The sequence below is a fragment of the Toxoplasma gondii genome, chromosome VIIb (assembly GCF_000006565.2).
Source record: "Toxoplasma gondii ME49 chromosome VIIb, whole genome shotgun sequence".
Taxonomy (NCBI): domain Eukaryota; phylum Apicomplexa; class Conoidasida; order Eucoccidiorida; family Sarcocystidae; genus Toxoplasma; species Toxoplasma gondii.
In genome coordinates this window covers 4008874-4229352 of record NC_031475.1, presented here as the reverse complement: position 1 = coordinate 4229352, position 220479 = coordinate 4008874, and the positions used below count along the sequence as shown (strand labels likewise).

Genomic DNA, 220479 nt, shown 5'->3' with positions numbered 1-220479 from the left:
ACCGTCGAGGCTTTCGCCTTATCTAAAATAACTCTACTAAAAGCGCCAAGAAAGGTTCAAGCAACTCCACACGACGTGGAACTTCCATTGAAAATAGACGCCGGTCAACGGACCTAGTCAGTGTGTACTATCTAAGGTAAACCGGGGAGTGCAGGGGATTGTGGACAGCGAGGAAAAGCAGACGGAGGTCAGGAAGGGTTTGCACCGATCTCTGACCGAAAAGACAAGCAATTTAGACGAAAGGGACAAGAGCGAGAAAAAACCTATCGACAATGCACGGCTTCAAGCTTCAGAAATTCCTAGACAGTGTGTAACTCCCCCACCTCCGCGGCGGGCACACCTTCGAGGGGGTAGACAGTAGGGATCTTGCTTCACGAGACGAGAGTCGAAAGCCACGAGGCCACGTTGGACATCAGCACAACGAAGGACGCAAAATGGAGATGAATAATTCTGGGGAAAACAAAAACTTCGGAACTGAGACCGATGGATCGTTCGCGGCCTTTCGACTGGCTCAACTCCCGGGGCGCCCAAGAAGTACCCGTCTCAGCCGACAGGGCTTGGACGCCAACAAAAAAAACGAAGAAGACACACAAAAATGACAAGCGTATGGGGACGTTCGCGATGCAGGATAGGGCAACAAAGCCGGGAAAAGCAAAGAGCGGAGTGAAGTACGGTCTTCGAGAACAGTCTATCGCGAGCGGCAATCCCCCCGTTGCTACAAAATTCACCGGTTGGCAGGGCCCCTCAATATACACTTCAAACAGATGGGAATATGCTCGACGCGACAATGGGTCTGAATAACGGGGGGAAACTGCCTAGAAGATCGTACGTTTTCGCATCCACATGGATCGCGGAGGTATGGAGGAAAGGCACTTTCGAGACTCGCAGGGCCCAAACGCGTTCTGCCGTCCTGCAGGGCTTGCATCCGGTCAAGGCGGCTGACAAATTACGGCCAAGCGCGTTACAAAAAAGAACAAACCGGAAAGGAGACTCCACCTCTATGAAAAACTCTCGGTGATGCCTGAGGCCACGAGCGGGCGTTAACACGGAATCTTGCCACGCTGTCGGAGTTGCAAAGGTCAGCCCCCTCTCTGGCTAGAAAAGATTCTACCCCCGTCGCGGTGTTGCATCGACTCTACGTCAACGGTCTCCGAATTTTACACGGTTGCGTGTTTTCTCACCAACGGACGAACGCGCATCAGCTGTTCAGCGTGTTCTTTCGCAGCCACGCCGCATTGTCACTCCTCTGCGTTCGCTGCAAATTATCTCCTACTCAGAAAAGAAAAAGCCAGACAAAAGAAAAGGAGAGAGGTATTGGCCGGGTAAGTAGCATCGAATCGAGGATAACGGTGTCCGGGCGCGCGAGAGAAAAGTCGAACGCAGGTCCCCTTTCGGGACCTGGCGGCCAACGGCAACTAAAATGCCACTCCGGGAAAGTGGCCCCTGCCTGACACTGGTAGCAGTCCTCGTGGAATTCACACTGAGTCAGAAAAGATGGTGATAGGGAGACGCATGCAAGAGTTTCTAACGGATCTCGGTTGCCTCCAAAGGAACTTACGGCTTCTCAGAAAAATGGGTTTTTGGCCGACTGCGCACCGGACCCTGCTGGGTAAATGTGGGGGGGGGGGGCAGAAATGATAGGCTAACCGTTGAGCCCCAGCCTAGAAGCCTCGCAAGCTTTTGAAGTGAAGCCGTCTAGTAAATTGTCTCATCTTCGTTTCAACATGTGTCTGCAAGCGTTGGGAAACGCAGAGCTGCTCAGAAAGCGCTGTACAGGTGCGAGGTTGTGACTTCTCGGAACCTGGGCGCGGCCAGTAAGCGAGCTGGAGACCATGGTTCCATCGGAGTTTGCCCGCTTTCCGTGAGGCTGTTACACTCATAGGCAGACTAAAAAGACTACTTTATCAAGCTTTTTCCACTGTGTGTGACAGATTCTTTATTCGCAAGGGGAAAATGAAGCAGTCAGTACAGCACCAGTGCAACGAGACCCCAGATTCTGGGCAAAGGAAGGGCGAGATTGGCAGTCACCTAGTGTCGCAACTGGCTGATGGTGGTGTAATGGTAATTAAAATTGTATGAGTCCAGCCCGTTTCCCAGCTTTAAAAAATACTATTGGCTGTTATCGCTCTCGTGACACCCGAGAAGTCGTGCTTGTCTCCGCGATAAGTTATTTTAGCGAGGGACGAATCTAAAAGCCTAGCCAAACACAGAGAACCGTCGCTTCCTGTGCAGGTCGCTTTAGGATATAGGGTTAATGAATTTTTTCCATCCACACTATAGATGTTTCGGACGTATATGAGTACGGGGCGCCTGGGTCGCTTAGGTCATGAATCACCAGGCGATGTTTGGCTCATTGATAGGGATGGCAAATTTGTCAGCAGAACACTGGATTTCCTGGCAAGGCATTTCAGCGACCTAAATTCCCATGTGATGTGTGGCCGCAGCAGGCGCAGACTTCTGCGGTGCCGACAACATCGAACGCTGGAGCCAGCTTTGGATTCAGAACAGAGTGATTGTACAGCGTGCCCGAAAATTCACTCGAAGAGATCTGAGTACTCAAAAAGAGGTGAATACACTGAAGTCTGTTCCGATTACGACTAATGTCGACAAGCGGACAGGGAGGATGTTGGCATGAGGCTCGGCAAAAGAACACTACGTCTAAATGAACGATATAACGTTGTTGCAGGCACTTGCAAGCTGTATCCATCGTTTCACGGAAAGTAATTCCTCGGTGATGACGATATGCCTCCCTCTACCATTCGCCATTCGAAAGGAACGAAGGGTGATAACCAAAATCAGAATTTGGGGGTGAGCAGCCTATGCACAGCGGGTCTTCGCTCTCGAAATGATCCTGTGCACGCGAAGGAACGCCTCTGCGAGACAGATGGAGCTACAAGAAAGCGGCCAAGAGATTGAACGCGTTGCTTTCGTTCACAGAAAGCTTCTGCGCAGACTTTCTCAGACCTGTACCTAACTTCTGTTTCACTGGACACCGCCGCGCCCTACAAAGATCATTAGCGGTGCTTTGTTACACTGCCTCATTTGATACATCGCAACCGGCCATCGTATACCAACTGGCAGGTGAAGTTTCTCGGTAAATGCTGAGATTCAGTGTTTTGCTACGATGCAGTAGCATAGCATAGAAATGGCCAAATCCACCAGCTTTCTGTGTTCACTAACGCACTCTGTATCACCCGGTCACCAACTCGACCTCGATACAGCACTTCTACGAGCTGACCTTCAGAACGTCACGTGCTGACAGCAATTGTGTTGTTTGTGGGCCTCTCCATCAATCTCAGCTGTCAGCGAAAGTTTACACGCCCTCTGCTAGATAGGACATTCTATCGCTACGTATCAGTGCCCATGACTAATGGCGCATCTAAATGTTAACATTTTGGCTCTTCATTTCACCGCAGGTCACTGTCGTACAATTAGTGATTCTTCGAAACTGATTCAGTCTAAGTGTTCAGCGGTGCTCAGACACCACCTAGCTACGTACAGCGGGTTCCCCGGTCTGACGCTGCCCCATCACTGTCAGTGTCGCTAACACCTGCTTTTTACTGCCCCGACTCTTACTAATCGTCTCCACAAAAGTTGTCATAACGGCGTTACTAAGCAACCTGCCTAATAGCATCCTACTCTCCCTGACGAAGTGTTGACCCAGTAGTGACTCGCTGTCTTTCCTATATCTTCCGCTTGGGCGTCAGCTCCCCAGTAACCAGGGAGGTAAGTGGAACACGAAGGTTGCATCTCTGGAAAATGTAGACCGCAGGCACCGTGTCGCTTTTGCTGCATGGCAAACAAGAAATTAGAGTCGCAGCAAGAGTTTTTTGACGAGCATCTCAATCCTCGACATCGTCGAAACTGTTCGTGTACATTCTTGTGTTGAGCAACATGTCATAAACTTGGGCAACTGGATCCGCGAGCCTTCATTGCTCTGAAACATCCTCGAAGTTCTGCACAAGCTCGGGGACGTCATCATCTCCCTTCTTGCTGGCGTCGCCAGTCTCGGCGCCTTCGCCTGCGGCCGCTCCTTCAGCACCGCCCGCACCCGTCTTCAAGGCAGACATGTGCTGCTGCAGCTGGCGGAGCATCTCCGGAGTGATCAGGGAAGTGTCAAAGTTCATTCCCCCCGCTCCGGCGCCTCGCTGGGAGAACATGCCCGGAAGTCCGCCGGGAAACATATTCGGCCTCTCCTCGTAGTGGCCCGAAACGACGTAAGTGTTGGCCGCAGGGGCGGCTTGCACCTTGGGGGTAAGGAATTGAAGAGCCTTGCCGTTGTCCTGAATCATGAGAACCTCCTCGATGCCATAGATGGTCGAGACTCCCAGCCGTTTCAGTGTGAGCTGGAGCTTTTTGTCGTCAACGACGACCGACTTGTGGGCCTTCTTGGTCTTTCTGCGAGCAGTCCCCTTGCCGCCGAGCTGCTGGGAAGCCTGTCCAAACCGCTCCCGCAGCTTCGCGCGGGCGGCGAGTATTTCTGGGGTCAATTCCTCTTCCATTTTCTGTGAACCGTTCTCACAAGGCGCACGCGCGCGAGAGCCGCCAGCGCCCCACCACAAAAACTCGAGAACGAGGAAAACACGAAATGTCTGCGGGGCAAAACGAGCAACAGCAGACCCTGCTGTGTGTCGCGTGCCCTTAAAAAGAGCGGTGGTGATACGCGACAAAACTGGTTGAAGAAACCGCAGACTGGCACTTTGCACAACGGGTCTACGCTGTACCGATGCAACCGCTTTCACCCCCAAGCAAACCGCCGCAACCCTTGGAGAGAACGAAGAGAAACTTCCCTCTTCAAAAACTTCCCGAAAAGAGTGCGTGGTGAACAAAGTGGAGAGCACGGGAGAAAAAATCCGCCGCCGCGCGTTCGAAAGCGTCCGCCAGTTGCTCACTCCGGTCAATGTACGCAGAAGATCCGTAAACGCGCAGAACCCTGGCCGCCGCCCAATTTCGGGGGAAACGAAGTGGGGAGAAACGGTGGGGGGAGAGAGGGGGGAAGGAGACCCCATGTGCCTTTGCACTGCGCAAAAGGCGAAGAAGTCGTTGGCTTTTTCACAGTTTCAGCACAGCGCGCGGATGGCGCGTATCACCCCTCGCACAGCGCGCGCGACTCAGACACCCCACGCCGGCCGCAAACTGTGGTGTTCGAAGAGACGGGAAAAGATGTGGATCAGGCTTAACGATTCACTGGGGCGCTCCGACAGGTCTCCCTATTCTCCCTTTGTGGGGCGCCGTCGAGTGACGTCTCTTCGCAGCTGATCCTGCCGCCTTCCGCTCGAACAACACCGTCCAACTGGGTGGGGGGAGGGCGCAGGATATGTGTTTTACCGTGAATTTCAAGGTCATCGTGTTTCCAGGAGGCAAAATAGCATCCAAGGCTGTCAGATGCTTCTTTATGGGCTCCTCTGGCCAGCACACACACAAGGTGCCACTTTCTGGGGAGGTCCCCGAGGCTAGCTCGTACCACGAAAGAGCGAACCACCTGACATGGTTTCGCGAGAGATGGCACGTACGTGCGACGACCACTTTCATGTCACAGAACTGCCTGCCAAAAGAGACTAGGCGAATGGAATGGACACCATAAAAGTTCTTGTGTGGCCATATCAACTGAGACTTCTGGAGAAGGCTCCAAAGCTTGATGACCGGAGAACTACACACCGTAGTGGCGAAACATGGTCCCCGTGTGTTTCATACGAACGGCTGCTGCAGCCAGCCGTCGCGTTCTCACAAATCCCGGTGTTTATTCCTCCTTCAGATAAAATTCGAAGTTCATGAGATCCGAGTGTTCCTGCGTGACGCGTGTATGATGGCACAAGGCCTACCAGAATCTGGCTGTGGAGAACGCAACTCTCATGAAGCAGCCCACCGCAGTGTGCCATTGAAACATCGCGATAGGGAGATAATACGCTGTATTGCTGTTTCGACGTCTCTCCCCTATGATTTTTACAACCATCCACTAGTCGATGCAAACCGTTACTGAATACTGTTGTTTGTGTAACGGCAGGCATACAAGGGAGGGAATTAGGAGTGGGCACCCCCATGCGGCGTCCATGATCTCATCTGTATTCCCCGCGTTTTCCTTTGTCATTTTGAGAAGACACAGCAACACTCACAAGTGCCTTCCTCACGCACCTTGATATTCTAGTCTTGTGGCGGGAGTTCTGACTGTGACATACCAATACGAGGCTCGACGGAATGTGTCTCGCTCCAGGAATGACCCGTAGCAACGCTCATTTTAGGACGTCGCCTACACTGAAGTTGAGTAAAAACCGTTTTATCGCTGTCTCTAGAGGAAAACAGCTTTTGGGCTAAGCAAGAACAACGATATTTACGAAACGTTCCAGGAAGTATGGGCTGCTTCCGGGAGGGCAACGACTGCTTCACAGAACCTCCAGCAGGATTCAGATAAGTAGTGGCACCTCCCTCCTCCGGGTTCAGCAAGCCTGATGATATAATACTTTCATTGGCAAAGATTCGTGGAGCAGCTCTAGGGCGTAAAAAGCGGCGCATGGGGATGTCGCCCGGTCACATGCGGACCGGATCCGAATCCAAGACGCAGGGGAGCTTCTTCGAGACAGCGTTAAGAGCCTTCTCGAACTCAAGGCAGGATTGATACGGGAGAATGCCACAGGAGCACAGGTCGTAGCACACAGTGAACAATGGGACAGATCTGCAATCCCGTTTTTGCGCAGTGGTGTCAACGAAATAGCACACCCCTCAAATGGTACCTGCAACAGAGGAAACTGACCACAAAAACTTCGGCTTGCGCTGTTTGGTGTGCAAACAAATATTCCCAGAAGCCACCTTTATTGACGTTTGCATGACGCGGAGATGTTCTGCGTTTGTTTCACCACAAAATTGCAGAGGAAATCTGGTCACTGCAAAGAGGGGCAACCAATGGACTGGCTACCGTACCTCGTCGGTGATAACGAGCACTTCAATATGGCCGAGCCAATCTCAACGGATACGCGAGGTTGGGAATGTGCTCGGCGGTAGACGCGAAACGTAGTCTCGTCAGTCAGTTCAATTCTAAGAAATGCCTTTCCGTCGTCGTCCCTGTGCTGGAGGGCGAACTCTTTCAATTGCAACAACAGCGACGTCAGCCTCGACCAGTAGACAACCTCAGCAGCGCACTCCGGTTCTGCACGTGAACTGTTAGTATTTCTCGACTCATGGCTTGTCCATGGAGACCGGCGGTTGTCATTCACGGGATCAGGTCTTGCCACGGTCGGTGTGTGCAGCTGCTGCCGGAAAACCCTTTCCGCTACAGAGGAGAGTGTTAGAAGCTCCATTCTCCCAATTTTTCCCTGCGTGTGACACCCCACAAGAAGCCTGTGGACATCCCCGAGCCGCATCTGGATATAAATGTCTAGCCACGGTATAGCGCTTACGTATCGCTCAGACACACTCTTCAGTTCCATGAGCAGCCTTTCGTCCCGAGCAAGTAGCGCCCTTTCAAACGGCGTGAGGTTCGCCGGTTCTTGCCGAGACAAATACAGAGTGGGCCCTTGCTGAGCCAGTGGAATGTACTCGGGATTGGGAACGCCCGCACCGCACCGTCCGAAAAACCGATTTTCTTGAAACGTTTCTGCACATTCAGGCACGCTCAGAGCCACAGGGTGGCTGCAGGCGTCAACTTCGCTGCGAACAAGGACACGAACCGCGTCACACAGTGTGAAGGCCTGGATCAAGTGGAAAGACGAAAGGTCCACGAACTCGTACGTGTCGTCTTTAACAGCGTCCTTCTCACCCAGTGAAATCGTCTGGGTCTCGCAGCAGCAGTGTTCAAAACTGTGCCCGTAGCCGACATCCGGAGCACGGGTTTCGGCAGAAATCCGCGTCATCACACATACGTTCCCATACACATCGAGATCGATGGAAGCCTGTCGAGAGTAGCGCGTGAGGCCTGGATACAGGAAACGCAGCATTGCCCGTAAATTCGTCCTGTCAGTGATAAAATCAAACTGACCCAAGCACAAACCACCTCCCTTCACACCCGTTTCCTCGTGGGTTATTGCACAAGCTGTCGCCTGCGTCTGTCCTTCTCCAGAAAACGCCTCGTCGCGCTTCCACTCTTGATGCAGGGAAAGCCTTGGCCTATTTGCCTTCTCTCGCAGGACATGGACGCACGGGCATGGCGGCTCCAAAGCTTCCGCTTTCGATACCCACCGTCTCTGACACGAATCGACAGAGCACATGAGCTGCTCGACAGGATGGTCGGGATCGTGGTACGCGTTCTCGTCACAGAACTCCAGTCTGCTGCTCTTTTTAATCACCCGGCCCCTCAACGACTGGCCACGTGACACGCTTATTGCCCTAGACACAACAGGCGGGAGGCCCGGCGCCGCAAGCGTGTGTTCATCGTCGCGAGCAATCCATGAGTAACAGCCCACCGTCTGTCTGTCGCTAAAGCATGCCGAAAAACCCCTTTCACAGTATCCAGATCCAGACGACTTTCGTGAAGACAGTGCTCCTGGCGTACGCAGAGAATCCTCTATGCGTCCAATGCTATCGGCAGATATCGCGAATAAACAGTCGCCTATCTCGGCCGGCGCGGAAGACCCCTGCATGATGGAGAGAACCTGCAGTGACTAGTTCCCCGGGCCATACACCGGGGGCACTCAGACACGTCACAAGAGACCACCTAGAGAAACAATGAGGCAAAAAAGCAAGCCGCCTAAAAATCGCATGCAAAATATTTGTAACCGTACGCATGCCTCGAAGTGTTTACACGCGCAGATATGTGCGCGCCCTTCGTGTACATGCAACTACTCCCTCGGATGTAAAGGAAGCTTAAGTACCTGATCATCCCGACCGGCTCGCTGACGCAAATGGTTACGCGTCGGAACGTGTACACACACACTCTCCTGTCTGACAATTGGGGATTTTGTGAAACACGGAGGTCTTCTGGAGCGTTTCAGTCTCTCAGCGTTGCCATGTTGCGGTCGCGCGTTTACACAGCTGAACTAGAAGCGCCGACAGAGGCTGGATCGGGTAAAAAGCGTCAGCGTTGCAACGTGGTAAAACAGATCCGCGACTACAGGGTTCAATGCCACATACAGCAGCTGCTTGTGACTGTAAAAGGAGAAATACGAAAAAACAACGAAGCGCGCTCTCCCAGGCACGGAGTTGTTTACCTGTCCAGCACGCGCAACAGGATGAGAATCCACGCCTGTTTGCAACTTTTAACACGGAACACGGCCTTAAACACAAAAGGAAACAAGGTTAGATGCTGCGGTGAATCAAACGGCGACAATCGGTGACACGAGTCTAAGTCTCTAACACACCCTTCACCTACGACTGTCCGAACTATCCAGGGTCTCACCGGAGCATGCATGCAACCTGGGTCGATAAATGCCATCCTGAGGACCAATGTTCTGTCTCTGGTTAGAAAGCGAACCTCTTCATTCTGCGTGAGAAGTATCTTCACTTTAGTGAGGAGGCCTGTATTTCACGCATCCACTGAGGGCTCTTTTTTTGTGTGGTGTTTCCCGAACTTCGCAACCGGGAGAGCGCAACATCCGTGGACACCTGCCGCGTGTCTCTGTCTCCGCAGCCTCTGCGGACGCCCTTTCCGGGAAGCGGCTCATTTAATACTTCCCATCCTTTGCCGTACAGTGACCTGTATGTCTCTTATGTGGCGAGCCTTTCACATAACGATAATATCTAGGTGATATATGTGCCACTCAGACCCCCCGCGTTTCTCGTTTCTCGAGCCACTCGCGGCCAGACGCTGAATGGGCGCGAATATCTGGCCGCGGTCAAGCGTGTCGAGACCACCTGGCGGCGACTCTCTGTTTGTTCTCGACGTACAACTTGTGTTGCTCCCCTCGTAACTCTCTCTGTTTCACTGCGAAGGTGTGGTTCTGTCTACATGTCGTGCACGGTCGTACCTGCGTGGCGAGCGAATTCCCATGCCTGTGTAGTTCCTAAAGCAGAAAAAAAACAACCGAAGGCCTTTATCATGCCTGGGAAACCCGATACTCAGGGGCGGCTCACGCTCGCCCCTCGTCGCGCCTTTCTCTGTAGAAACCGGCTCCAGGTTTCCTGCGATGCCATTCGCTTCGCTGCTTCCTTTCGTCGGTGTTCGCAAAAGCTCTTGCCTCCGGCCTGTTGTGCGGAACCTCCCACAAAGTTGAGAAACTCTGAAATGACTCTTTCTGACGCTCCCACGGCCCCCGTGGCGCTCGACACCTCCTGGCACTCCGAGTGGAGGTGGCTTTCATGGCTTGTTAAATCGCGTCAGACTGAAGAGAGCTCCTTTCAACAGCCCGATCAATATGGAAATCGTGGTTCATCAAGCCGTGAGAATGTCTGCAGTGTCCCAGGAATCGCTGCCCCGCCGACGTCGTCTGCCTCTCCCTCTTCTCTGTCTACATCAACTTCTGCCTGCACCTCTCCTGCCTCCCCGCCTTCTTCACCAGACAGCCGTTCCGCTTTCCTCGCGAGCGCCTGCGCAGCTCAGGCACCACTTTCTCAGTCCTCTGTTGCATCCATGTCAAAACCTCTCTCGGCCGCGGAAACGCAAGACAAGCGAATCGGCGTCTCTGCGACGCAGAACGCAGCAGCAGAGGCGTCCTCCTGTGCCGCTCTCTTGCCTCCGTCTTTGTCGAGCTGCGAGGAGGATCGTACCCCCTCCGCAGGTGGCGCATCACCTCCTAGGAAGAAGGCAACACCGGTTTCGCATGTTTCACCTGCGCCTCGGGGCTCGGAGGTGGAGACCGTTTCCAAGTCCGCAGAAAGCGAGGAGTCGCAGCGGACAGCTTCGCCGACTTCCCCGCTTCTCCAGTTTGGCGACGAGACGCTGTCGTGGCTGCAGCGTCAACAAATGAAACTTTGGAGTTTCTTCGCGCTTCGCGACTGGCGAGTCAAGACGCTCGTCCACGCACTCTCCGCCATGGGAGCTCCCGTCGACCTCATCGTGGTGGACTGTGCCCAAACCTCAGGTCGCGGATCTGCTCCCCCTCCACACCGGGGAGGGTACTCGCCAGTCTACCACACAGTGTGGCTTTGCGGCAACTGCTTTTGGTCTCCCTTCGAGCTGCGGCGGGTCCTGCTTCACGAGCTCGTGCATGCATTTGACTTCGCACGGGCTGAACTGTCCCCAGAGAACTGCAGACACGTCGCATGTACGGAGATCCGCGCGTACAACCTCAGCGGCCAGTGCAGCTGGTGGGCTACGAAGCGGTGGGACGAAGACCAGTTTCAGCGCATCGATCCAGCGTTTCTTCGTCCGCGAAACCGGGGTCTCTCGACGCAAGGGGAAAAGGGCGACGCGTCTGTGCATGCAGAAACGCGTGAGGAGAGATGCCCACACCGCGACGCCGCGGGGAGCGAGCAGACGGCTGGAGAGCGACAGCTGCCGCTCTTTGGGGGGAGCGTGGCGCAGGTGACAAGAGACTGTAGGACCACCGCGGGAGAAGGCGAACAGCAGATGGGGGTTTCCGCTCAAAGCTTCAAACATGGGGGGGACCCGGTGTTCCTTTCGGGGAACGGGGCAATGCCCTGGCAAGACACGAAGCGAAATCGGTGTCTTGTTCACAACGCGCTGAACTCGCTGCGAGATCACCAACAATGCAAAGCCCCAGGGATCGCGGTAAGAGGGGTTCACTTTCTTCTTTTGAAAACACGTGCATGTGCGGCCACAACATCTGTTGGGGAACGGAAACTGTGTGGACTGCGAAACCGAAGAGAGTCGAAAGAATGCAGACATCGCTGTGTCCATGTGGAAGGCTTGCATTCTCCATTTGAAGGTCTCCGCACTATAGCATCCGCTTTTCTCATTCGTTCGATGCCTGGAGATATCAAAAACGTATTCAGCCGCCTGCTGTGAGAAAAACAGCGGCATAGGCACTCTGGACGGCTTATAGTACATCAAACAGCTTAGAAAACGCAGTCATCTTGAATCAAGAGATTTTCTTTAGAAGCCACTGTGTTGTGTCTCTCATCGCTCCTATTCGGTGTACTGGCGTGTTTTTCTTCCCCGTTTCGTCGCTGCTTCACCTGAGACTCTTGGCACCGGGTCAACGGTGGTAAAACGACCAAGAAGATGAATTTGTTTCTTCTGTTTCATTGTGAAGGGGTTTCATAACTCATAGGGACAGAGAAGGATTAGAGTTGGAATAGTGCGACAGACCCACGGAGAAGCTACTCGAGACGCACCCTTACAGTTCTGCGCGTCCAGTGTTGAAGGCGTTTCAAATATCACGACCCTTACGAACCTGCGAAATGCGTTTTCCTGCTTGATGTTTGTTCAGGAAATCGCGATCACAGACGTCTTCCAGCGGTGCTTGAGGGATACGTGGCCTTTCATGGTACCTCCCGAGCGCGACAGCAAGTGGCGACCATCTCGCATTTGGCGTGAGGGTTCGTCTGACTTTTTCAAGAAATGATTCGCTTTTGCCAACCCCAGGAGCCTGACAGGTGTTGGCCCTGGACACAGACCAAGGTGGCATGAACGCCTCAGATTCTGCATTTGGCTGAGAACTTAGTTTCAATTGACTATTTCTCCTCTCTGCCGACGATACCTCCTACTCGGTAAAGTGCACCTCCGTTCCGCCCTGGGGTATGGATCTGAAGAAAGAACAAGCATGCCCTTGTTCTTAGTTTAGTTCGAGTGCTCGTTCGTTTCGAGTTTTTCGATTTGTCGCAACTCCATTGTTCGATGAATAGCTCCGCTCAGCTTCGACTGCGCCGGGAAGAGTCAGGGCGCCGGCTCTCCAAAAACCCACAAATGTCGGCGGATTAAACACTTATAGCAGGCAGACCGGCAGTTGAAAACATTTTGGCGCCAAAGGGTTCTTCTCAGATGCCATAGCCACCTTCGCTTTCACGGCACCCTACACATAGACTTCTGTGTCGACGTGTCCAAGGGTGTTTCCACTTCCGAGCATTTACCTGAACATGTGCACAGTAATTAGGGACATGAACGAGTCCTAAGATATCTGCTCTTAGGCGCTGAAAGAATGGTTCTGTGTACAGTATATGTCTGTACATTTTATCCGTGTGGAAGCGACCCAAAGGGTCATTGCTTGCGCCTTCACAATGGTGCCGCAGACCGCGTCGATCAACAGGACTGTTCTGTGCTAGCTTGAGCACGCTTCCCATGGTGGCATTCTCAGTTGTCGCCATTCCCGGTCACAAAGGCCACGCTTCTTATCTTGTATGGCGCCTTTCTCTTTAGATGAAACAGTCAGCGCCAGCAGGGAAGGTGCGAGAGAGTAGAAATCTCAAGGCTGCCGAGCTCGTTTTGTAAATCCCGCAGTTACAGTTGCCAAAAGCAACTTGAGGCGACCACAAACATGAAGTCTTGAGCCCTCGTGCTCTCTGCTTTTAGACTGTGGACAACGCAGAGGTCCATCGTGTGTATTGAGACAACACGCATGGCTATGGCGGATAAGGAGGGAGACCCGTTTTCAACTGAAGTGTTAGAAGCAAGGCTATCAGGCAATGAAGTCTAGAAAGCAAAATACTTGCCTTGTATCGATAAAAAAGACAGTCCATCTCGGTGACAGGTGCAGGCCGAAGAACCAAAGGGAACTTCCGTGACCAAATAAGTTTACAATGTCGATCTCTTTTCTCCGTCAGGTGCGGACACGAGCTTGGCAGACAACTCATACAACAGAAGAAAGACTCGATGAACCAGTTGTTGATATTTTGAGTGTCTTTGTTGACTAGATGCAGGTTGTCTTGTGTACGCGTCTTATTGACCGAACTTCCGGCACTTTTGTTGTCGCCGTCCGGTGCCACCTGGGGCTTCGATTTTTTGTTAACTACTCTCTATGCATTAACATTTCTATAAGCTGAGTGTTGATGGCCAGAGCTGTGTACCTGCGCGGGTCGTTTTCTTGGATGCAGACCTACACAACTAAGTAAGCCTACAAGTAACTACGTGTCTCTCTGTAGGACAGACCGATCAATGCATCTGAGGATCAAAGCCTATTCATGTCAAAGTGCGGGTTTCCAACATGCGCCCTAAACAACGCTGTCTTACAGTTAACAGGAGAGCCACGAAAATGTGAACAGAATTTTGGCTATGGGGAAGTAGAGTTGAGCAGCCCACTCTCACCGTCATTTGAATTTTGAGTTCCTCTCAACTTCGCTCAACGGACGGATGTTGCATCACCTGCGTCGGACCCGCGCCAGCACCCTTGCCTCGTTTGTGCCTTCTTCGGTTGCTTCTCGTTTCCCTGGTGAGTGTAGCCTGCGTTTTTTGTTTCCAACGGAAGTCTTCGCATGCACATCGATATTTTCGGCTACAAAGCCCTAAAAACTGGGATATTTTACTGAAGAAACTTGTGGGAGACCGTCTGGGTTCTCTCTCTCCTTGTCCAGGCTCCATGTGGCTTCCTGGCCGGCTGGCTCTTCACGGCGGCGTCTCCTCGCGTCCCTATTCTTTTCTGGAAAAAACATCCTTCATTGTCATTTCATGCAATCAGTGACTTGTACGTCTCCCTTCCTTCCGGTCTCGGCGATGCTGTGGCTTTCAAGTACTCGTCTGCTTTTATTCGCCAACCCCGTGCCGCATGTGACAACTCTCCGGTGGGTCTGCGGTTACAGGGTCTGTGGAGAAAGCTTCTCTTTGTCGCGCCTTCGTTGAAAGTTCCAGACGCGTTTTCTAGCCTCCTCAAGTTGATTTTCGCAATTGTACCGGCGGCATTTGTCAAACGGGCTCGGAGGTCTCGAAACGTTCTTCTTTCTCTCATCTTCCCTGCTGGCGGCCGCCGATTTCTCCGTGACCAGTCACAAACATCTGTCCGTTGCAGCAGAGTGGATTGCTGCGAATGTACACATACACATGGCTGGAGCATGCAGACTCATCTGATCGGCTGTTTTTGCGTGGAATTGTGTACACGGTTGTCCATGGGTGTATGCCGAGGGCCCGATCGATACGCGGATATGGATCTAGGAATGTTAGTAAAAACGCTGTGATGCACGGAAGTGCACATGCAGCTGTATTTGTAGATAAATTCACGTTTGAGATCCTTCCTCTTCATGGAGACATCTCGAAGCGGAGTCCTTTCGGTCGCGTATAACGCCGCGCGCTTCTCGCACCGAAGCCGTCCATTCCAGTTTTCCAGCTCATGGCAAGTCAAACAAGGGAAACAAGGAAATTAGTTTTCCTCTGAAAGCTACAGTATCAAGCCTAAAAGTTTGAAATGACACTTTCTGTAACTGCCAGCGCTCGCAAAGCCCCACTTGTGATGGTGCGTATACCTTCGTACGCCGGACTTGACGCCAGCAGAAAACGGGGAAACCTGCAGACACAAGTAGAGAAGGCGCTGGGCCATTCATTTCGCTTCGGTGGTAAGAAAAACGTCAACTCATCTGCCGCACAAGGGGCCATCCGCTCACGGATGTAGACGCCAAAATATCCTTGTGCCTCGCTCAGCAAATTGATTATATCCCTTGTGTAGGGTGCCGGGCATTTGCTAAAATGCGAGTGCTCTCCTACACAAGCAACGCTGTACATTTTTCTCTGGTTCGCTTAACGACTCGGCAACGTATCAAGAACGACAGTTGTCTTCCGTTTCGATTATCACCACCCCAAATAGGACAGAAGGCGGTGTGTGGAAGGAACCCCGAAAGAAGAGGGAATGGGGATGCGTGGAACTGGAACGGCATCGCTTGGTGTCTTCTGGCATAACTGTTTTGCCCCGAATTCTTTTTGAGGGCGGCGACACAGGAGAGGTACATGTGGGCGTCTCCGTGGGCAACCGACACTCGGCAAAGGACGAGGAAACTGTCGGTGATGCTCCAGAGTCTATCGGTCGTTGAACGGCGGCACTTTGGAGTTTAGACAACTCCGTTTCGCGGGCACTCGTGGGCGTCTGTGTGCACCGGTTTCAGTGTGCCTTCCTGTCGGACTCTTCTTCTACCGTTTGTCGATGCACAAGGTGAAGGCTGAGGCCGTGCTGGAGTTCTTCGGATGGGTTGTCCGGCGATTTGGTGCCAGGAAATCCCCAACTGTGCTCTTCTTGTGCGTTGCCTCCGTGTCTGCACGACTTTTTTCGAGTTCGACTTTTTCAGGGTGTTGTCCAGACATCCCACCCGGTCAGGCACTACGGGAGTGTCTTTGACGCACTCAAGACGTGAATGTGCATGAACCGCGAGGAAAGCGGACTGGATCGCCCCGTTGTCTTCTTTCTCCAGATGCTACCCAGCTTCTAGACACTCCTCGAAATCGTGGGAACTGTCAAGTTTGTAGCCATTTGGCTCCTCTCTTTTGCGTAAAAACGGGTGCTTGCTCGAGTTTCGCCACTTTCTCTGCGACGATGACGCAGCCTGTCGCAGCTGGCGGGGAAGACGCGCGGCCTTCCGCTGCGTCTTCGCCGGGCTCCTCCATGAACGTTTCTGTTGTTGAGATGACTCCTGCTACCTCAGCTGTACCTGCAGCTGCCTTGAGTTCCTCCGAGTCACTGGCGTCAACACACATTGACTTGCCAACAGGCAAGGAGCAGGCAGCGGGGTCTCCTCAGCCTCCTAAAAAACCGCATCAGATGGGGCTTTCTGCGGATCCCGCTCAGCCGGGAAAGGGCAAAGAAGGGAGTCGGCATAAGGTTCCGGACGTACGGCAGCCTCTCGGAGTTCGCTTCTTCGTCGCGGTCTTCACTGCCTGCCTCACGGGCCTCATTGCTGGATACGACCTCTGCTGCGTCTCGGTCGTTCTCAACCCCGTCCAACAAGCGTTCAATCTCTGCGGAACTTCCTTCACATGCGCTGACAAAAGCATGTTTATCGCGCTCTTCGCACCTGGAGCCGCGGTAGGCACTCGTGCGACAGCCTTTCTGGACAGCCACGTTTTCTTCACTTTTTCGCGGATCTTGGAAGAACCCGTTTTTCCACCGCAGCGCTGGAAGACGACCGGCCGATGTTTAGACACACCTGGTTCCTCAGGGCGAAACTGCGTTTATGTGTGTGGGCATGTATAAACAACCGTAAACGCGCCTTTCCAGGCAAGGACATGTACGCCAGCTCGTGTTTCTCCCCACTTGGCATGCCTGTGTGCACTTCCGAAAGTGGTTAGAGAACCGCCTCGTTGAAAGCAAGTTTCGATTCTCACGGAGCAAGAACAGACTCATGTACACCAGCAAGGGGGAGGCGTCTTTCGCGATGGCAGGACATGTCGACCGTGGGTATCCGAGGAAACGATCGACAACTACTTTTCCATGTACTGCGCATATGGCTCGCAACACTGTGGGTATGTAGCCTCGTTTCAGAGTTTCTTTGTCACTCCCTCTTCTTCGCCGCTCTGTTCACCGTGACGCCCGGAACAGACGAGAGTTGCCCCTGAACAGAGGAAAATCTCCGGTCTGGTTTTGTACACGCTCTCTCTATCTTGCAGATTGGAGGCCTCTGTGGAGGGCTGCTGGCTGATGCGGTGGGCCGACGTGCATCCCTCGTCCTCAGCGATTTGCTCGTCGTCGTTGGAGGTTTCCTCATCTCCATGGGCGGCCTTTTTTCGGTGAGAAGCCTGTCGGAGTCAACGCTTGCCCAGCAAGAGGCTCTTGGACCGCCGATTCGTGCGTTTCAGTAGACGCATCCCTTCTGTCACTCACAGGCATGTCCACTGATGAGCGTTACAAAGATAGGAAAGGAGACTGCCTGCGTGACAAGACTTTGTAAGAGTTCTTTCAGTCTGCTTCCAGCGTGTCAACTACCTTCTGCTCGAATCCTTCTTCTCTATCGTACCGCACATGTGTGCAGATGCAACAGCGAGATGTATGCGTCTATGCAAGCGTACGCGGGTGTATCCTCTTGTATGAAATTCGTGGTTCCATTCCGATCCAATCTTGCTTATATGCGCACACGTGAAAAAGTGGCATTCTCAAGGTTTTCGAAACAGTCACGCCTTCCTGAAAATGGATGTTTGGTGCCTCGAGTACCTTCCACCTAACTCCATTTACACCTGTTTCGGATTTCCTTGTATCCAAACACTGCGCTAGCGTTCTCATCTTCCCACGTGTGTGCAGGACGCATGCAGATGGTCCGGTTGCTGAGGTGTTGCATTCCGTGCCTCCTGTTCAGCTGTTTGAGGACGCATGCTGTTCTTTGTTTGTCCTGTGTTTTGTTTCCAGCATCTCTTGCTGGGGCGTTTTTTTCTCGGCTTGGCAACTGGTATCGGTTTCGTCGTCATCGCCACGTACATCAGCGAAATCGCACCTGAATCGCTGCGGGGTGCGCTCGTTAGTTCGCAGGAAATGCTGCAAGTGTGCGGTGAGTTTCATGAAATCGTTGGTTTTTCTCTGAGACGAGGCGATCGTCCTCTTCAGCGGACTAACGAGAACATACGCCGACATACAGGCAGCCATCAACAGCGGCAGCATGACAAGGCGAAAGAGAAACGCGATTAGTCTCGTCAGTGCATTCCTGCGTCGATGGGGGTTTGCGCATGCGTCATTGATCTCTGTCTCTGCATGTATATTTGTATTTTCGGAGCCACATCCGTGTAGCCATGCTGCTTCCTGTCGTCCTCCGGGCTTGCCCTCGCTCCAAAACTCCATGAATGTGCGCATGTGCACAAAGGGACATGGATACTCGATGTCCAGACGAGTCCGTGAGTGCGCGCTACGAAGCCTGATCCACCGTTTTTCTTATGCTGACTTCAGTCTCGACAAACGACGATTGTGGTCAGAATGCGGAGTCACCTGAATAGACCGAACGAAAAAATCTGTCTTTATGCGTGCATACGCGTCGCTCTTTTTTATAAATTCCAGGTTGCCTCGGTGCGTATGGCGCGGCTTGGGTCTTCGGAGCTTGGACGTGGCGGCCTCTGCTTGAAGTCATTCCAATCCTGGGCCTCATGCAGGTGAAAAACACGCAAAGACTGGACTGAAAGAAAACAAAAGCTTTCATAAAGTGGATCCTTTCCGGCGCACGTATCCGTGGCGAGCTGTGGGTCTTTATGTCAAACGGGTGTCAAGCAGGAGTGGCAGTGTTCTCTACACGCATGCCTGCGTTGATACCTTTGAGCATATCTCTGTTCTTGCTCGATGCGTGCAGACAGGCGCAGATACAGATATATCGGACTGTCTTTATGTAGTTTTGAATCTGTCTGTGCACACACAACCTTCCGCCAAAATATGCAGTGTTAAAGGCAATGTATATACACCATCCCAAGCCTGTGGCCAGTTCGCCGTCATCCCTTTCGAATATAGGCTTCTCTGAGACTCGAATTCATCGTGGGGAGCACTCAGTCAAGAAAGGAAACCGTCAACATCTCACCAGTGTCGCATCGTGCTTGAAATGCTCCACACATTCACTGTTGATGCGCTGATACATTGTCGTACAAGCACCCAGCTTGTTATTGAGACACCCACGAGCTCAAAACCATTTCTCGTCTTTTCCTTGTGGTCCCCCCTTCCTCCAGGGATTTGTCATCTGTCCCGTGGGGTTTTCGCCTCCGTTCGTTTCCATGGCTCTTGTGTTGCTCTTCATGGTTTCTTTTTTCTCATCTCTTTTCGACTCGCTCTGAACGTTGAATCTTCTCTGGCTTCTGCAGGGGCTGTGTGTCGTCTTGTTTTTACCCGAAAGTCCGCGGTGGCTCGTCCAAAAAGGTTTGCTTTCTCAAGCTGAGAAGTCGCTTATCAGATTGGGCATGCGCCGAGAGAATGCAGCTCTTTCCGTGGTGAATTTAAGGCGTCAGGTTGGCGATCAGGCTCACCAGGGAGTTGGAGAATATCTACAGAATGTAAGGACTCGTGTCTTCTTTGTCACACCCAGAAGTTTACAAAGATCCACACTTGTCTGTACCTCTCCTCTCCGTACCTCTCGTCTCCGTGTTCGCCTGCAAACGCGTTCTTCGTTTCTCTTCTGGTCACCCTTCAGTCTCCCAGAGCCGTCTCGCTGCCTTCTCTCTGTCCGTCGCTGGTCCTTTTTCGGACTTCCTGTCACTTCGGTCTCTCACATTCTCTCGTCTTGTCTCTTTCTCCGAGAGTGCTCACCTTTCTCGCGTGGAGCACTTGTTTGTCTCTTTCTGTTCGCCTCTCCATTTCCCGCGACGCGGCGAACTCACATGCGTGCTCGTTCTCGCCCGTGGTCCCCATCTTTCTCGTTCTCTGACGGACTCTTGTTTTCCGACCTCTCACCGCGTATCTTTTCACGTTGTTTAGCGTTCAGGGTCTCTGCCTGAAGGTGGATGCTCTCTCCCGCTTTCGTTCTCGCGTCTGTGCCTCTCCACTCTCCTCCTTCAGGTCCGACGCGGCATGTCGACCCACAAACGCGCTCTGGGGATCGCCGTTGCATGCGCAGTTGCACACCTCGCCACCGGGGGAAGCACGATTCAGTATTTTGCCGTTGACATTTTCCAGTTCGCCGGCATCTGCGACACCAGCGCCGCAGGATTTCTTGTCGGCATAGCGAAGGTACGCTGGGAAACAAGAAATTCACGAAGCAACGATAAGGCGCAGAAGCACTCGAACCATCCGAGTGAATGTCTCCCAGGTATCAGCGTTCATGAGATTGTTTCTAGGACTCTTTAAAACTCTCAACGTAGCAGAATGAGACCAACGGCATTTATAGAGGGAACTCTGAAGAGTTAATCATATGCAAGCGATGCGTGCATGCAGCTTGTCCTGAAAGCTTGAAATAGTATGGGAGAACGCTCGAGAACGAGAGTAGGTAGAACGTGCAGCTCGAGACAAGAGAGACACGCTAGGAAGCTCACAGAAACACGGTGGAAGCGTTAGAATACAACTGGAGATTGGTGGCGGCATGTGTCTGTATTTGTGTCAAAGCACACAAAATCTGCATGTCTTGCACATAGAAAAAAGTACACTCTACACTGTGGTCTCCGCAGTTTTCTACTTCTTGTTCAATGTGTGTTTCATGCGTTTTAGATGGCAGGCGTAGTTACGTGCGTGGGTCTTGTGGACGTCTGGGGACGAAGGAAACTTCTGTTCCTGGGAGTTGGCGGCAGCTGCCTTTGCCACGTTTTGTTGACGGTAAGCAACTCGTTGCAGGGGCGAGTCAAGCGGTCAGAAATTACAAAGGAAGTATTTCTGAATGCCATGATCCTTGACGATACTGTGATAGAAACTCTCAGTAACCATATCGTCGTCATGTAGTTTAAAACTCTACGCATTCTCGAGTTATTACCACATATGCATATGTAAATGTGTGTGACGAAGTATACTTGTGAATAATCTTGCGTCTACATCTACGCAGACGTCAGATGTCTCGATGGTTTTGTTCATGGAGAGATGTACGCTCGCGCGCGTGTATCAATGCCCCGCAAAATACCACGGGCGGCAGGGCGAAGTCTTTATCTATTCAGATGAAACAGACCAGGTGAACAGTGGAGTTGTATGTACAGTAACACATTCCTTACGGGGATTCGTATGTGCATTTGTGCATATACGCGAGGATGTACATGTGTGGGTGTTACGTATATCTGCTACATACTCGTGGAAGTATCCACGTGTGGAAGAGCAGACGTTTTCTCTGAAGTCGGAACAACTCCAGAAAACGCTTGGATCCGTTCTTTCATACGCAAAAGTGTCAGGAGGAACTCTTCTTTCTGATATGCTGCGGTGGATTTCGTTCGTGCAGGTTGCCTTTGGCTTGCTCCAAGGCACACATGGTCACCTGAGCGGACACTGCACAACTGAGGCGCTCACTGCAGGATGGAAGCATCTAGAGTCAGCGTCCTACCTTGTTTTGTCAGCTGTCTTTAGCTACATCTTCTTCTGGAGCGCCGGATGGGCGAGCTTGATGCTCGTGCTGGCAAGTGAGGTGAGTATTCGTGGCGTTTCAACGAACAAAATCGGCAAGCGCGGTGCAGTGGTAGACACGCCCACCAAAGACCGGCTTCCCATAAGAAATAGAAATTGTAAGATGAATTCAAGTTGAGAGCACGGAGATAACGTACAGTGTGGGCTTGGAATATGCTCTCCGTGTTTTTAAAAATGGCGCTCTGAGAAAGCGTGTGACATTTGGAAGGCCGAACACGTTGAGGCACCCCACCCAATCCCCCAGTGAAAAAAGGCGCTAAACGTTTCCATTCAGTCAACGTTTTGTAGGGAAGGATTCGCCTTTCGTTTGGCAACTTGCCGTGTGTTGCAGTCTTTCAAACGAAACCGCGTTCGTTTCTCCTTTGTACAATCTTCATTCAACAACGCGCTACTCTCACTTCACAAGTTTCTCTGGTACCACCTGACCTCGGCTTACACCCAAGAAACCGTGACTCAAAGCAAGTCACTGCGGAAGGATTAGTCTGAAAAAGAGTTTTTGACTCTCGTCGATAGAGATTTGAGTGGTGGATTCGCATGGTCGAAGAGGGACTACCTTCTGGACGATATATAGTTTCTAAACACTAAAATAAACGGTGGCAATTTTTTAGCGAAAGATTTCCCTATTTTCAAAGTTTGTAAAAATTGTTTAAAATTAAATGCATGATTTAACATGTTCCTAAAAAGTGAGGAATCAGATAGATCAACAAGTATTATAAACAGAAGAGGGTGCGATCGTCTTCTTTGTTTTTAACTTAGGGACGGCTGATGGCTCTTTGTCGAACAGTATACCCCCACTATGGAAGCGGAATGGTGGCATGGTTGATTCTCAGGTGGTACCGACGTGTGTCCGCGGCGTTGGAGTTGGGCTGACGACCATGACAAGCCATTTGGGCGCATTTTGTCTCCAGATTGGTTTTGAGCCGCTGTTTGAATTAGTCACTCACGCCGGTACGTTGGGAGTGCAACAGGCGCGAGGTGCCGAAACAATCCAAAGGAAAGAGAGTGAAATGGAGCGATTATCTTTGCAGAACGGGATGCACTATGGCTTTTCTCAAAGGTGTTGTCTTGGGGAGGCGAAAACGGCATTCTTCCTGAGAGTAGACTTCGTCACCATACACGTTGTGTGAGCTTGTCCGTATCCCCCCTTGCATGTTGTGTCCCCAGGAACGTTCCTGATTTTCGTCGTGACGAGCCTGCTGTCGCTTCTGTTCACGGTTCTCACGGTCCCTGAGGCTAAAGGACGCTGTCTGGAGACACTGCACCGAGGAGAAGATCCGGAAGCAGGTCATGCCACTGGTGACACGAAGAAGAACGTACAACTGTCGAGTGGGGAGGGCGACAAGAATATGGCTATTGCTCAGTAGCCACGACTCCTGTGACGGATATAAGCAGATTCTGGCGCACAGAGTAGCGGTGTGTCTTCATTTTTCCTTCTTTCTTCTTTAAAGTATATGACCATTGTTTCCCGGACAGGGGGTCAGTTTTTTGTGTAGACACGCTACGCACATCTACTTGTCAACGCATTTGCAGGCACCGATTTGTATTTGTATTAGGAATGATATCTTTGAGTCTGTTTGAGGTGCAAGAGAACGATAGAGTGCTGTGTGGTAAACACTAATTTTGGAAAGGAAAGTGGGTTGATACTGCGCATTTTGTATACTTATACGTCTGTATGCGTTTTTTTAAGGTTCAGGACGTCGGTATGTCGGATCGAAATGGGGCAAGGAAGCCGACTCTTTGAAAGACTCTGCGTGTGAATGCCAGTCCGTCCGGATCAGGAAAACAGTAACCTGACTGTTGCTTCATTTGTTGACAAAGTTGTACTCTATATCTCTGTATGCATACGTTTGTCGGCGCAATCCAGCATTCCTACAGATACGCAGTCATGCCGTTGCATGGTGACTACAACATTCCCTGGTATGCGCATGTGTATAGCTTTGTCCACCAGTCTCTCCGAAAAATATTTAGCCCTATTTCTACTATTTGAGAGGTTCTTTAAAATCGCCTTTCTCAAAAACGGAACGCGTGTACCGCCGTGTTCAACCACATCGGCATTGCTGATGCGACCGCCGCATGCACAATGTGTTAATGTCTTTGGAAATCCGGGATTTTACAAACAAAAAAAGAATCCCTAGCTGCACTGAAAACATGAAAATATGAAAACAAGAAGCGTATCAGTTACCCTGCAATGCCATCCGTCGCAGGATACCCACTTGAGACCATTCTCAGTAAACACGCATCAGGGACAACAAATAAAAACACCCTCCTGTCTACAGTGGTTGTATTCACACGCTGCACATCCATATGTTCGTATTAAACATTTTGCGGAATTTATCCTTTGTCACATAAAGTTTGGGACTTGCATGGAAACGGCGAAAGACTTTTTCTTCCATTCGGCTAAGACGCACAATGATTAATATACAAACAAAGATTCACATATGTAAGCGTATATCTGTATACTGGTGAAATGAAAAGTACAGATCATATATATATATATATATACACGCAAGTAAATGTCATGTCCGGCTCGTCGCTTTTCGGGCACTAGGAACCATGGCGAGAGAGAATTTCGCTCGGATATGCATTTCTGTTTGGAATGGTCCTAATGGTGGAAATTGTTAAATAACTGACAAGAACTCCGCATTCAGGCGGCCGTTTCTTCTTTAATCAAAAGAACACACGTCTCAAAGCATACAGCCATATTTTGCGCTCAATAATTTTCTCCACCAGAAAGCCACGTCTGGAATGTTGAAGGAAGGTATGCACATATATGAATTCTTACGCAAATGCATGTACACAAATTTGTTATTCTCCATGAAGAACCTGCAGGTTTCACAACTTCCAAATTATCAGTAGACTTTTTACGTTTTCAAAGAACAGAAGCCGTAGCCGTAAACAAGACAGACATACACGGTCGAGAAAATGCACCTGCTGTGAAATGGACAAAGAGATACCTTGCCTTCCAGTTGCATGCGTTGATTTTGTCTATCTCCGAGGAAAAAAAGATGCATTTGATGAGCCCTCTCGAATCCCTGTCGCGTGAACGATTTTCTATCTAAAACACTGGGAAAATGTGGGGATGCCAGCTATGGAGACACAAAGCAGAGAACGAAAGGGAATAAGAGAGTTGGAGAAGCGAGAAGTTTGAAAGTCGCAGAAATAGAGGCAGACGGTGATAAGAAGACGCGGAAACGAACAGAACAACTGGAAGCAAAGAGACGCGAGGGCTTCTCTGTGCCCCACGTCAACAAAGTTTGCAAAATACCACGGGATCCGCACCGACACATTGGAGGCAGTTATGGATCACAAACGTAATACGTCTAAAGGATACACGAGGGCAAGTTTCTTCCTCTTCTCAGTCATCCTTTTCAAAGTTTCATGCTACGAAAAAAATTAATAAGGGAGCTGCACTTACGACCGTTTCGTCCGCGGCTTTGTCCCATTGGAACTAGTCAATTTCCAAAGCAATACAACACACACAAAGGGTGCGTGGAAATCAAAGCAGCGAGCACAAAGACTGGGACACAACTGCATCTCATCCACGAAGGAACTCGTCACGCCCACTCATACTCCTTTGCATTATTTATCAATAATAATATGGATTTCTACTTATCCACATGTTTATCCATCTACGAATCTTCTATAAAGAGCAAAATACATGCATTTTCAGAAGTTATGGACAGCAGTGTTTGAGGACTCGAGATACACGATCTGGAGTGAGGAGCGCGGAACTTGTTTGGTCGTGTTTCAGCGATCCACGCGACGGTAAAGACTGTCTCCGTGAACATTATGTGAGCGTAATTCCACTGTTTTCGATTGTCGCTTTTCACACTGTAGGGAGCGGCGCGTTCAACGGACACTTCATTGCTTTGTCTCACGGCGCCATGCCTGACTCCCAGGCCCCTGCTGCAACCATGAGTTCCCCAAGTTCTTCCTGAATTTCTTTCCGTTTTCTTCCCGTTCGCATATCAAGTCCCGTTTGACCGCCTTTTTCTCTCACAGACAGGGTCCCGAGGCCATTGTTGCGGCTCGATTTCTCCCCGGGTGTTGGCACCTTCCCGATGAAGAGGGCTTGTGGGATGTGGACGTCAAGAAACTGCGTGTTGTTAGTTGCCGATGAAGAGAGGAACCCTCTCTCATCTCCGAGAGAGGGTTGAGCGTCCTCTCCCTGCAGTTCACGTTCCCACATGTCCCAGTCAACGGGGAGGCGCGACGTGTGACTCTGTCGCGAGAAGATTTCATTAGAAAGGTCCGAGGGAACAGGCATGCGTGCCTTGTTTTCTGGCTTGGTTCGTCCTCCTGAGTTTCCGGTGGGAGCAATAGTCAGGTTTTTTGAGAGCAAAAGCGAGTCTTCATCCATCTTGCCCCAGCACTGTAGCAAGAGTTGTCTCTGGAGTTGCAAGAAGAGTTGCTCGTGCTGATCCACTTCGCTGTTTTCGGAGAACGAAGAAGCAAGTGGACCTTCCCTGAAGGTTTCCGACACGGAATCCGGCATATTCCTTCCGTACGGTACGCCTGTCTTCTCCGGACGGATATGCTCGAATCCAGGTGGAGGAGGAAGCGGATTTGTTTCCGACGACGGGAGAGTCGCGTTTCGCTTGTCTAGGAGCGACGAAGAGGGAACGTGTGGAAGGGATGTAGGTAACACAGAGTCAAACACATCTCCGTCCATTTTGTTCGAGCGAGGAGCCGCAGGGAAAAAAATCTCCTCGGTAGAAAAGCCAGTATTCAGAGAGGGCAGTTGTTGTGTCGGCGCCCAGTATGTAGATGTAGCAGGCACTGTATTCGGTGTTGCACCCAGTTGCTTGAAGATGCGACTTTTTTCAATTAGAGAGGTCTGGGCAGATGGAGTCCCGGATGTCCTTACTTCCATGCCTCGCAGGCCATCAACGGAAAGCACGCGAGCCATCCTGTGAGCATCTAGACCCGCATTCTCGATCAGCTTACACGGGGAGGAAACCTGTTCTCGCTCTTGGGTGGATGCTGGTGGAACACCAGAGTTTGCGGGGGAGACAAGAAAAGACGGAGGCTTGCGGGTTTGCAAAAGAGGCGACGTAGATTCCTTATTTGTGCCACCGGATACGGCCTCGCCTTCAGCCACCGGTTTATCACCGGAAACACGGTCTCTAATCAAAAAGGCCTGACCTTCCAAGTTATCATGCCTTGGTTCTGGCGAAACACACAGCAGACATCCCAAAACAGGAAAGCAAACACGCCGGCAAATGGGCAGAAAGCCGCATCTCACAGAGTACCTCCAGGGTACGAGCACGTCGTGGAAAATGAAAATGCATAAGTTTCGAAAGTTAGCTTATCAAGATCAGCATGCAACAACCACGCAGGTGGAGATACAAGTGGCTTTCTGGACCTCTGAATATTCGTACCCATCGCCGAATATATCGTGCTGTGCCTCCCTCGGCTACCCTCACTCGGTGTCATCTGATATGCTGTTTTTATCTTACGCTTATCATCGTTCCCTTTTTACTTCTCTTTTGCTTGCCTCTCCCTGTTGCACCTTTCGTCGGATTCAGGAACCAAGAGGCGACAACCAGTTTTATTCCGGTTGCATTTGCCCACCTATTGAGCCGATGGGTTTGCTGGCAGCTTTCCCAGCGTTCTCAGTCGCCGCTCGGCGTCGACCGGCAAGTGACCGTGGAATTGTGCTGTTCGCTTGGACACCGCGTGCCAAACAGGAAGCCTCTCGGTCTTTCTTCCCTTGAGAGGAGCTACCCTGTTCTCCGTCTGTTTCTGTGTGACTGTAGGAACCACTTTTACATTGTGAAGGGTGGTTTTCCGTCTGGTGAAGCTGCGCATTGGTGGACGCTTGGTTCGATTCACTGCCAGTTGCCGTCTCTGGCGGGGCATTCAGTTTCTTCACGACTGAGAAAGAGAAGGACTCTCCCAAAGTTTTCCTCGACGCACCACCTTTTTTCAGTTCCTCGTCGAGAAAAGAAGGTCTGCAACCGTGCCTTCCCTGTAGCTGATGCTCGAGAGAGTCCGGTGTCACCGTCTGGTTTTCTTTAGCCACTTCTGGTCGTGTCTTCAGTGCAGATGCAGGTCTGGAAGAAGAAACAACTCTAGTGTGAGGCGACTTGGCAACGAACGCCACACGATTTCTCCTATCTTGTACCAAAATCTCAGTCGGGGAAATTGTAGGGGACTCTAGATGACGAAGCTCAGATGGGGAATGTGCATACGGACACCTAACGCCGTAGAGACATCCACGGCCTCCTTGCTCTTGCGCAAAACGGCAAATACGAGTTTTGAATTCGGAAAAGTTGCAGGTGTATCGAAGCTCGCTCTCGGAATGTGCAAATCTACATGCTTTATTCTTGCTGCAAGCCAACACACCAAGCATGTCCACAACTCCTAGTGAGGCGGCGACGATCTGCAAAAAATCTGCTGGGCGGCACAGGGAAAGACGAAACCGTAATAGGATTTTTAGCCAAGAATGACGCTTTAGAAATACCTCAACCTATGCGACTCGTTTCTTTCTATAGGGCATCACAGAACAAGTTGCTGGCATGCTTCTAACTCATGGCTTTCAGTGATTACGTCTTCAGCAAGAGGCGAGGCAAGCGGGTAATACACGGGCACCGCACGACCTTGAATATCAAATTGCTTGCTATAACCGTAAAAATATTGACGACTTCGGGATGCCGTTGTGGAATCTTGCTTAGTGGCTAGAATTTGACCTGGTAGATCAACGACGTCATGCCCCATTAGCGGACCGTTGCATACTGTGGAGAACGAAAGTCTCTACCGTAGGCCACACACTTTAATGCTAGCATAATCGCACCGATCGCAACTCGTACATGGAATTTTGTCGTCCAGAGTGTATATATACACGTATGGCAATGGCCTGGAAACCTAGTGGTGATAGACGTCATGGTAACACAACCTGTGACACATTTTCTGGTAAATTGGGGTGGTTGTCCTTTATTGTGAATGTAGCGCATCACGAAACTTCTGTCTACGCTGGACAGCCTGAGAACAGCTTTCAGTTCGCTGACTGTGTATTCACAAAAATCGTTTCCTTAATGTTCCACGAGTCATTTGAAGAAACGGTCACGCTGACACCGTCGTGCTCGGGCCACGTCTCGGGCATCTTGACTTACCATCCTTTGCCTGAAAGAACAAGAGAGCACATTTTGGTTTTGCGCAAGTCAGGAAGACTTCTCATTTCATCGACGGAATGGGCATACGGACACTCGCTTCCTCTACTGCACCCTTTCGTCTGATTGTCAATACACAATTTTGTTTTGAACATTTGGCTCGCCACAATGGCAGATCCAGGCTGGTTTGCAACGCCTTGTTTTGCCGAGTTTCCGTAGTACCCAAGTCCTGGTGTAGACGCTGCGGAACTATGCAGCTTCCCAGACTTTCCTTTTTTGTCATCGTGAGTCATATGCTTGGTCCCGACTGCAGAAGAAAAGCGGAATCCTGACGGATATGTCCTCGGAGTTAGCTTTTCTGGTGTGCTGCTCACACTCTCTGGCGCGGTTGAAGCAGAAGCTGAGGAAGACGACGCCATGGTTCCACGAGGAGAAAAGGAAAGCAACGTCCACCGCTGAAACGACAGTCACCTGTGTGAACGCCAATTTCTGGGATCGCTACTGCCGCTAACGATCAGAACCATGCAACCAGACGAAAAAACTGTCGGACGAGTTATACGTGCGCCTCCACACCTTGTTAGCATGAGCGTACGTATTGACAGATATGTAAGGACGGTCGCATGTATCTATGTATTCGCACGCCGTCCTCTTGGCAACAAGGGGATACTGCTCACGTTCAGACGGAAAGTGAAATCGGCGGCAAGCTAGTCGATCGATTCAGTCTGTTTGTACTGGCAGTGAGCTTCGTAGACAGGAACACACCAACCTGTGCATTACTATTGAATCTGAATCAAGAACAACACCCCAGCAAAAAGAAGAAAACCACTCTCCAGTCGTATGCTCCCGTGAGTCGCCCGTGTGAAAACACACTCAACCATACGTGCTGAAACGGTAAAGTACTCGCGTGAGTCTCGTGAAGACACCCAGTCAAGGTTAAACCAGAAGAACAGCGCAAAACCGCGAACAAGGGGCTTTAGCTCTACGATGAGAGAAAAATTCGGCCAGGTAGGGAGTGGGTGACATGAGCTGCCCGCGGGATGTGAAAAAACCTGTCTGTGAGGCAGTGACAAAAACTTGAGTTCCTTTTCTATTTCTGTTCGAAGGGCAAGGCATTTCTGTAGTGGTCCAGAAAAATCTTGCAAAAAGCTAAAGAAAAAGAAAGGCGGATGTCGGTTGTCGCGGCGGAACACTCCGAGGCCGAACTTCACGTCGTTGTTCTTTTCCCTGTAGCATTCTGGGTAGTTTTTTTGCCAGACAACACACGAAAAAGGAGGCTGAGATTGGAAAAAACACCAGTTACGTGAGAGAGGAGAAAGAACCTGTTCAACAAAGTATTCTCAATAGAAGAGTGTCAAGAAAGCAAGACATGTACATACATATTTCTGTATAACTGTACGCACATAAGCACTTGTATTTTTGTGCATACATCTTGCACAAAACTCGGCCTGAAGTCACTAACTCTCTGTCAGCTGCGCTGTCACGAAAAAAGTCCGTAGTGGAAAACTGACAACCGACGTGTTTTTTTTGTCAAGGGTAGACTCTTTTCTCTCAACGCATCACGGACATGCTGAAAATTGTAACTTGACATATCAATAAAACCGAATGTTTACATTTGTATGGTATGGTGTACCGCCCGAACACAAATATCGTGTCCACGCTTTTCTTACATGTACTTGCTGCTTTCCTGGCAACTGCAGCGCAGGTTTTGATGGAGTCCGTCGCTATGTCGTAAAAGTGTCATCCTGGAGTGATATCTCGATGCTAGTAAGAGGACAACAGGATGTAAATGTAATGTAATTAAGGTCGACGGTGTTCATCTTCGGCTAGAAAGATGGGAAACAAACTAACAGAACTGCTGCGAAAACACCGGCGGGCCAAGGCACGTCATTGCCTACACTTTCGTTTGGCTGAACGGGCCCCATCTGGTCATATCTCGGGTATTTGAACACGTCATTCATGCACAAGATCGCTCCTGTTTATAACGGGAAGGTCATTTGGCTTTGCTTCTCAGTTTTTGACGTCGGAATTTACTCAAGAGTTGGAGTTCGCGGCCGTGTACGGACCATTGATGTGGAGACGCGACTGAAGTGGGCGAGAACTGAAAAGGCATTTTGACCTGGAACGCGCTACCGACTTACAGGGAAAAAACAGTGCGTTTTCTTCGGCAAACGCACACAAAGTTCCGTGGCTATGATCTACGGAAAAAGGGCGAACGATCGAACTCGGATCTGTTTCGCGAAACACAGCAGCAGTCCTGAATGTGACTGTACACGCTCTGGACGCACAGTTCTGGATTTTCGTACGTCTGAGCGTTGCTCATCATCTCCTCTGTCCGTTAAGAAACATGCAAATTTGAGGCCCTGACTCTCACCTCGTGCAACAGTTTGTAGTTGTGAGTATCGTAGTACATATCGTAGTACAATCAGTAAAAGACAAACTACAGTTTGCCATCTGCATGAACCTCTTCATATAAATCCATGCGCTTTAGAAACTTTAGTGAATTTCAGAAAGGCTTGGTGAGTCCGGCAGGTGAGGCGAAAAATTTTCTTTCAAATAAGGCCTCCAAACTGAAAACGTCCCCGATAAATGAAGTCTACAGCGTTTCCTGTGCATAGACGTCAACAGTACTCGAGTAGGGCAGGATGGTCAACCCCCGCGAGATCATCACTTTTCTATTTGTTGCCTGTGTTTGAATCTCTCGCTTAATTTCTGTGGTTATCAAGTACAGCATTCGTTGGTTAACAGCATGGTAACAGGTGAAATGACTGACAAATGCTTGAGCGAAAATCTCTGAGTAGAAATGCAATCTAGCATTTTCCGTCGAAAGTACTGGAAGTGGCATAAATGAGTTACCTGGAAAACGAGAGTTATTGGCCAATCACCATCAGCAGCGCCTTCTACGGAGCAATTACCCAAGCGCATATCAGAGAGTTTTATGATAGTTTATTCAGATCCAGCAGTCACAAGAGAACTGAAGACGAGGGGGAACACGGCGCCTCTACTGCAATTTCCTACTGTGCATAAGATGAGGAGAACCATCGGCGAAGATTGAACTGCTGTGCAGCACAAATTTCATTGCATTTTTTCCACATTTTCCCAAGAACGAGAAATGAAACTTGTTCATTTGGAGAAGCATACTAACGGCAGGAGCTCTAGAGGCACACGCAAGGGCGTTTGGCGCAGTCGGTAGCGCGTGGGTCTCATAATCCCAAGGTCGCGAGTTCGATCCTCGCAGTGCCCAGCCTTTTTCCTCCTCTGAAAAAGAGGCACCTTTCTTTTTCCCAGTGCCCCAGTTTGTCCCGTGGCATTTTCTGTCTTTTGGAAGTGCTTTCAGTCTTCAGCAAATGAAGTGCCAACCACCTGGTCACCTGCTTTAGAGCAGACACTCTCCGTTCTCCAAGTCTCACCTCAAGATTGCCAGCCCCGCGACTATGCGCGGTTTCAAAAAGTTCTAAATGTGTTTGTATTTTTGTGTGTGTTGTGTGACATACCCACCGCCAACAACCATTGCTTCTTCAATAACATCACAGACACGAACATTGACGTTTTTTTCTGCACGATTAATGCTGAAACTTTGTTGGTTCTTTCCTCTAGGCATCCGGGTCTCTAGTCAATTAGTGCGGTAGTGCCGTAGGACATCTGCCTCGTGAGCCAAACAAACGGACGACTTCCGAACCAATACATTACACTCTTTTATCTTTTTTCTCAGGGGAAGTCTCGGAACAAGTTTGAAAGGCCATCGTTCCCTGAGTGAGGGTATATATTTCCCAGGATATGCAGCCCACTCAAATGCTCAAGACGCGTTCCTGTAGCTGCCGCCCCTGGTATTGGCAAACAGCAGCAAGCTTATAGGCGTTTCTGAGGAACGTAATTGCGTAGTAGTCTCAGGACAAGGAAGGAGCGACAAGTTGTCCAGAGGAAGCAACTATTCAGGTGCTAGGATGATCAGTACCGCCGTCCTGTGAGCAATTATCTCAGACCAGCAGGCGGCCCCGTTTTTGCTGTTTGTATGAACCCAAAGTACCACACTTATAAGAAAAAGCAAGCTTCCTCTGTCCTTTCTGACATGGTACCATTAAAAACGCCACTGTAGAAAAACCTCCAGAAAAATAAATATCTTCTCTCAGTGGAGTTTCTCTCAGTTTGCTTGCAGTCGGGTCAAGACCTTCTATGTCGGCGCTGCATCCGCCTCATCAATCGACTTTCCCCCTGTGTGTTGCGCAGCAGGTCACCAGCAGTTACAAGTGCAACAGAGGCTAGTTCTTCCTAGAAGCATAAATATATAAACCCTTGAGATGAATACGTGTAGTGTACCGCTTTAAGTGAGGAAATGCGAAAAGGCTACGAGAATCATAGCTCGAGGACTGTACGAGAGCTCTTGGAGAGTACTTCTCGTCCAGGAAAAGAATAGTTTTACTCAATGAGCGTAACAAGTGTTGAATTTTCGCCGGAGAAAAGAGACTCGAAAAACCGATTTTCCGTGTCGAAACGATAGACGCGCCTTGAGCAAGGCGCTACAACCCGTCCCCCAGAGTGGTCTAAATTCAGTTAACGAACAGGGCTTTGCGTGCTGGGATGGAAAGCGAACAATTCACACCGAGTTCCGTTTTCTTCGACGCAGTTCTCACAGCAACAAAACGCCACCGGACTCCTCGGCATGCCGTGTTTTAAATGCGGAAAGTATGACTTGCAGACAAGAGGCGAAGGGACGCGGCAACCGGTCCTGAACACGGATAGTTTTTGAGAGGCGCCACTAACGGGACCCTGTTGGCGAAGAGGCGAAATCCACGTTGAGAAAAAGTGTTGCTTTGTGGTCACCAGACAGCACAGCAAGCTGTGTCTGGTCGGTGTGGCATTATTCCTGGACCTTTAGTGGACAACAAAGAGTCTCTCCTAAGGTTCGAGCGACTTCGCGAGAAGGAAAAAAGCAATGGTGTGAAGAGACAGTCTCACGACAACCTCAGCACACCCAAAACGTATAGTTGTTTTTCAATCTTCGCCCATACTCCTCACAAATATGTACACAACCTGTGTGACCCTGGCTTCTGTCCTGCGAGCGAGCACTGCGGTTCTTGAGACCTCCAGCGCTCCCCGTTCTTTTCCCAGCTCTTTCACCTTTCCTTCGATCGCGCCCTCACAGACTCAAACGCTGCCAACCCATTCTCGTCTGGCTCTGTGAGTCAGTAGTTTTTGTACGCGTCAGAGCAGCGGAGTCCAACACCTTCCGAACACAGTCAAAACCCCCGATCCCCGGATAGGAAAAACAGTCCAGTGAAAGAACAGTCTTCTAAATCAAAACCGTCTAGGTAACAGGAAACCTGCCTTCTGCATAGACACAGGAACGCTGCATATACAAACCCGCCCCATGGTTCAAAAGACCAGTCCAGATGTGCAGGTTTTCCCTTTTCCTGCTTCCCTCCCCGAGTCGCTCCTCGCTCTTTCTTCATCGAAACAAATTCTTCCCTTTCTTTCCTCGATCTTCCCGAACACCTCCCCTCCCTTGGCGAGCTGCAGTCTCTACAGCCCTGCCACTCGACACTTGCCACAGTTTCCACAATTTTAGACAGCGCCGTTGCATTTGTCCATCAGCTCAACAACCCGCAGCGGCACCTCCCCCCGCGCCACCTCCCACTGTGTTTGCGGAAGGTCCTGCCGTCCCTGACGAGACAGCAGACCAGGAAGGCACACCAGACTGCCCAGCTTGACTTGAGGAAATGCCGCCGCCTGTACCTTGGATTTGCCCCGGATTCGCGTGGTGCGCAGACACGCTGTTCTGAGAAGCCAACGACATGCCCGCTAGCTGGTTGATTTGAGGCTGCGACAACCCAGGCTTCTGGGAAAAGTGCTGGAGATGCTGAGCCGCAGACACTTGTTGCTGTACAGACACCTGGTGCTGATGCTGCTGCTGCAACTGCTGCAGTTGCTGGTGCTGCAGTTGCTGTTGTGCGCGCACTTGGCGGACGCCTTCTTCCACACTTTGCCGAACTTCCTCGGCTTTCAGGAAACACTGAGGGTCCAGAACCCCTCGAAACTCCCTAAAAGACACCGAACCGCACCGAAACACGCAAACTCGCGTCTCCCCGCGCGGAGCAAACCGTCAGTCCGTCGTCACTCGACTTGAGGCGACATGCAAAGGTATATATATATATATATGTTGACGCAAGAACGGATCACTGGTCTGAAGCTGTCATGTCAACGGCGCCTCTATAAACATCGAGTGGTGCTTGTTAAGATCCTTCTCCCACTTTGAGTCCGCATTTTGAGTCCGGAAGTACAGACAGCCAACCTGAACCATTGAGACGTAGATGAACTGTGTAAAGAAGATTCTTTGGCTCCCACCGCCAACCACTGAAACCCGTTTACGGCGCGAAACCGCACGGTGCGGAAATAATAGATGTAAACACGATGGAAGAGACAAAACAACAACGATTGTCCACACCGGGCACGAAAGAACAGGAAAAAGTCGATGACGGAACTGACACTCACTTGCGATTCCACGTCGCCGGTTCGAAGTAGATCCATCTCGGGAGGTCTGTTGAGTCTGCAGAATCAACAGTCACACCACGAACGCGCCGCAGACGAACTAATAAATCACACTCGAGGGTCAAACAAAGGAGACACGTAAACCGAGTCGACGCATGACACAGGAAGTCTCCTTTCTGGTCTCAATGAAAAAAGCAGAGTTCGACGCACACTTGAACTTCCTCGGAAGAACGCGCTGCCATGAAGAAACCAGCCAGGCATACTTGTCGCCTCCGCCCACGGCGTCTGTCCCTTCTGTCCTGTTCTGTGTCCTCGCCTCTCTTCCCAGTTTCTTTTCTTTTTTCTCCATGGGACCCTGCGATCTCACTGGCAAAGATTTCCACAGAACTTCACCCTTTTGCTCACAGTCCAAAACGCAGACTCACTTCCAGACGCAGCTTTGTTGCCCTTCGCGTCAACGCCGGTATCCTCTACGCGGTCCTTTTCGGCTGCCGCAGCCAGCTCGCCGTTCTCCTGCGTGTCTCCATCTTGCCGCTTTCCTGTCTCTTTCTCTGCGCCTTTCCCTGCACCTCCTCTGTTGCTCGCAGAGTCACTGTCTCTCCCCCAGGCTCTCTCCGAAGAAGGACTCCCTTCCTTGCCCTCTTCCGCGCCGGCTGAGCTGCGGCCGGTAGCCCTCGACGGGGCCTCTGCAAGAAACCACTTCTTCCACTCCTTGTGGTACTGCCAGCTCCGGTTGTACAATTCTGCTGCCGCGCACCCCTGAGCGACAGCGGGACAGGACGGGGAAAAAAGGAGATCCCATAAAAAGTCGAGACAAAGGCGTCAGAGAGATACGCACACACCTCGCAGCTCTGCCGGAGAAAGACCCTAACCCCCGTGGAGCGGAATTGCGCCTCGTGCATGCGGTGTATGTACACTGCACCGCGCAGTGTAGGGACCAAGAACGCACACGGGACGGTGCGCAGACCTGAGAACTTGCCCACGATGAGGCGGTCTTTGGAGTTATTCTCCGTACCTGAAGGAGGAGTCTTGGACAGCAGTAGAAAATGTAGAACAGCGTGTGCTCATTGAATTTCTCCAAGTGAGACAACTTGAAGGTGGGAGGAACAGGCGGCAGATAGCACGACGGAAGCAAGGACCTGGCAGAAGCACCCACAGGCAGCAGCAACCGAGTTGTGAGACACCACAGACGTCAAGTGTACGCACAGCTGCGCAGATGCCTCTGACGAAACCCACGGTCGGGTGGGACATACTCTTCAACTAGAGAATGGAGTAGACATGGATGAAGACCAGGCCAGAAACGTGGCAAGCGCTTGAAAACAAGACACACGCATCGGTCTTCGCTTCGACCGCGAGAAGCAAAGAGGTAGAGAAAAAGGGCACAGAGTCAAACGGGAAGCCGAGCGCCAACAAGACCGCCGACGAAAATCAGCGTGAAGCACACGTCAGCTTCAGGTGATATCTTCGAACTGCGGTACAGGACCTGGTAAAAAGCGCGTCCAATCCAGTGATATGCAGACGACGGAAAACCAGCAGACGAACAACATGAAATACACCACTGGAGGTGGGAAAAGGGGGAAAAGGCGTGAGGAAAGCAGCAAACAGAGCGAAGACACCTCATGACAAAGCGGCACAAAGGTGAGGTGACGCATACAGAGACAGGTGGCTTCCTTGACACGATGTTTCCCTTCTACATCAATCTACAGGAAGTGAGACGACCATGCCGCATGCAGTGGCAGAGAACGAGGAAGAACACACGAAACGCCTACACGTTCATCCACTTACTCCGCATCTCGAGCTGCGGGGGCGTCGGACCAGGGCGAGCCGAAAGAGGAGAACAAGCAGCTGCAGGGGTCGAAGGAGACAGCCGAAACACATCGTACATGAAGAACAAGGAGTATTCCGTTTGTCGAGTCCTTTCTCGAGATCGGAAATGGAGAGACGTCTGTCGTGCAAACGGGCAGAACAGTCCACGAAGTCCTCACAAAACAACACAAGATCTCACGGGCAGGAAAACGCCCAAACGATCGAGAGAAGCATTCCTCCCAAGACGGTGGTGCAGGTCAAAATACGAGCATCTGAGTAGCAGTTTTGTCTCGCCGTTAGTACGCGTGGTAAGAAAAAAACCACCAATCCAAAGTTCGCTGAAGATTCCCACGCGAAGCGCCTTGTGCGGCCGTTCCAGCAAATGATTGGCTCGAGTTTTTTCTCGAAGTTGCCGCACAGATGTGTAGGACCTTGAGTGTGTCCTGTTTGGCTAGCCACGAGTTTGGCGACTCTTTCGTTTAGTTGCCGAAGTTGCTCCACGAGAAATGCAGAAGGGAAATGCGCGACCGTTTCCGCGTTTTTTCACTGTACACGCAGTGCCAGTCGACTCTCAGAGGAAGGCCCCGGGCTCGGGCTGTCTAGACAGCCGCTGCGCCTTGGCGGGCGTCACGGAGTGTCCTCGAGTTGCCTTACTCGGGAGAGTTCAAGTTCAGACCAAGAGAAGTGAGATCTGTTCCTAGGGCCAAGACGTTCAGATCAGGATCTGTCATTCGAATGACCTTGAGAATGCCGAGCAGTCCGTAGTGGTTTCGATTGTACACTTTCGCCCTCTGCGACGTTTCATACAACATTTCTTCTAGGCACATCTTCCCACGCAGAGAAGACCAGGCGTCCTTCGACGCCGGCACCGCCGTTCGCTCTCCGCGCTCGCGGTCGACACCCGAGGTGGTGCCGGTTGAAGGCTCTGTCGCTTCGCCTCTCGACGAGGCGCCCCTGTGTCCTTGTCCCCCTTCCTCGCCATCGTGCGTCCCAGAAGGCGCCGCTCTTTGCGGAATTGCATGCGAAGAAGGGCCGCTTCCCTGGCTCGCTGAACTCCGAACGCCGGTCTCCTGACTCTCAGTGGACGCGGAAGTATGCTGGGGCCGGTCGCCTCCATTGGGCGTGTTGTTCTCCATAGTGGTGACCCAGTGAGAGGCGACTCGCAGCCGGAGACGAAGCGCAGAGAAACGTTCCCGCTATGTGCGAGAAAAGGAGGGAAACGACCTCCTCTTTTCACCGACACCAACTTGCAGATAGAGGGGAAAGTAATCCAGAGCAAATCGTCCTAAAAACGAACCAGCCGGGCTCCACGCAGACTGGCACGCAACACGTGTGAGGTGTACGTACACCCGCGAGCGCTCAGACCAGGAGTGCTCGACCTTCGAGAAACGTCTTTCTCTCGAGACTTGGGCACGGCGCTTTAACTCGTGCCCCGTTTTTTGCACCGCGACAGGGACTTTCCGCCGACGCTTCTTTAAAAACGAAAACTCCGCCGAAGAGCAGCTGTCGGTTGCTCTCGGGGGCGAGGCAGAGGCAGACGCGAAACGAAACAGTTCCGCTTCCGGAAGACCGGGAGAATGACTCAGCGGAACGGTATTGGCAGAAAGCTCAAGACAAGTAGGTCACCGTAGAGCCAACGAAAAGATGTGGAAGAAGCAAACAAACTCCAGGTGGAAAAAAGGCACATGATAAGTTGCACAAGGCCCAAGACTGTGTAAAAGCGACAGAGAGCACTCTCGGCTGTTGCCAGATACCTACAAAGTCGGGGAACCGAGTGTTCCTGCGAGAACACGACAGGCATACGCCATACAATAAGCGTTTTACACCTTTGATGTGTGCAAAGAGATCACAGTTGGTACATCGAAGAAAACACAGCAGAAAGCAAAGTCACGACACAGTTGTTTCTGGCCGTCGCAGAAGAAGCAGAACCGTCGTTCTCGAAGAAAGGGACACGGGCGGAGAAGCGGGACACAGAGAAAGAAGGGCAAAAAGTAACAAACGAATGCGAAGGCGCTTGCGTTTGTGCCGCTTCGGAAGGGGAACGCAAAAAAGCCGAGAAGCAGAAGAAAACGAGAGTCAGCCTCTTCACCCCACGGCAAACCAAAGGAACGGCGAAAATTGACAAGCGAAAGCACTTACCGCGAGTCTCGCCGCGTTTGAAAGCTGGAATGGGGACAATCAAAGCCTCTGTTCCTTCTCACCACGAAAACGCTTTTCTTTTCCCTTCGATAAACGACAACCTTCACGGGGGTGCCGGACAGCGGGCAGCCTGCAGAGACGGAGACGTTTCCGTATAAAACTGTCGTCGTAAACTTGCCAGCGGCCACAGAGTCAGAATTTCCGTATTGTCTGCCGGAAAAGACCGATTCTGGCGTCCTTGGGTGGGCGCGAAAGAAAGTACGGAATGCAGAATCTCCAGAAAAGAAAAGACTTTGGAGAAACCGCCTGGTTTAACGCACTCTTTCTGCATGCACGGTGGACGGGTCGCCCGCCACTTCAGCGTTTTACCCGCCGCGAACAGAACAGCATCTGCGATACGTACATCAGAACAGGATGAAGACACACGGTGGTCCTGTTGTAATTTGTGCAACACAGATGGAAAATTGTGCTTTTCATCGTGAATCCACGGTTCGTGTATGCCGCAAGTGTGTATAGAGAATATAAATGTTTGCAATGTGCAATTCGCAAATAGAAGATGCGGGTCACAGAAGGAAAGATTCCTACCCCTCCGAAGGCCACCTAACAGTTCGCTGTTCCCAAAGAGGCGTGAGCACATCGCAGTTCCTCTCTCTTTCCATGGTTGATTATCATAGTAACAACGGTGCCGTGAACTCAACAGCGGCTCTCGCTAAAATCACCCCAGAAGACAGCAGCAGCGCACGGGTTGGGAGTTGAACAACCAGTGGTATCGCTGTTTGTTGAGAATAAAGTTATGCACATTCATTCCAGCTGCGACAACGTAACACGGCTTTTGAGGAGGGTGAACGTCGCAGCTCAAGCAAAACGCTGCCCAACAAAGCCCAGGGAAATGAAACTTTTTTTCTATGTTTTGTCTTTCACATCGTTCTGATCTGCCATCTGAGTTTACTGGGAGTCGTGTTCAGCGCTCGTGCACCAGCTAACGCGACTCTCTTCCGTATCTCGAGACGCTTTCGCAATCCGAGCTCAGGAAACCAGTGTCCTCAAAGATCCACTCCCACATTATCCACTCGGGATGAATAGAACTTTCTTCACTGCTTTACGGTGTTTATCGTCTTGCTGTGGACATAGACTGGCTAATGCTTCTCAGACCTGTCGTATCCGGGTTTTCGTTTGTCAGAACGCTTCTGTAAATTGTGAGCAGAGTGTCAGCTTCTCAGAAGGTGGCAGTTCAGCTTCTTCGTAAACCACATATTCCTACGACGCCCGTCTTCTTTCCAGCACCCGAGAGAAAAAGATTCAGGTTCAGATCTCCTGCCGTAATACTCTTGAAAACAGAGAGGACTGCCCAGATTCTGCTATCGCCCCGCACTTGTACAGACGTAGGCCTCCACAACAGACCCAGAGGAACTTATCAAATGTGATTGGTACCAGAGAAACGTTCACGGTTATGGATGTGAATCCGCATGGGCAGGGAAGCATCACTGCAGGCACATGTCCTTTATTTTGCAAATGCTGGATTGCTTGCTCCGGTCGTTGCCTCCGAGGCTTATCTTATCGAGCGCACCAGGGCATTATCTTTCCATTTTCGTCGATGTATTCCTTCCACGAAGGTCCTAGGTCGACATGTTGTTCGCTCATCTTGCCACTTGCTGTATCAGTTCTATACCATTTGTCCAGTTGCTGCCTTGTTGCACGGAGGAGTTTAGATGCCGTGAATGGCATACCATTCCTTTAGGGTATCGACTGGCTTCCTAGATGGAGATGCGACTAGAGCACTAATGGATGACTGAACCAGACCCGCATACTTCTTGTCGCATGAAACTCCAGGACTGATATCCTGGGGAGAAAGAGAAAGAAATGAATGCGACGACAAGGAGGGGATTAATGCGGCATCGAGTGGGGGAGGCAGCGATTGAGTTGTGTCTGGATACTCCCCTGAATCACCAGCTCCGCTGTCCGATGTTGTACACGGGTCCAACACGGCAAGCATTCAACTGTAACATCGCGGGTGTGTACGTGCATAGATGAATATTTATATTCTAGTGTCTGGAGGAAAGTCGTTGTTTTTGAGATGCGACATGTCGCCTCACACACATTACTCCCTCGGTGTCAGTAATTCCTGTGGTCCTTCGAGCAATTTGAACGCTACATAAATGTGAGAAAAGCATACCAGTAACAAGTTGTTCATATCTTGTGGGGATACTCCTCCTTGGCCATCGTGTTCGTGCGGACCACAGCTGACAATCTTCTGCAGATCTGGCGACAAGCAAGATACGTCTACAACCGGCATGGGGAGGCCACGAGCCCGAGCGATTTCCGTCAGCTTTTTGACCTCTCTTGAAAGATTCTCCAGCAATGCTTTTCGCTGTTGACTCAAAGGAGGCTGCACGTAAAGCACAAACAACAACGGGGGGTGTTGAGTTGTGGGCACGGAATCGTTAAAAAGACTGGTGTGCCGAAAAATCCAGCGTCGTTTTTCGGCTCTGTAATGTACCTCATTTCCTCTTTTCACCAGGACAGAGGCAGCTGCGTGGAAATGTAAAAGAATCTCACGGGGAACACAAGAGAATAAGCAAAAGCCGCCCGTGTGTCTTCGTCTCCTGGGCCATCCTATCCGTTAGAAGTACATGCACTGCAGATTCCGCCTATACCCTATCATCTTCAGAAACAATCGAACGTGGAAACCCAAAGCCTAGTCCAAGTCATAGCACTTGGATGGCAAATTACAATGATTTTCATTAGAGGTACAGCTCCGGCTACCCTTTTGAAACAACTGTCCGGAAACAAACGACCCCGCAGCTCGCCGTGCCAACATCCAACTCGCCCCGCCAACGGTGAACACAGAGTCCTCCAGTCTCCTTGGTGCGACCGAAAGCTGCAGCATTCCCGAGAAATGTTTTACCCAGAAGAACTCAACAAGCTTAGCAGCTGGCACGGTGCCCTTGTCGGTTGTTGAGAGGACCTTGAGGGCGGCGTCGAGCACATTGGGAGCCTGTGATACACAAACACAGATCGCCGCATACTTTTGTGCAAGGATCGCTCTGCCCACGACTCAATGCCAACACTGTGTCCCAGCAGACTAAGTCAGGTGTCTACGCGTGCGGCACCGTGCACCGATACTGTTACGTATTTACATCTCTAATACAGCACGAAGATCCCCTTTCTGGAGATTTGACACCACATTCGTTTTCTTGTGGAACCTGTTTCAGGCTGTCTGACATCAGAGTGCACATCATTTCGTTTCAGTTAAGGAAAAAATGCAACCACCACTCACGATCCTAGCGCTGGTACCAGCTCTGTGATGCTTTGCACCCAAGCAGGGATGAAAGTCGGAAAAGATCTTACCACAATTTCATCCTTTACTCCGACAGGTTCCTTCAGAAATTGGCAAAGCGCACGCGTAGAGACGTTGCCCGCAGCATTCTGGTGTGCCCTGTGCTTACAAAGCCGAGACTAGTTCATGCCTGGATCATCGTTGCCCCAAAGAACGAGATCTAACAAAGCTGCAGTTCCGGAACCTATACTAGCGTGTCCCTGTCTCCAGCCATGTATGACCGTCGCGGTTGCTGGAAGTTTACGAGTCGGTAGAGCGTACATGTGCGTTCTTTCCAGCCAAGTGTCAGGCCTTTTGCATAATATCGTGTTGGTCTCTTGTCTGATATGGACTGCAAACAGTAGGGGAGGTGTGTTCACCTGGAGCAATACAGTCTTCTACCCGGTTCCGATCGTGCCGATGCGTAACAACAGCCTCCAGGAACAGAGATTTTTGTGGGATTTTCACTTACATGAGAAACTTGCGAAACAAGACGTATGAACACCCGCCAAGAGACTCCTGCAGGGCATCTTGGATTCGTTTCTGCACTTCCATCAGAGTCACTGGTCGGACCTGTGGCAAAGGGACTCACAGTGCTCTAAACGTGCTCGCGACTCGTAAGTTGGTTCAATCCTTCGCCAGCATGCTGGACTAGGTTGTTACACCACCCGAACTTTGTCAAAAGATCAGTACTAATTTCTTGCTGTCCCTGTAGCTGCCGACACTCACTGGTTGAAGGGAGGCAAACACCTCAACCTGTGGCTTTCAGCAGGAGACATATTGTCGCATGTATGTTTTCTACTGCATAATCATGCCGGACCATCTTCTGACACATAGTCAACCACAGGTGCTGCGAACTAACAGAAATTACTGGATCCCTTGCGTGCGCTGTTCACCGGGACACCCCAAACGGAACCAACCATAAGCGATTCCTGAGTACAGGGGAAGGCTACGCCACACTCGGTATTTTTCCTGGAGTTCCCTACTCCCTTGTTTGCCATATACATATAACGGTGAACGTAGTCACATAGTTTCTAATGTTTGTTTCCTTCAATTTTCCTGATTCTCGACTCACCGGGCACGCCTTCGGCACCGCGTCACTAGACGGCGCGCAGGGATTCTCAGCCCCGTGCATGATGGGACACCCAGTAGACGCTAAGTTCTCCCTTTGCCGTTGTGTCGGCAGGCTGTCCGACGCTAATTCTGTGACTGCCTGCATAGTAGGCATTGGGAAGAGATATAGTGCTCTCACCTTATGGCCTTACCAGACTGTACCTTTTGTGAATTGCTGAACTCATCAACAAACTAATGGATGTATGGATGACCGTAGAGAGCAGTAGTGCTAAGACTGAGAAAGATTGAGGGTTGACGGAGTTTGTGTCTATATGTGGCACCCAGTGTGGCTCTGCGGCCGACAGAGGACTGACACGACTGATTATTTTGAGAGTTCTTCCCTCCAGAGAAAATCAACGGCATCAGCGGGCAGCAGCTGCACTTTCATGTTTTCCTTACCGGTTGTCTGAAGGCGTCTCCCGCCTCCGTCATACCGGGGAAAGGTCCGAACTCGATTCTCTTTTCCATTCGGTCCTGGAATTTGTGACTCGCGTAACCAGCCAGCAAGCCATTGGACAAAAGTACGAAAAAACTTCACACCACCGTGACAACCACATATCAGCACCGCTGAGACAGATGAGGCACGGAAGTATGGATATATGCTTGCCAAGCTTTTTGATACAGAAATGCACTGCCATATCCATAAGGGTTCCTTTGAAAGTGCACACGCATTAATGATAAACGAAGACCTTCAGGAGAGTTCGCTTGTAAAAGAAATCCATCCAGACGAGGTATTTTGGATTCCCAATTCGTCTGGCCATTTCAATCTTTGTTCGGGGTGTTTCCGTGTATTCCGTTAAGTTTGTCTCTAGGTACAACCATTAATCGGCATATCATACAGCTTCTAGAAGACAGATACCTTGCAGGGTCACCGCTGGTGAAGAGGACTGTTTCATTCCGGAGTTCGTGGATCCAATTTTTTCCTCAGCATAAGTTTCCCATACGACTGCAAGCGACGCTTTTCCTATAAGATCGTGGTTTCGAGCAGGCCATACGATGCGCTGGGTGTTCGTCTTGACAACTTAGCAGGCGTGCAAGAAAAGGTACCAGTGCGCATCGTATCTGCACATATCTAGGTGAACTGTGCCAGTGACCCCGTCGTGAAATGGCAAGTGTCCCCAAAGTGGCGAGCAAACTGACGGGTGGTGGTATGTGGTTTGTGTTTGATTTACCAGCTGCTCCGCACGCTCTTTTAGCGCTTCAAAGTAGTTCTCCTTTTGCAAGGCTTCATATCTGGGTCTCAAGCTTGGATCCATCCTCGCCAAAGTATCGTTCACAACTGTGTCAATTCGGTCGCGCATAGTGTGTGGACAAGATGCCCGAGGACTACCACTCATTCCGGTCGCTGCGGTCACCTTCTTCGAAAACTCCATATTCGTTGTCGTAAACTGATCGAGTGGATCGTATCTCCTGCTGCCATGGATGCGACGGAAGGTGTCCGAACCATCTTGAAACGATCTGCTATAACAGCTACGAGCGAGGACGCACACCACGCAGACAAGCCGCTTATAATGATGTCTTATCGTTTGAGAGAGTCAAGCTAGAAAACAACTGCCATCATCCTGACGTAATACACACACTGCGGCCCGCTATTCGGAAGTAAGTCACCAAGAGGTGCAGTGCAACGCCTTTCAGTCTCGATTTGTCAGCGGTGTCAGCCCGTGTCAGCCCCATTTGTTCCACTCTGGCAAGTATCTTTGTGTTAATACGTGCGGAAATGAGGTCCGTCCTCACTTGGAATCCGAGGCGCCATCTGTTTCTCTCAGTGACATCTCTTCCTGCCAATTCCCAATCAGCGTGCCATGACCGCTTTTCAGCGTCTTGTTGTATATCTGGCTGGGCATCGTTTGGACTCTGGACACCAGAATTCACCTGAAGGCAGAAGCGAATCTCTAGCCTACTTTTCCTAGTGCGATCTACAACGTAAGCACTGTCGACAGAGCGAGGCCGATCGACGAGACCCGCAACCGATCTGGTAAGAATAGAGAACATATCGCTTTGCTTGTTAAAGCTTGTTCAAGCGACCAACTCGATAGCAGAATAGCAATTCGTCGCGCAACTACAGAAGTGGGGGCGCACAGAGTGGGGAGAAAGCCACTCCGCTTAGGGCTGCGTTTATTCGGCATTCATTGTTTGCATTGCTGGCGTATGACACAGCCCACCTTCCGTGGTCAGTCACAAGAAAACGCATGTTCTTGAACAATCTTAGATGCATGTGAAAGTATGGTCGCCGCATTCAGTCGGGAACCCTCCTTCGAAGAACGCTGCTTCCATGAGTCGGCTCCTCCCATCTTGTACGTGGAAAATCCATTCCTCTTGGTACTGTAAGTTAAACCTGTTTCGCAGAAGGTTTCATGACATGGACAACTATGAATATTAACGCGCAGACTAGAAGTGACTGTTTGCTCACACGCACAAGCACTCATGCTCAAAGGCCGACAAACACAGGAACCAGGAATTGGTTCTTTCGTCGTGCTCTGTAGTTTTCCATCAGAGCCGACTGGAGAAAGAGGTGCGTGACAAGATTAATAAACTTTCGGAGATTAGATGCCCCACATTTGCTTTAAAACCTTCATTACTCATTATTTGTGGGCCGACCCTGCTCGATGTATTAATCTTGCCTGTGTCAAATATGGGGATGTTCGATGTCCTTCGGATTGCCGTTGGTTTTCGATATAACCCACCTTGCAACCCGATGTTTACTACCTAGAATGTCAAGGTTCGACAACGAAAAATCTCGGCGCCGCTCCAGTACCACGGGACAGTGCCGCCATGTTACCTGCACAGCACCAAATCCTGATGTGAAGAGCCCTTCTATATGCACGCTGTCGAGGAACCGGATAGTTTGAGTAGCGTGTGAGATTGACATGGCCTCAAGTGCACTAGAAAAACCAAGGCACAGTAGTTGGTGCCATCGTGACTCGTCGCGAATCATCACCTTTACATACGTCGCGCGAGGGCAAGAAGGTCACATGACAACGTTAGATGCATATCTCTTGTTCAAAATGGCAAATTATGCGGTTGGAGCTCACGTCAGAGGAAATAAGACCGCAGCAGGCGTAGGGTATGCTCATAGAGCCCATTGATTCGATTCGAGTTGAAAATCGAGTGTAGCCAAGCACCGAGGTTTGGACTATGAGTGTATTCATCAAGAAACCACTGGGACATGATACCGGGAATACAACTTCGTGTAGAGGCGGCTTCGGGAAACTCCATGGGACCATGTCAAAGAATGCCTGCAAATATTACTTCAGTGACACTTTGACAGGTTAAATCAACCCATACACTTGAGCACTTGGAATTTGTGTGGAAAACTATCCGCCAATATGTTATGTTTTGCTCCGACCCGACACATGCAACATTGACGATTTCAAAATCGTTTGTCGTTTTCTGAGAGTGCACCCCTGCCTGAACTTTGACGCATCCAGGTCTGGTGAAACCACATCGAAATGCGCGAGAGGACCTGCTCTTTCTTTCGAGTCACCGCGACCCCACAAGGAATTGTGTTTTCCCGTGGCGTGATGTGAGTCTTCCCCTTGGCGCGGAGAGGAGCACCGTCCACTGCTCACAGACATGCACTGCGCGGATTGTTCCGTTGTCGGCAGGCCAGAATGCAGCCGACAAGGCATCTCCTGTGCCCTCAGACCACTGGTTTCGCCGCAATCCAGCGTACTAGTTTACAACTGTTCACAGGTTCTTTGTGTCAAGAGAATCATGGTCGATAAGCGGGGTATATTTGACTACGCATGCTGAACTAGGTGTTGTGCTTTGCAAGCAGAGAGACAAACTGAGTACGTGATTCCAAAAAAATCGAAAGCGACATTGCTTCCTTCCACCTGCTATGTGCACACACTCTACAGTTCTCTCTCAAATACCGCAGAAGTTCACTCTTCACCGTCGCTGAGGAAGCGCTGCCCCCCCCCCCTGATGCCCGGAGTGCTGTGGCGATGCCATAAAAAGGGCAAAGAACCCGTGTTCCTTTGCGGCGTTGCAGCGAAATTGCATTCCTAAAAGTTCAGCGTGAGTCACTAATTCGTTGTATCCAACTTCCCGATAGACTGACGGGAAACAACTACTCTGCCACTACGCAGTAGTTTTTATTGCACCCGGGCTTCTGAAAGGCCTCTGTAGGTTCGGCCTTGATTCTTGTCCACGACATTGCAGGGGTTCGAGAGAAGAGTTCGAATACGACTGTTTCGCAGCGCGAAAGACTATCTCAACTGAACTCCACTAAGCTGCCTTTTTGACAGGTCCTTTCGCAAGTTGTCTCGAGCGCATCTCACTTTTCTCTCTTGGACAAGCTGGGCCACCTTTTCTTCGGCGTCCACATGCGTAAAACGGAACACGACTGCATGTTTTCTCCACAGATAGGGAGTTGGTTCCTTCGGTTTCGCTTGGGTTCTCTCTGTCCCATTTTCTCGCACTCTGCATTTCCCTCTTACCTCTTTTTTCCAAAAATTCCAAACTGTCTTCGGATGCCCTCACGCTTCCCCTAAGGGAGACTTTTGTTTACGCATTTTCCCTCCTTGCGTCTTCTGCAAAACAACAATGGCTGGCAGTTACTTCGCCGTTCGGGCGGGTAGCGGCGCCTTGGCTGCGACGACAAACGCGTCGAGAGTTTCCTACCTTGCAAGACTGGGTCGCTGGCCGTCTTCCGCAGTAGTGTCTGGTCGTGTTTCGCCGCGTGTTTCTGCCACGAACAGCGCCTTTTTCTGCTCCCTCTCTCGAACGCGATTTGCCGCAAAAGCAGTCCAGGCGCACGGCGGCGCTCACGCACCCGCGGCGACAGTCACACCAAAGTACACAGACGATATCCCTGCTGAATATTACCAGAACGGCATCTTCAAGAACTACAAACGAGACGATTCTCCCCTCCGGAGTTTGATTCGCATGGGTCTCACCTTTGGGACCTGCTTTCTGATCATTTTCCTGAACCACCAAGCGTCTTGCAGCCACTGGCACTTCAAGCATCGCATTGCCGGCTCTTACCTCGACTCTGCCGAGTGAAGCTGCTGACTCTTCGAGGTGCATACGTCCGTGTGTGTGCGTAGACGGTAGAAACGACGTGTTGACATCAATGGTCTGTGCAACGAATTCCACTGTGCTCCTTTGACGAGTCTCTTGGTTGGAAGACGGCGGTGAATACGGACTTGTGTCATCCTGTTCTGCTGCTTTGGACACACAGATCCATTTTACTCCATTTCTACAGGAATGTTTCTGGTATTTGAGCACTTGGATAACTCGACGAATCTAATTTCGACGCACTCCCGGTTCCGTGGAAACGCGTGTCGGTCTGCGCTGTCGTCTGCCACTTACGAATCACTCCACCTCAATCGTGCCTCTCTTAATGCGGTACACCGTAGGAGTTCACTTTTCCTTACCTATCGCGGTAATGCTTGTGAAAGCACCACACACAATTCGGAGGTGACGTCGGTGAACTCACGAACCGCCTGCGAAACGTGAAGAAACAAGAGACTTAGAAGGTTATCGTCGCATTGACTCGAACTTACGCACGGCATAAAATGTCGTTGATGCTTTGCATCCCCTGGAGTGTAACTCAAATTACAGTTTACCAGGATGAGAGTGATGGTACTCAGTCAAGAATGCATTCTGCTGATAGCCGAGTCACAAAAGTAGCAGGGCTCTCATCACGAGTAACTACAACCACTGGAACCTACAAAGAGACAAGCCAGTTTCCATGAGCAACGATTTTACAGCTCAAAAGCAAGTCAGGACGGTCGAACAGTTGTCGTTCGTAGCTAGCACGGATTTCACTGCCACAAAATACCCCATCCGCTGATGTGTTACTGCCTACTCATTCCCAGATCCGGTGGTGGCATGACCCTCGGATTTCAGGTGAAATACAGAGATGCCCGCACATGTGTGCTGACATCTACGTCTTTATGTACACTTATGTATCTCTCCATCTGCATGTGTCTCGCTATCTGTATATTTGTCTACATACTCGACTGGATGCGATTCCGCTGCGTTTCGGCCGAAGTCACTCACGCGCGATTCCTGTCATGAGAGATGTAAGGGGGGTCTTGTCAAAAGCCCCCAGGTGTGCGTGCTACTTTTTGAGTTCCAGGATCTTTTGCGCCTTGATAAGAGGAACAGAAAATGCTTAACCTTCCATGTTGTAGTGTTAATCAAGTAAGTTTCCTCGTTATGGATATTTCAATGACATGTTGATAACATACGTTCGAAAAAAGTCGGTTTGGGATGGAACCACTTTTGACACCACATAATATGCTAGAAAATACCATTCAGGTGCTCATGACTGGGGCGGTTGTCGACCCAAGAATCAAAGATGAGGAACGAGTCTCTGAGCACTGCCGCAGCGCTTTCAGCTCACTGTGCGCTCCAAGCGTTCTGAGCCGAGTTCCTCAGTACGAACAGAAGGCTTTTCTCTAAGGAACATCGAGACTGAAAAAGCGCATCCGTAAGCGACACGCTTCGAGGACTCGCTCGATTTCGCCGACATGCGTTTCTGTTTCATCCTGTTTCCACAAACGAAGGCCGTCCGCATGCAAGTGACTTGTGCTCACCGTCGAGAACCCACCTGCGTCCCTTACAGCAGAATTCAAGTTTCAGTTACGCTTCTCTACAAGTTTTTCCTGCCTCACCGAGGCCTCACAACAGCTGTATGCGCTGCGTAAGGCAGTGGTGCTTTTCAACCGTGACCCTGGGCGCAAACTGCGTCGGCCATGGTTCGGTTGTTTTCGTATCGCGATATGTCCGCCTCAAAAAGTTAAAACCCTGCGGCAAGGACGCCCGACTGCATGACTGCTTTTGCGAAACGAAAGTGCAACACGGTTCGCTATTCTGAACAGTAGGGAAGACGCTCCCAAGAACTGTTTCGTCTCTGCGACGATTCCCTTCACAGGAAGTGACCGAAGTCTCCGTAAAGCGGTCTTCTCTCCGGTTCTTTCTGAATGGTGTGCACAGAGGTGTCAAAGACAGGAGGAACACACATCGAAATACAGCACTCGAAACCCCATCGTAGAGATCCCTACACACGGAAAGGCAGAACGTGGACGGTCTCCTTTCTTTCAAGTTTCACAGGGTTCGCTTTCATTTGGACGAAAAAAATCGTGTCACGCGACGAAGAACCGAATCCGCCTTCGGTCTTGGTGCAGAGTCGCGGCCGTTCTGTTTGAATTCACCAGACCGGAATCGGTGACGGTCTCTTTCCGCTGCCGGGTCCCGACATCTCCGTCACGATCCCGGCAGCCGCATCTGCAACTTCTCTAGTCAGGATGTGCTCGTTCGTCTGCCAGCACTTGAAGAACTGCTTCTTCGTTGATGGTCAGCGTCGCAGTCTGGGAGGATGTGAGGAGCGGACTGAGCGCTGCGGGAGAAGAAAAGACAAAGGAGCAAAACCACAGTCAACCGGCGATTTTTCCTTCTTCCAGATTGAGAATCCCCCCTTCTCTGTGGGGCCGCTTTCGTAGGCTCCGAAACGCTAAACCGTTTCCGTGGCTTCTTCTCCGCCTTCGCGGCTCGGCGGACAATGACAGCAGGTCCCCGCGAAGCGCGTCTTTTCAACCGAGATATCGTCTACTCTACTGCCTCCGGCTTCCCCGTCCTCCTTGTCTGTTGTCTCGCACCCTTTGGCATCATCGCTGTCGCCTGCTTCACGAACGTTCCACCCGACCCCACAAACCGCCGTACCTGTCCACCACTGGCCTCTGGGCAGCGAATGCGAGACGAGTTTCCGCAGAAAACGCACAGGCCGCCACCCAGAGAGGACGAGCGCAGGTGCTGCAGCAAGGAGCATGCGTCTGCGCCAGAACGTGGAATCTTTTTCTGAAACGTTTTCCTGCAGAGACCGCAGCCACACTGCAGCCCAGCCCCCCCGCCTGGCGCGCGACTCAGCCTCGCCATCGCCGGCCTCCGTCATCCCGCCGCTCTGCGCCGAAGCGGCCGAGCCTCTGCGACTGTCGCCGTCTCCGCCACCTGCCTCGCGGCCGCTCGCAGGCGTCACAGGGACCCGCGAAGAAGCGAAGCAGCCCAGCAGAGCCTGGAGGACGAAGGAGATACACCCGACGCGAGCGATCCACGGCCAGTCCACGTCGAAGGTGACCCGTGCGACTTGTCTCAGCCGGTCGCCGAGTGTCGGCGCCAAGCGAGGGAACTCCACCAAGTTCCCGGAAGAAGACCCAGAGGAAGAAGCAACGCACGGAGAAGGAGAAGACGAGAGAGACGCAGAAGACGCAGGAGGAGGAGAAGAAGAAGGGCAGGGCAGAGTGGAGAGAGGAGAAGTGGAAGGAACGCTGGGAGGCTCTAGCGAAGAGGAGTGAGAATGAGAAGACGGACACCGAGAGTCGCCGAGGGACGTCCGGCGGGAAGCCGCGGCGCGTTTAAGAGCCTCGACGCGCCTCAGGACATTCTCGCTGCTCTGCAGAGGAAGCCCGGTGTTTCCCCACACAGCGTCAAAGAGAGGAGAGTCAGGCGAGGAGCCTGGGGACCGACCACAAACCGATTCACGAGCCTTCTTCGTCAGAGAGAGACGCGCCTCCTGCAAGCGAAGAAGCACATCGATGATCTCTTGAAGCGCGCCCGTTTGGGCAGCAGCGATGTCGTCGACGCGCGTCGAGAGCGGGGCGCAGAAACGCGAGGCAGAGGACTCTTCAGAAGCGGCTTCAGAAGGTGATGCGTTCGCTGGTGACAAATTCGCGTCTCTGGACAGCACCAAGGGCGGGATTGGAAGATCGAGGAGAAAGACGAGTGGCTGCGGCGCTTCGAAAGCGTTCTCTTGCCCTTCTGGAAGCTTGCCAGCTTCGCCGCTCTTCGCTGGGAGCAAAGAGGAAAGGCGCCTGCTCGCGTCGTCCACGCTGGCGCCTCCGTGTAGCAGACGTAGCAGACTCAGAGGCGGCCCGGAAGAAGCTGAGGAATCACCTGGAAGGGGAAGAGAAGCCGAGGAAGAAGACACGCGTGAAGGCGAAGCATGGAGACAGTGGCTCGTCTCGTCCGGCTTCTGCTCACTGCCTGACAACTCGAGGTTTGCGCCGTTGCTCTCTGCAGAGCTCCTGGAACCGTGGACCTGTCCAGGGTCAGGAGTTAGAGCCGCGAGCAGGCGTTCCTCTTCTTGCTGCAAGCGGACCTGCAGAGCTCGACGGAGGTCGCTGACTGTCGCGTCGAAAGGGAGATCAAAGTGGAGAGAAAAATCCAGCTCTGGACACCCGGTGGCTGTCTTCAGAATGACTCGCAGCAGTGGCTGCTTCGCTGCTTCTGTGCGTGTACTTTGGGAGGAGACGGTTGAACGAAAGGAGGAATTCGGGAAGGAAGCAGAACAGTCTGGGAACTGGGAGGAAGGACGGCTTCGAGAAGCAGAGGAAGAGCAATCAGAGGACGCCGGCGAACACAGAAGGAACGAAGAAGAGAATGTGTGGGGTGGAAGGAGAGACCTGTCTCTAATTGGGCGTGAACCTTGGACGGCGGAGGTTGCACCTCGAGAGTGGAGAGTCGGGCATGCTGTGGTGTCTTGACACCGAGCTCCTCGACGCGGCGCTGGGGAAGAAATAGTGGGCGGAGCAGGAAGAAAAGGAGAAGATACCATGAGCGTCGCGAGGCGAGGACGCCTCGTCACCTGCCTGTCTCTCTTGTAGGCTTGCCACGACGACGGCATCACGGACATCTGCTTTGAGTTGGAGTAAGAGAAAGGAAAAAAACTTTCTTTGCCGACAAACGAACTGCGCGGACTGGCAGCTGCATGGAGGAAAGCCGGCAGGAGCAGCTCGGCACTGGCTGCGTCGGTCTGACGCCTCGTTCTCGGCGAAGTCAAATTCCTTACTCGACACTCGGCTGTTTTGCCAAAGGCATTCGACCTGCTGCCCCGACAGCCGCAGAAAACGGATGCGTCCTCTCCGATCCCTCCCCTGCCCCGGTGGTTGTTTGCGACAGGCTCATGACTGAGGTGTACGTACACCAGGAGGAACACAACCATGGTCGGGAGAAGAACGCGGCTTCGGCAGACTCTTTCGGCGGCGCCGTCGACAGCGGGAGAGAAGTGAAGGGGGGCGGACTGGTGAGGAGAGGGGTAAGGAGCAGAGGCGGAAGAAGCGGCGGAACGGGAAGCCTCGGAAAACGTCGCAGGCGACTCAGGAGGAGAGGAAGGCGACTGACAGGTGACCAGCCTCCGGTGGTCCTCTCTGCCCTGGCGCCTGGGTCTGTCGGCCGTCGTCGTGGTCGCCATCTCGAAGCAGACGCCAGGAGGCCGACGCCAAGAAGGAGAGGCAAGGAGCAGACACAGACACCAAAGCTGACCAGGGCAGACGCGAGGTAAGGCAGCAAGAAGCGGCGATGCGTCTAGAGGGGCCGAAGGCGAAGCAGCTCTTCGACAGAGAACGTCTTCCGGCATTGCCCCGGAAAATCCGCTCCAGAGAAGAGAGAAACAAGAGGAAGTTCGACTCACCGTCAGAGCAGCACTCGGGGAAAAGTTCAGCTGTCGAGACAGCGGTGCGCCTGCGTGTCTCCGTTCCTCAACTGAGGCCCGCGAAACGAGTCAAGTCGCGCGCGTGTGTGTGCATGCGCCTGCGTCTCTGCTGCATGCGCAAGATGGAATGAATTTCCACGAAAGGCTTTCGAGAAGAAGCTAGAAAAGCCAACGCGAACTCCTGCACAATGACCCGCAAACACCCATCGCGCTGCGTTGTATGGCCCCATTGCTCCGGCGCTGCGAGAGACCGACTCTCCGTGAGGTGTATGTACACCTGACTGGCGCCGACTCTCAAGGGCGAAGTCGGAGAGTGACGCCAAGCGCCTTCCTGCGTTTCTTTTCACGTTGCTCGGGCGCTTTCGACGCATTCACTTTTTGATTCTCCTCGAGTTCTCTGGGGAAGGGGGTCTCTTCTTTCGTCGACAAAGAGCTCGAGCGGCCAGCGTCGTTGTCGACTCGCCTCTGTCGCTCTTCCGCCACCACGCCAACATGCCCCCCTTTTTGGGTGTCTTGTCGGCGACGCCTGCCGACGGCGGAGAGACGTCTTACTTTCCATCAGAGACATGTCTTTTGACGCCTCTTCTTTTCTCTACAGAGATTTCTAGGCGTTCTGCGGGCCATCTCCCGTCTGTGCTTTCTTTGTAGAGGAGGAGTGACCAGAAGGGTGACACACCGCAGAGAGACGGAGCATAGACATCAATCAGTGGTCCTGGCTTTCTATTCATTTGATAGCATCCTCGTTTTTCTGGCGCATGCAGCTTCTTGCTTCCTCAAGAAATAACGCTCAGACCGACAACGCTCCTCACAGACTCTCTTCTATTCAGAGGAAGAGTCCGTCTCACAGCGTGACGCGAACTTCATCTCTCTTCCTCACCTTCTTCCTCTGCTTCTGACGCTTCTTCCAACTCTTCTTCTCCTTCTCTCTTTTTCCTCTGTGTCTTCTCTCTTCTGCTGTCTGTCCTGACTCTGGACGTTTTCTCCCGTTTCCAAGCCCCATCCAGAACTGGGTTCTCCTCTTTTGCTAAAAAAACATCTTTTCCAGAAGTCATGGCGACCCTCGAACGCCTTGGCGTTCAGGGCATTCGCTGCTTTGCGCCAGATCACTTGGAGGTGATTGCTTTTGAGAAGCCGCTCACCGTCATCGTCGGCCACAACGGAGCAGGCAAGACTGTACGTCGAACTCGGAAAAGAGAAATTCAAATACCCCCATCTTTCTCGCGCTCTTCTTCGACGTCTGCCTCGTCTCACCGTCTTCGCTCTGCCTCACCGACACTCCTTTTCTCTCCTTTTTTATGCTGCCGTTTGATCTCGAAAGGATTCCCTTCCTCTCCGCTTCTCCTCCTTCTCTTCCTCACCACTGCTTCTTCTCCTTTTCTTCCTCTCCATCTCTTCTTCTCTTTCTCTTCTTCTCCTTCTGTTGTACTCCTCGTTCTCACCCACCTGTCCACATATGGACTTACATTCTGACACAGATGCTGCAAAGTCGCAAACCCCCATCGCTCTCTCTCTCTATATATATATATGTATATAAATGTATTTATGTGTGTATGTTCAACAGTGCAGATAGATGGATGCACCCTGGTGTTTCTTCACGTTCTCTGCTCTTCCAGATTGCATTTTAAAAACGGTTTGTGCATGAATGTGTATGCACTTGGTGCATGTTTTGGAGAAGACTTGCGCGCGTGTGTTTGTGGTGTGGCTTAGACGGTTGTTGAGTGCCTGAAGTTCGCGACGACGGGGGAGTTGCCGCCTTGCGTGGATCGCGGCCGCGGCTGGGTCTTCGACCCTCGCCTGCTTGACGCTGCAGAAGTCAAGGCCCAAGTTCGTTTGAGAATTCACACGAAAGGGGGAAAAGAACTGACAGTCGTTCGATCCATGCAGCTCTCGCAGACCGTAGACCGCAAAGGAAAAACCAAAGCCACATTCAAAGTAAGCTCACAAAAAATTTTATATATATATATATATATATATATGCTTATGTATATATATATATATCTATATGTTATGTATACATATATACATATATGTATATATATATATATATGTACTGTATGGATACGTGTATATATGTACATCTTTTCTCCTTTGAATCTGCATGTATGCCAATGCAGTATTATGTCTCAAATGCCGGTGTACATGGGGGGGTTATGTACGGACTTCGATCTCTGTTTATACCGATATGTATCTCTACTTCTATGCATCTATTTTTATTGAAATACAGGTTCATATCTGCATATATATATATATATATATATATATATGTATATATATGTATATATATATACATATATATGCACGTATATACATATCCTGCGTTGAAGGTGCATATAGAATATGTATAGCAGAGTATATCAAGATACGGATCTAGTGTTGATGTAGCTACCTCGATCGCTGTCGGATGTGTATCGTTACATGTATGGATGTATCTCTCCGGAAACGCCACACGGTATCTTCATGTATACATCCATTTGTCTATCATGATGCATACGTGTGTGTGTATATATACATACAAATAAAAACATACAAATATAAACATACAAATATAAACATATATATATATATATATACATACGTCGTAGGAGTTTGTGTGAATGCGTCGCTGCGTAGACATGTGCACATACGCGCCTACGCCCGGCTTCAGAAATGTCGCGAGGAGCGCAGGACTGTGGAGTTGCGCAAGTTAAAAGTTTTAAAGAGATTTGCAGAGTCGCTCATGCCTCGCTTCTGTGATCCGAGAAGAAGAATCAATGAAGGCCAGGGACCTTATCAATTTCACGTCTCCTCAAACACGCAGAGCATACCCTCCGAAACTCAGCGTTTTTCCACCAGTACACATATTAATATATATATATATATTTATATATATATATACATTTCTATATATATATATGTATATACATGCATTTCAGTATGTATATCTACACACAGAGACGTGTAAATATATCACACATATGTGTATCTATAGGTCTCTCCTTTCATTCTTATATATATATATATATATACATATATATGTATATATATGCTTATTGTCTTGCCCATGCACACACGTAGGTCGATGTGAGTGCTCTCCCTTGTCCATACGGATATAAATAAATATATATATATATATATATATTTGTATGTATCTGTGTGGCTGTGTTGTCAGCAACTGGAGCCTTATCTCCAGCTGAAGGACTCGGCGACGGGACAGAAAGCTTCGATCGGCAACAAGTGCGCGGACATCGATTTGCAGTTGCCCGGACTTCTCGGCATCCACCGCGCGGTGTTGGAGCATGTGGTATTCTGCCACCAAGAAGAAAGTTGCTGGCCGTTGTCGGACATGCAAGTTCTGAAGAAGAAATTCGACCAACTCTTTGGAGCGACGCGCTACGTCAAGGCTCTCGAGAGCATTCGCGCCATCCGGTGGGTCCAGGAAAAAAGAGCAAATCGCTTCCCGTCAAATCGACAAAGACAGACGCATACATACATCAGGATATTTATATGCATTTATACATATACATATATACATATATATATGCTTATATTTATCTACATTTATATATACTTATGTATAAATATTGGTATGGGCAGGTAGATCTGGATGTAGATCGTTGTCAACAGATAGCTAGAGGTTGATAGAAACTGCGATTTTGAGGAGTCTCCGACGTGAAGAAGTGACGAGATCCTTCAGCGAGAGAGAAGGGAGGAGAACGAGCTGAGGCGAAGAAACGTTGACGTGGAGTTTATCTTGCGTGTTACAAACTCGCAAGACGTCGCATGCACTTGGGTCGTCTTCAGGTAGCATTTTGGGAGAATTGAAACTGTTTTTGTGCCGAGAAAATGAACAGAGGTTGATGACAGAGAGAAGACGCGTTGCCGAGTACGGCGTCTCTTTTTCGTCTCCAAGGCAGGACTAGTTGCCATCTCGAGAGGAGGCACCGTGGTGTCGGGAGGAAACGCAGTTTCATCTTTTTTGTTTCGATGCACGTTCGTTTGCTTTCCCTCCTCTTCCTTGGTCTTCTGTCTCTTTCTCACTCCTGTTTCCTCGCTTCCGCGCCTGATTTCTCTCTCCCTCGTTTTTCCCTCTCGTTTGTCGTTCATGTCCTTCGCTCTCTCGTTCGTCGTTCTTGTTTTCTCTGTGACCGCCTTTGTTTTCTGTTCTTCGTTCTCTCTCTCGTTTTCTCTCTCCTGCTTTCTCCCCCTCAGCATCTCTTGCCTGTTCGCTCGGGTGTCTGTCCAGTAGCGCCGTAGCTTGCGTCCATGCACATACGCCTCGCCTCCGATCTCGGTCCTCCTTGGTGCACTGCATGCGCGCGGAGGCGAGGGGGATCACCTCTCTCGGCTCTCGTGTCTTTCCTGAGGCAACTGCGTGAGTCTCGAAGACCTCTCTCCTCGGTCCTCACTTTCGTTCTTCCAGGTAGATCCGCGCGTCTCTGATCCACGAGCGTCTCCTCGCTGTGCCTGGTTTCCAAGAAGTGCAATGTTTGTACGTATGTTTGCGTCCGAGACTCGTTCTTCCTCATTCTCTCTCGAGATCGAAGCGAGCGCCTGTTTCTGTCTCCAGAAAACAACATGTCTCTGCGGCGAAAGATCGACAGCACGACTTGCAGTTGGTCGCGGCGCACCGACGACAGGCGCGGCTTCTGCTCCGTCAGCTGGAGGAGGCGCGGGCGCTGGAGACTGAGGAGGAAGAGCAACTGAGGTGAGGACCAGAGAAGAGAGAGATGAGGACCAGAGAAGAGAGAGATGAGGACCAGAGCCGAGAGAGAGCGAAGACCTGCTGGAGGGGGATCTGTGAACGGAGCAGAGGAAGAGAGAGAATACCCAGGACATGAGCGAGTCAAATGAGAAAGAAAAACACTATCATACGAACTCTGGAGAGAACAGAACAGTCTTCGACACCGCGAGGCGGGGAAACTACACTCAAACGCCTCTAAAACGAGTCGAGTTCCAACCAGGAGGCCGAGGCATCTTGTGTTGCCCCCACCTGCGTTCCACGCAAGCGACTGCCGCCTCCTGAGGGTGCATGCGCGTCATGTTTTCTCTCTCTCGGATCCGGACGCGCGCGCATGGACGGTGTCGCCCTTCTTCCCTTGCTTCGTCTTCACTTTCTCGCTTCTCAGAACAAGCATCTTGAATCACTGTGTCGAAGGCCCGGTATCCTCCGTACACAGCGCGCAGCACTGTCGTCCGGTCTGCCTTGAATCGAAGATGCTACACCTACACGGTGGCTCGAACCAGTTAGACACAGGGCAACCTTCTGTGAAACGATTCGACTTTTCTCCAGTTCTCTGGCTAGGCAGTCCGGCGCCGAAGACGAGACAAGAAGATACAGAGACTCGCCTTTCTTTCCTCTTTGCTCAGTTTTCCTTCCGCGAATCACCTGAATGGGGGGGCAGGCGAAATTCCAAACTCGCCCACTCTAACGCAAGTAGACGGCTGGACACAGGATGGACCTGGAATCCGTTTCGCGTCTTTTCTCCACCCTGAGTCCTGGCCTTTTCCGGCTTCCTGTCTGCAGGCTGACGAAGGCGGCTCTGGAGACGCATGCGTCGCTGCTTCGGTCAGGAGAAGAAGCGAAAGAGCAGGAAGACGAAATAAAAAGAAACTTGCAAGTAGCTTCGCAGCTGGTGCAGCGACTTGCAGCGGAACTTGCGGACCAGCAGGAGAGGCAGGAGCGAGAGAGGAGAGAAGAGAAGGAACGAGAGCGCCAGAGAAGACGAACTGCTCGCATTCGTTTAGCAGAGCGGAGAAGACAAGAAATCGAGAGAGTCGAGGACTCGATTTCGAGGCGAGAGCAAGAGCGAGACGAAGCAGAACGCGCGCGACAGGCTGAGGAAGATGAAGAGCGTGTGTGGCAGAAGGAAGAGGAGGAAGAAGAAAAATTCCGAGTCGCAGTGGAACAGGAAAGCTACAGGGAACTCGTCGAGTTAGCCAAGGATATCGAACAGCAATTCGCTGTAAGTCCAGGAACGGCAGAAAGTGAAATAAACCACGGAGGCTACGAAACATCAGAGAGACGAAGAAGACACGCAGGCAGGGAGAGACAAACACCGCGACATGCAGGACTGAACTTGCTCGCCTAAGCTCTTTCGTCTTCCTCTGCCTTCTCTTCCTCTGTTTTTTCTTCCTCTTCTTCCTCTTCTTCCGCTTCCTCGTGCTCCGCCTCCCCCTTTTCCCCTTCGTCTTCTCCTCCTCTTTTTTTCCTCTTTTTTTCTCGCTTCCTGCTCCTTGCGGTGTTCGCCGCGCATCCGCTGGTCGTCGTTCGTTGTTCTGCCTCTGTATTCGAGTTTTTTTTTCGCTTGTTCTCCGCTTCTCGTCCTTTCCTGTCAGGCGAAGAAAGACCGACTAGCGGCGTTGGAGGGAGAACTGCAGGCGAGAGAGAACGAGAGTTCTGCCCTAACGGAGCGTCTGCATGCAGAGCAGGACAGAACGGCCGAAGCCATTCGCGCAGAAGAGCGGCGAAACGGCGCTGCGAAAGAGCGAAGACGAATCCTGGAAAAACTGTTCAAAGTTTTGAGAGCCGACTGTCACCCTCAGGAACATGACGACGAAGAGGAGGAGGTAAGAACTGCATGCCGAAACGTTCTCGGGGTTCACAGAGAAGATTTTTTTTGTCAAAGCGCAAGCTCACACACGGCTGGAGGGCAGAGACGAAGAGAGTCACCGGTGTGAACTTCAGGCAGCGGAAACGTCTCTAGAGAGGGCGGAGCACTGACCGCATGCACGCGCCGCTCTGGAAATTGGAGAGTTCGATGAAGGACTGGAGTGCGTCTGTCTCGATATGCGTACCTGCCCTGTCTGCACAGACGTTTCAGCGTTTCGCTTCTCGGTCAGATCGAGAGATCTTGGAAGACGTCGAAACGCAAATGATGAAACTGCAGAACGAAAAGGAGGTGCAGGGGCGAGACGCGATGCGAGTCACTGAGGTCCTGAAACTGGAGGCTCGCCAGCTGCAGGTGAGGATCGCAGTTCCTTCAGTGGGTCCACTGGCTTGCATTCGTTTGATCTGCGGTGTAAAAATTGAAGGTATGAAACGTCGAGACGCAGTCTGTTCGGCCGTCTGCATTTTTAGGAAGAAATGAAGGTTCTTCGCTTCAGCTATGCTGCGCGAGTCTCGCATCCGTCAGTGCGGAGTCCTTCTCTAACTGGAGAGGGCACAGAGTCCGGAAAGGGAGAGAGACAGGAAACCGCAGAAGACGGGAGGAGACCAGAAGATGCCGAGGCATAGAAGGGGGAGGCGCGCGGCGTAGAAAGCCAAAGTGGAGGTCACGAGAGCGGCTTTTCTGTTCTTCGTAGATTTTTGTTTGTTATCGCTTACGAAAGCAGCTTCGTCTGTGATTGCTGCTTAGAGGGCTCCCGCATGTCTTCGCCTGTCTGCTGTTTGCTGGTGTTCTTCTTCGCATGTATACGTTATGCAGAGCCATAGGAGATAAACCGTATACTTCACATTCATCGACAGGCGCGTTTCGCTTCGCTTGAGTCGCATGTCGGTTTTGCTGGTGTCTACTCGAATTCTTCGTAGCCTTTGCCTTCTTCCCTCGTGTCTGCATCTTCGTTTTTTCAGTCGTCTTCTTCCCTCTCTCTTCTTCGCCTCTCTTCTTCCCTTCCTCTTGCATGCTCCCTTCGTTTGCTTCCTCCGCTCGCTCCTTCATCCTTTCTGCTTCTTCTCGTTCCACGCAGGAGGCCTGCTCTTCGCTGCATGCAGTCGTCGGTGCGGGCGACGACTGCATGCAGCGCTGGCGCGAGGAGCTCGCGAGTCTCCAAGATCGAAAGGCGCGGCGTCGAAAAAAGGAAGAACTGGAGAGAGACATCCGCGGTGTCGCGGAAGAAGAGGAACGTCAGCGCCGCGAGGAAGAGGCAGGCAGCCAGACTTGTGCAGCGAAGATCAGCGGTAAGACACGAGAGCTTTCCCCGACTCGTGCAGGTCAGATTAGACAGTTCTCGAAAGCAGCAGAGTCCATGCACTGTCCATTCACAATGGAGAATCGGGGAAAAAAACGATGGTTGTCCACGTTCTGAAGGAGTTGAGCCTTCACCGTGGATTTTAGAGACCTTCATTCTGAGAGCGTCGACGCTGTCTCAAACACACTCGCGAAAGAGGAAGGAACAGTGGCGAAAGAAAGCGTAGGTGCTTCAGATCTGTCGAGCGGTCTCAAAGAAGAAGGAGAAGAACCGGAAGTTTTTTTCCAGACCTCACGCAGTGAAGACACTGCATGCGGCATCAACGACTGCTCTGGGGTGTCTCTCGCGCAGCCAGCGTTGACAACTCCTCTTGGGCCTGTGTAGCGCCTGCATCGCCTCAGCTGTGCTTTCGTCACTTCAGGCAAGTCTCCAGCTCTCTTTGTTTCGTTCAGAGATGGAAGCGGCGCTAAAACGAGCTGACGAAGACCTGCAGAAGCTCCGCGGACGGCGCAGGCTGCTGGAGCGTCGGCGGCGCGTTGCCGAGGAGCAGAAAGAGCGACAGATGCAGTTGCAGCTGGCCAGGCAGCGCATACACGACTTGGAGAAGGAGATCACGGAGAAGGAAGCAAAGTTCCTTCAGGATTTTCAAGAGGTCAGAGACGACCTCGAGACAGAAGACAGTCCTTTGCTGCACTTCGGAGGCACCTTTGAGGAGGCAGGTGAGGCGCGAGAACGACAACCGGAGGGGGAGGCAGGCAATGCACAAGTTCTTCAACGCGGCGACGGTGATCCTGTACACGTTCAAGACCAAGAGAAGTCGTCGAATTCATGTTTCCGGCGGCGACGCGTTCAAGCAGATCTTGACGTCGCTGCTGGAGACAGAGGGACATCTCTGTGGAGAAGGTCTCCCTTATTTCGGAGATAGATGCCTCTGTTGCCTCGCGTTATTTCCAGACTGTCTCTTACCTGTGGCGAAGACGCACTCGTTGCTGTTTCTACTTGAGCTTCCCGTGTGTCGCGTCTCTGTCGAACTTCTGTCTCCTGTGTATCCTTCGCTCTTTCTCTTTTTCACCTGTCTTTCAACCTTTTCTCTTCCGCTTGTCGTCTGCATGCAGCGACTCTGGTGGCGTCTGCGGCATCTCGCAAGGAAGCGGAGAAGGCGCGCGAGCACCACCGGACTGTCTCCGCGTCGCTGAACAGCTGCAGAGGCCAAGCGGAACTCGGGGCTTCGTCTCTGCGTGCGTTGCTTCTCCCTTTTTGCCATAACCTCCTTCGCGCGGCGTCCTTCTCGTCACAGTCGTTCTCTGCTCAGTCTTCGTCTCCTGCCAGTTCCCCTCCAGATTCGTCTCCGTCGCCTGCGGCTCCTGTCGCTTCTGCCTCTGGTCGCCAAGGAGACGCGAGCGAGGAGCGCCCCGCGCGGAGCTCCGCTTGGCCACCCCACCTTGGTCTCCTTTTGAAGGAGACCGTTCGGAGGGAACGCGAGTGGGGACGCGATCCGTCGCGTCGCCTCGTTCCGTCGGCGTCCACGTCTTCTTCTCTCTCTCCTTCTTCTGCGTCTGCTGTCTCTTCGTCTGGATCGGGGGATGTGCGTCCGGAGGAAGACGCTCTCTGTGCAGACGCTCGCGCGCTTCTGGAGATCTACGAGGAAGGGAGGCGAAGCAGAGCCGAGGCCGACGTTGCGCGCGAAGATGACACGCTGAAGAGAGAGGCCGGGCACTGGGCGGCTCTCTACGCCATCTCGGAAGCTGGCGGCACCAACCGCCTGGACTGCTTAGTGCCTCACGGCTGGCTCCGCCAGCTCGCGAAGGAGAGCGAAGAAGCGTCTGCATGCGCTCTGTGCAGACGGGTGTTCCTCACGCGAGACGAGTTGGAGAAAACGATGAACGAAATCGAGCAACGCCTGCAGGTGAGACACAGAGACCCACCCGATCCTCCTCACTCTGTGCACCCAGCAGCCGCTCAAGAAGATCGAAACGCTGAGCTCCAGTCCTTCAAACTCAGCGAGTTCGGAAAACGGAGGTTCACCTCGACGCTCTCCAGTGTGCACAGACGCTTGGACATGCTTTCTCACGTTCAAACGCGTGGATCTGCTGGCTCCTGGAAAGAAACGTAGCCTCCCACAGACGCTCCCTGGCACCTCTGAAGCGAGGATTCCCCCACAGAAAAACGACCCAGTCGAGAAACACAGTCCGGACAGGATCTCCTTCACAACCTGTCTGAGGGAGCACTGACTGCGATGTGAGTTCAGCTCCTGGCGTCGATCGGGAGGGTCTCTGCTCACGGGATCCAAAAGATCTGTCGTGTCAACCGAGCGCAAAATGGCGGCTTTTGTAGAGAGAAACTCAACTCCAGTTGCGTTCACACAACGAAGGTCAACGAAGGTCACTAGGAAAAAACGATCTGAATCTCATGGAGAAACGCAAAACTCGCCTCGTGTATGGGTCGCCTCCGCTGCTGCCTGCCTCTTGGAAAAGAGACAAAGTGCACAGAGTTCTCTTCTTTTGCTGCACTTGGCGTCCGATTTGTGACGCGGAACAAGTGAATCCTAGGATGGACGAAGCGTCTTTCTACGCGCCGCATGTTGCGTAGCCGCTCCTCAGCTGAAGCCTTGGTTGCCTGAGTGAGACGCCTCAGCGACGCTTCGGTTCCCACCTGCACGCATGCGTAAATCATCTCATGGACGCATGCAGAAAAAAAAACTTGCGCAATCGAAACGCCCTCAGACTGTTCCGGGCATACCCACTTTCTCGGTGATCCTTCATTCCAAATTCCTGCAGGCGCATTCTTCCGTGTAGATACGCTTCAGAAACTTCTTGTACAGTTCCTGAAGCCTCTCCAACGTTGAGTTGACCTCCAACTTGGAACCGAAAACTCTTGCCCCTCCTCTCGGACGCCCCCATGCCGTTTATATATATATATATATTCATGCATGTATACAATATATAGAGTAACGTATTTATATATACTCATATATATATATATATATATATATGTATAAGTATATATATATATATATATGTATGTTTGTATGTTTGTAAATGTGTATGCGTTGGTGTGTACGTAGAAGTGAGGGCACCACGGAATAGCGAGAGGCACAGTGGTCTGTTTCGCTTCCGTAGCAAGAGAGCCTTGTGTGTATGTGTGACGGATCTGATATGAGGAGACTTCTATGTCCGCAGGTTCACACAGAGAGTTAAACGTTGTTTCTTAAGAGAGACCTGCCCAGGTTTTTCATTTTCTTCGCGCATCGTGTGACTCCCGCGCCTGCGTAAAACTGAAAAGGTTGAAGCCTCACCCTTTTAAACTCCTTTCGCCTTTCGTACGTCTCTCTAGGTGTCGTCCACGCGCGCTGGCTATCCGGACCTCTTTCCACCTCCGCGTCTCTGCACGGAGTGAGCGGTTTTCTTTCTTTCATCTCCCTTCGACGTTTCGTCTTCTCGTCCACATGAGTCACCTCTCTCGGTCTGTGCATGCACCCTCAGGCGCTGCCGCAACAAGTTCGCGACGCCGAGACGCGCCAAAGGGAAATCCAGAAACAGCTCGACGCCTTGCAAGAAGAGCGGCTTTTGATGGCGACGCTGGCGAAGCAGAAAGAGGAAATCGCTCAGAAAACGACTTTTCTTCAGACCCTGCGCCAGGTAACGATGCGAGGAAACCGAGGACGAAGAAGGACGCGAAATTCCCCGAGTCGCCTTCATCCGCGTTTTTCTGAGTTTCATGTTGTTCAAAGAACCGTCTGAAATGGTGCGACACAGGCAAGTCATGATTCCGCCTTGCTTGGAAATCCGCGCGCCATCTAGTCGACGAAACACTGTCTGCGTCCTCGATCTCTTCTTCATCCACAAAACAATGTGGTTTCTGTATACTTGTACGTATAACGGTGTATCTGTATTGCTATGTATGTGCATATGCGTATGCGTGTGTACACGCATATATCTGTAATTATATTCATGTATAATTGTGGGGGTATATCTAAATGTGGGCTGTATTTGTGGATGTTTTCCCTTTTAGAGACGCGCCCACTTGCGTTTGGTGGATGCGCCTTTCAAGAGAGCGGAAGCAAAATAAAAACGATGTTTTCGCAGATACAGGTTGCGCGTTTTCGCCTTCGATGCTGGCACAGCTGTAGAACAGTTGAAAAACCAATTTTGCATTGATCGGCTATCCGACACAGGCATGCATGCAAAATGATCCATTCATACCTAACATACATAATATACGTGTATTTTTATGTATATATATATATATATATATATATACATCGGTACACCTCTGTGCAACCATCCATATAAGTACGTATGCATGCGTATACGCGTAGAGAGCCCGACCGGTCCGTTTCACTGTTTCTCTCTGTTTCGAGTTCCTGTGAGGATTCTGCGGGGTTGTCTGTTCAGCGCCGCTTTGCCTCTCCTCTGTGGATTCGTTTTGCTCCTTTCTGCGTTCTGTAGAATCTACACCACCTGAAAGGCCAAGTTCAGGCCGCCGCGCGGCGCGCCGAAGAGGCCGAGCGCAGGGAGGAGAAGATCAAAAAGCTTGTTGATGCCTCAGAGAGCCTTCGCGAGGTGAAGACTGTCGGCAGACAGAAAGCAAGGTGAGAGGAAGAGGTTGAAAACAACAATACGCGCTTCGTCTTGTGTTTCTCGGTTTGCCTGTCTGTCGCAAAAGTGCATGCAACGCAAAGAGGTGCAGACGACGATCCAGTCCACGATCAACGCCCAGAAGGGAAGGGTGGAAGACGCAGAGAAAGGCGAGGCACACAACGACAGAACGTTTGTTCGATGCCGGCTCAACCGCTTCTTTGCGTTCTCGGCTCTGCCTGCCTTTACGTCGTACGCGCCGCTGTCCTTCCACTTTTTTTTCGTCAATCGTCTTTTGTCGAAGGTGCAAGAGAGATGACAACCGGACTCTCCCTTGCTCCTCATCTTCAGGACCTGCCAATTTCTCTGAACCGTCGCTGTTGATCTGTCTGCGAGTCCCTGCCCTCAACGGTCGTCTTTTGTCGTCAGTTGAAGTACGTCGGCGATCGATCGACGCGCCTCGCCTTCGTTTTCGGATTTCTCTATCGGGGCTTCCCCCTCGACTTCTCTCTCCTGTGTTCGCTTGCTTCCTCTCCGTCTTCTTCTCTTCCTTTCTCCTCGCTTTGTCGCCTACCTCCGTCCACCGACACAAAGCGCGCCTTTCTTGTTTTTTCAGAGGAGAGCTGGAGATGAAGGAGGCGCAGCTGCGTGCGGCGGTTGCCGCGGCCGCTGGCGACGCGGGTTTCGAGGCCATAGACGAGACAGGCAGTCCGTTGGATTTGCAGAGCATCACGAAGGAGTTTGAGGCATGCGATGAGGAACAGTCAAAGGTCAGCGAAGGCCTGGCACTATCAGTCGAATCTCGCGTCTTTCTGCACCATGCCGCATCTCAGCTTCCGCCCTGCCGTCGCTTTCACGAACCTCCTTCTCTCCCGATGAGTACCTTTCTCTCTGACATGGTTCGCGTCTTGTCTCCGGTAAAGCCTGTAGCTTCGGTGGCGTTCACTGTCTCTTGAAGCGACGCATCCAATTTGTTTCATGACCTGCCACCGCTTCTCCCTGAAACTCTGCGCGGAGTGCGTCCTTCCTCCTTTTGCTGCATCTGCAAGCTGCTGTGATCTTTCTGCCCTCTTCCCTGGCTCTCTGCAGCTCTACACCCTCCGCGACGCTACGCAGGCGCGTTTGAACGAGGCTGTTCGTCAGCGCTTCGTCCAGCAGCAGCGGAAAGAGGAGCTGAGGAGGCGACGGGAGGATCTGCGGCGCGAAGAAGAAGAACTGGAGAGTCTCGAGCATCAAATCTCCAAAACGGTCGACGCCATGCAGGCCAAGTGCGTTGCAAATGCCACCGCGGGTCTGACGCCTGCGTTTCCAAAGGTGTACTGGAACGATGAAGAAGAAACATGAAGGTGAAAGGTTTCGCCATCAGGGATGGATCTCCTAGGGGTGCGAGCGAACGCGGACCGGTAGACGTTTTGTGTCACCTTTGGACTGTTTTCGGTGGATCTGGAGACCGGTGATTGATCGTCTCTGCGAAGTTGTGGACGTCCACCAACTGCGAGTCGGTGTAGCTTCATTCGGGCAGTTGGATGACTTTCAACTGCGTTGAGGTGTACTCGAAGGCGCGGCTGCGTTCTTCCGAGGCGATCAGCAGTTCATGCAGTTCCCCTGGTGTTGACGGAGCAGTACGTTTCCTCTGCTGCTTGCCTCTGCGCCTTGTTTATAGAGAACGCGAGCTGCCGACGCAGAGACGCGAGCTGGCCAGCCTCGAGCGGCGTTTGCAGGAAAAAAACGAACAACTCCGGAGGGAAGAGCAGCGGCGCGGAGACACCCTCCGCGCTGTGGACGCTTCTGTCGAAGAACTCAGCGAGTGAGGTGAAGTCGAAGTCGAAGGAGCCTTTTGGTCGCCTTTGATCAAATAATACATCCAGGGAGGGAGAGAGAAGAAGAGTGGACTGCCTTCTCTGTTGGAAGTTTGAGACGAGGAGACTGAAGAACTCGCTAGGACAGAGGTCGGAGGAAGGTCTCTTGTCCCCTGCAAATACGATCAGGACCCTCAGCAGCCGAGAGAGGAAAGCGATGAACATCTTGTTCGTTTAGGGCAAACACCAAAGACTTAGGCAAGCGGCAGCAGACGGAAATGTCTTTTTTTCGTCAGTGTTTTTTCGGCGACTGCGCCGCGTTTCACTCCTCTCCACTGGTTTTTCTGTCTGCCCGTCGCATGTGCAAGAGCTCTCTTTTTTTCGCGTTTTTTTTCTGAATGTCTCTTTCAGACAGCAGCACCGACTCGGCGAGGCGACGCATGCAGTTCGGCAAGCGGAGGCGGCTCTGCGAGAAATCCGGGAGAAAAAGTCGACGCTGGCTGCAGAGCTCGGCCGTTTGCAGGCGAAGCGGGAGGAAGTGAATGCCGACATTTCGCGCATGAAGAAGGCGAACGAAGAGCAGCAGAAAGCTTGCGCGCGGGGCCAGAGATTCCTCACAATCGTGAAAAACAAGGTTGCGCTCCTCCACAGAGAAAACGAACTCGAGCAGGAGAAGAAGAAGATCGACGCCCTCGCCCAGCAACTGCGAGACGGCCGCAGGCGACGCTTCACAGGTGCCAGCGGCCGAGACGGAGAAGACGAAGAGCGAGAAGAAGGAACAGAGGACGGAGAAGAAGGCGGTGGTCTGGAGCGTGAGCTGAGAGAGTTGAGGAGGAAGTGTGAGGCAGAGAAGGAGAAGAAAGCTCGACTGGAGGGGAGTTTGGTGACACGGCGAGAACGCGTTAAAGAGATCGAGAAGGAACTCGCAGGGTCTGCCGTTTACAACGATGTGGAGGAAAAGTACAGAAGCGGTAAGTGGACGAGAAGGACCGGAACAGAGAGACAAGAGTTGCTGTGTCATGTTTCGACGAGGAAAAGACAGAACTGGTGAGGGTGAGACAGGGCGACAGAACACAGGAGAAACCAACTCTGAACTCGAAGCCTTCAAACGGAGCCAGGAAGGTCTTCCTGTAGACTCCGTCTTTCGTCTGCGCCCCCACAGTCGCCTCTTGTTTTCTTCATCCTCACGCTCGTCTCTTTTCCCTGCACTCTCCTCTTCCTTCCGACTTGCTCTCTGGTTTCAGGAAGTCTTGCCTTCTCTCCATCGTTCGCAGTTCTCTTCTGCGGCTTTTGCCCTCAGCTCTTGTGGACGCAGAAATCGAGGCGATGGCCGCGAAGGATCTGGATCGCTATCACCGCGCTCTGGACAAGGCCTTGATGAAGTATCACTCCATGAAGGTAATCATGCAACAGACTCTGCCGTCGCGTCAGGCTGCAGACGCCAAGGAAAACCTCAGCATGGAGAGAGAGAGCAAAGTGGACAGATGCCCAGAGGCGATGTCGAGAAAAGAGAAGAAGGAACAAAGAGGCGGAACGAGAGAGAAGCGCGAAGTCAAGAAAGGACATCGCAGGGGCATGGGCGTTATTTGTGCTGGCTGAAGCCGTCGGAGATCCGAAACAAACGCAGTGCAAGAGCAGAGAGAACAAAGAGAAGTCTGAGGTTTTGTGCGAGGGCGTTCAACAAAGGAAAGCAAAGGTGGAGACGTTGCCTTCTTTGTTTCTCTGGGACTGTTCGTTTCTGTATTTTCTGTAGATGCAGGAAATCAATGCAACGATGAAGGAATTGTGGCAAACAATGTACACAGGGCACGACATTGATTTTATCGCAAGTGAGAAATCCTCTCCAGCGTCGATGTGTGACGCGGCGCCAGGAGACTGGAGACTCCCGCCGCGCTTCAGAAGTTCGTTTGTGCTTTCTCAGTTTTCGGGCATGTCATGTCATGTGAAGCACCCACAGACGACAACGCCAGAGGCCGCTGGAGCTTCAGCCATCCGAACTTCTCTTCCTGACGGCTTCGTTTCTGCCGAGAACGCGAGCCAGGTCGTAGTGTCTCCATCTGTGTGAAGTTACGCGCCTGCGTTGTACTGCTTTTTTAAGAGCCTAACGTCCTTTTATGTGACATGACAAGGGGAGTATTTGAACCGAGTCTGCATACACCCATTGTCTTCCTCGTTTTGCCGAAGCGGCAACGCTGAGCCCAGCAACTGACGGCTGACGCTGAATGAGCATTCCTAGCGACTCGTATTGATATCCTACCAAGGGAGTTGAGAGCTGACATGCAGTCGTTCTGTAAGAGGCCAAGGATACAAAGTTCACTGCCTTCTGACAGGTTGTCGTCGGCGACCGTCGCGACCCTCTTTGCTTTGCTGCTGTTCTCCTGACGCCGCCGTTTTCTGTCTTAAGTTTTTGCACTCGTTTTCTTCCGAGTCTCTCTCTGCTTCTGTCTCCTTTCTTCTCTTCCTTCGTAGCGCGTGTGCCTCCACCTCGGCGGCTTCTTCTCGTCGCGCGTCTCCTCGGTTCTCTCGTCGCTTCTCTGGACTGTGGTTGTTTCCGTTCCTTTCCGCGTAGTCCGGCGCGCGTTCTTCTCGTCTCCTCTCAGTCCCCGAGTCTGCGTTTTTTTTCTTTCTTGCCTTCATCTCTCTGCCAGTTCGATCCGACACCGAAGAGCAGACGGCTGGAGCGCCCGCCTCTCTTTTCGGCAACGCCTCTTCTTCCGCCTCTGCACCAGCTGCTGGGCAGCGCTCCTACAACTACAGAGTGGTGATGGTCAAGGGAGGCGTCGAGCTGGACATGCGTGGACGCTGTTCAGCAGGGCAGAAGATCCTCGCCTCGCTGATTATTCGACTGGCTCTCGCCGAAACGTTCTGCGTCCACTGTGGAGTCCTTGCCCTCGACGAACCGACAACGAATCTGGATCGATTCAACTGCGAAGTGAGTCGCAGATACGGCCCGGGAGAAGCAGCGAAGAGAAGCAAGGAGGAGAAAGGAAGAAGGAGAGAGGAAGGAGGAGAGAGGAAGAAGGAGGAGGAAACTGAGAAGCAAAACTGGAAGCAGAGATGAAGAAACAAAGGACGAGCAAGACGGAAAGCAAGCGAAAGAAGACAAGAAAGAGACGCAGAACACAAAGAAAGGGGAAGCAGGAAACATCGAAAAACGAAGTCCCGGACATGAAGACCACAGAGGACAAGGAGAAGGCAGAGACGGCAACAAAGGACAGACGAAAAACGAAGAACGGAAGCAGAGAAGAGAAGACAGAGAATCACGAGAAAGGTGAAGATATGTGTATCGTGAAGCGACGAACGCGATGGTTTCCTGCACTTGCCCAGGATCCGCGCCTTCACCATAGTAGGCCTCCACTCGTTTTTAGACAGCATGCAAAGGCACTTTGTCTCTTTACTTCATGAGAACTGTCTGAATTAAGAAGGCAAATCTCACAAAAAACATTCTCGGGGCCGGTGAGCGAGTCGCCTAGTCATCTTTGCTTCCTTAGCCTCTGTGTCTCCGGGTACGCATCGACCCAGCAGGGTGCTTTGCCTCTTGACCTTCTTTTCTGTATCTGCCTTGTCGAAAAAAAATGTCGCGTTTTTGCGCGCTCGCGTTTGCTTTCCCCCTCAGAGCTTGGCGAAGGCGCTGGCTGCGCTGGTCGAGGCGCGAAGGACGAGCGCCAGCTTTCAGTTGATTCTGATCACGCACGATGAGCAATTTGTGATGAAACTTGCGAGACACGGTCTCTGCGACAAGTTCTACAAAATCACAAAGGCCCTGAGCGGCGATTCGCGCATTACTTGTTGCGATATTCAAGGTTTCTGAGTGTGCCGGATCTTCTGAGAGTTTTCCGAATTTTCCGCGAGTTTCTCCTTTACTGCTTTGCAACGTTTTCCAAGACTCAGGATCAGCGCTTTCAGTCACTGAGATTGCCTCCTCCCTGCAGGTCGTGAGACCTGAACTCTGTTGCCTTTGCAGCTCCGCATGCAGCTGAAATGAAGCAGGTCTGTGAGATCTCTTTCACAGTTTCAGAACTGTGCGTCGGATGCACCGCGCGCGCGGTCGTCGAAATCACAAAAAGGCGGAAATTCGACAGACCCGTTCGAGGTTGCTAAACGGGAGTCAAACGCGTAGTACCTGCACTCCTGAAGAAAAAATGCTCCTTTGTTTATACAAATATATATATATATATATATATACATGTATATCTATATGTATATCTATATGTATATATATATATATATATGTATATGCATATGTCGACAAAGAGTCATTTAGGAGGTACAGCACAAGTAAATAGAGGTCCTGTAGGTGTGGATGCCGTCCGGGGCGATCTGGAACCTTGTGTTCGCGTGAGTTCTTCTGTTTGTGATGAGAAGTGGAATCATGTCGCTGAACCAAAGGAGTATTACGAGTTTTCGAAAGCTCAGTCGCAACGTCGAGCTCGAAGAACTTCTTCAATGAAGCGTTTCTTTCCGGAACCGGTGAAGAAAGAGGTTCGAGTAACGTTGCAGTTGTGCGTTCACCTCCTGGAGAGTCTGCTGCGGAGGATAGAAAGAAGAAAAAGTTGAAAGAAGATGCTGCGTATGAAGCGCGATGTGGGCGCCCTAGATAGGCAGCGCAGGCAAAATGCTGGAGAGGTGTGTGTAGTTTACCCCAGGTGATACAAAAAGAATTTTACACATCTTAGGCACAGAGCAGAAGACCTGTGAACTTGTTTCGTGGATCAAGAGAGACAGAGAGAAGAGAGGCGGTCTTGTTCGTTACCTCAAATTCCAATTCAACTTGAAGATAGACTCTCACTTTTTGTACGCGTCTTCGCGGACAGAGTTACTACGATCGGCCCAAAAAGGAGCTCGTGAACGGTGGTCGTTGATTCATGGTCAACTCCCTTCCATCCGTTTTTTGGATCAACATATCTTCCTGAGCACCTGAAAAGGATCTGACGATAGCTTTCGTCTTGGTTCCGTTCCTTCTGTTGTTTCTGGAAACTTGCTTGTCTTTCTCGACCGCCGCCGAGAGTGCCTTCTGCCCCCAAGGTGAGGCGCGGAGTCACCGCAGCCATTTTAGCTGTAAACTCCCCCGACTCGAGGTTTTCTTTCTTCGCTGTCTCTCGCGCCTTTTCCCTGGGTTGTCCACTCTTCTCTGCGTCCTTTTATGAACGCCATCTTCCTCCAGGCTGTTCTGAGGCAGACGCTGGCGTCCTCTCGGCGCTTGTCCTTTGCAATCTCGGCATCGACAGGGAAGCTCGCGCTCGCGCGTCTCCGCGCCGTTTTTCGCAGGCTGGGCCGCCGTCTCTCGCCGGCCAAGGGCAGGGAGAAGTCGCCGCGAAAATGATGCGAGAAAAGAGAGAAGCACGAAGCGGAAACCGAGCACAAGGAGAAGGAACCCACAAACTTCGCTGAGGACGCACGAAGGTGCGTCCGCTGCTTTTCGCGCTCTTTTTCTCTCGGGAAAACGGCGTTCAGCGCTTCCCCGACATCTGTGCAGCCGAAGAAGCAACAGCAAACGCCGCGCGCTCGTTCTTTTCTCTTAATCCTTTTCTCTCTGTTTTCTCTTCTCCGGTGGCTGTTGTTTTTTCTGTGACGGACAAAGAACACGGGGGACCGGAAGACAAGTTGGACGGGGAAAAAAAATCTTGCATGCCCTTCTCTGGAGGTCTCACGCTGCCCGGGCTCAGTCTCGGCGAGTAGCTCGTTCTCTTTTTTGACGTTTCACAAATTCCTTTTCTAATTCCGAAACTCGCAAATACGCGTTTCGCACCTAACTTCCCCGCTTTTTTCTCCTTGGCTGTGGCGCGCTCACTCTCTGCGAGATGCGCGGCGCCCGATGCCAGTCGCGGTTTTGTGTCTTGTGTGTCTCGTCAGGTCGACTTCATCTGTGCTTCCTTTTTCTCTCCCTGCTCGCGTCCTCTTTTTCTCTCTTTCCTCTGCTTCTCTGCACTTTTTGCGAGCGCAAAAAACGCGCGTCCTCCGTTGACGGCGGTCTTCCGGGCAAAAAAGGACGCAGGAAACTTCCACCCGCCACCACTGGCCCGGGACTCTCTGAGCACTCGCGTCGCCTCTAGCCTTCTCTTTTCGTCGACGGCCATCGCTCGTCTTCTCCCATTCTCCTCTCTTGATTCCTCTCCAAAGTGGACTCGCTTCCTCTCTCTCGTCTTCCTGTTCTCGGTCTCCACGTTCCCCCATGCCTCCCCCAGAATGCAGGAACGTTCTCCAGTCGCAGCGCGACCGAGAGAAGATCGACAAGAAGCAACAAAGACACAGACAGAAAATGGCGGAATCCCTTCTTCGCCATCTTCCTCTTCCTCCTCTTCTGTCTCTTCTTCTTCCTTTCGTCCTCCCGCCGGTTCTTTCTCGTTTTCTTCCACCTCTGACCGCAGTGCCTTTTCTGAAGACCACCGCTTGCGCGCGACGGACCTCTCTGGAGCACCTCAGTTCTCTGCTCTTCAGCATTCGAAGGTTCCGTCGAGGCCTCCTGAGTTTTCTCTCGGTTCCGTTCCCTCCCTCTCCTCGCACGATGTCCTCGCACCGCCTCCACCGGCTCCGGAGTCTCGTCGCCGCTCGGTCCCCGTGATGCTGCCTCTCCTTCCTTCTTCTCCTCTTTACCATGGCTGCTCCTCCTTCTCGCGCGACGCTCCTTCCCAGACCGCGGGGCACCCTCGACGTCCACGCTGGTTCCTCTCTTCTCCTTCTCCCCATCTGCTTTCTCTCCTCCAGAGAGAAGCCAGTCGGTGCTGTGCTCCAGATCAACCTCCATCTGCTTCTTCCTCCTCTTCTGCGTCTTTCTCTGCTTCTTTCTCGTCTCCGCCCATCGCGTCCGGCGGTGGCCAGAGGGGAGAGGTCGGTGTCTCGAAACGAGGAGAGACAGCGAGAGAGGGTGGAGACGGAGCTGAGGACGAGAGAGGTCGACCGTGGAACCGATCCGGACGCAGAGACCCAGCAGGCCTTGGTTGCGTCTGCCTCGGGAGTCCGGATGACGGCAGGAGCAAAGAAGCAGGTTTTCCACGCGCAGAGGACGAGACGATGACATCTTCACAGAACGCGTTTCCTGCGGATGGAAAGCAGACCGGAGGTGTGGCGGCCCGGCTGGAGACGTCAGAGAGCAGCACCGCGCCCGCGGCGTTTCGGGGAGTGCAGAAGACGGAGAACAATGAGGAAGGCGAAGACCGAAAAGCGCGAGATCAAAGGACTGGTCAGAGTCCGGGCCAGCTCGAAGCAGGAAGCGAGCAGCAGGTCCCCACAGTCTCGAGAGAGATACCTCGTAGTGACTCGGATTCGCCGTCTCGCGGGAAGGCGTCGGACGTCTCCGTAAAACGTCACATCGGAGACAGAGCGTTTCCTCTCGCCGCCGACGGGCTCCTGCCTCTGCCGCCGGGAGTCCTTCCAGGGACTGAAGGCTCCTCGGTGTCTCTCGCCGAGCTGACGAGTCCTCTCCCGCCTGCGCTGCCGCCTGAGGAGGACGCGAGCTGGGCGCAGGTCCTCTGCCCAGTCGCCGCAGAGCTCCTGGCGACTCCGGAGTTCGAGGCCGAGACGCGCGACGACCGACAGGCGGCTCGGCGGCTGGACGAAGAACCCACAGGCCGAGAGCCGAGCGACGGCCTGTCGCTGCGCGAGAGAGCGCAGAGACTCGAGAGCAGAGAGGCGGGAGAGAGCGCCGACTTTCCAGGAGATTCGAGAGGAGAGGGGATCCTGGAGGTGCAGCGCAGAGACGTCGAGTCGGAGGGAGAGCCAGAGAGAGGGAGCGAAACAAGCGAAGAAGACGCGACAAGTGGAGAAGATGAAATGTGGACCGAGGAAGAAGACGACGAAGCGCGTTCCGATGCGCGGGCGATGGCGGAACAGCGAGAGGCTCGACTTCAGGCACAGCGAGAGCGCATGGCAAAGAGCAAAGCCAAGAAAAAGGACCGAGGAAAAAGGGAGGAAAGATGGGGAGCGAAACAGACGTTTTTAAACCGAGACGCCCGGAGCGACTTCTGCGCCTCTTCCAGTGACGACGAACATACCAGCTCAGACCCTGCGTCCAGCAGTACGCAGAGGGCTCTTCTGCTACAGTCACGCAACTCCCGCTCGGTTCCCCCGCATCACCACTCACAGTGCTCTTCTCCTTCTTCTTCTCCGCAAGCTTCTTCTCCTCGTTCCTCTTCTCTCGCTAGTGGAAGTCTTCCACGGCATCTGTCAGGCGCTTCAGCGTCTCTGGAGGAGGCCCGCAACGGTGGCGCTTCCGCCTCAGCACCCCTCTCTCAGTTGTCTCCCTCTCTACTGTCTCCCTCTCTGCTGTCTCCCTCTCTGCTGTCTCCCTCTCAGTTGTCTCCCTCTCAGTTGTCTCCCTCTCTGCTGTCCCCTCCTCAAGAGGCCTCACACCTCACTGAGGTTGCGGGAGCCGAGGGAAGATTAAGGAAGTCGCGGGAGGTGAGAGGGAGAAAGAGTCAAGAGGAGGAGGCTGGAGAGATTCAACAGCGAGGCCTCGGTCACCTCTACGATCGGGGCGGAGAAGAGAGATGCGGCCGTCGCAAAGAGGCGAGCACCATCGGCAGGGAACGAAGTCTCTCTGCAGAGACGAACTGCATGCGAATGTCCCAACTGGAGATGCCCAAGTCTCCAATCGCTTCCTGTGCATACGCAGGTCTCCCGCTGCCAACGGTGTTGCCGCCTGCCGATGCCCTCGCAGGTCTTCTTGGGAGTCCAGAGACGCGGAAGAGAACAGATGTCTCAGGTCGCGCACATGCGGCCTCGGACTTGGTTCTCGCACCCGCTCAGAGAGCGCGACAGAGCGGCCCGGACTTGGCGCTGCGGCTGTCGATTTCGTCGGTGGCTTCGGATGGCGAGTGCGTCTCTTTTGAGAGAAGAAGTTACTTGCTAATCAAAAAATTGAATTTCATTCTCAGACATGGCGCGCCTCTCTTCAAGCTCCCAATGCGAGAAGACGGCTACGTCCGGATTCGCGAGCTCCTCGAACTCGACTGCATGCGCAGCGTCTCCTGGGAAGAAATCTATCTGGTGAGGCGAGTAGAGCAGAGCTGAAAAGTTTGCGATGTGTGGAGAGGCATTCCTTCTTCCTTTGCTCAAGATCGGTTTTCTGCTCTTTCGGAGGCATTCTCCGTTTTGCGTTGTTTCTTCTCCTTCTTTCGTCAACGTCTTGTCCTCCTCTTTTCGACGCTGGTTTGCTTCAACATCTCGCCGCGCTCCTTCCGGCTCCCCGCGAAGACTTTGTTTCTTCTCTCCCTCCATGTTCGTTCAGGTGGTTGCCTCGAATTTCAAGAGGAGATACGAAATCTGCTACGACCCCACAGAGCCGGAACATGTCGGCGAGACTGGGGATCTCTGCGTCCTCGACGAACTCCGAAATCCGGTCTCTCAAGAGACAATGCCTCCGGCTGTCCCCGCCACCGACGATGCCTCAGACCTCTCCTTCTCACCGACCTCTCATCACGACGCAGATAGAAAGGCAGCGCGCAGGGAAGAAGCGACAAAGAACACAAACACAACCTCATCACGAACAGAAGACAGACTCCACTCCCCTGCTTCTTCCTTTCCTTCTTCCTTTCATTCTACCTCAACTTCTTCCTCTGCTTCTTTCTCTTCTTCCGCGGACTCTTCCAAGGCGCGGTACGAGTCTGCGGCATTCCCGAAAGACGCTTCGTTGGGCGAGAAGTCGCTTTTTTCTTCTCTGAGGGGGAGGCAGGCGCGGGAGGGGGATGCGTCCGGAGGATCGGGGGGCAGCGGCTTCTGCGATGTTCCTGCGTTTCCTTCGTCGGCGGCGCCAGAGCTCGCCAACGACCGCTGGCTGCTCCGCGCAACGCAAGGTCACACGATTCGCCAGGTCGCGAGTGACTTGCTGTTGCGGAGCATCTGCGACCCTGGCGAACTGCCGGTCTGCGTCCACGGGACCTTCCTGAAAAACTGGATGGCCATTCGCTCCGCAGGACTCAGCCGCATGCATCGAAACCACATTCGTAGGTGCAGAGCGAGACATGCCCCAGGGTGCGAGGGACGACGTTGGAGACGAGACAGAAAAAGAAAACGTAGAAACGCGTCCACCGCAGCCGCACAAAAAGGAACAAGAAGAGACGTTTTGTGGATTCTCTGATCTCTGAGCAGGGCCGGAACACTTGCGGCTGTTTGCCCCCCCTCCCTCGCCTCTCTCGCGTATCTGCAGCTGATTCTCTCTCGCATTTCTTCAGTTGTTTCCTTCTCTTCTCTCGGCTATGTACAGCTGCTTGTCTGTTTCTCTCTTTCATCTCCTTTCCTGCGTATTGTCCTCCTTCCAGACTTCGCTCCGGGGCTACCTTCTGAATGCGGAGTAGTCAGTGGCATGAGACGCTCGAGCGACGTCGCGATCTATGTGAATGTTCACCTGGCGATGAAGGAAGGAGTTCGTTTCTACGTCTCGAATAACAATGTCATTCTCACTGAGGGCCTTCGCGGAAAGCTGGTTCCAGTGAGTTTCCTTTCACAGACTTTCGCGCGACACCCAGTTGCGCATACTGCTCGGTTTTTGACTTCGATTTCGAGTCGTCCGTCGCCCCCTACCTTCCGAAAACAAGTTTTCCCCTTTCTCTCTGCATCCTAGGCACTCAGAAGGCACTGTTCATCGGAGGAAACCGTGTAGCGTTAAACCGTTTTCTCATCTTCCTCTTGTGCGCATGCATGACGAGATTTCCGTCTAGGACTCTCGTCCCAAACACACCTACATGCCCAGGCGGGGCCATCTTTCCCCACATATTTCTACATACGCTTCTATGTAGAGAGTTGTATATTTTTAGTTTGTCTCTCTCTGTACACATATATATGTATATATATATATATGTATATCTATATGTATGTAATAGGTTTTCTTGGGCATCATTTGCTACAGTGTGTCGATGCATGCCCATAGGCATGTATGTAGCTCTAAATATTCACTTACGATGGATGCTTGTCAGGGCAGAAGACTTGGGCAGAGGAGGTTCTGCGTGGAGGCACTGTTTCCTGTTAGCATCATCCCATGGATTTTTAGATAGACGCGCTGCTTCTCTACATCAAATGCGAGTCCGTATAGCGTGGTCGAAAGGTCTGCTAGCGTCGCTGCAAGCTTGCATCCACATACATGTACCTATATATATATATATATATATGTATATTTATATGTATATGCATATACAAACCGTCAATCCTTTTTTCTTTAAGAGTTCCTAGCTCGTGTGGAAGAGCAGGAAAAACAATAGTGTATGTCATGACAGCATATTCTTTCAGTGAAGCAGAGCTACCTAGAAGTGCGACAGTTTCGCATGTATGTATTCATGTATATGTATATACACATATATACACATATATACATATATATACATATATATACACATATATACATATATATACACATATATACATATATATACATATATATATATATGTATATGTATATGTTTGTGTATGTATATGTCTTTACTTTGTGGTGCTGTTGTGGTTTCCAGCGTTACTTCAAGCGCGCGATTCACCTAAGGTGGAACGAGGTCCTGTTTGAAGATGGGTGTGACTTTACACCTCGCTTTTTCGACCGCCTTCCTCCAGAGCTCCTCGAAGAGCACAGGCATGCAGTTTGCGCGAAGGCTGTGGCAAGCAATCATGTCTCTGGAAGCAGTCCATCGCGCAAAGAGAAAGAGGAATCCGTTCGCGAGTGTGGGGACAGGAAAGGTCAAGAAACATGATGGCAACATGGAAGCGACGGCGGATGTAGGAAAATCAAATTAACGCAAATCTGCGCTTCTACACAACTCTACCAACATCAGATATATATATATATATATATATATATATATATATATATATATACGTATATGTATGTATATATATACGTATATGTATGTATGTATATATATATATATATAGAGAGAGAGAGAGAGAGATGTTTATATTTACGTGTGAATGTATATGTGTGTAGAAAGATGAATGGCTAGGCACCGAGAAGAGTCTCCGGGACTGGTGCAGAGAGGGGAAGAGATGGAGAACTCTAACTCGTACATAACTGCATGTGTTCATGTCACGCTGTATGTACGGCTAGGAGAGAATTTCAGAGAAGCAGAAATCCGTGATTGGTCGAACGAGCTGTGCTTGGCACTTCAACGCGAGAACCGGTTTTTCCTTGCGTGCTCTCACGGTCTTTTCGCCGAATACAGGGAAGGCGTCACCGTGTCCACTTTTGCATGCGCGTATAAATATATGCACACATATACATACATGCATATATACAGATGTATCTATATGTATATATATATATATATTTATATATATATATACGTATCTACGTATATGTGCGTGTGTGTTTGTGTATGTTTATGTAGATGAATGTGAGGCTTTTTTTGCATCGATCTGTGTGTGATTCAGTGGACCGTTCTAATTAGGTATGTGAGGAGGTTTAGAGGCGTTCATAACTGGGACTTTTAGGAGGTGTGGCGTCCTTGAAAGGAGCGATTCTTTTCCCAGAGGGTTCTCGTTTTCCCTCGCATCTCGTTTGTTTTCGAGTTACGTGGAGTGATCGTTTCTGCGGAGGTGAAGTGCAGGGCAAGAGCACCGGGGCTCCGAAAGCGCGCGCATGCAGTGGACCTGTCCAATCGCGTTTTCACTTCTGCGCGATCGACGTCTGCAGACGACCGGAAGAAATCCGATTTGTGTAGAGACGAAAGATGGCGGCGGTCGCTGTAGAGAAGGAACGGCGTTCTTCGCTGTAGGAGACGCGCGCGTATGTCTGTGTTTTTTCGACGCGAACTTGCGTTTGGGGTGCTCTGGTGTGAGGTGGAAAGGTCTTTTTTGACAAAGGCAGAAAGGAGCCACCCGGGGAGAAGTGAAGAAAGGAGGGGAGTCCTGGTGTTCAGATGAAGAGACAAACCTGACGCAAATGAAGTTCCTTCGATCGAATCGAGGCGGGGACGATCTCGCCTCTGCCTGCTGTGGGGCGTTTCGCGAGGTATTTCTCTTTTTTAAAAGCTTTCTTTCTCTCGGTTTCTCTATCGCTTTCTTTCTCTCGGTTTCTCTATCGCTTTCTTTCTCTCGGTTTCTCTATCGCTTTCTTTCTCTCGGTTTCTGTATCGCTTTCCTTCTCTCGGTTTGCCTGTCGCTTTCTTTCTCTCGGTTTCTCTATCGCTTTCTTTCTCTCGGTTTCTCTATCGCTTTCTTTCTCTCGGTTTCTGTATCGCTTTCCTTCTCTCGGTTTGCCTGTCGCTCTCTTTCTCTCGGTTTGCCTCTCGCTTTCTTTCTCCGGAGAAAGGAGGCCTCGAGAGGCCTCAAGAACGCCTTCCTCCTAGCTCGAACAGGGAGGACGCGAAGACGCGCGTTGGCACAACACACCGCTCACGTAGTTTTGCTTCTCGCCACGGACATCCCAAAATTACTTCGAGAGGGCTACATCAACGAAACGGCGGTCACTGGTACGCAGGAGGGGCAGTCCGGAACCGGAATCCAGAGAGACAGTGGCGAGGCGCATCCGACTTGCTACACACATGCACTTTCGACTCGGAGTTTCCTTTTCTCCCCACTGGTGCTGACACCGCGACCAGAAAATACACACGTACAGGACGATCTGCACCTCCTCGCCTCTCGAGTCATCGACATCTCCCTCTCACGAAAGGCCATGTCTGCTGTATCTGATATATATATATATATATATATATATATATATATATATGTAGGTAGCTATGTGTAGATATACACAAATTGGAATGTCTGCACCTACAGTTCCCTTCCGTGTGCCGAGTGAGTCTGTCAACGAAGCCATGCAGCACCAGTTTTCCTCTGGGAGTCTTGTGTTCCTTTTGTTGGTTCTAGAGAATCTAAGTGGAAAACTGGACAGAGCTCCACCTGCATGCGGATGGGAAGAGGCGCAAGTGTTCGCAAGCTAAAAAGACGAAAGGTGTAGCGGCTCCTCGTTTCTACGATTGTAAACGCGGTTCTGGAGATGTTCCATTCCTACGGTCGTGAGAAACTCTGAAGTCTGTGCTTTTTTCGCGCGAAAAGATTTTTCTTCTTCAGATCGTATCAATGTCCACATCGGCTGTGTTTGTTCTCTTCGTGATGGAGCGCTTGCAGTGGACTAGCCCAACGACCTCGCGAGACGACCGCGACGACTGACCGAACAGAAAAGATGCAGAGCTGTTTTTTTTGAGGTCGCACAAACGGTTCAAAACTCGGAAGCCCTCGCCTCTGGACAGCGCGTTTCTTCACGCGGTTTTTTACAGGGAAAAGTGGAAGTTCGATTATGGCTTTCGCCTCCACTCTCGCCACACACCTTATCCAGAAAACATGCACTCTGACGCAGATCCTAGAGGCTGAAAGAAGAGATACCTGCCCGCCATGTTCGAAACCCCTTGTCGCGCGAGGCCAGACATGTGTGTCTCGAAACTCGCAACCTTTTCTGGATCTTCGACTTTCCTTTTTCATGCCTTCTTGGGCGGTCCCGAGGGCGCCGCTTTCTTGAGCGCCTTACCCGTCGCCTCCTTTTTCGGCGCGCTTTCAACAGGCTTCGCCGGCGCTGCTTTCTTCTCGGCTGTCCCGCTCTTGGAGTCTTTCTTCGGAGGTCCAGCATCCTTCTGCGCCGCTGGCTTCGCCGCTGCGCCCTTCGGAGAGACACCCGCAGACTTCTTCACGGGGGGAGGCGCCGTCACTTTCGTCTCGGCGATTTTCCCCGCGTTTGCCGCCTTTGCCGGTTGCTTCCCCGCAGGCGAAGCCTGTTTCTGTTTGGTCGCATCGGCCGACGCAGCAGTTCGAGAATTCTCCTTCGGTCGCGGAGAGAATCCCGCCTGCTTCGCGTCTCCTTTCGCGGCAGGTGCCGCAGCTTTGGCGTCTCCCTTCCTTCCCGCTGCACTCTTCGGATCGAGTTTCGCGTTCGGCGAAGCTGCGCTTTTGTTGGGTTGCTTCGTTGTCGGCGACGCACTCTTCGACTGCTTTCCTGCCGCTGGCGCGCCTCCCTGTTTGCCGCCTTTCGACGTCTTCCCCTCCGCAGTGGCGCCGCTCTTGCTCTTCGCCTCTGGCCGCGGTGACTGCAGTGAGCGGGTCGAGGCTTCTGCCGCTTTCGACTTCCCTGCTGCTTTCGACTCCGCGGCTTTCTTGCCTCCCGTACTTGCGTTGGTCGCCTTCGCGGATGCTCTGCTCGGAGGCGCCAGCGTCGTTCCTCTGCCGCTCTCTCGTCCGCTGACGGCTTCTTTTGCCTTCCCTCCGAGTCGGCCGCTTCCTGAAACCGGGACCCCAGCCGAGTCGGCGGCCTGCACAGTTCGTTCTCGTCCTTGAGAGCTCTTGAGCGAAGTGGATCCGTCGCTGGGCTTCGCGCGATCTCCCCCGGCCTCCGGCGCGCTCCCGTCGCTCGCGGAGGCCTGTCCCTCTTCGCGCTTGGCTTGCGATTCAGGCGCAGGCTCCGCGGCGGTGACGATGACGTTCTGCATGATCGACATTCTGTTTCGGACGATTCGCAGCACCTCAGGCTCGCCGTGAACTGCGTCGTCAGGCCGTGTTGTCTCGTCGAGAAGGTTCAGAAACCTCGGTTTGTGGGTCGCTGGGGCAGGAATCTTCCCCAGCGAGGTCTTGAGGAACCCAGCGTAGTCTTCCGGCTTCAGCGGCGGAATCTCTGCCTTCTGCCGGCCCCCAAAGAGACGCTGGAAAAAGCCAGTCGGCTTCTCCGGCGGAGCTTTGCCTTGCTTCTCCTTCGCGAGGCGCTGCGCCTGCAGCCGATCCGCCCCGCCAAAGTCGAACGAGGCTCTGAGCAAAAACAGATGTGCAGAGAAGGCGATAGAGGCCAGTTTTTTGGTGGAGAGAAGAGAAGAAAGAGAACGCGGGAAGGAGCGCACAGCGGGTCGTGCTCAGGAGAGGCAAGAAGAAAAAGGAAGATGACATGAAACAAGACCGAGGAAAGACAGAAAAAGGAGAACCGGAAAAGCAGCCACAGAGTGAAAGAAACGTTGACGGAGACAACGGCGACGGAAAGACAGAAACACAGAAAAGACAAGACAGAAGAAATTCTCTGCTCGAGAGGAAACACACAAGAAAACACAATAACCTCGGCTCAGCAGAAACGTTTCCAATGGTCGTTTCTCCCCGGCCAGTGTGTCTCTCACCTCAGTACGCTTTCCTTCGGCAGTGGAGGACCTTTGTCTCCCTCAAATCCCTCAGCACTGAAAAAGATTTCTCCTGAACAATGCACAGGAAAGCAACAAACCGCCGACACCACACTCCTGGAGCTTCCGCTCTCTGCGCCCAAAAAACTCCTTTTTTTGGCCAAACGCTGCATGAACAATCGATCTAAGGATACGCCAGTCGTGTACAGACGCTCACCTTCTCTGCACAAAGCACAGAAACGAAACGCATCCAACGAAACGCATCCAACGAAACGCAGGCACCAGAATTCAGCAAGCGGCCTCGCCGGGGGAGGAGAGCCGCAGGCGCCCGCGCGTCGTGGGGAGCTTCCTACAGCGTCGACTCCCGACTCGAGACGGATGAAAGCGTCGCGAACCGCTCGACAGCCGCACAACAGGGCAGGCTACCCTTGCCCGTTTTCTTCTCGCAAGAGAAATGCAACGCCAGCTGAATCGCGGAACCACGATTAAGCAAAGCCACACACACTTGGACATGTACGCATAGATGCCCCAACCAGTGCATGCGCAAGCATGCACACATATGCTCATAAATGTACAGACAGACAGAAAGAGATAGAGATTGAGATTGAAACAGATAGATAGAAGAAGCAGACAGAAAGAAAAAGAGATGGATGTGTCTCTATGTATATGCGCATGCACGCATATTGATATACATACATATATATATATATATATATATATGCATATCTGCAGATAGAGTGGATGTACGCAGTCGTAGAGTTGGATGTATATGGTATGCGCATGCAGAAGCGACTCAAGTATCTTTTTCGCTGCGTCTGCCACAGGCAGTTTCGTCGCATGGTTTGTTTGCTCGACTTTTCCTTCGACAGTGTGTCCTCCTGTTGAAACGACGGTACCGGTTCTACGAGAGAAGGAGTTTTCTGTGAGTTGAATGGCACACGAGAGGCTCTGCACCTCTACGACGGGCCAAGCTCTGATGAACGTATTGAACTCGCACGCTGTTTCGAACTGACTTCATGGAGGTTTCTCGGTCCTGCAAAAGTCCTTCTGTCGCCCCCTCGTTCTCTCCCCGCAACTGTCCTTTTTCTTTGCATGTGTGTTTCTGGTTGTTCTCCTCCTGTTCCGTCCTTTTCTTCTGCTCTTCCACTTCGTCCGTCGCCTGCGTCCAAAGACCTTGTTTTCTCACCTGTGATCTGCGGTGCCGGTACATGGTCGACGAGGTCCTGGGGGACGAACAGCGCCCATACGACTGTTCGTCGCAGCTGAGAGGAATGGCAGACGAAGGCATCCGGACAAGAGTAAAAAAGAGAAGATTCAGCGATTCAGCAGAAAACGCAGTTCAAGCAGACCGCGGCAGAAACGGCTCGACCGAGCAGCTTCGAGGCCAGTAAAGTCGAAGAGAGTCCGGGTCACGCACATGTTTCAGAGCTGCTCGTCTTGAAGACGAAGTGAACGGCTCATTCCCGCTCGGAATCCCAACGCAGTGATTGATGCATGCAGTGTGTTCGCTCCTGGTTCCTCTGCCGACGAGAGCCAAAAGATGCAGAAAAGGCGACAGGGCAGAGGACGCTGGGAGCGCGTGAGAGGCATCGCGTCGCGCGCCTCAGATGGACAGAATGAGGTGATGAAAACGCGAGAAAAGGAGCGACGGCACCACGAAGAACCGGGCGACGCGGCAGGTGTCTTTGCTCACTCGGATCTTGTCTCGACGCGCGTCGATCAACTCCGTCATGCCGATCAGTTTGCGACGGAACTCGCCTTCTCCCGTCTTCTTTTTCTGGCCCATCACTGCCACGACGCCCAAATAGAATCCCCGAGACGAGGCGTCGAAAGGCAGAACCAGCTGAAAACAGAGCGACGGGGAAACGCAGTGCAGCGCGCGTCAAAGGAGGGGAACACAGCGGCACACTCGCTTTTAAATTCACACGGATGCACTCGAAACAGACGGAAAAACCTTGGACACAAACGCACGCGCAGGTCATTTGGAGGCGCCGATGATGTCTCGCGCTGCTTGTCGAAGATCTTCCAGATGCATATGCAGACGCAAGCGGAGACGAGGCTACCTGCGACGGGGCAGGTGCACAGTGAGGGCGCTTGCTGACTCGGAGTGGACCGCGAGGCCGACAGAGACAGCGAGGAAGACAGAGGGAGACGGACGATGCGGAGACAACAAACACCGAGAGAGGGAGACAGAGACGGGAGACACAGTCGACACCAAGATTCAGAACAAGATCGAGCGAGACGCCCAGCGAGAGGCAAATATACAGCTCGCTATAACCATCTTAGCGACGACCGAGACACAGAAGAAAGTGGATGAAGCAATGACGTCTTTTCGCGACGTACCTCTTGATTGATCTTGCATCGAATGCGACTCATCGGATGAGCAGGATGAACCTCTGGGCGCGCGAGCTTCGTTCGATGTCCAGACAGCAGAGATACCTGCAGGAAGAAGGTGGGCAAAAAGGAGAGTCCAGACAGCTCGGCGAAGCGCAGATTGACGGGGAACCGAGGCGAAACGAAAGCAGCCATGCGCATGCACGGAGACGGACGGACGCGGAGGAGACACCGTGGTAAAATGAGCAGCAGTCAGGTTTCCCTTGGTGCTGCGAGATCCGAGAGACGAGACGAAAGCATGTTGCAAACAGAAAAAGGGAGGAGGAAGAGAGACAAGACACAACGCAGTGAAGAGGGAGAAAGGGAGCACCTCGAAAAATGCGAAAAACGACACAGACGAAAAGTTCCTGGGCGCAGTGTGGGCGTGAGCTGTGGGGAGATTCAGGGAAGCAGTCACCGACACAAATTCACCGTTCGACGAAGACAGAGAAACGAGAGTGCAGGCAGAGCGCCAGGCACGTAGTCTACAGAAAGAAAGCGAGGAGGACAAGATGAGAGAGATCCAGGTCCATTGAGGAGCGCGCGGAGATCCAGAGACGAAGAAGGTTCACCCAGCGTAGGTCGGATAAGCCGCCCCCCGCAGGGCAGAGGAGAGATACGCGAGGAAGTCGAAGAAGTCGAGCAGCGGAGAGGTACGCCGTGAACCACGAGAGCAGAGAACAACAGATCCTCTACGGACGCAGACAAAAACAACGCCGAAAGCTCGCGTTGCTGGGAAGTCCTACATAATTTGGATCTTCGTTTTCGTAGAACGCAATGCAGTAGAGGCGAACTTTGAGGGTGCCTTTCGAAAAAAAATTGGCGAACTTGAAGAAAAGGCGGTCGGTGTGGCTGATGTGAATCACCAGCTTTGTCCACTTCTCCACTTGAGCGTTAATGCACTTCTGTTCATCTTCCGACAAGATCAAAGCTGTCTGCACAATCGTCCCTGCTGGGTCATCTGCACACTGACTCTTCTCCGCAGCCACGAGTTGGTCGGCAAGCTTGTCTTGCGCCTCATCTTGCGAAAGATCTATCTTATCGATCTCCAGTTTTTTCGTCTCCTCTCCCTCTTTCTTCTCTTCTTCCTTCTTCTCCTCTCCCTCTTTCTTCTCTTCTTCCTTCTTCTCCTCTCCCTCTTTCTTCTCTTCTTCCTTCTTCTCCTCTCCCTCCTTCTTCTCCTCTTCCTTCTTCACCTCTCCCTCCTTCTTCTCCTCTCCCTCTTTCTTCTCTTCTTCCTTCTTCACCTCTCCCTCCTTCTTCTCCTCTCCCTCTGTCTTCTTCTCTTCCTCCTTCTTCACCTCTCCCTCCTTTTTCGTTTCTTCTTTCTTGACCTCTTCTTCCTTCTTCTTCTCTGCCTCCTTCGCGACAGGAGGCGGAGCAGCAGAAGGCGCAGGAGGAGAAACAGAAGGAGGCGAAGGCGCGGGAGGAGAAAGCGAAGGAGGAGCAACTGAAGGAGCAGGAGGCGCAGGAGGAGCAACTGAAGGAGGAGAAGGCGCAGGAGGAGAAACTGAAGGAGGAGGAGGCGCAGGAGGAGAAACTGAAGGAGGAGAAGGCGCAGGAGGAGAAACTGAAGGAGGAGAAGGCGCAGGAGGAGAAACTGAAGGAGGAGAAGGCGCAGGAGGAGCAGAAGCAGGAGAAGGTGAAGGCGCAGGAGGTGAAGGCGCAGGAGGTGAAGGCGCAGGAGGTGAAGGCGCAGGAGGTGAAGGAGGAAGTTGCACAGGAGAAACTCCCTGAAGGGAGGAAGCAGAAGACTTGACCTTTGCTTCGGGTGGGGGTGCAAAAGAGACTCTCGAAGCAGGCGAAGCGCTCTGCGGCTTGCGGGGCGGAACAGGCGTCGTCGCCGGCTTCGCGGCTTCCGGCCGCCGCACATGCAGAGACGTCGTCATGCGTTGGAGAAAGCATAACGAATGAAGCTGATGAAACTCCGCCGCGGCTACCAGGTCGCCTCCGCTGACAACTGAACACAGAAAAAAGAGTTAAACAAGACACACATAGACATGTATGCATACATACAAGTATACATATTCATATGTACGTATTCTGTAATATACACATAGAGTTATTTACATTTACACAACAGCATCTATATTCCTATTACACACATCTATGTGTACATCCATATATATATATATATATATTTATCAAGGGAGATGCATAGCTATAAATACGCACTCACAGATAAATGTATATATATATATATTTATATATATATATATATATATGCAGGGACCTATGTAAGTGTTGAGGGGACGCGAAAACCTTACGTCTGGCCATGCGCGCTCATAGGTGTATACAGAGACACAGCATGAAAACAGGGGTGTCACAACTCGATGTGGAGACTCTGACAAGAATAAAGTTATTGTTGCGAGGCTTGAGAGATCTTGTGTCGGAGGTGCTCCACTGCTGGGGACTCAACTGACTCTTGCGAACATTTCTCTTCTCTACGCCGACAGATCTTCAGAGATCTTTCTGTAACCTTAAAGTGAAAAGGTGACAAGCTTTTGTTGCATGCAAACCATCAGAGGAACTCGACGCACACACCCCCACGACCGTACACGCCTACATATATATATATATATATAAATTTATATACATGTATACACATATATACACGTATACACATATATACATATATGTACGCATATATACACATTTATATGCATATATATACATATATATACATATATATACATATATGAATGCATATGCACACAAACATTCACATATATACAAATATGCATATATGTATATAATATACATATATATATCAGTACATAAACATATGTATACAACTGTGTAGTTTGTTCGAGATATATACACACAAGTATGATACTTAAACGAATGTACGTCTATTTGTGCATGCATGTGTGTATTTGAATCCTTTTGTAGATGAAAGCAAATCTATCCAGGCATATCGACGGATGCAATGTGGAGCTTTGCAGCTGTGTGTCACAGCCGGAGTTTCCTTTTGGGCGCAGGTGATGAACCTGTCGAAGTACGCGCATGGCAGGGCAGACCATTAGGACATCTGAGCATGCTGAGCATCATAGGAGCCGTTTCAGATGTATCTGCAGACATCGGATCTGGCCGCAAGTCTGTGTTTTACGAAGTTTTGCGTGTGTCTCGTCTCGACGCACCTGGAAGATCTTGCTCTGTTCCTCTTTTTCCCTGTTTCTCGGAGCATCGGCCAATGATGAAAACAGCTGCTCGGGGAGCTGGCCACACCCGGTTGAGTTGCGTGAACCTCTGGCGGATGAATTGTTTGAATTGTCTCTCTTCCTTGTCGCTCTCTGCAGCTGCCTCCGCACCCGCCTCTCGCGTCTTCGCTGGCCCTCTCCCTCGCCGCGGCTCCTTCGTCTCTCGCCTCTTCAGAGCCGACGGCGGCGAGACTCCCGAGAGACGTCTGGGAGGCTTCCTTTCCTCGAGCTCCGAAGCCGGAGGAACGCGAGGCGTGGAAGCGCCGGAAAAAGTATCGGAAGATACGTCCGAGAGAAGGTGGGCGGCGTACGCAGGCGTCAGGTCCACGCACTGCTGGGCGACAGTTTTCTGCGAGGGAGATGCACGCAGTCGAGAGGAGAACTGGAGTTCTGGAAAGAGGACAGAGGGGACTCGCGCTCTCCAGCTCGCGCCATTCTGTTGCTCCTACATTCTACACTCGAGGGAAGAAGAAGAGAAGACCGGAGAGGCGACGAGGAAGGAACGGCAAGCGGAGCATGGGGAGAAACGAAGCAAAACCAGAAAAAGAGAAAAACAGACAAAAACGAGGGGAAAACGGGGGGAAAAGAGGAAAAGAAAAAAAAAGGAAAAGAAAAAAAAGGAATGGGGAGAAGAATGGCATGGAAAACGAAGCAAAAAAGGAGGCAGAATAAATTGAGAGAAAGAAAAAAAATAAAGGAGTCACAGGGCGGGCAACGCCAAACTGGGGGAAGCGAGAAGCGCGCATGAGTGGAGGCGTCGTTGCTTCGCTCTTCCACTTTTCTCTGCACGACGGCTGCGCTTGTTCTCTTTTCTCTCGACGAAGAGAACCAGGGATGCTCTGAAGACTCGAAGTGACTGCGCAGGAGTCGTTTCTCTCTCCTATCTGCTGCAGAGAAGTCGCGTAGCACGGGGAACGGCCGAAGCCGCAGAAGCAACGAGAGAAGGCAGGAGAAAATTGTCGAGAGAGAGAGAAGAGAGAGACAGGAAGGAGAGGAGAAGAGGAGACTACAGTGGAAAGACGTTAAAAAGGACAGCGAAACGATGAGGGATGTAGCGAAAAGGAAACAGAGCGCGACACAGACGGGGAGAGGAGAGCGAAAATTAGAGAGAACAAGAACGCGGCGAGAAGCGCCAGTGCGGAGTCGCTTGTGAAAGCTGAAACGGCCTTCTAAAAGAAGCAGGAGAAGCGATGAAGTCCACGGGTCCCTGAGAGAGACGAGGAAGCGAGGCCGAGACTGCAAGTAACGAACAAGAGAAGAAACGGAAGAGCAGAGAGGACGGTGGCATGGCTGCAGAGAACCTGACTGCTGTCCTACCTGTGAAATGACAAAGTCGTCGGCTTCCGTGGGCGTTCCCTGGAGGAGAGAGGGGCGTCGAAACGGAGGGTGCGTGCACGGAGGCAGAGCATCCCCCCAGACAGCCGTATCCCAGGAGCAATTCATCTTGAAGGAGAAACAGAGAAGGGATTCGAGGAAAAAGAAGAGAAAGAGAAAAGAAGCAGAGAAAGAGAGAAGAAGAAGCAGAGGAAAAAGAAGAGAAAGAGAGGAGAAGAAGAAGAGAAAGAGAGGGGAAGAAGCAGAGAAAGAGAGAGAAGAAGCAGAGGAAAAAGAAGAGAAAGAGAGGAGAGGAAGGTAGACAGTGGAAGAGGACGAGGGTGGAGGCGAGGTCGAAACGCCGGAGGACAAAAAGATTCAGACGAAAGAATGGTTGACGAAGTTGTGGTGACCAGCCGTTGCGAGCCGTTGCCTCGGGGGCGCCTTCCAGGAAGTCGTTCTTCCGCGCTTAGAGAGAGAGTCACAGAGCGACTACCCTGGACAGCAGAGCAACTTCATTTTTTTTGGACATCAGGAGAGAAGAAGAGGAGAGGAGAGGAGGAAAAACAGCTGGAGAGCGTCCTGCGACTCAAAAGGCGTTTCTCGGCGTCGCTGTCGGCGAGTGTGCGTTTTTCTGTCTGTTTGGAAGAGAGAAGGAGCAGACAAGAGAGAGGTAGTCGAGCTTCGCCAGTTCTCATGCATGCGGCAAGTGTCAGGCGTTTTCGTTGACCTGGTCGCACAGGCTCATTGTCGAGAGGCGTTTGGAGTCGCGTTCTTCTGCGAGAAGAATGCACCCGCGAGAAGAGCAAAAAGCCGAGGGCGCGCGCTCGCGCCGTCGAGTGTGAGCTTCGCGATACGGTGGTGAGTCGTCGATGGCCGCGAGTCGCGGCAGAGGACGCGCGTTTTCGCGTTCTTCTCAAGAAAGGCGAACTTCCGGACAGCGAGGTGCAGCAAAGACCAAACTTCCGAGAAACTCGCGAGGCCTTCGCGGGGAGAAAAAGCGCGGAACGGGGAGGCCGCCGCGAACTCTGCGAAAAAGAGAGTTACCACGGCAGCGTCGAGGGTCTATAATGCCCGCGATACACACACCCGCGCATGGCTTGCTGGCTGTGTTTTGGTGCCGGGAGTATGGCGGTCGGAACTCGTGATTTCGCGCGAAAGGACCGTCGAAAGTGGACATGTTTTCTTGGGAGAAAAGCGAGGAGCATGCGGGGTACAAAACTGGTGGGCAAAAAGGTCGAGAAAGAAGTCGAGTTTCTTGCATTCGCGTCCACACAGCCAGAGAGACTCCGCGCCATACGAGTCGAAAATCGCCTCCTTCTTCTCTTGCCGGGCCAATTCGAGAAAAAGCGCGGCAGCAGCCGACCAAACTCCCCGAAACGCTACACGCAGTATGGCTCATTCTCTCTGTCCAACTTCGCCGGTGGAAAGAAAAACAGCTGCTTCTGTTTCTCGCTCAGTTTCTCTTCTTGTTTCGACCTGAAGCTGCGCCCGTCGATGGGTCCGTCCGGCACTCTCGCCGGCGCAGCGTCCAGGCGGTGCAACTCCCAGGCAGAACTTCCGTTTACTCCTTCCAAAAATCTGCGCGCCGCCTTCTTTGTGAAAAGGTCGAGAAATACGCGCGCCCATGCGTACACTCCAAGAAACATGAAGCGCCAACGCAGCCACCCTCACACATGCCGAGCTCATAATAAAAGGCGCGAACTACGACAACGGATGCGTCTCACCCTAGAAAGAAACGTCTACACACAGATTGTCTGCATTCAGTGTTGTGGCCTATGTACTGTGGTCCACACAAATATACATATATAAATATACATTATAAATATCCATAAATATATATATATATGTATATATATGAATGTACGTTATATTGCGAGACGCTCTCTCCTTCGCGTTCGAGAGCGGCAGGACTTTAGAGCGGAGCGCCTCTTCACTGATGCTGCCTCGCTGCGGGTTTCCGCTGAGATCGTTCTGCACTGCCTGCGACTCACGGCCGCTCAGGTGTGCGTTGGGGGACTTTCTTTGTCTGGAAAGTCGAGTCCTGCGCTGGACAGAGACTTCCTGTTCAGGCCTGTGTCGCCGTCTGTCGCGGACGCGGCGCCAGGAGACTTCACGGAAAGGGCGGCCGTTCTCGACGGCAAAGAAAGTCGCGCATTAAACGGAGCGCTTGCGTTCTGGCGGTCAAAACTCTGTGGAGTTCACTCGCGACTCATACCTGTTTCCTCACGTAGAAACTCGACAACACAAATCAAGCAACAGGCAAACGCCGCTCGCGCTGCAGTGAGGCAACCTGATCTGCACAGACTTCCAGGTCCCGAACAGCCGAAGCGACAGGCGTTGACATCGTTCTTCACACTACATTCAAAGATGCTTCGCCGACGCAAATCCTCGTCAAAAAAGTTCACACACAGAGCGAAAACAACCTGTCTCTTCTCTCTCTTCTACCGTCCACACCGCATGCACACACATGCATAAATTTACAATCATATGTGCATATAGATATACAGATATATATATATGTACATATACATATATATATATATATGTATAAATATGTATATATATAAGTATGTATAAATATATATATATATATATATAGATGAGTATATTTGTGTGTAGGTTGGCACTTGTCGAGAGTAAGGGGCTCTTTCAGAGAGAGCATCGAAAGCCGGGGAACCTTGTTAGACTTCCATGAGCTCTCGAGGTTCGCTCTTCAGTTTTTCAAGAAACATTTGGTGAGCCTTCTCCCAAGCAGTTTTGAAATTCTTCGTCGTCGCCGCCTTCGCCGCTCGGCCAGGCAACTTCTCCACGTTCACGGACGGGTCTCCCTGCAGAGAGAGTAAAAAGCGACGAAACGCAGAAACCAGTTGAGGAGGGAACCGTGGTTGGCTCGAGGCAAGCTCGCCAACGCAGGGTATCGGCAGAAAAGATAAAGAAAAAGAGAGTAGCCGTTCAGAAGAGCAGCAGCTGGAGCTGACAGCCGACCTTGGCGCGCGAAGCGGCCGCGGAAACGCGAGATGAATTCCGCGTTTAAAAAAATGTTTCATCTCTCAAACAGAGCACCTCACACTCCCACACGCACACACTTATATATATATATATATATAAATATATATATATATATATATAAATATGTCTATACAAATATGTATATAAATATATGTATATAAAGATGTGTATATAAATATATGTATATAAATATATGTATATGTAAATGCGTATGTGCAGTGAATATGCGTGCATGCAGAAGGCGAGACAGGTGGGTCTTTTGCTGTCGCGTTGACGTGGAAGCGCATATGGGGATGAAAACGCCTGGTAACGTTTCGACAGGAAAAGACATTTTTTTATCGGAGTCTGCGCAGACATGCGTCGACTGGTGAGTTTCACTGAGGCAGACAGTGTTGTTTGGAGCGGCCATCGAAGAATACTGGTCCCTGAGTATACCTTGACGACGCAGTTCCACCAAACATAGGTTCCGGCGACTTCCGGTTTCTTTCTCAAGTTTATCTCCAGAAACACAGCGACTTCCTCCTGTCCTTCTCCAGCGGCTTCTCCCTCTGTTTCTGTGAGGTTTTGCGCTTCCTTCTCCGTCTGGTCGGCGGCGCGAGACTCTGGCGTCGGACAAGCGTCGGCTCCGGCTCCGGTTCCGTCGGTCGCTGGCGTTCTCTCCTCGCTTTGCCCGTTGACATCTTTGGCGAGTTGCGCGAGCCGCCGCCAGTTCACCTTCTTTTCGAGGAGCTCCCAGAACCACAATTCTTCGTCGGCCTCGACTTTGTGGGGAAACGCGCCCTGAAGCACCGGCGCGCCGCGGCACTGGCAGGTCAAGCCGTCTTCGTGGATGTCGACTTTCACCTCCTTCGCGCGAACGCCTTCTGGCAGTCTCACGTCCACCGTCACTTCATGTTGCGTCTGACTCCACCAGTATCGGCCCTCCACGACGCCGCCGTTCCGAATCAACAGCGCCTCGTCTTCGCGCTTCTGCTGAGGTGAGGAGACAGCCGAAGCAGACGAAGATGCCGAGGGGGGCGCGCGGCTCCCCAGGCCTTTGCGTTGAGGCTCCTCGCCGCTCGGGGAGGCGAAGCTCGCGGACGGAAGGAAGCCGCACCGCGGCCATTCGTGGGCGTCTTCGAACGCTTCTTCTGCTGCGGTGTCTCCGTCGCCTGCGTCCATCTCTTCTGTCCATGCGTCTTCTGCATCGCCCAGTTCCTCGACTTTGGAGTCCTCTTTGCCCTCGATGAAGACGCCCTCTGGGCCGACCGTCACACGCTGCTTCTCCTCGAAACGACGGACGCGCGGCTTCCCTCCAACTTCTTCTTCGTCGGAAGAAGAAACCTGCAGCCGTTCCCACTTTGAGTAGTCCACCATCTTGTCTGCTGTGGCCTCCAAGAAGGCCAGAAAAAAGGGCAAGAAAACGAAGAAGACGAGACAGAAAACGAGACAGGAGACAAGACAGAAGGCGAGGGGAGAGGCGGGACGAAAAGAGGAAGAAGAGGAAGCAGACGCCAACAGCGATAAGTTGAGTACGAGTTTCGGAAACAGACAGAGGAGAAGAAGAAGCAAGAAAGGAGAGGAAGGAGAGAGCCGAAACAGAGGAGGAAGAAAAGCCGGAGGAGATATATGCGTTTACATATATATATATTGGGAGAGAGAGTAGGGAGAGAAAAAGCAGGAGAGATGTGTGTCAGGAGAAACGAGCGGAGACAGGATCTGGAGAAAAGAAAGACGACCAGAGAAAAAAAGCAGCGAAGAAGAGGCCCAGCGCTTTCTTTCGAGTTATTTCCTCTCGAAGAGCAGACACAAGACGGAAAGGAGGAGGAAAAGAAGAAGAAAGACGAAGAAAGACGAAGAAAGAAGAAGAAAACTGTCGCAATACGGCAAGGGGGAAACCGCGGGGAAAGCAGGTTGAGCATGCGAAAAGAGCGACACAGCCAGCAGAGAGAAATCGATTCTCTGTAACGGAAAACAGAGACGTTTTTCAAGGTGGCAGTGGCTTTCTTCTCGACTTTCTCAGGTGACTGTGCCGCAAAAAGAAAGAAATCGCAGAGTCCGGGGGAAAGAAGCAATTGAAAGTTCATCCTCGCTTGTCTCAAACGACAGCGATTCAGCGTCTCGCTGTGCGTGTGTGACCCTCTCGAGAGAAAGGCCGCAGATGCAGCAGTTCAACGACTCTCTCCTCCTCTTTTTTTCGCGTTAAACGCTTTCTGTTTTCGAGGCAATGAACGAAACGAGCCGCGCCCTTTCTCGAAGAAGAAGGAAGCAATTTCCCCGCAGAAAGCGCAGAAGTCCCAGGCAAGAGCCACTGTGTCGCGCCAGCCAGGAAGCCTGTGGACCTCCAATTTACAGCGTCGCTGTTGAGACGGGAGGACGAGAAAAACGAGAAAAAGAACAAGTTCACCACGAACAAGAAGAGGTGTGCAACCAAATTGCGCTATGCTCGCTGGAGACTGCGGGTCCAGAACGCGCAGAAATTCCCCAGTTTTCTCGCTGGAAATGGTCCTCACAGTCGGTTTCTCCTGTGCAGCGGCAATACGAGGAGAAAGTCAACGAATCCTCTTTGTCACTTGGCAGCGACGCTTCTCCGTGTCGAGAAACAGTTTCACAGGGTGACTGAATAGGAGAGTACGAGAGAAACACAGAAGGACCTGGCTGGGAGGAACAAGCGTGGAGAGCTTGAGGGGAAGAGCGGCGAACAACGAGATACCCTGTCAAGAAAAAGTTGTGATGACGTTTCACAGGCATCTGTACGGACTCCAGAAAAGGAGAAAAGCAGAGCTGTTCCGTGAGCTTCGCCGTAGGCGAGTCCTCGTCTCTCCACTCCGGTCGCGCTTCTGTGCTTCGGCTGGAATAAAGGAGTACTCCCGACAGTTGCCCTTCCACTTTATATTTCAACAAGTCCTGGATCGGAATTCATCTTTCAACTTGAAAACCTCCCGCCTTCCTAGTCTGTGTACATTCAGCTCTGATCCCAAGCCTGTGAAAGTACACTGCTGGAGGAGTTTCTCGTCAAAAAAGGCTTCACAGGGCTTCTCGAATCAAAACAACAGAAGAAGAACAGACGTGACTTCCACTCCGAAAAGTTGCGAAACACACTTTAAAAGAACTGCAGTGGTCTGAGAGCGTCTGTTCTTTCGACACAAAGACCAGAATGTCTTCTGCTCTCGTCGAAGATCCTGTCTTCTCTGTCATCGGCCTTCCCTGTTTACCCTCGTGTGAAAACTCTTGTGAAGACACGAAGAAAGACTCAGAGAGGGAAAAGTTCTCCTCTGTTGAGCTCTCTCAAAGAACTTCCTCTCGCCTCATCTCATGCAGCCATGTCGCGCTAGGCTGCTGCGAGTTCCGAAGGGGGAAAACAACGATGCCCACGAATGCATGAACAGTTAAACCATAAATATTCGAACTCTCCACAAAAAGATCTTCGCACAAAGGCACTCTGTAAAGAAGGAAAATCCGCATGTTTTCGGCGAGGTGCGAAAACTCTCGTTTCTTCGTCTCGAAGGTCACCGGAAAGTCACGAGCTTCAACGAAATTCAGCGAAACTTCGCACCGTCAGAGGAAACCCTTCTGAGTTATAACTTCGTAATTCGTCAATTCGGCGGTCCGACCCCCTACGGTCTCTCAGCGCGCTCCCATACATGCAAATCATGCGAGCAGACTTGATTATGCAGCTGTACAGCCGTCAGATGTGACTCAAAATGGGTGGTAAACATCTCCTCTGACAACACCCTTGTGGCGTACGAATCCTCATACCTTCACTACCTATACTTATACACATATATATATAGATAGATAGATATAGATAGATAGATATAGATAGATAGATATAGATAGATAGATATAGATACATATATGTACATTTATATGTGTATGTATGCATGTATGTACAGGCATATAGGTAACTAGAACTAGATGTATATATATATATATGTATATATATATATATATATATATATCATGCGTATCCCGTTTCCGTGCTCGTACGTATATCTGTTTAACGTTTACGGTGTTCCTACGGGCAACGAGAGGAAGCGTGAGTGCGGAGTCTCGAGAGGGTGTATTTAGAGACGGAAAGCAATGTTGACACGGAGGAAAGCAGATGAACGTTTGTGTGAAAGTTTCCACTTCGGCAAGAGCGGTGAGTTTCGAAGGCATGGACGACGTCGACAGTTTCTTCCAATTCAGCCTGTTTTTGTTTTCAGCGAGTCTCCCCTCAGCAAACAGCCGAGGCAACTGCGCGTTCCTTTTAGCGGCGACACCCGAGATGCATTCTTCCTTTCTTTGTTGGAGGGAGACTGTTCCGCCATGCTGTCGGTAACGCGCTCTGTCTCCGTCGCAAACATACCACCCCCCTGACCACCCTGGATGCATGCCCGATTCTGTCTGGGAGGGTCAGATGCACGCGCGTATCTTGTCTTTTCTCAGAGGACCTCGTCGCTGTCGCGTCCGAGTTTTCTTTTCGTCGACAGACACGATTCAGTCTCTCTGTTTCGGAGTCCCGGCTGTCAAGCAGGCGCTCGGCAGAGTGTGTGTGCAGGACAGGGACGCGAAAAAAAAAGACAGAAGAAGGGAGGAGAAACACAGAAGAACCGCGCAGAACCGCTCGCGAAAAAGCGAAGGAAAAAGAGAAGCGGTGGAGAGGCGGAGGAGTCTTCTGGCTGAGGCGCATATGTCTTGTCTTTTATCTGATTCTTTAAAACGTCTCTGTGCACCGACACCGGACACAGTGCGGGTCGCCGGTGGCGAGGAACGCCCAGAGACGAGCACGGTGATACTTTTTGTGGCTCGACAGTCCGGAAAAGAGAAAAAATTTGCCAGAAGCGAGGAGACTGACAGTGTCTTTCTTGCTCTTTCTTTCTGAGAAGCTTTTTCTCCGACTTCGTCGCGAGTATGTCGCCGCCTTCGCAGCTCGACAGCTGGTCCGGTCTGCTGTGAGGTCTGCGAATCCGCTGCAAGCAGGCGTCTTCTCTAGCCCTTTCCTTTTCATGAAGCAGGTGGATGTACACAGACGCTCGGTCTCTCTGTCGTCGGAGTCCAAATCGTTCAAAATCTCTCCCCTGAAGTCTCCGTGCAGGGCGTCTTTTTCTTCGCTCTCTCCCAGCGTACACCATGCAAGAGCTTCCGTTTCCGCGCGTCTCTTCCGACACTCGCTCGGTCTCGCCGGCGCAGCTGACCTCGGATGCGGTCCCGACGTACATCCTGCTGTCTCCCGCGTCATGTTCTTCTTCCTCTTCGTCTTTCTCTCCGGCGTCTTCGCCATTCTCTCCCTCCTTCGCCTCCGCCGCGACTCTGTCTCCTCTCTCGTCCTTCGTTCTTCCCTCCCCCTCGCTCTCCGTGGCAACCTCTGAGGGCCTCTCTCAGGCGCGGACGAACGCGCACCGGAAACTCCTTTCTTCGGTCGCTTCCTTCTCCTCGCCTCTGTCTCCGCTTCCCTCGCCTCTCTGCGCCTGCGTTCGGCGTCCGTCTGCGGCAAAAGAGAGACACACGCGCGCGGCGGACAAGAGCCTTTTCTCAGACGAGAAGACGCGCTCTTTCGATCGGAGCAACCACAAGTTGGCTGGAACCTCTCCACCGTTCGCTTGCTGGCGAAGTCGAGAGGCGCATTCGCGCGCGTCTTCCGAGGCTGCGCCGATCCAAGGAGTCAGAGGAGACAGGTGGAAGGAAGGGCCAGGAGAAAGCGAGGAAAGGCCAGGAGACAGCGAGGAAAGGCGAGAGGCCAGGCGAACTCTGGGAAGCAGAGACGCAGTGTACAGACACTTCGGACAGATGCACAGGCAGAGGCCGCGGGGGAGAGAACTCGACGCAGGCGGCCGAGAACGGGGATGCGGATGCGCGTTGAGCTGGACAGCCGTGGAGACTTCGAACGAGAGAAGAGAAAGGCAAATGGTAGAGCACACCACACAAAGCTCGCCGCGCTGTTTCTTGCCCTCGAAGTTTCCCGATCCTCGCTGTCCGCAAATAAACGTGTACGAGGCTGAAGAGCCATCCGGGAACAGTCGGAACAGACAAGCGGAGGCGAACTGCGTGGGGCCCTCTGAGGTGTATGTACACCTCCGTCCGCAGACCGGAGATGTGGGGTCGCGGAGTCAGAGGGACGGCGAGAACGCTTTTTTCTCGGCTTCTTGCGGGAGCGCGCGGGTGCCTCCTTGGCTGGTCGAACCTGTTCAAGAAAGAGATCAAGGCGAGGAGGAGAGACACCGAGAAGACACCGCTGGAGTCCTGCATGTCATGCATCGAGTGAAGCAACGTCCGTCATGGTTGAACAATTTGCGGTGCAGCGAGAAGTCTTTCTCCGTCAGTCACCAGACTCCGCCCACGGGCCGTCCTCCTCATGCTTCAGGTCTTTCGCCTCCTTTCTTCCACGTACCTGCTCCTCGGACTCCTCCAGAGTCTCTGTCCCATTTGAACGCGAGCGAACTTCCTTGTTCTTCTTCGCCAGCTGTCTCGTTCTCTGAATGCGCCTCTCCCTTCAGTTCCACGCCGCGCTCCTGCAGATGCTCGGACTCTTCGCTCTCCACGGTTCCCGGCGTTTTCACTCCAGACACTGCGAGTTCGTGCTCCTCGTCGTCGCGCTCTTTGCTACAGTCCTGTTCATCTCAGGCGTCTTCTTCCTGTCTCCTCCACGCGTCCTCTGGGTCGCCTCTTCGTGATTCTTCCTTTCGCTCTTCCGATGCGTCTCAACAAAACAGTGGGGGCGACCGCGGCGGGTGTAGAGACACCCGAGAGGCTCAGCAGGCCCTCGACTCGGCCGGTGTCTCTCCCGCGCTCTCTGCCTCTGTTCCCTGCTCCTGCGTTTCGTCCCTTCGTCTGTCGTCACTTCCTGTCTCTCTGAATCTTTCGAAGGCCTCTTCTTCTCACATGCAAGCGCCGTCTCTCTCGAGCTCCTCTCTCGCGCCTTCGCCTCCTCCTGAACGACCAGCGGGGGACGGGGACTGGGGGCGCGCAGGTTGGGGGAGACCGGAGAGAGCGAAACTGCAAGCCGGCGCGAGCAGAGAAGCTGGCGGCGTCGGGCCGCATGGCTCTTCCTTGCCTGTTGTTTCTGAGCAGGCGCGAAAGGCGGTCGAGATCTCTTCGTCTGAGGTTCGTACTTGTCCTGCGAAGGACTGCGGCAGCTTCGATACGAGACACGCAGAGCAATCCGCTGTCTGTGCAGAGCCTGGAACGCGTTCGGACTGTGCGAAAGAGCAGAACGAGACTCCGGAGCTGAACGCGGTAGACCAAACAGCCCCGAGCGGTGCGCCTGCGAGAAACGCACGCGGAAGAGAAGCGAAAGAAATCGAAGGTGAAGGACCCAGAAGACGCGAGAACGACGGCAACGACAGGCCAGCAACGGCAGACAGAGAGCAAAAGAGAGAAGAAAGAGAAGACGAAGAGGAGGGAGGAAAGAGAGAGGCGGACGCCGCGGAAGACAACAAACAGAAAGGTAAAGAGAGAGAGAACGAAGAGGAAGAGGAGGAAGAAGGAGAGAAAGACGAAGAGGAAGAAGGCGAAAAAGAAGAGATGTGTCTGTCGGCCTTGCTCGGCCGAGGAGGTGGAGGCAAGCGCCGGTGGAAGAAGCTGGTGCGTCAGATGAGGAGGGTGGAGGCGTCGTCTTCGGCGTCTTCTTTGTTTTCGACAGACAATGAATTTTCTCTCTCGCTTTCGACGTCTTCTGTGTCGTCTCTGGAGGCCTCGCCTTCGCACGCGTCCACGCTCTGCTCTCTGTCTCGCTGCGCCCGCAGCTCTGCCGCTGCGTTTTCGCCGTTTCCAGCTCTCGCGACGCAGTCTTGCGCCGCGCACAAAAGTCGACTGCTTCCGGAGCTCGTCGCCCACACCCTGGCGATCCGCAAAGAGTTGCGCGAGGCGGCTCTGCGCGAGACAGTCAGTCTCCTGCAGGACATAGCAACTCCTGGCGAGGCAGACGGCCCGGACTTCGAGAGAGAAGAAGACACAGAAGGCGCGAGAGCAGGCAGAGAAGAAGAAGAGGCAGGTGTGGACGGCGACCGGGGAGAGCAGAAGGCGAAGCGGACGCCGCAGACGAGCGAGGAGTTCATAGAGTGCGAGGAGGCGACCTGGGGAGTCGAGAGGCGCTGTGAGGAAGCGTTCTGGGAGAGCCGACGAAACGATGAGGAGAGGTCAAGGCTCGATGGGCCAGTGAAAGCTGGAAGAACGGAACAGAGAACGTCAGAAGGTTCAGACAGGCAGGGAGCAACTGCTCAGCGAGTTCTGGAACAGAGAAGGGAGAGAGCGACGCGAGGCGGCAGAGAAGAACGAACCAAAGGGAGAAGCAGCGAAGCCTGGATTCAGGCCTCAGTGAACTTCTGGGAAGCCGCGGAAACCGACGCCGCTCTCACTCTGCTCACGTCTCGGTGGCAAAGATGAGGAAGAAGGAACCGAGAGAATGGTCGAGACACACACAAAACAAGGATAGGGTGTATGTACACTGTTCGTTTCCTTCATGTCGGATTCGACGAAGGACTTCGGAGGTGCTCGTCGCAGCTGTACAGGCACCTCGCAAGTCTTGATCTTTGTTCTCTCCTGGTCGTACTTGTGAATCGAGAAACGAAACGACTGCAGATATGTACGTGTGTTTGTTCCTCCAAAGACACTGCGTACTCCCTGAGTATTTTATATGATAAGAATGATAGGGTTTTTTTATTGCATATCTATAAAAATCCATATCTATATCTATATATATATATATAAGTTTATATTCGTGGCTGCATACAGGTTGTCTTCCGTTGTGTATGTTAAGCGTACAGACGTTTGTCTGCGCAAGTATGCGCCTCTGTAGCATTTGCATTCGTGCATGTCATTCTTTCTTTAATGGCTGCGTAAGGAGGCGGCCTGCCGTGTGTCGCCTCTTTGTAAGCCAGTTGTCCTCGAGGGAGATTTTTGGGTGTATGGACACTCCGAACATGTGCAGGTTTCTGTAAATGCCTGTCACTCTGTTTCCGAGCTTTCGTGCATTTCTTTCGCGTCCCCTTTGAAGCAGAAACACGGCGGGGTCTCCGTTCTCGTTTTCTGGGGGCCGTGACCACCCGGCGGGGGTCCTGCTCACGCTAGCATCTGAATTCGATTTTCGCTCATTGATTCCAGTGACAGCAGAAAGCCATGCACTGGGTCCGGAGCACGCAGCCGTAGAAAACTCAATAGGAGCGACAGCAGAAATTCGCAGAGCGTGTCTTAAGCAAGTCGTGAGTAAATGCGGCCAACTTTTTGTCGATGTGCCGCTTCTCGAATGCACCAACGAATAGGCTTCTGTTGACAACCGTCAGCGATGCGTCTTCTCTTTCGCAGAGTTCCACCAGCTGAAGCGAGCTTTTCACATGCAGTCAGAAAAATGGAGACAGAGTGTAGATCCGTGCGTTCGCGACTCTGGGTGACACACCGTGTGAACGAATCCGAGGGCGGAAGGCTGGTCCTCTCCGTGTAAGTCTCGAGGATTCACATCACTGTCGAAAAGTACGTCGAAACAAAAATGCACGATTGCTGTGCATGCAACACAACATGAATGGAGTCGGCAATCGACTGGAGCTGCACACTTACCAACATCTATACATATATATATATATATATGCATATATACACAAATATGTGTGTAGACACATGCATATATATATATATATTTACGCAAGTGTATATATATGTATGCTGTGTGTGTAGTGATCGGTGCGGCTATTTTACGTTCTCAGAGAAAGAGACAGGCTTCCTCGAAGCGGGAGGGACAGAGAGGCAACCGGAAGAGTGAAAGCAGGAACTGTGAATTGGAAAAGCCCCATGCGCGGCTGCAGAAAGGGTGCGGGTCTTCATTCCAGATTTGAAAAAAGACGAAATACGAAAGTCTGACTTAAAACATCGGGAGACGTAAAACTCAGACGACAGGGGCGTGCGCCGCGGAGGACAGAACGACGGAAAGACACGATGGAATTCAGATGTACTCGACAAATTCGGCCTCGATACGAAAAAAACATTTCTCAGTTTCGTCTCAGATTTCCAGTTTCTGTTGCAAAGGTGGCCGAGAAGCGGAGGTGTACGTACACCCGAGAAACTGTGGCTGAACTGTGAGGTGTACGTACACCGCAGAGGCAGAAAGCGCGGAGCTCGAAACCGAAGCAAAAAGCTGAGAGGCGTCTCTGCGTGGAACCCCCCTCGAAGTTCGAATAAAAATCCACTGCGACATAAATGCGTGTGTGTACTGGAGCGTAAAAGAGTAACTCAGTACTCCCGCATTCACAAGAGACTTCTGTTTATGCATCTACGGAATGGTTTACATGCACGAATGCGCATACTTAAAGGCGCACAAGCTTCCAAAAGCACACACACACACAAATATATATATATATATACATATAAGATACGTAAACGCGTATATGTATGCAGGTACGCATGCACTAGTGAGAGTTTCCATGCACGCGTGTGTATACACTTTAGATTTATGCATTTCCGAAAGAACTGCGTCCGAGTTGTCTGCTTTTTTGTCCAGGGTTTTCTGCGTTGCTTCTATGACGAGTCTGCGCGAGGAGAAAAAGGAAAAAAGTTCGTCCTCGAAGGCGAAACCTTCTTGTTTTCCCTCGCGTGAAGGGCATGCATCTCTTTCTGCCTTTCTGTGAATGCACAGAAGTCTCTTTCCCCGTCTTCTCTGCAGGCGCTTGTGCGCGTCTTTGGACTTTAGAAATCCTCGATCTTCATGTCGCTGTCTCCTTTGTTCTCCGTTTGGATCTTTTCGCCTTGCCTGTTCTTCTGTCTGCGTCGCCCTTTGTTTCTGTTTTCCTTGCTCTTTGTCTTGTCATGTTTTTCTTCTGTCTGCGTTGTCCCGTTGTCGGCGAGGTTTTTTCTCTTTCACCAAACGCTCCGCGAAGAAGAACTCGCGAGTGCATGCGTCAGCACGAGCAACTCGATGGCGGCGGCTTCGGACCCGCTGCGAGGAAAGAAAAAAGAAAATGCAAAAGTCGAAAGAAATTCCCAGCAGTAAATAAAAACATGCCAAAACCTAGAAACTTTCCAGATGTAAATACACCTGCAGAAATCGAAAGAAACTTCATGAGAACTTGAAAACGTTCAACCAAACCCCAGGCTAAATGTCCAACAGACACACGGAGACTGACATAGAGAGATGCAAGGAGAAACAGAGATCAACATCCAGAGACAGAGACGAAGATGCAGTAACAGGAACACAAGCATAGAAAAAGATAACTATAGATACCCAATTTTTTCTCACACTTCAAGCCGATCCAGATGCTACAATGTGCAGACGCTGTTGAGAGGAGAAAGTCGGTTGTCAATCTATCCAGCGTCGAGGTTTGTCACGAAAAGGCCTTTGGTCTTGCGCCGAGAAACGCACCGAGAAACGAGAATGGTATTTTTCCTTGAAACACTAGATGCCTCTGCACTTACGACTGCCGAGACTCGAGCGCGTCGCGTGGATCCCAGAAATCATCGTGTTGGGGTCGATCAAGCCTGAAAAAAAGAAGAAAACGAACAAGACGGGAGACGGAAGCCTTGAGAGAGGCAGCGACAAGAAGCGGCGACAGGAGGAACCTGTTAGGCCTTCAAATGGATATGTGCATAATGCGAGACACGAGAGAAAGCAGAGAGACAGAAACGAAGCGGCCAACAAAGAGTGAGACATGAGAGAGAGATAGAGAAAGACATCGAGAGAGAGGAAAAGAAGAAAGCAAGAGATTTGTGTGGGCTTCATCCCTTCTATCTACTTGTTTATCTCATGCAGTGCACACTGTTTCTTTGCAGGGTAGCACTTCACACGCTCTCACCGTCCTCGATCTTGTTGAGGATGAGACGCGCAACTTTGACGAAAACATCTTCGACTCCTTCGCCAGTGAAGGCGCTGGTCTCCAGAAACAGTATGTCTGCAGAAATCCGAAAATCGAAAGAAAAACAGAAATTGAAGGGAAACCCCCTGAAAATTAAAGGGAGAACGAGAAGGAACAAATGCAAAGAAAAGCCGGAAATAAGAAACATCCCCTCTATCCCGTGCATGTGCAGGGTCCTGCATCATCACAACAGCATTCTGTCGCTTCCACACAAATGCTGTGTGTAGTAATAGACAGAGAGAGATAGAAACACATATACAATATATATATATAGATATATATATATATACGGAACGTTTTCGACCGAGAGAGACAGAGAAAGAAGGAGATGTAGAAAGGCAGATCGAGATGTACATAGACAGATATTTATAAAGATAGGGATACATACAGATAATAGACAGACACACACGTCGACAGATGCATCCATAAGAAAATAGATCGGCATAGAATTTTAGGACGTCGAGACATGGACATGAAGCGATAGAAATAAGATAGGTGAGAGCTTCATATATAGTTATATATGTAAATAAATAAATATATATATATATATATACAGCACAAGAAATGCATGTGACCAGATTTGTTGGCGTGTCTCTGCAATGAAGAGACCAACGAGAGGCAATCCACGTCAAGGAGAAAAGCTGCAGTGAAAGGCTCAGCACGCGTCTGGTGGAAATAGGCAAAGCTGCGTGCATGCGTTTTGCGGCAAGCCATTAGCTTTTCGAGTTGGCTTTCTGGAAATCGAGACTGGATAAGACAGCGACTGTTATCTCAGCGAAGACGAACACGACGAAGAAGGGCAGATGGGCAGGAGAGAAAATTCAAACGAAAAAAAGCATTACCATTTTCTTGAGCAAAACGCGAAGCCTCGAGGAAGGAGACTGCTCGCTTCTCCTTCAGATCAACCTTGTTGCCTGAAAAAGACAGAAACCCCCCACAGCTCAAATTCAGATATATACGCATGCATGCGCTGCATGTGCACACAAAGTGTATATGTATTTCAGATGAATATACACGTTGTTGTATACATATATATATATATATATATATATATATATATTTATATGTGTATGTATGCGTAAATAAGTATGTGTTCTGAGTACGTATGTGTACAGACATAGAGTCCCTGTGTCTACTTTTTCTTCTAAAAAGTACAGAGATATGCATGTGGAAAACTCCACGATGTGCGACGTCGTTGGGTGTAAACAAGGAAACACGGAAAGAGATGCGCATGCCTGTCGAGCAGCTCGAGGAAGACTTGATCCTGTCTACGACTCAAGGGACGTAAGGTGCTCAGGGTCTAGCCGTCGGGTCGGACCACCACGGTCCTTATATTCGGAGACAAATCTGCTTTTAGAAGTTTCAAACGACTTGTGAGGAGACGACGCATGTTTCTCTCACATGCGGATGCAGATACTTCATTCGTCGAGACACAGAGAGAGGCCCACACGTTTCTGTTTACAGACATGTATGGAGACACAGAGAAATGCAGGTATGTGGGCACGCAGCTACATGAATCTACTCGGATTCATATGTATATATATATATATATATATATATGCATATGTGTATCGATGTGAGTGATAGACCTTTTCTGTATACAGACCCGTGTCATTTCTCGTGAGTTAATGTTCAAATCACCACCCGCGGGATTAGAAAGAGCAATGGAAGGCAAGTTCTGCAGCGACAGATGAGCGCGACATAGAACAGAGATAAGGGGGAAAGAGAGGAAGAGAAGAAAAAGGAAAAAACAAAGAGACGCACCGACTGCAATGATGGAGATGTCTGCGCGTGCGAGAGACCGCGCGTCGGCAAGCCAGTTCATCAAGTGGTTGTAGGAATCTCGGCTGGAAAGAAAAAATGAAAAAATAGAGGAAAATTGGGAAAAAATGAGGGGAAACGGGGGGGAAATTTGGAAAAATGAGAAAAAAATGAGGAACGGTGACAAAAACTCGGGGGGAAAGCAGAAAAAGGAAAAGCTAAGGGAGAGACAAAGGAGAGAGAGGACGGCGAAGAGTGGAGAGAGAAGAGAAGAAGCAAGAGAAACGAGTCTGTCTCTACGGTCAGACACAGAGAGGGGAAGGGCCAAGGGCAACCTTCCCAGATCAGAAGAGACGTGGAAAGCCGAGAATATTCAGAGAGGAGAAACGAAAGGAAACAGGAGATAGAACCGGAAGAAGACGGGGAAAGCGCAGTGAAGAGGAAACAGAAGAGAGCAGCAAAACGGAATGGAAAAATTGGAACTTCAGACGAGAGATTGAAGCAGTTTTGAGCGAAAGAGAATATACAGAGGACATGAAAGGACCGCGAACAGAGAAGACCGGCCGCCTTCTCAGCGACGGAGAAACGAGAGTCTCCACGGAGTTGAGGGACTTTGAAGAAAACGCACTTGCTGATATCGTAGACGAGGAGAGCGCCCGCGGCACCTCTGTAGTAGCTCCGCGTAACAGAGCGGTAACGCTCTTGTCCAGCAGTATCCCAGATTTGTAGCTTGATTCTCTTCCCCGCTATATTTATGAGTTTACTTCCAAACTCGACTCCGATTGTGTGGCTGCATCCTTTCTTAACTGAAGAAGACAAGAGACGCAGCAACGAGTCTCAAGGAAACGACACTTCACGGCACACGCGTTGGCGGTCGCGCACAAGCAGCAGTTGAGCCCACAGGCTGGCCCTGTCTTTCATGGCCTTCTCTTCGCTGTTTCTTCTTCAGTTTTTCTGCCTCTTTTTTGCCCTGCCCTTCGACTGCGGCTTCTGCTGCAGGACCTCTCGTGTCTGAAAGAAAACTGCAAGTTTGTGGGCGGAGAGAATCTGGAAACTCACACTTGTTTTCGATGAACTGGTGCAGCAGGCAAGACTTTCCTGCGCCCGCGTCTCCGATGATGATGAACTTGAAGAGATAATCGTAGTGGTCCAGGTCCTGAAAAAAGGGGAAGAAAAGAGGGGGAAATGATGAAGAAAAAGATACACACGCAAGGGCGCGCATGTTCTCAGGCGAGCGCGGCGGAGAGCCAAGAAGAAAGGAGCGGGAGAAGACAAATCTGCAGAGACGAGTCGCAGATCTGGAGGAAGACCAGAGAGAGGCAAGAAAGAGGGAGACCGGAAGAGGAGGAGAAGGAAGAAGAGAAGAAGATTAGGAAGAAGAAAAATGAAGGAAGAAGGAATGGGCAAAGGAAATCAAGAAAAACGCGAGAGGAGTCTTACCTTGCTGGAGTCCGCCATGGTGGAGAGTCAATTTGGGATACGTTGAGTTTTGCGTTGCTCACACACTTGAGCAAGGACGCGGAAGAGAACGAGGAGGACAGAAAGACGGACGCCGAAGCCGCCGAAGACGGAGGTACTCGACGGTTGTCCGCAGAGAGGAAAATGCGTCAAAACTTAAACAAAAAAGACGGCCCAGACGCCAGAAGACAAGCAGGCCGACGCCCGAGAAAACCTTGAAAACAGAAGACTCTAGAGGAAATCCCGTCCGTCACACAGAAATGCTTTTGACAAAGTCTCCACTCTGACAAGCGGAACGTCTGCATGCGGTGGTCGACTTTCGGGACTCGCCGTCGGAGGTCGTCTTCAACAGTCGAAGAACATGAAGGCCGCACAGAGCAGCTCGCGATGAACAGAGAGAGAGAGGGAGAGACGTGTGAAGGTAGCAGCGGTCTCGGCGACGCCCCAGGAAGCGAAAAGACAAAAGGCGACACAAGAGAAGGAGGGAGGAAAGACCGGCGGAGTGGAGACCGTCTTCTTTCTCCAGAGAGAAGAAGGAAAAGGGGAAAAAGAGCGAGAAGCAAAAGGCGTCCTCGGAGGTTGCGTCTCTCTCAGACAAACTGAGTCAGGCAGAGCGACAGAAGCGGCGGGGAAAGACATCCAATAAACAGGGAAGCGAGGACGCTAGAGCGAGAAGAGAAGAGAGAAGGGAGACCGAGGCAGAAACTGGATGAAAAGGAGAAAGAAAACGGAAGAGAACAAGACGAGGCCGGAGACATGAAACGAAAAACACCCAAGTTACCGAGAGTCGCACGCAGAAAAACAAGGTGCGTTTGTGAGCTTTACGTATCCGTAGGTGTAAGGCTTTGTGCTGTCGAGACGAGGAGCGGCTCAAGAAATCGAAAAAGAAGGGAGACTGAGAAGAGCTGCGAAAAAGGAGAGAGGAGCAAGACGCAACGAACAAGAGGAAACAAATCGAGAAAAAAGGGAGACGTAGAAACAGAAGTGAGAGTCTCTGTAAACAAGAAGCGCCGTTGCCGCCAAACGCAATCTGCGCATGTGCGGAGAGAAGGCAGAGACGCCTCAACAGCGAAAGGGGAAAAGCAGACGTGAAGTGAACTTCCGAAAGCGAGAGCAAATCTAAATCACCAGGAGAGAAAATTCCTCCGTCACAGAATCGCTTTCTGAGCTGCAGAGACCTCCGGGGCTCTCCGGCGCATATACATCCCGGAAGTCAGGGTGTCTCGGCACTCTTTTGCTCCGTTTCCAGTCGTTGTTCCCGTAGAAAAGTGCGTGGTTTGTCTGTTTTCTCATGCTTTCTTTTGCTTTCTTCCGTAGCGGCAGAAGAAAGAAGTTCTCGCTGGCACAGCTGCAGACATCGACGGGAACAACTGGGCCGCCTCCACGGCTTGGAACTCGCACAAACTACGGAGCGCACTCTGCACCGCCCCAGTCGGTGACTGAACGAAGAGCAAGGAAGGAAAGCGCAGAAAAGAGAGTTCTGGAGAAAAAGCGCAGAAGAACGAGGAGAGAAAAGGCACAAAGAGCGCGCGGCAAAAATTCTCCGCTCCTCGAACAATCTGCGAAAAGGTGGCTTGTCCCGGGCGGCGGCCGTAGACCCAAGACAACGCTGGGGAAGCGGACAAGGGAGAGACAGAACGACGAGAAAAACGAAAAAGAGGAGAAAAGTGGAGTGCGGGGAGGGTTCCTTTGCTTCCAGACATGTTAGTTGTACAAGTCGGACTAATGAAAAAGAAAAAAGGAACTGCAGAGTCGCAGACCTGTCTCCAGACACTCAGCGCGCCCAGAGGCAGCGCCAGCTCTTCTGAGGCGCCGCCGACAAGCCCCGTTGGGTTCGACAGAAACAGGGAAGAAGAGACTGCCTTTACACCTTAGAAAAGAAGGAATCTTTCCGCGTTGTCCGGCGGAGAGTGGCTTCTGTGAAGACTATTGTGGCTGTAAATATCTGGGGAAATCGAGAGGAAACGTCCAAGAATGCGCCAGGGAGAGAGAGCGTCTCTCCCGCGTTCCGGAGTGTGTATTGGCCTCACGGATGAGCGCGAAAATGTTGCAAAGTGACAGAAACGAGCAGTCGAGGAAGAGAAGGAGTTTCTTCTCTCCCTTCGGAGACGTAGAAGCGTCTCCTTCCTCGTGTCAGAGCTCCATCGCACGAGCGCAGCGAGTCGCGGACGCGACGTTCCCTGCTTCTGTTCTTCGAGTGCTCTTCTCTAAACGGCCTGCATGCGCGGGGAGCCACCACACCTGTGACAGGTGAAGAGAGAACGATGAGGACGAGGGCAAACTGTGTATCTCAAGTTCAATGAAGGTGTCGGAATCCCTAGGCGTCTCCGAAAGCAGACTCCGGAGACGTCGACAGAGAGAGTGGACAGTTGAGTGCGAGACTGGGACCTGCTTTCTCTGGATATCCAAAATTAGAGTGGCGGAAATGCGCTGAAAAAACGAGAAAACAAATGCAACTCGCACAGAGAAGAGGACTCCTTCCTGCGCTGCATGCTCGGGAGAGCTCTTTCGAGTCGCGATGTGCGTCCTCTCTGTCGTTTCTCTAGAGCGCCACCGATTTTCAAAGAGAGCTGAAGAGAACTGCTTCCTCGCACAAGGACATCCAAACGCATGCCGCCGCTTGAAAGACCGCGACGAGTCGAGAACGGTTATGAGTTCTCGAAATTGAGCTGAAGAGCAGCCGAAAAAACGTCTTTGCGATGCAGCTCCGCGTCCTGCCTACGCCTAGAAACTCTTTTTTCAAGAAACCTACTCCTATGCTCTCCCATCATAAAGGTGCGCGTTTTAAATCGTCTGTGTGTTCTGTGAGCGAGTGAGAACCAGCTGAGGAGCACTCGCTCTTTCAGGCGATGTTCCGCTTTCACGTTCCCCTGGGAACTTGGTCTCCACATCTACACAGGCTGTCGCTGCGCCCTCTGGGCGCCTTCGAATCGAGGTTTTTTTCTGAGTTTCTTCGACCTGCAGGCCGACAGCTCGTGTAAACAAAACCACTCGCGACAGGCACCCCAGGGACTGAGAAAAGCAGAACTTTGGCAGACGCGCGGCGCAAGTGAGAAACAGAAATATCGCCGCTGTCTGGTGTATCCGGACTGCGCTGCTCCGCGCGATCTCCGAAACGGCTGCTGGCGAGAAGCCTGACACGAAAAGGTTCTTCGCTTTCCGGAGTTCGCCGCACTGGCGCCTCTCCCATATTTCCCTCGCGGAACAGACACCCGGATCGACGGAGGTGACCCGGCAGTGTGCTTTCAGTATATACGCGGAACTGCTCGCGGAGGAGCGTCCGCGAATTCCTCTTATTTACTAAGACGTACACTGGAAAGGGACAGCGCGCACCCTCAAAAACGGGGCCGGCGTCGGGCGGCGCGCAGTGCCTCAAGTGTACAGACACCCTGAGAGAGCCGCGAGCGGAAAGGAGAGGTTGAGAGGTCGGCGCACCAGATGCGAGTTTTGCTCGCTCGAGACTTCTCGGCGCGTCCGCTTCTCGCGAGACAGCGACGGCGGGGGTTGTGCGTACCGCGCGCGGGGGACAGGCGCGCCGGACCGACTTGCAGAAGAAACAGAAAAAGTTGGGGGAGACAGGGGATACAAGAAAGGCGCCAGGCGTGCAGACGAGTCAGAGCACAATCTCACAACGCAGAGAGGCGACTGTGCGAAAGCTAAAACGGAACATGCAACGAGACTGGCGACGCACACAAGCACCGGTGCTTCCAGTGCTCCACGAGCTGCTCGCCGCGACAAGGCAGGACAGCCGCTCTTGGGCTGCGGTGTACAGACACCTCTCAGCGGGGTCTCGGCCTCGACTGTGCGTCGGCGCGCCTCTCTCAGGCCGGAAACAACAGATATTTCCAGATATTTCTATGCAAGAGAGAAGAAGAATGTGGGCGGCAAGCAGAGCAGACGACGAATCAATTTCGGAAGAAACAAAGAGGACACAACCACGAAACACACACAGACTAAACGAAAGCCACGCACCGCCGCAAACTGGAAGGTCTAACCAAGACCGCATCGATACAGAAAATAAATGACAAATCAAAGTCTCCCGCCTCTCTCTTCCACGCACTGCCCTCTCCCAGTCTCCTCCTCGCGAGCGACTGTGCTGCATTCGCGTCCACATTGCCAAAAAGGAAATGAAAAATTCACAGGAAAATACCAGCACAGATGAGCAGGCACACGCACGCTGTATATACACGAACCTACACAATATCCGTATAGGTACATGCACACGAATAGAGATGCATATATATATATATATATATATATATAAATATGCATATACATACATATAGAGATGCATATGTACATGTATATTTGTGTGTGCACGTATGAAACTGTCGACGAGTCTACAGGTTTTCCTGTTCCTTCTTTCTCCTGCCAGCGTATCTCGACGGATTCTGACTGATGAAGAACACTGTACAAAAAAGATTCAGAAGACGGAGTCTTCTCTCGCTGCCTCTGAGGGAAGCTCTGGGGGTTTCCTCTCGAGCACTCGACACCCCCCTCAGCTCTTCCCCGGAAGCTCGTCGCCTCCGTCTGCTCTTCTTTCTTCAGCTTCTCGGTCTCCGCTCCTCGTTCAACATGAAGTCGTCGGCCCGCCGAGTGCTTCTTCTCGGTCGAGAACACACTCCGCCTCTCCTTTTCTCCAGGTTTTCTCCGCCTCTCCTTTTCTCCAGGTTTTCTCTCGCAAGTCATCGCCTCACTGGGTTCGCCCCGGAAGACGCGCCCGGGCCTACGGGGGGAGCTCCTGCGGGTGGTCGGAGTTTCGCGACTTTCCTATCGAAGGTCTCTTGCTGCTCTTTCAGATATCCCGCGTACGCTCCATTCTGGAATTGAACATCCACGAAAAAGAGAAAAAGGAGTAAAGTCGCGTTGCACGAAAAAGAACCGTCCACTGCGTTAAAACGAAGCGAAAACCGTCCACCGTTCAGACACGAGAAGATACCTGTTGACTGAAGAAACCTGCTGTGCCACTCAGTTCGCTTCAACTCAGATCCCCCAGGCACAACGAACCGACGTGCGTCAACTCGGCTCGCTTCGTCGCTTCTGAAAAGTATCGTCCTCTTTTGAGCATTGCATTGAGCATACAGCAGATGACCGAGACGCGCGCGCAAGTGCATGCACTTCCTTCGGCTTCACGAGTCAACCTCACTGAAAACCAAGCGAGGAGGTCGGAAAACAACCTTACCAGGTTCGAGCGCTGGCCCACAACGACGATGTTGCCGTACTGCGCGGCATGTACCGAGCCTCCCAACACCTCCTCAGTTTCCAGCTGAAAAACAAAGCAGATCATCCTCTCCCGTACACTCGCATGTCCGCCCAACGGGGGTAAAACCACCGCGAATCCAATATAAATATATATATATATATATATGTGAAAACGGATGTAAATGTATGCAGATGTTTGTATAGGTATTTGTAAGCATGTATAAATATATATATATATGTATACGTATTTATATGAATGAACAGTAACATAAGCACATGTCTCGGGTGATCCATGGAGTTGAGGGAAGATTTCCTTTAGAAGGAAGGTGGAGGCGCTTATCGGGTCCTGGAAGTTGACACTGAGCTTTGGAATGGCGAACTCTGGCGACGACAACGAACTGCCTGAGATTCCCCTTGAGTGGCTACAGTGTTCAACGAGAGAGCAAGGACTTCTCGGAGCAACGAAATACTTCAGTTCGACGCGTTCCAACTCTAGAGTTTTCACTGAATCGAGGTCAACTGTGTGACCCTGAGTCTGGAAAAAGAGAAGACATTCACCTGCTCGCGAAGGTCGCTGAGTGCCTTCGCTCTCTCCTTGTGAATTTTCTTTCTCCACTCTGCTTTGCGCATGTCCAGAGTGTCCTGCGAACAAAAAGGACGAAAGAGTTGAACTGAAAGAACGGCAAGGGAGAAGCTCGGAACGCCGCCGCCTTTCCTCTTCAGCCGGCTTCCTCTCAGCAGGGACCTTGTGACTGAGTACGAACGTACAATGAAAACAGGTACACGCAGATCCACCGCTGGATCTACGTTGCATCTGTGTCACCACTGTGTGAAGGCCTGTCTCCTTCAGAATTCAGGGCGCTCGCCACTGCCAATTTCCATCAAATTGCCCGCGCGAAAGACGAGACTGCGCGGGCATGATTGTCAACGTTTTCGCACCTGAATAATGCACTTGAGACGTTTCGAGTAGCAAGGCTTCTTCTGTAGCTCCGTCAGCCGCCCGAACCACGAGTCCAGGACAGCCTTCACCTTCGGATTTTGGTCGATGTAATAACCTGAAGAAAAACAGACACACCTGACTCCCAGTCCTCACTGCCCCAGGCGCCCACAATCGCCAATTCCTTTTCAACAGAAAGAATCGGATATAAACAGGATGTGCGACGGTTCGTCAACCTCGTCGCTTTGATCGCCACACTCTCCAGGTTTCAAAAATACACGGAGATGCAGATGTGAGCACAGGGTGTGGAGCAGCAATATGTTTCCTTGAAAATGAAAACCCCAGTGCACACGTGCGACTGTTCAAACATACTTGTATATATATATATATATATGTAAATATGTAAATATATATATATATATGTATATATATATATATATGTGTGTATATATATATATGTATATATATATATATATATGCATATACGCATATGCATATAAACATTAACATCGACCCAGAACAGCATGTAGCCGGATAGATCTCCTCTGTAGTTGGGACTCACGCAACAGAAAGGAGACAAACAGAGAGACGAAGTTGGACGTGAGTCTCCAGAAACTATCGCTGAAATCTGCCGGTCACACCGAACTGCGGACGTACCAGTGGTGGCGATGAGTTGCACGAAGCATTCGATGAAGTGCTCGTCAGGTTCCTCGTTTTTTATAACGAGGTCGACGACGACGTCTCGAACAATCGGAAAGCCTAGAATCTTTCTCTGAAACAGTTCACCAATCAACTTCACGACACCCAGAATTCGATTCTTCGTCCTCTTCAGCTGCTGCATCTCCTCGATGGCCTCTGGATCCAGTTCGCCGGACGGGAGGCTCCGCAGCCGAGACTCGAGACTCCTACAGCATCCACACACAAGAGAAAACACAACCCAAACTTCTCAGTCTACGCGCAAAGACGTGGAGACGCAAACGGGGCATGTCGTGGCTGTAAAGACACTCGAGGCACAAATGAGTTGCCAGTGAGTCGCAGACTGAGGAGGCGTCTCTCCTATGGTGCTTGGTACGAAACACAGAAACCCACACATGCATATGTAGTGATGTGAAAGAGAAAATGAAGCTGTAAACAAAAAACTCCTTAACTTAAACTGAGGAGTCGAGTATGTGCAAACCGTACAAGGATGAAGTTTGTCCAGTTGAGCTCGCCGGCACTAAGAATATAAGATCATAGCCCAACGATGTATTGTAAGCATCACGTTATGAATAGAAATTGTGTCCGAACAAATGATCCAGTTTACTGGTATGTAACTGGAGAGACACACATACCCTGATTTAAAAAGTCCAAGAGAGCACCGACAATAACATGACTGAAATGGATATCCCGGTAATGCACACACAAGCACAACCATGTCAACTGCTTGAGATTCGCGTGCCAAGCTCGGTCTGCTCCGATGAGTCTCTTCTCCTACACACCTTCCAAAAACGCATATAGATATATAGATATATATATATATATATATATTCATTTCTTTATCGTGATGTGAAACTGCATGCAGACACAAGCAGCACTATAAATGTCTTCGTTTGATTCGAAACCGATTTTGTACCTGGGCATGGCCTCGTACTCTGCCTGGATTTTCGTGAGCAGAGCCTTCATAAAGGGCGTCTTGCGAAAGTTCTCAATGTCTGTTCCTTCTGTCGGAACGCTGCGCCACTGCAGGACCTGAAAAGAGAAGGCCGGCACGAACTGAAAAACCGTGCATGCAATTGTGTACATATATATATATATATATATATATTTGTCTGTGTGCATGGGGACAGTTGGACAGAGCACAGAGGTCCACCGCCTCTCAGCGCAAGTGGACGTGGACCAACGCGGCCGAATCTTTTCACTCGCTTCCTTCTCTCCCGTATTCTGCGTTTCGCCATCCGTCCGCCATTCTCTCCCCTTCTCTCCATTGCTCTGCGAATCCTCATTTCGACTTCTTCCGTCGCCTTCTCGGCGTCCATCTTCGGGTGTCGTGGCAGCTCGTCAGTTCGGAGTTCAGATGTAAGTTCGAGTTCAGTAACAGCCTTACCTGGCAGAGGTCGGCGTACATCTCTGACCAGTCTGGTTCCGTCACCGCCTTCTCCATGACGACGTTCACGACAAGTTGCAGCTCTTTGTGTTCCTTCAATCCCTCGACAGTCCGAGCGAGCTTCTCGGTGATGGTGTCGAATTTCTCGATTGTCAATTTATTCAGCAGTGCCTTCACTGTGCGGTCCAGCTCTTCTTCTCGCGTAAACTGGCGCTGGCTCCGCGGCCGCCACGCCCCGCCCCCCACCTTGAGTGTCGAGACACCGGAGCCCTCCTTCTTCTCTTCCTCCTTCTTCTCCTCCTTCTTCGCGGCGTCACCTTCCTGGCTCTGCGGCGACATGCTCTGAGGCATCGCAGGCAGGCCGGCAAACTGTGCCCGGTCCTCCCTCTTTTCCTCCCTCTTTTCCTCTTTCTTCTCTTCTTTCTTCTCTTCTTTCTTCTCTTCTTTCTTCTCTTCTTTCTTCTCTTCCTTCTTTCCGAACGGTTGACTGAGGCTCGGCTCGAGGGCCGGGAGTGAGGCAGCGGAGGCAGCGCGGGAATGCGCGCCGCCCTGAGTGGCTGTCGCCAGCGGGGGAGTTTTGCTGGCAAGTTGTGCATGTTTCGTTCGAATTTCGTTGATGTCCACCATCGACACACCGCCTCCAAAACCATCATCATCCCATCCGTCGTCGCGCTCCTTCTTCGGCTCTACGCGCGCCGAGCGCGTCCGCATCTCTTCTCTTTTTTCTTCTTTCTTTTCTTCTCGTCTTTCTTCTCTCCTTTCTTCTCTCTTCTCTTCTCTCTTCTCAGCCGCCACAGGCGTGTCTGCAGCCTGCAGGCGTCCGTCTCGTTCTTCCTCCGGAGCACTCACGACGCGGGCCTCGAGCGGCGAACACCCTCCATTCCCATTCTCTTCGCGTCCGCCTTCGTCTCCAGACGATCCGTTCGTCCCCCCCTGCTCGCGGCTTCGCTCTCCCCGCTCGCGCCGCGCGCCGTTCCGACTTCCTCCCGCTCGAAAAGCTCCACCCTCCTGTCGCCGCCCCCCCTGGCGCGCACAGTTTCCGTCCACTGGCGGAGGGAAAAAGACCGCGTTCGCGTTGTCGCGCCCGCGGCTTCGTCCTTCGTGGCGTCCTTCGTTGCGTCGCTGGAAGTTCTTGCGCTCCGCATGGTGCTGGGGGCTCGCGGCCGAGGCTCCGGGACCTCCGCCTGGCGGCGGCGGGGCATGGCCCACGAGACCTGCGCCTCCTCCTCCTCCCCCGCCTCCGCCTCCGCTGCCGGCGCTCGGCCCGAAGGCGCCGTTCTTCACCGAGTTGTAGAATTTGTTTTGCTGGTAGTTGGGCGCGGAGCCTTGGGGGTAGCCTGGGTACGCGCCGCCGACGAGGCCTGCGCCGGGGGCGTAGTAGGTGTTCGCGTACACGGGCGCGTACACCCCGCCGTTCGTCCCGACGCCTTGAGAAGCCACATGATGGTACATGATCGGAGGAGACGGCGCAGGCTCTTCGCGCGCGACCTCTGGAGCCGGACTCAACGGAACTGCCGAGGCACACGCGTTCCCGGGCGGGGCGCCTAGAAAGAGAAAACAGGTGGACAGGCGGAAAAAGGTCAACCGGCGAGACAGAAGAAGTCGAGGGAGGACGAACAAAGAGACAAACGGAAAAACGGAGGGAGACAGAGAGACAGAGACAGGGACAGAGAGACAGAGACAGAGACAGAGAGAGACAGAGACAGAGACAGAGAGACAAAGACAGAGACAGAGAGACAAAGACAGAGAGAGACAAAGACAGAGAGAGAGAGAGGAAAAGGGAGATGAAGAGGGAAATCTACGGAAAGGAGAGATGAGGAGACGCCCAAGAACACACAGAGCATGAGAATCTTCAACCAACAAGGACAGGGAGTGCAGGGCAGACACGAACAGCCGAGAGCACATGTTCCCTCGAAGAAGGGCCACAGACGGCGAAAGAAAGAGTACGAAAGGGAGAAGAGCAGAGTCGGTTGAGGTGCGAAGAGCATGAAAATGTCTTTGAAGAAGAAATCAACAAATCCCTCAATCACCACGGCGTATCTGGGGACCTGCTGAAAGAAATTCGTACCCTGGGCCTTTCCCCGTCGCCAAAACGGAGACACGCAACGCCCCGGCCCAAACCCGAGGTGCAAAAAAGAGACAGAAGGCTTGCGTCGCCTTTCCGTCGACGTGGAATCCGGTAACATCACAGAGAAATTGAGACCGCGAGCATCCGAGGGTACTTTCGTAGAGACTCGAAAAGCGTACCTGTGACGCGCCGCTTGCCTCCCAAAGAATCCCAGTCGAGGTCTCGAGAATGCGAACCTCTTGAGGCGCCAGAGCCGTGCTGAGGCCCTCGCTCCCCTGCGCTGTAAGTCTGAGTGGGCGGCTGGTGACTCATCATCGTTTACACAGCAACAAGTCCAGCTGCATCCTCGGCACTCGCGAGAGTCCAAAGATGCACTGGTCGGGACAAGAGAAAACGGAGAAAAACGACGACGACGGAGACAACAAGGACTGGAAGAGACCGGGCAAGCAATCTGAAAACAGACAACACACAGCACCACACAAAAGACGCGACAGAGAGGTAAACTTCATATACTTGCGCACACATACACTTACACAGAGATACAAATATATATATATATATATATGCAAATATACGTATATATACAAATATATATACATGTATATATATATATATATGCGGTTTGCCTGTCTGTAGAAATGTGTGATGCTGGTGCAGCAGGAGCACGCACCACGAGCGGACATGCACCGGCGTAAAAAACGGTGTTTAAACGCGAAAGCAAACGAGATGTCCGAGTCAATGCTCGAGCGGTTTCATTAAAGCGGTTGCCCCTAAATCGATACGGCCCCGGTGCAGATGCCTACAAACGTTGGGATGCATACAGACAAGAGGTGAATGAATTCGCATTCAAGTATGTAGACGCATGTATCCTAGTATATTACATATATATATATATATTGGGGGTCGGGAAGTAGGGTACACGTAGCGCCGGAGAAGTGAGATCGTGTTCTCGAACTTACAAGAAAACGAGTTGTTGAGACAGCAAGCTGGACAGACAGTCGAGTAGGACGCAGACTCTGAGAAGAAAAAAGAAAGCGTGATCGATACCTCCACCAAGCGTTCGCAGATCGTTCTCAGAGACAGTAGAGAGCGCCAAAAAGACAGAGGGTCGCTCTTTTCATTTCCAGAAAAGACGAAGTGAGAGCGTAGGTCCTGCCTCAACTGTGTCTCGGTCCCACACACCAAGTGGCGCGGCCAGAGAAAAGGAAGCCTACGTCGAGAGAACCCCCATATGTCTGACACTCACACGGCTTCCGCAAATTACATCTTGACGCGAGACAGGCGATGCATCTGTCTTTTCTGTCGCGCTCTCTTTCTGCTTCCTTCTTCCTCTCTGTTCACCTCTTTTTAAGGCATCAGTGGAAAGGTTCACAGGAGAACACTGTGCTGCTCTATAGCGCGGCCGACTGGGCCACGATGAAGGACAGCACGCGGTAGCCGTCTGTCAGTTTCTACGAACTCTTTCCCAGTCATTGTTCAGACAGAAGTCACAGCCGCCCAAACATGAAAGAAATACAATCGAGTAGGGAGAGTGTTGCTCCATGTACTACTCACAAGAAGAACCGGCATCGGGAATTCCGTACACGCACACAAGCATTAGGCAGGAGTAGCAAAGTGCATCTCTCGCCTTTATTGGCCTGGCACCTGTTTAGTAACTGTATGAAAGTATCTGTTGTCGCTGTCTGTTGACTTGCAGGTCTTTGCAGGCGAGTCACCGAAGACGAAAGGATGGTAAAGACAGACACCACATCACTTCCTCAGAAATTCAATTAAGAGACGCGAGACGAAGTCCCCGGATGGGCAGCGAAACGGCGCTTCCCTGCAGACGTACTTTTACGTATTCGAAGGGTTCAGACAGATTCTGGAATTGTCGAAAAAGTCGACGGGGTAAACCCTGACGGCAAAAAGAAGCAGCGCAGGGGAGAGCGAGTGAGGAATGGCGTTCCGGAGGAGATGCGAAAAAACGAGTCGCGTATTTGCGACAAGAGAGGCGCGCAGGAAGCTGAGCTGTGGAGTTTCAGAGCGGCGAAGCACACACGGGACGAGGCGCAGTGGGGAAAGGCAGAAACGGCTTCGGCATACGGTTTATCGGAGACGTTTTCTGAAAGTTCACTGGTTTTTGGTCGAGAGAGGCTCGCAGAACCCCAGCACGGGGGACAGCGGAGCAGAACCGCTCTGGACAGCCGTCCTCGCGACGAAACTTGCAAGTTTTGTCGGTACGGAGGTTTTTCGCGGTGCCATACTTTCGGTTCAGGGGTGGCTTGGAGCGCGAGATAACTTTGGCATGTTTTCAGCAGGGAAATCGCGGGAAAAGTGCAGAAGCGGGGAACCGCGAACGGCGCCGGCGAAGGGAGCGACGCGTTTTCGGCGAGAACGCGGGGAAACGACTTACTTGAAAAAGGGCGCGGGCGGAAGAAAGTCGGGAACTCGGGGACCGAGAGATGGAACGGCGGAAGAGCTGGAAAGATTCGCCCAGAAGCGGTGAAAACAACGGAGGCTGAGACTAAGAGTGGGGCCTCTTGCGCAAACGCACGGAGATCGTGAAATGGATTCGCCTGGACTCGGTTCACCAGGACCCCCCACGAAGGCGAAGACAACCCTTGGGGCAGAAAAAGCGGAAAGACGCACGTCCGCACAGCCAGAGAAAGAAGGCGACGGTTCCACCTGCGCAAAAGAGGTAGACTGGCGCGGTACACCCGTTTTCACACGCTCTCTCCAGTCCGTTGTCCACGTTTTGGTGTCCGGCTTCGGAGCCCAGAGACGGGGTAACCTCTTCTAGTCTCTCTCTCACGGGGGGAGAAGGCTGGTTTCTTTTCCCCAGTGCGGCGAGGAAGTGCGCGCAGGGGTGTTCCAGCTGGCGGCACTCGAAAACACCGCATCACGAGTTGCGACAGAGATTGTCCCGCCAAAAACAGGGTCGGCCCCCAGCACAAAGCGCCGCTCTCGCGCGCTCAGCGGGTGGGGAAGAAACCTGCACGCGAGTGGATCACGGCGAAGTTTGTTCTTCGACGTACCACCCCGCCCTCCACACGGCGCGCACAAGCGCGCACCCCTCTCGCGGGCGCTGCTGCAATGTCGACCGAAATGCAGTTGCAAAAACCACTTTCTGTAATTCAAACGGGCTTTACTTCATCCAAGCGGCCGCGCTGGTGACGACTCGACGAGAGAGAGAAGCCGGTTCCGCGCTCTTAAGCCGCGCAAAATCACTTTTTCAGGTTCGCGAAAAACTGCCCTGCCCGCTGGATGACCGTCCGAGCAACGACCTTGCAGTTCGCTGCCCAAGTTCACACCAGCTATGCGTAGTACACCGGGGCAGTAAGTCGTCGGCAGGGAAGCAGTCCGAGTCGCAGGTTGACCAGTCCAGCCTCGCTCCGCCGGAGAATGGAGCGCAGATCAACTGAGTTTCTGTGTCGAGGGAAAACAGCAGCACAGGACAGTCGCCAGTGCTTCCGCAGGGGAAGGACGAGAGGTCTAAGTGCTGGTGAACTTCGTTTGAGGCGGGTGCGACCCAGCAGCTGTGAAACAGAATTTCTGCACGGCTGGTAGTTGTGTATACACACACACTTTTGGAGGAGGGTGTAGGCGACTAGTGGGCAAAAAGTGACCGGTCCGACTACGAAGAATTACAAAACGTAGACTGAGTTCAACACAATCCTTGACATTGTCCCCTCTGGGCTGCACGACGACGGAAATGCAACTAACTATATATATATATATATATATATTCCATGGAGATCGCCTGTCAAGGTCCGCGGTGTGGAAGTGGGCTCCAGCCTGAGCCGTTGTCCCGTTTTCGCCGAAACAACTAAACAGTTACTCCTACGACCCGGCCACTGCAGTTTTGAAACGAAGTGGGGGTGGGACGGCAGTCATTTTAAAGTCTCTGAAGAAGAGGGAGTAGGATTCACCTTTCTTAGACCAAAAGGGAGATACCAGAAGTAACGAGTGGCTCGGAGGGCTGCGACCAGACAGACACGCAGCAGTAGAAGCTGCAACCGCTCGGCAGTTAAGATAGAGTTTGCCAGTGTCGTATCGTGTAGGGGAAAAGTCTCGTCCGTCTAAAATCCGAAACCTCTGTAGTTCCTTCCGAAGACTACCAATGGAATTTGAGCAAGAAGAATGCTTCTTCTCCAACAAAGGTCGTCAATTTCTCTACTCCCAGAGCTGTCAAATGGCTTGTTAATCCAAATCGTGAACGTATATTAGGTACTCGCACAACACTTTAGAAAGGCCGATTGACGGGCAATATCGATGTGAGGGGAATTAGGCACGAATCGTCGCTCGTGATTTTTGAGACATAGGACAACTGAAAATGTGCTCCTGGGAGGAGACCTGCAGCGGTCGTCAATGTCGATAGACAGAATGTCCCAACTAGTGGACTTGTGGCGGAAATAATATAGCTTCTGCTTTCTCTTCATCGCTTTCAGTGTGGATAGACACTTTTACCTACGTGTAGGCGCAGTAGTACGCACATACTTCTTTGAATTTGTATTAGCTTGTGCGCATGTATGTATACGGGATAAAGGCAGTTTTGTTTCATATTATGTTTGAAAAGCACAGGATGGAACGAAAGGGACGCCCGAGCACACCTCGCAGATCCGCCTCGCACCACAAGACAAGCCATACACGAGAGACTCCGGCATTAGGCTCTCTGGTGACGGAAAAAATGGCATGTAAAGATGCACATCCTGCTCTTACATCCTTCCACTGGCGCTGTCCACATGCAGGACGTAATCCAGGTGCGAGTCGCCCGAACATAAACTTGAGACCAAGTTCAATTCGTTTTTATATTATACCTACGTCGACACCCAGGAAGCATCGCACGAAGAACAGCTGAAACGTCTGCACGGATACACAGCGAACGCAAAAACCTACTGACGCTGAAACTTGCATACTCAAGAAACTACATAAAACCAACTCGTAAACATACACATGCTTTTACATATCGGTGTAGGTACATATATACACATATATATGCAGCAGTCGTGCGTGTTTACGTATATATGAATTAGCTTGTGTCGAGAAATACATTCTTGAGGAGTTCAGCGAGGAGTTCGTCTGTGGCTTCTGTGTGTCCGGCTTGAAGGAGGCCATTTCTCAGTTCGCCGGCTGTCGCATCCCCGTCTCTATGTTCTCCACCATTGTTTGCGTCTAGACCTCCGTCGATGACACACAAACGAGCAAAATAAAGGAACTCTAACGCCGAAAGTTGATCCTCGCTGCTGCGCATTCCCCCCAAGCCATCGCGACCATGGCGCCTTGTGTTGGTCGTCCCTGAATGAGCTGCAAAGAAAAGGATGGGTCAAATGACGAATGTTTCTCGTCAAACAAACAAAAGACACACATAACTTCATGTACACGTGTGTGTTTGCATAAGAGAAAACTCCCATCCACTTGTGCCAAGACATCGAAATAATATGCATGCAGCTACAGAAATTTCCATATGCTTCCAGGTATACGTACAGCGGTGTCGGCGAGAGGGAAAACAAAACTATACGGTACTGTAAAAAGGCGAGTCTTTAAGGGGGCACGTGAAAGTGTTGTATTGTGTAACCTGTCATTTAAAAGGCAGACGCCGCAGTCAGCATTGTACGGAGAAGAAAAACGAAGACACTGAACACCACCAAACCGGTGATATGCATTGTATGTTCTACAAGAGGTCCGTACGGCAGCCGTCTGTCAAGGAGAAGCAGTGCTTAACGCGTGATGCTGGGCACTCGATGAACGGCAGTCAGCTTAATGATTAGGAGGTACACCGTGAAAAGGGCGATCGACAGTGCAAGTCGTGTCTTGTTTGCTTCCTGCTGGTTCTTCCCATCCTCTTGTTTGGCATCTGTATCTCATTATTTCACCTACCGATCGAGTGTGGATCAGAGTCCAGTGCCCCTGGATCAAAGAGAAAGGCGTAGTGAACAAGGAATCTTTGTTGGACGAGGGTGTCACCGTTGAAATCGGGTAGGGGAAGCACCGGTACGTTAAGACGAATGTGCTCTTCTGGAAAGACTACTTCTCGCTGCCTATTTGGGCATGTAGCTCTTAAAATTCGTTCATGGCCGGGACACGACGGGTCGTGGTGCATTTGACGCCGGTGTGTGTGTGGGGATTGGTATTCGTGTCGACCCTTGCCGTGTCTTGCGTGGCACTTTTCGAGACTGACGGAGGACGAGCCGTTTTTGGAGAAATTATTTGAACCAGAATCATGCCCCTGTCCGCCTCCCCCTCTCATCGTTCCTTCGGGTTGTTCCTTCTCTCTACCCTGTGCCGTTTCACCGACAGAAGGATCATCCGATTCAACGAAGGCTACGGGAACTGCTGTAGAGTTTCTGCCTGCTGTGTACGTCCTGTCTTCACCGGGGGAGCCCGAAATGATTGTCATAACTTCTTCTCCGTAACACACGCTCCCTGAAGAGGGAAACATGTCTGTGACGTCGGTTCCTGGAGAAACCGAAGTATGAGCAGAGCCCCCTTTCCCTTTTCCCGGCTCCTGGGGTGTCCATGCATTTGTATCTTCGACACATCGTGCTGGGTGTGGCGTTTCCTGGCTTCCTGAATGATCGTTGGATTCGTCCAGGTTTCCTGAGGGTGGAATTCCTTCTTCCTTCACATCCGACGAACGTTTAAGCGTAACGCTGCTGGCACTCTCTATTTTTGTGTCCATGTTTTTCATAAAAGACTGGATATGTTTTGACTCGTTATCGCTGCCCCCCTGAGGCGGGGACATTCTGTCAAGCATCGGCCCCGTCTCTTGTCGATCCTTCCTTCTCTTTCCTCTCTTTTTTGTCGGCCCTAAGGGGGTATCGGATCCACAAGCGGAGACTGGAGAAACCTTAGAAACATGAAGTGTTGCAGATTCCACTGCTTTCAGAGGAATCAAGCCCTCGACATCGCTTCCAGTGCTTTGCTCTCCACTACGTCCTGAGACCTCACTGTGTAGTAATGACGTCCACGATGCACGTGAATTAGTTGTCTGCGAACAACAGTTGGTTTCTGTCCCTTCTTTCTTCCCAAAATAGCTGCCACTACTGTCCCCCCTCGATGATTTGAGTGGATCCGGCAAACGGCCCCCCACTTCCAAAGATGTCACGAGACGACTCTCACTGCTCGAGGAGTCAGGCGTGTTTCCCCAATACTCGTCTTTCCGCAGTAATCCCTGTGACAGATTCGCTTTTTTCTTCCTATATCTCGCTTTTCCCTGTTCCCCTCGTATCGTCTTTTCGTCATCAATGCTACTCCGCTCGCCTGCGTCTTGCTGCGTTTCATCGAGGCCACAAACAAACGCCTTCCGTTGTCCGTCGACGGGTGTCGCAGGCTGTCCTGTTGGGCGTTGTTCTTCCCGTTTTTGCTCGGTGGGAAAACTTTCTGTCTCTTCGTCTCCGTTTCTTCCTGCCGTATGGCCACTCCACTTTATCCCGCCCTCTGACGCTGCTTCCCCTCCCCGTTCCGATGGAACTCCACCTCTGCTTGGCGACTGAGCAAACCGACAGCCGCCTGTCTCCTGCTCTTCCTGCATCTGTGCAGAGCTCCGGAGATGTTCTTCACACGTTCCGGGCTCGTGTTTACCGTGACAACATTGACAACTGTTGACCGTGCGGTGATGCCTGAGGTAGGCCAGACGCCGCTCGAGCTGAGAGAGGAGCCCTGTGGCCCGTAAAGGCACAGCGTGAGCTGCAGGGAATTTCCAGGACCACACCAAGCAAGCCATATCCGGGGATGGAACGAAGGGTCTAACCGCGTGAGAAGGTTGTCGGCCCTGACCCCAGCGCTTCCTTGTTCCAAGGGTGTTGCTACCACCACCACGTGCATTTGCCGCTGAATGATCTGCAGGTAGGGGAGGAAGAGCAGATGGAATGGGGAGGCCCAGTCGGGACTGAGAGGTCAGACGCGCTCCAAGACACACGGTCGTTGGGAAACTGAGGCGACGACAGGATATTGCTGCCGCCAGCGCGGGGGGGAGGAAGGCCGGCATTTTGCGAGAAAGGATGAGAGGAGGAAATGAAGGTGGGGTGGACTGAGTGTGGCAATGACTGTTGCCAGAGATACCTCGCCAACACCCATACTCACGCAGTTCAAGCGACTGGTGTTTCACGCTATCACAGCTCAAGAGGGGGCGTGGCTCGTCATGCTCCCCGTTGGAAGCACCGTACCGGCAATCAGTTGGCCAGCAAGCTGAAGAGGTAGACTCCGGTAGAGGATGAGAAGGCAGAAGCGAGTACGGGTTTGATGAGATCTTGCGTTCTTGACCAGTCAATCCTGTGATGGCAGAGGAGCCCGAAACACAGCTCCTTGCGTGTTCAAGAAAACTCGCTTGCGCACTTCTCGTGGAGGATTCTTGCGGACGCGAATACAAGGAGAGAAACTGTGTTTCTCTTTCATCGTGCAACTTTCCGGCAGTGATGGTTACCCTATCAAAACCGGCTTCGGACGCGGAGCCAGAAACAGCATAAGCACGGCGTCGGTCCGCGACCGGTGACTCCGCGAATGTAGACTCAGAAGAAACAAGTGGCGTACACGCTGCTTTTGCGGTTCTTGGTGAACGAGAAGGCTGCGCATGGTAGCTTGTCTGACAGCATGGTGGGGCTGAAGGAACCTGACCAGAGTTACCAAGCGATGACGGAAAGGCTGTTTCCTCCAGCCCCGAGGCACTACCCCCCTTGAATCGGCGTTCTTGAACCCAAGGTCGCTGAGTCATTGGTTCCCACTTGCCGTTGCCTTGAACTTCTAGGCCCATAGGAACAGAGACCCCGGCATCCCCTCCTCTTCGGTACCCTTCCGCCGTGTCGCAATCTCCCAAACGCTCCTGGTAAGCCCCCGTCAGTGAAGAGGAGGGAGGCCCCTGGGAGCCATCAGACCATCCAGACCCTGTCTCTGTCCTTCCAGGTTGTGTTTCTGAACACTGTGGTTTATTTTGCATGCAGGCATGAATAGGGTGATGTTCGCAGTCGTTATTTCCATGTGCAACAACGTGAATCCGGTCTCTCCTCCCTGTCCCATGAATGGTATAGTTTTCTTGGCGATTCTGTAATGAGTCTACATGGCGAGAGGGATACGACATTGTGTGGGGTGTGGCTGTCTCCCCTATTTTCAATGCTGGCAAACCCAGTAGAGCCTCGTCGATTTGCTCTGGATCGGGAACATAGACGATATCGGAGTCATGACCGCCGTCCTCATCCGCTTGATACATCCCCATAGATACGCTAAATCCGTACAGAGACCCTTCCCCTACAGGGTTGTCCCCATCTAACCGTCGCGCTGGTACTCCCTCTGCCGTCGACCCTGCATGCTCGAATCCAGAAAGGACGTTCCAAGGGCCTGGTCCACGCTCAAAAGCGGCCTCTGCGGACAGCTCCCCGGTGCCTCTGGCTCCCGGCTCCGAGACACTGACACATGGTAGCCGACCTCCAAGAGCTGAGGCTCCGCCCCCCTCCGTCACGCCTCCTAGGCCTGCACCGCCAGGCCCCTTGCCACCAAAGTGTGGAAAGGCACCCGAAGGCTGTCCAGCCGGCAGAAATGATGTCTCGCCCCATTGACCTGTCCCTCTTCCTGAGCCCGCGGGAGTGGACCCCGAACTCTTTTCGTGAAGATGCAGAGATTCCACACACAAGGACGTGGTCCTCTCGGTGGTGTGAGATTGCCGAGCACCATTACCTGCACCCGTCCACGGGCCTGCCGCGCCCGTGCGAAACGTACTTCCCTCATTCGTGTTCTTCACAATACGCAACAGAGCCACGGGATGGAGCAGGCTCCAGTCGCTGATGCTGCCTGTGACCCACTGGCGAGGGGCACAGTGGCCTCCAGAACCTGCCCCGGACCCCCGGACCCCCTCCGCTCCTAGTCTTCCTGTGTTTCCAGGGTAGGCATACGGGGAGGTTTCGTCAGCAGGGGATCCAAAATGGCAACTCCTTTTCAAGGTGTCCTCGGGACTAGTCCAGGAGCCGTTGCCTAGTACCATACCTGGATAGGCACCTGGATGGGTGGGCGGCGAGTACGACGGATGCAAGGAACTTTCGACTCTTCCAGAATTCAGAGACATAGGATTTACGTAGAACCTCTCGAGATCTGTAGGGTCCCCGTCCTGACCATCGAGGTACTGGGACTTTCCTTCAATGCAGGGGGCCGGATATGTCCAGCTACTGGCGCCGGCGTCTTGACCGGGTACACCGGGACAAAAACCTGAGGGGGACGCGGTGGAGAACGAAGGGCCTACAGACGAAGATGAGGAGTGAAGAAGAGAGGATGGAAGAAGGGTCTGAGTAATTACTCGAAAATAAAGACGCCCCACACTCATGCACAAGTCCCCGCCACGCGGAGTTGCACACTGGGCCTCCTGCAACTTCCGACTCGCACGCAAAAGGGCCGCGGGGGAGAAACGCGTCTGTCGCAGGGGATGGGGGACACCTGCCACACAGCCCAAAAGAGGGGGCCAAAGAGAAGAAGACGCCCTCCTGTCGACCATGGAAAAACTGGCGGAGCCAATGGGCTCTGTGTGCCCAGGGTACCTCCCCAAGCAGGGCGTGTCTCTGACGCGTTCACAGGCGCTACCTGCATCATGGAGAAACAGGCCGTCTGCGTCTTTCGTGTCTAAATAAGGCTGTCGGAGAGAAGGCGGGTTCTCTCCTGGGTTCGTCCTCGAGTGTGTCTCAGTCGCATTTCCGCCACCGTCACCGCCAGAACGCGAAAATGAAGATCCTTCCTCACTGTCCCGCATCTGGATGTCAGCCTGGTTCCGGTTTATTTCACTCGCGCCCATGTTGTTTAATGCGGCACTGTTTGAGAATATGCGCCGCCGAGCATCCTCTTGGCCCGCGGAAAAGGGCAGATCCCATTCTCTCTGACAGCTCACTAATGGGTACCCACCTGCCTCTCGCTCGAGACACGACGGGCAGGGCCTCTCGACAAAGTGAATGAAATTCAGAGCTGTATTTAGGAGAGTGCAGGCAACACCGAGTTCACTGCTGCAGTAAAGGAGGTCCTCATACACATGACCTCGGCCTCCTGGTACACCGGGAACAGAAGATCCGACGCTTGACAACGGTCCCGTTGCTGCGTGGCGAGTAGGCGCGACGCGGGAACTCGTGAAAACCCGCGATACGGATTGGTCCTCGCTCGTTGAATGCTGGAGAAGCGAACCATCGAGAAACGGCTGCAAAAAGTTGGAAGCGGACATAACGGGAACAAGGCGAGGGTAACGGTGGAGACAGGGGCCAGATCCAGTTCCTCTTCGGCCAACACACATGCCAATCGCAACAAAACGCTGCTCTCGAAGAAATCAACCAACGACGGCGAAAATGGAAATTTTGTGTCGGTACACACTTGACACCACACTGGTATTTCTGTTTCTTGTACTGTTCTGTGGACAAACCAATAAACGTGCGCGGGCTTTTCCTTCAAAGATCACAATGAAGAATGCCTTTACTTACTTGAATGAAGGTGCACACCGACAGTAAAATTTCCTGAACGTGGTGAACAGTAGAGTGAATTGCTGAGGATCGATGGCGCGCCCAAAAGACGCAGTACTGAAGAGGGTGAACCAGACTATCGATTTGTCGCTCAATAACCAGAAGCACTCTCTGCTCCGGCACTGTGAGCCCTGTAGATGTTAATAAAGAAAGCCGAACGACGACAGTGGAACCAAGTTTACGGACGATAGCTCGTCATACAACAACACACCCCACTTCCGCTTGCCATGCGTACGCGCATATAAGCACATATGCAGCTTTCGTTCTCGATGCATACATGTTTGGGCGCCGCCGAACGGTTATACAACAGAGAGGCATCCTCAATCTGTACCGTCTCGGCACGCAGTCACACAGGGTCAGAAGATGGCCGCGGAATAACGCCACAGCTACACGCTTCTTTGTAAGACTCCGTTTGCGAACACGGCAAAGTTTCCGATTACGAAGTGCAGTGGCTACAAGTATTCCCTTAACTGATGATTTCCATTTGAAGAGGAAAAGTCATACCATGGCCAGAGCTTCGGGAGAGAAGTTGTCCAATGCGAGAAGAAAGATGTGTCGCACCTGATATTCAAAATAAAAGGATCACATATTCAATTCTAAAAATGTGCATGCAACACCGCGAAACGACCACCTTTGACATGGAAGTGTTCCACCGTGCGAACCAAATCACACAAAGATCAAGCCCCATATCTATAAACCATTTCCTGCCCCTAAGCATACATATACTTGCCATGAATTTGCACTATAGTTTCGAGGCATGCATCTTTCATGCATATACATGTATGTATTCACTTCCTCGCTGAATCTATTTGGCCGTCGAGGACCATGCTGCCTGGGGATTACACCGACAAACGAAATTCAGGGTTATCTCTATCACATGTCTCGACCTTTCTCTTCTGGATTGTGTATACAGCGAACTGCATTGTGTGTACACATAAATGAGGAACTGTCGATGCACAAAGAGCTATACAGATGTAGACTACTTCCTCACCGGAGGCGAGATGCGCAGAGCTAGATATCCATGAAAAGGTTCCCGATAAGAAAGTGGCGACTTTGTTGAACTCCATCGTTGACTGATTCCAACGGACAAAGGGTTCCTTCTCTGTTTCGCCTTTTCAACAGCTATGCCAAGTAGGAAAAAAGCGGAAAATTATTGCTTGTACATACAACTCAAAATGCGTCTCCGCAACGCATATTTAGTCCCGAATACATTAAGAGGATTTATGTACGCCCATACTTCTGTCTGAAGTATGGGAATGTATAAATATATATAGCTGATTGAATGATAAGTATGACGGCGAAACTGAGATAACTCAACGCTTCTGTCGGTTTAAGCGTTCGTCCTCAGATTCCGGAGGGTAGTGGGCGGTTGCATGCGTCACCCCGCCGGTTTGCGTGCCTGGAAAGCCTCTGAAAGCTTTAGGAAACTGCTAGGGTCGCGCCACAGGAAGAGAAGTAGAAGAAAGTGCAGAGGCGGGGGGAGGAGCAGATGAGGCAGAGGAAGAAAAGAAGGCAAAGATGAAGAAGCCCGAGATATGATACGCCTTTTGTTAGGAGTCCCGAATTCTTCTGAAGCGGAGAAGACATCCAAACGGAATATGAGTTATGATGAACACTAACAAAGCACACAACCACTTTACGGATCATCTGATTTTATGTTCGCGCATACTCCCGCCATCTGGCAGAAGTATACTTGCCGCCGCTTAATCACTTTTGCTGCTTCGTTTACCCCCAGAAACAGAAACGAACACTGTAACTCGGACAGCTCACCAAGCCGAGCGCCTGAGGGGAGGCCAGTGAAAAACGGTGTCCCTTTCGATGTGAAATACTTGACAGCTGCGCCCCCGAGAAAGAGACTGATGATTCCTGAGTGGATAAAGGACTAATGCGGAGTTGAATATACTGTTGCCGAGCAACTGGGAGGACCTGCGTGCCACGCACAGTTTCATAAACACAAGGCGGTACGGGGCTCAAAAAGCGTTTACCTAGCCGACAAGATGACAGTGAAGAAATGCGTGGAAGCCACGAGTAGTCATCCGCTTTCGCGCGAACTTCCTTGAAATAACAAAAAAAGGTCTGGCTGCTTGCCGAGCACACCGTCTTCTGCCCCATTTACAGTTTTCTGCTTACGTCACACCGAAAAAAACATTTAGGCGCACGCACGGCCATGCGGCTCAACACCTCATTGACTCATTTAAAACTTGTGTAACTCCACGCGTGCATAGTCGACCGTCTAGTGTCGACAACAATGAGAAACACAACTACCCTGCTTCACGATTTACAAAAAATTTACTTACGTTTCCGTCATTCAACTGTAAAGATACGAGTACACGCTTTTTCGGTTGCGTGGGCATACACAGGTGCCGCATATATGTGTCGGCAATTATCGATACAAAGATGCCTGCGTACGTCTCGTACGTCTAAGTGGGTGAATACGTAGTCTGCATTCAAGTGACAGTTTTGTTTTTCATCCCATGGTAGAACGAAATGCAAAATGCTGTCTTTTCTTTAGACGGGAGAAAGGGCTGGGGACTCGTCGAGCGACGCGCAAGCGACACGGCAGGTGAGAGTCAAACTGGCTATGTCTGGTCGTTAGCAAGTAACAAGCTGTCCGCCTCAGGACATAATTGCCCGGTCATGCACTCGAATCCTTTCTGCACGGGTGTTCCCCCGCAGCCGTTTCACATGTGGTTTTCCGTGAAATGGCAACTATGAGTGTGTCGTCGAATTCCAAGGGGGGTCTCAAGAAACCGTACCTGTAAAACCGTCTCAGACCCGTTGTACCTGGTCTTCGCGATGGGAGTGGGTGTCGATTCCCACGACACGCCACCCAGGTCGAAGAAAAAGACAAAGAAAAAGAGGCGAAAAATACCGAGTTCGAGAATAGTGGTTGGCCGCACACCGTGAACAGCAACCACGAGTTAAAGAAAAGCGGGCGAATGCATCTTTCTTACCAGGAAAACAGATTCATTTTGCCGAGCACACTGGTTTTCGCCGTCCAGAGCCAGTTCTCATGTGTTCACTGCTGATGCTCGTCGTCCTGTAAATTCATGGTGCGAGCCGTTAAGTAATGTTTTTTACTTTTTTGGAACGACACAAACCTCATCATAAAGGACAGAACCCATGAAGAAAAAGTTAGCTCAGGCTAGCTGGAAGATTCATGACTTTGTGCCCCCAATTTGCATACTTCCAGATCACAGTTGCCCAAGCGGTAAGGAAGAGAGCGACATACTCGTTTGGCAGGACTACGTTTCCCACATCATGAAAATGCCGCAGATTGAGCCACACCTCCTGCATTTTCCGGCTTCTTCGTTGGGTTAAAGAGGAAAGAGAGCGGACACGGAAGGCGGGTAGAACTGGGAGACCCTAGAACAGCTCGTATAAGAGGTTCGAGGATACAGGACGGTTTAGGGGCATCCGCGTTTGATCTGGGCGCCTCGTGTTTACTTTTTAACAGAACTCATCAAAATTACATCGACAAACAAGCATTCTGGAAATAAATAAAATATGTCGTAGACTGCGATACTAAGACGGATTCCGCTGGGCGCTGGTAGCTAGCCTGGTGAGCTGTCAATACGGACAGGAAGTTGAGCAAGTTGATGGAAGACCACACATGGGAACTCCTGGCCAGTCGTTGGTCTATACATGCACTTTTCCTCTATCCTACTTCCAAACAGGCGAGCCGATTGGTTTCCTTCACAAACTTGTACTGCAGCACCACTGATAGGCCAAGCGCGCGTTGTTTTATTTATGCGGAGTCTGGCCATTGTAGAAACACAGTTCTTAAGCTACGGTATCTTGTACCTCTGCAACTGAACAACCCAACCGGTCATTTGTGTTCACGTCAAAAGCCGCCTTCGATGCCCGGTCACGCGAGAAGCGCGCGGTAAATTCAGCTATGCGAGGGCCATCCAAACCACAGTGTCGTATACGCATCTTGTTCACTCGTGAGCGAAGAAAAAACTGTGGAACAAACGATAAAGAAAAGGCTCCTAGGTACGCGCTGGAGTTTGAACCTTTCGAAATCCAAAAAGTGAACGGTTCAACGGCATGCGAGTCCTGTCTCTGTTGGCGACTGCAGCACCACATGACATCGTCGAAACAGGTTGAATTACTTGGCGCAAGCGACTGAAAGCTCGGCCTCCATGCGCCTTTTCCCACCCAGCCAAACCTGTAGCATCTAGTACGTTGTGCGTGCGGCCGTCAAATGAGAAAAACATCATTGACAACGGGTTATATAGACAAAGATATTCAACACACCTGCGTTGACGCAGTGAACTTTTCTGCTCCACCTTGCGACCTCAAGAAGAAATAATGAACCGCCCCCATTTTCGTCCCCATCTCATTGGCCCTTTCTCTCCTGAGCCACTCTGAAAATATAGCTGTATTATTCAAAGGTGTATGGGGGCGGCTGGTTCGTGCTTCCGTCGTTGTTGACTGTGGCTGCTTCGTCGCCTGATTAGTGCAAAGATGAATTTTGTGGTACGAACGCTTGACGTCTATTGCTTCGGTTTTGGTCCACTTTTCGGCCCGTTCACGAGGGACTTCGGTGCCAAAATTGGCGGACCGGCGCCGACCACTATAGTGGCGGTTCGTTGTCTGTCTCGTTCCATTTTGACTTTTGCCTGAACGGCGTTCTTCGCTTTTGCCGATGCTTGTGTGTGGTGCGCATCTGCGTAAATAACGGTTGACCCGGTTGGTGCACCGGTTCCTTTGGGTCCTTTCCCGGAACATGAGCTACGTGTGGAAGGGGCTGATTCAAGATCGTCCTGAGACGTCTCCGTGCCACTGGCTGGCTGAAGTTTTCTCTGCTGCCCACCTACAAAGGTTGCAGGCTCCGAAGCACCAGGTGGAGGCGGTGGTTTCGGTCTCGTTTTCACTATGCGGCTCGCTGGAAGGGTTCCTTTCACCACGCTCACCTGACTGCTTGCTTGGTCTCCAGATTTTGACGGCTGACCTCTGGTCGCTGGTGCCAAATCGTGCATGATCTCCGCATCTTCGCATGCCTTATCGAAGTTTTTCTTCCTCCGCCCCCCCTCGTCTACCGTGTTGTTTCTGCGGCTGGGATTCTCTCCAGACATCCGGCTAGAAGCCCGACGTTTCTCCGATGAGGAAAGTGCCCCACTGCCTTCGCTCGAAGTCGAGGAACTGCGTCCACTGGATATGCTCTCCGATACACTAGAAGTATCCGACTCCGTTCCCGACAGAGCTTTGTTCCCATTTTCATCCAAAGAACGCCTGCGGCGCACACCACGTCCTCGCGCAGAGCGAACTGACCCGTTATCCGAAGTCCTCGACTCAAGGAACGAGGAAAGACGATCTTCTGGGAAACTCCCATTCGCGTCGCCGTGCAAGAGCCGCAAGTGGCCTATATTCTCCGTTTGAAATGAACGTGGTATACGGCGAAAAGGATCACGATTCCGCGTTTCCAAATGCGGAGTCGAGTCACCACCGAAACCAGCCCGCGGGTTCTCGAACCGCAATCCGAGACGGTGCATTTCAGTGTGGACAAGAGCATTGAGACGCGTTAGCACGTCCGGTGCCTGAGCATCGTCTTCTGCAGAGTCCAGCGTAGAGGATGTCCGAGGCCTTCTACGGTCGCCTCGTTCCTTTTCTCTTACCCCGCTCTTGCAACGCTGATACACCACACAGAGAAAGTAGGCACATGTTCTTCGAAAGACGCAAAGCGAACGATAGTCTTTCTTGTGTGGGAGGAATGTCCGAGTCCTCCCATGAGAAAAACGAACGCCACTTCCTATGGATGTGCTGTCGCGAGGACAGCCAATAGGCACTGGTGAAAGATCGGTGCGTACAGACAGGTTTTTGTGTTACTCGCGACACAAGGACACGACTACTCACGTACACCGAGTCCTCCCATGAGAAAAACGAACGCCACTTCCTATGGATGTGCTGTCGCGAGGACAGCCAATAGGCACTGGTGAAAGATCGGTGCGTACAGACAGGTTTTTGTGTTACTCGCGACACAAGGACACGACTACTCACGTACAATTGTAAAGTCAAATTCGTAATAAAGCTGGGTGCACGCTTCCACCACAACGTCGGGAAGAAGCTCCTGAGACACCCTCCACACATCCCTAACCATGTGATAGGTTATGTTCTTGGTCCGCACTCAAAACGCACTAACCACGCACGACTCATTGGGTCTTCTGGCTTCGAACTCCCAAGAATTTATCCCTCAATCAGGTGAAAGCAAGGTCACATGAGACACATGAATCGACATAAGGATGCAACTGTTTCTTACCGACCGCCTCGGGGAAAGCCGCTATCTAGGCTTCCTTGAAGCACAAATGACTTAGGTTCTCCATAACACAAAACTCCCCTATTTAAAAGGGACAGAGGGAAGGCACAGAATTCACGTGCCTTTTCCTCGGGGCTTACCTTAGTCTCATTCTCCCGTAAGTGAATAACTGCGTCATGCGCGGCTACAAGTTGTCGCCGCCAACGCTCGAGACGTGAGGCTACCTCGGCGAGCTTCCGCTTTTCTTCTTCGTTATATTTTTTGAGGGCCTCCGCCTCATCCTCTACCTCTCGCAAAGCCATGATCGCTGCTGTGGCTTTCTCGTCTTCCACTGTGGGACAGGACAAAGACTCGCAAAAGCATCACGTGACGGCGAACACGCTTCCAGATCATACTTCTGGGTCTCAGAAATGAGAAATCCTAGGGAAAATGGACTTCCCGGCATGCACGCAGCGACGAAAGAAAGCACCCATTCATGGCCACAAGGGGCCATTGTCAGCGCAACGCTTCTTGCGTTCAATGCCACGGATTTCCTGATAGGTTTCTGCGCGATGCTGACTTCGTTTCGGAGTCTTCTGAAGAGTGCAGACCAGGCAAAAATCATAGACTGACCACCCAAGAGCGCTAAGCGAAACAATCATATTTGACAGCACGCCAGGGAAAGTCTTTCTTTTTGTGTATATGCATATATACGAATGCCGAGATCCAGTGACACACACGTATACATATATAGATATACACATGCACACACTCAAATACGATACGCATTTACGTGTGTATGCGTCTTTCTGTATGAAAAGATCGATATATGAAGCCCGAGAGCTGTGATAACTGGGTTTGCAGATGCGCTGCAGTGTGTCTCGTGTCACTTCACGGAAAGCGGAGACGAAGCGCGTTCGTCGACTCGAAGCTGGGCGCGGCGCTCTGGCGGCGTGTCTGATTCTCTCGTTTTCTCGCCTACGCGTGCCTATTCCAGTTCCAGCTCCTCTCCCAGGTGGGGCGTCTCTCGGCTTCACATAGCGAGTCCACTGGTTCCACGCCTGTCGAAGATGACGCAGAACAACTTCTCGGAGAAGGCCGAAGCCAAGACGTGTCACCTTGGAATCGCCTCCCAATATCGCCCTCAGTGCCGCAGAAGTCCCGACAGCCCGAGGCATCGCTGCACCTGCCGCCGCGTTCAGTTTGGTGAAAAACAGCGTCTTCAGGCGACGCTGGGCAGCTCTGAAAACGCTGAAAACAGACAGGCGACAGCCTCACACGGGGCCCGCGCAAATCAAGTGGACAGCCGAGGAGACAAGCGAGGCGAGGAGACAAGCGAGGTGAGACACAAAAAACAGGAAGTGAGAGCGGGAGCCAGAATTCGAGACAACCATACTGGAGGTGGAGGAATGAAGAGGAGGGGAGGGACAAAGCAAGAAAGGAACCTGAGAAGAGTCGAGGCGCGGAGAAGAAGGAAACACGGTGGAATAGAAGACGAACGAGGCAGAAAGTGAGACAACCCAGCACCCTGCAAGACCGTGTCAGAGGTTCTGATTGAGCCCCGGTGTAGGAAAACGAAGCAAAAACGAAGCTTGGGGACTTCAGTGGCTTCTCTCCCGTCGAACCTACATACTAATAGAGTTGAGTGCTTGCCGTATCGCGCAAGCTCTCTCAAGGTGCGATTCCGAGTTCTTCGTCTCTTTGTCTAACAAAGTCTGCAGGCGCTCTCGCAGCGTGGTGATCTCCTCCTCATCTCTGCTCGCCGCCTCCACCTGCTCCTTGAGGTGATTGATCTCCTTCGTCGCGTTGACTAGTTCGTGGAAGGCTCGGAAGGCGGGACCTCGGAAAATCACATGCTGCTGAGTGTACTGCGCCTCCTGATACTCGTCGCCCACGCTGTCTCCTCTCTTCGCCAGAACTGTGAAAGACAGACAGAAGAGAACGACCGTGATGTCTTGTCGCCGGTTACATGCAGCTAATACTGCTTGTGAACCTCCGGCAGAAGAGAGGCAGGAAGGCAATCGGAAGCGAGAAGGGCCAGGACAAAGAGAAAAGGAAAAGGAACGAATAGACAGAGAGCCGAAGCTCGGATACGAGAGAGCGAGAGGGGATGGACACACAGCGTCGGGAAGTCGAGAAGTTTGGCAGACAAAGACAGAGGCACACAGAAGCAGAGAACGATCCAAAGAAGCATTCGTCAGATGCTTGAAGTTGTCGATATGGTGGGATCTCAATATCTCTGCAGATGTGCACCACGAGCGCGGACGCGACATCATGTCATTCTCTCTCTCGACGAATGCCGACTTTGTCAAAACGTTAAAATTTTCAACGGTCTCCCTAGCAACACGGTAGAGGTCCCCCGAACTTTCTCTTTCTAAATTCCGAAGCGACTATAGGAAGCGGTCTCACTCCTCTGGGGGGCGTGCATCTACTACCACGAGGATATGCCCCTGACAGCATTTTATCCGCCTTTCTCGCCTCCGTTTCGTGCGTCGAAGTTCCAAGTTCTTTCCAATGCGTTCACCGCCCCCGTTTCTCCACTGCCCACAGCATCTTGTCTTACAGGGTCTTAGCATGCTTTCGTCTCCCTCCGTGACCTCTGTCTCCGCAAGCACCCGTCCAGCCGTCGGCGCAGCGGCGCCCTTCCGACTCAGCTCTGGAGCCTGCCTGTCTTCTGCCTTCGCGCCGGATGTCTCTCCACGCGCAGGCTCGGCCAGACGCCGCTGCTCGAGCTCTGGAGGCGGCAACGACGGACCCCCGTCGCGCTTCAGCAGCGCCACCATGAAATTTCGAGCTTTCACATCTGCTGGAGACACAAGGGGGGGAGCGGGAGGCTGTCCCTTCGAAGCTCCGGGAGGGGCAGGCGCGGCAGCTGCACGGGCGGCCTGCTGCTGAGCCTCGAGCGCTCTGGTTGCCTCTTCAGCGAGCTGGCGGATTTCCATCTCTCGTTCGACTTGCGCTTGGCGCCGCCTCTCCAATTCTTCGCGTTCTTCTCTCTGGCGATCGATCGACTCCTGCAAACTGCGTGCGGTTTCTGTCAGCTCGCGCTCTGTAGCCTCGAGGAGTTCCTCCAGTCCCGCTTGTTCTTCTCGGCGCCTCTTCTCTCGCTCCTCCCGGGCCTTGCGTCGCTCTTCCGACGCCTCGCGGCGACTGCGCCCTGAGGACGGAGACGACGAGGACCCGCGGGAGCTGCTCTCTCCGCGATCGCCCTTTCTTTTGTTTTTCCTTTCTTCATTCTGCTTCTCAAGCTCCTCTGCCAGCTCCTGCGTTCTCTTCAGCTCTTCCTCCAGTCTCTTTAGTTCCGCGATTCTCGCCGCTTCTTTCTCCTGCTTCTTCTTCTCCCTTTCCTCGCGCTCGCGCCCCCTCTGCTCCCGCTTTTCCTCCTTCTGCTTCTTCTCGTCTTCCTTCCTCTTCACCTTCGCCTCTTCCTTGGCTTTCTTCTGCAGCTCTATTTGCTCGAGGCGCGCACGAAAGGCCTCGACGTCGCTGCCTGATACGAGCTTCGACGACCTCTCCTCGCTCTCCCCTTTCTTCTTTTCGGCCACCATCTCGCCTCCCTTCTCGCTCTCCTTCTTCTTCTTCTTTTTCTCAGCCACTGCCTCGTCCCCCTTCCCGCTCTCCTTCTTCTTTTTCTTCTTCTGCTTCTCGTCGCCGCCCGACTCTGCAGCGCTCGATGAAACCCCACTCGGACCGGGTGTCTCCGAGATCCCAGAGTCCGGCGTCTCCACAGCGGCGGCGGTCGAGGAGACAGGAGTCGTGGCGGCTGGCTCCGGCTCCGCGGGCGTCGACGCGCCCCAGAACGACCAAAAGCCGCCGCCAGAGGTAGGCGTCGCGGGTGGCGAGTCTGAAGGGGCATCGGCCTTCTGAAGAAGCGATCCGAGAAGTGACACACATGCGAAAAACAGACTTGCAGGATCGCGTGACGTATGGGAACATGCGGTGCCGTAAGCAGAGACTGGAGTTGGAGACGAACGAAATGAGAAAGGCGTTCCCTCCACGGAAAAGCGCTGGTTCTCCAGTGTTCCTCCCGTCTGTTCGATCGTGCCATAGGCCCTGTTTCTCGTCGAAACCGAAAGAGTTTAACACACAGCACAGCAGTGGTTCAACCTCGCTTCCCCCCATCGTCTCGACTCATCCACGAAGAAGGCCAGTGCACGAGGAAAGAAGAGAGAAGACGACAGGCAATTCATGAGGCACAGGAAAAGACTGCTTGTTTCCGTTGCTCTCGTGCAGAGATTCACGAGACGAAGAATATCCCGCGACTCACCAAGGGGCTTACCGTCTCCGGAGATGCTGAACTGGCCACTCCTGCTACTTCCTTTCCCTCAGTGGCAGAAGGCGAGGCAGGGACATCTTGGTGGGAGGGCGTCGGGGGGCTGGCTGCCGTTGCGTCTTGCGACTCTTCCGGAGGGTTCTCCTCCGAGAACCCAAGCAGAGACCACATTTCACTGGTAAAACTTGTGCCGAGAAGTCGCGTTCAAAGCTCAGTGTGGAGAGAAAGTGGATCCTAGGACGTTCGCCACCATGGCTCGATGCAGAACTCGACATTTTCCCTCCCTCCCACAATTCCTGCATGCACAGGAATCAGGGGAGAAACTTCCTCTTCCTGACGCTTGGACGCGATCCCCTGCCGCTGTGTGGAAGCGCGGTGACATTTCTACATCCCTGCTACGACGCCACGCATGTACCTGAATGTTCCTGTACATACCGCGGCCCTGACAACATCCATACATGCGCGGCGTGTATGCAAACAATTGTCACGAAGGAAGACAAGCCATCCGGGACGATGCACTCCAGTGAGGTTAGGCACTTGCGGGGGGGACGTGGAAAACCTGAAACCGACTCAGAGCCGGATTCCGATGGGCGCAGGCTCGGCCCTCAGCAAACAAAGAGTTCATATACTGCGGAGGGAAACCATGCGGAGGCGCTGTTGAACAGCCACAAAAAGAAGGAAAGCAAAAAAGAATGCATGCGAAGTTGGGTGAGGAAAGCGACCTCTTCCTGAATGCAGCTTTGCCCCCTATACACAGTCTCTCGGCCCGACTTCGCCACTGTCGGCGGTCACGGCTGGAGGTGGAAAATGGGTCTCTCGGTCGAGAAGAATAACGAGAGATTGGACATAAAGTCTAGGAGCCTTGCTTCAAAAGTGACTCGCTTGCCTTCGGCATCGGAAAAACAAACGCGGAACAAGTGCACAAGCGAAAATCTGCAGCGCCTATCGGTTTACAGCCAACACTGGCAAGAGTGAAATGGACCTAGAAAACGAAAGGTGGCGTTCAGCCAAGTGTATGTGAAAGTGCTTTGGAAATAAAAACACGAAATACAGGGTCGGCACGAAAGAAACCAGCCCCTAATTCAATGGCGCACAAATCGTTGCAGTGTCCACATTGGGCAGAGTATCGGCAGCTACCAACGAAAAGCTCTCTTCTCTCTTACGCGGTTTTACAGGATTTGCTGTGAGACCCAAGGAGGGCGGCTTTCATGGAGGGAACCCGTCGGCTCCAGAATGTGCAGTAAACGTCTCTCAATATGTGCCAACACAACCGCTGCCGGAGAACAGCTCGACGAGCTGCCTGGCGAACGTCGGGCACTAGACACCCGAAAATCGGAGAAAGGAGAGTGTGAAGAGAAGAGAGATCAGCAGAAAAGCACGAATGACTTTTCCGGTGCACTTCTTAGCAAGTCCTTGCGATCATCGGGGGTGACAACGACAGGTTGTTTTTCTCCGTCCATTGCAGACAGCGGACGGGGTCAACTAGCGCATGCGCGGTGTCGGGCAGCCTGCGAGACGATCGATTTCTCCGTGTCATCGACGCGGAACTCTGTGTTCTTTCTTTCACTTCATCCATCACAAGCATAGTGTGAAGAAACTTTCCGCGTGGAAGAACCTCGCAGCGAAAAACATTCAAGACAGAGAAGCCTCGTCCGCGTCGCCGTCCAGCTCGTGAGACGCGCGGATGTGCGAGAAAGCTGTTCCCTTAGAACCTTAAAACATCAGCCTCCTTACAGTCGAAGTCGCGTACCTTCAAATCTCCTCGCCAGTTTCTCCCCCAACAAAAGACTCCAATATTACGGACTACTGTTCACTCGCGTTCGCCTTTGAAGGTGAAAACAGCTGAATTCGGTAGGGGTCAGAGCGACGCGGCTCTTTCGTGGCACGTGGTTTTGTTGCTTTTCGTCGAGCATGCAGATACAGTTGGACGCTAGTCGGCAGACACTTTTACTTTGTTCATGGAAATCAAACGAGCTTTCAATGATTGTATTTATAAAACGTGATTAGTTGACTTTGCCAACACGATCTGGTTGTTTGGGAACAACTCCCTCGTGTACGGGTAATGTGTGCGCTACAATAACACGGTTGCATCAATCTATTGTGATAGGAACCCGCAATGACGGGTGTATAAATTAGGTTGGAACTCTGACAGCAACCGAAGTGAGGATTGAAACTGGCGACATGTGTTCCCGTGATGTACCCGCCCGGCTGCACTGGGGTGCGTACTGAGCCACACGCGCCATCTGAAAGAAACGCGAAATGTTTACTGCAGGACGGCGGTCAGAGGCGGTAAATGGTTGCAGTATTCTGCTCCCTTTGCCTCAGCTAGATGCTGAAGCGCCTCGTCCTGCTCGTCACGTTGCAAGCTGGTCGTCAAAACAAAGAAAGAGCCCTGGCGCTGTGGAGAAGGTGCGCGTACTGTTCGTTAAGCGTGTCATTCGAGCGTGCATGAAATACGACAGGAACATTACGGTCGCTTTGCTAAGCGTTATTTTCCATCCTTTGCTCAGTAATCTCTGGTGCGGCATGAAACATGGTATGCAGCTTTGCTTCTCAGGCGGTTTCGCCTCGCCCTTCGTTGCAACTTCGTCACCATGTAGAGAGACAGCTCTGTAGGATATGTGGCAACCTTTACAACCGAGCAGATGAGGAAAAGTAGTTCTCCGGGAGGACACACAACAATGCCACGTTCCGCAAACCCACGCGTGGGGAAAAGTTGCCTGAGGGGACTGGATGAAAATCCTGGACAGAGATATTGGCCATCGTTCCCGCGTCGAATGAGCGAAATAGAAAGAGCCACGTACAATACCACAACAAACTCTTTTACTAACGGTTCCAAAATCTTCAAACGCCTGCTGTATTGGTGTGGCTGTGAGTGACCCACAATGACACCCAACTCGAAGCAACAAAAATTGTTTTTTACGAATCGGACTGTAGCATCCATTTTACCAGAAGAACTACGCAAGGCTTTTTTTGAAAAGAACCGCGCTACGGCCTTTCTAGGTTCTGTCATACGGAACTGTGCACTACCAGGCAGTACTGCTGGAGTCGACATCCGACAGGTATCTAGTATCCAACGAAAACATCACCACAGGAAATACGCATGCATGTTTAAACGACATTTCTTTGAAGAGCCGCGGAAGGGGCGATGACAAACGGGCGCTATCGGGTTGAAGCTACGCCTCCTACGCCCGCACCCGTACAACGGAAGTTACAGCGACGTACCATGGATTTGTCACTACTCTGCGAGGATTTCTTGTCGCAACTTTTCCTTTTCTCACTCACCTCCGTCATGCCAAGAAAAGTCCCATATTACCTGGATTCTATTTGGTGTATTAAAAAGCAATTAAGCTTGCTCTTTTTCTACAGTTGTTATTATCTTGACTACGCCTTTTGATTGGAAGGTTGGTGGCATGAATACTAACGAACCACCTGCTCGGGAACGAAGTACTTTCTATTGTCGCATCATCTGCTAGAAAAGACCATTCTGGTACGATGTCAAGTGCTCCTAGAGTTCGACAGTCACTTCCAAAAGACCAGCGCCGACAATGTGTAATCCGACACACGAGCGGTTTCCGGATTTCCAGGTTTAGTCACATCGTCGCGTACAGTGCGATAGCGCAAGAGTTCCCTGTGAGGCGGTTGCCAAGTCTTTGCTTTTTCCCTAAAGAGCCCCTGTGAACAACTTCGTTCACCCTAAGAGGCCCACCCACTTCAGTGAGGGGACAACAGGCAAAAAAAAGCGAAGCCCCATATCCAAACATCCTTTCGAAAACAAGCACAGGGGGCACGAACACCAACAATCAACATGACGGAAGAAGACCCTATACCCGAATGCACGTGGACAGACATATGCATTTGTGTAGCAATAAAAAAGCTACACGTAGACGTACAGAGTTGCGTTGACGTCTGTATCTATCAACGCATGCGCCGAAACGTTCTTCTAGTCCGTTGCATGAATATGGACCACGTAATACCCTGCAGCGTCGCGGGGCGCCCACGGCCGCACGCTGCTAACAATGACAGTGTAATCGCCAACTTGCGTCACCTCCACAGGGGCGGCGTAGGTCTGCGGGGCTCCGGGCATGTTCTTCATATCTGTGCAGACAAAAATAAAATATATTGGAGGAAACATTCCATGTCCAACAATGCAGCGACGCACTCCGCGAAGACACTAGCTGGGTTACAAATCAAGTGTGAGATGGGCGCCCTGTTCGTGTCGGGACTCCTGAGAATGGCAAAAATGTTACAGGCGGGAGCGACAGAATCCCCTCATAAAAATGCCTGAGAGAAACGCCAGAAAAGGTCTCTCGACAGATACATCCTTAGCCTCGAAGACAGCGAAATACGCCAAACAAGTGCTCCAGAAGTCACTCTCTACAGATCGTCTATTGCTGAAAGCCGGTTACTGGTTCATCGACAGAAGAACTCAAGTCCCGGAAACCACTGCGACTCTTTTACGCGAAAGAGCAGCTGGATGCTAACCCTTGGTGTTTATTCGCGCGTCTCCTGAGGTCTGGGAGCAAGTCACACCCTGCCCAAAAGACTGAATGTAAACACGGCCGCACAATATGGAGGAATTCGTCTGTTTCGTCTCCACAGAGCCCTATCCGCCGCTGTATGTACACATCGGTCAGCGATCTAAATCTTTGAGACTTTCTTTCTGTATGAATCCTCTGCTTACGCTCAATAGCAGGCTTGCCCACAGTAACGCCATGCTTGGAGACGGAGCGTTGCAGCCGCTCTCGCATTTCGTCCTCGGCTAGCGGCTCTAATTCCAAACTCGGCTGCCTGTTAATCCCCTTCAGAACATCATGGGCCATGAACGCGTAGCCTCCGGAGCCCGCAGACGATTCGATGAGCAATTTCAGGTGGGCCGGAATCGAAGACACGTTAACTGTTGTCGTGTAAACCTTGTCGTGCGGTGGATCCGTGAATGTCACGGTCTGAAAAAACACAGGATGACGTTTCCACCACAGTTCCATCGATAAGCGAAAAAACCACAGACGCTCGAAAGATAGGTAGAGAAAAAACGCTTTCCACGGTAGCTGAAACGGCTCAGATCGGTGCCATGGACACCGACAACGTTCATTTCTGTACAAGGCGCCACCGCAGTTTTTTGCTGGGTTCGCCTACTGGACAGCCACTCGCTCATCTGAACCCTGTTTGGTGATTTCACCGGCGATTCGTTAGCGCTGTTGTCACGAAAAAAGACCATGTGCGAGGCGTGAGAAGCGTTCGTCCAGTTCCTCAGCAGGCGCCAGGCCAAGAAGAATCCCTTTGTTCCGCACCAACTAACACTCGGAAACTGCCAGACTGAATATCAGATTTGAGCAGCATGTACACACCGGCTGGAAAAACACGACCGCTGCATTTCTGCAGGTGTCAGCCGGTGCAGGTTTTTTAACGGGAAAGTGGACTAACCTTTACTTTCTCCTCCATTGTGGGTGATTCTGCACCGTGGACGCACGCGCTCGGGCAGAGGGATGTTGTTGCTGCACAACAGTCACGAGAACAACAGCAAGATGCGCAACGCCTGACGTCCTAGATAGCGGAAGGTGCCTGTTCAGCTGAAGTGCCACAGTTATGGACTGCGGATCATTTGTGCAGAAATCAACTTGCAGCCAGAAGGGGGGACATGATCCTTGAACGGTCTTCACCTCTTGGCTACTCAGTCTAAAGAGTCCGTTGGTACGACGGCTTGCTCCGTGACTACCAGGATCTCTCTGTTAAATATACTTCCGGGCACACCGTGAGAAGTGGCAGACAAAAGAGCTTGACAGAAAAGCACGGCCACAAATTAAACAGAGGATAAAAGGTGAGAGTTGGCCGGACGAAGCGACTCCGTCCCTCTAACCGGAAACCTTTGCGGCAACAAAGAGCGAGTGTTCGCCGGAATGTTGCCTACTAGCCTGCTCATACGGCCACCAGCAAAGACATCTAAATACGCAGAACTGAAATACTTGTAAAGTCGCGCGAGAGGTAGCAACCGCGACACTTGGTCAGCAATGAGAACGCAGAGTCGACAAATGCCATCGGCGCGCTAGCAAGCACGTACCTGAGAGAACCAAGAGAAGAAACACGGAGAGTCGAAGCTGAAACATTTCGGGAGAGCGAAGCAGAAAATCACAGGAAAAAAAGCCACAAGCCTTTCTCTTGTTAGCGAAAGCGAAGCACGGGTCGCACAAAAACAGAGGCACAGGAAAGAAAAATGTCGGGGCTAGCATGCGTTTTACGCAAGCGGGAGGGTTGGCTCTACAAGATTGTACAGGTCGCCGACGCTCGTTGCATGTTCCACAGAAACTCTTGTTCTGCTGAAATCTGGCTTCGTTGCTCAATAGACAGAAAACTGACGCGTGGCAAAGAACGCGAAGGCAATCTGGATGAGATTTGTCTTTGCTGAATACTGCCCAAAATAAAAAGATAAACTGTACCACGCCTTCCAAATGCGATAATACGGGCCCCAGTTGCAGCCATCGTTTCCTGACTTGCGACGTACCAGATATAAAAAACACCGTCGCAATAAGACTTTGCTTCTGCGTCGCTAGAGCAAAGGAAAGCGCGGCCTGCAAGTCATTATTTTACATTCTTCTACATCGCAGAACTGGGGAAATCTTCGTGACACTATATAATTTCGGGGACAGGGATGCGTCACTCAGACAACCGGAACAGTCTGTATTTACCTCTATCGTTAGAAACCGATATGAGGGTATGATACAGAGACATACCTGTGAAAGCGACAGCCTTTCCCTACAATTGGACTTCATGGAAAACCTGGAATTCGCATGTGTGATTGACCTTTGTCGCAGGTGCGGTTCAATGTACGCGGAAGTTGATTCGTCTCCTCGCTTAGCGCTTATTAAAAACCTTTACAAACATAACTGTGAACATGAGGATAGAAATGGCCTGACGGTTAGACCTTGAGCATCTTTAATTACCCTGAATCATAACCATTTTTAAGGTTTTCTTAGGCAACGCGACAGGTACTACGGATTTCGTTAAACCTTTTTCGATTTCCATGGACGGAGTTCCATATCTGATTATTTTCGGTGTCACGGATTGTGGTAAGCTATCATCAAACAACAACGAGGAAGCTTATTTGATTGACATAACATAGAAGAAATTCTGCATTACGCGTACATTTTATGCTGGATACGTTTCAACGTTGACTTACCCTAGATCATGGGAGTGAAGATAATTCAAAATATAACTCCGTCTACGGAAAACAAAAGAGCTTTCACTGATTCTATTTATGGAACATGATTGGTTCACCTAGCCAGCACGATCCGATTGTTGGGGAATAACTCTCGTACGTACATAATTTACATGCCACAATACAACAGTTGGTACGAAGTCGAAACACGGTGTTGAATAATGAATCCGTGTTTAAACAAACCTTTTAATTGATTGTGCTCCGTTCGCATTGTAGACAACCGGTACTTTTCCTCTCACTGATTCGCTGGGTCGTACCTTGCATTGCCAGAGGCATCGTGTTGCAACGCCTTTGAAAAAAAGTTATAACCCAACATGTAAATGTTGCAGGACTAAAGATCGCACTACACGAGATGAGAAGCGAATCAAACGAGACTGTGCAATGCGATGTTCTGCTGTGAGATGACCATCATGTTCATTACACTGCTGATTAGCCAAGCGCTGCCAGTGCAAGCAGTGCACTTAACAGAAAGAGAGTTAACGTTCCTGCAAGATCTTCAACGCAAGCGTCTAAGTGCAGGACACCAAAGTCTGGGGAGTGCGCTTAGCGTCAAGTGCGATTTCTGCGGTTAGTTGCTTCTTCTCTGGGGTTAAAAGACAGCTGCTTTGCTGAAGCGTGCTTCCCGTACCGGACACACATAGGACAGCTGCCGGCTGATCAAAAAGCCATATCGACGCAGCGGGAAATTTCTCTATGGAAATTCTTTGAAATGTTGTCGTTGTGGACAGTAACCGCACTAGACGAAAATAGTGGAAGACCGAGTGTCAAAAGAGAATTCGCCGGGGTGCCTCATTGCTTGTACCACTGAGACCACTGTCTTGTCTGGCAAGGCATTTTTCAGATGTAGATCAGTCACAGGGACGAGTTATTCCAGCACCAAAGTATGCTTAGCCCGTCTGAAAGTCCAGCACGCAAAGCCAGTCCGAACTGCAGCTCAGTCCCCAAGTTTCATAACGCAAGGTTGCTACTGCGAGACCACTGTTCCGTTTCCGCAAAGCAGATAGTAGTTCCTGTCCTTGACGGGGCAGGAATGGGCGTCGTTGCGGTGCTCAACGAACCTTCGTGTATGGGGACGAGTTGAACAGCTTGCGAGCCCACCTAGGCCGACCTGCTATATCCATAAGCGTGTGTATCAACAGGTATGCTCACGCAAATTTGTTTACATAAATATGCTGTCCTGCAGTGCTTCTCTGTTTACGATGAGCGTAAAGCGTCAAATGTGAACCGAAGAGGGAAATGGACGCAAAACACGATCAAAGGCAGGACCCAAGAGAGAATCCCCGAGAATGGCCACCCCGTAAGTTAACAGGAAAGCCACAAGTTTTGTATCGGTTCTTCTTTCTCGGTCGCCTGGTTCTCAGGGGCCATATGTTTGGCGCGTGTCGAAGGACTTGGTTCCATGCAACGACACCCCGGAGTTTTGACTCTCAACAACTGTCGCTGTCGCGTGTGTCATCGACCACGTCTTCGATTGTCTTGCTGGATTTTCCACTCCCTAAAGGCCTCGAGTTCAGCGAGTTTCTTTTCATTTTTCCTTTGCAAGCGTCTGGACCTCGGGCTCTGCTTCTTAGTCTTCACGGCCACAGAACCATGACTCGAGCCGTTTTGCGATGCTTCAAGGCCCCTGGCCAACTCCCGAGCCTCGCGTTTCCGTCGTTTGAACTCACGAACTAACCCGGCGCCAGGTGCCTCATTCTGTTCCTTCTTCGTCATTGCCACTCTCTGCCGGAAAAGTTTCCGCTCCACCATTTGCCTGAAACGAACACAGCAACGACAAGCACCGCCGGAAAGAGAACTGCACACACTAACACCCGAAGAGGGGCACACAGCAAGAAAGAGAGAAAAGCGTGGAAAACATAAACACGCAGGTGCCCCCCGAATGCTGGCTCCAGAACATTTGCACGAAACTTCCTCTAGAAGGCAAAGAAAAAATGAGACGTTCCTGCAAAAAGTACGAACACCGAGAGCACCCAAGTAGAAACGTGACACGTCTAAAACACAGCTCATATGGGACGCAACAGTTTCCGCTAGTTATATTTTGCTGTTCGATGCTAGGTCCTCAAGCACGGCTGTTCTTGTCTGACTTACATTTGCTCTTCTAGGAGTTGTCGTTTGTTGGGGCGCCCGTACACCCTGATAATCGACACAAGCACGCAAGCCGAAACGTCACCAAGACAGGGAACCGCGATTTCCGCCACAAGCGGTTGTTGAACAAAGGTACTTCTTGGCATCAGGGATTTACGTCTGTGGAAAGAAAACACTACATCGGCGTTAACTCGAGACAGTCTCTTTTTCGGCTCGTAGATGATCCACGCCCGACCTGCTCCTGACAACGGTCAAAATGGGCTCGACTCCGGAACTTAAGACCTCCATCATACAAGGACTCTCTCCACGAGAAAAACCAGCTGCAAAAAAAACCTTCCATCGTTTTTTCTTGCGCTGATCCCCTCTCGTGGTTATCTCGACTTTCCCCGCGGGTGTGTAGCTCAATGGTAGAGCGGCCGACTGCAGATCGGCAGGTTCATGGTTCAATTCCGTGCGCGCCCTACGAATCTGAGAGGCGTTTCTGGAAAACCATTTCGGTTTCGTTCCTTCATTCCTCCTACTTGAATATACACTTCTTTGTTCCCGACCCACTTGGCCGTACATCCTTTTCCCCCTCTCAACTGCGATATCCCTTTCGTACGCTACCGCTGCGTGAAGACACGTCTCAAAAGTTTACACTTCGTTTGTCTTTTACGCTCCTCGACTTACGCTGCATCCGCTTTGTGTTTCCGCGCCCATCGCTTCCACTTCCTCATCGCTTCTTCCCAGGTGTAATTCTTGCCTCCCTTCTTGTGTTCCTCCTTCGCAATGATCCCTGGAGCTGTAAAGTCGGCCTTGGCCTCTTTTCCGACGCTCGCCACGAGTCTCTTAGACACGCTCTCTGGCTGCAGCCGAAGATGGTGGAGGCGCATGCGACTGAGGCGTCTGAGAAGCTTTCGCTTCTGGATGCCTCGCACGGGTCTCTGCAGCGCCTTTGGATCGAGGCCAATGAATCCAGCTTCAGCCGAAAGGGCCGCCGCATCCGCTTCTGGGAACAAGAAGAAACACAGCTACTTGACAACTGATGCATACACCACTCAGAGACGCATAAACACCCATATGCACGCATGCAGGCATACGCTCATTTATCCACAGGCACCAAAACGCCACAAACCCCGGAAACATACGACCTGAAACCTGAACTTCCTGCTTAACTGAACAGCCACAGTTTCGCCGCCTAAGGAAACGCATGAAATCGAAGAGAAGAAACCTCGCGTATCTCAATAGACCATACCGATCATCTGACAGAAACGCATATGCATGCATATATGTATATATCTATATATCTCTCTCTATATATATATACATATACATATATGTACATGTATGTACATATATGCATATGTGCAGGTGAAACGTAAAAACGTGTTTCTCACGAGTTGTATGTTTGCACATCGCTTTTGATATCGAACAGAGTGTTTCATCTTTCAACTTCGAGACCGAACCCAAGCACGCGCCAAAAAAACATTACCTTTCCTCCGGCGCCAGAACGGCCTCGGGCGTTCAGCTGGCCGCTGCAGCTCTTCAGAACTGCGACTGTCGAGCCTCAGAGGACGCGCCGGGATGTTACCTTGACAAAGAAGACGAGGAAAAAAAGCAATTGCACACAGTGGAAAGAAGAACCCTCGTCAGTTGAAACAAGAGAGAATCAAACTCTTGGTCTTGGAGAAGCGAGCTTTCGCGGACCAGACGCGACACAAAAACAGGACTTGCGAGTCATGTGCGTCGACCACTGTCGCCACATCCGCCGAGGATACTGAGCGTGAAACTCAAAGGAGTTGACGGGGGCTCGGACCGGCGATGGAGCAGAAACGGCGTCATTTAGAACCCAGTCAGGAACGCTTGCTCAATAAGAAAGCCTCCAGTGAATTCCGTTCCTCAAACAACTGTGCAAACAACTGGATCCCCAGAGACTGATACGCTCCCTCGGACGCCGTCCCCTCTCGCGGGCGTTGCCTCCGCAGCACACTCTACCGAACAAGAGCTGAGCAGACTGCATACGAGAAGTCCAATTCACAACATCTTTACTTCCCCCAAGACGAATTTTGTGTGAAACTCGGCCTGCCGCTCGCAACCGGATTTGTCAAATACGGACTCCGACTAGTTGCAGGTGTCACTTTCGCGTGTAGAGACAGTTCAGAAGCATCCTGTGCATGTGCTAGCATTCAGCATCTTGTCGGTCACATACGGCTGTTGACTCTCCCCATCTGTCGCGATGAGTGCTCTTTCCTAGTTCGTAGAACATATTGTTTCTGAGACACAGAGTTTCCTGAGATCGCTTCAGCATCTGTGGGAAGAAGGGCATTTCTTCTTGCAGGCTCTCCGTTCGTGAACTTCTTCAAGGTCCCTTGAGAGTGCCTGTGTCGAAGTTTGGATCTCCTCTTCAACGGAACACCACCCAGTCCACACCACTGCGGCATTCAGAGCAGATTCTTGTTCGAGTTACAAACACAGACACACGCAACCCAAAGGTGGAAGAAGTCGCGTTCTCAACTTACCTAGGTCGTCCAGCTCCATTCGTTTGCGTCGGTCCCAGGACTGGCGCATGTCGCGTTCGTAGTCGCCGGTGTACCTTCCCGGCTCGGGTGCTTGTTCAAGGGGATCTGCGAGGCCAAATCCTCCACTCTCCTCACCCGCGAGGTTTCGCCTTTGGTGTCTCCCGCGGCGGCCTGCCGCAGAGGCGCCGCCGCCTGTGTGCGACCCTGCATCTTCCAGGAGGAGTACGTCGCCTTTCTGTCCCAATGCGACGCCTGAGAGTCGCGGCGAGACTCCAGAAGTTGTCTGCCTCTTTCGCGCGCTCGCAGCCTGACGCGCCGCGGCAAGGGAAGGAAATGACGACGAGGGAGACTCGTCGTCGTTTTCGTCTTCTTCCGCTGCAGACGACGCCTTCTCCGTCAGTTCAAAAGCCACACTCGTTTTCCCCATTCGCTCGGCCCGCCAGTGGTTCTGACAGATTTCCTTCGTCTCTTCCACAGCTCGTCTCAGACGGACAGAGGCCGCGCGAGAGAGCAGACTCTCCGTCTGGGAGGAAGAAGCAGAGGCACGGAATCCCTGCATCGAGCGGTGAAGCACGCAGGAAGGATCTTCGTCGTCGTCGAGCGACTCGGAGGAAAGGAGAGAGTCCAGCTCAGAAGACGAAGCGTCAGTCAGGAAAGGGAACTCGGATTGATCTGGCTGGCCCTTGTCCTCGCTCTTGGGCGCATGCCGACTCAGTTGAAGCGGGAACCTGCCCTCGGTTTCGTAGCTCGAAGTTCTCATCGTCTGTGTTCCTTCGCCACCTCCTTTGCTTTCAACTTCTTCTCTCTCCTCGCTGGCGTGACTCACGCTTTGCCGGGAGACCTCTGGGCATCCCGACAAGTCGAAATTCACAGCGACGGACGACGGTGGAGGTCGCAGTCCATCGTATTCCTCGCCTCTCACCAGAGAAGACACGCCTGCGTGAACATCGACGACTGGGGGAGAAGAAGCAAGAACGGAAGAAGGCGGAGACACAGCAGAAAGGGAACTCAACGGGGACATGGGGGCGTTTCTGGAGACGCCTTCGCGCGGCTCTGCTTTTCCACCGGAGTCCAGAGACTCTCTCGACGCACTTTCACCAAGACGCGTTCCATCTTCTTTTGAGCCAGAAGGAGACAAGCCCAGAGCGAGTTCAGCGGCTGCATCGGCAGCTGCGAAGAAAGCCGGAGAAGGAGACAGAAAAGGCTCTTCCTGTCTCGAGGAAGGAAGCCGGCCGCTTGCTCGTCGTCTGCTTCTCTTTCGGCCGAGAAGTTGTGGCGACTCGCCCTCAGAGTTCCACCCATCCTTGAGTGCATGCGTTGCTTCTTCCCGTGAGTCGGCATTCGCAGCAAGGGGAGGCGATTCTGAGAAAGCACTTGAGGCTGAAAGAAGAAGCTCCTCCGTGGTCTCCAGGCTGTGGCGGTGGTGCCAGCTTCCTCGACCGACTTCTGTGCACTCGATGAAGGCGTCTAAAGAGAGCTGTTCCTTGTCTCCTGTATCTTCCGAGCCTCCTCGCTCTCTCAAATGTTCTGAATCGACATTCCCCGACATCGCTTCTCCCTGCGAGGAAGACTCGTCAAGATTCCACCGTCTCCGCGCGCGCTCCACGATCGAAGACGAGTCTGTTTCGGTGCCGTCGACTGCTTGTTGAGATTCGACATGTGCGCCTTTGCCTGCAGCCATGGCCCACACAGAGGGCTGAGTGAGCAAACGCTCTGTTTCTTCTTCTCGCCTCTCCTGGCCCTTCGCCGCCTTCTTCTTCGCGGCCTTCAGTTGCTGCCGCAGTCGCCGCTCTTCCAGTTTGCTGTGGATCTGACAAAAGACCGCACGCGGAAAACTCAAACCCATGAAGCGGAAGAGAGAAACGAAGCCTACGAAGAGAAAAGTTGTGCGGGCTTGAGGGCGGACTCGAAGATAAAAAATGCAAAGAGAGACACGCGGACACGAACAAAAGAAACACTCGGCCCAAACAGACCTCGCCACTCGCTCTCAGTTGCCTCTCCGCAAACACACCGCGATTCGGCTTATATTCGGACAGAGCAACGTTCTCCGAGAGGAGAAGCCAGTGCGGTTTGCTGCAGCAGGGGAGTCTCGATCACGCCCTTCGCGAAGAGGCCGTCGTTCTTTGTTTTTCGCCTTCATGGGTCTGTAAGGCTCTTGGCCTTTGAAGAGTCGTACCCGCACGCGAATGCCGTGTTTGACAATTTCTTTGTCGATTTTCAGCTCGTCCATCTCGCGCCTCAAAACATCAAGAGCTTGATGCCTCAAAGCGCTGACGGCGATGGGGTCTGCAGCTTGGTGTCTGAAGGCCTTGGCGTCTTCTTTCACCTGGAAAGGACAAAAACGGCGAAGATTCGTGTACCTATGTCTCTGTGAAGGGTGTTTCCCGGAGACACGCTCTACTGAAAGCAGAGCACAGTTGAGGTGATAGTTGCTGCAGAAAGAGAAAAGCCGCTGCACATCTCGTATCAACAGACAAGAGGTATTTATGTCTGGATGAGAGCAACGAGAGCAACCGGCTGCGTCCGCAGCGACAGCCACTGGAGAGACAGACACAGGGAGCGGAGGGCTCCAGAGCGCATGCCACAACGTTTGGACCTCTTGTGCACGACGGCTGAGTGTTCGAATATACGCCGGATAGAGGTCACCAAAGACGCAAGGAAAAGGCAACACAGAAAAAGCGAGGCAGAGAGAAAAAGCGGGCGACAGTCACTCTCAAGGCGTCGAGAAGAGAGGAAAGAGACGGAGCACGCGAAGCGCCGGAAAAGAAGTTGAACTGGAGAGCGAGAAAGAGACAGCTAGTGGAAATGGAGAAACGGACACAGTCAGGAAGAAAGAACTGGTCCTTGTGGCAAGCTGTGTTTCTGAAACGAAACAAAGACGAAGACACGAGTCAAGAGCGAAGAACTGCAACCCCAACAGACAGTTGTTCTCACCAGCATGAGCGTCTTCACGAGGTCTTTCGGCTTGACCAAGTCCGCCTTGGTCAAGACAATTTGCCAGCTCACTCCCCAGCGATGAAGGAAATGCAGCATCTCTTTGTCGCTCTCCTTCAGACCATGTCGCGCATCGACGAGAACAAACACGCGCCGCAGGTTTCTAGCCAGGCAGACAGAAAACGAAGAATGGAAAAGTGATGAGAGAAGACGAAAGACACAGAAACGATGCCCCTCTCTGTCCCCTGCCTCCCGCTGAAACAGACTCATCACGCGACTCCATGAGAATGCCTACGTCACTGCAAAAGAACGCGCCTCCTACGGCTGGCGACCCGCAGGACTTCCAAGGTTGAAATCTCTAGGTTTCTCGAAAAGACGACGGAAAGCAAAAGTCACAGACAGACGAAAGCAAACACTCCACGAGTCATCCTGTACCTACTTATACATACACACATATATATATATATATATATATAGGGGGGGTTCTGATACGCATCAGTATCTCAGAAGGGTGCGGCGAAACGGCATCAAGAGGACATTTGAAACAGTGAAAAGACCGAGAAAACAAGAACGGCAAAGAAGAAAGAACGCGGACTTCTCTTGTTATAAGGAGATTCACACACGTGGAAACGAGTCCACCTTTCACAGGTTCACGACTTTTAGATCGTCTGCAGGCTGCTGCGGCCTCTCTGTTGTTCGCAGGATTCTCTGAAGCAAATCCCTTTTGCGTTTTGCTGCAGTGTTGCGCAGAGTGACAAGGTCCTTATGGGCAGAGCAAACGGAGGTTCGCTGACGAGCAGCGTAGGGAGCCGAGGGACAGCGTCGGGGTTCAGGGCAGAGACGGGAGCGAGGCGACGCGAAGACGAGGGAGCAAAGCGGAAGATGTTCGACCAAATATGAAAGAAAAGTTGCGACGGAGTGTGGTGACAGTCAAAACATGCGACCAGACACACATATGGCCCAAGAGGAAGAACACAAACTCTCCCACGTTTTGTCCACAAGTTGCGTCAACCGGGAGTCGAACCCGGGTCACCTGCTTGGAAGGCAGGTATCCTAACCGTTGGACTATTGACGCCTTGCGGGCTTCCGAGAGAAAAACAGAACAATTCTGTCTTGTCTGAGTTTTGTGATGAGAACCTCGACGACTCAGGACTCTCTCATACACGCAACAACGCGCATACATGCATGCGTCGCCTACGCGCCTTTCTCTGCCTCGTATGGATGTACACCTATATATTGGTTCGCATGCGAAATACGCATGTCGTGAGAGTGAGAGAGTGAGAATGAGAGAGTGAGAGTGTGAGAGTGAGAGAGTTACAGTGAGAGAGTGAGAGAGTTAGAGTGAGAGAGTGAGAGAGTGTGGACTACAGACACCCTCAGCCCCCCCGAAAGCGACTGGTTCCCACTCATACAGCTTCCTCGCTGCGAGACACGCTTCACAAGCATACAGATCTAGCAAGACATGCAGCGTCGCCACACTGTGAGTCAGTCCTGCCTCTGCCCAACCGGCCGTTGCAGTACCTTTCTGTCTTCTGCAACCTACATCGAGGACAGAGACTCTGTCAAAGCTCCTCACTCAAGTGTCTGGTCGACTGCCCATCCACTCACGAGCGTACATCGTTGCCTCGCAGTCTCTACCGCACAGTCTGGGGCGTCGCACATGCGCAGGGATAAACAGTCAGAGAGAGTTGAGAAGAAGAGTCGCGTTTCCTTCTTTTGATGCAGGTGCATGCGTGGTGAGAGTTGGGATCGTACTTGCGCGTCTTGAGGTAGTAGAGAGAAAACTCAGTCCACTGAAGGCGAGTGGCTGCGGCTGCTTTTGCAAACCCGTAGCCAGGAAGATCAACGAGGCAGAGGACAGGCGGCGATCCTGCCTGAGACGAGACGCGAAAGGCAGAGACAAAGGAGAGTCGAACATCGCAGCGAACCGAGGCAGACACAAGGAAACAGTGACAGAAAAGGCGAGCGAAAAGAGGCCGAACAGAGTACGGAAGAATGAGGGATAAAAGTGAACACCGACGAGAACGAAAAAGAAAGGAAGGTGAACAGCAGTGCACACGAAAGAGAACGAAAGGACTGAGAGAGAAGAAGGAAGCGAGACACAGTGACAGCTAGCCAGAGAAAGGATTCACGAGAGAAAGAAGAACAGACAAGACCATAAACGAAGCAAGCATACAGCAGATCGGCAAGCAAATCCGAGACACGGAAAGACCTTTTCATGCAGACACCACGAAGCAGCGACGATCGCGAATTCCGTCTGAGCTTCTGCTCTCACCTTCTCCCCGTTGACAAAGGTCCTTTTCTCTCTCTTTTTCAACTTCAACTTCCTTTCATCTCACCTTGAAGAAGTGAAGTTGCTGCGTGGTCCCCGGTCGACTTGTCACGAGAGAAGTGAGGCGACGACCCGCGAGTTCGTTCAACAGGCTGCTCTTCCCGACGTTTGACCGCCCTGCGAAGGCGATCTGTCGACGCAGACAAAGAGAGAGAAGAAGAGGCGGGGACATGAAAGAGAAAAAGAGGAAACGGAAGGAAGAAGGACGTAGAAAGAGGCGAGCAGAGGAAGACAGGAGGCCACAGAAGGAGAGGGGAAAAGAACATAGAGTTGCAGCTTTTCTCCATTTCGTTCTTCCCTCGCAGTTCTTCTTCGTCTCTCCGCGTCGCTCAGGTTCTGTCTCTAGGCGGGGCGTCGTCTCCGCTTCCACTGGTCCGTCTCGTGTCTCCCCGCACACAACGCCTGTTCTCTGCGGGTGACTCCAAGTCTTCTTTCGCTCTACACTTTTAGCTCCCATCCGGGCTTGATCCCTCGTTCCGCTTCCTCCTTTATCCTGTGCCATGTCCCTCCTGCTCTTCTTCGCTCCCCTTTCTTGTTTATTGTCTTATTTCCTGTCTCCGCAGTTCGACGTTCTTGCCGCTTTCCATCTTCCCTCTGCGGCCTCTCCACGTTGTGGCCTTCAAGCGGCTTTCCTTTCTTCCCCACTACCGCTGGCCCGTAGATTCTCTCCTGCCCTTCTCTCTCCATTTCACTTGCGCCTTCTCTTTCTTTGTCCCCTCGCCTTTTCTCTCGGATTTCCCTCTACGCACTTCGGGGAGAGTCGGAGGCGGCAACTCTTCTTCTCTCAGAGCCGTTCTCCACTTCTCCAGGCGAGGCTTGAGCTGCCCGAGGAAGACAGGGCACCTTGCACTCAGGCTGCGGTCTCCGTGGAGAATCTGCATGCGCCAACAGGACAGACTACACTTCGCGACTGTGAGACGAGCATCTCCCGCGGACTCGCTGGGCGGTCGCAACAGACAAACAGGCGAAGACGAGAAACGTTCCTCACTCGACGATCCAGCGACGAGGTTTACGCTGAAACCAATAGCGACCTCCCGAATGTGAACTGAGGACTCCAGGAGCGGTGTCGCTCTGAATGCATGCGCCGCGGAGAGACAGGAAAGACGGATGGGGGGGGGGTGTGGTATCGAAAAGGGAGCAGAGGAGTTTCATAGGCGATTTAATTAACGAAAATTGCGTTACTGTTCAAAAACATAAATACTGGCATTAAGGAAAATAATATGTGGGCCGATACACCTTTCGAACGTAGACGTCAAGACTCTTTTTTTACGCAGAAAAACTTCACAACCTTCCTAGGCAGGACTGTTTTGCCGCGTCCGTTGAAGAAATCTATGCTGCACACAGGCTGAAGGATGGAGAAGGAGAAGGAAAGAGAAACAAAGGAGAGGAACGCAATGCCAACGCGAGACTGACACGAGAACGCCCTAGACAAGCGCATGCTGCAGAAAGCAGAGAAAAGAAGGCGATTTCGCGCTCGCCACAGCGCTCGACATAGACACCGGGGGCAGGAGACAGTTGTCTGGAACACTGCAAAGAGTGGGGAGAGAGACAGAGAGGCAGCCACGACTGAATTCGCTGTCCGAGGCGAGTTCTCTTCTCTCTCTCTCTCTCGACAAAGGAACTTTGTTCCTTCGCTGCCGAGCAGGTCGAAGGGCATCGGCATTGAGCGCTACACAAACATCCACGATGTTTTGACGTTCTCGCCCACAGATGCGTTTTACCTGCTGTCTCTTCTCGCCTGTGTTCCGCGGCGCCCCCAGTCCCAACTGAACCACACGCGCCTGTACGTGACGATCGACTTTGCGAACATCCTTCAAGCGTTTGTGAAAAGAAGGCCTCGAAGCCGCGAGAGAAGACGAGAGAGAGGCCGGAGACGGAGAAGAAGAGACGTCAGCGCGAGCGCCAGGTGTGGGCGCGTCAGAGGGCAGGAGCCCCAGGGGGTAGGAGACTGGAGAGGATCTGCGGCGAGAAGAACGCGAGGAAAACTTGGAAAGAGAGCAAGACAAGAGGGACCGCGAGAAGGCGGGAGAAAGGAGCCAGCTTCGAGGCGACGAGAGTTCAGAAGAGACAGAGACACCCGGGGGAACCTGCGACAGAGACGCTGAGCTCCCAGGCTGGAGAGACGCGGCAGAGAGTGAAGAAGAGCGAGACGAAGAAGGAGCGCGATAGACAGAGGACGAGAAAGAGGAAGAGAAAGATGAAGCGAAAGAGGAAGCTGCGTCTTCCAGAGAGGTGTGAGGAGAAAGGTGAGAACTGGAAGAAGAAAGACGCCATGAAGGAGTCGTTCGAGAAAGTCGCTCTGCTCCGCGACGACCTGACGCACAGGGAGAGAAGCGACTGGTACAGGAAGCGACTGGCGAGGCGTCCGCGCACGGGACCCCAGGAGCAAGGAAGGTCCAGTTGGGAGAGAGAGAAGAGAAGAAACGCGGCTTTGACGAACGGCAGAGAGTAGAGAAATCCGAGACGTGGAGACCGAGATCTCTCTGAAAAGAAGACATGTCATCGATGAACAACAGTCTCTGCGTTGATCGTCTCAGATGTGAACGGAAACAGGCAGGACAGCCCCCTCCTCTATTCGTAGCTCTGTTGGTGCCTCCATCCTTCGCGTCTTCGTCCACTCCTCTGCCTTTTGCTATTCTTTCTCCACCTCTTCCTGAAAGCTCTTCTGCTCGTGCGTCTTGATCGAGTTCTCCGTCTCCCAGCCATCTGCCTCCTCCGCCTGTTCTCGCATGCTGTCGACCTTCTTCGCGGTAGCGAGGCGCGCTGCTCTTGGGGTCCTCTGCGGTGCGGCCGGTGGGGACCTGCGACTTTCGCGGCGGAAGCCGCGGCGTCTCTCTTTTCTGTCTCTTCACTTCTCCTCGAATCCCATCGCAGAGAGGAAACAGATTGAGGCCTGGTCGCCTCGCAAAGGCGCGAGCGGAGACGCAGCGGGGGAAGGAAGATCCGCGAGCAGAAAGCGCGCCCATAATGGCCGTGCAACTCGCACTGGGAGAAGGAGAGATTCCAAAAGCGGAGAGGCGACGACGCGGTGCCGGAGAAATGGGAACGGAGGAAGAGGCGAGAGAGAAGGAGAGAAGGAGAGAAGGAGAGGAGAGAAAAGAGGAGAAATAAGACGAGAAGACTGGGAGAAAAGGGGAAAACAAGAAGGTTTCCACGAAGAAGAGACAACACTGAGGGAGACAGGGCGTAAATCCCTGGGGACAGAGACGAGGGATCTCAGGCTCGAGCAGCGACAGGGGGAAGTGGAGAGTCGACCGTTCGGAAATCTGGAAAAAGTCGACGGAACAGTCGCCATTCGCATTCAGAGCGAGGCGAACACTGGCGTTGTCGAGGAACATGACCCTGGAGTCTCTGCTCCATGTCTCCTTCGTCTCCTCTCGCAAGTTTTTCCGAAAGCTCCCTTACTTGCTTTTTCTGCAGCGAGTCACTTTCTTTTCCCCCCGTTCGTGCGACAGCCGCAGAAAATGAAAGGCTTTTCTTGGCTGAACGCGCGCCCAATTCCTGCCCCGCGCATGCAGCCACAAGGAAGGCGCCAGGGAGTCGCTCCCGAGTCTCACGAGAGAACGTTCTGATGAAGAGAACTGACAAAGAAAAACAGAACGTCTGCTGCACCGGAAAAGGAGTGGTGAAGCCCTCCCGGTCTCTTGAGAAGCTCGAGTCTGCTCGACTTCTTTCGATTGTCAGCGTGAGTGCATGCGCGAGTAGTCTTTTGAGAAGTGGAGCCGCGCACACATAGGTTCTCTTTTGGCTTCTTTTTTCAGGGATCCAGAGAAGCGCTGCGAATGCTCCAAAAGTTGACTTTTGTCGAAACCGCTTTTAATGGCGAGACTGCGACGCGAGGTCTCCTCTGACTCTGCAAAGGCTCGCGATCGAAATGCGAACAACTGCGAGCTGAGACGACGGACTGGAGATGGACGATGTGCGTTGAGAAAAGTCGCACCTACAAGACGCGAAAAACGGGAGAATGGCCGCTAAGACTCAAAAGCTTTTTACTGTTTTTTGCACAGTGGCGTCTGTTTCTCGACAGTCTGGGGACTATCCTACACTGCTTCTCCTGGATTGTCTTGTCCTGCTTCCCTCTTGGGATGACTCCTGCGTCGTAGCACTGTCGCGTCTCGACAAGGATTTGCTCTGCGGACTTGGCAACTCTTCTGCAGGTTCACCGCCCCGTTTTTTGCTGGCGTCTCCAACACAAGAATGCACCCTTCTCTGCGCAGCCAATGCGTGGAAGGACGGTGTCAGAATCCCTCTGTGTCCAGAAGAATGATGCGCATGTGAAAAATACGAGTCAAAACAGAGCTGTCAAAGTTCATCTGTCGCTTGACCAAAGAAACCATCTCTCTCAGCGTGCATCTGTCGACCTTACAAGTAAAAACATACGCATCAGGATATCCTATCTGTCTCCGGCATAAAGACACACATGCCAGGACATGTAACCAGGTACCTTTCAAACAAATGAAGACAGATACCTTTATATATATATATATATATATATATATGTATATATATGTATATATATGTATATATATCGGGAAATACATCCTTTTCCTAAAGACATGCGTGTCAGGGTGCGCAAATGTCTCTCTTTTGAAGAAATGCAACTACGTATACGCCAGAATATCCTATCTTTCTTTCAAATAAAGACATACACGTCGAGATGCATGTTTCCTGCTCAAAACGAACATGCATACACCTTTATTTCTTGAGCCTTCTTTTCGATCAATCCCTGGGTGCGGGCTTGGATTTCCTTCTCGTCAAGCGCCCCTGACTCCTGCATCGGCTTATAGACGAGCTTTTGTCTGCCTTCTTTGTCACGTTCTTCCTCGTCTCTCATCTCTTTCTCTCATCCTTCTTTCTCTCTGAATCTTTTTCCTCTCTCTCGCCTTCACTGTGTAGGCGCTCTTCTCCTCTTTCTTCTTCGCTCGCCCTTGGGCGTGGAGATTTCGAAGAGTCGTGTGGCGGAAAAACCTCCTTCAACTCGAGACTCATCTGTTCCCTACTTTTCCTTCTTTCAACCGCTCACCCTGGCTCCGTCTCGTCTGCTTTGTATCCCTTCGATTCTTCTCGTTTCCTTTCCTTTTTCTCTCCCCTCCCCTCCCCCAGCATGTCGGCGGCTCCGCGGACTGCCATCTGCGGCCTCTCGATCGCCTTCCGGCCCCGCGCCTGTCTCCTTTGCGCGCGTGTGTCTCCTCCGGCGGTGGGCGACTCTCATGGCGAGAGCGGCCGCAAGCAGAACTCGTTTTGCGCCTTTCCTCGAATGCCAAGAGAAGACTACTCGGAACAAGTCGGTGACGAACGCAATCACGCTCAGCCACAGGAACCTTCGGAAATCGTTGGAGCAGAGAGAGCAGATCGAGAAGGCAGCGCGCTCGCGGCAGGGTCGACGAGGGAATGCCTGAAAGAAGACAGGCTGCAGAGAAGGAGAGGCAGAGACATGGAGACAACGAGAGCGAGGCAAAGTGGAGGAGACCGAACGCGCGTTTCGCAGGAGATGAAAACAAGCCGGTTTTCCTTTGAAGTTTGTGAAGCAAGAGGACGATTAAGGCAGACGCGCGCGGACCCCCGAGTGTCGCAAGAGTCAAGGTCTCGGGGCGCTCCCGTTTCTCTCGGAGGGGGAACTCTCGCGTCGCACCTCTCCTTATCTTTCCTCCCAATCGATTCATCTTTTCTCTCCAGGTGGCCTCACGCTGGTCGCCCTTTTGCCGGTTCTCTCGCCTTCCCTTTGGCAACTCTAAAGTGCTTTCTGTCTTCGAGTTCTTCTTCTTCGGCTTCTTCGAATTCCTCGTCTTCTTCATCTTCCTCGTCTTCTTCGTCTTCGTCTACGTCTGATACATTGTCTTCGGGTAGTGCGTCCTGTCGTAGTTCGACGAACGCATCGAATCTTGTTTCTCTCTTCAGTTCTTCTTCTCTTTCTTCTTCTCAAAACTCGCAGCTGGCTGCCGTCCTGAACTTCACCGCGGAGCTCCTGAGTCGATTAGAGAAGCCTCACGAGCACGGCCCGGTTCACACAAATGTGATGCTTGGCTATGTCCCTCCACCTTACTCACCTCCTTCTTCTTCCTCTCCTTCTTCCTCTTCTCCTTCTTCCTCTTCTCCTTCTTCCTCTGCTCCTTCTTCCTCTTCTCCGTCTTCCTCTGCTTCTTCCTCTTCTTTCTCTGCTTCTTCCTCTCCAGTCGCTTGCGCGTTGTCGACTCCTGCAGTTTCTCTGCCTCGGGCAGACTCTCTCTCCACGACGACCAGTGCATTTGATGTTTTCTCGCACATCGAGTTGACAGAGGATGCTGTACGTCTCGAGTTCAAACACACTGGCCACCCGCTCTACCAGCTCCTGACTCGTGTGAAGATCCTCACTGAAGGCTGGGAGTTTCCTGTGGAGCTTCTGCTTGCCTTCGACAAGGCACAGGAAGGCGAGAAGACGCCAGAGAGCACGAGCGAGCGAGAACGAAGGACGGTGGAGGGACAAAGCGAGGCGGTTGCCCACGAGGAAGAAGACGCGGACGCACTGTGGCACTCCTCCGACCAGCAGCTCTTCTGGCTGCGGCCGCGGCCTGCGAGGCCTGAGCTGTCTCAGAGGGAGGAGCGAGAGGTCCGACAAAGCAGCAAGCGGACTTCTCCCCTCTCTTCTTCTTCTCGTCCGCCGTCGCCCTCGCCTTCAGCGCAGCAAGCCGTTGTGTTCGACATGGCTAGCAGCGTCGAAGAAAACCGCGAGAACGGGGGTGGCAGAGGAACCACGGACGAAGCGAGAGAGCAAGGGGACAGCGAAGCAGCGAGAGAGAAAGAAAGAAAGACAGAGGAGAACGCCTGGTGGGAAGGCAGAGCTCTCGTGCGGGACGTGATCAACTGCACTTCCGCTGGTGGCGGGGCGACGGTGGTTCTTGATCGGGAGCTCTTCACAGCTCGCATGGTGAAACTCAAAGCTGCTTTGACGAAGAAGAAGCAGGAGGAGGAAGGAAACGGACGACCGCAGGAACAGGGATAGACGGAGACAGCCGAAGAGTCCGACAGCGAGACAGGCGACGACCGCGCGACGAAGAGGCCCCGAGGAGGAGCTGGCGGCGAGGCAGGAAAGGAACCACGGAAAGCAAAGAAGCGGGAGGTGCCTGGAGCAGTCCGTCCACCAGAAAAGGAAGCCTGAGAGGAGAGGAGAAGAAAGAGACAGAAGGCGAACGCAGGGACGGGAGAACGAACGAGAACATGGAGAGGACATGGAGAACCGAAGGCGAGGCGGGAGAAGAGAAAGAAGCCTTTCCGTGGGACATAATAAGGAACAACTAGGCAGGACCATTGCAAGCGACTGAGTGGAGTCGTACGTAGGGATCAAGAGAAGTTATATGAAGCGGCTCAAGAGAGAGAGCATGGAAGACAGTGAAGGGCGACGGGTGCCACAGCAGAGGGCAGCGTCCTTTGAGGCGACAGTTATTCGACAACAGCAAGGGAAGAACATGAACAGTTGCACAGATCAGAGAGAGAAGAAGAAAGCATCAACACAACGAGAGTGCAGATTTCAGGAAGGAGAACAAGACGGTGGCATTGAGTTTAGCGCTTCACTGGTTTGTGTCCGCGTCAAAACTGCAAGTTCTTGCACTGTTTCTCGACTTTGTTTTGCCTCGGTGTCGTGTAAAGCGCCACTGTTTTCGTCTAGCAACAGCGCCCCCTCCGCCCCATTTTCGGGTGTCAAAAGCACAAAAAGCATTTGTATCTCTTGTTCGGTGTGTTGCTCGTAGAGACATTTTTGAAATGCAGTTGTGGTGCATCCTCGTCCCGGACAGGAACTCTTTAGAAGACTGGTGCACTCACAGATCCTGATAGAGGCTAGACGTGAATCGACGTATGCATGCTCCGGGTGTACGTACACTTCAGCCCATGCCTCGTGGGCGTCCGCCAACTCGGCGCGGGGTCTCCTTAGCTGTTTTCTCGCGTTCTCTGGTGGTAGAATGGAAGCCATTTTCCTTCTTATCAGAAGCCAAGGCATGGAGACGGCTGCCGCAGTGAGTGCCCCGGCAGCCGGGAAGTCAGACTTTCATGCAAAGGAGCAATCGCGTTTGAAGGCTGTCGTGCGTGCTGAAGGGGAAAAACGCTGCCTCGGGTGTCTAGACACTTGTGAGCGCGAGAGAAGCGGACAGCGACGACGCTGAAGCCTCTGGCTTCCCTATGCTTTTCTGTGAAGAGAGTGCAAGTCTATTTTTCGCTCGCTGAGTGGCAGTCGATACCCGAGGGGGGCGGCGTTCTGACGGTATGTCTGCTTTTGAAGGGGCACCACGCCCGACGGCTTCCTGCGTTGAACGCTGAAAGCAGCGGGCATCCCGAGGCGAGAAATTGAAGTCGGGGAGTGGAGCCTGCGACCGATTAGGAAAGGTTCAGAGTGGAAAGCGAACGTACGGAACAGACCTGTGTTTCTGATGTTTACCAGCCCAAAAAAACGGCAGTGTGTCGCCACACAACTCCGGTTGCACAGAAGCTCTGAAAATCGATTTTCCCTGGGGTGGACGAACCAGAGGGCTCAACATGCACTCTGAGTGGACAGACACACCAAGCTGAAATGCAGCACAAAAAGTCTCGTGGCGACAGGGCTGTCGACGCTCATTGCTCTTTCTCCGAATGGGTTTGGGCCGGGCGTTTTAGAGACAAGCTAGAATCTGCTTGTTCTTCGTGCGAGCCTGTTTGTACGAAGGACCGTGTAGCTTCTTCCTACCAATCTGTATAAGGCGTTCGGAAGCTCTTCCGGAAGGACGAACGCGGCATCCGATTTCCTCTCGCATCTGCCTTCAGAGGACTTGAGAGAGACAGGCGCTTTCGACGGCAGCGCGAAAGTCAGTCTGCCGATTCGCGAAGCTACTTGGATCGTCCCTCTGGGGACACGAGGGAGTCTGGACGACGTTTTCTAGCATCGATCAGAAGCTGAGAACGCTAGCGTTTCTCGAAGACACAGACGCCTGCCTGCGCAAGATTCGCAAAGCGGCACCTTCCACAGAAGATCAGGAGACTCGAAGAAGCAATGAAAGCTGCGAATGGCGCTGTCGCGTCGCCTGGGCTCTGTGAAGACCCCACGAGTGCGCCGAGCCCCTGCGGCCAACGCGCGCGTCAAGACAGGCACTGGGGTCAGATACAGAAATCATAAGCAACTGGTGGGATCTGACAGAAGATTCACCTTACTTATCTTTTGTGTTTGTCACAAAAAAGTGAAATCAGCTGTGGCATGCTTGTGGTATGTACATCAGCCAAAGAGAACTCTGTTGGCTCCCACAGAGTCAGCAAATGTATCTTGTAGAATCAAGAAGTCCGACTCAGCTGCGGTATGTCCAGCGCGTGTATCGAACTTCGTTGCACCTCATGGTCCGAGCAAATTCGAAACTGAGAGAATGTAGGATTAAATCACATGGAGAAGGAACAGTTTGTGCCTGTTCCAAATCGACGCGCTGCTAGATAAACGCCGAAGTGCGATGGGCACCCCGACCTGCAGTCTGCATGCGAACAAGTCTAGTCAAGCCTTCCGGACTTCGCCCTGCTGCTCGGGTGCTTTCGTTGTGGTGAAGCAACGACCCACTCCGAGCAGAAATGCCCTGAAAATTCCATGCAGAGTTGCACAGGAAGCAGTCAAAGCTGAAATTTGAGAATGTGACCTCAGATCAATAAGAAAGGACACAAAGACTCAGTCGCCACCGGTTTGGAAGCAACAGGAGTCTCCAGCCTTTCGACGTATAGGACGCGCCTCCAACAACAAAAGAAAGCGCGATCTAAGTGAGACCCCGCAAGTCTCCAAGATCCACAATAAGCACACACATGCACATGAATACGTATAAAATACAGACATACTTTAATACTATATATATAGAGGTGTATATAAATATATACATATATTATTATATGCAGAAAAGAGTTCAAACTGCGAGTCAGTTCATCAATCAGTGTATCGCTGCACATCTCGAAGCGTGTTGACTCTCCCTGCTTTCGGGGGTTCTTGCTGTCATCAAAGTCTCACCATTTGCGACTGTCGTCTGGATAGGAGTCCCTGAGTCGCTTGGCCCCGTGGAAGCGCCTCGGAATGTCCAGCGGGAGTCGCGTCGCGCTTTTCGCTTAGTTTCTGGTGAGTGGGACCTGAAGCGCTGCTGGAGCTTCCGGCTCTGCGGAGGCTGACGAGCTTCGTGTCTCCAGAGCTGCGAGGGCGTGCTCCCCTCTTCGTTTTCGTCATCAGCAATTCGACGGCATTGGTAGCTGAGGGGGAAATCGGGATGGATTTGAGGAACTCTTGCTTCTTTCGGCGCAGGTTCCCGACCTTCCAGGTGAACGCTTCACACTGGTGAGCTCGCGCGTCTTCTCTCGCCATCTCCTCCCGCTCCAGGGGCTCCCTCGCCCGCGCCTCTTCTGCTCGCCGCCGCCGGGCCTCAGCCGCCGCGACCGCGCGGTTCTGCGCCTCCTGCGCCGCGGCTTGCGCGGCTTGGGCGGCCTCAGCCTCGGCTTCTTGGCGGTCGAAGTGAAGCCAGAGGTCCTCGATGGAGGCGCCGACGAGGGCCTTGAAGACTGTGTTGAGTTCCCGGAACTTCCGCTCGCGAAACAAGTGACGCACGTAGTCGGGTGAAGGCATGACCGGCGTTTGCTGCATCGCGTGCATGGCCCTCGCGTAGGACTCGGACCGCCTCGCCCGGGCCTGCAGCTCAGAGAGAGACGAAATGGTCACGACTGACGGCTCGGCGGCTCCGACGGAAACCGCGGGAGAAGCCAGGGAAGAGACGCAGCCCTCCAAACACACCGCGCTCCCTTCTGACGGGTCGCCAGTGACGGCGTCCGAACAGCAGGACAGATAGGGAGGTGCAGCGATCCAGGGCGTCGCGATAGAGGCGCGTTGACGCTCTGGGTGCAGCCAGGTCGCGACACTCGTCGATGGTGGAAAGCCGTCGTCGAGCGAAGAAACAAAGGAGAGCCGCGGCCGCTGGTGCAGCTCGATCGCCTGCACCAGTTTCTCCCACATGCACTGGAGCTGCCGCCAACGCTTCGCCTTGAAGCGAATCAAGTTCTGCAGTTCCGCCTCCTTCTCCAGCAGACGTTGGTGCTCCTCCTCTGCGGAAAAAAATGCACACGAGACAGCCATTGATGGAGGTGTTTGGGCGTAGCGGGAGGCTAAGATCGACACAGTGTTTCTGTTTCCAATTAAAGCCGTCCTGGTGTGGCAATGTGGGGTGCATCGCACCTAAAACGCATGCTCGGCAAGGCGTCGTTTAAATTCGATATGCGGTGAGAGAGAAAAACCTAAAGTGTCGTCGCATCGCGAGACATAGGTGAAGCGACACAAGGGGACAAGAAGCTCTTTCGACAGCTTCTCCTGCGTCGTCGCCTTCGCCTAGTCGTTCGTTCCCATGCCGCAGTCTGCCGGTCTCTGTATTCTGGTCTGTCTAGCTACGTTCCTGTACAGAGAGTTTTGAATTTCCGCTGCAAAAGGGACGCCGTCACTTCTGTTGCTCCTCCCTGACCTCGTTTTCGAGACACTCGAGCACGTATGCGTCATCCGAAGACTTCAGACTTTCACGAGGAGGCAAGCCCGAGAGGCCCAGGGTTCTCTTTACTGTCGAATACGAGGAATCACTCATTCCGGTGCTTCTCGCTGGCGATGGCGCACAGACCGCGGCCAACTCTGAGACGTGACCCACCTTTCCTGAGTTTTTCTGCCTCGTCCTTCATGAACCGGCGCATGTTTTCCTCCTCTCGCTTCATCATTTTGCACTCCCAATCGGGACCGCCCTCGAGGCCCTCTGCGAAGAAGAACGCACGCAAGAGCTTGTCGGGAGGCAGAGGCAGAGGCCGCCCGTTCTTGCCCATCCACCCGGCTCCCCACTGTCTCCACCGGGTCTCATCTCGGTAGGCCAAGACGAAGTCCAGCGGCTCGTTGACCATGCAGAAGCTGGGGAGCACCTCGAGAAATCCCCAAACATCGGCCAGCTCCTGGCGCTCTTCCTCGACCTCTGCGACGCTCTCGTGAAGCCAACGCTTCAAGTTTTTCAAGTCCGTCGGCATCAACAGAGACAGCTCCAGAGCCATGCCGTACAACCTCCGGTCGTACAACCCCCGCGGCCCCGGCCGACAGAGATCTTGGTGGAAGCTCCTCATCATACGACTCCGCTGGTCAGAAAAAAGAAGCAAACGCGGAATAAACTCACTGAAATACAGAATCGAGGAAACGGTGGGGACGCGAACCAGGAGTGAGAAACGCACGGTCGATCGACGCGTGAGTGGTAGAAACATCATTCAGTGAGACACAAGTGGTTGAAACCGAGTTCGATGAAACATGTTGGAATGAAACGCGTTCCAATAAAGCATTGTGGAACTGAATACATTTAGGACAACGCAATTCGGTGAAACATATTCAGGTAGAACAAAAGTCAACCAAAAACAAATGAAAACAGAGTTACCTGAATCCACTCTTGTCCTCTGGGGAAACGTCCATGCTGAACAGAAAGACGTAGCTCTCCAGTCACCTCACAAACGCAGGGGAGATCCCGAGACGCGGCAGAAAGCACGCACGCGATTTGTCAACCATGTGAGCAGTCACGTTGTCTCCAAAGACACTCAACACAGAAAGCGGCTCAAAAGCCGACGCCTGAATCTTTCCGGTTTTCAAAACCTGCCTACATGTTTGAGAACCTCCAGTCGCTTTTCCACACAGCCACTGAACGGTTGTGTGTGGCGTTTCTGGCCTACACGAGTCCACAACGTTTTCGTCACGAAAGTTCAGTCGAAGTTGAAGTCCTTAAAAGACGATTCTTTTTTTACCTCGAGCTGTGGACCTTCTCTGACAGGTAAAAAGAAGCCGTCGGACACGCAGACTCTCGGTTGAATTCGACTCGCCGGCATCGGGAGGTCCTTGACGCAGAACTCGGGTGTCTTCGGCGACTCCTCAACCACCTGTGACTTGGAAGCCGCCCCGACAGGCTGGGTCTTCCCCGTTCTCTTCTGTGGGGACGCGTCTGCTCTCTTGCGGCCGGCGGCGGCTTTCCCTGAAGCCTTCGCTTTCGGTCGCTTCACGCCTCCGAGGGATTTCTCTCCCGGGAGCTCCAACAGGACGCTGCTGCGCGTGAGCGATCGCGAAAGGAGTCTCGTGTCTCGCGGAGAGGCAGGCGCCTTCTTCGCGAGCTTTCCCTGAGCGACTTTCAAGGCGCTGCCTGCCCTCGCCATTTCCTTCTCAGCGGAGTCGCCCAACCCCGAGAGACTCGGGAGGCCGGAGCCATGGCGTCTAGCGCCCTCGTTCCCGCGGCTGCTCTTCTCAATTCGGAGACTGGGGATTTCGCTGTCGCTGCGCCGCGCGCTCGACGCCGGCGAGGCCGTAAGGTTGACGCGCCGAGTCTCACCGGGGCGCGAGAGATCTTTCGCGCCCGAAGGCCGTTGCATGCGGCGAGGTGAAGAGGAGCTGACAGTTCGAAGAGAGTCAGACGGCGACGAAAGCGCACCCGCGTTCGCTTGCGAAGATTCAGAAGGCCTCGCTTTCGCAGCGACTCGGGTCTGAGTCCCCTTGGCAGCAATCGCGACACCTTGAAAAGGCGCAAAGTTCTTGCGAGCTCCACCGATGCCCCTGCCACCAGCCCCGCCCAACGGTGATTCCGACAGTGCGCTTGAAACAGACGCTTGACGCAGCGGCGGTCGCTTGATGTTGGGGGAGTTCTGGAGAGTCAAGTCAGACTGTTCCTGGGCCTCCAGGTCCCCTCGGGGACCTTCATCGCCGGACAAGACGCTGGCCGAACGCGCGCCTGCGTCGGCTCTGCCTGAAGGGTGTCGCGCCTTCGCTGCATGCGTGTCTGAGGCGTCGCGCGCTTCGCTAGGCGTCTCCCAATGCGAAGCACGAGGTCGCGGCGGGCCTGGCGGGGAGACTTTGCTCTTGGGCAGGCTGCCTGGCAGAGCGCTGAGTCGCGGCCTTGAGGGTGTCTCACGCGTTCTTTCCTGCTCGCGCCGTGCAGATTCAGAGAGGTCAAAGGAAGACGCGCCTCCAGTCGGGCTCTTCTTTGATAAGGAATCGGCGGCGCCAGTTGGTTGGCCTCGACTAGGAAATGCCACAGGCTTCGCTCTCTGCGTCCCCGTCACGTGGGCGCGAGGCGACGGAGGCGCATTCGCGGACTTCTTCAAAAGCGAAATCTCCTTCGAAGTCGAGTGGCGAAGCTCGCCTCCCGTCGTCTTCACCGCGACCGCAACCGAGTCTTGCGAGGCGGAAGATCTGTCTGTCTCTTCGGCCGCTCTAGAGCGCCCGTGTGAGACCGATGAGGTCGACGCACGCTGTCTGACCGCACTGTGCTCGACAGCACCGGCGCCGGCGAGAGCCCGGGGAGATACCTCTCGCATGGTGTTGCGCCGGGGCAGCGACAGTTCCGCCACCTCTGGACTCTTTTTCTTTGGTGGACCATGCCTTTCCGCGATTTCTCGCGTACCTATGCGTGATTGGGGGCTTCGCTCGTTTCGTCCTTGAACGGGGCGGTCTCTGTCCCCGGGCACTCGAGGCGTTCCCGCCGCCGTGCCTCCCTTTGCGCGCTCCCTCGCAGCGTCAGAGGTCTCTCTCGCCTGAGGCAACGCGCCGTCGCCGTCGGGACGCGGCCGCTCGGCTGTTGAGGCGCGGCCCTCAGTGCCACTGTGCGGAGCCGAACTCGGTGCCCGTCCGCCGGGACCTTTTTTCGGGGCTTCCCCGCTTTCGACTCTCTTCGGTGCCTCCTGACTCTGGCCCAGGACATCCAGATTCAGTCGAGGGAGTTGGACGCCGCGAGGCGCCGTCTCCTCTTTGGAGGGAGCCAAGGGGCGGCGCGCGCGAGGAGACAGGTCAGCAGTGCTACGGTTTCTGAGCTGAGGCGCGCGAGATTCCTGGAGACGCGGAGACCGCCTCTCCGTCGACGAGTATCCAGAAGAAACGGATTCACTCCGGCCGGAGCGCGTAGGCGCAAGTCCAGGTCCCCCCTCTGTGTCGCTTTCGTCTCTCCCTGGATGCTGGCGCCGCGCCTGGGCCTGAGTCGCGGGAAGCCTTGAAGCTCGCGTCGAAGCCACAGGGCCTGGAACTTCGGCCCAATCACTCGAGGCCGCGCCGACAGACGACGCGCAGCTCGCCCGACGGTACGTGCTGGAGCCGCTGCCCCTGCCGTCCGAGTCCCCCTCCGGCGCCGCGGCGCAGACGCCCACGGTCAAAAAGCTTTGCCCCAACCCAGGCAGGGTAGACGGCTCCGTCGCGGAAGCGGCACCTGAACAGAGAGAGACAGTGGAGGACGCCTTGCGAGACTCGGGAGAGGATCTGTCAGAGGATGCGGCAAGCTCGAACGACGGAGGCCTCAAGAGGTGAAGCGGTCCTTCCGCGAAGGCCGAGGACATCGAACGCACTTTCAGAGACAGGGTCGACCTCATGAGACGATGGAGGGAGCGTGTGTCGCTGCCAGAACTCGCTTCGCCAGTATCGGAGGAGCTAAGGGAGCTGTCGCGCTGACTCAAGCCCCGGGGTAGGGGCCGGACGGAGCTGTGGCGCCCTCGAGATCGCTGTCTCCGAGTCAGGACTGTGCTTGCGGCTCTGTGAGCCGGGCTTCCATTTCTGGGAGTTACCACTTGGCGCGAGGGCTCATAAACCACCGACCCAGGCCGAATGCAAGTGCCACTGCGGGTCCGCTGCTTGACAGGCGTCTTCCGTTGGGCAACTCCCTTCGTGCCACCGACAGTGTGGGACTGTCCTGACAGACGAGACGCACTTCTTCGGACCTTGACACGGACAGGGTCCACCGGTGTCGGGGAAGCAGACCGCGAGCGAGAAGCGAGAGACTCAGTTTTCTCACGCTTCTTCGCGGGGTCGATGGATACGCGTCCTCTGCTCACCGGACGCGTGGAGCTGCTTCTCGCGCCTCCATTTCGACTCACAGACACAGGGCCCTTGCGCCGGGTACACGCGTCTCTGACGGGTGCGGGACTCGGCGACGACGTGGGCGTCTCTGTTCTGGAGTCTGTTGCTTTACCCTTCTTATTTAAGGTCTTTTGCGCGCCAACAGACACACTGGCTGCTCTCTCCCGCAGTGCGGAGCAATTCGGTTCACGCACGGCCGGCAGGGTCGTGACGGAGGACAAACTGTTGGACGGCTTCCCTGTCAGCGGATGCTTGTGCAATTTCTTTAGCTCCTTGATATCCAGAGGGAGCCTCCCCCCGCTGAAGGAGTGGGACGAGAGGACACCAGAAGAAGAAGGGCGAACTTCAGCTCGAGGCATCAGTAAACGTCCCGGGCGGCGAGAGCCGGCTCTAGACGAGGGCCGCGCTCGACACTCGGGTGAAGGAGACTTGGTCGATCCTGAAGTAGTCGGCGGTCGCCTTCCACGACACCCGAGAGCGGACTGATGTCGCGCCACACTATGTGAGCGTTCCGGAACCGGCGACCGGCAGCGGCTCCTGAGAGAGTCTCCGCGTGACGCCTCGAGTGTCGCGCTCAAACTTGGCGAGACGGCGGCTTGTGGCTGCTTCGTTCCCCTGACCTGGCCCGACAGCGTTGAGGTGCTGCGCGGCCGAGATCGGACCGGTGAACCGTGGCGCCTTCGCGCTTCCGGGGTCTTGGCTCGGATCTCAAGCGGCGTTTTTTCTGGAGAATTCGACATGATCGACGCTCTCCAACGAACGGAATTTGTCTTTCGCTTTTCTGCTGAAGCATCGTTTTTCTCGGCTTCCTTGGGTTCGCCGGACAGGGGCCCCCCTGACGTGGCTTGAATCCTCGGTGCCGCACCTGGGCGTGCTCTGACGGGCGACGATTCCTGCTCTCCGTCTGTTCGCGTTTCCATAGAGGACGGTTTCGCATTGGAGAGAGCCGAAGGCGCACTGCCAGTCCCAGAGGGTGAAGCTACAGAGCAAAGCTCGGTTTCCTGGAGTGTGTTCGCAGCGGAAGGCGAACCCACGTCGGAGGTGGAAGCCGAGACAGACAGCTCACAGAAATTTGAGACACTGGCGCTCGAGGGGGCGGTTGTATTCGGTCGTTGGCGCTCACAGCTTCGAGCCTGTGGGGGAGAGCTGGTCGAAGGAGGTGAGCCAGCAGAAACGAGTCCGGGATGGGAGACTGCGTTTCTCTCGCCAGCCGCGGGAGAGTCCGACGGCAGAAGTCCATGCACGAGAGGGTGGTTTGGTTCGCACGAGCCACCTGCGGAACTGCAGAGGCCAAAGAACGTCTCTGCGAGCGGCCTTGGCGCCAAAGTGGCCCGAGATCGAAGGGGAGAGACCGCTTGAAGCCCAAATACTCGAGCGGGAGAAATGGAGGCTCGGCTGGCCAGAGGACTCGACAGCTGTCGGGCCAGCTGCGTGCGTCTGTCCGACGCTTGCGGACTGCTGAGCAGCCAAGTCGAAGGATCCAGACTCCCGGACCGCGGCGGGGCGGAAGGCGAGACAGCAAACGCTGGAGGGGAACCGTTCCGAGGAAAGGGGCACATCCCATTCGGGCTTCCCGTTCGATTTGCCAGCGACTGTGCGGTGGACGCGAAGGAAGACAAAGGCGGGACAAGCCCCAGACCCTGCACAGCCAAAAGCTGAGGCTGTCGACTGCATGCCAAGCCGCTTGCGCCTGCAGACGCCTCTCTGGACACAGAATTCTGGGCTGGCGAATTCGGGCCACTTGGTGCAGCGGCTGGCATGCTTGCACTTGCTTCACCGGATATGCCGTTCACAGTGGACAGAGGGTTTGCTGTAGGCCTGCCGAGCCCACAGCTTGCAGGCACGAAGTCTCTGGCCGCATAGGCTTCGGGGTTTTCGGCTTGCAAAGACGTGATGCCCTTCCCTTCGGCGCCCCCGCCGCAGCTGCTGGCGTTGCAGGGGGCGATTCCAGGAGGAGAAACAGAGCAGTCAGAAGCTGCATTCATGGTGTAAACACTGGCACCCGACGTTGTGGGACGGACAAGAGGACTGTGCACAGGTAGACGAAGAAACTGTCCAGAGGCGTTCTTGAAGACATTCGCCTGCGGAGACGAGGTTTCAGACGGAAGTGAAAAAGATCTTGGTGATGAGAAAGAAGTAGTACGTCATTCAGCGACTCAATACGATGAAGGAGACCGCGAGTCTGCCCTCGAGACTAGGTCAGGAACGGACGCGGCCGTCCACAACCACCTCTTCATCTGCATTCGGCATCCGCTTCCCAGAAAAAACAAGACAGACACTCTTGGCGGAGCAGCAGCCAATTTGTTACACTGGTTTTTGTATCCTAGCCGTAACTCATGCTGCAGCGATGCCTTTCGCCTGAATCGAGCCGAGACAGCAAGTTGTCACCGGAATAACTAGTTTGAAGGCAGAAAATCGGCAACTGTTGCCACAAGACAGAGGTTTCAGAACGAAAGGACGTGTGAAACAAAGGAAGCATCCGGAGGAAAGGCGAATCCTTCTACGCGCAACTAGGGCCTGACGAGAATCGCCGATGACGAATGGAAAGCACCTTCGCCTCGCCGTCCCGGTGTTCCCAGTCGGCGCAAACGGAAGCTGTATCAACCCAACGAAAACGCAACACATTCACACAGGTTCAAGAACACTGACTGTTGAGCAGTCCCTCAAAGTGCGAATTTACCTCGTCGGGCAGACACACAAAAACATGCGCAGAGCAGTTTCTGTCGGCAGAAGCCACATGGTGGAAGGTCAATTGCAGCTACCTGCCATCAAGTCAAAGTCGAAAGCCGAGAGTGGCGCCGAGTCGTCCTTTCTTTTTGTTCGTTTGCTCCTGGGCGAAGAACTCCACTGGCTACTCCGAATCCCGAACTTTGCTCTTCTAGGCATACACAGTGCTGCGTCGATGCTCTCTCTTCATCGACAGCGAGTGGCGAAGAAAGACCAGGAAGGCGCAGCGCTAGCACGACGCTCGCCACTTGAGCAAGACCTAGCAAAAGGGTTTTGAGGACTATGCGCGCGGGTCGCCTTGTTTCCTGTCACGCGCCGCGACACTCAAGACAGGCGCAGCACTCGACACTGTGAGCGGCCGCAGTGTTGTGAGCAGCTGGCACAACATGGCAGACTGCAGACTTCCTTGCGATGAAGATGGACAAGTTTGATCAAAATCCGTTGAAAACAGGCTCTAGAAAGCGCTTGACTGTGTCGCCGATTGACGATGTGAGGGAAACGACGGAACGTCGGCTGGGAGATCTGGAAATCAGAAGAAAACATCGTTCGCAAGGGTGTCACGTTTCGCAGACACGACGATGCTACGTTCGGAAGAAGCTCGACTGCGTTCGTTTCTTGCGGAAGGAAAATGGCGGTGCCGACTGCCAGCTTGGTTGGCGCGAAACGTATCGTCGTGTCTATTCCCTGAAACGGACACTGAAGGCTTAAGCTGAAACGATTTCTGCACACCGAAAAGGAAGGCAGGCAGCCTGTAGAAGGGGTAAGATGCAGTGGCGCAGGGCATTTCGTTCAGTAACGGACGCACTTGCCAGCATCAGTGTACGGTTTGTAGGATGCCTGTAGAATTCAGAGCCATCGTCTTTGGCTATCCACCTTCGGCAGTTTTCTTTAGCATGTGTGGCGACGTGTTGTATGGCACTGCTACCGTGGAGTGGGCACGCTAGAGCGTAATTACCCTTTTGCCACGCCTGAAGTAAAAACCAATGACCAGGAACACCGCCTAGAACTGGAACTCACCCATTTTTAGTAAGTTTGAAGGCCGTTCATCCTGTCTGTACCACGAGATTTTATCAGGACAGAAGTGCGCCGCCTGAGAAGAGCCATCGCCCATCCTTATAATGCTTGCCAGAGAAAACTAACGTACACGACTTCCCAGTTCCCACGTAGAGGACGCCACTATTCAGAGCATCTTTATGTATAGAAATAGCGATTTTGCATCGTGTGCTTTACGAACGGAACAACCTAGCAGCCTTCAGATCTGCGACCTAATAACGGCCACAGGGGTGACCTGCAGAAGCGGTCGTACCAGGGCACGCTTAACCATTCTATGCGGTGGCAGCAAGAGAACTCATCCGGTTATGTACTAAAAGCGCGTGACAAGGGAAACTTTCGGATGCTGCAAGCCATTACATGTCTGATGATTCTGCGAACTGCTGGACGTGGGGGAAAACTTATGCACACGGTCACCGCCAGATGACTTGATCACGGATTTTTGTTTTAGGCGATTCGGCGCCACTACGCACCGGAACAAAAACACTTGCACAACTGTGGGAGAAAAAGGATCCAAGTGCGACTGCCTCTCGACGAGTGGCAAGACGATTTGGAGAAGTATTGCGTCGAGTACCGTATGCCGCGCAGACTGCCAATCCCAATAGGGCTTGCACTGTAAAATTGCCAGCTCCACTGCTGCGGGGTAGAAAGACGCCGACTTGCCGATTCTTAACTGCTTAGGCGATTTAGTTCAACAAAACTGAGCCATTTGTGTGAACCGAGCTACCGACGATGCTCGTGGATGAGTCGTATCCTCCTTGCCCACACACAGCATGATATCAAACGCCGCTCGTCACAAGGTTGCAACATTCTGGCGTGACTACGGCACTGGAAGGTTCAAGGCAGATGCAAGGTGACTCGAATCTCAATGATTCACGGTCATTTCTCTGTCGAGACGCGTTGGAGTCGTTCTTTGCTTGCTTTGGAGGGGTAGTGGCAGAACTGCTACTCTTCACGAACATCGTTCCTGGAATGTGTATCACTTGGCGAATCTCTCGCAGCACGCCGAGTTCACTAAAATTGTGCTTCAATCTACTATTTTTCTGAGGCGAGATCTTATTTGACTTCAACCTTTGAGGTGTGCAGTCTTTCTTGAGGAAGCCCTTGTTATGTATCCTACGGAATGTTCAACCACATCTGTTTCCTAACCAGTTTCAAGTAGCCTTTTCACAAAGAGATACGCGAGTTCCCCCGTCATGGAGTCCACTCACTGTGGCATTCTCGTGAGAAGCTTCTCGTTCAGTTCAGTTGAGACGTAGTTGGCAACGTGGTCGACGACAGGCTATCCGAGGCACAAAGACACAACCTTGAGAGTACGCACATACTTCACAGCAAATTGTGTCTTGTTTCATGGTTGCTTTTGCTTCCACAAGAAGCGCCTTGGTTGCCATTGAGACTTTTAGTAGGCGACTCGGCGGTGGTTAAGCTAGCATCATCGCGGCAGCACACCACTTAGACAGTTGTTGAAAGTTCCATTCTGCACATCGGTGGATCGTAGGGTACACTGCATGGTGCGCAAGAGCCGAACAAAACCACGGGTTTTACCGAAATTCCAACTTTGACTCTGTCGATTCGACCGGCCGTCCATTTACTAGGTCTCCGTCAAGGGGGTCACACCGCCGAACTGCAGCGACCAGCAATTGTGACACGTGGATAAAATTCGTAGGTAGTTTTCCCAGAAACAAAGAAGACACCTACCACACTTTTCTAGGCGCAATTGGCAACGAGGTGAACGCAAGTTCGAGTGCATCACTGAACTGTAGTGGACCAAGACATCATGACGGGTAGCGGCCCACCGGAGACCGGAAGAAGGAGAAATCACCAGTTTGACGCCAGAAGGAGACAGGCAGGACAAAGACCAGGCAGTTGTTTGTGTTCAGGCGTTGCTGTCTTATTTCTTGCGGGTCTCTACTGGTGTGCATAAGCGCCAGCCGGCACCGTTTTGTCTACGGGTAACGATGCATGCAGACAGGTCCGTATAGACATCCTGAACATGGACTCCACAAAAACCTAAACGCACTGCGCGAAAATTCCATATTGTTACAAGAAACACAGTTCTACAGGCCCTGGTGGCTGTGGAAAGGAAGCAAAGCGATTGCGGCCTCGTCCTGTTTTTACTGATCGCAAAGGCATGCTCTCGGAAGCCGGTTGACGATTGTCTTGCCTTCTGTCGATGATCCCGGCTTACCATGCCGCTGGAGAACCAGATCCGATCCCATCTCTCTTTTTCAGTGTATGTATTTTCTTGAGAATACAAATAGTTTTCGGATTTGCAGGAGCGACTTCAAGTACTCGCACTCTGGAAGTAGCAGGCCTGTGACGTCACTCCCGATTCGCCGAAAGTGTCATTGCTTTGAACAGAGATGCTGGCTGCAGCTTGAGGGCAGAGACTGGAGTTCCTTGTTCCGTTTTTTCCGCCTCCTCCGTGTATTTTGCTTTAACTGAATTTCTAGAATGTGCGGAACGTTCAAACGAATGTGAAGCGCCTTCCAGCAAGTGCGCCTAGCATAGTCGCGTGTTCCACAGCATTTTAATCCAACTGCAGGAATCTGAAAAGTGTTTTTCTGATTCTTTTCTATTCCTAGGAGCTACAGCTGTGACGTACTACCATGAGTGCTCAGAATGCACTTTCTGGTATAGCTGGCAGCCTTAGGGGGCTCCGTGCTGCTGGCGGAAAGGCAGGTTTGCCGAGCCTTCGTCTGCCCTCATTTGCATCCGCTTGTGGAAGGGAAAGATTCGGTTCTTTCTCCCGCAAAAGTGTGTGGCCCCAGAAACCTATGGCATCAGTTTGCTCTTCTGCGGCGTCTATTCCTAGCCACTCTGAATGTTCCGCAAGGATACTGGCTTGTGGCAGTATGCCTCAAATGGGAAATAAAATCGGTAGCTTGTCTCCGCTCGGCAACTGCCGTTCGTCTGTTCCTGCTTTAACCCTGGCTTCTGCTCGATTTCATGCCGACTGTTCAAGGCGCGCAGTCGTTTCTCGTGGTACTGCTGTCCAAAAAGGAAGAAGCCAGGAGGGATGCTTGCGAGGTCATTCGTACGGATTGTTCACCTCTGTGAACGGCGGGTGCCGGCGGTCTCCTACCGTGTCTGTGTCTGGGATGCCTTTCTTGCCCAATTCCAAGCAGGCGACTGCGTTCGTTTATTATCCTTCCGCGCTAACAAAGAAAGCAATTCCTTCCCAAATGCGTACAATCCTCAGCCAAACGTCATCTCCAAGGAATCCGGGTCTTTTTACTCGAGGTATTCTTGGAAGGAAACCAGCATATTTTTTCTTCTCCACTTCTGCAGGCTTGTCAGGAGCTTCATCCTCTGCAGGGAGCTCCTCTCTTCCCCATTCTTCGGGTGCTGCTACCTCCTCTCCCCCTAGAGCTTTAAGGGTGTCTGTCCCTCTGACCTCATACCCGCGCAGCGGCGGCCGTCTTCTGTCTCCTTCCTTGTCGCTCCCATTTTGTTCTTCCGCTCAACGCCCGTCGGAATCGGCTTCCGAATCGGGTACTCCTCGTCTCCGTATGCCGCCTCGGGTCGAGCCGGACGCCGACGAGAGACGCGTGCAGGAGAAAGTTGCCGAGTCCATCAAACGGGGAGGGAACGTTTTCCCGTGGAGAGCTGCGCTGCTTGCCTGCTGCGCATGCATGTACGTGAGACAGCGTTGCTCATAATAGGCCAAAGTGGCCGCCTAGGCACTATGTGGCTGGTAAACACTGTCACTTGTTGAGAGGCACTCATGAGGTCAAAACCTTAACTCTTAGTAAACTAACAATTACTCGAGTTTTACAATCCTCCGGTTGACGGCTTCTGTGGCTTTTGCGTATTGGAGAGAGTAGCTCGTCCTCTGTATCGCAGAACGAGTACATTTGCACTCACCATGAAACGGTTTCAAGTCTAGCGTCGTTGTGTGGCGCCTTGCCATGGCACCAACCGAGCTGTTGGTAAGTGTGCAGTCACGCAGCTGCTGTATCAGTTGCCGTGGATCAGCGTACCCGAGTATCCAGAAAGCGCATCCACCTACGCGGGAGGCGAATGCTTGGTGTGGTTCCTTTGCCCTTAGAACCATTGCGTGTGCCGTAGTCGTGCAAGGAGAGAGGAGACGGCGAGCTCAAGCAGGCAAGTTTTGGCACCTGGGACAAGGTGACGAGAAAACCATCTGAAGAACTCAGGGATCACCGGAGAGAATGGTGGTGCTCTTCACGTGGTTCTCCCAGTAGTATGTGGAGTCTTCCGGTCTAGAAAGTGTTTCATTCTCTCTCAGAGACAGAGAGTTATGAAGGTCAATGCGAATCCAGACTCCACTTCTACGATGCCGCGATCTGCAATGGAAAGTATTCGAGAGTGCCGGGGACGGCGCAGACAGTGCCCTGGTATCACTGGCTGAGCATTGTGTGTTTTGGTGCTACTATGGCAAGTGAGGAGTGCTTTACGTGTGGATACGTGGTTTGCCATGCTGCTGCGTGCAGTTCGAACGGAGAGCGATACGGTTGGGAAACCCCTCTTAGGAGGACCATGGACACTCGTCGACATGCATGGTCGAGTGCGCGGTAGCGAAGAGTTTGAGGGCGCGTACCAGCTTCTCTATTTTGGGTTCACATTCTGCCCGGACATCTGTCCACAGGAACTTGAGAAGATGGCACAGGTCATTGATATCATTGGTACGTTTGAGATACTTCCTTAGTTGGGTGCAAACAGTCGGTCCGCGCTCGCCCTTCAAATATGAGATAAAAAAAAGTGTTAATCTAGTTTCTCTGAATGGGCCTGGGAACCGGCGAGAGTGCAAGTGGGTGGATACACTAGGTTTAAGAGGCATTTATCAAAACACTCTGACCAGATTTTCACGTCATACCAATGCTGCGAAGAAGAAAGATTCAGGGAGCCGGGGCAGTGGCACGGCTATCACGCACGCTGTGGAGATGAGTTGGTAGAGGGGAAGAGGCGGTTCACGCTGACACGCACCAAACTCAATTCGTGCGTTTTTTGTTGTGCGTGCTGCAGACAAGGAGTTCGGCGAAGTTGTCCAGCCACTCTTCATCACTGGTTAGTCAAGTGTGCTGCGCAGGTGCCTGTTTTGGGGAGGGGTTAAACAAATGCATCCGAAATAGAGGTGAAAGTGTGTCTTTTTTGAGGCAAGGCATTGTAGTGGTTCGTGCGCGGAGGCAGATGTTGTGCTTTTTCTAGGGAAAGAGTTGCTTCGAGTACAAGCGGAATTAAGTTTTTTTAGTGTCATAGTTGAGCCCACCGTCAATTTGAACTGAGTTTCCTGATTATAGAGCGGTGATGAAGGGTTCAGACAGACAGACCATCGCAGACCTTGCTGCTGTGTGTTGTGAAGATGGTTCGTAGGGAACCAGCCAAAATTTTCTGTTGTGCGTGATCCCGTTGACTCTTCTTCCGGTGCTGTTTTTGTCGACCCGGTGCTCCAAAAGGTCATTTCCGGGTGGAAAGGTCGAAAGTTAGTGGATCGTTTTTCGCTGATCTGGTGCTGGCTATCTGTTCAACCTGCTGCAGTGGATCCGCAGCGCGACACGGTCGCTCAGGTCAAGTCGTACTGTGAAGAATTTCATCCTCGACTCATCGGATTCACTGGCACGCCAGTAAGTGCAGCCTGTGACCGAGGCAGCGTGGTTCTGCTGAGGCAATCAGTGCCGCCATTGGCTGTTCCACATTTCCCTGTGGCTGCGTGTACTCCATACTGTAGGTGCTCGAGTATGCACTGGTCATCTCTGTGTCTTCGTTCGCTCTCTAGGAACTGCTGACGCGCTGCCTCGATGGAGGCTGTTACAGCAGTCGATTAGAGAAGCAGTAATATTGTTCTGCAGCGGAAGGGTCTCTGCAGCCGTTTCCCACGAGTTGCCGGGGTTTCAGAATCAGCTCGTACACATACGATGCATTCCGTCTCTGATTTTTTGCAGGCGCAAATAAAGGATGTGACACGCAAATTCCGTGTCTATTACAACGAAGGCATTAAAAGCTCGGACGCCGACTACCTCGTGGATCACTCAATTATTCAGTATTTCATGGGTAAGCGCAATGTCTTTGCTAGTTGACCCTTGCGATTCCGCATTACTCGACCAGTGACAGGTCGAAGATCTAGCGGTGAATCCTAGATCCCGCGTTAGTTGCAGTTGCTCTCTAATCAGGTGGCCTGTCTGACCTGCCACATTGTCAAAGAAGCAATTTGCCGTACAATTGCTGTGTTCAGATAACTATTCGTAAGAGTGTGCCATTTTCTTGCTAACTTTGTCTGGGAACTCAGGGAAGAACGGCAAGTTCAAGGACTTCTTTGGAAAGAATATGACGGTAAATGAAATCGCGGAGCGCATCGCTAAGCACATCAAGCAGGACAAAGCAAGGCTGGAGAAAAAACGTGGTTGAAAACATTGCTGTACAACACGGAGCTCAATTTTGTGACGGGTTCCCGTGAGTGTTCAAGCATTTTCACGAATTCAGGTCCGCTGCAAGAAACCAGGCTCGCGAGCATCGCTGAGAGAGTGATTTTTTACAGAACGTTGATGCGCTGTTTTCTGATTCTTGTTGCTAGTTCCCAACAAGACGACAATTCCAATGTTGACAAGCAATTCTCGAGTGCTTGATAGGATCATCGAGTTCAGTTTCAAGTACTGAAGGCATTCTACGCTGGCACAGACCGATGCTGACCGCACTTTAATACTTACAAAACGTTGCCTCGGTGAGAGCACTCGATTTAGAGTTAAGCCAAGACGCCTTGATCGTTGGCCGATACAAGAGTGGTTCAAGTTCGCTAACGTGGACTGTTGATCCATACACATGCACGTGCCGGGCACGGATCGTATCCCACGCTCTGGAAACGTGGAACGAACCGCCGCACGTTTTACCTATACTCATTTGTGGAAGCGTGTAATTTGCGACCCGAGACGGTGAGTGGCGTCTTCGCTTGAAAAAGCGACTTTGAGTGCGGAGATTCGCCATGGTGCCTTCCCTCCTTCACTCAATGCGACAGCATTCCGCAATCAGCTGCCACCCAGCTGGTGGTATGTCTGACTGACGAGAGATCCACTGTCGTGTTGACCTGCGACGAACCATCCCCATGAGCAGCGAGCACACGATTTAGCGTCTACATTTCATGGATTCTGTGTAGGTCAAATTGTAAAACAAAGTAACCCTTCTCAGGGCACAGAACACGGTGACACGTGCCGCTGAAACCAATGAGCAGCATGCATGGTGTAGTCCACTGCGAGAGGTGATTCTTGGCATAACACCTTGTAACTCAAGAAGAGGCAAATCGGCGGCAACAGACAAATGTTGTTCAGTATTTGAACCAGTGCAGTGCTGCACCATAGTGCGATCCCTTCAACGAGTTACTGCAGGGCAGTCTGTCGAAAGAAACCCCAGGGTGTACGGACACCCACCGCAAGAACCGAAGTTCGAGCGCTAGGCTGCTGCAGTCTAACTTACACACTCTGTCGGTTTGCGACGTTTCTAGTCTAGGAATATAAATACTTCCAGCTGCAACCGGCACGATCGACAACAGTTTTGTTCTAGCAGGATGAACGGGCCACTGCGTACCGTCTTCAGCTGTCTTGTCGTTACTAGTATCATCGGCACTAGTGCACAAGGCCCCGAGCAGGTGTAAGCCCTCCTCTGAAATATGCATTGCTTCCACATGATGACTCATTCGAGATGGCCCAGGGACTTGACAATAACGGCAAGAGATGGCGACACTGGAGAACTCAGCGGCACATCCTCTCTCTTCGATGATTTAACTGATGTCCGACACCTGCGCGCCATGACTCACTTTGGGGACAGCTCTAATGGTACATTTGGGCCAAGAACAAACCTCGGAGCTCATATGACTGTCAATTACCATCAGGCATACCTGACATGTATCTCAATTACATGGATACCGAACCGTTGAGGCAGTTCTTCGAGGGGGTCGTGTCTCCATCAGTGAAAGTTTCTGCGGGCGAAGTAAGCTCTCTAACATGTGCAACTAGCAAACAACAGGCTTGACAGTCACGGTAATCTGCAGCGTTTCGAGAACGCCATAAGGCTGGTGACATGGGAGAATATGTCAGTAGTGGCAATTCTCTGGTTCTCTGTCATCGGCGTGCTGGTCTCCTTCGGCCTCGTACTACAGTTTACCCTTCTGGGAATAAAAATGTGTTCTCAAAAGTGTTCCAAGAAATCAGCACTTCCTTTGGTATCTCGAAAAGTTCCCTCAACAACACCTGCAGCTACAAAAAAGGCATAAGCCTTCAAGATTAGCACTTCGGGACCGATTTGAGAACACGCACTCTTCTTCGGTAATCATTTATCTCTTCCATCTTTTGATCATCGGGTTTTTTCACCATTATTTACACTATGGATGTTTTCCGGCCACTAACATTGTCCCAAGCTTGTACCATTTTTCCCAGCGTGACTGGCTGTCTCAGCGAGACGAAGGTAACACCATGAGGCGAAAGGAACGGACTTTTTACGCACAGTGACCAATTTTGGAGGCTCCACCTCCAATTCCCAGCCTCTTTGAGCGAAATACTGTACATTGCAGCGTTCGGAAGGTTATCCAGGAGCGACAAACGGAGGATGTGTGGGGTCCACTGTTCTGACACTTGTCTGATTCCCAGGTGCCTGCACTCTCCTGACGTGGTAGCCGCATCCAGCAGAAACATTTCACGAAACTGTACTGCCGTCATCAACTTTTAACTGCGTTGCATCGTAGGTGAACCGCAGCGAAACACTAGAGATCTTTCTGAGAGTTTGACTGCTGTTCATTTCACCGATCGTTACACTACGCGCATGTGGTAGCGGCTGGCTATCGAAGCTGACTCTATGGCCTTGAACGTGAGGCAAAAGACGATTATTCATTTCAATATGGTAGATCAAACGAGTCATTAATATGCATTTCGGCTGAGAACACTCGGCGGCGTTGGCAACGCCCCGGTCTCAGGCTGCCATTTCAGCTCGAGATGATTCTGAGAGCCTCGACTCGTGGAACGGAACTACTGTGATGCGACCATGCTCGAAGTTTTTATAACACACCACTTTTTCTGCCAGCACTACACAGTTCCCTAAAGCCTGTTGACCTGGATATGTGGACATTTGCCTCCACTGGACACGCGCCTTGATAAGTCAGGAAAAAAGTAGAGAGATGCTTCACGCTCAAAGCAGCTGGAGCAATCTTCTGAACACCGGAGTTAGAGCCAGACATGTATAATACTGCGCGTTCGCCACTAGGCGCTGGAAGTGTAGCTCTTTTAAGGAAAGACTGCACTTTCATAAGACAAACGTTACGATTTTGTGCATTTCCAACTGCTGTCTACCACAGAGGAGACACCAAATGCCATGTCCTACATTTCCAGCTGCGACCATGCTTCGGGATGCCTCTTTCGCACGTCCAACAAGGACAGCTGTGGTTGCGCCGCGTCCGTAATTCTCTGCGAAAGCACAAGACACGCAATCGGAAGAGTTAAACTGGACCAAAATACACGGTACGGACAGTCGCCAAAAGCTAGGCGCGCGAACGGTGAGATCAAGGGGAGTCAGTGGACCGTCGAGTATGCGTGACATTGATGGAGACATCGAGGAACCTTCCTTAGTATTCACCCCCCTACGTCGCGGACTGCTAGTCAAACATCTGACATAATGAAAGGGAGGGCTGTTGAGGTGAGCGAGTGACGCTTACGATGAGAGCCAGTGTGTCCTGCACACCAGCCAGCGGCGAGAACGCAAGGAGTCGGAGGGGGCGCCCGCTGAGAGACACAGTGCAGAGATCCAGTTCTGCAAGTTTGGTTGAGAGTTTCTTTTGTTTCTCTGAACGTCACTCTCCAATCTACGGCATGGTGTGCCCCTTCGTTTTTGTCCTGTCCACCATTATTTTGGCATCAATGGTATTTCAAGTATACCTTGTGCTGCAGACAATAGCTTTGTCCCCACGGGTCTGTCCAACAGCATACGAACTGCATTAATGAGGCGAACTATTTGATACTCCTTGCGAGACGTGAAAACACGGAAAACGTACTGAGATGGGACTGAACACTTACTTTGGTGGCGTCTCTGGCATGCCATCACTTTCTTCCTCGTCGCTTTCTGTCGCACTGGAGCCGTAGTCCGTTTGCGAGGCCGCATCGGTGTCATCCCCGCTAAAGCTCGACTCCCCTTGATTTTTCCGGTGTTTCGCTATCTGTCGCCTGCTTCCAGTCCTCCGATGTTCAGCATCGCTCCTGTCCCCATTCTCACACATTCTGTCTCCTCTTTCCATTCTGTGGTCGGAACCGCCATGCCCAGATCGTTTTCTCTCCCCGTCTCTGCATGTATCGCGGGAAACTCCGGGGAGGTGAACCAGAGGCGCCTTCCTCAAGATCGTCCCGGAGCGCATGCCGATTGCGGCCACGTCCTCGCACCAGCGGGTACTGACGGGCAATTTTTTCGTCCCTCTTCCGGCAGGGGAAAGAGGGGCTCCTCTGTCAGTCTCTGTCATGTCGTCGCATTTGCCACGGCCCGCGTCCCTCTGTTGTTTCTTCAAGTGAGGGTGAGGAGCACTGACTCTTAAAACGGTCCTTCCGGCAGTTCGCTGACTCCACCATCTGTCGTCGCTATCATTCTGCAGAGAAAAGACCCGCTCTTTCTCCGGGAACGCTGGCTGGTCCGCTCCTAGGTTGTAGCTCAGGCGAAGAAACCGTTTCTGACCGCCAAACTCCGACGAACAGTGTACGACAGGTTTCCGTTGCAGTAACTGCAGTGCCTGCCTCTTCTCAAGCCAGCGAAGAAGAAGCAGCTCTCCCTTTGCGGTGGATAGAAGCAGGAGATGCTGGATATCATCTTGAAGCGAAGACAAAAAGCGACTTTCAGACGGGGAGAAGGCCGAGGCAAAGTAAAAGAACGGATGACTCGGTCCGATGGCTTGCAGTGACGACAGCGGTGACGCCGTGTACATACACCCGGTGATCCACGTGTCGGCAATAGAGAGAGGCGGATACAAGTTCGCGACGGCCTGCAAATTGACAAGACGAGCGACGACGAGCCACGAATTGCATCAAATCGAAGGGAAGTCAGAAAATCTCAAAGAGGGATACCTCTTGACAATGGCTCACACAATTCACCGTTCATCTTTCGAACGCGATTTTGTAACGGTTCTGTGGCATGTTCTGCCTGGGCAAGACACGCCATGCTCCCATGCAAGAATTACAGATTGACGGTGGACGAGCAATAGAGTAAGCACGAACCACCCGTCTCTTCTGTGATACGTGACTACGCGATACATGTCGACAAAAAGTGGATTTCTGCCTCCTGAAGATCCGTTGCTAGAGTGTTTCGCGAAACGTTTTCGCCCCGTGTTTTGATTTGCTATCCGTTTTTTTCGCTCGCAGCCGTCGTCCACATTCCCTTGGTTTTCTATTTTCGGACAAACCCAGCCAAAAAAAACTCTGCGCCTACCTGTATCTCCTTCGCGTTCCAAAGCACTTCCATCACGGCTTTGACGGGTTCGGTTCCTGCCAAAAAGCCACCGCTTTTCTTGCGCATTTCTCGTTCCCTCGTCATTCTCGTTCGCTCTTGTGCGCCCCCTTCGGAGCCTCTTCCGTCACGTACTTCCTCCCCAACCAAGTGGTGCGGCAGGAGGACTTGAACGACTGCGAGGACTCCCGGGCCAGCGACGATCCATTTCCTGCCTCCTTCGAATGGCTCAAAAGTTGTCGTGCTAATAATGCGGGGGTAGGAGCAGCTGAAGGGCGCTGAAGTCTGCGGCTTCTGCTTGCCTCTCTCCAGTCCTGTGTGACTCTCCGTGTCCGCCTCGGTTTTCCGCTTTTCTGTGTCGGGTCTCTTGGAATCGTCTTCCGCGGCGGTCTGCCCAGTCTGACAGGCGGCAGTCGCCGATGGAGTGTACAGGAGGTCCGGGAGGGTGTCTTCGTGTTTCTGGGCCAAGATCCCAACGTCGTTTTCAGCGGGAACGATTTCGACCCACGCCTCTGGGAGGCGCGTGAGGAGATTCAGCAGGACTAGGGCGAGAATGCCGCCGACGTGGACCTCGGACTTGTCGCCGACGACGGAGATGTGACAGAGAATGAGGACGTAGTGTGTGGAGCTCGGAGACGCAAAGTGGACTCGCAGAGGCCGTACAGACACCTCGACGTCGGAGTCTCTCGACTGGCTCGGTCGGGATTTCTTACCTCGCAGCTGTCGCTCCAGTTTCTCTTGCTCTCTCTCAGCCAAGTGAAGAAGGTCCGCAGGCACCCAACGGCCTGGCGCCGTTGCGTTCGGGTGGCACGCGCCTCCAGGGAGGAGAAGAGGCGCCGCTGATGAGGCCGACCAGAAGACGCGAGGTACGTGGTTCGTCGCATCGTCTGTCCACACGCTCTCGGTCAGCGCCGCCTGAGAGAAAAAGGAAGGCGGGAAAGGCGCGGGGCGGCGAAACCTAGCGAGGTACGGATTCACGAAGGAGGCACAGGAAGCCGGACTGATCGCTCCGTGACTCAGCGATAGGCCTGCGCTCGCTGTCGGGCTCTCGAGCCCCCCCACTCCATTCACACCCAGGCGCACGCCCTCGCCGAGAGAGAACGGCGACGCCGCGGAGGGAGTGAGGGTGGGGAGTGACGTCGAAGGCTGGCCTCGCGAGGGATCTGGCGCCGAGGAGAAAGAAGAGGCGACCGAGTGCGACCCGTAGGAAGAGGATCGACCTAGGGAGGGAGCGCTCGACTCTTCGGAGCTCGAAGACCCGTCGCGAAGCCGCGACGAACCTGAGGCTGAAGGAAGCTCGACGCCGCACCCTCTTCCGCCTCCAAGAGGTTCCAGCTTTCTACGCGTCTCTTCTCGCCCAGCGAGACGCGATGGGCGAGGCAGCGACGAATCCGACAGACGCGAGGGCTCCCTTGCCCGCTCGCGCGCAGCCCCCCCAGAGGGCGAGGCAGGCGAAAGAAGCGTGAGGCCGAGAGAGGGAGGCACAGAGTCTGTGGGACGCATCAGCAACATCAGCGAGGACTCCGCATCGCCATGCTCACCCCGCGCAAGGTTTTGTGTCTCGCGTCGGTCGCCTTCAAAGAGGCCTGCGAGAGGCGACGAAGGCGAGAGAGACGGAAGGGCGGCATCGGGACCGGCGCACCGAAAACCGAGTTCTGCACCTCGCAGGCCTGCGTCTGAACTAGCAGGTTTGGCGAGGCAAGACAGCGGAAGCAGAAAGATCCGTGCTCGAGAGTCAGAGACGACGAACAACTCCGGGTACCGCGTATGCTGCCCTACGCACGACAGAGCTGGCTGCAGCGGCGAGGTGACTTGCGCCACACCCGGGGGCAAAGAGACCCACGGCGCTCCCCCAGGGCCTGTAGCGATTCGCGAGCACCGCGTCTCCACGAGTTCCGCTGCGACCGGCTCGTCTTCTGCCCCGTGCGTCGCCGGTTTCTGCTCGAACCCTGCTCTCTGCCCCCTGTCGACGAGCGTCAACTCGAGCAAGAACAAGCCGACTCCACTGAAGAGGACCAAACGTTCGGATATGAGCGCAGTTTCGCCCATTCTCTTCAAACTCCTCGGTCCCGCGAGGTTGAACAACTCCGCTTTCCAGGCGTACTTCCAGGTCTCCTTCGAGAGCCGCAGAAGTTCGGCAGCTTCCCGAGCGGGTCCGCGTCCCTCAGCACTCCGGCCGTCGTTCAACGCCAGCGCTTCGCCCGACACCAAAGGTTTACAGTTTGCCCCTTTGAGCTTCGACTTGGCCTCGGCGGCGGGGGCTTCGCGCCGTGCGCGACCCTCCAGGTCCTTCCGCGCGGCGAGAGACGCGAGTGACGCCTCGGCCTGCGCCCACCGCCGGCAATTCTGTCTCCACCGCGAGAGGCCTACACGCAGGACGAGCTGCTGAAGCGCCTTGAAGCCTTGCCGGAGCCGCGCGCGTCTCCGAACCTTCTGGCGCAGAGGTGCGAGGATCACGCGCCGCAAGAGAATGACGCGAACAGCCAACTGTGCCGCCTCTTCCTTCAGGCGACGGAGCAGCTGCACGCGCCGCTGGAGCCACAACAGAACGCGGTGAATTCGCCCCGATATCACCAGACCCGCCACGCGCCACCGTCGCCGATTCACCTCTGACAAGAGCTGCAGCAGAGGCGGAGGCGAGGAGAAAAGAGACCCAGGATTGCGCAGCAACGCAGATGCTGCCGGGTACGCATGGGCCTTGAAACACACCAAGGACGTACCGCAACAGTGCGAACCCGCAGAACACGCTGGCAGCTGAGACAGCGTCGCCGCCACTGAAAAAACAGAGGGACAGGAGACGGGAAATGAAGGAGACGGGAAATGAAGGGGACGGGAAATGAAGGAGACGGGGGATGGACGGTTGAAAAGCCGGGAGTTCAGGGTCGAGAAAAAGGGGCATTAAAGCTTTGGAACGGCCAGGAGAGTGGGAGGTTAGAACAGACTGTCAGAAGAACGCCAAAAAGTGAACGGGGGAAACGAGGCGTTCTGAGGAAAAAGGGAAAGACGACCGAAAATAGAGGAAATGGACGGCGAAAGAAGAGAAGGAACAGGGAGGGAGCGGTGGGACGAGATAGAGGAAAGAGACACATCGAGGACGGATCAGGCCGACGAGAGCTTCTACCTCACAACAGCAAGCCCAAGAAACGTTTACTTTGGTCGCCACACACACCCAGACCTGTGTGCTAAAACTCGAGCACAAGCAAGCCATCTCCACGCGTTTCGGAGGGTTGAATCGTTTTTCTGAGTTCCACACATGCAGAATCAGGCAGTCACCGTTCAACCTTCTGGGGCATGCCTCGCTGCTCTGTTTCGGGAGGCGCAGGTACTCCCTCGTCGAGCACGAGATGTCTTTTGAAAAGCGTCTGTCTCCACCCGCGAGAGGACATTGTTATCACCAGTGCGAGTTCCAGTGTGCGGTTTACGGAGAAGGTGAACGCTTCCTCTTGGCGCTTACGCAGTCTTCCGTCAGGAATGTGCTGGACGTCCAGGGCGGCTAGGCGCCGCTGCGTCTCAGGGTCTGTCGTTTGACTTTTCACTTTCTCTACGCAACGCGCGAGCTGCTCCTTGAATGCGGCCGCTGTCGCCTTCAGTGGCAAGCGGTGAGGAAAGCCCCGGTGGAGAATCTGGACGAGTGCCATGGATCCGGATTGTTGCAGCTGAAAAGCAAAGAGAGGCGTGCGCGTTAGATTCGCATGGAAGCCAAAGCGCCTGGACCGGCATTCATGCAGAAGTAGAGGAAACCGAGGCAGAAAAACGCCTGTCTGCCTCGCGTTTTGGTGGGGTTAAAACGCAATGGGAGAAGACAGAATGACACAGGAAACCGAAACGCACTGCGAAGGTGCGGACATGGTCTCTTCGCAAACGCCCACCGTTTCTTTGACGTGCATTTTGGAACACTCGGAAAAACGCGAAACTCTGCGTTCTGGGAGCCTCGGTTTTCCTTCATTTAAACACACATGCAACGAAACTTGAGTTTCTCGAGACAACACAGAGTGCACTGCATTGCATCCAGTGGAACGTCTGAACGTCGCTTGATTCTCTGCGTTGTTTCATTCGTCTGAATCTCTTTGGACACTGAAGACCCCTGAACACGAAGAAAGCGCTGTCGTGCGTCTGCTCCTTTTCCTTCTTTCACCCTCAATCGGCATGCATAAACTGCCTCGGCAGTCCTGCGAGAGACTGTAAACCCCCACCCTTGAATCCTGTTGGTTTGTCACGGTTGTAGAGTCTGTGTGAACTTTGTCTTCTACCTGTCGAAGGAGCAGAAGACGATCGAAGGTGAGCGGAAGCATCTTGGCATTCGGGACGAAGCAGCGAATGAAGTGGAGATGCATCGAGCTGCTTTGCAGCTGCGTCATGAGCTGCCGCAAATCGTTGATGAACATGCGACTGAGAGAAGAAAAGTGACCTTTGTTCCCGCCGACCAGCGCATGGACTCCGGAGGACTCGCGCCCCGAGACAGCCCCCGCCGGGCCGTGAAGCGGCGACAAGACCGCGGGAGAGACAGGCGGGTCGCCGAGAGCCCCAGGGATGGACGCTCCGTTTGCGTCGGAGAGAGACAGGCGCCTCAGAGTCCGCATGCTCGAGCAGGAGATGAGGGTCTCGATTGAAGTCTCTGCCTAAAGAAGAAATGGAGACACACGCGGGCAGCACCTCCACGCAGGCAGTGGCTGCAGCATGCTACCGCAAAAACGCACTTCTCCCATGACCATGTAGGTCCGTACACGGCGCTGGCTGTCGAGAACCAAAGGTGAAAAAGGGGAAACGGGCATTCCAAGTCGTTTCGAAAAAACAAACGTGCAGGGCTCTGGGAGACACATAAGGATCAAGAGAAGAGAAGCTCCACGGGGAACACCAGCGCAGAGGCAAACTTCACGCCTGCCGCTGAGCAGGTAGCGCCCCGAGGCAGAATGAGACAAGAGGAAAGAGAACCAGAAGACGCAACAGAATGAGAGACCATCGTTTCCGACATGTGTGGGCTTTCCTCTCCTGGCATTTGAATGCACTTTTTCTCCAGCGCACCTTGTCGTTGTTTCGATCTAGCCACCCGTCGACTCGGTATTGGACAAGACCAGCAAAGTGTCGCACGACGAAAATGCCTTCTTCAAGTTTGTTCGCGGCCGCAGATCCATCTGCAAGGTGAGGCAGGACCTTCCCTGCACTGACAAGGCCTTCCTCGGCTTCTTCGTACTCTTGCTTCCTTCTCAAGAACTCGGCACCGACTCCCGAGTGATCTCTGCCTCTCTCGGCGCCTCCAGCCGTCGCCGCCGCGAAGGCGGCCGCCGCGCCGGCCCCACCCTTGAGTTTGAACAAGATTGGGGCCGCAGCCGCTGCGCTCTTCTCTCCGGCTTTCCCAGAGATATGAGAGAGCTGCTGCTGTCGGCAAAAAAGGAAGAAGTCCCTCCAGAAGTGCGCGTCGGTTCTCTGCTGGCCCTGCGCCTTCAGGCGACTGTTGTCGTCGAGGCGCCGGAACATCCCCTCGTGGAGATAGGCGAGAAGGAGAGAGCGGTCGGGAAGCATCGAAGCCGTGAGGTGGAGAAGCTGCAGAGTGTTGTCGAAGCCTCGCGCGCCCGCAAGGCCCTCGGAGCCCGTAGAGCCCAAAGGAGATGCCCCCAGCTCCGGGGAAGGCGACGCGACGAAGGCAGACATCAACCGCGAGTTGGACGAAATGCCTTCGCGTTTCGAGGCTCCGGTCACTGGGTGTGTCACTCTTCGCGGCGAACGAGCAGCAGCGCAGCCCTGGGAGACTGTCGAGACCCCCCGGGGAGTGCTTGGGGCAGGGACAGCGAGCAGGGGACTGGCGGAGGGCGCGGAGACAGCGACGTCACTGCAGCAGATGATGCCTTCGCGCGCGTACAGTCGCAACTCCTCGTACAGCACCTTCTGAATAAACAATTCCTGCTGGCGCTCGTTCGCGTAGTTGATGCACAACTGGTCGAAGCCATTCGAACCGTCCACGCACTCGAAGCCGTAGATATCCAAAACTGGAGAGAAGGGCACAAGAAAAGGACGCGAGTGAGGACGAAAGTTCAGCGAAGACTCGGCAGAAACCCACGGGTGGAGAAACACGGAAACGTCGGCGGTCTTCTGTGCAAACAGGCAAAGTGCGACTAGGGCAGACAAACAGACTCGAGAGACGTTTGGGCTGAAGAAGAAAACGGCACTAAACAACAGGGAGAGAGTCGACACTGGCAACGTGAAGAGCGCAGCTGACACAGAAAGTGTATTTTCTAGTTGACTCTGGGCATGCAGCTGGTGTCTCCAAACAATCGTTCCACACAACTGGGAAGGTAGGACGGCTAGAGAAGAAGGTCTTGACAAAGGGAAAGCAAAGAGTCGGGCAAAAGACGAGGTGTGACAGAGAGATCAGAGCCACCGGAGTCTGCAAGTGCTGACATGAGTTACACAAAGAATGTCACAAAGTGCGAAAAGCAGAAACACAACCTCTCCGAAGCCCTACGACAACGAGAGAAAGTGAATCGATGTCTTTGTGCGCTTCTCTCGCAGTTGCCCGTCACCGGTGCCTTACTTCCAATGAAGGCTTCGGGGATACTCGGACTGTCTTCTTCGTCGCTGCTGTCTTCTGAGTCACTGCCTTCGCGACGCCTGCCGGCATCTGTCTCTTCCTTGGCGCACTTGCGGACGTTGCGGTTCAGTTCCTCGAGAATGAAGGCGACGAGTTTTTTGTAGATGAATTTCACAAGCGCGTCTCTGGCTGCAGTCGCCTGTTTCTCTCTTCGTTCCTTTCGCACGACGTCGTGCCGCGTACGGAGAACCTCCCACCGCAGAACTTCTTCGATCTTGTTTTCCTCGATCTGAAAAAGCTCGGCCGCGGCTCTTAGCGCGCGTCCCGCCCGGCTGTCGCGCGCGTCTGCATGCAAACCCTCTGACTGCGAATGCGCCTCCCCAGCGTCTTCGCGCTTCTCCCCGCCACTTTCGAGGCCGTCGTCGCCTTCACTGTCTGGCGTCAGCGCCAGGGAGTGAGTGTCTCCAGCCTTCAGAGGCGGACCCTCCCGGTACGAGACGTTGGAGAGGTGGAGAAGCCCGGCGAGAATGTCGAGAATTTCGTTGATTTGACGCTCAGAGAAACGCGTCGTATGCAACGCGTGAATCAGCGCAACGAAGTTCGCCTCGTCTCGCGCAACTTCCTCCTTCGACGGACGCAGTGAGTCACTCTCGCCGTCTCTCTCGGGCGCACACTCGGAGTCCTCTGCATGCGCCTGCCGCCTCGAAGTGTGTTGGATCCCCAGACGAAGCGTTCCCTTCACGCTCCGCTGCTGACGAGATTCCGTGGGCCGAAGGAGTCCGTAGACCCCGCAGTTCCGTGTCAGCCGACGCCGAGCTAAGTCCTCTGGACTGCAACCTAAAAAGCAGAGAAAAAGAGGGAAAAAAGAAGGGTGGGAAGGGGAAAGGAACGGGGTAGAGAGAGAGAGAGGAAAAGCTGAGGGGATTAAGAGGAAAAAACAGTGGAAGGGCAGCCAAGAAGGTGAAACTGGACGGGCACCAAGAAGAAAAAGGATCGTTCGGTCGTCACTTGCGCATATCTGTATCCTCTCTTGGCGTCCCCTGCTACCTTTTTTCCTTCCTCTGAGTCTTCACTCTCGAGCTCTCTGTCTGCAGGCGGCATTACCTCTCAAAACCTGGTAAAAGACGTGGTAGTTTCTTTCCCCGAAAGCATGCGCGGAGACGCGTGCGCTTTCAAGGAGGTAGGACTTGATGCTGGCCCCTCTGAGGAGGCCGACGGTGTCGAAGTGAAGGAGCGTGAGTCTGCCGACGCGACTGCTGTTGACGTTTCTTCTTGTGGTGGCGTTGCAGAAGGCCTCGAGAACCGGGTTGCAGCTCAAGATTTTCTGCTGCAAATTGGTCATTTGACTCTGCGTCTGGCTCTTCCCACCTTCCCCCAGGAGGGCAGCCACTGCCCGCTCTCTCTGCTGTCGAGACTGGGGTAGCGCCGGCAACGCAAAAGCCGACGGGGTTCCAGCTGCGCCGCTTCCCGAGTTCGACTGCGGCAAAATGCCGACTTGTGTCAAGTAGAGCATGATGATTTTACTTGTCTCGGTCTTCCCGGCGCCACTCTCGCCACTCACAATGATCGTTTGATTCCGCAGCTCGCCCCGCAGCCGCCGGTGCGCATCTTCCGCCACCGCAAACGGGTGAGGCGGAGGAAAGGGAGACCCGTGGAAGGAAGATACAGCGTTCGTCTGTCCCTTCTTGCCGTCCACCAAACCCAAGAGAGCAGCTGTGGACGGCTGGAGAGAAGCTGCCGCAGTTGCCGCGCTGTTGCTCTTCCAGTGGCTGTACACCTCAATCACGTCTTGGTTGTAAAGCTCCGGGAGCGGAGTGTACGGGTTCAGCGCGAGCAGCACGTGAGCGGCATTCGTGTAAATTTGCTTCCGCAGAAAGCGGTGCTCGAGGAGTTCGAGAATCGACGGTGAAGACAGATTGTCCAGCGCAGATGCATCCTCAGGCGCCTGAGCCGGAGGCAACGGTGAAGGTTGGTACGGCCAACAGTCAGACAGGGGTACGGTGACCGTTGGTCCCAGTCGCGCGGGAGAAGGACCGGAGACCGTCGACTCGCTGTCTTCAGTCTTTGTTAGTGCGTGTCCAACAGAAGGCGGCGCAAACCCCTCAGCAGATACTTCCAAAGTGTAGGGATTGTCCTCTGCGTCTGCGTTGCGTGGAGAGTCGGAGACGGATGGACTCGCAGGACCGTCTGACGTGGAAAGTCTGGCTTCCGGCGGCGCATGCGCACTCCTAACCTCCGGAGAAGCCGTGGTGCACGAGGAGTTGTAGAAACCAGGGGACAGACGCAAAAGAGTTTCGCGAGCCAAAGCAGAGTGCTGGGCCGCCGCCGGATGCAAGTTTGCCGTCAGTGTGTCTTGGGCGACGTTGAGGGAAGTGCAGACCGCTGTTGAATACCCCTCAGAAGCCGAAGGAACCCATATGATATCGCCGGGAGAAAACATGGCCGCGTGTCGAAACAAAGATGTCGAATCCGACGTGGTGTGCGAGGCGCTACACGGGAGTGCACTGTCTGCTTCCGAGTTTGAGCCCTCACTCTGTTTCCGACTTCCTGGCACTGAAGACGGTAACGAGCGCTGGGCGGCACTCGGGCGAGAAGGAAGCAAGTGAGAGTTTGGAGCCATTTTGCCGACATCTAACATAAGATTCGAAAGAACTTTACAAATGGTAGTGAAGGGGAAAGGAGGCAGGTCGCGGAACAGACGCCTGGTAAGGTCGCAGACACCGGCAACACGCCATACGAAGCCAGAGACTAGTTTCAGAGAGCGACCATGCAGCAGGATGCATGACACGCACCTTTCAATCAAGAAACAACGCACAAAACGCTGGCGTGCACAACTGTTAAGACCAGAAGGTCTTTGAAGCGAAAGAAAAAAGCCGGGAACGATGTACGAAAAGGACGAACAGACGATACAAAAAGGGGTTCGGCACCGTGTGCGGTGTCACTGATGTATGAAGCACAACACAATTAACGGCAGACTGCTATTCGTTGAAGGCTGCAGCAACGGGAAAAGTTAATACGGCTATGTCGAGAACCGCCACGGTGGAGTAGCGTGATTCGCTTCGCCATAGCTGGTACTCTTGTCGAGAAAGTGAGTCAGGAGCGAAGCAACGCAGCTCACGCAGCCGCCAACACATCGCGTACGGTGGCCGTTAAAAGGTTCAGTTCATAGATGTGGATGCAATCAGGTCCGGAAATGTCGATCGTCGGCGGTGAGACAAACTAAGGTTAGGGAAACAAACTCCTGTCGAGCTGGCATCTTGAGTAGCTGAAAAAAAAACGAAGAGGACTCTTGGGAAACCAGATTCACAGAAAATCGCTTTGTCTCGGCGACTTTCTGGCTGGCCTAGAAGCCAATTGTTTTCGATTTTGCGAAAGCCACAGCTGGTGAAACGCTTCCGATTCAATGACAAATGCGGAGGGGCGGACCGTCTGTTCAAGCTGACGGTGTCGCGTGACGACAAATGACTCGCGACAGCGACGCACCGGCTCTTGGGACGTAGCTTCCGTGGGCTTGAAGAAAGTATCCAGGATAGAGAAAAGAAGCAGAAAAAACCAAAATCGGAGTGCGGCTATATCCATACCACGTCGGAACAACCTGCGGGAGTCGCTCGAAGAATAGAGCAAGACAAGTGACGCCTTTCGCGCAGCGTGTTGGCAAGACACCGACGCCAAGAGCTGTGTTTGGAACAGTGCCATGCAGTGCCTTCAAAACCAAAGAAATGTGGCACACGAAAATCCGAAAATGATTCTGCGTTTTCTCTCGTGAGCATCGTTCTTTAGAATTGTCGAAGGCACTGCATCTCCTCCGGAAAGATCCGAAGTAGATCCAGTGGGACCTTTTTTCACCGGTGTTTGCGGGTGAGCGCATTGCAGAGAGAGCCCATTCACTGAATGTCGACTAAAGATGGTCGCCGAATGAAAAACCTCGGAGGCGGTGAGTTCTTAGGGCGTTTTGTCTATCACCTTCCGCGGGATGGAAAAGCGGAAAGCCAACGCAGCAGAGGCGCCAGATGCATTGTCAGTTTGTGTCTTGCTGGTTTGTTTGTTTCGGAAGCAGCTTTACGGAGTGAAGGCAGTCCATGTGCGCGAACGATAACGGGAAAAAAGTGGATAACGCCAGTCCAGATTATCCGCCCCTGCAAGCAGTTGTCGAAGGGATATGTGCCTCCAAATGACACACAGCTTTCACTGGCTCTTCTGTACAGCGAACCTGTAGAGAATTATGCGTGTGCAAATGCTGCCGCCTCTGAGGTGAGGGTCTCCTACCAGTTGCTTCCAAGGAAGGCTTATTTTAGATCCCTGACTGAGGCCCTTCTTGCGTCATTTGGTAGAAGAGTGGCCGCTTTTCGGATCAGCGCACCGGGAGTGCCCCCAAATGCTCCCCGCTGCTATAGATACGTTCTGCCAGTTGTAGCATGAAAGAAGTTTCTTGGCAAATAACGGATTCACTACCATGCAGGAAATCCCAGTTCTTCATATCTCTCCTACTACAAGTGGGATGCTGGCGTATATAGTGGCTGAACAATGCTTGCGCAAATATTTCTGCTGCGTCGCCTTGGATACTCACACTTCCTCGCTCTTTAGGAAAGACAGTTTCTTCCGCTCAGTTGGTCTTGTGACCCGATGCGAGCAGTTCCGCACCAAGGCTTTCCACATCAGTAAAGCCTTTGCTGGCAGGGACCGTATGTCTCTTTCGTTTACAGCACACCGTCCTACAGTCTCGATGGCACTTGTCGCAACTCATTGTCGGATCGGTTGCTTGATGCAACGCATCACGCACATCTCGATTGACTGTCCCTGGTGATTCGATTTTAGCAACTTTACGTGCCAGAAGCTATTTCAGGAACCCGATCCTTTTCGATCAGACACCTCCGATGAATACTGTAAAAGCACAGACGCAATAACCAGCCTCGCGAAACCTGACGACCGGTCATGGCCGGTGAAGTGGGCCGTTTAGTTGCGGGGCAACGGAGGCGCTACAAGAATAAATATTCGCACATGTTAATTGGAACTAGTTTTAAGAGCTCTGAAGGTCTTTTCAGGAGTTTCTATTGTGCTCCCCTGAAAAGGCGAACCCGTGATACAGTCTGTTCGATCAGGCACCCGCTCAACGGTCTGAGTGTGACAGTTGATTCACCTTCCGGCAGTTCAGCATATCATATCATAACCGTGTTGGGCTAACAGCGGCACAGATGATTGTTTCCGTCCTGCTAGCTTTGAAATCCAGTAGAATATCCCTCAGGCTGTGAATTGGCGAATGCGGAACAGCGGGAGATGGAGATAATATCCCGGATGCTTTTTTCCGTAACCCAGTTGACTTCTGCACATCCCAGACAACATAGCTCAACTGGTAAAGACCTCATCGTCTCCGCCAGCCCAACAGAAAATGTTTCAAATTGAGTACGGCTAGTGGCTCTATGTTCTGCGTTAAGCAGCAGTAGTGGTTCCTCTGTGTTCTATCAATCATCAAACCAATGTACCCACAGATGCACCACGTGCCTCACTGACACATTTACATCAGACGGAATAATTTCTCTGATAATTCATCTGATCGTTACCGGCCGCCTTGTCCCGGCCAGCTGCCATGACGTTGCTTGCCGCTTTCCTCAACCTCGGCCAACTGTTCAACTTGCCACTCAATGCCCCCCTGGGAAAATCAATAGGCGAAAAAGGGGGGCTTTTGAACATGCAAAGATTTAAGCTGGGGGTTACAATTTATCCCGTCTTCTTTCTCTGTCAATGGTGAACGATATTCGTGCTCTACTTCCAAGCAGCGCTGACCGTCGCTCCTGTAGTGTGGCTCAGACCACTGGCCACGTGGACGCTCAGGCCTACTTCAGCAGGCAAAAGCTCAACTGTCTGCAAATAGTTTCAACTTTTGGAGAGAACCAGGAAGCAGATCGTCTCCTTGGGTGCTTCGGCGCAGAGCAGAAGGTAAGGAAAACTGGCATTTCTGCGGGGATCCCGTAGCAATAAGCGACCAGATCGTCTGGGTAGCAGATCGGCATCACGGCAGGAACCTTTTGTCTGCGCTATCTTCGGCACTATCCTACGGTCACACAGTCAACAGAGCCGCCGCAACTCTGACACTAGAATGCTCCTCCGAAGGCACCGTTTGTTAGGAATCAATCCTTCCTGTTCTGTGTGTTCTCTCAAGAGATGGTGTTCAGTTTCCTGGAGAAGTACTTTGGATTTCTTTCCGCCGTGGAGCCCCGCGCAAAGTACACGTCTCTGTGCTGCTAGTGCGCGTGTGGCCGCTTGTCGCTTGACTCCGTTTCTCCGCATCCTTTTTCGTTTGTGTTTGCTTTCTTCACTAAGAAGCATGGTGTTTGTCAGGGAACGAAATTTGTCTGAGTTACTTGGTTCTCTCCTTTTTAGGCCCGTGGCTCCGCTCGTGACATTGTCAACACTGACGAGCAGTGCATGCACAAATTTTGTCTGCTAGTCGATGACATCTCTCACATGTTCGCGGTCAAGTGTTATATTGTTATTTTGTCTTTTCTGCCAATTCATTTGTTCTGAGTGTTGTGTTCACAGTCGTCTGCAGGGGCATCGGAACAGCTTATGTTGTCTTTCTGGAAAATTGTATCCCCTTAAGCCACGTGCCGTTGTCAGCAATATACTCACACAGGCATCCGCTATGACTACTGTCCAGCGCAGATGTGTGCTTGCACCGATTATAGAATCACATGTTTTCCAGCATGCCCGCGCCACTGTACCTTCTGTTACACCAGCAATCTTCGTCGTGTTTGCCTTTGAAGAACCCTTGTTCAGGTGAAGGTGTCCGATGCGTCGAGAGGTTCAAATGACTACGGCAGACTTACCACATATGTTCTTTGTGCGGAAAGTTCCCGATGTGTTATTTGTAATCGAAGCCCCTGCTTCCAGTTTCAACGCGTACAGCAACCTCGGCCGCTGTGGTTAATTTCCAAATGCCACATCTCCACGTGTTTCTACCTGGTGTGTTGTCGTGTATTGTTTAACGAAAAGAAATCCTTTGCTGTGCGACTTTTGGCAAAAGGGGAGCAAAATGGTCTCGATATCTTGCGGACGCATTCGTGCTCGTCCATCGCTTATTTCTTTTCCCTGTGCACTTCAGACACTGGTCTGCGAGATCCGCAGGGGCATTCGCAGTAGCGATCTAGGGAGAGACTGTAGCTCCGCTTGCACACCGATTTCGGCGGAAAGGTGTAGCCGCGCTTCGACGCGTCTTTCAGCCAGCAGTGGAAGTGAGATTAGAGCCTCAAGCAACTTCCTACATTCATGCACTGCGGGTGATTTGGGATGCAGCCGCGATCTGGCTCATACGCAAGTGCCTACAGCCTCTGAATCCTCCACTCAGCGCAGAAAAGCTGCTCGCGGAAGATTTTCTGCCTCTTCCTCTTCGTCAGTGCCTGCCTTTTTTGGCCCTTCTCCCGTCTCCCCTGCTTTTCGAACAAGTCGTCCCTTCGCCACCATGAGTTCTGCGTTCACGGACACGACAGCGAGTTCGATCGCAAAGACAAGGGAGCTTTTGAAGACCCTGCAGCTGGGTGCTGTTGTCAATGGAGTCTGGCTTCGTTCTCAGGATACCGATTCCTCCACTTTGCCGCCTTCGCTGGCCTCTCTCCTTCCGTCAAATTCTTCTTGTGAGGAGGAGGAGACTGAAGGAGCGGCTTCAGCCTCTTTCGCGGTGACAGACCCCGCAACTGGGCAGGAGATTTACCGACTTCCGGCTCTAGGACGCATTTATACCCGGGCAGCCATTGCCGCAGCGGAGAAGACACAGCGCGAAGAGTGGGGCTGTGAGCGGAAAGCGCCAGTTCTACGTCGCCACCACGTACTGCTCGAATGGGAGAGGTTGGTCAAGCAAGAGAAGGAGAGTATTGCCCATATCATGACTCTAGAGAGTGGCAAGCCCCTCGCTGAGTCGCGAAACGAGGTGATGTACGCAGCATCTTTCATCGGTTGGTTTGCCGAGCAAATCCGCCGGGAAAATGGCATCATCATTCCCTCTCCCGCTGGAGACAAAACGATGATTGCGTACCGCCAGCCTGTGGGTGTCTGTGCACTAATCACGCCTTGGAATTTTCCTGCGGCGATGCTCACAAGGAAGGCTGCGGCAGCTTTGGCTGCGGGTTGTTGCTGCGTGTGTAAAGTCCCACACGATGCTCCTCTAAGTGCTCTATACATCGCGAAATTGGCAGAGAAGGCTGGTGTCCCGAAGGGCGCCCTGAATGTCCTGACGACGGACAGTGAGGGATCCCGTCGATTTGGCGCGGAAGTCTGTCAAAGCGAAGTTGTGCGGAAAATTTCCTTCACTGGTAGTACCGCCGTTGGCAAACTGCTCATGCGACAGGCTGCAGACACGGTGAAGAGAGTGTCAATGGAGTTAGGCGGAAATGCGCCGTTCATAGTCTTCGAAGACGCAAATATTGACGAGGCAGTTCAGGCCATTGTCGCGTGCAAATTCCGCGGTGCTGGACAAACGTGTGTGTGTGCAAATCGAGTGTACGTACACCGCGACGTGTGGGACCAGGTTGTTCCAGCGGTTGTGAAACTTGTCAGAGAGCAAATTGTCGGCCACGGCCTGACCCACGGGGTATCGATTGGACCTGTCATCAACCAAAAGGCCGTAGAAAGTATCGACTCTCTTGTGGAAGACGCTGTAGAAAGGGGCGCGAAAATCCTTCTGAAAGGCGGTCCAAATGCAAAGCTGAAGCGTTTGCCGGAGGAACTGAGTCGCGGGAGCTTTTACTGGCCCGTGGTACTCGACTGCCGGGAATTCGACGGACAGGAGGAACAAGGTTTGAAAGAGGAGAAAGACGCAGGCAAAGAGGGGGCAAAAGAAGCCACGGTTGCGCGCATTTTGCAGGCCGAGATATTCGGTCCAGTACTCGCGTTGTATTCGTTCTCGAGTGAGGAAGAAGTGATTCGAAGAGCGAATGCCACACGCGCGGGTCTTGCCGCATACATGTGTTCCGAAAATATCAACAGAGTGCGTCGTGTCTCTGCTGCTCTTGAAGGTGGCATGGTCGGCGTCAACACGGGAGTTATTTCGGCAGCTGAGGCACCCTTCGGCGGAGTAAAAGAGTCAGGTGTTGGACGGGAAGGATCGATATACGGTCTTGATGAATATTCTCAAATCAAGTATGTCTGTGTAGGTGGTGGGCACCAGTGATGATGAGGGCAAAACAGAGCAACATCCGAATCGTAGCGACGACGACGAAACAAACGAATGAGAGAACCAGATAGAGAACGTTAAAGTGGCGCTACACCAGAGACGACCGGTATGTGTATGGGACGTGGGCCATGGAAACGTGCGGTCTTAACTGATGAACCCGGATCCCTCAACAGAACAACCCGTCTCCCTAGCTCGGTCTTCGTGACTCCAGTGTCGGCAACATCCCGGCCTAGCGACATTTATCGGGTCTATACACCGTTTTCCGAGGGTACTTTCTTTTTTCCTGGTGCGTCAGGGAACAAATCGTGGGTGCACAGGTTGTCCTAAGGTTGCGCACAGCATATCCGTCCGAAGGGTCTTCGTGTGCTTAAAAAACGAATCTCTTTGTAGAATGACTTGGACCTAGCGCAATGGTAGATCCTATGATTTCTCTTCTTTGCTCAATCCACCCATTCTTGCTAAGAGAAAATCGAACCGTATTTTGGCAGGGTTCCCTAAAATCGTCACGCCAACTCGGTGGACGCAGGCACAGTGAAACTCAAAGACACCGTTCCTTTCAGCGAGGTGAAAAGAAAGAACACCCCAGCTTGGTGTCTTTGCATGCACCAAGAAGAATGTGTCTTCAGTAGTAAGCTTGCGCGACTTAAAGGTCTGGGTACCAGATGTGCTGCAAACGGAAAGCGTGTGCCAAAGAAAACCATCACTTGTTCCGTCTCCAGGGGCTTGTCAAGTGCACGCGAGAACGCGGATTCGCGAAACTTAAAAGTGCACACTTGGCACGAAATACACAAGCACCGGAAGGCGGAGGAACTGCAAAGAGAACGAAGAAATGACGGCGCAACATGAGAGATGCGCGCACTAGCAGACTGTGACTGCATGCGCTCGGGTCGAAATGAAAGCAGACACTCAGACCGAAACAGCATTCGCTCGTGACAAAACAGCGAAAGCCAAGGGGCAAAAAAGAGAGAAGAACGGAATGATGCGTCGCGCACATAGCTCAAGCGACAGCAGAAATATTGCAAAGTTGCCTTCTATCCTCACACCACGACGGGAAGACACAGGCAAGCCGCCCGCGCAAGAGAAACACGAGCATCGTGGATGAGGCAAGGCGGAAGAGAAACGAAAGAGAAGACGAAATGGAGGACTCCCCGTCGGACACCAGTTGAGCGTTCTGGGCCCCAGCGTTTCACCTCTGTTCTCCAGGAAAGTCGCTACGTGGAGGTACTGTCTACGCAGATTCGCGTTTGCCTACAAGAGAAGCAGAAACACAGAGACTGAGACACCGCAACGATGAAGCACTGAGACGAAAAACATCAGCACCCAAGATCCAAGAGGAACGCAAGTGTGTAAGAGCTACAGCAGGGCGCTCTGTAGGCGCGACCGCAAGTCACGCCATTGACGACATAAAAACAGAGAAATCCACAAGAGAAGACACACAAACGACATTGACAAAAGAGGCAGATTCAACACGCATTTGGATCGGTGCACGCAGATTACGGAAGGTCGAAGCAGATGTCGTCATACAGCTCGCTAGGTATACTCTCAGTCACAAAATCGTCGAACTCCAGTCGCACACGCAGCGGTAGACAAGTAAAAAAAGAGATGGAACACGACAAACCGAGCACCTGGGTTTCTTGGAGCGACCTCAATAGGAGAAATCCGTTTTTTCTGCTTTCCCTTCACTCCACGAACGACACTTCGACTCACCTTTGGCTTCCTGGTTCTTCTTCACGCCATAGTTGTGAATTCGGGCAACATTCACCTCCGTGACGGTGATTTGCGTCCTCAGACGCTGAAGATCTTCCACCTGAAAAGGGGGGAAAGTACAGAGAACGCACGCCGGCGTCTCACCTCTCGCGCTGTGTTTTCAGGAAAACAGAGTCGACTTGAAAACGCAGGAGTGAGACAAGAGAAAGATACGAAAAACAAGACTGGCTCTGAGAAACGGCGCATGCACCCACCGCTGCAGCTCGCGTTTTCTTCGCCGTCTCCACGTTGTTGGTCAGCAGCGCTTCAGCTTCATCAAGCGAATACTCCATGACGACATTCGCCTGCAAAGCAATGAACAAGCAAGACGTTCCACATCACGCATACACGGAAGGCGTACAAATAAATGCACAAATATACCCGTATCTAGAAATATACATATATATATATATATATGCATATTCATGCATGCATGTGGAGGTGTGGGTACTCTGGAACCCTAGTGTAAATGAAAAAAAAGAGCGAGGCAAACGAAGGGGGGTGGCTCTGACTTCCGCTGTCTTTTCCTCTTTGCGGACTCACGGGAACCTGACTGTAGTACAGACCCTATATTTCGACACGAATACGCGTGTGTACATAACCATGCATAAAAAGATTCATTTGTGCAGTGAGAAAGATGTCTCTCCAGCCTCCTTGAGACAGGGTTTTTTCTCATCGCGTTAGTCAAAGTCTTGTGTATCTCGCCGTGACGTACACCGAGCCAGAGACAAACTGTGTCCGTGGGTGGAATAATGGCCTCTGCATGCAGTGTGTCAGCGAGCTCGAAGTAGGTCCTGAGCTCCGCCTCCTTTGGATCTGCGGCGTCCTTTGCCTTCTCCTAAGCAGAGACAAAGACACCACAAAGAAATGATGAATGCTCCACTTCTGACCGCGGTCTCATGCGGGGGGTCCTTGCGACTGAGGAATACCCGGCTACGGCATTATTCATCGACAGTAGCCAGTTCTCTGCGTGAGGGATCCGCGACTTGAAAGCGCGGAAGTTTACTCGAAAACACGATCTGTGAGCAAAGAGTTCTTGGCCTCAGTTCCCTTTCGCCCCTGAGAGCGAGACCGGTTCGCTCTGGTTTCTCCTCGCCGGTGTGCCCTGTTTTTGAGTGGAAGCACCAGCAGGTTGTGAAGTCAGCAGCCTTTTCCTGCCTCGCGTTTCGTGCGAAGCGCGCATGCGCCAGAGAAATCCTGGAACGATGCATGTCAGCAGTGTCGTCTTTCCTTGTCGTTCTGGTGGTGCACTTGCCTTCTGTTGCTTCAGCCTCTTCACGGCCGAGAGAGCCTCTTCCATGTCTCCGATCTTCGCGAGGAGACCCTCACTCTGTCTCTGAATGGCCTGCTCCATGTAGCGGTACTTCCTGAAGAAACACAGCGACAGCAGGCGTCGAGGCCTTGAACGCTTCTCCAAGAAGACACACGCTTTCACGGCTTCACTCTTAGAAACGCTTTTCACCAAAAAGAGATGGAGACAGAAGACGCGAGAACTCGCACGGACGTACGAAGAACGTTGCTTCCTTCTTCAGAGCAACCCCCACTAACTCTTCTTTCACAGTGCTCCACTTTCTCTTCTCTCTCTTCGCCCAAGAAACTCCTTGTCTCCGTTCCCTTCTCGTTTTCGCGTGTGACGATCCTTCTCTCGCGCGCGATCTCTTTCCCCCCGGCGTCCGAGCCTTGTCCACTCCGTTCGGCTGCTGTCTCCCTCGACTCCGCTCTCGGAAAAGAGACCCGCCCCCCAAAACTCACATGAGAAGCTCCCTAGCAACGGCCTCGACATGCCCAGGGTTCTGCAGGCCGACGAATTGCTCCACACTTCGCTGCAAAGAACACAGCGCAGCTGGTTTCGATTTGCTACCCTGCGAGTCGACTTTCAGCCGCACAGAAAACAACGAAGATACACGCCATGGAGAAGGAAAGTGAGTCGAAGAGATCCATCCGACGCAACTGGCTTTGTTCTGGTCGTCACGACTCCGCTCAGAGGAAATTTTTTGGAAGAAATAAAATTTTGAAAGCAAGAAACGCAGAGGTCACATAAGAGACGGGGGGCGAGAAAGGGTGCTGGGCTTCCTCGGCTTGCTTCGTGTTTGCTTTTGAGAAGAAGAGAAGCAGTCGAGCCTAAGCGGCATCGAAATCGGCATCAGAACTCGTCTCCCGCGCATGCACTCACAATAAACTTCGCTCGGGGAATTTTACGGTGTCCTGCCTCCTGCTCCTCCGGCACTGTGAAGTCCTCGGTGGTCATGGGAGCCTGCGACGCCAGGATGACAGGCAAGCCCAGAAAAGAAGAAAGCGATACGAGAAGAAGAGATGGATATGGGGGGAAGGGAGAGAGATCCAGAGAGATGAAGCGAAGTGCAGATAAGAGAGAGATATGGAGTAATTTGAGAGAGAAGACACACAAAGGAGGAGAGAGAGATACAGAGAAGCAGAGAGACGGATAAAGGTCACAGAATAGAGGTTCAGGGGAAAGAGAAGACGAGGGGAACAGGTCAGAGATCAGAGAGCTTCAGAGAAGAAGAGAGGGGAGAGACGAGAAGAGAGACAGAGAAGAAGAGAGATACACGTCATGAAGAATAAGAGTGAGTCGAACAGACCCATCAAACGGCAAGCGACTTTGTTCAGGTCGTCCTGACTCTCCCTTCCAGAAAATGTCGCGAGATAGAGACAGAACGTCAGGACAAACCAGTAAAGCAGATCTGATTGCAGATCGGAAAAAATTGTTCCCCAGATATGCGGGTCTCGCACGACTTTCCAGATTCCCTTCTTGCAGTTCGATCTCAGCTTTATTATCCACACCCGGAGTCATGTCTCAACTCATGTGAATCCAATGTTCTCCATAAAACACACACATACACGTATAGATAGATGTACATGTACGCATCCTGGCATGTATATACTACTACAGGCAGATGGATGTACAGGTGGATGCAAATCTATTTGCCGGTACATGCGAGCGTCTTTCTGGTCTCGAGGTGGAAAACACGAAGCAGGAGCTGAAGGAGAGAACTCCACACAAGGCTCCGTGGGAACGAAGAAACGAAACACTGGAAAGGAGCTAGGTTTCTTTCATAGCTGGCGAAATTTGAGAAAAACAGCAAAGAGCAGAGACCGGACAAGCCGAAGGCGGTGCATGCAAGAGGGAAGAGCGAACTGCAGAGCAGAGACTGAAGGATGAGCAACGACGAGAAGAAAACGGAAGGAGAGGGAAGAGAGAAACTGGACATTCTGAAGAGAAAAGAAAAGACATGAGAGAGGAAAGGCTTACAACCTCGGCAGGCGCCCCAGAGAGGCCGCCTGCGTTGCCGCTTCTCGCTGTTGAGGTCATCTTGTCGAGGAGCGTCGGAGAAAAGAAAGCGACGTTTTTTTCGGTGGAAAGGCGAGAGGAGACAGAAGAAAGGAAGAGAGAACACGAGAGCGATGTGCAAGTGAGAAAAGAGGAGCGAAGTTGGGCGACGGGAAGCCGCGGAGAGAGGAGAGAGAGTGGAGAAGAGATCGTCGGACGAAAAGGCTTCGCTCTTCTACGCAGAGGAAGCCGCTCAAGCATACAAACCGACGACGAAAGAGGCATGCCAGACGAGATGAGAAACTGAGGAGGAACAACGGTGAGGACGATGTGCAGAGACAGACGAACGACGGCCAGCACAGACGAAGGCCGCCAGCAGCTGGAACGCGAAAGGCAGAGGGACCGTAAGGCTGAAACGAGAAAGAGAAGATGCTGAGTGCATCGTCCAGGTTACACCGCCGAAGAGGGGAAACAAAGGAGAGGAAATGAAAAGCAACGAGTAAATCAAGAAGACGAGTCCGCAGTCATAATGCAGCTTCGGAGACAGGCAAGGAGGAGTCTGAACGAGGGCAGAGGTGATGTCTGCTGCTCCCCCCTTCCGCTAGGAAAGAAAGAGCGAAGAAGATGCTCAAAGTCTTCACATGCAGACTCTCGAAAAGGAAAGGAAAAGAGGACGAAGAACAGAAAGGGAGAGCGGGCAGAACAGGAAAGACGTGAGGAGGTTGACACACGCAGCGGCGCACAGTCGCGTTGCTTGTCTTCCCGTTTTCTTCGGTAGAAGTGACAGCAGAGAAAACCGAGAAAAGAAGCAGATGCACGACGGACTCTCTTCTTATCCCCGTTTTCCCCAACATGGCATTTGATGTGCAGTTCGATGTGTGCCTCTCCAGCCACGTGTGCAGCTTCCTTGCCTCACCTTCCATCTGCCCCCCGTCTTTCTTCGTCTATAAGCCGAACAGGTTCAGGGGCGAGTCGAACGCGAGCAGCCAGTTTTTCTAGGGGGGTTCTGCAGGTCTCGTGACCTCGAAAGAAAATGCAAGTCCTTAAAGAAAGAGTGATGACACCGATGACGTCGGGGAAGGTTTTCTGAGATGAAAAATGGTCAATGTGTTTAGCAGCCTGAAACGACATCCTCTCTGGGGTTCCAGAGTCCCTGCCTGCTCTTGGCCGACAACAGCAGTAACGAGAAGGCGAGATCGCGGTAGACTTTGATTCGCCTCTTTCGTCTGTGCCAGAACACAAGCGGATGGAAAGACCTTGAAAAAAGAACGGGGAAAACCACGTTTTTCTCTCGTGATCATTGGGTAAAGAGGCAGTTGAAGCACTATAGTCGCCTCCCGGCCGAGTTACCGCTAAAAGCGTGGTTTCTCAACTTCTCTCAAAATTTCAGACCAAAACGCCTGTGCACGCGTTAGCCGAAACTGTTGGATTCCTTGGATCAGAACACCCTCGTTTAACTTCTGATCTGTGTGGCTTGACTGGAGTCGCGTACGTAGATGAGGGAGACGTCTTGACACTCGAATCACCGATTTCGCCAGCGAGTTGATCGAATTTAGAATAAAGATGGTCCCCTCCAGAAATCAGACATTCAGTTTAGTTTGCTTCTTCGGGGTCGTTTTCTAGGCTTTTCAAGCCGCATGTGGGTAAATAAGTCTTGGGTTTTACGTAGGTTGGCCGCTACTGCTGAGACCGTGTCCTGTGAAGATAAAACTATCAAGGAATTCCAGTTGTAGAAAGCGAGGTCGGGGCGATAATGGAGCTGCAGGAGTAGCCAAGAAAGAGAATACACCTCTGGAAAAAGGCAAACGTCGTGTGAGAGCCAGAGTAGCACGCCTTTGCAAATAATTGGTGACATGTCACCTCAGAGATTTGTTGCACTCTCTGTCGGTGCACCGACGGCATCCGTCAAACTCTTTCACAGGGTGAATTCTCATCGTGATAGAGAAAGTAACTGCTAGAACAAACGCGTGGATTAGCTGGTGTTGAGCAGCAAACGCAAGACGATACATCTGAGTTAAGTAATAGAACAGTGCCACACGTTGTCGGTGAGAGAATTTGATAGCCGGCCGAGATAGACAAGAAGGCGACGGGAGAGTATGAGATCTTCTAGCGGCAAGACTTGTTGTGTTTCCCAGAAGCCGCGGACTCCACACAGATGGTGTGAGCGACGAGCGGAACAAAGGCCGCGACACAAGTGAACGCTGGAACTAGGACTCGCGGAAGAAAAGCATGCAAGAGGATCTGAAAAGTGCTCCGACGTAGATACCGATAATACTGGTTCTCTGCCCTGAACTCGACTAAAATCCACAAGATATCCGTGATCTGGGTGGTTTGTTTGCGTCGCCTGGTGTACCTGTTTTATCGAACAACAAAGGACGCAGCTCAATTCGTTTGCTTCCCCCCAACCTTGGGTCTGATGGAGGTTTCACGTTCAGACCGAGCTGCGAAGGAAAATGCCCCAAGCTCCTCCAACGAGCTTCTGTGACCTACACGCAGCGAAGCGCTGTTTCGAGAGGAAAACATCAGGATGAAAGTGAAGGCTCGTCTCTCCTCTCTGTAGACACGTTAGACTCTTTTCTGAACAAGTGTCAATCTATTTAGGTATCTACGTGCAGAGACAAACTGAAGTCCTTCGCGTTTACAGCGATGTGGACATCCGTCTACTCGTCCATGTATTTATTCGCTTTTATTTGTACAGGCACAGAAGCACGTTTGCGGCGCATGCGATACGACGGTCTGAGGAAAGCAGGCGCTCGCGGCCGAGTGTGGCTGAAACAAACAATGAAGAAAATGCAGGGCTGTGCCGCTTTTTCTCACGCACTGAGAAGAAGTCTGTCGGGCCTCTGTTTCCGCATAGAAACCGGGAAGAGGAGCAGCTCCCCAAGCCGATGAAAACATCCTCCACGTCGAATACTGCACCGAAGAAGGGGAAAATGTTTTTTAAAAGGCGTTCGTCGCACAAAACAGGCTGAAAGAACAGGGCGACCATGGCTGGCCCCCGTGTCGAAACCAGCGACTACGAGACCCACGAGGAAAGGACCTGCGCCAGCCTTGGCTTATCGTTCTTCGCTGCTGACCTTCAAGATCTAAACCGGTAGTCCAACTCACAGTATATATACACGCCCCAGAGAAAGTTTTTATAAACCTAGCACTCCCGTTTTTCAGTGTGTATCAAGACGCCTAGGTTCAGTGTCTGCATTGCATGCCCCCTGAATACGTAAGGGGGAAGGGAAAGGTTATTTATCGCCTTTCGTCCAGAAAATGTCAATGGTTCTCTTTCTTCTCAAGATCGGAAAAAAGTACGTTTCCTGTCTACAAGGCTGATGGTTCCAACGACGTGAAGCCGCCTTGCACAGAAACCTGCGACACAACTTGAGTCCTTCCTACCGTGATAGACCGCTTTTTTTTGAGTTGTCTCCAGATTTTCCTTCATTCTCGTCTCTCACTATCTTCTCCACACTGGGTTGTCCTTTCCTGCGCCTCTCAGCTTCTCTCTTTCTCTCTGCTTTTCTTCGTTGACTGAGTCTCTTTTTCGCCGCGGCGTTTTTCTTCTTTTCTTCTGACGCTGGGTTCCACTCTTCCTAGGTTGTCTTGCGCCTGCGCGATTCATTCTTCAGGTCTGCGTCCACGTTCAGCAGGCTCTGTCTGTTCCTTCCGAGCCGCGCATTCTTTTCTCTGTGTGTCTCCCTCGAGCCAGGCATCGAGGAGTTCGAAGACTTTCTCCTGTCCGGGCTCGTTTGCGAGGTTGTGCCACACATCCACGTTTTCGACGAAGCTCACTTTTTCCTTCTTCCTCGCTTTCTCCACTTGTTCTGTCGAGTCTCTCTCCGCCTCTGCTCCGCTCCTCCTCACCTTCTGGCCTTTACCACGAGTTCCGCGGACCTCTGCGTCTTCTGCGGACTCACACAACGCATTTGCACCTCGATTTCCCCCCGCCTGCCCGCCGCCTGCAGCTTTGCTCAATGCTGCGTCCTCTCCACTTTGCGAGTTCTCCAGTGCGGCTCTCGCTCTCTCGCGCTCGACGAAGGCTGCGAAGCTTCTCTGCTGCTCTGTAAGGTTGTCTTCTCGCTTCCCGCTGCTCCGCTCTGCCGCTCCGACATTCAGCAAAATCAAGGCCTTCTCAGGAGCCTTCTGTCCGCGCCTCTTCGCGGGTCTACGCGCTGCGTCGGGGTCGCCCTGCCTGAATCGCTCTGCCTCGCCACACTCGCGCGTCTCCTCTTCCCCGCTGGTCTGCGCATCTTCGTTCTCTCCAGATCCCAGGCGCTGAAAAAACTGCACCGCGCCCCCCGCGTCGCAGATGGAGTCTGTGGCGTTGTGGAGAATCAAAACTCTTTCTACGTTTTCGCAGTTTATTTTCTCCACCTCTTCCGGCTCGAGAGCCCGCTGCGCCCCGCGCATGATCGCAGCAACAAGACCTCCCGGAGGAGACGCCTTGAACGTCAGGGGATCGGCTTGAAAAGACAAGCGAAGCTTCTCGTACTCTGCCACCCGCTGAAAACACGAAGGCATTCAGAACGCACATCGATCCCACACCACACAACCACACAGTTCATCTACATACATACAAATATATATACATATATATATACATAAATATACATAAATATACATAAATAAACATAAATAAACATAAATAAACATAAATATACATACATACACAAACATATATATACACACACACATATATATATAGATAGATATGAAGATGTAAATCGGTACTGAAGAAAGCGAAGACCTGGCGGCACCGACGGATGCACAGTTTCGTCGAGAGACTTGGAGACGGAGTTCTCCGATTGCTGAGGACTTCCGGAAGGTGTACGCGGGCAGCAGACAGCGAGACGCACCTTTCTTTTTCGGTCACTTTTCAGACGTCTCCAGGGAGCGAAGAGTTCGAGAGGGACCCCCGGGAAGAACGCAGCGAGAGGAAGGATGCCGTACTTGGCAAGTTCCCACTTTAGCTTGGCTTTGCGTCTCTCCAGATCGAACATGGGCGAAACGAGAATGAGTCCTGTGAGCCCCAGTGCAAGGTTCGCCACCTCGCTCGGAATCTGGTGAGAGCCTGGCGAAAGGTTCGCGCGCGGCGTCTTCTTCGACGCGAGCTGCTGCTCATCTTTGTCCTCCCCGCTCTCTCTCTCCTTCCTCGTCTTCCTCTCTCCCTCTCTTCCTGCCGCACCCAGGAGAGCTGAGCGTCCGCACCGGTCCAGTTCTTCTCCGCCTGCTTTCTCCTCTCCGCGCATGGCTGCTGGCGTCGCGCCTCTCCCCTCCGAGTCTTCCTCGCCGGTCTCCCTGGCCCTCTTGTGGGGCGTCTCCGGTGTAGCGCCCACATGAGCCCAGCAGCGGGAGAGTGTCTCCGAATGGCCAGCGAGTTCGACGGCTCGCGCCGCGGTCCAGCCTCCCATGCTGATGCCGAGAAGGTGGAAGGGGAAGGCGTCTCTGTCGGGGCGTCCGAAACGTCTCTGTGTGGAGAGGACGACGAGGAGTGCGTCGCGAGCAAAGTCGTCGAGCTCCGAGACTACACACCGCAGGCCGCGCCAAGCTCCACTCAAGCCGTGACCTTGCAAGTCGAAGCCAACCACGAGAAAGCCCCGTGCGTTCAGCGCATGCACCCAGCTGCCTTCGTAAAACAGCGAACCCAAGGAAGACTCTGGCCCAGGAGCAAAGACAGAAGGCAGATCTGACGACGCGTCAGAGAGGTCAAGTGATGAAGCGCGCGAAGAGAAAGAACTCGAAGAGACCGAAGAGTCAGAAGACACAGAGGCAGTCGCCGGAGGAGAATCTGGAAGAGAAGAGCGTTTATCGCTTGCTCTGTTGAAGTCTGCGTCCCTCTCAGCTTCCACTGGATCGCCGCCTACTCCGCGCCTTCCTTCCTCTTCTGTTGTCTCGGTCGGTGCTGAAGACGCCCGGGGTCTCTCCTGCAACTTCTGCAAGAAGTGACTCCGGCAGTGTTCGCCGTATCCGTGGACGAGAATCACAACGCCTCGAATTGGCTTGTTGCAGGCCGCGCAGGCAGTCCGTCCGGTTTTCCTGTCTCGCTGCAGTTCGCCTTTCTCGCCGACGAGACACCACCAGTCTCCGTTGCCTTCTCTCTTCTTTTCCGCGCTGCTCCTCTGCACCGTCTCTTCAGTGTTGGCCTGTCCCTCTTCTTCCCTCGAGGGCACTGGCCCTGCCGCGGCGGCGCTCTCAGACCCCCGCAGCCACCAGCGTGCGGTTGGCAATTTACCAAGGAGCGAAGAGGCGGAAGAGGAGGAAGGAGGCGAGACAGACGAACAGGAGGAAGACAGAAAAGAGGAAGGGAGGGAAGCCGGGTCTTCGAGCCGAAGAGATGCGTCTGTGTATTTCGACGACGCTCTTCCGAGAGAAGCGAGACATGGATTGCACTGGCATGGCCACCAAGTGTAGGTGCGAAGAGCGAGGCCTTGGCCGTTGACGAGTTCGCCTTCTTCTGGCCATCCGTCGTGTCTGTACAGTCTCTGCAGACTCGTGGACACAGTTGCGCCGCGCGGCTTTCCACCAGCTTCGCTCGGTTCTTCTGCCTCGGCCCTCGACGCCCTCTGAAGATGGATTGCTTTTCCCTCGCGACTCTCCTTTGCGCAAGAGTCGCTCTCATCTGTCTCCGCGCCTGCTTGGGGTGAGACGGCTTTGAAGCCTCCAGAGTCGCATGCAGCGAGCGACGTTCTTCCCAGGCCCCGGGTGTCTCCTGGGCGGAACCGGCAGAAGCGTCGCTCTTGTCTCCTCGCCATGTCTCCGCTCCTCCCGCACCGTTTTCTGTGCGGACTGCATGCACTGGTCTCCAGGCCAGCACGCTGAAAAGACGGATCTCTTTCAGACGAACAGACGCGAGAGGGGGAACAGATGAACGGCGGAGAAGACAACGAAGACGGGGACGAGAAAGACAAGGGAGAGGCAGACGAGAAGAGACAGCCTGAAGCAGCGAGCATGTTTGAGAGGCGAGAGGCGAGAGGTTGTTGCGGCTGGCGAATCGCCCAAAACCGGGGAGACGCTTGGTCAAGAGAGTCTCTCGACTTTGCGCAGGTCTCCTTCGTCTTCTCTCTTGCGCCGCCCACACGTTCCCCTGGAGAGAGGCCAGTGACGGTCGTCGACCGTCCCCGCAGACCTCCTCTGCACAGTTCACTCGCGGGTCGTCTCCTCGCGACGATCCTCTGCCCGCCTCGGGCAATCCTTCTGAGAGACGCGAAAGAGGCCGTTGACACCTGAGTCTCGCTTCTTGGCTGCCAGTGTCCGCGCGAACTCACAGAAGAGTAGCAGCGCGTCCCTTCAGGCCGGAAAGAAACAGCCGGGCGCGAGAGACTCGGCGAAGAGCCGCAGGGAGATAGCGCTCGCAGAGAGGTAGCGAGACAGGCGGCGCACGATGAGGTGAGTTGAGATGCGGCAGGAGGTCCGCAGGCGAGACAGGCGACGCCGAAGGCTTCGGAGCCGAGTTCAGAGGAGGCGGAGAAGCGCGAGCAGAAACAGCAAGGAAAGAGGCGAGAGGCCCGCGGGAACGCATGCGTCTCAGAGAGAAGCGAACCGATGAGTAGGAGTGGCTTCCGCATATGGCCATTGTCCGGAGAGAAAGAAGGAAGAAACAGAAGAGGCAGAAGCAAGCCTGGCGGAGCTGGAGCTGCACCGCCTAATGCATGCAGCGCTGCGCCGGGCAGACGACGCATCTTGACAAAAGTCACGAGTCACTCCGGGAGACGCGCCGAGAAAGGCAGGAAGAGAAAGATGGAGAGAAGAAGCAAGAAGGAGAAAGAGAAGAGAGAGAGGGCAGAGGAGAGGAGAGGGACAAGACAGCCGCGGAGAGAAGAGAAGGAAGAAGGAGTGAAGAATGGGAGACAGAGAAGAGACGAGCTCGAAACAATGGAAGAACAGATTACTAATCAGACTTTTTGAGGGGACGGCCTGCTGTCAGAGGATACCGACAGACGGCTGAGCAGTCCTCGCGTCGACGCAGCACAGCCGCCACTGCGTCCGAGCGACGTCCTGCAGGAGCGCCGCGACGGGTGTGTGTACGCGGCTGTCTCAGCCACAAACAATGCGGAGAGGAAACGCCAGGTCCTTTCTTTCTCACGAGGAAGCAAAAAGGATACTGAAACGAGGACTGGAGACCGAGCAAGACGAGACGACGAGACACAGCGCCAGTCAGAGAGAGCAGACTGAGCTGAAGAGACAGACCAGAAGAGAAAGAGCAGAAGAGACAGAGCAGAGCAGACTCAGCAGAGCAGACTGAGCAGAGCAGACTGAGCAGAAGAGACAGAGCGGACGAGACAGCGCTGAAGAGACAGACCAGAAGAGACAGACCAGAAGAGACAGAGCAGAGCAGACTGAGCATAGCAGACTGAGCAGAAGAGACAGAGCAGGAGCGGCAGAACAAGAGCAGAAGAGACAGAGAGAAGCACAGAGAAAGAAAGACTGCGACAGGAAGAGACAGGCCGCGAGGAAGAGAGAAGAGAGTTTTCAGGTTTCCTGTCGCTCGCGTGCATGCAGGGGTCGTGTGTCGCATGTTAAGTCCACCGGCCGAGAGAAGGCGGCGGCGACTAGCCAGGCGCGTGATGTTCTGTGTTGCTGTCCGGAGTTTCAGCGACCGAAAGGACGTTGGGTTTCCTCTCGAAGGAATTGTCTCTGTTTCGAAGAAAGTCGAGAGATCTCTCAAGTTTCCTCGTGATTTTCAAAGAGTCGTGAAGCGCCCGAATCCACACGCTGGAGCCGGTGATCTAGCGCAGGCAATGCCGAAGGGTGCTCTCGACTGTCTGAGCTCGTTCCGCGCCTCAGGTTCCCTAAATCTCTCCGGAAAACTCTTTTCTGTCCCTAAGAGGCTCTTTCAGCTCGAAATTCAGAGATTTTTCGGTCGCCCTCTCCTCGTCAAAGTTTCCTCCCGGCGCCGCACCCGCCTCTGAGACCGCAACCTCCTCACCGCTAGGCGGCTGGGAGGCAGCTGCGTGTGTCAGGTGCCAGCTGCATGCGTAGTTGCAGAACGTTTTTTCTGTCTGGAAACACGGAGTGGAGAGTCGGCTTTGTTGAGACATTCCTCGAGAAATCGATTTAAAGAACGACGTGTGTGGCGAGGATTCTACGCGCTCGCGGGGACATCACGACGTATCTGCTGCGCCTGTCTGTGATTTTCTCGTTTCTCAACTGCGTTGTGGAACGCCACCTGTCCAAGGTGTAGAAAAGCCTTTCGGCGAATTTCTGTCCTTTCTCTACTTCGTTCTTTTGCTCTCTCGCACAACTCTCCCGGTCTGTGCGCCGTACGCTGTCTAGACACCCACGCGCGCAGCCAGCAACCGACCTCCGCGTTTTTTCTGTTTCGCGCAGGAACTTCTCGCGTTGTCTCTTCTTTTTCAAGCACCACCGACGCCTGTCCGTCCCCTCCAATCCCTGCCTCTCAGATCGCGTGCTGTAGTCCAGACGGCCAGCCACAAATCCCAACGCGAGAGGCCGCGGTGAAACGCGAGAGGTCGCGGTGAAACGCGAGAAGAGGCGCGTTTCTAAACGGGTGTCGCGCGCAACACACGCGCCTTTCTTTGTCCTCTCAGTTCGCAGACGCGAACTTCCTCTCGGTCGATCGCCTCCTGGCTTTCTCGCGCTCGCCTCTCGCGCTCAGGTCGGCCGAGCGCCGCCGCAAGCGCCGTCTCAAGTGCACGGTGAAAGGAGAGGGAAAGGAGAACAGTCTGACTGAAGTCATGTAGTTCCTCGAGCTCCGCTCTTTGTAGCCTGTGGAGATCTTGCTGGAACTGTGGGAGAGGTGGATATTCGCGGGAGAAGCGGGTGCGGATGTCGAGGTCGGAACCGGCCTTGGGTCTCTTTTTCTCGGGGAAGATTTCTTCTGCTCGGTCTCTCCAGCTTGTCTTTTCTCTTTGTGATCTCCCCACGCCTTTGCCGTTTCTTCTTGCGGACTTCTGAAGAACGTCCAGGATTTTTTGTCTCCGTGACGCCTCTCGCGACGCCGTTTCGAGAGACGCGCAGAGCAACTCGCCGGAGAGGAGGCATTCCACTATTGAAGGATTCGT

At 52.6% G+C, this 220479-nt stretch overlaps 27 protein-coding genes and 3 non-coding genes across 30 annotated transcripts; 12 read left to right on the top strand and 18 right to left on the bottom strand.

Moving 5' to 3' along the window:
- Positions 1-3751: 3751 nt before the first annotated feature.
- Positions 3752-5009, bottom strand: TGME49_257090 (NAC domain-containing protein; the record flags this gene model as incomplete). The annotated part of the gene is made up of 1 exon (XM_002364915.2): positions 3752-5009. One exon carries the CDS (start codon positions 5007-5009, stop codon positions 3930-3932), a length of 1080 nt encoding a protein of 359 aa, XP_002364956.2. The 3' UTR covers positions 3752-3929.
- Positions 5010-6875: 1866 nt separating this feature from the next.
- Positions 6876-8570, bottom strand: TGME49_257100 (hypothetical protein; the record flags this gene model as incomplete). The annotated part of the gene is made up of 1 exon (XM_002364916.1): positions 6876-8570. One exon carries the CDS (start codon positions 8568-8570, stop codon positions 6876-6878), a length of 1695 nt encoding a protein of 564 aa, XP_002364957.1.
- A 1304-nt stretch (positions 8571-9874) lies between these two features.
- TGME49_257110 (hypothetical protein) lies at positions 9875-12392 on the top strand (the record flags this gene model as incomplete). Its single annotated transcript, XM_002364917.2, has 2 exons — positions 9875-11596; positions 12258-12392. The coding sequence occupies 2 exons, from the start codon at positions 9875-9877 to the stop codon at positions 12390-12392; spliced, it is 1857 nt and encodes a 618-aa protein (XP_002364958.2).
- Positions 12393-15627: 3235 nt separating this feature from the next.
- ST1 (sugar transporter ST1) lies at positions 15628-23095 on the top strand (the record flags this gene model as incomplete). Its single annotated transcript, XM_002364918.1, has 10 exons — positions 15628-16763; positions 17345-17464; positions 18078-18216; positions 18717-18808; positions 19502-19690; positions 20193-20363; positions 20838-20942; positions 21550-21732; positions 22562-22679; positions 22896-23095. The coding sequence occupies exons 1-10, from the start codon at positions 16275-16277 to the stop codon at positions 23093-23095; spliced, it is 1806 nt and encodes a 601-aa protein (XP_002364959.1). The 5' UTR covers positions 15628-16274.
- A 1974-nt stretch (positions 23096-25069) lies between these two features.
- On the bottom strand, positions 25070-29262 carry TGME49_257130 (zinc finger (CCCH type) motif-containing protein; the record flags this gene model as incomplete). The annotated part of the gene is made up of 3 exons (XM_002364919.1): positions 25070-26900; positions 27306-28063; positions 28847-29262. The coding sequence occupies 3 exons, from the start codon at positions 29260-29262 to the stop codon at positions 25606-25608; spliced, it is 2469 nt and encodes an 822-aa protein (XP_002364960.1). The 3' UTR covers positions 25070-25605.
- A 2749-nt stretch (positions 29263-32011) lies between these two features.
- Positions 32012-32084, top strand: TGME49_257140. The gene has a single exon. It is a non-coding gene; the product is annotated as a tRNA-Met (tRNA).
- Positions 32085-34433: 2349 nt separating this feature from the next.
- TGME49_257150 (NOT2 / NOT3 / NOT5 family protein) lies at positions 34434-38451 on the bottom strand (the record flags this gene model as incomplete). Its single annotated transcript, XM_002364920.1, has 6 exons — positions 37787-38451; positions 37112-37171; positions 36342-36465; positions 35752-36085; positions 35330-35384; positions 34434-34878 (listed from the first exon to the last, which is right to left on the bottom strand). Exons 1-6 carry the CDS (start codon positions 38266-38268, stop codon positions 34434-34436), a joined length of 1500 nt encoding a protein of 499 aa, XP_002364961.1. The 5' UTR covers positions 38269-38451.
- A 9662-nt stretch (positions 38452-48113) lies between these two features.
- Positions 48114-48970, top strand: TGME49_257160 (hypothetical protein). Its single transcript, XM_002364921.1, has one exon. It carries the CDS (start codon positions 48249-48251, stop codon positions 48705-48707), a length of 459 nt encoding a protein of 152 aa, XP_002364962.1. The 5' UTR covers positions 48114-48248; the 3' UTR covers positions 48708-48970.
- Positions 48971-50528: 1558 nt separating this feature from the next.
- On the bottom strand, positions 50529-54063 carry TGME49_257170 (hypothetical protein; the record flags this gene model as incomplete). The annotated part of the gene is made up of 2 exons (XM_002364922.2): positions 50529-51051; positions 51375-54063. 2 exons carry the CDS (start codon positions 54061-54063, stop codon positions 50951-50953), a joined length of 2790 nt encoding a protein of 929 aa, XP_002364963.2. The 3' UTR covers positions 50529-50950.
- A 1125-nt stretch (positions 54064-55188) lies between these two features.
- Positions 55189-72396, top strand: TGME49_257180 (RecF/RecN/SMC N terminal domain-containing protein; the record flags this gene model as incomplete). Its single annotated transcript, XM_018781134.1, has 20 exons — positions 55189-55311; positions 55846-56070; positions 57287-57543; positions 58685-58822; positions 59642-60080; positions 60454-60684; positions 60930-61079; positions 61858-62014; positions 62478-62744; positions 63141-63931; positions 65508-65663; positions 66474-66616; positions 67219-67372; positions 67692-67870; positions 68266-68409; positions 68813-69372; positions 69702-69799; positions 70155-70230; positions 71050-71333; positions 72018-72396. The coding sequence occupies 20 exons, from the start codon at positions 55189-55191 to the stop codon at positions 72210-72212; spliced, it is 4767 nt and encodes a 1588-aa protein (XP_018636969.1). The 3' UTR covers positions 72213-72396.
- Positions 72397-74587: 2191 nt separating this feature from the next.
- TGME49_257290 (RNA 2'-phosphotransferase, Tpt1/KptA family protein) lies at positions 74588-80073 on the top strand (the record flags this gene model as incomplete). Its single annotated transcript, XM_018781135.1, has 4 exons — positions 74588-77386; positions 77628-78342; positions 78658-78827; positions 79840-80073. 4 exons carry the CDS (start codon positions 74588-74590, stop codon positions 80071-80073), a joined length of 3918 nt encoding a protein of 1305 aa, XP_018636970.1.
- Positions 80074-82587: 2514 nt separating this feature from the next.
- On the bottom strand, positions 82588-91481 carry TGME49_257300 (hypothetical protein; the record flags this gene model as incomplete). The annotated part of the gene is made up of 8 exons (XM_018781136.1): positions 82588-84109; positions 84466-84538; positions 85652-85727; positions 86159-86308; positions 86809-86904; positions 87585-88798; positions 89979-90387; positions 91356-91481. The coding sequence occupies 8 exons, from the start codon at positions 91479-91481 to the stop codon at positions 82795-82797; spliced, it is 3459 nt and encodes a 1152-aa protein (XP_018636971.1). The 3' UTR covers positions 82588-82794.
- A 2555-nt stretch (positions 91482-94036) lies between these two features.
- Positions 94037-95720, bottom strand: TGME49_257310 (hypothetical protein; the record flags this gene model as incomplete). The annotated part of the gene is made up of 2 exons (XM_002364926.1): positions 94037-94183; positions 94800-95720. 2 exons carry the CDS (start codon positions 95718-95720, stop codon positions 94037-94039), a joined length of 1068 nt encoding a protein of 355 aa, XP_002364967.1.
- A 3738-nt stretch (positions 95721-99458) lies between these two features.
- Positions 99459-103064, top strand: TGME49_257330 (hypothetical protein; the record flags this gene model as incomplete). Its single annotated transcript, XM_002364928.1, has 1 exon — positions 99459-103064. The coding sequence occupies one exon, from the start codon at positions 99459-99461 to the stop codon at positions 102708-102710; it is 3252 nt and encodes a 1083-aa protein (XP_002364969.1). The 3' UTR covers positions 102711-103064.
- Positions 103065-105076: 2012 nt separating this feature from the next.
- On the bottom strand, positions 105077-109585 carry TGME49_257340 (Ras family protein). Its single transcript, XM_002364929.2, has 8 exons — positions 109364-109585; positions 108983-109079; positions 108552-108729; positions 107927-108009; positions 107005-107076; positions 106103-106198; positions 105726-105788; positions 105077-105249 (listed from the first exon to the last, which is right to left on the bottom strand). Exons 1-8 carry the CDS (start codon positions 109379-109381, stop codon positions 105212-105214), a joined length of 645 nt encoding a protein of 214 aa, XP_002364970.1. The 5' UTR covers positions 109382-109585; the 3' UTR covers positions 105077-105211.
- A 4291-nt stretch (positions 109586-113876) lies between these two features.
- Positions 113877-122109, bottom strand: TGME49_257350 (eukaryotic translation initiation factor, putative). The gene is made up of 11 exons (XM_002364930.1): positions 122064-122109; positions 121503-121565; positions 120631-120687; positions 119851-120122; positions 117604-119147; positions 117133-117248; positions 116178-116425; positions 115523-115638; positions 115142-115225; positions 114564-114647; positions 113877-114201 (listed from the first exon to the last, which is right to left on the bottom strand). The coding sequence occupies exons 4-11, from the start codon at positions 119984-119986 to the stop codon at positions 114067-114069; spliced, it is 2463 nt and encodes an 820-aa protein (XP_002364971.1). The 5' UTR covers positions 119987-120122; positions 120631-120687; positions 121503-121565; positions 122064-122109; the 3' UTR covers positions 113877-114066.
- Positions 122110-124108: 1999 nt separating this feature from the next.
- Positions 124109-134639, bottom strand: TGME49_257360 (hypothetical protein). The gene is made up of 5 exons (XM_018781137.1): positions 132119-134639; positions 131632-131688; positions 131089-131258; positions 125528-130811; positions 124109-124954 (listed from the first exon to the last, which is right to left on the bottom strand). Exons 1-5 carry the CDS (start codon positions 132192-132194, stop codon positions 124680-124682), a joined length of 5862 nt encoding a protein of 1953 aa, XP_018636972.1. The 5' UTR covers positions 132195-134639; the 3' UTR covers positions 124109-124679.
- Positions 134640-135626: 987 nt separating this feature from the next.
- TGME49_257370 (hypothetical protein) lies at positions 135627-141809 on the bottom strand (the record flags this gene model as incomplete). Its single annotated transcript, XM_002364932.1, has 6 exons — positions 135627-136763; positions 137527-137717; positions 138348-138616; positions 138995-139283; positions 139929-141228; positions 141645-141809. The coding sequence occupies 6 exons, from the start codon at positions 141807-141809 to the stop codon at positions 135627-135629; spliced, it is 3351 nt and encodes a 1116-aa protein (XP_002364973.1).
- A 2659-nt stretch (positions 141810-144468) lies between these two features.
- TGME49_257380 (hypothetical protein) lies at positions 144469-148750 on the bottom strand. The gene is made up of 4 exons (XM_002364933.1): positions 147697-148750; positions 147063-147133; positions 146323-146584; positions 144469-145736 (listed from the first exon to the last, which is right to left on the bottom strand). The coding sequence occupies exons 1-4, from the start codon at positions 147863-147865 to the stop codon at positions 145582-145584; spliced, it is 657 nt and encodes a 218-aa protein (XP_002364974.1). The 5' UTR covers positions 147866-148750; the 3' UTR covers positions 144469-145581.
- An 823-nt stretch (positions 148751-149573) lies between these two features.
- Positions 149574-162162, bottom strand: TGME49_257390 (ribosome biogenesis GTP-binding protein YsxC protein). The gene is made up of 11 exons (XM_018781138.1): positions 160422-162162; positions 159450-159575; positions 158708-158830; positions 158124-158242; positions 156369-156531; positions 155611-155760; positions 153435-155244; positions 152408-152506; positions 151606-151924; positions 150940-150984; positions 149574-150604 (listed from the first exon to the last, which is right to left on the bottom strand). The coding sequence occupies exons 1-11, from the start codon at positions 162036-162038 to the stop codon at positions 150304-150306; spliced, it is 4872 nt and encodes a 1623-aa protein (XP_018636973.1). The 5' UTR covers positions 162039-162162; the 3' UTR covers positions 149574-150303.
- Positions 151327-151398, top strand: TGME49_257383. Its single transcript has one exon. It is a non-coding gene; the product is annotated as a tRNA-Cys (tRNA).
- Positions 157372-157443, bottom strand: TGME49_257386. Its single transcript has one exon. It is a non-coding gene; the product is annotated as a tRNA-Gly (tRNA).
- Positions 162163-163804: 1642 nt separating the features above from the next.
- Positions 163805-165679, top strand: TGME49_257420 (hypothetical protein; the record flags this gene model as incomplete). Its single annotated transcript, XM_002364935.1, has 1 exon — positions 163805-165679. One exon carries the CDS (start codon positions 163805-163807, stop codon positions 165677-165679), a length of 1875 nt encoding a protein of 624 aa, XP_002364976.1.
- A 1352-nt stretch (positions 165680-167031) lies between these two features.
- TGME49_257430 (hypothetical protein) lies at positions 167032-176529 on the bottom strand (the record flags this gene model as incomplete). The annotated part of the gene is made up of 4 exons (XM_002364936.1): positions 167032-168260; positions 168680-169755; positions 170343-170811; positions 171463-176529. 4 exons carry the CDS (start codon positions 176527-176529, stop codon positions 168120-168122), a joined length of 6753 nt encoding a protein of 2250 aa, XP_002364977.1. The 3' UTR covers positions 167032-168119.
- A 4401-nt stretch (positions 176530-180930) lies between these two features.
- TGME49_257440 (SCO1/SenC protein) lies at positions 180931-185034 on the top strand (the record flags this gene model as incomplete). The annotated part of the gene is made up of 7 exons (XM_018781139.1): positions 180931-181958; positions 182373-182428; positions 182779-182970; positions 183311-183352; positions 183824-183909; positions 184228-184336; positions 184572-185034. The coding sequence occupies 7 exons, from the start codon at positions 180931-180933 to the stop codon at positions 184688-184690; spliced, it is 1632 nt and encodes a 543-aa protein (XP_018636974.1). The 3' UTR covers positions 184691-185034.
- A 715-nt stretch (positions 185035-185749) lies between these two features.
- On the top strand, positions 185750-186545 carry TGME49_257460 (hypothetical protein; the record flags this gene model as incomplete). Its single annotated transcript, XM_002364939.1, has 4 exons — positions 185750-185923; positions 185984-186108; positions 186165-186262; positions 186324-186545. Exons 1-4 carry the CDS (start codon positions 185841-185843, stop codon positions 186543-186545), a joined length of 528 nt encoding a protein of 175 aa, XP_002364980.1. The 5' UTR covers positions 185750-185840.
- Positions 186546-187641: 1096 nt separating this feature from the next.
- On the bottom strand, positions 187642-198711 carry TGME49_257470 (myosin J; the record flags this gene model as incomplete). Its single annotated transcript, XM_002364940.1, has 9 exons — positions 187642-187728; positions 187977-188043; positions 188335-189284; positions 189728-192519; positions 193200-193401; positions 193996-194364; positions 194768-195729; positions 196275-197108; positions 197376-198711. The coding sequence occupies 9 exons, from the start codon at positions 198709-198711 to the stop codon at positions 187642-187644; spliced, it is 7599 nt and encodes a 2532-aa protein (XP_002364981.1).
- Positions 198712-203301: 4590 nt separating this feature from the next.
- TGME49_257480 (NADP-dependent succinate-semialdehyde dehydrogenase) lies at positions 203302-205605 on the top strand (the record flags this gene model as incomplete). Its single annotated transcript, XM_002364941.2, has 1 exon — positions 203302-205605. The coding sequence occupies one exon, from the start codon at positions 203302-203304 to the stop codon at positions 205429-205431; it is 2130 nt and encodes a 709-aa protein (XP_002364982.2). The 3' UTR covers positions 205432-205605.
- A 409-nt stretch (positions 205606-206014) lies between these two features.
- Positions 206015-211303, bottom strand: TGME49_257490 (prefoldin subunit superfamily protein). The gene is made up of 8 exons (XM_018781140.1): positions 210452-211303; positions 209354-209434; positions 208933-209003; positions 208436-208547; positions 207896-208018; positions 207396-207485; positions 207142-207241; positions 206015-206682 (listed from the first exon to the last, which is right to left on the bottom strand). The coding sequence occupies exons 1-8, from the start codon at positions 210752-210754 to the stop codon at positions 206663-206665; spliced, it is 900 nt and encodes a 299-aa protein (XP_018636975.1). The 5' UTR covers positions 210755-211303; the 3' UTR covers positions 206015-206662.
- Positions 211304-214075: 2772 nt separating this feature from the next.
- TGME49_257500 (hypothetical protein) lies at positions 214076-218136 on the bottom strand (the record flags this gene model as incomplete). Its single annotated transcript, XM_002364943.2, has 2 exons — positions 214076-214960; positions 215314-218136. The coding sequence occupies 2 exons, from the start codon at positions 218134-218136 to the stop codon at positions 214076-214078; spliced, it is 3708 nt and encodes a 1235-aa protein (XP_002364984.2).
- Between the last annotated feature and the right edge of the window lie 2343 nt (positions 218137-220479).

Excerpts from the sequence above, each read along its gene's own strand:
- TGME49_257490 (XM_018781140.1), bottom strand. The coding sequence starts at position 210,754 with ATGCCTCTTTCGTCGTCGGTTTGTATGCTTGAGCGGCTTCCTCTGCGT. Across the intron at positions 209,004-209,353 it reads TTCCCCGAGCGAAGTTTATT|CGAAGTGTGGAGCAATTCGT; the intron begins GTGAGTGCATGC and ends TGTTCTTTGCAG. Across the intron at positions 206,683-207,141 it reads GAAGAACCAGGAAGCCAAAG|GCAAACGCGAATCTGCGTAG; the intron begins GTGAGTCGAAGT and ends CTTCTCTTGTAG.
- TGME49_257350 (XM_002364930.1), bottom strand. The coding sequence starts at position 119,986 with ATGATGAGTCACCAGCCGCCCACTCAGACTTACAGCGCAGGGGAGCGA. Across the intron at positions 115,639-116,177 it reads GCAACTCATCGCCACCACTG|GTTATTACATCGACCAAAAT; the intron begins GTACGTCCGCAG and ends GTTTTTCTTCAG. Across the intron at positions 114,202-114,563 it reads TGGGCCAGCGCTCGAACCTG|AATGGAGCGTACGCGGGATA; the intron begins GTAAGGTTGTTT and ends GTTCAATTCCAG.
- TGME49_257160 (XM_002364921.1), top strand. The coding sequence starts at position 48,249 with ATGGCTGGCAGTTACTTCGCCGTTCGGGCGGGTAGCGGCGCCTTGGCT.
- TGME49_257340 (XM_002364929.2), bottom strand. Across the intron at positions 107,077-107,926 it reads CATCTCCATCATTGCAGTCG|GCAACAAGGTTGATCTGAAG; the intron begins GTGCGTCTCTTT and ends TGTCTTTTTCAG. Across the intron at positions 105,250-105,725 it reads GCGCTCGAGTCTCGGCAGTC|CGGGTCCGAAGCCGCCGCCA; the intron begins GTAAGTGCAGAG and ends CTTTCCTCGCAG.
- TGME49_257360 (XM_018781137.1), bottom strand. The coding sequence starts at position 132,194 with ATGGAGTTCAACAAAGTCGCCACTTTCTTATCGGGAACCTTTTCATGG. Across the intron at positions 130,812-131,088 it reads CGGTGTGCACCTTCATTCAA|CCGTTTCTCGATGGTTCGCT; the intron begins GTAAGTAAAGGC and ends AACTTTTTGCAG. Across the intron at positions 124,955-125,527 it reads CTCTGATCCACACTCGATCG|CTCATTCAGGGACGACCAAC; the intron begins GTAGGTGAAATA and ends TTTTCTTTGCAG.
- TGME49_257390 (XM_018781138.1), bottom strand. The coding sequence starts at position 162,038 with ATGTTCCTCGACAACGCCAGTGTTCGCCTCGCTCTGAATGCGAATGGC. Across the intron at positions 159,576-160,421 it reads CAGGCGAGAAGAGACAGCAG|ATTCTCCACGGAGACCGCAG; the intron begins GTAAAACGCATC and ends TGGCGCATGCAG. Across the intron at positions 158,243-158,707 it reads AGCAACTTCACTTCTTCAAG|GCAGGATCGCCGCCTGTCCT; the intron begins GTGAGATGAAAG and ends GTCTCGTCTCAG.
- TGME49_257380 (XM_002364933.1), bottom strand. The coding sequence starts at position 147,865 with ATGCTAGCCCCGACATTTTTCTTTCCTGTGCCTCTGTTTTTGTGCGAC. Across the intron at positions 146,585-147,062 it reads CAATGGAGGAGAAAGTAAAG|ACCGTGACATTCACGGATCC; the intron begins GTTAGTCCACTT and ends GTGTTTTTTCAG. Across the intron at positions 145,737-146,322 it reads GGGCAAGCCTGCTATTGAGC|ATATGAAGAACATGCCCGGA; the intron begins GTAAGCAGAGGA and ends TTGTCTGCACAG.